The 245,903-nt window shown below is 40.4% G+C and overlaps 10 protein-coding genes and 3 long non-coding RNA genes across 24 annotated transcripts; 4 read left to right on the top strand and 9 right to left on the bottom strand.

The window, feature by feature from the left end:
* Positions 1–302: 302 nt before the first annotated feature.
* On the bottom strand, positions 303–62,275 carry aatkb (apoptosis-associated tyrosine kinase b). 5 transcript variants are annotated; one of them, XM_037754113.1, is made up of 16 exons: positions 62,183–62,275; positions 57,285–57,406; positions 54,194–54,228; positions 28,349–28,482; positions 20,349–20,490; positions 12,600–12,679; positions 11,849–11,967; positions 11,062–11,149; positions 10,022–10,155; positions 9,491–9,575; positions 8,400–8,521; positions 8,043–8,192; positions 3,886–7,390; positions 2,818–2,947; positions 2,536–2,742; positions 303–1,247 (listed from the first exon to the last, which is right to left on the bottom strand). In XM_037754113.1, the coding sequence occupies exons 4-16, from the start codon at positions 28,391–28,393 to the stop codon at positions 1,219–1,221; spliced, it is 4,836 nt and encodes a 1,611-aa protein (XP_037610041.1). In that variant the 5' UTR covers positions 28,394–28,482; positions 54,194–54,228; positions 57,285–57,406; positions 62,183–62,275; the 3' UTR covers positions 303–1,218. The 5 variants fall into 5 exon arrangements, with proteins under 5 accessions (XP_037610041.1, XP_037610042.1, XP_037610040.1 ...); XM_037754114.1 differs by lacking the exon at positions 54,194–54,228; XM_037754112.1 differs by lacking the exons at positions 57,285–57,406; positions 62,183–62,275 and having other exon boundaries at positions 54,194–54,835.
* LOC119479045 lies at positions 34,765–43,467 on the top strand. Its single transcript, XR_005204593.1, has 3 exons — positions 34,765–34,778; positions 37,985–37,987; positions 43,071–43,467. It is a non-coding gene; the product is annotated as an uncharacterized LOC119479045 (long non-coding RNA).
* Positions 62,276–66,935: 4,660 nt separating the features above from the next.
* LOC119479036 (parvalbumin-like EF-hand-containing protein) lies at positions 66,936–70,782 on the top strand. 2 transcript variants are annotated; one of them, XM_037754227.1, is made up of 5 exons: positions 66,936–67,164; positions 68,671–68,797; positions 69,020–69,155; positions 69,905–70,020; positions 70,334–70,782. In XM_037754227.1, the coding sequence occupies exons 2-5, from the start codon at positions 68,692–68,694 to the stop codon at positions 70,375–70,377; spliced, it is 402 nt and encodes a 133-aa protein (XP_037610155.1). In that variant the 5' UTR covers positions 66,936–67,164; positions 68,671–68,691; the 3' UTR covers positions 70,378–70,782. The 2 variants fall into 2 exon arrangements, with proteins under 2 accessions (XP_037610155.1, XP_037610154.1); XM_037754226.1 differs by having other exon boundaries at positions 69,905–70,782.
* A 6,063-nt stretch (positions 70,783–76,845) lies between these two features.
* On the bottom strand, positions 76,846–93,735 carry st6galnac (ST6 (alpha-N-acetyl-neuraminyl-2,3-beta-galactosyl-1,3)-N-acetylgalactosaminide alpha-2,6-sialyltransferase). Its single transcript, XM_037754176.1, has 10 exons — positions 93,570–93,735; positions 91,550–91,906; positions 84,381–84,756; positions 81,968–82,133; positions 80,926–81,100; positions 80,494–80,632; positions 80,299–80,402; positions 78,644–78,727; positions 77,604–77,703; positions 76,846–77,245 (listed from the first exon to the last, which is right to left on the bottom strand). The coding sequence occupies exons 2-10, from the start codon at positions 91,696–91,698 to the stop codon at positions 77,075–77,077; spliced, it is 1,464 nt and encodes a 487-aa protein (XP_037610104.1). The 5' UTR covers positions 91,699–91,906; positions 93,570–93,735; the 3' UTR covers positions 76,846–77,074.
* Positions 93,736–102,647: 8,912 nt separating this feature from the next.
* Positions 102,648–125,826, bottom strand: cep131 (centrosomal protein 131). 2 transcript variants are annotated; one of them, XM_037754119.1, is made up of 30 exons: positions 125,480–125,826; positions 123,002–123,198; positions 122,726–122,820; positions 118,807–118,918; positions 117,953–118,080; positions 116,447–116,551; positions 116,135–116,314; positions 115,913–116,030; positions 115,663–115,779; positions 115,233–115,425; positions 114,863–114,957; positions 114,616–114,747; positions 113,892–114,084; positions 113,627–113,724; positions 113,347–113,526; positions 113,065–113,256; positions 112,838–112,975; positions 111,453–111,578; positions 111,253–111,369; positions 110,982–111,011; positions 110,493–110,595; positions 108,851–109,052; positions 108,029–108,136; positions 106,158–106,275; positions 105,977–106,051; positions 104,229–104,371; positions 103,815–103,992; positions 103,436–103,632; positions 103,040–103,100; positions 102,648–102,797 (listed from the first exon to the last, which is right to left on the bottom strand). In XM_037754119.1, exons 2-30 carry the CDS (start codon positions 123,185–123,187, stop codon positions 102,726–102,728), a joined length of 3,792 nt encoding a protein of 1,263 aa, XP_037610047.1. In that variant the 5' UTR covers positions 123,188–123,198; positions 125,480–125,826; the 3' UTR covers positions 102,648–102,725. The 2 variants fall into 2 exon arrangements, with proteins under 2 accessions (XP_037610047.1, XP_037610048.1); XM_037754120.1 differs by lacking the exon at positions 110,982–111,011.
* A 585-nt stretch (positions 125,827–126,411) lies between these two features.
* Positions 126,412–155,864, bottom strand: LOC119479039. 2 transcript variants are annotated; one of them, XR_005204586.1, is made up of 5 exons: positions 148,935–148,945; positions 138,943–138,949; positions 129,085–129,238; positions 128,218–128,580; positions 126,412–126,423 (listed from the first exon to the last, which is right to left on the bottom strand). It is a non-coding gene; the product is annotated as an uncharacterized LOC119479039 (long non-coding RNA). The 2 variants fall into 2 exon arrangements; XR_005204585.1 differs by lacking the exons at positions 138,943–138,949; positions 148,935–148,945 and adding an exon at positions 155,688–155,864.
* On the top strand, positions 137,438–146,227 carry LOC119478999 (neoverrucotoxin subunit alpha-like). Its single transcript, XM_037754143.1, has 5 exons — positions 137,438–137,485; positions 137,587–137,599; positions 137,979–138,078; positions 143,060–144,529; positions 144,650–146,227. The coding sequence occupies exons 1-5, from the start codon at positions 137,478–137,480 to the stop codon at positions 145,186–145,188; spliced, it is 2,130 nt and encodes a 709-aa protein (XP_037610071.1). The 5' UTR covers positions 137,438–137,477; the 3' UTR covers positions 145,189–146,227.
* On the top strand, positions 137,498–154,002 carry LOC119479002 (neoverrucotoxin subunit alpha-like). 3 transcript variants are annotated; one of them, XM_037754160.1, is made up of 5 exons: positions 137,498–137,531; positions 148,840–148,922; positions 151,025–151,124; positions 151,312–152,772; positions 152,892–154,002. In XM_037754160.1, the coding sequence occupies exons 3-5, from the start codon at positions 151,034–151,036 to the stop codon at positions 153,422–153,424; spliced, it is 2,085 nt and encodes a 694-aa protein (XP_037610088.1). In that variant the 5' UTR covers positions 137,498–137,531; positions 148,840–148,922; positions 151,025–151,033; the 3' UTR covers positions 153,425–154,002. The 3 variants fall into 3 exon arrangements, with proteins under 3 accessions (XP_037610088.1, XP_037610087.1, XP_037610086.1); XM_037754159.1 differs by lacking the exon at positions 137,498–137,531 and adding an exon at positions 148,508–148,802 and having other exon boundaries at positions 148,910–148,922; XM_037754158.1 differs by lacking the exons at positions 137,498–137,531; positions 148,840–148,922 and adding exons at positions 148,509–148,803; positions 150,114–150,118 and having other exon boundaries at positions 151,018–151,124.
* Positions 139,117–143,064, bottom strand: LOC119479043. The gene is made up of 2 exons (XR_005204591.1): positions 142,410–143,064; positions 139,117–139,647 (listed from the first exon to the last, which is right to left on the bottom strand). It is a non-coding gene; the product is annotated as an uncharacterized LOC119479043 (long non-coding RNA).
* Positions 155,865–156,568: 704 nt separating the features above from the next.
* rnf213b (ring finger protein 213b) lies at positions 156,569–199,629 on the bottom strand. Of its 3 annotated transcripts, none has more exons than XM_037754108.1 (65): positions 199,552–199,629; positions 197,093–197,242; positions 196,277–197,013; positions 196,015–196,170; positions 194,561–194,730; positions 194,200–194,471; positions 193,869–194,116; positions 192,704–192,910; positions 192,238–192,442; positions 192,093–192,148; positions 191,852–192,017; positions 191,617–191,766; positions 190,660–190,758; positions 190,449–190,577; positions 189,072–189,237; positions 188,794–188,961; positions 188,556–188,705; positions 187,581–188,197; positions 187,283–187,442; positions 186,991–187,208; positions 186,768–186,911; positions 186,534–186,686; positions 184,496–185,777; positions 184,079–184,263; positions 183,832–183,984; positions 178,376–182,185; positions 178,139–178,275; positions 177,566–177,664; positions 177,342–177,454; positions 177,120–177,233; positions 176,960–177,006; positions 176,701–176,857; positions 175,426–175,561; positions 175,101–175,289; positions 174,877–175,010; positions 173,792–173,967; positions 173,502–173,705; positions 172,570–172,757; positions 172,368–172,488; positions 171,312–171,412; positions 170,964–171,143; positions 169,976–170,121; positions 169,782–169,881; positions 168,633–168,744; positions 168,244–168,448; positions 167,913–168,103; positions 166,628–166,750; positions 165,639–165,740; positions 165,316–165,558; positions 164,212–164,296; positions 164,093–164,127; positions 163,735–163,832; positions 163,497–163,647; positions 163,252–163,417; positions 163,076–163,170; positions 162,112–162,360; positions 161,486–161,618; positions 161,313–161,396; positions 160,307–160,475; positions 158,845–159,046; positions 158,685–158,762; positions 158,304–158,501; positions 157,794–157,883; positions 157,289–157,467; positions 156,569–156,882 (listed from the first exon to the last, which is right to left on the bottom strand). In XM_037754108.1, exons 2-65 carry the CDS (start codon positions 197,180–197,182, stop codon positions 156,744–156,746), a joined length of 15,360 nt encoding a protein of 5,119 aa, XP_037610036.1. In that variant the 5' UTR covers positions 197,183–197,242; positions 199,552–199,629; the 3' UTR covers positions 156,569–156,743. The 3 variants fall into 3 exon arrangements, with proteins under 3 accessions (XP_037610036.1, XP_037610035.1, XP_037610034.1); XM_037754106.1 differs by having other exon boundaries at positions 156,744–156,882; positions 160,307–160,478; XM_037754107.1 differs by lacking the exon at positions 199,552–199,629 and having other exon boundaries at positions 160,307–160,478; positions 197,093–197,182.
* Positions 199,630–208,830: 9,201 nt separating this feature from the next.
* nploc4 (NPL4 homolog, ubiquitin recognition factor) lies at positions 208,831–223,691 on the bottom strand. Its single transcript, XM_037754162.1, has 17 exons — positions 223,502–223,691; positions 219,719–219,799; positions 216,505–216,614; positions 215,958–216,191; positions 215,833–215,881; positions 215,620–215,714; positions 215,414–215,537; positions 214,974–215,153; positions 214,730–214,816; positions 213,254–213,325; positions 213,039–213,165; positions 212,400–212,560; positions 212,183–212,254; positions 211,548–211,640; positions 211,086–211,202; positions 210,642–210,744; positions 208,831–209,483 (listed from the first exon to the last, which is right to left on the bottom strand). The coding sequence occupies exons 1-17, from the start codon at positions 223,514–223,516 to the stop codon at positions 209,323–209,325; spliced, it is 1,881 nt and encodes a 626-aa protein (XP_037610090.1). The 5' UTR covers positions 223,517–223,691; the 3' UTR covers positions 208,831–209,322.
* An 871-nt stretch (positions 223,692–224,562) lies between these two features.
* pde6gb (phosphodiesterase 6G, cGMP-specific, rod, gamma, paralog b) lies at positions 224,563–228,282 on the bottom strand. Its single transcript, XM_037754229.1, has 4 exons — positions 228,127–228,282; positions 226,197–226,396; positions 226,079–226,119; positions 224,563–225,991 (listed from the first exon to the last, which is right to left on the bottom strand). The coding sequence occupies exons 2-4, from the start codon at positions 226,340–226,342 to the stop codon at positions 225,915–225,917; spliced, it is 264 nt and encodes an 87-aa protein (XP_037610157.1). The 5' UTR covers positions 226,343–226,396; positions 228,127–228,282; the 3' UTR covers positions 224,563–225,914.
* A 2,238-nt stretch (positions 228,283–230,520) lies between these two features.
* On the bottom strand, positions 230,521–232,765 carry oxld1 (oxidoreductase-like domain containing 1). Its single transcript, XM_037754228.1, has 2 exons — positions 232,562–232,765; positions 230,521–231,624 (listed from the first exon to the last, which is right to left on the bottom strand). The coding sequence occupies exons 1-2, from the start codon at positions 232,616–232,618 to the stop codon at positions 231,229–231,231; spliced, it is 453 nt and encodes a 150-aa protein (XP_037610156.1). The 5' UTR covers positions 232,619–232,765; the 3' UTR covers positions 230,521–231,228.
* Between the last annotated feature and the right edge of the window lie 13,138 nt (positions 232,766–245,903).

A 245,903-nucleotide genomic window follows, 5' to 3' on the forward strand; every position in this document is an offset into this window, starting at 1 on the left:
TGAGAATAAAGTCATAAGTTTACAAGAAAAAAACGTGTAACATTACAAGAGTAAAGTCATAATATTACGAAAAAAAAGTCTTGATATTATGAGAATAAAGTCAGAAGTTTACGAGAATTTTTTTTTTAATATTATGAGAATAAAGTCAGAAGTTTAAGAGAAAAAAGTCGTAATATTACGAGAATAAAGTCAGAAGTTTACAAGAAAAAATCTTGTAATATTACAAGAATAAAGTCATAATATTACAAAACAAAGTCTTAATATTATGAGAATAAAGTCAGACGTTTATGAGAAAAAAAAGTCTTAATATTATGAGAATAAAGTCAGAAGTTTACGAGAAAAAAGTCATAATATTGCGACTTTATTCTCAAAATCTCAGATTTGTCTTCCCTCAACGTGGCCCTAATACTCCGTCGTACTATAGTGCGGATGTTGTGCCTGATGTTTACCATGGAGAGGGTTGTGACGACGGTGCTGGCACTCAGTTCGGTGGAGAGAATGAGCCACATATGAATGTAAAACAGTAAAATAGTACAGTAGTGGTCCTGATACAAAAAAAACAACAAAACAATATCACATTGTCCAGGTTTGATCAGCTGTTTCCACAAAAACATTCTGTAACTAGACATTAAAATTCCCTTTGCTTCCTTCTGACACGCTAGTCCCAAATATTAAACATTATATTACTTGTGATACCTCAAGGATAACTCGTCGATATTTATTAAGACAAGTAAAGCAGTTTCCTAAAAAGTATAAAGTCTGTACGGTCTTGTTCAAAGTGCTGATCCTCTGATGAAAAGCCGAAAGGTTGTCTTTGAACCGTCTTCTGTGAGTCCAGGTGGTTCCACACTCCGGTGAATGCTTCCCATCATAAACTAAGAAGTGAACGAGGTGGTAAATGTGATGCTTTCCAAAAGGTCTGTCCTTCCATTGTGTCTCTTTGATCCGAAAAATATGCACAATTCAAAGTTTCCTCCGCTTTCATAGATTCTTTACATCGTACATACAGTATATATATTAATATTCTGTTTTATATATTAACCATTCTCTTTTCAGTATTCTAAACAGCTTAGGTCACACGGACCTTTCAAAAGTGTCCACAGGCGGTAAAGAGGCACTGTCTTGTGTTTTCTAAAACCTGACGTTAGAAAATAAATTAGAAATCATGCGAGTCTCGAGTCGTTGTCTCGGAGAGAGGCAGTAAATATCCACAGCTCATTATTCTTTGTCCCCGTCCTCGCTGCTTCCTAAGAAACACACAACGAGGCAGAGAGGATTAATGAACACAACATCTCTCTGCAGGCTGTCAGGAAGCTCGATCCTCCAAAGTGTTGGCAAGAAGGTTTATTATGTGATTAGCGTGGTATCTACATTTTAATTCACAACACGATGAAGCCAACAGTTGCATCTTTAATGGGCCAGTTTCCCAGACTGAGATAATACAAGATTAAAGTAGCCTTTTAAAGATGCAGTAGGCAAGAGTGGAGCAAATATTATTAAAGGGAATGTTTGTAACTTTTTAAGCGTATAAATGTACCGGGTCGGGAAAGTTTTTCCTCAGACTTTTTTTTGACATTTTTAAACATTTTTCAGATTTGTTTTGACATTTTTGGGATTTTCTTTTGGCATTTTTAAACATGTTCAGATTTTTTGACATTTTTTTTATATTTTTGAGACATTTTTCAGACTTTTTTGGGGACATTTTTCAAACTTTTTTTGGACATTTAAAAAACAAATTCGGAATTTTTTTTATACATTTATTTATTTATTTATTTTTAAATTTTTCAGACTTTTTTGGATATTTTTTGGACATTTTTCAGACTTTTTTTGGACAAAAACCCTCACACATTCACCCTTTTCCTGCCAAAATTTAGCGTAACTTTGGAGCGTTATTTAAACTCCTTCCCAACAAGCTAGTGTGACATGGTTGGTACCGATGGATTCAACAAGTTTTTTAGTTTCATATGACGCCAGTATCTTCACTCTAGCTTTAAAACTGAGCGTGCTACAACCTCCGAGAGATTGATTGCGTTAATGCGTTAAAGAAATTAGTGGCGTTAAAAAGATGCATGTTCATACATGATTTGGAATTTGGCTAGTTTTAGATTTACTCAAGTCTTAAATTAAACCTTGGAGGATCCAAGTTTAAGTTCAGATATCCGAGTATTTTGAAACAATGAGCACCAATAGTTTTGATTAAAACACAAACTGAAGAGGTGTTTCACAAGGTCAGAATGAAACACTCCAGATTATGGCCAGCTCAATGTGTTCTTTGTGTTTGGCGCTGACGTTCTTTAATGGTGACTTGATATAGTTTACATAGTTTTTATAGCTCAGCTTTGATATGAAAATAGATACCTTAACTATGTTGTTAAGTTTCACAGTTTTAAGTTTCTCTGCAACTTTGATCTAGAAACCATTTTCACTTTGATCAGAAATTCTACTAAACTAGATAATTGTATGTGTAAGTCCGTAAAATCTCCTCCCTAAATCACAGAAATCATGTCTTTAAAGAGGAGAGATGAGGTGACCCACCTCCTGCGGAGTCCATGTCAGAGTCGGAGATGTGAGTGATGGAGAACCGGGACACGTTGGAGGGGGAGACGGTGAAGCGGGAGAACTGTACGGCCGGTTTGGGCTCCGGAGCTTTGGGGATGGAGCGAGGTGGAGGGGAGTCAGACGCCACGGAGGACGTTGATAGAGGAAGCAGAGGGAAGTCGTCCTCCCACTCGTAGCCTGCACCTGAGAGCAGACGATTACATAATTAAGAACTGGTATTTGGATGTTTTTAATTAAAAACTGTCTTCTCGTACTTACTCTCCTCTGAGATGTTCCCGTCTGAAGAGTCATCCGAGGCGCTGAGCTTCTCTTGGGATTTGCTCTGTGAACTCTGACCATCTGCTCCTAAAGGGAAGCCGTGCTCAGACAGCTCCTTCGTCGGGCTTTCCTGGTGGTAGTGAAGAAAATGATAAAACACACAAGATCAATGCAAAGAACTAGCAGCGACGAAGGCCACCAGTTGAGTCGCCTGAAGTCGCTTTGGTCTTGGCCAAAAGTTGCACTCGAACACACCGTAAAGACTACAGCCGACGACCAGTTAGCACGTACGTTCTGCTCCTGCATGAGAGGAAATAACTCTCCACACCAGCAGGCGGCAGTAGTCTGTGTTCATCATTCAAGAAGGGAAACATGAAGACCGAGGATGGAGGATATACAAGCTGTTGTTATGATACGTACAGGAAACAAAGCGGACATTTTCAAACCACTCTCAACCACCACTTAGCTTCATTCCAGATGTGCATGTCACTGTGTAAATATCAGTGTGTTGGAACGATCAGATGAGATGAAGATGAGAAACGAGAAGAGCCTTCTGTGTGTGTCCTCTTGACTGAACTTGTTATCTCGCTTTCCTCACTTCCGTTTCTCTTCTCGTGCACTGATTCGTTTAAACTGAACAGCCGATCAGAGCGATTTCTCTCACCGACGAGCTCCGCTGCCGATTCAACATGCTGAATCGACCGAAAAACTTCAGACACGGGCAGCGATGGTACGGGACACGTCGAAAAAACTAGGCTGGCAGACGCTCACTGACGGCTCCAAACTGTCCGACGGCCGACCGTACGAACGGTCACAAGCCCCCGACAACGCTGCAAGCATATCACCAGTAATACCAGGAGGCAAGTAATCAGACTGCTTTCAACGGGCACTGCACTAGTACAATAAATGTTAAGAGGCTAAAAAGCTCTGTAGAGCTGCATAATCGGGGATTATTTTAGCACTACGAGTGACCTTTTCACGTTAATAAATAATGTTAATATTAAAAATGTTGATGTAGGTTTGAATGTTAAATAAATGAATGAAACCATTTCCCTCTCTGCCACTCACCTGATCGAACAGATAGACGGTGACGTCGTCAAAAAAAGACACCGTCTTCTTCTTGGATTCCAGCGCCTCCTCCAGGCTCTCCGTGGTGAGCAGCGTCGGCATCTTCAAGAGGCTGCGCAGTTTGTGGGCTTCGCTGTTGTCGCTCACGATGACGGGCACCGGGTGGAACTCGTCCTCGCTCTCCTCCCCGCCGCTCTGCTCCTGCACGCTGTAGCTCCGCAGCTCCTCGTCCGACTCGTCACTGTCGTCGGTGTCGCCGTCCTCCTCGTCCGCCTCGTCCCCGTTAGCCGGAGACCCTCGGCCCTCCGTTGGAGGAGGGGTGGACGGAGGTGGAGGAGAGGAGGAAGAAAACCTCCTGGTGTTCGCCGTGTGCTGCAAGGCCACCTCGTCTTTGGGTAGCGTGTGCAGGATTTCACAGGATGCTCTGTTTTGAATCGTCTTGATCTCTTCTGTTGTTTCTAAATCTTGAACTTCTACTTCCTCCTCCTCCTCCTCCTCTTCTTCCTTGATGTTGGAGGAGCAATCTCCATTAAGGGCGCCGAGGGCTTCCTCCATGGCTCCCACCACCTCCGCCGCCCAGTCTCCGAGGGACGAGCTCTCTTCCTGAGACGGCCATTCGTCCAGCCCGCCCTCTGCTAGTGAAGCAGCGTCAGAGGGCTCCAGAGGAAGACCCAGAACCTCATCCTGACCTGACAGATACGCGTCCATCTCTGGTGGAGACGAGGATTCGGTTCCTCCTGTTGATAAGTGTTTCATTTCAAGTTTGATGTCTTTGTTCACTGCAGCGTCATCGAGCTCCTCGTTCTTCCTCTTCTCACCCTTCTTTTCTCCCAAGTCCATTTCCACATGTTCTTCATCTCTTCCTCTCTCTGCCAGCTCCTCCCCCTCATCTCTAGACTGTCTTTCATTCTCATAGTCTGAAAAGTAGGCAGAGTCTCTGTATGGCGTCTTATCGCTGAGTGGTAAAAGAACGGGTTCGCCTGTCTGTGAGTCTTCACCCTCTGTGGGCTCCACTTTATCCTCCTCCTCCTCCTCCAGCTCCTTGTCCTCCTCCAGCTCCTTGTCCTCCTCCAGGCTCATATCAAGGTCAGGCTTCCCCAGAGCTTGTTCACGGGGTTCATGAGGCTCTTTGGGTACAAACTCGGGGCTCTCGTTGTTTTCCGTGTCATAGCCGCTGTCCATCGCTTTAGGTGAACTGGACGGGTGGGAGGACGCCGGGCTGAAGCCTTCGCAAGACCCGGCCGCAGACGGCAGATCCATGGAGTCCATGGAGTCGGGGGTTCCCACCTGCTTCTGCAGCGACTTGAAGGCGGGAGAAACGTTCAGCTCGCTGGACTCGTCCGCGAAGATGCCCGAGGTGACGTCGGTGATGTCGTCTGTGATGTCGTCGTCCTCGTCGTTGTCGCCGTCGCTGCAGTCGAGGATGTCGGCGAGGCTCACGCTGGAGCGGTCGACACCGCTGTCGCCAGCTTGACTCGACTCCGACGGCGGGTCTGTGATCACCACCATCACGTGCATGTTGTCTTCAGGAGGCGGAGCGGCCACAGTCATCGTCAGCGTCACGTCTTCTATTTTAGGCTGTGGTGGGTTTTGCATGATTAGATTTTCTTTTATTAAATCGTCTTTCTTCTCTTTGAAGAGCGTCTCATCGGCTGTGAGGTCGACCAACTGCTCTCTGCTGTCCTCTGGCTTTATCAAGGCCGGTTTGGCCACAATGGGCCCCCCCGGAGCCGGCGATAGATTGATCATCTCGTCATTGCTCGGGACGTCGACGGCCTTATCGCTGACGTAGCTGCTGTGACTGTAGCCGTGGCTGTAGCTGTTGTTTCTGACCAGCAAGCCCGTGAGCGGGTCGACAAAGTGCGAGTGGCAGCACTCTCTCTCAGACGCCGGCACCTGAGTCTCACCCTCGCGGCACAGGTAGATGTAGGCGTTGCAGTTGTCTGAGGGCACCATGGCGTGATGTTTACTCAGACTGAGGCAGGCACTGTTATCTTTGGCCTGGATGGGCTCCAGGTAGTCGACGGGTTTGGGAAGAGAGTGGAAGGCCAGGCTGTGCTCCTCCGGCCACGAGTCCTCGATGTCCGTGCTCGGCATCGTGTAGTGGAAATCTACGTACGCGTCCTGTCTGCAGCTGTGGCTCGCTCGTCTGTGGTGACCGGCGCTGCCGCCGCCGCTGCTGTGACGGTGTTTTGAAGGCCAAGTGTTGCAGGTGTGTCTCTCGACAAATATGTCCTCTTCGTCTTCCTCCTCCGTATCGCTGTCTCGGTGCCCGATGAAGAGTGCCCCCTCCGTCTCCATGTTGATGCTGACGGAGTGGCTGCTGTGCCTGGTGTGGCTGGGCATTGTCTTCCTCAGGGAGCCCATCATGTCGTAGTAGCCTCCGGACACGTTCTTCCCTATGATGGAGGTCTGACTCGTGTCCAGGTATGGGTCTCTGTAGGCCTGTTGAGGTGCGCTGCCGACGGCGGGAGTTATACCGAGCGGGTTCTCCAGCTCACCTAAGGCCTGACGCAGGCTCCTTGACCCCCAGCTCTCCTGATGACGCCCACTGGAGGAATCACGTCCTATCAGGTAGGGATTTATTCCCAAAGGGGGCGAGTGCTCGTAGTAGTAACCCCCATCTCTGTCTTTATAAGACACATAGTGACTAGACTCCCAGGGTCGTAGCGGGCTGTTGTCCAACACTTGCCCTAAAAGGGGCTCCATTGTCAGGGAGATAGCAGGACTTGAGTCATTGGAGTCGTACATGTCTGACTTATGGATATCCGCTGACCAGTAGGGATCCATGTTCTTAGCCTGTGACGGGCAAGCCATGCACTCGCCTGAGTCCGCACTCCCAGTCAGGAAGCTCCCACTGCTGCCCTGGTAGTCTGGGCTGTAGGGGCACATGGTATAGTCCGGGTCAACGTTACAGTCTACTGGCTCTTCGATGCGGATGTAGTATTCACTGCTTACTGAAGGGCTGTGCGCACTGAGGACGGGGAGTATGCTTGGAGCATGTAGATGTTTGGACTGGTAGTAAGACGGAGAAACCCCGTGGCTGAGGCTCTCCATGGGGCAGCCTCCCACGATGCCCCCCGGTGGGTAAAACGCTTCCGGACAGCGATGGCCGACCTGGCCCAGGGTGCTAGAGGAGTCCGAGGCTCTGTACGACTGGTCTGCTCTGGCTTGTTCCCACTTGTACTCAAAGTTCAGGCCGTGGCTGGTCTCCGTGACGGTGAGTATATCGTCCCCGGACTCCGAGTGGTAGCCGTCGCCGGCCGAGAACTGCTCCAGGAGCGGGAAGGAGGAGGAGGTGGACGAGGGGTGGTCTCGCGGCATTGCCGAGGCAGCGCGGTGGCTGTTGAATACGGTGTTGGGACGCAGGGAGTTCCATCGCCTCTCAAAGTCCTCTTCGGCCTCGCTGGCCCCCTTGGCACACAGGTAACTGAGCAGCAAGTGGACTTCCTCTGCGGTGGGTCTCTGATCGGGCTGGAGCCAGCAGAACTGCATCACCTCGTACCTGAAGAGGCCGAGCACGAGAAAAACAGACACACGAGATATTAAAGAGAACATGCAATAGTGTTAATTGTTTTTGTATTGCACTGTCAATCAATTAAAATATTTAATCACAATTAATCGCATGATTGTCCATAGTTAATCACCATTAATCCTAAATTAATCTCACATTTTTTATCTGTTCAAAATGTACCTTAAATGGAGATTTCAGCATCGGCATTAGGTAATAACTCCAAAACAGAAATAATCCTAATAATAATAAACCTGGGGCTGTTGGGGCCACTGAGGGTCCCGAGGCATTTGCATATATATATATATAAAATTATATGTATTTAATCGTATAAGTCATTTATTTAAGGAAAAATGCTAAATAAGTGCAGTTTCCAGCTTCTCAAATGTGAAAATTAGCAGATTTTCTGATTTATACATTTATACTAGGGCTGTCAATCGATTAAAATATTTAATTAATCGCACGATTGTCCAAAGTTATCTGTTCAAAATGTACCTTAAAGGGAGATTTGTCAAGTATTTAATGACAAATATGCTGCTTGATGCAAACGTATGTATATATTTATTATTGGAAACCAATTAATAACACAAAACAATGACAACTCTTGGATGATTCTTAATAATGTTTCTAGAGATGTTTGTCTCACCAGCGCTCGGCCAGCGGCACTTTGAGCAGCGGTTTGGGCAGACGCAGCTGCTGCTCCCTCACAGCGTAGGTCAGGACTTGTCTGTCGGAGTAGTGTCTGTAGGGCTGGTTGCCCAACTCAAACAGCTCCCAGATGGTCACGCCCAGAGACCTGAGGACATCACAGGACATCACAGGACATCACAGGACAGCATAGATATAGAGATGATGAAACAGAAAAACAGCCATCACAACGAGTCTGTGTCATTTTTTACTTACTCTGGCTCTTTAACTCTAACTGTTTTTTGGGCCAGTTCTCCCAGCATGCCCTCTGCTCTTGTACTTTTAGTAACACAGCAAAAAATGAAAGACATCCTACCACATGTTGCTGTGCTGGGTCTGGTCAGCCACCAGCAGGTTTCCGTGCACCTCGTCCACCAGCTCCGGAGCGATCCAACGCAGCGGCACGAACATCTGATCTGTGGTCACGTAGTAATCATCCTGACGGGACGGAGGGACAGAACACACAATCACACTTTATTAGACTTTATTCTCTCATATCAGCTGCACAGTAAAAGAAACAAGAGCATTTTAACGTCACTGTTTCACAATTATTTGCTTTGTTGTAATCCTGAATGAATCATGATGAAGGAATGTTTAGAAGTTGTGAAGAGGACGACAATTTCATTGAGAATCATAATTTTTTTTTTATAATTTTATGTTTTTTATTTTCAATACTTATTTTATTTATCATCATTATAGTGTTTATTTTACTCTATTTTATTTAATCAACATTTTATTGCTGATCATTATTATCTCTATTATTCTCTTTTACTTTATTAACATTTTATTAATACAATCTGCTTATTTTGTGTAGTTTCATAATTTAGATTTATTTTTATTGTTATTTTTATTTCCTTGTATTTTTATTTATCTTTTATTATTTTAAATACCCATCTTTAATTGCTTTCTTATTCAATGAACTTTTATATTGGTTGTTTTGGTGTGCTAAATCCATTTTTAACACTCTATATTTTTTTCATTGCATCTTGAATTGCATTTGACTTGTTTGAAAGGTGCTATATAAATAAAGTTTGAATTGATTGATTGATCAGTTTTGATCAGCAAGACAAGACACGTGTCAGTGGTTATTGTGCAAATTGTAAATAACGGTACTGACTCTTTTGTGTGCCAAAAACACGTCCAATTTGCTTGAATGAACGAGAGATTATAATCTGTTGTGAACAAAATTGTTCAGAGATTTGAGCCAAAGCGAATGAGAAAACCTGTAATCCATTCATCCTCTCAGTGTTTGACCTCTAGTGGTTGTTACGTGGCATAACGATGTCTACAGACAACACACTGTACTATCACTATTTACTTTTCCAAATAATCAAAAACAAATTAAGTCATTTGCAAATTAACACTCTTTATGTTTGCATATTTGACTGTGTGCTGTGATAAACCCACCTTGTACTTGTTCTGGGACAGGCCGTAATCTCCGATCTTCACTGAGACTTCAGCGGTCAACAAGCAGTTCCTCAGAGCCAGGTCGCTGTTACAAAGAGGAGGGGTGGGGGGGTAAACAGCTGTTACTTCATTATTTATAAACATACAAAGAGCAGAACATTGCAGGAGGGTCATATTTCTAGAAGCATAAACAGATTTAGAAGCTCTGCATGCAGAACGCCGGCTGATAGCAAGATGAAATAATGCACTGCTATCTCTGATATGAAGCACCACTCCTGTCTCTGTCTCTCTCTCTCTCTCTCTCTGTGTGTGTGTGTGTGGAGGCTCGGGTTGTTCTGGAGACGAGAGGTCACCGCCTGCAACAAAATCACTGATGCTGGAGTCTGTAAGGAGCACTCAGGCAGCACCAGGATATTGTTCCAGGAAGCAACCGAGAAAAGGCAGATTTTTACACATCATAACACCTGGTGGTGTAACCTTGACGAGTGTGTGTGTGTGTGTGGTATTTAACAGCAGAATTGTGCTCTCTACCTGTGTGAGAAGTTGTGTTTGTGCATGTGCAACAGTCCTGAGGCGATGTCACAAGCCATCCGTTGAAGAATCAAGGGCTCTGGGGTCATGGCCTCTGAGGACCTGCAGCTCCGGAGGTAACCTTTCACGTCCCCCTGGACACGGGGAGACAGGAATAAAACATGTAGTATGTTACAGCCTCTGACCACCGGAGGGCAGTCTGGTCGTTATACTGAGCTTAAGGAGTCACCCGGCTCTTGTTCAGGCATGTACTGTAAATCTGGCTCGGTATCTGGAATCCTGTATGGAAGTAAACTGCTCAGAAACCCCCTTATTGTCCATCTAGCTAGGAAAGCCATCCATCCTCTGAATGCTCTAGGTCTCTAGTTTGATCCCTCCATCCTCTGAATGCTCTAGGTCTCTAGTTTGATCCCTCCATCCTCTGAATGCTCTAGGTCTCTAGTTTGATCCATCCATCCTCTGAATGCTCTAGGTCTCTAGTCTGATCCATCCATCCTCTGAATGCTCTAGGTCTCTAGTTTGATCCATCCATCCTCTGAATGCTCTAGGTCTCTAGTCTGATCCATCCATCCTCTGAATGCTCTAGGTCTCTAGTTTGATCCATCCATCCTCTGAATGCTCAAGGTCTCTAGTTTGCGGCTGTAGAGTTTCATGAGGCTGTGATTACCCTAGAGGTCACCACAGGTCATTTTATACAGTGAGATAAAAAAAAAAATGGTCTCACTACAATGAAATGTCTCCTATGGGGACTAACATCATCACATATGAATACAGTTGGGCTCATTGGATCCACAAGAGTCTCGACTTTACAGTGATATCCAATTTATGTAATTCAGAGACTGTTTAGGGACCCCAGTATGCAGAAATATTCAGATACTTCATTTTAGAATAGGAGACAATAACACATTTATACTGCATTCCAGCAGGGGAACAAAACAGGGTCGTGGCAGCACTCCTCAGATTCATCCGCTTGGCACTAAGTTCATATTTATTGAGGCCTCCTCCCTCCCAACACCTGGCCGGTGGGTTTGGATACTCACCAGCGGACAAAACTCCATCACCAGCAGGTAGGGAGTGACCTCGGTGCACTGGGCCAAACACTGCAGCAGGGCCGGGTGCTGCAGGGACCTGGAGCGCCGAGGACGAGAGGAACATCATAAATAGTAGTTCTACTACAGTAAAAATACATCCCTAAACACCCACACTGACATAGTGGGAAAACTCATACAGTATATCAACAGTATTTGTGAAAATATACTACAAATGATGCCATTATTATACACCAATTCTAAAGAAAAGAATGAATCGTTGTGCATTTTATACAAAGTTATAATTAATAATAAAAACTATTGTACTTTTACATTTATCTGATAACTTTAGTTACTCTACAGATTCAGATTATTAATACAAATATAAATCAACTAATAATTATGATGTATTTTTATAGGTTGAACTACCCAGTTGTAAATACAGTAATTAAAATGAGCTCCACCTTTACCAGCTGCAACATTAAAGTGATGAACACATTAATGCATCAATAATTATAATAAAATAACTGACAGCTGTTGTTGCCTGTTGGGCTGCAGTTTGCCATGTTATGATTTGAGCATATTGTTTTATGCTAAATGCAGTACCTGTGAGGGTTTCTGGACAATATCTGTCATTGTTTTGTGTTGTTAATTGATTTACAATAATAAATATATACATACATTTGCATAAAGACGCATATTTGTCCACTCCCATGTTGATAAGAGTATTAAATACTTGACAAATCTCCCTTTAAGGTTCATTTTGAACAGATAAAAATGCTCTAGTGTAAATCAATACCGGAAAGGCTGCGCTTCCTCCAGGAAGTGCATCTGGTCCTGCACGCTGCCGCTGGCTTTGAGCTCCTTCACCACCACCTGGGCGGTGTTTAGGCCTGCGTTCACCTCCCCCAGCAGAACCTGAAACAGTACAGACAGAGACGTATACGCACAGGGAAGACACACAGACACACAGACGTTTACACACAGACAGACAAACCATTGAGCGTGGAGAGGGAGTGACCATCACACAAAGACAGACGGACAGACAGACAGACAGGAAGCAGTCATGCAGGAGTTCAGGGGATCCAAAGACAGACAGAACACACAGATGGACATACCCAGTGAAGGTACACAAGGATGGAGAGGACGCATGTATATTCATGAGTGAACAGACAAAGAAACAGAGGGGGGGGGGGGGGGGGGGGGGGGGAGAACGAGAGAGAGCGACAACAACATGTTATCTGGTTGTAGAAACACGACGCCACACCACAGTGGAGGGGGATCACTTTGAGCCGTTACCGGCGTAACATTCGTCCTTTAGGGCGAAGTCTGGGACATCAAAGACACGGGGATCAGGTCGGTATTACACACGCTCAGACGTTACAGATAACGCAGCGTGTCGGACGTTTTTAACCTGCTTCGTTCTAAATATCACAGTGAAGACTAACAGCCGTGATGATGTGAGGCTCTCTGACGCTGCGTTTCATCTACCTGGCCCTGGCTGCAGCAGCAGGAAGTGATGAAGACTGAGGTGTCAGAAGTGGGCTTACCTTCCCGAACCAGCCATTCCCGATCTCTTTCAGGTAGAGGAGACTGTGGCGGCTCAGATCTGAGGATTTCAGGAGTTGGACTGGAGGAGAAGAAGAGAGAGGACGAGGTGTTACAGTGACGGATAATCCTCCACCATCGGACTCTTCGTGATGATGTCGTGGTTTTACATGTTTTAGCCCTTTAACATTTACTACAAATCACATTACAGCTCACAAAGATGGACTTGGTTAGGTTTAGGCAACAAACTACTTAGTTAGGTTTAGGAAAAGATGGACTTGGTTAGGTTTAGACAACAAAACTACTTAGGTTTAGGAAAAGATGAACTTGGTTAGGTTTAGGCAACAAACTACTTAGTTAAGTTTAGGAAAAGATGGACTTGGTTAGGTTTAGGAAAAGATGGACTTGGTTAGGTTTAGGCAACAAACTACTTAGTTAAGTTTAGGAAAAGATGGACTTGGTTAGGTTTAGGAAAAGATGGACTTGGTTAGGTTTAGGAAAAGAGCGACTTGGTTAGGTTTAGACAACAAAACTACTTAGTTAGGTTTAGGAAAAGATGGACTTGGTTAGGTTTAGGAAAAGATGAACTTGGTTAGGTTTAGGCAACAAACTACTTAGTTAAGTTTAGGAAAAGATGGACTTGGTTAGGTTTAGGAAAAGATGGACTTGGTTAGGTTTAGGCAACAAACTACTTAGTTAAGTTTAGGAAAAGATGGACTTGGTTAGGTTTAGGCAACAAACTACTTAGTTAAGTTTAGGAAAAGATGGACTTGGTTAGGTTTAGGCAACAAACTACTTAGTCAAGTTTAGGAAAAGATGGACTTGGTTAGGTTTAGGAAAAGATGGACTTGGTTAGGTTTAGACAACAAAACTACTTAGTTAGGTTTATAAATAGATTGACTTGGTTAGACTTAGGTAATGAAACTACTTAGTTAGGTTTAGGAAAAGATTGTGGTCTGGGTTAAAATAACTCCAGAAGTTATGTGACAAATAAAAAATTGGTCTCCAGGATTGGTCTCCTGGATGAAAATCATCAAATACATTTTGAACAGATAATAAATGTGTGATTAATCGTGATTAACTATTGAAAATCATGCGATTAAATATTTGACAGCCCTAATATAAACAGATGAAGACATCATACCGTTAATTATTATATGAAAACGTAAAAAGAAGATACTTATATGCAGATGAATCATAAACCTCAATAATAGTATATCTGAGGTCAACATAATAAAGAATAAAACAAAAACACAGACGCACCATATCCCGGTTCTTAACTGTAGAATCCATCGTCTGTCCGGTCGATTGTTATTAACCCTCTCTAAAATGAAAGATCCGAACATGCCAGTGGACGTTGCCCATCGTCCACCAGTAAACAAATCTATACTGAGCCAAGTCTGGCGCTGATCCGTCTGACTGTCCTCCAACACCCCGATGCATCTCTGCCAGCATCCCCTGATGACCCGAGTCCTTCCCGCCGTCCCGTCCCGGCTCAGTGGAATGAAACGGGACTGACTGACATCTCCCCCCTCCCCCTCACCATCCATCCCTTTCTTTCTCTCCGTGTCTCCCCCACGATGACTCTTAGATTCTGGGTGTCGAGGCAGACAGACAGATCTTTGTGGTGCTGTCGTCCCCCCCCTCCAGACCAACACACAGTCCAGTCCCTGTGTGGAGGCCATATTGGACACCCTCGTCTCCCCCCCCCCCCAGACTGGTCATTCCTTACACCCACTCACGCTCCCTCCGGCCCGAAGCAGAATAACCACCATTGTGTGGCTGCTTCGGGCAGCATGGCACCAGTTAGGACCAGTTAGTGGTCACACACTGGGACTATTATCCACCTGCTCCATGACACGGAGGAATGAACTGGGTTCTGGCGATAACAACGGCAAGCAACGGGTCCAACCTACGCCATCATGTTGACCTCAGATATACATAATACTGACGAAACAATGATGGGACTAAACTCTCAAAGACTATATCGTATACGTTATCTTTGCCAAGTCTTGTCTTGTCGTTGGTTTCTTAGCAGAACGTCTAAAATTAACTAAAATTAAATTTGGTAGAAAGTAGGGCTGTCAATGAATTAAAATAGTTAATTGTGATTAATCATACATTTTTTATCTGTTCAAAATGAACTTTAAAGGGAGATTTGTCAAGTATTGAATACTCTTATCAACATGGGAGTGGACAAATATGCCGCTTTATGCAAAATGTATGTATATATTTATTATTGGAAATCAATTAACAACACAAAACAATGACAGATATTGTCCAGAAACCCTCACAGGTACTGCATTTACCATAAAACAATATGCTCCAATCATAACATGGCAAACTGCAGCCCAACAGGCAACAACAGCTGTCAGTGTGTCAGTGTGCTGACTTGACTATGACTTGCCCCCAAACTGCATGTGATTATCATAAAGTGGGCATGTCTGTAAAGGGGAGACTCGTGGGTACCCATAGAACCCATTTACATTCACTGATCTGGAGGTCAGAGGTCAAGGGACCCCTTTGAAAATGACCATGACAGTTTTTCCTCACAAAAATGTAGCGTAAGTTTGGAGCGTTATTTAACTTTTTTCACGATTCATTAAGTTTTCTAGTTTCATATGATACCAGTATCTTCACTCTAGTTTTAAAACTGAGCCGCTACAACCTAAAAATCACAAGTTGTGTTAATGCGTTAAAGAAATTAGTGGCGTTAAAACGAATTTGCGATAACGCGTTATTATCGTGTTAACTTAACTTCGACCTATGATAACGTCCGCAGTTAGGTTGAGGCAACAAAACCACTTTTTAGGAAAAACATCATGGTTGGGATTAAAATAAGTACGTAAACGGCAAACACGTCACAAACATCACTAACGTAACTTAAAAACAGCGGTCTCCTGGTTGAAAGTCCTGCGTTTGTTGGACCCATCCACCTCCCCTTCCTCCCGCCATCAGCTGTCTCTCTCATTTGTTATTCTATGTCACTAGCTCGGAGCGTAGCATATTCACATTGCAGTCAGTACAGACTACATGGCGTACAAAAAGCAAGAACGGCGTTCTTATTGCATGCTAAATACCTTGCAAAGTATCATGTTATTCATACGGCGGCCCATGTTTGTCTGCATTTTTCTGTTATTAGAATATGACTTTAGAGGTGCAGCCTTGTCAGAACAATATCAGTATTTATTATTTTTCTTTTTCAGACTGTGACAAACTGAAAACACACCCTGGTACACTAAGTTCTTGGATGTCTTTACAGCCAACACACTAACTCAATTTCCATTTGACAGCCCTGTCTGGACTCTATAAGCCGCGTGCTTCATCTCTCTCTGAAGAATGCGTCTAGCTTCATCGCTAATAGTAGCCGGGAAGTCTTTAGCGAAATGCACAGCGTCTAAACCACTCAGAGCCAAATGGAAATCCCATTCCAGCACATCCGAGTCTCTGCTGAGGTGCTGAGCTGTAGCGCTGTCCTTGGACATTTAAAGTCACTCGTGATGTTTGCCCGTTGTTGTTGTGTAACTCAGTTAGAAATGATTTAGAGGTCGGTGTGAGAGAGTGATTGTGTGATGCTATTCAGTGGATGGAATCCATGAGAGTGGAAGGACATTTTAATGTGTGTTTTTGCTCTCCGTTCACATATTGTCCTCTCTGAGTGGGCGTGTGAGCTCCATTAGTCTTTGCAGAGCAGCCTGCAGCACAGAACAGCTGCATCAGGGCGGGTCCTGCATGGGGACCGGGCCTCGATACGGAGCCAAGCTCTTACAGTACTGCTGTCTCATTAGGAGCTCCACCTCTCCTCACAGTCCTTGGACAGCACCGGTGCACAGCAGGACGACAGAAGAGAGAAGAGGGAACACTTCAACTACTTCAACTTCCACGTCGACCTCAGCTCTCAGGAATCATCAGAGATTTAAAATCTGAGACCTGAACCTACACCGGGTTTGCTGAACCCTCTTCAGTTTTAGAGTGAAGACACTGGTATCATATGAAACTAGAAAAACCTAATGAATCCATCGGTACCAACCATGTCATACTAGCTTATCAGGAAGGAGGTTAAATAACGCTCCGAAGTTGCGCTACATTTTGGCGAGGAAAAACTGAGTGAGAGAGACAGCTGATGGTGGGAGGGAGGGGAGATGGATGGGTCCAACAAACGCAGGACTTTCAACCAAGAGACCGCTGTCTTTAACTTACGTTAGTGATGTGTTTTCCGAAGTTATGTTACGTTTTTTCTGTACGTATTTTACTTTGCTTACATACTTATTTTAAGCCCAACCAGGATGTTTGTCCTTGACCTAACTAAGTGGTTTTGTTGCCTAAACCTAACTGAGGACTTTTACATTTATAAGAAGTACTGGTAAACAAATAAACTCGAGCATAGTTGGAGGAAAAGAGGACAAAACCCTGAGCAACAAATATAAGAAACAATAAAAGAAAGTATAAGAGAGGAGGTGTCTTAGCAGGCTACAGTATGATGGATCCATTTCATATCTCAAACATAAATCTGTTTCCTCTGATGATGTCAGTGGGTGAGGCCGTCCTGACGGAGCTCTAATGAGTCCCGGACCTCAGATGGTTTCTATTATTCACAGAAGACAAAGCTTCATATGTTAAAGGGACAGTTCACACAAATCACTGAGGAAAAGATTCTCACTTATAACAAAAGCTGAGTGGCGGCACCGTATCCAGGTCTCATTATACATCCATGATTGAACACCGTTCCATTAACTTTTCTTGTATTGAGCTAATTTTTTTGTCGTCTAAAAACTTCAGCAAATAAAACTGAACCCATCGGCATGGCTGAGCTACCGCTCGGAGCAAGTTAGGAAATATATTCTTTGTGATTTGGGTGAACCAAACGCTAAAGTCCGTCACTGACTGAGCGATGAAGTTACACGATTGGTCAAGTGTTGGAGTTTCCTCATTGGCTGTTGCTCTTTCAATATGAAAAGGCGGAGAACAGTACTTTATGCAAATGAGCTTGTCCAGCGAAACCAAGCTGTGAAACTAGGTGATCTAGTTCTAAAATGAAACCAGATTCAGCAGCAGTGTCGCCTGTTTCTCGCTAGAATTAGATTTTGGTGGATTGTTTACACGGAATAATAGAAAGTTTACGAGCAGGTCAACATGTTGTTTCCTATAAGAAATGGCGAGCAGAAAACCAGGAGCCAATCAGGTGCATTCAACGAGAGGGTACATCTCCGCTTGAATGTCCAGTTGAGTGGAGCAGCGCGTCCCTAGACTCCCGTTTTTCATCGCCCTCTCCCGGTTTCCTCCCGGGGTCACAACTCTCCCGTTTTTCTCCCGATTTTCACCCATTTTTACCTTTTCGTTATCTCAAAATGTTTCTGGTGCTGCACAGCGTCTATAAGTTCTACTGTTTCCACCCAGACGACAATACAGCTACACCAAATGTCATTTCCTGGTGGAAGAGAGCTGCTCACGACCATAAAAAAATATCTATATTGTTTTTCTTTCCTGAGAATTAAAAGTAAAATTAAAAGCAGGGCTATTTAACATAAAAATGCTGTTGCAGTGTACTTAATATTTTGATATATTTTGTCTCTGAAACTCAGATTTTTATGTTGGAGGACCCCCGGACATCCAACTTTGGTTTAGAAGTCCTCCCTATTTTTGAGGTCGGCAAGTATGGGTGGACATGTAGCGCTGGATTTAACATTATAGACATGAACACTGACTATTTATGTAACGATCTAACCACAAATTCACAGACATACACGGTCCAGACATATACTCGGTTCTGATCAAGTCTTGTTACCCAGCTCTTGGTGTAACATTTAACTAGAGTGGGTCAAACTGTGTGAATGTAAAACATTCACTTCTCTTAGAGATAAGATCCAGACTGATCCCTGACTTAACTGCGTGGGCATGATCCATTAAGTCTCACTCCAGTGTCACCAGTTTATCAGGCAGCATCCGCCCATTAACACACAACCAGGACCATTGTCACGTCGAGGCAGAGAGACAGCGACGGAGTGAGAGAGGAAGACTCTCACTGGGGTTTTGTGCTCTCGCATGCCTCACATTCCTCCCAGCAGCGGAGTAGGCCGGCCGGCCGCCTGGACGCAGTTACGCAACAGGCAGATGTTTGTGGGAGAGAGTGAAAGTTAAAGAGCACAGAGTCCATTCTGTGGGGACCTGCAGCGAGGGATTGTGGGATAGGTGGAGACCCAGCTGACTGAGGCCAGCGTGAGGGCGGTGTTCACTCCGGGGACTGACTTTGACTCACGCCAGATCTCCTCGCTCTTACATTACTCTCACACCCTTGAAATGTACCTCGCATGTGTAAGACTCTGGCTCTTTTACAAAAAGCTGTTGCAAGGTTTGCATCAGCAAATGACTGAAGACGTGAATTATAAAGCACCATCAAAAATTATATCACGACTGGATATTCTTTGACCTCCCATTCATCTCATATTTTATCAAAGTTAACGTGATAATAACACTAATTTGTTTTAATGCCACTAATTTCTTTTTACGCATTAACACAACTTGTGGTTTTTAGGTTGTAGCGGATCAGTTTTAAAGCTAGAATGAAGATACTGGTATCATATGAAACTAGAAAACCGAAAGAATCCATCAGTACCAACCATGTCATTACTGGAAACCAATTAACAACCCAAAACAATGACAGATATTGTCCAGAAACCCTCACAGGTACTGCATTTAGCATAAAACAATATGCTCAAATCATAACATGGCAAACTGCAGCCCAACAGGCAACAACAGCTGTCGGTGTGTCAGTGTGCTGACTTGACTATGACTTGCCCCAAACTGCATGTGATGATCATAAAGTTTTTCTTTGACATTTTTCAGACTTTTTTCGGACATTTTAAAAAAAAAATTGGACTTTTTTTTAAAAAAATTTAAAAAATGCTGGCCTTTTTTCGGATATTTTTTGGACTTTTTTTTTTTTTTTTTTTTTTTTTTACATTTTTGGGACTTTTTTCTGATATTTTTTGGAATTTTTCAGACTTTTTTTGATATTTTTTTTTTTTGTACCCATAGAACCCATTTACATTCACTGATCTGGAGGTCAGAGGTCAGGGGACCCCTTTGAAAATGGCCATGACAGTTTTTCCTCGCCAAAATTTAGCACAAGTTTGGAGCATTATCTAGCCTCCTTCACGACAAGCTTGTATGACATCTTCACTCTAGCTTTAAAACTGAGCACGCTACAACCTAAAAATTGCAAGTCAATGTGTTAAAGAAATTAGTGGCGTAAAAACGAATTTGCGCTAACGCAATTTTCGAGGTAACTTTGACAGCCCTAATAAATATATACATACATTTGCATAAAGCAGCATATTTGTCCACTCCCATGTTGATAAGAGGATTAGGTATAGGTACATTTTGAACAGATAAAAAAATGTGCGATTAACTTTTCTAAGCAATAGGGAAAAGGTGTTAAATCTTCTTAAACGTAGTTTGGGGATTTCAAAGATTTAATGAGTAAAAATAAATGTAAAGAAATGTAAGTGGTGGACCAAGTTTAACTTCTTTAACGCTCAATTTTCACGCACCATTATTTTTTCATACCAAATACAGAAATAAAATAAAACTTCAACCTGATTTTCCCTCTTCAGCAAAATTTCTGTTTTTTTTTCAACTGTGCTTGGCTGCACAACATCAGTTAGTTAGTTAGTTTACAGCAGATGGAGCCACTGGTGGAAGTGACAGCGTTTAAGAGGTTAAACTGAAGAGAACTGAAGGCTTCGACCGACCTGATCGAGCAGGTTGCTTGGCGACCGGCAGCGACACCTCGGTGAGCGGCAGGATGTAGACGTCCGGGCTGCCCTTGGAGGCCGGCGAGGCCAACGTGGACATGTCTGCATGGTACTCCTCCCCGTCCACATTCTTGAATTCCTGGAAAACAGAAATACATGAAGAGGCCAAAGAGGTGACGGACACGGAAGTTGTAGTACCGCCGTTTGGCTACTACGAAAATTTGCTTCAAAGCCCGACGTCCCTCCTGGAGGCGTGCATTAGACTGTCAACTGGCAACTTGTAACGTGGGAGGATGTGAAGACGCAAAATTGGAAACAAACCTCACAATCAAGCCCTACTCTGCCTTTAGGGGTGTTGTAGAACATACGGGTGCATTAATGTACATAGAAAGCGACACTGATATCTTTGGCTGAAGCACCGAAGCAGAGCTGAGATAAACTGAGGCAAGCTGTCTTGGCTCGTTTCAGTGTGACTGGAACGTCACAGTGTAAACAAAGCCGGTCTGATCTACCCAGAGATTATTTGTGCTGAGATTACATGTAACTCAATCCTCAACTTCACAATTAAGCCTGATGATTTTAGTGCTGAGATGCTTTCAGAGACTCTCACTCTCAATCAGCAAGAACGGAAGAAATGAATGTTACATCAAAACCGACAATGAGGATATTATTCACTAAACAATGAGAGAAAGACTGTCAGCTTCAGCGGCCCCGAATGGCACAAAGCGGCAGATCAACGATCAATACGTCTTCACAACTCGGAGTGGCAAAGACAGATTAGTGTTTTCACCAGAGACCTTACAGCCTGATCACACTCTCATCACTGACTAGAGAGATTCTTACATCATTTTGGACTTGAAAGAAACTGAACAGAAGAGATGAGTCTCTGTTAAATGGACTGTATGGAAGTTTCATAAATGTTTTCCTCATAGGCCGTTGCTCTTTCAAAATGAAAAGGCTGAAATAGTCTGTTATGCAAATGGGGCCCGTTGGGCGCGACTCATCCGTCCGGCTCACGAAACTCTGACCAAACTGTGAAACTGGGCAATCTAGTTCTAAAATGAAACCAGATTCAGCCGTGGCATCACTTATTTCTCGTTTTAAATGTTTTCAGAAGTCGGTTTCGGTGGATTGTTTAGATGGAATAACGGACCAATCGGGTGCTTTCAACGATCAGGTACGTCACCGCTTGAACGGCCAGTTGAGTCAAAGAGTACAGAAGCTTCTGCCGCCATCTTGGACTGAAAACGCTTATTATATTTATAATATTTTATTGTTCAACACAGGCCATATCAGTAGAATATGACAATAGAATATAAATAATTTAGTTTTACTTTTGTACGGCACTTTTTAGGCGGATGTTTTACTGGCGTCCGGTAGTCGCTTTCAGTCCAAAATGGTTGACTTATAGCAATATACGTTCTTTGGTGGAGCATCCAGCGTCCCCTAGTGTCCTCGCCGGACAATGTGGACATGTACCGCTGGATTTAACATTATAGACACGACCACTGACTATTAGTGGAACAATTAATACAACAAATTCACAGACTGATCGTACACAGTCCAGATATATACTCAGGTTTTAGTCTAGTTTTCTTCTCTTTTGCTCCATTTTCTGAATACATTGTTCTCTTCCTTTGACGGGTCGACTCATTGGGTGGAGCATCTTCCACAGAACTATTCTGTAACTGCTTTTGGAGTGATGAGGTGGATAAGATGAGTATAAAAAAAAGAGAGATACAAATGCCAGATACATTCTAGTTTTCTATGACAGTGTGTTACATTGAGGTCTGGGCGGGTTGAACAGTGAAAGACGCTTTCTGTCTGCTGAACGAAGCGACAGGATGAAGAGTGAGGAGGAAGAGGAGGAGGAGGAGGAGGAGGAGGAGGAAGAGGAGGAGGAGGAGGAGGAGGAGGGAGTTGGCTGCATGCATCCACCGACCGGATGTCAGAATAAAAGTCTCTTAGTTGGGAGCTGGAGAGCCGAGGAGAGCCGAGGAGAGGGGTCCCGACACTGGAAAAATGTGACCTGCTGCAGCCCTCTGCAACACCCACCCACACACACACACAAACACCTCATCCTGTCCCCCAAGAATGTGAGCACACACACACACACACACTCGTGCACGCCCTCCCTCGGCCTCAGATCCAGATCTTCACACGGCCTCGCTCGCCCTCCCATTCAACATGTGGTTTCACTCTCCACATCCACACACACACATTGTCAAAGACACACACACACACATATGCACGCACATTAACTCTTGTTTCTTTATATTTTTTTTACTTTACACTCTATATTTTTATACGTGGAAATGTTTTGAACACTAATATCTAAACTGTACTGCTGGTTTCTGTCGTGGTAATATCTCGTGTGTCCTTTGGGTGTGTTTTAATAGAAGCCATTATAGGTTACACCCTCACACGGATTTTACATTCCTGTCATGTGAATCGTATTTTACTGTCTTTTTATATATGTGTGAAACAAATAAACATAACAAACACAAACACCAGCATTTACTGACCTGCAACATTATCGCTAAATGTCCAGACACTCCTTTTTTTAATTCTGCACCGCACCAACAGCTCTACTCTGCACCTTTATAGACATGTTTTACTGTATTCTACAAACAATGTACAGCTTTATTCTGCACTTAAGTCTATCTTTTCTTTATTTTTAAACTCTTTACCTCAGTTGTTATCCCACATTATATTCCATATTTGACATTTCTTAATCCCCTGGTCTCTACTATACATCTCCTATATTTTATTATCCAGCACTACATCACTTTTTGCACGACATTCACATTTTTAATAGTCCTGTATCTCAGTTGTTACGCTGCACTATATTCATTTTTAACAGTTTTCTTCATCCCCTGGTATTTTTATATCTAGTATATTTTTTATACTTTATACTTTGTATTACTAACTTGTGCCTTTTTATTAATATGTTTGCACTATGGAACTGTGATGCTGGAAACTTGAATTTCCCTCAGGATCAATAAAGTTACTATCTATCTATCTATCTATCCTGCAGTAAACGGTATCGAAACTACGCCTGCACACAATGAATAGTTCAATTAATTGATTAATCATTAAAGTAAATCACCAAATAGAAGAAATTCACATGACAATTTCCCAAAATGCAAAGTGACATCTTGAGTCCAAACCTCAAATACATTAAAATCACATCAATCAGACAAGAGCAGCATTTCGTCTGGATCCTAAAAAATGAGCCACAAACGAGCTGCAGGAACAGTAACTTCAGTCTGACGGGAATAACAGGAGATGTAATCAAGTTATAAACATATACGTACTGAAAAAAGTTTTAAATGACATTGTGTTACACGGTAGAAAAACTATGTGCAGCTCTCTGCACGACTCTACTGCACACTCACTCACTCACTACATTAAAGGGAGCATCAATCATCAAAATTCAGCATACATGCATTCGTCTTTTTACCTTTTTAAACATTACTAATGTCAGCTACAGTGACCAGAATCAGTCAATCATCTAATAATCTTTTCAGGACTCAATAAAACACGTTTACTTCACATGGAAATCTGCCACAGATTTATGATTTCATATGAAGTGATTTCATTCTTAAAGCCGTCCAACAAACTTCAGTAATTTACACATCGCTGAATGGATTGCAAAGTTGATGAAAAAGGAAAATAACATTTAAAAAAGAATGAAGTCAAGACGGTTGTATATATTTATTTCTCAGCTGTCGGAGTACGTCCAAGTCTTGAAACTAGAAACTTAAAGATATATGGCGATCGAAGACGTGGACATGGGTTGTGTGATCCATTAGTATCCTGATAAGATCATACTTGAAGGCTATAATTGCTCAAAATGTATAACTATTATTCAATTGTCCATTGTACATGCAGCTTTAACAGAGATCTAAGAATTAAAAACGTGCAAAGATTTACAGGTAAACATTTGCTTCATCCTTTAAATCTGCTGCTCCGTGACCCCTCAGCATCTCTTACCTTTCCTCAGAGTCCACAGGTGAGGACGGCAGCACGTCAAACACCCTCAGCCTCGGTGTCAGCATCTCAACCTCTTTCACACACACATTAACACTCACACACTCAGTGGTCCCCCCGTTAGTTTTATGGGTGCAGAGCAGCAGGAGGTTTAGCGGCGGCTGCAGAAAACAGGCTTCATCATCCTGCATTGTTGAGTCCAGAGAGGAAGAAGAGGAGGATGAGGAGGAGGAAGAGGCTCTGACCACTGAGTGTCCCCGGGACTGCTGGGGACGGAGGGATGGATGGAGGGAGAGAAGCTGGAGAGAGGAAGAGGAGGAGGAGGAGGAGGAGGAGGAGGAGCACTATCTCCCAGTTCACAGGGCCAGACCGAACCTCCTCACGAGGGAGCCGAGTTATTGAGCCCCCACAAAAATGTGAGGGAGAAAAATACAGAAGAGGGAGGAGAGGGGAGGAGGAGGGGGGGTAACATACTATACATGTGACATCACTCCCTCTCTCCCTCTCTTCCTCTCTCTCTCTCCCAAAAGCCAAAGAACATCTGTAGGGCAGTCCCCTTCCACACAAAACCATGACAACACACACATTCCTGGTTAACACTGTACTTGTGAGGACTGTCCACTGACTGCGTTAGATCCTGACCTCTGACCTATGACCTTCAGCTGCATCAGTAAAGGCCTTAACTAGAATCTGAACCTTAAACTTAACCCTTAAACCCCTTACTCTGACCTTTAACTGACTGCAGTTTCTGTGTTTTAGCCCTAAACAGTTGTAGCTTTACATTAAAGCTGTCAAAGTTAACACAATACAATTTGTTTTAACGCCACTAATTTCTTTAATGCAACTTGCTATTGTTAGATTGTAGCGAAAATGTCCAAAAAAGGTCTGAAAAAAAAAAAACGGTTAAAAAAAAGTGTCGGAAAAAAGTCGGAAAAATGTCAAAAAAAAAAGTCTGAAAAAAGTCGGAAAATGTCAAAAAAAAAATATTCAAAGAAAAGTCTGAAAAAAAAAAAATGTTTAAAAATGTCCGAAAAAAAGTGCAAAAAATGTGCGAAAATGTCCAAAAAATATCCCCAAAAAAGTCGGAAATAAGTCAGAAAATGTCCAAAAAATATTCGAAAAAAAGTCTGAAAAAGGTAAAAAAAAAAAAAAAAAAAAACAGTCCAAAAAATGCTTAAAAATGTCCGAAAAAAGTCGGAAAAATTTCAAAAAAGGTCTGACAAATGTAAAAAAAAAGTCGGAAAAATGTCCGAAAAAAGTCTGGCGAGGACCTCTAGATATGTGAATGTAAATGTGTTCTATGGGTACCCACGAGTCTCCCCTTTACAGACATGCCCACTTTATGATAATCACATGCAGTTTGGGGCAAGTCATAGTCAAGTCAGCACACTGACACACTGACAGCTGTTGTTGCCTGTTGGGCTGCAGTTTGCCATGTTATGATTGGAGCATATTGTTTTATGCTAAATGCAGTACCTGTGAGGGTTTCTGGAGCCCTAGTCACAACATTATGTAAGCAGTTATCATACAATTTTACTTTTGTTTATGTTTTATGTCGCCGTGACACTGTGAAGAGAAGCACATAATGAAAGATGCCGCTTCTCTCTGAAATGACCTCTGATTGGTCAAAGTCTCCCGTCACTAGGCTAGATGTTCTAAAGCTGAAAACAGAGCCATGAGGAGGTCTAGTTTTCTCTCAGAACACTTGAATTACAATATGCTGAAAGGTTATTATGAAATTTTTGCCTGATGATACCAAAAATATTCTGCCTACTGCAGGTTTAAAAGGTTATATGAAGGATTCATTTAAACCATGCACAAGAAATATGAATCTTCTCATCTGACTCTCAGCCAGAAAGTGAATATCATTTCTTTAAATGTTGAACTATTCCTTCAAGCCGCTTCCTTCTCACAGCTGAGAGGATCTTTTCTCATCTTTCCTCAACTGTCTGTAAAACACAGAGAGCTTTTATCCCTCGTCTCCCTCTTGAAGTTTTTTTCCTGATATTCCCTCTTCCTGCTCTGGGAGAGGCTGTGTCTAATTCCAGATGGGGCCCTGAGGCCGGATGCACTGTGGCCTCATGGGTACGGCCTTCCTCACGCCCTCGCGCCCTTTCTCTCTCCCCCCCTCCTCCTCCCACCCCGGCCCCTTCCTCGGACACACCCCGACAGGTCCGATCTGGGTGGTCCGACCCGCCGAAGACACGAACCAGACGTGAGGCACGTCATACGTACTCGTATGTAACGAGCTGGCATTCCAACAACAAGTCAAGATGCACACTTAGAGAGGACAGGATGTTATGTAACGTGGCTACTTCTGTAATCAGTGCAGCTCTTCAGACATTCAAAGTTGGAGAGAAAATGAAAAAAGGGAGAAAGGCAGAGGGAGAAGATGGAGATGCACCCGAAGGCGAACATTCCTCATTACTGAAAACATGTCGCTGACTCAGAGAGAAACGCCACCGACAGCCGCAATCATGTGTTTCTCCTCACAATGTCACGGCGACGTAAACTGCAATTTCCTCTAAATTGACTTGAATTGTACGTTAACTGTGTTGTGACTAGGGCTGTCAATCAATACAGATATGTAATAGATTATCCGCACATTTTTTATCTGTTCAAAATGAACCTTAAAGGGAGATTTGTCATGTATTTAATCCTCTTATCAACATGGGAGTGGACCAATCAGATGCCTCCCTGCTCGTTCTCTACCCTTGGCGTGCACCAGCCTGAACTCAAAGCGTGTTGCCGCCGCACGTTTCCTGGAGAATGGAAGAGAAAACTCAGCCCTGTAGTAGCACTGCCGCGGTTACTGGTCATGAGGTAGCGTTGTTGAGTTGAGGTCCTCTCTCCGCTCTGTGTCTGTGAAGTAGTTACGACGCTCGTGCATGTGTGTGTGGGGGGGCGTTGCCTTGGAAGGAGCCCCGAGGGGCGGGGGGGGGTTTAGACGGAGCTCCTGAGGCGATGCTACTTTCACATTATGCTAGCTTTCCAACATCGTCCACCCTATCTTTAAATATTACAGTTACACAGAAAGTTGTGACTTCCTACTACACGTGGTGTTTGTTGTCAAAACTAAGAGCCAATCAGCTCTTTGATCAGGCGACAGCCAGGCGTTTCCCATCATGCACCGGGTCTTGCAGTTGGTGGAGAGCAACTGCGGCGCCTGGCTCTAAAAACTGCGGCCGCCTCGATCCACGTGTGCATGACGTCAGAGCAAGTCGGGATCAAGTCGGACACAAATCTAACCGGAGTGCATTGTAGGCCTGTCTCGTCTCCAACGAGCCTGATAATGCATGTTTCAAAATATTCTAAAAGTCTATTTGCAAATGTTTTATGAGGAAGGAAATGCATCCAGGGGATCTGTTCAGCCTCAGCTTTACACAGAGTTAGATTTAGGTGAGAAACACTGAATGTAAACAGAACTATGTTCCAGGTAAACTCCACCAGGTGACATGTTTAAACATGGAGGTGAATCAGCAGGAAGAACAGTCACAGAGACACATATATTTAAGCCTTTTTTGCAGTCATATGCACAGCCTCACCATTCCTCCGACACACTCACACACACACACACACTATCTTCCTGGCTCCCTGCTGTCCTATTTTCCGCGGTGCCGTGACCCATTTCCACGCGCTGCTCAGAAACAGGGTCTACATACATCAATGACACAGGATGGTCCTGAAAAGCTGCAGGCCTCCCGTCGCCACATAAACACAGCCGACACCACCTTTGTCTGCTTATTCCCTCCTCTTCCCATCAAGCACAACTGGCTGGAGACCTTGTGCACTGAGTATAATGGACGTCTAATGAGAGGCTGAGAGGAATGTTCCGCATTCAGGCCATTTGCAATAATGTTCCAGGGCAAAGACAGAGAGAGTGCGTACAGTATATCTCTACGCAAGACTCCATAAAGACTTCCTATGATTTAACGAGTGTGCGTCCGTTTGTCTTCATGCCTTGTATATTTCTTTCATGTGGTGAGAAATGATGTTCGGCCCACCTTGAAGCCGCTTTTGCTCTTCTTGCAGCAGAGGCAGGCCAGCATGAGGAAGACGACGGTGAAGAGGCCCGAGAGGGAGATGGCCACCACGGACAGGGACGACGACCAGGACAGCTCACTCAGCGGAGCGCCATCTGCAGGACACAAGAGTTACAGACTACGTTAATGTGATCTAATGCATGTTGAAGCACATTAGATTACAACAGTAAAAGGATTATACAGCAGCTCATGAACTGACTGCTTCCTCAGGAGATCTCTATATTCCCGTTTAGCGACATTCACGTTTGATTTATAGCTCGCCTTCATGTTTCTGCTCTAAAATGAAACGCTCTGAAACATCCCAGCCCCGTAGGACGGATCAACACCTCTGCAGGCTAAAGATGCACGTGCTGATTTATCACCTTTACCTGGTAACAGAAGCAGATCTTTTGCACTTACTGGCTTTTTCTAACGTTGTAAAACAGCACTGTGAGGGTGATTTGCAAATATAAAAAATTAACTTTGAACTATCTCTAAATTTAATTACTTTTACCCAAATAAATGGGACTTTTTTTCATAATGAGGATTCAGTTGGAAGATTAAACTTTGTTATTTTCCACTGTGTCACTGCACCTCAGAAACAACCTCTGCTTAGGACATACCACATGCCCCGGAGATAAATCTGAGACTTTTACGTGGACAGAATACCTTAAAACTGCAAGTGCTGCAGGAATGAGTCCTAAAACCCTAAAAAAATAGATAATATAAGTAAGTAATAATATAAGTAATAAATAAGTCCTAAAAAAGAAATGTGTAAAGAAAAGAATACAGAAATAAATAAATAAGGGGTGAAATGCAAAGGGAAAATCATGCATAAATAAATAAATAAATAAATACTTTTAAAAATAGATATAAAATTAAAAAAGTTAAAGAATTAATACAAATAAATAAACAATAAAGAGAAAATTAAACAGAAAAAGTAATGTGAATTAATACAAACATAAATAAAGAAGCAAATTAAAATTGAAATACCAATTGATATGATTTATTTTGTCACATTTTATCAATTAATTAATGGCTACATTTGTTTTTAATATTATTTTTGCTAGATTTAATGACATATTTATTTATTTATCAAGTCATTTATTTATTTATTAATTTAATTTTTGATTTTGGGAGGTTCCGTCCTGCACAGAAATAGGGTCCAGGTTGAAAAATACCAAAGTTACCCTTTAAGAATAGAACATGTAGCAGTAAGAACCTTTTATTTATTCATCCGTAGAGACAGAAGGCGAGTTGACGTGCAACCAAACAAAGTCCCAAGTTGAACATTGGACATGGTGATTTCCTTAAACCATTATGGTAACACCCAAAAGAAATGCTTTCTAACCACACAACTCTGTAACGTGAAAACAGAGTAATAAAACACAATGAAAGCCAGTGAAGTCACCCTGGAGGACACTCTGGCACCACATGGCTGAAGATTAAGATAAAACAGCTCCCATGTGTCCTGAACGCTAAATCACTTTTTCAGGAGGATTTCTCTGCAAAAACAAGAAATTTGGTGATTTAATTAAAAGCGAGATGCAGTTATTATATTAATGATTGAATATTAATGCAGTTTACTAACAGTATTTACACACACTAGTTCTGCCTGAAGCCCAACAGAAGATTTCTCTGTTGAGTTATTGTCTTACAGGCAGACTCGCCAACCCTCCTGATTTTCCCAGGAGACTCTTGTTTTACATTCCCCTCTCCCGGTTTCCTCCCGGCGTCACAATTCTCCCATTTTTCACACCTTTTTTTCCTTTTTGTTATCACAACCTGTTTCTGGTGCTTTACAGCGTGTATAAGCTCTACTGTTTCCACCCAGACAGCAATACAGTTACACCAAATGTGGTTTCCCAGCGGATGAGAGCTGTTTACGACAAAGCAAGTTTGAGCTGCGCTCGCCGCAGTGGTGTCGTTGTCGCGTTGTGTCTGAAAGGACCTTCAGTGAGTGAGAGACGGAGAGAGAAATGTAGAGAACTAAGAGAAAGAAATACTCAAGCAGAGGCAAAGAAATTATAAAAACTAGGGCTGTCGATTAAAATATTTAATCGCGATTAATCACAAATTAATTTTTATCTGTTCAAAATGTACCTTAATAGGAGATTTAATACTCTTATCAACATGGGAGTGGACAAATATGCTGCTTTATGCAAATGTGTGTATATATTTATTATTAGAAATCAATTAACAACACAAAACAATGACAGATATTGATCCAGAAACCGTCACAGGTACTGCATTTAGCATAAAACAATATGCTCCAATCATAACATGGCAAACTGCAGCCCAACAGGCAACAACAGCTGTCAGTGTGTCAGTGTGCTGACTTGACTATGACTTGCCCCAAACTGCATGTGATTATCATAAAGTGGGCATGTCTGTAAAGGGGAGACTCGTGGGTACCCATAGAACCCATTTTCATTCACACTTCTGGAGGTCAGAGGTCAAGGGACCCCTTTGAAAATGGCCATTACAGTTTTTCCTCGACAAAATTTAGCGCAAGTTTGGAGCGTTATTTAACCTCCTTCGTGACCAGCTAGTATGACATGATTGGTACCAATGGATTCATCAGGTTTTATAGTTTCATATGATACCAGTATCAGTATCTAACTCTAACTTTAAAACTGAGCTACAACCTCCGAAATATTGATTGCGTAGTGCTGTTAAAACGAATTTGCCTCAAGTTCGGCGAGTACGACCTCTCGGCTCTGAGCCTCGTTCTGTATCTACGAAGACAATTTTCAGACTTTTGACGGTTTAAATTATCCTTCATGTGTGCCGCCTCGTGCACGCTGTCCAATCTCATAAATAATATCTCGTTCCCAATTTTGGGGGCATTTTTTGAGCGGCGGATGATTTATTTCTCTGCGGTGGCTTTTTCCGAAATGCAACGGTTACCACGGAAACAGATTGGACGGACAGCCATGCAGGGTTGCCTTCAGCTGTAAATCTCTCACACGGATTCATGCCAGCAGCAGTGCCACCCAGCTCCACACACACACACACACACACAGATATATATCCATAATAAACAGAGCACAGAGAGTCATTCCTGCTGCCAGTTTACGCTGATCCTCTGAAAGCTGCTGCGACCGGCTCTCAGCGAGCATCAGGCTCTTAGTATAATTGGACGGAGGGGCGAACGCTGTTGTTTAGGAGGCCGGCTGGCAGAACGTAGGAGGACAAGAATAGAAAAACATGCAAATTTAACAGTTAAATGCAGGATTAGCTGCACAGCTCTGGGGTTTCTGCAACATTCATTTTTCACTCGTATGGGCGAAATAAAAACAGGAAGAGTGTCCATATAAAGTGCAATATGATGCCACATGAAGCTGAGCGGGAGGAGGAGGAAGAGGGAAACGCCAGCTTTGCTAAAATCAGTCAATAACTCTTTAGTGCTTTGAAACGCTACACAAGAAGATTCAGATTTAATGACTCTTTATTTGTCAGGGGGGTAATTACAGCGAGCAGAGACGTATTCTGGCTCTGTTGTGGTTTATTTAAAACTCCCTCGCTTACAAATCCCGTCTCCCCCAGCAGCAGCACAGGAGGCAGAGTGTGACGGGGGACAGGTCCACGTGCAGTCGCAATGAAAACATTAAAGTCCAGCTGATACACTTGTACACTATTATTGTAATTCTATTCTATGACTTTATACGAAACGCTTGTGGTTGTGTTGAGGAAAATCATCCTGATTGGGATTAAAATAAGTACATAATCGAAGTAAAATACGTACGTAAACAACATAATAGAGGCACAGGAAACACGTCACAAACGTCACAACAGCAGTCTCCTGGTTGAAAGTCCTGTGTTTGTTGGACCCATCCATCGTCCCCAACAAATGCATTAGTTCCTCCTGTTTGAGTAACGTTTGCTAAAAACTACAGCGCCCAGCAGCGTCTTGGCTTTTCTCAAATTTAAAGTGACCCATTTTTAAAGGTTTACAATAAATCTACTGTTGGAAGCAAGAAGAAAATACCGAGACATTTTCTACTGAAACTATATTTAATCGCAAATGAGTCGAACATTTTTGAATCTGTTCAAGTGGGCAAATATGCTGCTTTATGCAAATGTATGTATATATTTATTATTGGAAATCAATTAACAACACAAAACAATGACAGATATTGATCCAGAAACCCTCACAGGTACTGCATTTAGCATAAAACAATATGCTCCAATCATAACATGGCAAACTGCAGCCCAACAGGCAACAACAGCTGTCAGTGTGTCAGTGTGCTGACTTGACTATGACTTGCCCCAAACTACATGTGATTATCATAAAGTGGGCATGTCTGTAAAGGGGAGACTCGTGGGTACCCATAGAACCCATTTACATTCACTGATCTGGAGGCCAGAGGTCAAGGGACCCCTTTGAAAATGGACATGACAGTTTTTTCTTCACCAACATTTAGCGCAAGTTATTTAACCTCCTTCACGAGTTTTTCAAATATTTTTTTTAGATTTTTCAGACTTTTTTGGGACTTTTGGGAATTTTTTTTAGATTTTTGCGGACATTTTTAAACATTTTTTTTATTTAATTTTTCAGACTTTTTTTCGGATATTTTTTGGACATTCTTCAAATGTTTTCGGACATTTAAAAAACAGAATTGGACATTTTTCAGACTTTTTTTGGACACATTCACATATCTGGAGGTCAGAGGTCAAAGGACCCCTTTGAAAATGGACTTGCCAGTTTTTTCTTCACCAAAATGTAGCGTAAGTTTGGAGCGATATTTAACTTCCTTCACAACAAGCTTGTATGACATGGTTGGTACCGATTGATTCATTAGGTTTTATAGTTTACTATGATACCAGGATCTTCACTCTATCAACTGAGTTTATTGAACAGCAGTAAGACACCTTTGTTCTACCTGAATCCTCCCGGTGTGCCAAAGCAGGCCGGTAAGGAGGAGGAAGTGCTGAGCGTAGGAGAGGAGTGAGGAATCTGGAGGAGAATGAAAGATCTCATATCTAATCTTAAAGCTGAGCTCCAGTGGAGTACCCGGTGAGGTGTAGAGTAGGCAGGTGCAGAAACCAGCTTAGTGCAGCAGTTAGGAAGTTGGCTAGCAGAGGAGAGGAGAGAGAAAATCATTGAAATATACTGGTGCAGTCATGTGATGCTGCCATACAGCATCTTATTTGGCCAGTCAGCTATTGTACAGCTAAGACGTTAAACATCCTCTCTTTCTGTAGCTGAGATGAGCTGGACGCCCAAAAACAGTGTTTTCCTCCCGAGCTGCTGCGTAAAATCAATGTCATTGACTGCTAATCTTAATGAAATAGAGGATTCTCCCTCTTGTTAGCTGTAATGATCCAAAGAGACAAATGTCTCCTGCTAAGGGCCACTTAGTTCACGAGGACATGTCCCTCCAGAGAGCTTCATTAACAGCTAAAACACGAGAAGGTGGGACGTCAGAGCTGCTGCATCTTTTCTCTCTTTTTACTACTTGATGTCAGCAGCTCGAGCACCGCGCAGCTCGCAGCTACTGAGAGGTGGTAGCCATTTTTAGCCTCCTGAGGCAGCGAGCTGAAGCACATCCTGATGACTAAATGATGAAAAGGGAGCGAGCACGAGGAGACGAGAGGAGAGGATCTGAGAGAAGAAAGAAGAAGAAGAGGAGGCTGAAGGGGCTGTGTACTCTGCAGCGTCCCCCCCCAGGAGAATATCCTCAAGCACTCAACACAGAAACTCAGCGAGCTGATGAGCAGCGGCTCCGAGTCTCACCGAGAGCAGACCGAACCAGAAACTACAGACTGAGTCTATCTGACATCCTCACGAGTTCGCTCTGCCTTCACAGAGACGATCACTCCGGGTATTTCTGCAGCTTAATGAGCCGGCCGCAGTATTTCTGTGAACACTGACTGCCGGCTTCATCCACATAAACCCTCCGACAGCCAGTGAAATCTGTGCTGTTAGAATACCAATCGCCCCGTATACTGTATACTATATATACTATACTGTAGGTTGAATAAGACTATTTAAGATAGATGTACTCAATGGGAGACTTAAAGCCCCCCCCTCCAGACAGTTTTACTTCCTGTTTTCTTTGTCAAACAGCGAATGATATCTCACAAAAAGTTATTTTTCATGTGCTTTCTTAAGAATGTCCAGCAACGCATGTGAATGTCCGCATACATACAGTCTTTTCAAAATAAACTTCTGTCTTCACAGGAAAAAACTTAGTTAGCTTTAGGAAAAGATGGTCGTTTGGGTTAAAATAACTATGGAAGAGGCGTTACTTATGTACAGAATTTACGTGACAAATAAATCAATGTTCATGACACTCGTGCAACGGTTCGTATGATATCTTAGAAAAAGTTATTCCTTATTTTTCGTGCATTTTCTTACAAATGTCCATCGTCAATTTCCGCTCCATTCTTTTAAAAATAAACTTCCGTCTTCACAGGAAACAACTTGGTAAGGTTTAGGCAACAAAACTACTTGGTTAAGTTTAGGAAAAGATTGTGGTTCGGGTTAAAATGACACCGGAAGTGGCGTAACTTAAGTATGTAAGTTTGGAAAAAGATTGTGATTAAGTTACACCACACCGGAAGTGCTGTAACTAAAGTACGGAAGTTATGTGACAAATAAATCAATGTTGACTTCTGGTTTCACACGGGACATGAACATCGATCTCCTGGTGAAAGTCTGGTGTTTTTAGACCCACCCATCCGCCCGGACCTCCTCCCTACGCTGCGTTTGTCGCTCTTTATACTTCCTGGTTCACGATTACGCATTGATTTTGTGGGATATACACAAATTACAGTGTAACATCAGCACACGTAGAGAAGAGTCATAAAGTGACACAGCAATCGGAGCAGTCGGAGACAAGTCTGCGTTTCCTTTCCTCTAGCAGAGCAAACAATAAGTAACTAAGCTGCCTGAGCTCCAGCAGAACAGTACAGGTATGAGTCAGTGTTCTGGTGGGACTCGGCTTGTCAGAGACACTAAAGTGCTGTTGGCCTGTTGGACATTTAAATCAGAGCCGATATTGTAGCTCGCTAGAGCCTCAAATCACGGTTTGTCATCTCAGATGTTTGTGATATCTGGATTCTGGCAGCCAACAACACAGCAAGATGACATCTTAGATGTGTAACTTTAGCCCACTGCTAGTGTTCGTTAGCCTCCAGTCTTTCCCTTGTTTAGCCTCCAGCTAACACCGTGACGTCATCATGACATCATGATGTGTTGAGTCACCAGCCGCTATACCGGCCTGAATGAGACATTAACTCTGCAGCTATTAAGAAAACTATTGTTCTACCAGCACATTAATGTGTAAATCTGTATTGGCTTGTATTGTTGCTTCACAGGTTCCAATTCTAATTCAGCCATCAGTGATGAGTGTGTCGCTATTGTTCAGCCTGCTCCATTCAGATAAGCCGACAGGCCGTTATAGAGCGAGCGATTCCCAGTTCAATGCTGCAGCTGTGATCCACAACAGGTCCACCTCCACAGGCACAGTGTTGCGTCGGTTGTTGTGTCTTCATATTGACGGAATAAGAAACCAACAAGATAAGAAGATAGATTCGTGGTATTTTTATTTATTTATAGCCTAACAACATCGGTGTGTCCACACACCGTTAAATATTCTGTTGCGTCATGTAAACAAACCACGTACCTATCAGGTCCAGATCAGACTGGAGACGTAGACACTTAAAAGATGGATGAGTAGTACTCGCTCTCTTCTGCTATTTACTGAAAATGACGTACAATACAGCCAACAATAGTTTAAGTAAACTTTCAGGTGATCTCCCTCCAGCCAGCTGCCTCCTTATTTAGGTGTTTGTAGTGAAATGAGGAGGTATCCTATTAGATAACTCCCAAAACAAAAGGTGATTTGAGGCGAGCTGATGGCCTTCATCACCGCTAGTTCTTTGATGTGGGCTTGGTGCGTCCCCAGCGTTAGAAGCAATGAAATTAAAGGCTATAAACATAGACTGTAAGTGGATGTAATCGCTGTGACATCACCCACTGATTTGTGGACAGAAGTAACACGAGAGAGGGTGGTAGGTAGCCCCGCACTAAAGCATCCCCTGCTTTATGGTCTATCTGACTCTAAATGGGACCATAATCTACTAAATGAACATCATGCTGTATTGAAGAAGACTTGAAACTAGAGATTGAGACCATAAACTCATGTCTACAATGTTTACTGAGGTAATAAATCAAGTGAGAAGTAGGCTCATCTTCTCATAGACTTCTATACAATCAGACTTCTTTTAGCAACCAGAGGAGTCGCCCCCTGCTGGCTGTTAGAGAGAATGCAGGTTTAAAGCACTTCAGCGTTGGTTGCCACCTCGTTATAACCTCTGATGGACCAGACAGGGCCTCCCCCTACTCACACACACACTATAATGTTTAAAAGGTACAAACATGGTAACCAGCGGATCGGGAAACAAAGAGCGCTCTATGTCAGATGCAAATGTGACCTATAGCGTCTCGTAAAGGTCGCCATCCTACACGTATACCACAACAGAGCTCGCTCATACTGTTCATCATGTATCTGTGTGTGTGTGTGTGTGTGTGTGTGTGTGTGTGTGTGTGTGGCCTCTCTTCCCCCTGAAAATGAATTCCTGAAGATTATTAAAAAACAGATTAATTCAAACTGTTGAGTGTTTTTTGCTGGAAACATTAACATTTTGGAAGAACACCAGGCGTGCCCAAACTACAAATCTTTATGAGTCACGTTAAATCCCTGTGAGAAATATGCACTAATTCACTGCCAAACGTACCGGCTGCACGGCTGTGAGGTTTGGGGGATGTCCCCCTGCATGCCATCAGGAGCAGAAATAACGGTTCCATCTCTCAGGATAACGCCGGCGGTCAGGTGAGTGATGTGTAGCAACTCACAGACTTTAGACCAACAACAAAATAACAGCCTGTCTCAAGTATTGAGGGATGCTCTCTCTACAACCTGACGCCTTCAGAAGGAGGTTATTTGGCCTTTTTTTCACATATTCAAGGTGTAAAATCTAGCGGGTATATAAATGAATGTTTGTAAAGTGCAGATTCTTACACTTTAAAGGTTATTTATTTGTTTACACCAAGCTGAACCTGAGTCAGTGCTTGAAGTGGAGGAAAATAAGTGCCGGACCTCTTCTTATTCACATGTCGGTGAGTGTATCAGCCGGTATCAGATATCTCTTGCAACTTATTCCTGTCCATTCATTATTTTTGTAAGCATGTTAACCCGTAGCCGCCAGCAGCTCCTCACAGGACGCCGATCGGCTCGCTGTCTGGCTTGCCGGACACAAACGAGATGGATTTTCGTGTGACATTGCGAGAATCCAGCTGCCGTGCACCGTAGGATGTTTCTCACTGTAAGATATGTGCATGTGAGCCAAACCGGTGACAGAGACGGAGCTTCTTCTCCGCTCGCAGCCAACCGAGCGATGGTTTTAAAAATGCTGGGCTGGTAAAATAAATCAGCGCTCCCCCCCGTCTGTCCTCTGCAGCTCTACTGCTGACACCGAGCTTCTATCGCTGAGAGGGAGACGGGGACGGGATGACAACAGGAAGACTCATCAGTTATAAAGCAACAACAACAACAGAGGCGAGGTAGAAGATGGGAGGAAGCCAGATGGGCAGAGGGAGCGTTAGAGATGGTTAAACAAGCCCATACGGGCCAAACACATGTGAACCGCATGAAGCTGATGATCTGGTCATCACCGATCTGTGTTAGGGGCCGTAGAGAAACCAGCTGCCGGTGCACATGAAACGACGCAGTGATCGTCCTTCTGGTCATCTCTTCATACAGACAGACAACAACTGTTTGGTTTATCATCCGAGATATGAATGTAAACACGACCAAATGTTCGCCAACAGCTGCCGACGTGTCTGACTCAAGAACAGGCTGCACTCTTTTTTTAAATGAATTGGTTTCCATGGTGACTGTTACACCCCCAAATCCCGTTCAGCCCTCCTAATGCTCACAGACGCTGTGCCAAGACAAAGACCAACGGAAATTAACCTTCTACACACTCGCATAAATAAAACCAGGCGTACATTTTTGGCACAACATGAGGGAGAGAGAAACAACACGTTAACCCCTTCAGCCCTGTAGGGGGCTGGAAGGTGTGGTTCTCCCAGACAGACATACCCAAAATAAATCACTAATAGCTTCACAACTAGCAGGTCTATATGCATGATCTTGGTCTCTATGGATAGGTAAGACCACAGAGAATTCATCCCCAGTGTCAGTAACATTGTGACTGCTACTATGCCTGAGTAAACTGTGATGAACCAAAGGAGAAATGTACATTTTTATCCTCCCCTGAAGTGTTTTCTGTGGATAACACCCTTATAGCAACGATGCCATGCACAGAGATGCCACTGAATTCATTCAGCAACTCCTTGACTACAAGTGTGCCAAAGCACATATAAATAACACAAAGCACATAGATTCTACAAAGGTTTTAGTGAGGATAGGACCAGGAGGACTCTCCATTTGGCAAACTTGGATACCCAAAGTGTGCCAAATGGGATTTTCTACATCTTGAAAGGGAATCTGGCTCTAAAATACTCCTGATATCCACTACAGGATGCTACGTACACACAGTGGAGCCTTTGGCCATGACATTTACCCTGTGCATCATCACATTCTACCATTGTGCACAGTAGAAAATCAATAAAAACAACTAAATCGTATAATTTTGTCATATCATTTTGGAGTCTCTCCTCCTTCCTTATAAGCAGGCAGCCAACGTACTGTAACCTCATTACACAGGAAGCTGTAATTCAGAGCAACTAACCATGAAACACATCTCCCCGAGCTGCCGTATTATCTCTGTTCTGCGACATCGTACAAATAGGAGAATAGTTCCTCGGCTCTTCAGCTGTCAGGAGTTTATTTCGGGGTGCATTGATGTGCCGTCTTCCCGACAGATACGTCCTACTGTGGCAGAGCTGCTCTTCAGTATGCCGAGTGCGGCCTCATCTGTCTGTTCCCTCGCAGCAGACAGCTTCCACCTGAGGCTCTCGTTTCCCTCCCCAGACGACACGCTGCCCAGAAACACCTCGGCCTCGTCTGGTTTATTCAGCACACGGCTCCCTGGAGGGCCGGCCGGCCACATCAGCACCACGTCCAGCCGTGGAACACAACAGTACTCTAAGTCACGACAATATCTGAGGTATCTTACTTGAGTTTTGAGACTTTCTTGTTTTTCTCCACTACAGTTAGAACACAAGATCAATCTTTCTCTTTTCTCTTCCTGCTTTACTTCCTTCATTCTGGGGCTGCAACTAACGATTATTGTCATTGTGATTAATCTGTTGATTCATTTCTCATACAATCTTCATATTTCAGCCATTTAAAGGGACTGTTTGTAAGAATCAGAAATGTCTTGTTAACAGCAACGTCTGTGGCCGTTAAGTCAACGAAAGTCAGCGTCCTGTTGCTTGCGCTTGTGCTCGCTCTACATAGATATGAACGAGCATCGCTCAAAACAGTGAGGAGACACATGTCAGCTAAAACCGCAATATCACTCTATAACGGAGCCCCGTCACTTCACAAGACACAGGAAACCTCTGTTGGTCTAGAGGAGCTGCAGCAGTTATTTCTGCACAAACGTCCACTGTACAGTCACTAGATATTCTCAGAGCTAAACTAACTCTTCTGCAGTGTGTAGTGTACACGCATGCACGTAAGAGTGGAGCAAAATAGCGAGAATGAGCGCGGTGTGTGAGTGAAGGCAGGCAGAGGAGCAGAGTACAGCAGAGACTCCGGTCCTGGAGACCAAAGCTACGGTCTCCCCCGCGTCCTCCCACCGCGGCCAACACTGTTTAACAGACGGGCTTCACTAGATACAACCAAGAGGTTTTGGTGCTTCTGTGTAGTTTGTGTTGGAGTCTGAGTCTGAACAGCGCAGCCACACTTTTAACACTTTTAATAATCGCAATTAACAATTATTTTCATTGTTGATTAATCTGTCAATTATTAATACTTGACAAATCTCCCTTTAAGGTTCATTTTGAACAGATCAAAAATGTGTGATTAATCGCGACTAACTATTTTAATTGATTGACGCCGCTAAATTATGCATATGAAGAACGTAGTGCTTCTGTTACTATTATAAATACAAGGTTAGTACTAATCCACACTTTGTTTTGCATTCATGATCACATTAGTCAGTGTGGGAGAAACCAGACAAACACTCTCTTTAGATCTTTTAATGAATATTCAGTGAACAGCCTCAAAGAATGAAGCATTTGTCAAGATGTTACCTTGAGACTCTCATTCAGTGTGATACTGTACGTAGTGAAAGCCTGGCATTTATCAAGTCCTTGTAGTGAGGGGAAGCGGCGCAGACGCAAGGGATTATGGGTCTCTGGAGCGTGCAGCTCACGTGTAGCACCGAGATCAGCGAGGCATGAAAACAAAACAAGGCTTTATGTAGATGTAAGGCCGTCGTGTATGCACGCTCAGAAACATCTGACAAACTGTACGAGAGCACGCAGGAAACACGCAGGAACATGGCGGTACATGTTCACCTGAGTGGACCTCACAGAGCAGAGACAACGTCCTGCTGTTTGTGGTTCTCATCTGGATGAATCATCTCAGTCGGTGCGACTCAATGGAGCAGAGAAAATACAAACTATCACCCATCACAGACATGCTTATTACTTCCTCCACTTCTCCCTCTGCGTCCTTAATCTCTGACGTCCTCCTTTGTCCTCACTCGTCTCCCGGGGAGCTGTCTTCCTCTTCTCACAAACAGCAACCTGTTTTCTTTTTCAACACTCAGATTTTCGTTTTCTTTGCTTCTCTCTCTCTCTCTGTCTGTGTGTGGATGATTCTTCCAGAGAGGAGGAAGAAGAGCGAGGCCACTGGAGCAGAATGAATCTCTTCTTCCTGCGCTCCGTCCCCGCCGGCGCTGACTGCACACGCTCAGATGTGACATCACGGCACAGATGCCGAGGCAATTACATAACACACACACACACACACACACCTCACAGGAGAGCAGCTCGCACAACGTGATCTCATCCCGACTCGTCATGTTTAGTCGTTTGGCCAGAAGCCCCCCGGCGTTGTTATAGTGGCAGCCTTTGGCGTAGTATCATGAGGCAGAAGGGTAGCGTGTGGTCAACGCTGTAACACGTCAACATAGCGTCATACAACGGTTCATATGATATCGTTACGAAAAATTGCTCATTTTTCTTGCTACGAATGTCCAGCAACACGTGTCAATTTCCGCTTATGACATGCTTACAGTCTTTTCAAAATAAACTTCTGTCTTCACAGGAAACACCTTGGTTAGGTTTAGGCGACAGAACTACCTAGTTAAAGGGACTGTTTGTAACTTCTTAAACGTATAAATCGTTGCGGGTCGGTGTCCCATGCGTGCTCGCGTGTGTCTATACTGTTCAGACTCAGACTCCAACACAAACTACAGTGAAGCACCAAAACCTCTTGGTTGTATCTAGTGAAGCCCGTCTGTTAAATAGTGTTGGCCGCGGTCGGAGGATGCGGGAGAGACCGTAGCTTTGGTCTCCAGGACCGGAGTCTCTGCTCCTCTGCCTGCCTTCACTCACACACCGCGCTCGTTCTCGCTCTTTCGCTCCACTTTTACGTGCATGCTGCTCACTCCACACTGCAGAAGAGTTAGTTTAGCTCTGAGAATATCTAGTGAATGTACAGTGGACGTTTGTGCAGAAATAACTGCTGCAGCTCCTCCAGATCAACAGAGGTTTCCCGTGTCTTGTGAAGAGAAACGTTATCTCCGACCAAAACTCCGGTGTCTTCCCTATTCCCTCAAGGCTGCAGCAGCTAAACCCCTGACTGAGTAACAATAATATCTATTGCTTATGAATTTAACTTGTCATTTTTATTTGTTATGTAGAGCGACTAGCACATCAACAGCTATGTGTTTTTCTCTTCACTTTCTATCGTGGAGTTTTCTTTACAACAACAGAACCTTGTTTACTGTGATTAGTGTCTTCTTACTGCAGGGAACTGATCCGCGCCATAAAAGAATGAAAACAGTGAGCTCCTCGATGTAATACGATAACATAAACACTGTATTCTACGATAACACAATAAGGAAGAAAACTAATAAGAATATATAACACAACTGGAAGAAGGATGCTAATAAGGCTATAAAAGGATGTTAAGGGGAACCACGGCGGGTGGATTTTAGCAGTGTGTTTACTAAAATAAGGTTCAACTGCAGTGTTATCACCGTTACAGCAAGATAGAAGGAAGCTCATACAACGGTTCGTATCATATCTTACGAATAGTTATTCCTAATTTTTCGTGTGTTTTCCTACAAATGTCCAGCACGTGAGAATTTCTGCTCATTACATGCATACAGTCTTTTCAAAATAAACTTCCATCTTCACAGGAAACAATGTGGTTACATGACAAATAACTCAATGTTGACGCCTGGTTTCACACGGGACATGAACACTGGTCTCCTTGATGACAGTCTGGTGTGTTTTAACCCACCCATCCACGCCGACCTCCATCCCAATGCGGCGTTTGACGCTCATTATACTTCCTGGTTCACGATTATGTGGATTACATAGGAACTGATTTTGTGGGTGCCTTCAAATGAAACTCGTGAGCTCGTGTTTACAACATGAGAAGTCGCATACACGATATGCTTGGGCATTCAAGTGGTTCAAGTCGTGAGAGGCAATATTAACATTACTGTCGGCGACTAGAAGCCACAGAGGATAACAAGTTAGGCCTCCGCCATTTCTGACAACGTCAACAAACACGTCGCTACTCGTGAACTCTGAGCTTTCAGAAACCTTCCACTTACAAGGTCCTGAATACCACAAGAGAGGAGGCGTTCATATGGACTCATCTGGTGAACACGGTGAACACGACCACATCTGAAGGCACCACAAATGCACGAGCATGCAGGTTACTCCATCCTGCCAACATTGTCACATTATTCTGCAGATCGACAGCAGAAGTCAGGGTAGAAGAAGACTGCAGCTACCAAATATGGATGTAAACAAAGCAGGTTTTAAAATATATTTGAAGGCAGCAATATATATGAATTACATTGCATAACCTTTTTGTAGGTAAAGCTACAAACGGTGTCTGAGAGCAGCCTGAACACAACTTGTAGACGAGGCTTTTCCTGTTTGGAAAATGACACTTTGAGGAGCAGAAACTGCATTTTAAGTCTGCTCATTTGAATATGAACATTTCTAATAACAGTCATTATTACTGCAGACAGACTCACCGGAATGTGGTGGTATTTTTTTTTCTTGTTTTACTCCGGACATTTGCATAACAGCAGCTTTTAACTAATCAAGTGTCTTCACTTTAAAAGGGCCGTCGTATTGAAGAACAGAGAGAGGCTGCGGAGCATCTCTTCACAGACCGCAGCGTCTCTTCAAGTATTAATGAGAGATGCCGGCCAGGTTTTGTGATATGTGTCTGCCATGATTATGCACGATCACAGGGAGCGGATCCTCTCCAAAGCGCCCCCCCTGCTGTGCGCCGGTTTTTCGAAAAGCGCGGTTGCCATGGAGACACTTTTAGTGTACCAGGCTGCCTCCTCACTTCAGTTGTGAAACGGCTTCATGGCCGGCAGAGACATTATGTATCTGGAGTGCTTCTAGCAGGAAATGGCTCCTGAAATTTAACACCACCTGTTCAGAACCAGGACAAGAATTTAGTACCATGATGAGGCAACATGTGATGAACACGTGCACGCTGCTTTATATAGCTGTGAGGATCTGGATTCATGCAGCGGAGACATGTTAAATCTTACATGGAGCTTTATAAATGCATGCTAACAGAACACTAGAGGGTAAATAAGATATGTTGTGATTTCTTTTTATCTTCACTGCCTAATTGGTTTCTTATGTAACCGGTTTGTATAACCAGTGCTTGAATTGGGTCAGAGCTACGGACCGGAGTACTGTCATGTCTGATTTTTGCTCTCATGAGCACCCGTATCACCCGTTTTCATTCACATATCTGGAGGTCAGAGGTCAAGAGACCCATTTGAAAATGGCCATGACAGATTTTCACATATTTACATATACATATATACACATATGTACATATTTTACCGGACCGGCTGTGATCCGGGAACACTGATCCAGGCCCGGCTGACTGATGTTCTAAATATTGGATGAGCTCATCTGTGACCGAGAGGAGGCAGAGAGAAGCAGCCAAAACTAGAAACTGGAGCAAATGCTGTCACACAACGTGCAAACACACTTACACATCCACCCACACACACACACAGACTACACAAACTACAGATGCTCTCTTTTCTTGCTCATTCTATTGAATACTGACAGGTACAAATACAATATATACACACACGTCCACACACATGCACTCATATATGGAGGAGGGAACCTACCAAAATAAAAAATAAATGAATAAATAAATAAATGAGTCCATAAATAAATATGTCATTAAATGTAGTAAAAATAATATTAAAAAAATGTAGTCATTAATTAATTGATAAAAATGTGACATAAATTGATATTTCTGTTTTAATTTGCTTCTTTATTTATGTATCTTTGTATTAATTCCCTTGTTTATTTACTCTTTTATTTATTTAATTACTATTCTGTTTAATTTTTCCTTTCATTTATTTATATATTTATTTTTATTAAATTTAAAATCATGTATTTATTTTTAATACATTTTAAATTATTTTGATATATATATTTATATTTGTATTTAGCATTTATTTTTTTATTTATGCATTTATGTTTTATTTATTTTATATTTATTTTCAAATTTAAATAAAAATTAAAATAACAAATAAAGAGATAAATAAAAAATAATGCAAAAATAAATAGATACATTTTAAAATTCATAAACACAAATAAAAACATAAATAAATAAAAGGGGAAATTAAATAGAAGAGTAATAAATAAAAATGTATACAAAGAATAAATAAATAAATACAGAAGCAAATTAAAACAAAAATATATTTTATCAATTAATTAATGGCTACATTTATTTTTAATATTATTTTTGTTACATTAAATGACTTATGAATGAATATGAATTATTTATTTATCGAGTAATTTGTTCATTTATTTTTTATTTTGGCATACTCATAGACTTACACTGTCACATGCATAAAGGAAATGATACACACTCAGAGTGTCTGCTCACTCCCCATCATAGCATAACATGAATAACCAAACTCCTCCAGCCGCAGCGGCTTCACGTGTGGCGTCTGACGGCTCACGTGTTAAATTATAATGTAGCCTAGTTGAGCAGAGAGAGACGTGTTTTATTCATTCACTTAGACCTTGATCGCTCAACGAGTTCTGAAATGCTGAATTGACCCATAATGAATGACAACACTGATTCGCTGAGATGTGTTGCCATGGAGACTCTGAGGGAGTATCTGCTGCGTTACAGCTACTGACGCATACGGTGGCTGATCAGCTGTGTGGGTGGTCAGAGGCACTGACCTCACAAGTCCACCGCCATGCAGATCATGAGAACAACAACAAAGCCATACACTGATGATGAGAGTAGGATAACTGAAAAGGTTTTCAATAAGTTGGGATAAAGCACAAAGGAATCATTCTTAGGGGGGCAGAATTGGGGTAAATCTTTCATAACATGCTTCGCTGTGACGTTAATATGCTGAAACAAAAACGACATATGGTCTAAACTACGGCTGTCAATCAATTAAAACATTTAATTGCGATTAATTGCCTGATTAATTAATCGTCATGGACGTGTAGCGCCCTCCCTCTGGTTCCCCCCTTCAGGTAAACACCGTTAGCTCTGGTGGTGTCTCTGAGGGGAGACAACAGATATGCTATGAGTTTCAAATTTAGCGCCTTTAATAGAATAGAGCGTTTGGCAAACAATGGAGCTCTAAAGCACAGAGGAATAAGATATATTAAGCTTTGATTGATAGACACCAGCGCTGTCAATCCATTAAAATAGTGTATCGCACATTTTTTATCTGTTCAAAATGTACCTTAAAGGGAGATCTGTCAAGTATTTAATCCTCTTATTAACATGGGAGTGGGCAAATATGCTGCTTTATACAAATGTATGTATATATTTATTATTGGAAATCAATTAACAACACAATACAATGATAAATATTGTCCAGAAACCCTCACAGGTACTGCATTTAGCATAAAACAATATGCTCCAATCATAACATCTGATGCACCGATCTGACTTTTTCAGTCCCGATACCGATAGCGATACCTGGGTTTTGGGTATCGGCTGATACCGAATACCGATCCGATGCCAGTGTTTGATTAATAAGCTGTAGGCCTCACTGTGTGGAAGTGACTGGGATCATTCCTTTATGTGTAAGGCAGCATCAGGCTCGATTTAAACATTGGTTTCAATTGCGCTCTATTGCAAAATTGTGGTTATTGCGACAGTCCTATTTATCTCCATCACTAATGGTGTCTCATTGTCCAAGCACGTTGTTGAATAAAGTATAACATCATTCAGTAGAAACATTCTTGTTAAGGTTTATTAATATGACAAATACTGCTGAATTTTACATCGTTGAGGAGCTCAAAACTACGATCCCGACCAATCAGAACGCATCTCATGAATCACACAGTACCAGAGTGAGTGAGGGCATCACTTCCTTTTGTTGTCTCCAGCTCCAATCTGATTTACTCACTAAAATCTCCTCTTTTGCCTGAATGAGGAGCTTCAGATCTGTTCTGCTGTCACTATCATTTCCTCTTTTCCTCCTACACTAACACTATTCCCTCTTCTTCTTCTTCTTCCCTCTCTCTCTCTCTCTCTCTCTCTGCATGAGGAAACACTCGTAGTCTGAACCAATCACTCCATTTCTCAGCCAGGCGAGCGTGGCCAGCGATGAATCCCTCTAAATCACGGACTTAACAGCCTGCTGTGATACTGCAGGGACTGGGAGGGCCTCCATAGCACACTTCATAGAGATGGATAGATAGATATATGTATAGAGAGAGATGGAAGTTAAGAAAGAGAGAACCAGGGGAGGCAAAGAGAGCGACCTACAGTAAAGGAGAGGAGAAAAAAAACTAAGGTTGTCAGTTAACGTGATAATAACACAAATTTGTTTTAACGCCACTAATTTCTTTAATGCAACTTGCAATTTGATGTTGTAGCGGGCTCAGTTTTAATGCTAGAGTGAAGATACTGGTATCATATGAAACTAGAAAACCTGATGAATCCATCGGTACCAACCATGTCATACTAGCTCATCATGAAGGAGGTTAAACAAAGCTGCAAACTTGCACTAACTTTTGGCGAGGAAAAACTGTCATCGTCATTTTCAAAGGGGTCCCTTGACCTCTGACCTCCAGATGTGTGAATGTAAATGTGTTCTATGGGTACCCACGAGTCTCCCCTTTACAGACATGCCCACTTTATGATAATCACATGCAGTTTGGGGCAAGTCATAGTCAAGTCAGCACACTGACACACTGACAGCTGTTGTTGCCTGTTGGGCTGCAGTTTGCCATGTTATGATTTGAGCATATTGTTTTATGCTAAATGCAGTACCTGTGAGGGTTTATGGACAATATCTGTCATTGTTTTGTGTTGTTAATTGATTTCCAATAATAAATATATACATACATTTGCATAAAGCAGCATATTTGCCCACTCCCATGTTGATAAGAGTATTAAATACTTGACGAATCTCCCTTTAAGGTACATTTTGAACAGATAAAACGTGTGATTAATCATGATTAACTATTTGAATCTACTGACAGCCCTAATCAGAACCAAAAGAAGACAAGAAGAGGATAAAAATAAATCAACAACTTGGCGTATTGATTGAATGTGCAGCACTCCACTCATCTGTTGACCCTCCTGTCCTCCAGTCCAGTGATCAGCTTCTCTTGTGCAAACAGACTAAAGAGAGCCCAGATGATGGCTGGATGTCTCTCTAACGGTGCATCGCCCCACAGCAAATCAATTTGTCATTAATGCCTCAGCTGAGAGGCTAAAATGGAACCAGGAAATGAAATTATTCCCTCAGTACACTCATAATTACACAGAGAGGCAAAGTAATAAAAGAAATAATAGCTCGCATGATTTCATCCGGAGAGCAAATTGCTTTATTTTGAGGCTCGCTATCGTATCTTATAAAGAGGACGTCGGTGTGATGCAGCGAGGCGGCGTCTCTGAGATGGTCGACCTGTCACTCTGGATCGTTGTTGTTTTTAAGAATCTGAAGAGACTTCATGCTCTCATGGTAATAGTGTTATTATGGAGGACGCAACCTGCCAAAATAAAAAATGAATGAATAAATAAATGAATGACTCAATAAATAAATAAATAAATATGTCTTTAAATGTAGCAAAAACAATATTGAAAATAAATGTAGCCATTAATGAATTGATAAAATGTAACATAAATTTATATTTCTGTTTTAATTTGCTTCTTTATTTAATTGTTTAATTTGTATTAATTCCCTTTTTGAATTACTCTTCTGCTTAATATTAGTTATTTATTTATTTTTGCAGTTATTTTTTATTTATTTTCAAATGTAAATAAAAATGTAAATACAAAATAAACAAATAAATAAATAAATATAAAAATAATAATAAAAATGAATATATAAATAAATGGGAAATTTAAACAGAAGAGTAAATAAATAATAAATATAAAGATACATAAATAAAGAAGCAAATTAAAACAGAAATATCAATTTATGTTACATTTGATCAATTATTTATTTAATTTTATCCTTATTAATTCTGTTATTTATTTACTCTTCTTTTTAATTTTTCTTTTTATTTATTAATGTATTTATTTTTATTTATTTATGCATTCTTTTTAATTGATTTCATATTTATTTTTAAATGCATGTAATTACTTATGCATTTTTGCATTTATTTATTTATTTGTTAACAATTTTCCCTTTGCATTTCACCCCTTATTTATTTCCCCAAACTTATTTTCTTATTTCTGTATTCATTTCTTTTTACATTTCTGCCCCATTATGCAAATGAGGGAGCTGACACTCAACATGCGTCATTAAAAAAATATATTTTATAATATAAATTGGTGTTCAAATGAAGAGTTGCCAAGATATTTATACTAAATATATATTAAAAAACTGAAATACTTTCACTAATGAAGCCTCAGTTTTCCTCCTCGGCTCGCTGCCCGGTCTGTTTTCACTGAGGGAGCTGTCCGTGGTGCTGAAACACCAACACAGGTGCTACAGTATATTATGGGAAAGCACTCTCACTCCCTCCTATTCTCCTTCTATTTCAGCTGGCTCAGAGGACAACACACACCATTAGGCCCGCCTGCCGTGTGTTTAGTAAACAACATAATCCCTCTGATCAAACAACTTTCACTGTGAGATGTTGTTGTTGTCCTCATCAGGAGCTGCAGAGACAGAGTGATGCAGGCCGGGGGGACGGAGCAGCAGCACAGAGGAGATCTAACCAGGTGACTGATGTCACGCTGCATCAGCTATCCCATTAGTCAGGTCCACAACAGGCCCAGATGGAAGTGACCGGCTGGTAAACCGTGAAACCACTGCAGAGATCCTGCATCAGATATCAGAGCAGCAGCAGCAGAGCATCAAACTCTCTGCCTGTGTCGGACTTTCAATTCTGACCATCAGTGGGAGGATTAGGGGATAAAAACACACCGGTTTGATTCCTGTTGTGGTAAAAATTATAATAAAATCAAGCTTCAGCAGTCTATCATCATCAAGAGGGGTTCACATGGTGCTATAAGCAGCGTTTTACTGCTGGAACTAGTGAACAGAAAAAGCTTTAGAAACTTTGTCAAGTATTTAATCCTCTTATCAACATGGGGGTGGACAAATATGCTGCTTTATGCAAATATATGTATATATTTATTATTGGGAATCAATGAACAACACAAAACAATGACAGATATTGTCCAGAAACCCTCACAGGTACTGCATTTAGCATAAAACAATATGCTCCAATCATAACATGGCAAACTGCAGCCCAACAGGCAACAACAGCTGTCAGTGTGTCAGTGTGCTGACTTGACTATAACTTGCCCCAAACTGCATGTGATTATCATAAAGTGGGCATGTCTGTAAAGGGGAGACCTGTTGTTTCCTGTGAAGACGGAAGTTTATTATGAAAACACTGCATGCATGTAACGAGCGTAAATTGACACGTGTTGCTGCACATTGGTAGGAAAACGGACGTAAAAGGAGGAATAACTTATTTTCGTAAGATATCATAGGAACCTGAGGATGCTTATTTCTCTTTTCATTCAGTCGAGGTTGACAGGAACTCACTTTAATCACCTAACTGAACGTGAACAAAAGGTGGAGATGAATGAGTGGGAGTCTTGTTTGTTTCCTTCAACCAAAATAGTTTTTATACAATCAGCGTCGCTCACACACAAAGAGGCTCTCTCAGGGAGCCGAAGCTTTAGCAATCAGAGGCATCATGTCTGCAGCAGCCTCACTTGTGGGAATCATTATGTTCTGAACAAGCTGTTCTACAGAAACAACAACAACAAAAAAACAAACCCTGCTGGAGGATATCCACAACTAAAGACCACCACAGGCCTCTCATCTGTTCAGATCAGTGCTGAGTGTCGGGGAGGTGTTTGAGGTGTGGATCAGAGGAGAAACTGCTGTAAAAATGGCATGAAGCCAACTTCTAGCCACGGCTTTGTGTCCTCCGCCTCTGTACTGTACATCATGTACAGTATCCTGGGAGCTTCTCTTTCAGTCAAAACATCATCAGCTACTGTTTGCAAATGATTCAACCTCTCATGTTATTTCATCTTCAATCAAATCCCATCTCTGAGCTCCACCTCCAGATACAGTATGTACATCTACTCTTAACTCACATCCCATCTCTGTGCTCCACCTCCAGCTACAGTATGTACATCTACTGTTAACTCACATCCCATCTCTGTGCTCCACCTCCAGCTACAGTATTTACATCTACTGTTAACTCACATCCCATCTCTGTGCTCCACCTCCAGCTACAGTATTTACATCTACTCTTAACTCCCATCCCTCCCAGCCACCAGTCCCTCTCCCCTGGGTTTACCTGCTCATGCCGTGTCCTCCAGCACCTGGACCTGGCTGGTTTAGTGATAGCCTGGAGAGAGGGAAGTCCACCGGGCTTTCAAACACACTACGTCCTGCTTCCCCCCAGTCTGTTCTGTGTCCATATAATTAGAGCGTTCCTCTGTATGCGCAGCCAAGAGCCCTCTGAGGGATGTGAAATGGATAACCTGGGGGCCCGGGAACCCAGCCAGCACTGCCAGTAAAATCACCCCCACTGATACAAAGCCCTGCCTTCACTGGGCTGTGATGTCATCCCTTTATGCAGCAGCGGTCATCACGAGAGGAAGTTACAGGACATTCTCTCTCTCTCTTTCCCATTTACCTCCAGACTATTGTTTTCTTTCCCTCACATCCTTCATTAATATCATCTGGTGCTCCCTCCAACAAGCACACATGAAAACAAAATAATGGAAAGATATGAGCTAGCAGCTATACAGCTCTGTCCAGACTGTGACTCAGAGGTGGAGCAGGTCGTCCACCAATCGGAAGGTCAGCGGTTCAATCCCCCGGTCACATGTCAAAGTGTCCTTGAGCAAGATACTTAAACCCAAATTGCTCCCGAAGGCTGAGCCATCAGTGTGTGAATGAGTGAACGTTGATATGTGATGTAAAAGCACTTTGAGTGGTCGGAAGACTAGAAAAGCGCTATATACTGTAAGTGCAAGTCCATTTACCATAACTACTTTATTTCATAAGGAACAGATAGAAAATTCACTGAATGGACTAAAACTGTACAAAACAAACAACAAAATGTAACTTAAAGGGAGATTTATCAAGTGTTTAATACTCTTATCAACATGGGAGTGGACAAATATGCTGCTTTATGCTAAATATATGTATATATTTATTATTAGAAATCAATTAACAACACAAAACAATGACAGATATTGATCCAGAAACCCTCACAGGTACTGCATTTAGCATAAAACAATATGCTCCAATCATAACATGGCAAACTGCAGCCCAACAGACAACAACAGCTGTCAGTGTGTCAGTGTGCTGACTTGACTATGACTTGCCCCAAACTGCATGTGATGATCATAAAGTGGGCATGTCTGTAAAGGGGAGACTCGTGGGTACCCATAGAACCCATTTACATTCACTGATCTGGAGGTCAGAGGTCAAGGGACCCTTTTGAAAATGGGCATGCCAGTGCAGCATTATTTAGCCTCCTTGCTGACAAGCTAGTATGACATGGTTGGTACTGATGGATTCTTTAGGTTTTCTAGTTTCATATGATGCCAGTATCTTCACTCTAGCTTTAAAACTGAACCTGCTACAACCTCCGAAAGTAAAACTGCAGTTATACAGTCATATATTAACGTTATAGCAGCATCAGACTGTCGTCTCCAACTAAATCTCAGCCTATAGATCAAACAGTTGGTTATTAACAGACAACATTTAGTCTCAAGGGATTCAGTCAGATATGTAGAGATGTCTGGATCAGTAATATCCTCCACTGTGTTGGACTCCCATCAACCAATATCTGTTGTGCTCCTGCAGCTGGTACACCGCTGCATGAGGCACAAATCTTATCGGTTAATAATCGGTTAACGAGGGTCGGTTATCGGTTAAGACAATCTTTCAAAATGAGCATCCCTAGTTCTCAGAGAACAGAAAAGACAAACAAACGTTGGTTCCTTCTCCGTAGCAACAGAGAGACGAGAGAGAGAATGAAACAAACCGACCGCTGCAGAGACTAAAACCCTGGAACCGGAGAGAGAAGGGATTTATGCAATTCAATTAATGTGTTTGGAAAAAGGGCATGAGGGCATTATGAAACCTAGGTGGCCATCAGTGAGAGAAAAACAGCAGAGACCCACTTAAAGGATTAAAAAATAGGCTTCCAGAGTCTCTCACTCTCTACTACGATGTTCCTCTAGACAATTCTCTTGGGAGTAAATCCATTTTTTTTTTATTCACTGTTGGAAACAGGAGACGGGAAAAGCCGGAGACTGCTTGCTGCACCTTTTGGTTGCCATAGAAACCACCTGAATGACATGCCAGTAGCTGCTTATGCTGCATAATAAAAAATAGCTGTTTGCTTTGCAGGGATTTCTGATTATTTCACCACAAATGAGGCCTCTTCCTCCATCAACATCCATCATCATCATCATCATCTCCCATAATCCTCCAGCACTAACTGATAACACCAGCTGCATCCTCCTGCTCCAATTAGTGGACAACCTCTGCTCCCACAATTCACCTCTCACCTTCACTTCTACATCCCACCTTTAAAGTCAGCTGACCTGAGCAGCTGAAGGGAACACATCAAGAGCTGGACTTAAAAAATATATATTATTTTTTACGAGCTTTGCACCTTTACTCCTCTGTTTAATTTTCCCTTTTATTTATTTATTTATTTTTTGCACTTATTTTTTATTTTTTTTAATATTTATTTTTAAATGTATGTATTTATGCTTTCATTGACAGCCCCTTCATTTGCATAATGAGGCAGAACGTTTGGGGAAATAAATAAGGGGTGAAATGCAAAGGGAAATCTTGCATAAACAAATAAATGCATAAATACATTTAAAAAAATATATATAAAAAAATTAAAAATAAGTCAGAAAATAAATAAATAAATAAAACATCAGCTTTGCACCATGATGTTCCTCCTGCGCGTTTTTTTTATCCAAAATCTCAAATCAAACGCACAAGGACACACAGCGTTGCAGATGAGGAAAAATGCACCATGCACTGCTCGTCTTATTGAATTAGGTTAAAGATGTGATAGTGTTCATGCAGATGATGATTTAACAGCACATTAACAGCATTATTCTGCATGATTAGCAGCGGAATGTCGCTCACCTGAGCTGAAATGGGAGCTGAGAGCAAATCCTCGGCTGAAAACCAGAGAAGACATCATCAGCAGCAGCTGCAACATCTTCACAACCGGCGGTGCAAATACAAAAAAAACAAAAGTGAAACTGCAGAGCTCTGGAGAGGAGAGAAAAGGAAACTAGGCGACACTAAATGTTCTTGGTTTCATTTCTCCTTCTCCGAACCGGCGGCTCCTCCATTTCTCCTCCTGAACTCTTCAATCTAGAGACTGTAGCTGCTGAGGAAGAGGAGGAGGAAGAGGAGGGAGTCCTGTTTAGCAGTCAAGTTGATCCAGATTTGTATTCCCCCTTGTTCTGGTTCTGGTTGCACACAGCTTCCCAAAGACACCTGGATGCAGTCACATCATCTATACAGCTCCAGATCAGACATGTGACACCTCTGCGTGTAAATCAACAGAGATCAGAGGTTGAGTTTGGAGCTGGAGGAGTCAGGAGCTGTCCGAGGTGCTGACAGCAGCAGGAGCGCCATCTTTGCTCGGTTTAATGCGACCAAATAGAATTTATGGAGCAGGATTTCAGTCTGTAGGGTGGGAGGAGGAGCTGGAGGAGGAGGAGAGGCTACTGCTGCTGCTTCAACGTGTTCAGCTGACTAGAATATACAGTGCAGGGCAGGATGGAGAGGAGAGGAGAGGAGAGGAGAGGTGAGGAGGAGAGGAGAGGAGAGAGAGGAGAGGAAGGAAAGGAGAGGAGAGGAGAGGTGATGGAGGAGAGGAGAGGAGAGAGAGGAGAGGAGAGATGAGGGGAGAGGAGAGGAAAGGAGAGGAGAGAGGAGGAGGAGAGGAGAGGGGAGGTGAGGAGAAGAGAGAGAGGGGAGGTGATGGAGAGGAGAGGAGAGATGATGGAGGAGAGGAAGGAAAGGAGAGGAGAGGAGAGGTGATGGAGGAGAGGAGAGGAGAAAGAGGAGAGGAGAGATGAGGGGAGAGAAGAGCAGAGGAGAGGAGAGAGGAGGAGGGGAGGAGAGGGGAGGTGAGGAGAGAAGAGGAGAGATGAGGAGAGGAGAGGAGAGAGGAGAGAGAAGAGAAGAGGAGAGGAGGGGAGAGGAGAGGAGAGGAGAGAGAAGAGAAGAGAAGAGAAGAGTCTATTTCTGCAGTTAAAAAGACACTTTTCTGTTTTGTATTTCTGGTCCATCTTCACAAAGTGAGTATTTCTGTTAGGACTTGTGTTCTTCTGGAGGCAGAACCTGCAGCCTGCAGCCGTCTCCTCCTCTGCCTCACTTAGATAAGATGAGATATATACTGTATATATTAAAATAATAATAAATCTCCCCTGAACAGCCTGTGATGTAACACCGTGGAAAGGCGCTCAGAGGGGACCTGGTGGCTCTCCGGACTCTCCCCTCTCTCTAATCCCTCTGTTCATACATGAAGCCCCCCTCCCCCACCCGGCAGCACTCATCCTCTCTCCCTCCCTCCTCCTCCTCTCCTTCCCATCAGATTGGCTTCCTGGCAGCAGAGGGAGTCAACTTTTCCTTCTTACACTCTAACTAGGACTGTGGTAGTTCGCCCACGCAGAGCGACAGAGTCACAGACTGAGCTGCCAAAGGAAGGAGAGAAAGATCTGTCCAAGCATACAAATCTTAGTCTTTGTCCGGATTCTGCATCACTCTTATTGTGCACGCTGCTCTTTGTTGTTGCATGCATGAATAGTTATGCAATGTATCATTTATAATTAATAGACATATATACAGTAGACTCAAAGACCTTCTGTACTTCTGTATGTGAACGATGTGCCAAGATCACATATAGAGAGGCGGCTTAAAGACACCATGGTGATGCAAGTAGAAGCAATTATGAGAAAAAATAATCTTTACAAAAGTTCATTTAACAATGCTCTCTCCATTTATGCATTTTGTCAACTCAATCAGCTGTTTATGCACAACTTAACCCAGTGGTTCTCAACCAGGGCTCCTTGAGGGAGTTCAGTATGGAGGACGAAACCTGCCAAAATTAAAAAACAAATGAATCAATAAATAAATGACTCAATAAATACATAAATATGTCATTAAATGAATACAAAATAATATTAAAAATAAATGTATCCATTAATTAATTGCTATTTAATTGCTATTTCTGTTTTAATTTGCTTCTTCATTTATTTATCTCAGTATTAATTCCCTTATTTATTTACTTTTCTGTTTATTTTTTATTTTTATGGATTTTTATAAATGTATTTACTTATTTTTGCATTATTTGTTTATTTATTCATGAATTTATTTTGTTTAATTTTTATATTTATTTTTAAATGTTTATACTGTATTTATTTATATATTTATGCATTTATCGACAGCCCCTTCATTTGCCAAATGAGGCAGAAATGCATAAATAAATTTATAAAGAAAAGAATACAGAAATTTGGGGAAATAAATAAGTGGTGAAATGCAAAGGGAAAACAGTGCATAAATAAATAAATTCATAGAAATAAAGATAAAATAAATAAAAAATAAGTGCAAAAATAAATAAAATGTAAATGCAAAAATAAATTAGTTACTTAAAAAATTAAAAATAAATACCTAAATAAATAAAAAGGGAACATTAATCGTAAGAGTAAATAAAAAAGGGCATTAATTTAAAGAAGCAAATTAAAACAGTAAAATCAATTTATATGACTACATTTATTTTTAATATTATTTTTGCAACATTTAATGACATTTATTTATTTATTTATTTATTTATCGAGTAATTTATTTATTTATCTATTCATTTATTTCTGATTTTGTCAGGTCCCATCCTCCATAGTTCCAGGGGGTTCCCAGAAAAATTGGGAATAGTTAATTTTCACCATTTAATTCACTAAAGAAGTGAACCCACTGTTAGTAAGAGTCATAAAGAAACTCCCCATGAACACTCCAATAGTCCTTATTTAAATCATCAGGTCCTGCAAGTTGTAAAATGCACTAATAGCTGAATCCAGAGTTATTCCCTTTCCTCCGTTCATGAGACCCAGAAAGAGGCCGAGACCAACTGACATCTTCTGAAAGTCCATTTGACATGGAGTCTTTGTTAAAACCTGTTATTTTCTGGCCTGCTTCTAGCTTTCAGTGTCAGTGTGACAAATCCTACCTCCGTCTCTCCTCCAGAGTCCATCAGACTGTGATCCTGCAGCTTCAGGTCCAGTCCAGTGAGCTCCTCAGGAGTCCTGGTCCAGGTCTCATCCATCCAGCTCTTCACCTGAAGGTTCAGGTCTCTGCAACCACAGAAACAATAAAACGCACATTTTTTATCCGTTCAAAATGTACCTTAAAGGGAGATTTGTCAAGTATTTAATACTCTTATCAACATGGGAGTGGACAAATATGCTGCTTTATGCAAATAACCCATTCACATATCTGGAGGTCAGAGGTCAAGGGACCCCTTTGAAAATGGACATGACAGTTTGTCCTCGCCAAAATTTAGCGTAACTTTGGAGCGTTATTTAACCTCCTTCGTGAAAGCTAGTATGACATGGTTGGTACCGATGGATCCATCAGGTTTCCTAGTTTCATATGATGCCAACCACAAGTTACATTAATGCGTTAACTTTGACAGCCCTGATAATAATGAAAAAGCTGGTGTAATGACGCCTTTTTAGAATTGAACGTGATAAAAACTAAGGACACATGCATTGATTTCAGACGTCAACAACCAACTCCTGCAAATACTACAATTAAAAGGACAAGATGTTGAGATTGTATGAAGTATTTGGGCATCATAACTGACAATAAGTTGACCTTTGAGAGGAATACAGATATGCTGAGTAACAAAAGCCAGCAGCGTCTCTTTTTGTTTGAGGAAGCCAGCCGAGTTCCAAGGTTGACGAATCCCTGATGACACCGTTTTATAAATCTTTTATTGAGTCACTTTTGCCAGTATGCATCCCCTCAACCTCAAACAGAAGAACTCATTAACAAGGGAGATTAAAGTCAGCAGCAAAATCATCAGCACTCAGCAGACGTGTCTGTCTGAACTCTACAACAAACAGCTGATAAAGAAATCAGAATCCATAATTTCGGACAGAACCCGCCCCCTGCCCTCTGGTTCCCGCCTCAGACAACCATCAGTCAAAACATCCCTGTATTTAAATGTTTTAGTATGTGGTGATGTATATGTAAATTGTCTTATGTGATGAGCTGTTGTTGTTGTTGTTGCTGCGGCAAAACCAACTGCCCCTCAGGGACAAATAAAGGTCTTGAATCTAATGTACAAAAACGGAGCCTATATCAGTAGAAATTATGTAAATGAAGTTTAGCAATTCTCAACGGTGATTTTTCTTAAATGGAAGGAGCGACACAATTCCCTCTATTTACAGAAGATCAATGTTTAGGAGTCTTTGAATGTCGGCTCCTCAGGAACCATTAAACGCAGCGTTGCTTTCAGATTGACCACAAATAAATGTAAACACTGTTCTTCTGACGCACAAAGAGTCAAGCAATTGTAGAAATACTCTCCGGAGTAAACGGAGTAAAAGCCGGTTTCTAAACTGCCATCAGAGCGTTGGAGTTCCAGGCTGAGAGTCTTTCTTTCCACAGTGAAACCAGAGAGGAGGAACTGGCCATGTGCAGCTGCCCGGCTGCAGAGTGAGGGAGGCTCCGGGGGGAGTTGTTAAAGCTGGGCTCCGTGCCCCTCCAGCCTCCCTCATGTCCCCCCCCGCGGACGGCTCTGAATTGTGGGGTGAGGATGGAGACGGACGGGGTGGACGGCTGTTTACATTCCTCCAGTGTTACCAGCCCGTTCTCATTGCCAGGACATCAAATACCTACGCTTTGTCACAGCGTTAGATACCAACACACGAGGCACCCTTTAGCGCCGGTATGAGACGCACTGGGCGTTCCATTAACTACAATGTAAACCCATCCGCGTCAATATTAAACGCTACGTACAGAAAAATAATAGGTTTGGGGAAATAAATAATGGGTGAAATACAAAGGGAAAATCATGCAGAAATACAGTAAATAAACACATAAATAAATATGTACATTTAAAAATAAATATAAAATGAATAAAAAAATAAGTGCAAAAATAATAAATAAATGCAAAAATAAATAATTAAATAGAAAATTAAATACATAAATAAATAAAAGCGAACATTACATATAAGAGTAAATAAATAAGGGAGTTAATACAAAGATAAATAAATAAAGAAGCAAATAAAAAAAACTATTAAAAAACTATTTAAAAAAAAACTATTAAAAAACGATTTGAAAAAAATAAGTGCAACAATAAATAAATAAATAGAAAATAAATAAATTTAAAACAAATAAAAGGGAAAATTAAACAGAAGAATAAATATACAAAGATAAATAAATAAAGAAGCAAATTAGGACAGAAATGTCAATTTATGTCACATTATATCAATTAATTAATGGCTACATTTATTTTTAATATTATTTTTCCTACATTTAATGACATATTTATTTATTTATCGAGTTATTTTTATTTATTTCTGAATTTGTCAGTGTCATTTTCACTGTAAACATACAGTGTAAAGCATAGGAATTTTAAACTGAACCATGTCGTTGTTTAAACCTAACTAAGTGGTTTTATTGCCTGAACCTAAACAAGTGTTTTTGTTTAATTCACATTGTTAACCACGTGTTTACTGCGACCGAAAAGAGACGCCGAGGGGGATGACAAAGTGTCAGCATGTGACGAGTTGGGATGAGAACGCGTTGGTGTAACTCCAGCACAACACAATTATCATTATGATCTGATCTGCGTGATGCTTCTCAGCGGGCGAGCAGGCGTGATTAGCTTTGTGCATGAACTGGCTGATAATAATATAAAAGTACAGTGATAGTTAACCAGACACTCATCACATTTGATGTAAGATGTGAAGTGACTATAAAGCTCAATCCCCTCTGAAATCCACCTCATCCTCCTCCAGCTTTCTGTTTCCAGGGCAACAGCAGACATGGATGTATCAGAGAGAGAGTGGGATATGACGTGACGAGACAGTGAAACAAGAGGAGGAGGAGGAGTGAAGAGATTCAGGAGGAATATTCCTGTCACACAAATCAAACGTCCAAAAATAGGAACCTGTATGCAAACTATGTCCATCCACCATCCATCCTCCTCTTCCTCTCTGAGCTCTTCTTCATCAAACCGTCACTCCAATAGAAAATAAAAAAGGTCTGAAATGGAATCAAAGACAGGGATGACGAGCCACCCTCTGTCCTCATTTATCTGCTTCCACTGTCTCTACAGGTACATGAGAGGAAAATCACATTTAGCTATGCACAAAAAAATGGTTTATTCCTTTAGTCTCTATTGGCTAGAAATGTCCCATCTGCTCCTTCTGATGCAGATACACTTTCCAGTCAGCAAATGGCAGAACCTCTGCATGAAGATTAATTCATTCTGAGATACAGACGCGTCAAATTAAGGGGAAAAACCTCAGTATGTGAGTGTAGAAATATAACAAATACAGATGTTTTTATACAAAATCATCCCTTCAGCAGAGTTTCACAGCTGCTCTGGAGACAACAACATGTATTTTTGGACACTTAAAGGGGCTCTATGTAAGAATCAGAAATGTCTTGTTAACAGTGACACCTGTGGCCGTTAAGTCAATGAAAGTCAGCGTCCCGTTGCTCGCGCTTGTGCTCGCTCTACATAGACATGAACGAGCATCGCTCAAAACAGTGAGGAGACACACGTCAGCTAAAACCACAATATCACTCTATATTTAGTCAGCGGCTTTTCCTGCCTCAGCCTCCCGACCGCGGCCGGAGGGAACGGGGGAGACACCGGAGTTTTGGTCGGAGACGATAACGTTTCTCTCTGCGGAGCCCCGTCACTTCAGAAGACACGGGAAACCTCTGTTGGTCTGGAGGAGCTGCAGCAGTTATTTCTGCACAAACGTCCACTGTACATTCACTAGATATTCTCAGAGCTAAACTAACTCTTCTGCAGTGTGGAGTGAGCGCGCATGCACGTGAGACATGGAACGAGCTGAGTGAAGTCAGGCAGGCAGAGGAGCTGAGGAGCAGAGTGCAGCAGAGACTCCGGTCCTGGAGACCAAAGCTACGGTCTCCCCCGCGTCCTTCGACCGCGGCCAACACTGTTTAACAGACGGGCTTCACTAGATACAACCAAGAGGTTTTGGTGCTTCACTGGAGTTTGTGTTGGAGTCTGAGTCTGAACAGCGTAGACACAGGCGAGCGTGCATGAGACACCGACCTATTTATACGTGTAAGAAGTTACAAACAGTCCCTTTAAAGGCAATATTCTGTTACTTTAATGCTTATTTCTCTCCTCAGATGTTTTCAGAATCATCTTGTAGTATTCGGTATAGCTGTAAAATGAGAACCGGCTGGTGGGCGGTGCTTGGTATTTCCTCAACTTGATCTCAACATGGCTGCCGGGTCACAAACGTTCTCATTTTACAGCTAAACAGTACACTGACACACACAATAAACAATAAGATGAAGCACTTTACACACTGTTAGACTATAAGACATGTACAGAGGAGAAGAGACCATTCATTCAACAATCCTCCTCCTGCATGAGCAAATAATTAAAGGACAGACAGACAGACAGGAGAGTAATCAGGAAGTCTAAATGTGTTAAAGTAACCTGCAGGCAGAAACAACGTCCATGAAGTGACAGACGTACAGTAACAGAGCTGTGCAGCTGTGGATCGTACTGTGACTGCAGGGAGACAGATAACGTCCCTGTCCTTTAAAATGTCTCCAGCTACAGCTTTGTTATGTTGCGTCTGGAAACAGCAGATTACTAATTTGTTGAATTACATTTGAAAACTCATTTGGCTTGTTTATTTGCTGGCTGCCCGACAGTCTGTTTCTCCTCCCAACAAAAGGAATTAAACTCTTCTGAGTTCCTACAAACATTTACCAAAGAAAGGACCTGTACTGGTGAATTTGCATATTTGTTTTGCACATTTACAACTAAAACAATACTGCGAACCATTTTGCACACCGTGCTACAACATTACTGTGTTGTTGAAATGTGTTCTTCCTCACCTTACAGGCAGCCACCGGCTTCCATTCATTTCTCTACAGTTTAAAAATCAAACAGTAAAACCTCCTGATGTGAAATGAAAACTCCTGGGAAACTTCCAGGAAGTGAATCTTTAATTGTAACCTCACCTTGCTCTGATTGGCTGGAACATAAAATCTTAACCAGTGATGTCATCACAAACATTTAATTGGTCCCGCCCCCTTTGCCACTCCTATCGAATCAAACAGCCTCTCTCTCCTAAACTGGCTCTCTATTGGTTTACACTTTTGAATGCATTTTGTCCTGCCCCAACTTCCTGTTTAGACAGGAAATAAGAAAATAAAAACCCTTATCAAAACAAAGTAATGCATTTAAATGCTGACATTTCATCAGATTTAATCTGACCACACACAGACAGCAAGTAGTGTTGTAAATATACATGATTTGTAGATAAAAGGGCAAGTTCACCCAAATGACCCAACACTAGTTTCCAGTTTATTTTCTGAGATTTCTCCCAGCAAACATGTGAAGTCAGGAAGACGTTTAGATCATGTCTGTATAACGTCCGTCAGTCCAGACACACTTTTGTATGTCTGGTGGACGTGCAACTTGGGTTCAATATTTAGATGTCTGACCAGGACCCCTTTTGGGCGTCTGCGGACGTGCAACTCAGGTTGACATCAATAGTTGAACGTTAAAAAGACGTTTAAAAAAGACGTCGAGTGAAAACGCTTTTTATATTTATAATATTTTTATGGTTCAACACAGGCCATTTCAGTAGTATATGACAATAGAACAGAAATAATTTAGTTTTACTTTAATGCGTCACTTTTTAGGCATTTAACTGGTGTCGCTTTCAGTCCAAAATGGCGGAGGCGTAGCTCTGCTGCTGGGCGCTGACGTTGCAATGGAACGAACAACTGACTTTCACTTCTTTGTGATATATGTTCTTTGGTTCGGTTGTACTTAGTTCCAAGAAAATCAAGATGGTGACGGCTAAAATGCCGAACTTAAGGTCCACAAACCAGTTTGTGACGTTGCGTTGACTACTTCTTATGCACACGACCCCTCGTCACAGGTTACTACACACACTGGCCAATTTATTAGGTACACCTGTACAATCTGATGCAATCCAACACAACAGCTCTGATATGAATTCTACCTTAGGAGACTGATAGAAAGGTGATAATTGTACTTTATGTTAATCACTGAGGTCGTAAGGTGGGGTTGTACTGCAGTGTATTATACTGAAAGGTGTTTCTAATATTTCCCCCTCATTTATGTAAATGGGGGTTATAGACTAAACCATTAATCAATTGATTGAAAAAATGATTACTAGCTTAATTGAAAGTAATCATTAGCAGCAACCTCCCAACCTGGAGGCTTGTCTTATTACCCCTCATTAGAGAGGAGGTTATATAACCTGCACATCAACGTGCACCGTGTTTGAAGCTCAGCGCTCCTCTTTAATCATTCTGTATGATGTTGTTTCTCTCTGTGTACTGTATATCTTGCAGGAATAAAAACACACATTTTCACACACTATACAGTGCAGTATAGTGTTACACCCACTGCGACAGGATTCAGCTTTGTGTCTTCACACATCATTAGGAAGTTGTCTGCAAAACTCTGGCGTGCTAATCCACCACGCTAATGTCTGTCTGTTAGATGTGACGCCTCAGCTGAACGGCTCTTTATGGAGTCAATTTCAATTAGGCTCCGAGGCTTGTTGGACGACTCCTTCAGACATCCAATTCAGGGATCTTAATGGGATTAATTACACTTTTCTTTGTGCCAAAGATTTTATTTTATTTTTTTAATAAAGGGTGGTGAGACTGACAGGAATGTGAAGATTGTGGTTTTTAATTCTTTATCCTCTAGTGAAGTGTAGCAGTCACACTGAATTATCAGTCTGCGCTCCAACAGAGAATATCGAACCTTCAGATCAATAACATCAGAGCTGTTTGATTTGAAGGTTTCAGCGAAGAAGAAAATATCGCTCAATAAGAGCGTCCTGGCACAAACACAGTTCACTTGATGTTAAAGGTAGTGTACTATATACACTGCACGAGCAAAAAGAAGTTTATTCAAGTATGCTATTAGTATACTTCTTTTAAACTTCAAATAAGATAGTATACTTTCAGTTTACTTTTTATACTTATCAGAGATATACTTAACAAAAGCATACTGAAGTGGCTCATACTGACAAGTGTACAGAAAAGACTAAGTATATTTGGCTTATAGGCGTACTGGTACTTAAAGGGACTATTTGTAACTTTCAGAAATGCTTCTTAACAGCGACACCTGTGGCCGTGAAATCAACGAAAGTCAGCGTCGGGCTCGCGCTTGCTCGCTCTACATAGACATGAACGAGCATCACTCAAAACAGTGAGGTGACACACGTCAGCTAAAACCACAATATCACTCTATATTTCAGCTGCTTGGCAGTAATGTTAGCTGACCAGACGAAGGTCTCTCCATGAACATGATTTAGATCTGATCCTAGTGTTGGCTTTTCCTGCCTCAGCGCAGGCTGATGCAGCAGGGCTCTGCAGAGTGTCTCCTCTGCTCTCTCCGCCCGCAGCTGGAGAGAGCAGAGGAGACACTGGCGCCCGGTCGGTAACGAGAAGACAACGTAACTCGTTGAGGAGCCCCGTCACTTCACAAGACAAGGGAAACCTCTGTTGGTCTGGAGGAGCTGCAGCAGTTATTTCTGAACAAACGTCCACTGTACATTCACTAGATATTCTCAGAGCTAAACTAACTCTTCTGCAGTGTGGAGTGAGCGCGCGTTCACGTCTAGAGGTGGAGCGAGCTGAGGGAGAACGCGCGCGCTGTCTGAGTGAAGGCGAGCAGGCAGAGGAGGAGGGTACAGCGGCTACACGCGAACGCGCATATGCGAGCGCGCATGTGTGCCGACCCGGTACATTTATACGCTTACAAAGTTACAAACAATCCCTTTAAGCTTTTCATAGCGATATACTTATCAAACTAATAGATAGCTGAGAGTATACTTTAAAGTGTACTTTCATAAACTATGAAGTGGGCTACCAGTATAAAACTAGTAAACTATCAGTATCAGACATCCAAATGTAATGACATTTGAAAAACTTGAACAGTTTCCAGAAACACGATGACATCTGTGGATTATCCAATGAGAATACAGTTTCCGGAAAAACAAGTTGTAAAAAAAAATGTACCAAAATAAAACCAAAAGTCCATTAGTAATCTTAATTTTTTGTCATTTGGGTGAACTGACCTTTTAACTTTTAGTATTTTTCACAATTTCTTTAGTACTTTATATTCCCCTCTGTCGGTGAAGTCTTTTGAAAACAGATTCTTAACTCCGGCAGCTCTGGAGTTTCTGTTAGAAGTCATGAAGGTAGACTGTAGCGCCCACGGGAATCTGATATTCTGGATCAATACACAGCAGGAGTCAAACTCAAAGCCTCAACATACAATTCAACAGGCCTGCAGACGTTTGTTCTTCTATAAATAACCAAGGAGCACAAGAAATTCTCACAAATATCGAACCCTAGCTTCACGGGTCGTGCTGTACACTACCTGCTCTGCTGTGATGAATGATCTATACACGATCGCCCAGTCTTTCCCTGCTCATACTTTATTTAACGTTAGCACACACAACTGAGTTATATAACCGTGCAGCACACTTTCTCTGCAGAAAGCCCCATTTCTAATCTGCCAGCTCTCTGCCCTGCAGCTCTCGTATGTCAGTGTGTGGCGAACGGGCAGCGAACCTGATTACCTGCCTGTCGTGATGCTGGCAGGGAGCGATTCATCCCGGTAACAGGGACTTCTGATCAAAGTGGGGATGCTGTGTGTGGAATAAGACTTCCCGGCCTGCACTTCCTCGCCTCAGAAGGGGAGCTACAGATGTTAAGGGTTAGATATAATAATGCTCTCTGACTTGTAGGAACAGTCTACTACAAAGTGTTCTGCATCTCAGAACAATGCACCGAACTACCCACATGTCAAAACTATAGGTCTGTCAATTGATTCAAATATTTAATCGCATGATTGTCCATAGTTAATCACGATTAATTGCAAATAAATTGCACATTTTTATCTGTTCAAAATGTACCTGAAAGGGAGATTTGTCAAGTGCGTGAGGTCGAATCCCCTTTGAAAACGGCCGTGACAGTTTATGTTAGTATAAATTTGGAGCGTTATTTAACCCCCTTTACGACAAGCTAGTATGACATGGTTGGTACCAATGGATTCTTTAAGTTTTCTAGTTTCATATGATACCAGTATCTTCACTTAAGCTTTAAAACTTAGCCTACAATCTGCAACCTGTTAGCCTACTGCTTATCGCAGCCGCTAAATATTAGCAACATTTTCTCTCCATCTCTAAAACGTTTCTCCGATATTGTAGCTCGCTGGAGCCTCGAATCACAGTTTGTCATCTCTAATGTTTGTGATATCTGGATTCTGGCCCTCAACAACACAGCAAGATGACATATAAGATGTGTAACTTAAGCCCACTGCTAGTGTTAGCCTCCAGTCTTTCCTTTGTTTTGCCTCCAGCTAACACCGTGACCTCATCATGACCTCGACACAATAAGGGTGTAATAACAGTCATTGGCGAGGTGGCTATTTATGAAATCTTGCAGATGCATCCAGGAATCACTAGTATGTCTGCACAACTGTTGCCACTGCAGACTGATGCACCAAACATTATGAATAATGTTCAAGCACCGAGCCACTGAGGCTGGCCCGCGGTTCAAGCCCACCGCAGGATGGCTGTCCTCCAGTTCAACCCTATTAACAGGCCCAATGGTGGAGGTCTTGTCCCAGTACATCTGGAGAGACGAGTCCAGTCTTCTCTGCAGCAGCAGCAGCAGGAGCCAAGGTGTTAATGGAGAATGGCTCCACCGGGGAGACGAAGACAGGTGCAAGGCCACTGGTGGTGCATCCTTCCCGTATATAAGAGCCAGAGAGAGGGGGAGGGTCGGCTGGACTGTACCAGGAAACCTTGAATGTGGTGAGTAGCTCTGGACGGGATATCTTCAAAGGGGAAAGTAGTAGATGGGATGGACTTGGTGACTGTAACTGGTAATGATTTACAATATTTGTTGAGCTGCTTCGCCTGATGTTTCTCTCTTGCTTTCATGGTGTTAAACCGGATGTAGACTTGGTTTAATTTGTGGCCTTTTCTCTTTAGAACTTGCGGCAGAGTGGTCTTGTTTGATCTACGTCTGTGTAACCTCTGGGCAAGGAGAAAACACTCATTCATATATTGATATCTTGAAGTGCAAACGATAGTGTGAAATTGGACAAGAGAGTAGAAGAGGAAAAGAGGAGTGATGAAACAAGCAGTAGAAACGCAGCAATACTCTGCTTCATATGGTTCACCACGACGTTAACCTGCAGACCCTCAGAAACACCGTCTCTGATACTTCACTGAAATGACGTGTCCTCTGAGATCAGCAGACATTATTAAGATGGGGACCCAAAATAACCCGTGACCTCCCGCTGCATGAGTAACACAGCTATGACTAATCACTTAACCGCGTAATTGAGCTTGTGTTGATTTGGAGTGAAGCGACGTTTGGTGCCAGCGATGATTAACAAGCTTCTGCCAATAAATAAAAAAAAAACATAACAGCAGATGCTTGTTGGAGATTCAGTCATAATGAAGAGGAAGATATAATAAATCATCAGCACACAACTTCCTGTCAGTCATCGCAGGGTGATCGTATGGAGGACGGAACCTGCTAAAATCAAATAATATAAATAAATGACTTGATAAATCAATAAATATGTCATTAAATTTAGCAAAAATAATATTAAAAATAAATGTTGCCATTAATTATTTGATAAAATGTGACATAAATTGATATTTCTGGTTTAATTTTTTAATTTATTTATTTTTGTAATAATTCCTTTATTTATTTACAGTTCTGTTTAATTTGTCTTTTATTTATTTATTATCAAGTTTGATTAATTTTTAAAATTATTTATTTATTTTTGCACTTTTTTATATTTATTTCTAAATGTAGGTATTTATTTATGTATTTATGCATTTATTGACAGCCACCTCATTTGCATAATGAGGCATAAATGCATAAAGAAATGTATAGAAATAAATAAGTTTGGGGAAATAAATAAGGGATGAAATGCAAAAGGGAAATCGTGTATAAATAAATAAATAAATACATAAATACATAAATAAATACATATATTTAAAAATAAATAAAAAAACAAGTGCAAAAATAAATAAATACATTTAAAAATAGAAAATTAAATAAAAATAAATACATAAATAAAAAAAAAGGGAAAATTACAGTTAAACCAAATTAAACCACTTCTATGTGACATCTACTGTTGACCTGCTATCTCCTCTAAAGACCCCCTGTACTCCCCTAAACAAGACTAAAATGGGTCTATTGTGGGTCTCAGAGGGTTAATAAATGCACTTAGCAACATAACTGAAGTAAATATACTTTTTGATCTGTTGTTGTCTGTTTATTCCTCTCCTGATCTGCAGCTCAGGACACTCTGGTAGAACATGCAGGACGACTTTCGGCCGCAGGTGAAGAAGGTGGCCGTGGCCATGGGCGCTTCACTCACTGAGCAGGACATCGACCTCATGCCACGGGAGATGAGACAGCAGGGTGACACTCTGTGTGACTGTGTGTGTGTGTGTGTGTGCGTGTGTGTGTGTGTGTGTGTGTGTGTGTGTGTGTGTGTGTGTCTGTGTGTGTGTGTGTGTGTGTGTGGATTTGAGGTGGCAGTCATGCATAAACAGTGACCGGTATGATGAATGAGGAGGTGCTCACAGGTGAGTCATGACGATGATTTCACCGTCTGATGTCACCTTTTGTGACTCTCTGCAGGGAACTTCAACTACAGCAGGTTTCTGGAGTACATGAGGCAGTTCAAGACCTCCGAGCAGCGAGAGGAGGCCATCAAGAAGGCCTTCATGATGCTCGACAAAGACGGCAGCGGCTACATCGAGTGGAACGAAATCAAGTATGAACTTTTAAAGGATGTTTTCTTATTTTCAACACATCCAATGAAAGAGTCAAAACCAACATTGTGTCTTTTCACAGCCGATTAGACTGTTGTCAGGCTATTAAATAGGCGTTATCAGTCGCTATAAGCCCCATAGATGTGGGTCAATAGGGGCCTACTACACCTACTGGTGGGTTTTATCTTCTATTTAGTGTAAGTTTGAAGCGTTATTTAGCATCCTTCACGACAAGTTAGTATGACATGGTTGGTACCGATGGATTCTTTAGGTTTTCTAGTTTCATATGATGCCAGTATCTTCACTCTAGCTTTAAAACTGACCCTAACGGTACGTGTCCACAGCCTCTGTCCTTTCCAGCCATGCAAGCAGCTGTGCAATGCATTCTGGTAGCGTGGCGGCGCAATTCGAGAGACGGTGCGTCACGTTGGCCGGTCCTCATTTACATAAAGTCGAGGTCTAGGCTACTTTATGCAAATCAGGGGCGTCGGACGCGACTCGCCCGCCTCTGGAAACCCCCGAGAAACTTTTAAACTAACCGTTGTCGATCTAAAATAAAGACAGATTTAGCAACTGCATGACTTATTTCTCACATAAAATGTTTTCAGAAACACATTTTGGTGAAGGGAAGACTTTGGCAGCCCTAATACACACACAATACTTGTTAGTAGATTATGTTTGCCTTATCCTTTAATGTCTGTTTCTACTAAATTAACAGATAGATACTCTAACTGATGAAATCTTTCCACAGGTACATCCTGTCGACCGTACCGACTGCAACGCCATCAGCTCCTCTCTCTGACGAGGAGGCGGAGGCCATGATCCAGGCCGTCGACACCGACGGAGACGGACGCATCGACTACAGAGGTGAGGGCCTCTCTGGTGCACCGACTGGTTGTCACCACCGAGAGTCAGCAGTCAGTAGCTCTTCATGTCTGCTCCCTGACTTCACAAAGCTGAGTCAAACATTACATTGTGTACAGTAAATAGAAAACATGTCAGCTGGTTTCTATCTCTTGTAAACTCAGCATGATATAGAGCTGCTGTAATCATAATGCCAACATCTTGTTTTTTAGTTATTAAAATAGTGCACACTTGTTATTACAGAGAGCAAAGAGACTAAATTAACTGCACAGAAACACTCACATCTGGCTCTGTGTGTCTCCCTCCTCGCCGCCAGAGTTCTCAGACATGGTGAAGACGGAGAAGACACCGAGGAAGTAGAGGTCACCTGGTGAATCTGTGAGAGGAGAGGAAGACCATCTCTCTGAAGAATGATCTTCCTCGTGTGGATCAAGACTTTAGGGAGTGTGAGGACTGCTCATATCAGTTTGCTGAATGAAAAAAAAGATTTAAAAAAAAAAAATAGAATTGGAGAAACGTAGGTTAGTTCAAGTTGTTTTAGACACATGAACGCTTTATTGGCTGACCCGAATTCTGTGGCTCCTCCTCAACCGTGACGAAATAGCTGTAGTATAATTTGTTCTTCGTTCTTTGATTCATGTTAAACTGTATGTTTATGGAGGACGGAGCTTGCCAAAATAAAAATAAAACAATGAATAAATAAATAAATGACTCAATGAATAAATAAATATCTCATTAAATGTTGCAAAAATATTAAACATTGAAAATAAATGTAGCCATTTAGCCAATAAGTGCATAAATAAATACTTTAAAAAATAAATGCAAAAATAAATTCAGAAATTAATAAAAAATAAAAACATAAATAAATAAAAGGGAAAATTAAATAGAAGAGTAAATAAATAAGGGAATTAATACAAAGATAAATAAATAAAGAAGCAACTTAAAACACAAATATTAATTTATGTCACATTTTATCAATTAATTAATTAATTAATGGCTACATTTATTTTTAATCTTATGTTTGCTACATTTAATTATATTTTTATTTAGTCATTTATTTATATTTTAATTTATTTTTATATTTTGGCAGGTTCCGTCCTCTATACATTTGTGCAACCCTGTGTTATAAAATGAGAAATAAATTAACCTTGAGACCTTAAATTCTTTGTTTTCTTTGTAGAGAACTGTGTAAGTCTGTTTTGAAAAGTGCATATAAATAAAGTGCATTATTATATATACTATGGATAAAATACGGCTAGCACAGCTACAGTTATTAACTCACCATTTACAGTGTCAAAAATCCAAACTAGCTATCCTCTCTGGGGAGGAGGTGGAGGCCATAATCCAACCTGTACATGCTGATGGAGGTGAAGACCTCTCTGGTGCACTGAGCTGTTGTCACCACTAGAGGTCAGCAGTCAGTAACTCTTCATGTCTGAGAGAACAGCAGCTCACTCTTTAGCTTTTATTAAGATGAATCTATGGTGACTTTTTGTATCATAAATAAAAAATGACAGTCTTGAATTACATAAATTGGGTATCACTGTAAAGCTGAGACTCTTGTGGATCCAATGAGTCCAACTGTATTCATGTGTGATGATGTTAGTCCCCATAGGAGACATTTCATTGTAGTGAGACCTTTTTTTTTAAACTTGACCTCCCTGTATAAAATTACCTGTGGTGACCTCTAGGATAATCACAGCCTCATGAAACTTTACAGCCACAAACTAGAGACCTAGAGCATTCAGAGGATGGATGGCTTTCCTAGGTAGGTTGTCAATAAGGGGGTTACAGAACAGAAGTGCTCGCCATCCAATCGCCGAAAAAGGCAATTCTTGCAGAAATCTCCAAATTATCAAAAGTTTTTGAAACCAAATCACAGCATGTCTTTTTCTATGGTGTTCCTCAAGGTCTTGGTGTCTTAATGTGGTATTTTGGAGGGATATTGATAATTTTGTATCAATTCTCCAGTCGTAAAAAATGGTAAAACTTAGCACCAAATCTGTGTAACAAATGGTATCAACCCAAACATTACTGCAACAACTTATGAGACATAATAGAGCATGGGGATGACCATCATATACTTCATTCATAAAGTTCTAAACCCTTATACACATGATATACACCACTTCTATGTGGCATCTACTGTTGACCTGCTATCTCCCCCTAAAGACCCCCTGTACCCCCCTAAAAGAGACAAAAACAGCTCTATTGTGGGTCTCAAAGGGTTAATTTCCCCCTTCATTTTACAACTCACTCTTCATTGAGTATCCACACCTTTGTATTTCACCAGTTTTGATGGAAAACTTATGGAAAATAGGATCCCCATCATGCAAACTGATAACCTGTTCATAACCTAAATGCATCTCTTTATGTTCCAGTCTGAAAAAGGCCTCATCTTGCCAGTATACCAACTGCAGTATGTAATTGCAACGTACTGCTGCCAGACATTTTGGCAACGCTGCAATTCCTGACTCATGGCTCCGGTAACTCCCTACTGCAGCCCCCACCCCGACCACACCACAGCATGCACATCTGGCTCTACAGTATGTGTCTCCCTCCACTCCCTCAGAGCTCTCAGATATGCTGAAGATGGAGAAGAAGAAGCCGAGGAGGTCACGTGGTTAATCTGATGGTGAGAGTGTTACTACAGAGAGAGAGTGTGACAGATAAGAGGAGGAGGAAACAGAGAGGCCCTGCATACCAGATCTACCCTCCCTACACAACGCTCGTCTTTCTCTGAGGATCATCAGCTGAAGGAGTGTGAGGATTGTTTTCACTTCACTAAATGCTCGATCCTGACAGACTTTACTGTCTTTTAGAGGCTGTAGCAAGTTCAGCTCTAGAGCTACAGTCAAGGAAAACCTAATGAATCCATCGGTACCAACCATGTCATGCTAGCTTTTCGGGAAGGAGGTTAAATAACACCCAGGGAAAACTGTCATGTCCATTTTCAAAGGGGTCCCTTGACCTCTAACCTCCAGATATGTGAATGTAAATGGGTTCTATGGGTACCCACGAGTCTCCCCTTTACAGACATGCCCACTTTATGATAATCACACACATTACGCATTTTTGAATGCAGTATAAATGTGTTTTTTCGCCTATACTAAAATGATGTGTTTGAATATTTCTGCATACTGGGGTCCCTAAACAGTCTCTGAATTACATAAATTGGGTCTCACTGTAAAGCTGAGACTCTTGTGGATCCAATGAGCCCAACTGTATTCATGTGTGATGATGTTAGTCCCCATAGGAGACATTTAATTGTATTGAGAGCATTCAGAGGATGGATGGCTTTCCTAGATATAGATTAGACAATAAGGGGGTTTCTGAGCAGTTCACACAACAGAAGTGCTCGCCATCTAATCGCTGAAAAATACAATTCTTGCAGAAATCTCTAAATGTCAAATGTTTTTGATGATAATCTTCACAGTTCTGCATCTCAAATTAATCTTCAGGTTCCCAGCTTTCAGATGATGTACATCACTTCTATGTGACATCTACTGTTGACCTGCTATCTCCCCTTAAAGACCCCCTGGACCCTCCTAGAGAAGACAAAAACAGCTCTATTGTGGGTCTCAGAGGGTTAAACATCGGCTGTGTCCAAGGCAGTCAGCCAATGATTAACGCCTCGATCGGAGGGTTTGCCTGCTAAAATTATAGAGGTGGTGTTAGTAGCACACAGCTGCCATCTGAATACTTTTTCCCACGGAGGTACCAACAATAAACAGGCTCACAAACATAAATACCAGAACAATCTGTGTTCCTGCTTCCTGGTGGATCTTGTGACATAGTCAGCTGTCAGTGTGTCAGTGTGCTGACTTGACTATGACTTGCCCCAAACTGCATGTGATTATCATAAAGTGGGCATGTCTGTAAAGGGGAGACTCGTGGGTACCCATAGAACACATTTACATTCACTGATCTGGAGGTTAGAGGTCAAGGGACCCCTTTGAAAATGGGCCATTTCAGTTTTTCCTCGCCAAAATCAGTGCAAGTTATTTAACCTCCTTCATGAGAAGCTAGTATTCTTCAGACTTTTTTTGGACATTTTCAGACAGTTTTCAGGCTTCTTTGGGACTTTTTTTCGGAAATTTTTAAAAATAATTTGGATTTTTTGTTTTTTACATTTTCCAGACTTCATTTGGACATTTTTCAGACTTTTTTCTAATATTTTTTCAGATGTTTTCGGACATTTTAAAACATTTTTTGGACATTTTTCTGACTTTTTTTGGCCATGCTAGTTTTTCCTCGCCAAAATTTAGTGCAAGTTTGGGGCGTTATTTAACCTCCTTTGCGACAAGCTAGTATAACATGGTTGGTACCGATGGATTCATCAGTATTTCTGAGCCTAAACAACCTAAAAATAGCAAATTGCATTAATGCGTTAAAGAAATCAGTGGCGTTAAAACAAAATTGCGTTAAAGTGTTATTATCGCGTTAACTCTGACAGCCAAAGCTGAGTTTATAAGAAGTTGTTGATCTCTAAAGGACAACATGTTTGCTCCATTTAAACTGTATTTATTTAGTATTTGAAGCTTTATTCCACATATATAATGAATTGTAAATTGTCACAGCAGTTGATTTGATTTAATTAATAGGACCAATTGAACACTCCATTTTCCCTAAAATTAAATTACAACGTCCTTTCCAGAAAATCTTCCTAAGAATGTACAGTTAATTTCCGTGAAATTACACAAAACCACGGCAGCTGTAAGTTTCTGTGACCAACCAAGAAAGAATCACAAACCCTCTGAGATAAAAATCACAGTTTACTTTTATACCGATATTAAAATCAGGGTCAGAAATTGCACTATAAAGGTCTCCTCTTCCGCTGTTGCACTTTGTAAAAATACAATCCAGTACTTCAGATGACTGGATCACTTTGTCTGAATATGTATTGATTCGATGTTATACAAAAAAGTAAATGTTAAATACAAATATTCCCTGATTTGCAGTTTGTCTTTGGTTTCTATTCTCTTCCCCTCCGTCTCACACCTACAGTATGTTGTCATTGCTGTTAATACAGTAAGATATATCTTATTATTGAGCATGTGATGCTTCAGTCCAGTTTAATAAATGTTAAGGAGCGTTGACTCTTCATCGCGGCGGCTCAGAGAGGAGTCCAGGTGTGGCGGCAGATTCCACAAGACGACTCCAAAAAGGGTGAAAACGACACCGACTTCCTCGTTTCTTCCACCTCGGCCACAGTGCTTCATCCAAATTCACATTTAAAAAAACAAAACAAGGCACTGAAAGTCCAGTCGAGCCGACGCAGTGCTCTTATCATCATCATCAGTGTGGCACATTGTGAGAAACAAATAAAAGTACACTTGTGTGCTTGCATTAAGTCCCTTAAATTAAATACACTTCCAGGTTCACATGTCCTGTTACCTTCCACAGTAAACACACACAGACACTCTCGGAGAGAGAACATAATCTGGGTAAACGTCAGAATAGACCTTAGCCGCTGCCAGCAGCGCTCCGACCGTCTATTTAGGGCGAGGAGACGGGATATTTTAAGCGAGCAGCCAACTCAATTGCAGTCTTGTCCCACAGTAACAAGAACCCACTTTAACTGATTGTATGACGCGTTCTGATCTCATCCTAGTAAACATAGTTTTTGGTGATTTGCTAAATAATATGGGTGACTTTTCTTTCAACATTTCAAACTCTATTTAAGTTCGTAGCAGCTTGTGTCGACATTTTTAAATGTTTTCTGTGACCTAGCAGCTCTGTGAGGATTAAAGGTCAAGTTTAACGTTTGTTTTTGACTCTCGGGAAGTCCTAAAACTTTGTCAGAGGTGATAAAGTTTTAGGACTTCCCGGTCCCGAGAGTATTCCTCATTGCTTAGACATTATCCGATCAAATAAAAACGATAAAGCAATACACAGGTGACAGGTGATCGACCTTACTGACGATGACACTTCTAACTTCAGAGAGCACTTCAGTTGACCCATTTCCCAATCCCTTCTTCTTTGCATCTCTTAAAGGACCAGTGTGCAACAATTAGGGTGATCTTAGCAGAAATAAAATATAATATTAATAAGTATGTTTTCTTTAGTGTTTAATCAGCTGATAAGAATCATTGTGTTTCCGTTAGCTTAGAATGAGGCGTTTATATCTACATAGGGAGCGGGTCCTCTCCACAGAGCCGGCGGGCGTGTTTCTATAGTAGCCCAGAACGGACAAACCAAACACTAACTCTAGATACAGACATTCACGTGTTCCCGTCGGCCATCGTAGTTCTCCTACATGATTCGTTATTGTTATCTCAACCTGTTTCTGGCGCTGTACAGCGTCTATAATCTCTACTGTTTCCACCCGGACGACAGTACAGCTACACCAAATGTAGTTTGTAATGTTATGCTCACAACAAAGCGCAGTTTAAGCTCATGTTTGAGCTGCTTCTCAGTCTCCAGTAAGTTCCGGAGACAGACAAACTAACTACCTAACTAACATGTTCAGAGAATTTTTCTGCCTCCTCTTAACGCCCACAAAATACGTCATCATGTTTACTAACAGAAAAGAGAGCTATTGGACAAATTAAAATGTCGACCTGATGATGGGGCTAGATAAAAATAAAATCAGGATATCACCAAAGTCATTAAGATTCATCCTCTGATGAATATTTGTACTAAATTGAACGGCGATCCATCAAATAGTTGTTGAATTATTTCCGTCTGAGTCAAAGTGGACGACCAACATTGACTAAAATGTTTTTAACCAAAGTTAATGTGGTTTTAACGCGGATGTTTTTGGACCTATTTTGACCCGCAAATCACCAAAAAATGCTTTCTGGGCGAACGAATGTAGATTTTTTAAAATTAGAACAAATACTAAAACAAAAAATAAAACTAAATCTCCATGCTGAACCATCACAGAATCAGAATCCTTCATAAAAAGAAAACTTCTGCTACTTTTTTTTAGTTTTGCTCGGTTCAGAGTCACGACGACCAGCCAGGCAAGGAAGGTTGTCCATCTTTGGACTTCCTGTCACCATGCTGGCGACTCGTGTGCAGGATGACGACGTGATTTCTGGTCGACCTGAATTCAATCGCGCATGTAGAGTTGTACAAGGCCGGCCTGGTGCAGCTGCTGCCACAGCGTCATTTCCATACGCAGGTCGTGGTTGATGAAGAAGCCGACTTGGTGGTAGATGCTGTCGTAGTAGTGGTCGGAGTACTTCCTGTAGTCTGGGGTCATGAAGCCGTACGCACTCACCTTCATCAAAGAAAGAAACAGAGAAGCTACAGTCAGGATTAAAACACAGCATGTCATCTAAACTGTCATGTTTTGACTTGATCTCATTTCCATTCCCACCACACAAGTTTGAAAAACAGGTTTAGACAGTGGTGACATTGGATTCGAGAAAATCTGATGAGACACAGTTCAGGATAAATTCATGCTGTGCACAGAGCTGCATAATCAAGGCTACATCAGAGGTAGCCGACATGTGTTTACAAGGCCAACTGCTACGAGTCAAAACATTCTCATGCTATCAGACAAGTACAGCCTTGTACCGCAGTAAACTAACAGCTCAATGACAGTTATACTGCAAAACAGAAATGATGAATCCCACCTGGTCGCAGGTGTGCAGCGCAGCCAGCAGCATCACAGCACCTGTTGACGGACGGTAAATGTCCTTATATTTGGTTTTCAGAGCATTAGAACGAAGGAATCTGAAACAAAAAAAGAAGAAAGTCAGACAACACAACAGGTTAGGTTACAATAGGTTAAACATCTTTAAGTCTCAGCAATGAAATTTTGGATTTATGCTAAAATTTGCAGTGCTTTGCTTGATAAATATATATACCCAGTGTTATTACCCATATTGACATAAAACAATAATTACTAAATAATGTGATTTAAAGGTCCCATATTGTAAAAAGTGACATTTTCATGTCTTTTATATTATTAAGCAGGTTTAAGTTCTATATAAATACTGTGAAAGTATCGAAACACTTAATCCACAGAGAAACACACACAGCCCGTATTCAGAAACTGAGCTTTTGAAACAAGCCGTCAGGATTTCTGTCCATTTGTGATGTCACAAATATACAATTTTAAAGTTTTAAACGTAAACATTCTAAATGGGTCCCAGTTTATTTCCTGTTGCAGTGGATATGAATAACATCAGCTGACAGGAAGTAAACATGGACCCAAGCTGTTGCCTAGCAACGCAATTCCGTTGCAATTCCATTGAAATGCACTAAAACGGAGCATTTCAGACAGAGGGTGAATACAGGTATATTCAAGCAGATAGTATGAGGAAAATAAAGGTTTTTTTTAACATTACAGCATGTAAACATGTTCTAGTAGAAACACAAAATACAAGTATGAACCTGAAAATGAGCACGATATGGGACCTTTAATACTCTGATGCTTAAAATTAAGATTCATAGAGAATTATTTTTCTTTATTTGGGAGAATCAACAGTGAGCGTAGTTACAGGAACACCCTGATACGCTCCTCTTTTCCTCCTCTGTCACTGTGTGGGAACTTCCCACAGCAGCTCACTCCGGTTTCAGCCTTCGCTTCTCTTTTAATCTCATTTCCAACTATTTGAAATGTGATCTCTGCTCTCAGTCTGTTCGCTGCTCTGTGGAGAATTCAACTCACCTGTTTCTGAGGTAACGGATGAAATCCGGGTGGTACATCTTCAGCTTTTCTGTTGACACGTCCTCTCCAAAGTACTTGGATGGACTGTGGGATAAAAATATAACATTACTACAAAATAAAGTCTTTTGCATGCAGTACAAATGTGTTATTTTCGCCTATTCTAAAATGGTGTATGTAAATGAGCTCAACTGTATTCATGTGGGATGATGTTAGTCCCCATAGGAGACATTTCATTGTAGTGAGACCATTTTTGGAAACTTGATGTCACTGTATAAAATGACCTGTGGTGACCTCTAGGGTAATCACAGCCTCATGAAACTTTACAGCCACAAACTAGAGACCTAGAGCATTCAGAGGATGGATGTCTTTTTCTAGCTAGATTGACCATAAGGGGGTTTTCTGAGCAGTTTACATAACAGAAGTGCTCGCCATCCAATCACCCGAAAAATGCAATTATTGCAGAAATCTCCAAAATGTCAAAAGTTTTTGATCCCAAATCACAGCATGGCTTTTTCTATGGTGTTCCTCAAGGTCTTGGTGTATGTGGTATTTTGGAGTGATTATTGATAATTTTTTTATCAATTCTTCAGTGGTAAAAAATGGTTAAATTTAGCACCAAATCTCTAATGAATGTTATCAACACAAAATTGCTGCAACAACTTATAATTCATGTTTATTTCTGATTTATGACTAGAACAATTTGACACACAGTTCTGAGCTGCATCTCAAATTAATCTTCAGGTTCTCAGCTTTCAGATGATGTACACCACTTCTATGTGACGTCTACTGTTGACCTGCTATCTCCCCTTAAAAATCCCCTGGACTCCCCTGAAAGAGACAGAAACGGGTCTATTGTGGGTCTCAGAGGGTTAAAAGTTTATCAGAAAATACGGTTGGATAATAAATCATTGCCATGTGCTGTGCAATGACACATTCAATCTGAATGTAAATGCTTACTGTACATGCTATGGTTAGCATGGAGGCTGCTTTCTCTAGAAAGCCACAAGGGTTGCGACACTTGATGGGGTGTGAATATTGAAGTGGTAGAGATAAGACCGCGTGCCACAGTGAGGTTTGAACTGTTCTGTGTGTGAAGCAACAGCACTAACCACTAACCTGCTGTCTCACACAGCACAGCTGCTCTGTTTGTATCTGTACCAATCCAGGGGAACATGAATGAACCTAATTTCATGTCAACGCATCCAATGGTTGTTGAGATTTTTCACATTGTTATTTAATCATTTAAGAAATGTTGGCAGGTCCAAAATGAATGTTTTGTTTATCTCTGTGGAAGATATCAGACGCTTGGTTCCCACTTCTAACAAGGCTCGTGAACCAATGGTATGACAATGTTGGTATCTGTGTGTCATCAGCGATCAAGCTGCCAGTTAGTGTGGAGAAAAACTGGCTGAGGTTTGACGGTAAGTCACAGCTAACGTTGACTCAGCTAGTGCCAGCGTTCATTATTCATAACCTCATTCATTAGCTTACTTTGGTAACCGACGTCAGACAGACTGCAGATGGACCTGGCCTTTATTTACAAAGGACTATGGAGTGTTTAAAGTTTGTATGGATTTTCTAGTTGAACAAATAAAGAGCAACAGACCATGACATGATATTTATCATGGTTATGACAGTCTGTATGCGATGCTTACTCTTTGGCCTGCTCATGTCCTCTCTCCACCCGAGTGTGTGTCGCTGCAGCCTTCATCAGCAGGTAATCACGGTCGTGATCCGGCAGAAAAACGTATCGCGTTTCCTGTTGGAGAGCAGCAGAGTGTGAGGTGGTGACTCAAACCCGGTTCTGTTACAAGTTTAGTATCTTATGGAGGAAAGACTTTGGTCCTCACTTTAGACAGAGGGGGTCCTGTGTACCCGAGGCCGGCGTAGCTCCTCATGGAGTTCATCAGTGTGTTGGTGGAGAAGGTGTAGTGGGTGGTCCGAGACCCCACGTCCTGCTCAAAGCCTTTAATGATCGCCCCGTTGGTCCTGAAGATCACAGATGAAAACACACAAACATAATGAGAGAACAACATTAACATCCTGCACATAATCTGTCCTGTTTATTATCCTTTAATCCATCATATTTTCGTCAGAATTTAACTATTTAAAGACACACCAACTGGTTTTGGTAATGTGCCAGTATGAGTGCCCCAAATAATGAGTTCAAAGCCCATTCAGGCAAAAATTTTGATTTGTGTTATTGGGCCACATAAATGAAATTGACTGGACTTGAAGCTCTTTACGTAGGATGACTTGACGAGGTCAGAGTCAGTGAGTACCTGAAGACGTAGTGATGACCGTCGATCTCCTTCCCTTTCTTTGAATCTTTCAGTATCCCACCGTTCCCGATCACAGCACAGCGGATACACTTGGATCCATTGCTGCGATCCTTCCAGTCGTCCAACAGCCGCCAGTTAGCGGAAGAGTTGAGGACGGACAGAGTTTCCACCAACGCTGTTGACACAGAAAAACAGAAATCCTTAAATCATGAGGAAAATCATTTAGTTGCTGAACCACTGTTTTTTTTTCTTCTGTGTGTGACTATGTAATAGCATCCGCCCACAGATTCAGTTATTTGTGATTAGTCTGAAAGACAGAAAACCCCCCGGGGCTTCCTGTGTGGGCACACAGACAGGAAGCTGCAATTATCTCTGCACGATTAGCAACCGTGATGAGGCCCACATGACCTCAATCAGATCATCCTAAATACTTTCTGTCAGGATGTATTTGGAATGCAAACAGAGAGTACAGTATCAACTTCAGACGACCTTTGGTGACTATTATGAATTCATTTTGAGTTATACTGTCAGTACAAAAACACATGAAGGCACGACCTAAAAGAAGGTCATGTGTTCTCCACTTAATGTTAAATGAAAAACTCTTTTGATGCACATCCAGACACAAGAATATTCTAATCAATAACCAATTTAGAGCATTACAAAGTGAGTAACTGCCATCGGATTCTAACGGTACGTGTCCACAGGCTGCGTCCAGCCGGGCAATGCATTCTGGTAGCGTGACAAATGCCACGCTACCAGAATGCATTGCACGGCTGCTTACATAGACAGTGAATGGGAAGCGTGGAAAGTACGGAGGCTGTGGACATGTACCATAAGTGGTCCAGGTCCCAGTTTCACTGTGTGGGTTTTGGAATTTTGATAAACTGCTAATAAAAAATAAATAAATAAAACAATGAAAATGAAAAAAATTACAAAAAACAAATAAAATAAAATAATTTAAAAAAATGTAAAAACAAAAAAGGAAAATAAATAAATAAATAAATAAATATAAATATGAGGAAAAAATAGAACAAAAACTCACTCTTGTAATCGATCCCTCCCCAGCCGTGTGCTCCTGGGTACCGGCTCAGGCGCTGGTGCTGTTCACGAGTGACGTCTTCGGCCCACTGCAGGACTGGAATGTGCTTCAGAAATCCGTCGACAAATCCTGTTTTTGTGACCCGACTTCGGATATTGTCTGGGCAGTCCTGAGGGAGGCAGGTAACACAGTTATCGTTGTAATCAAACCACACTAAGGAAGTATTAAAGGGAACTTATCATGCTTTTTTGCTTTTCTCGGACAGAGGGTGAAAAGAGAAGTTGCAGCACATCCACTGTGAACAATAAAGCATGAAAACGTGTTCTAGTAGAAACCCAAAATACAAGTATGCACCTGAATATGAGCATACTAGGTCCTCTGTATATTTATGTCCCATGTGATCATCACAAAGCCATCAGCTTGAGCTCCACTTGGCAGGTTGCACAACCTGGAGATTAACCTCCAGACTCTCACTGGAGGCAATTATCGAGGAATTACAGGTCTGCTAAAGAACTACGCTTACAACGAGAGCTTTCATCCACCGACAGATGTATTCATTACGACATTTACATCCAATATAAAACCACATTCAAGCAGACAAGGAAGCATACACTCACATGCAAACGCATCAACGGCACTACTTTATCTGGTTAACGGAGTTATCTGCCCCTGGTTGTCTGATCATCGGTTCAACCTGGGTTCACTCTCCTCTTATGTAACAGCTCAAAGCCTAAACTGCAGCTTAACGGAGTTGATAGTTTTTACCAAGCCTAACATAGTTATGAATATTATATTATTATAAATGTTACACATTGTTCCTTTAACAGCTGTATTGTACAAAAGCACAGTGTGTGCATGGCAGGAAACTCACATCATGTTGATGCATTACTGTGCTAAACTCTTACAGAACTCTCTCGCTCCCAATGCTTTTTCATTTTATCCTGTGTGTGTTTTCTCATCCTTCAGTGGACCAACTGACAGCTCAACAAAAGAGATTCGGCGCTGACGATGACACATTCAGGGTGGGAGATGGAGAAAACGGAGCCGTGGCTTTATTTTCTATGAAGCGTTTACTGGAAACACAGTCCCACCCAGTGCAGCTGTGGCAGCCGCCCTATGACAGCATCTGATGGAAACCAGAAGAATCTGAAGTTGTGATGCAACACAGATGATCATGTGGCACCTCCATTGTTGTCCAAAAACTATTAACTATTGTCTTTCAGAGGCTGTAACAGGTTAATGTACAGTGAAGATACTGGTATCATATAAAACTATAAAACCTAATGAATCCACTGGTACCAAGCATGTCATGCTGGGTTGTTGGTAAAGAGACTAAATAACGCTCCAAAGTTGCGCTAAATTTTGGCGAGGAAAAACTGTTATGGCCCTTTTGAAAGGGGTCCTTTGACCTCTGACCTCCAGATATGTGAATGAAAATGGGTTATTTAGCCTCCTTCCCAACAAGCTAGTATGACATGGTTGGAACCAATGGATTCATTAGGTTTAGATGAGGTTCCTTAGGTTTTTACACAATACCTTTTAGTAGGTTAAATGTTTGGGTTTTTAGTCGTTTTATGGGATTTGTTGACAAAAAGAAAAATATGACATATCGCCAGGTTTCACAGTTGTGCGTGAGTAATATTTTTTCATGCACAGGCTTAGTAATTAAATATATAACCTGTGTGCTATGCAAGGCTTAGCCTGTCACTGTTTGTTATTGTTTTTACCAGGTCAAAACATGAGTCTGAAGTTCCAATTTTAGTGACGTAAATCTGACTCAAATCCAAGTCTCAAGTCTGCAGCTCTGATCTGTGCAGGTTTAGTTCACTGGAAGCGCTCCGGTATTAACGCTGGTCAGCAGCAGTTTCCCAACCTCGCCTACTTCAGCTTCAAATATGGCCGGTTTGTATCTGACAGAGCTAAAGGGGGAGACTTGTGCGTCGGTATCAGACACCATCTAATTTCATTGGATGCCAGTAGCTTCACTCTAGCTTTAAAACTGAGCCCGCTACAACCTAAGGCGTGGTCGTCCTTTAACCAGAAGGTCAGCGGTTGGATCCCCGGTTCCTACTGTCTACATGTCGTAGCGTCCTTGAGAGAGACACTGAACCTAAAGTAGTTCCCCCGGGCGCTTTACAGCCGCTAAAATGCTCAGGATGGGTTAAATGCAGAGGTCAACTACCTGTATGTATATGAGGAACGTAATAAAGTTTTTTTAAGTTGAACCTTGAGAGCCCTATCAGAAACACATTGCTGGTACTGTAGTATCCAAAACAACAGCAATTTGACGCAGGAACAGGACAGAAATCAAATCTAATTAAACAAAATAAAAACTATGAAGTCAGAATGAAAGCTGCTATAATCATATAAACAGTGGACACATACTGTCGGGGCTTGACTATACAAGCAAACTCACTGTTTGTGGTGGGATGTCTTCGCTCATGTAAGTGTCTCCGATGAAGGGAGGCTCTGTTGGTCCGGCTGCCTGCGTGGGCTGCTGGCGGTTCAGCTTGGGGCCTTTGGTACTGGTCCTGGTCCTGGTTTTATCCACGCCATCAGACCTAGAACTGGACTTTGAGACATCCGGGGCCTTGTTCTCGGCTGCTGCTGCTGCTGGTTTGTGTTCATCGGCTGTGGGTGGTTGAGTCTTTAAAGTGGGAGCCTGTGTGGTGTGTTGATGCAGAGCTGCTCCAGAGGAAGGCTCTGGGTGAAAGGTGGACTCAGGGGCCGGACGGGGCCACCCGTCCCCGTCGCTCTGTCGGTCAAGAGGCTCCACGGAGTCTCGTGAGCCGCTGTGGAGGACAGAAACAAGATTTGGCGGTGAGCCCGGCAGGTCGCTGCTGGAAATAAATCATCTGAACAACCCCCTCCTCTCCTCCTCTGTCTCTCTCCCCTTACTAACAAGAAGTTTATTCAAGTGTGCTGTTAGTACAGTATACTTCTTTTAAACTTAAAATAAGAGAGTATACATTCAGATTACTTTTTATGTACTTATCAGAGACAAACAGTGACAAACAGTGTCCTTGGCTTCTACCAACAAGTATACAGAAAAGTCTGTGTGTACTTGGCAAGTATACAGAAAAGTCTAAGAGTACTTGGCTTATACCAACAAGTATACAGAAAAGTATAAGTGTACTTGTCAAGTATACAGAAAAGTCCAAGTATACCTGGCTTATACTGAAAAGTATACAGAAAAGTATAAGTGTACTTGTCAAGTATACAGAAAAGTCCAAGTATACCTGACTTATACTGAAAAGTATACAGAAAAGTATTAGCATATTTGGTACTATAAGTTCACTTAACAAAACTTACAGGTACACTTGCAGTAAAAACTATTAAATAAACTAGTAGTTTACTGAGAGTATACTTTAAAGTGTACTTTCATAAACTAAAAAAATGGGCTACAAAATATATAAACTAACTGTATACCTACAAGTTCACTTGTAGTATAGTTCATATTATAGTTGCAGTACAAAATACAACTTGGATATAAACTAGTTGTGTACTCAAAGTTTAGTATACTTAAAAGTATGCTCGTATAAACTAAAAGGTTTGGCCAATTTAGTCCCAAGAAGTATTTAAGTAGAACACTTACAAGTATACTACTAGTACACTGATATTAGTATACTTATTACATAAAGTATACTTGGGAATATACTTAAAGTATACTTAAGTTTACTTAATAAAATAAAGTTGAAGTATAGTATAGTTTATGTATAGTTTATTTGTGTTGTTGATGAGAGTACGATGAGAAAATCGACACCACTGAGAGGGTGTTATCCGGGGAAACTTTGGGTTGTTGGCCGACACAGATAAGACCAACAGTGAGGTTACACCCTTTAGAAGACTGGAGTGACCTACAAGTAGAGAGTTCACTCAAGGTTAAATACTTTGAGTTTTGGTGTTAAAAAATTCTAATCTCCACCACTGAAAAGAAAAAGAAAAGAACAGATGATTAACTGATTAATAATATTATTATTATTATTATTATTATTAATACTATTATTATTATATTGCTATTATTATATTATTGCTATTATTATTATTATTATTATTAATAATAATTGGGTTTTAATTTCCATTTTATGCTATGTATTCTATGTCATCTTATTTTTTTTATATTGTTATCTTATTTTATAATTTATAATATGTTTTTCGGTTTATTTTATTATGACAGGCACATAAAAATAACCAAAGTAAGATTTATTTAACTGTTGACAGAGCATGTCTGTGGCTAAGAACTGCTAGGGGTAAATGGGTTTTATTGTGTAATTTGGGTGAACCAACCCTTTAATTAATTTAATAACGTTCCACACAATAACACATTATGAGAAAATGGGAGGATCTGAAGTTTATTTTGCAAAATAAGTTGATTTATGACTCACACTGCATAACTGGGTATTGCAGTCATGAAGACGAGGGCGGAGGCTGAATTATATCTGAGACATTAAATGTTTTCTCTACTAACTCCAAGGTTGTTTTTTTTCCAAAGCTTTCAAACTTCCTCTCTCCAGCAGATGGAGAGTGTTAGTTGCCATGGAGATAGCTTATCACATGACCTGAGTGAGTATGGGACTTGTACTCTATATGGTCAAAGAGTAAAGAAGCAAAGAGACGAAACTCAGCCGCTGGCCGCCATTTTGGACTGAAAAATGCTGATTATATTTATAATATTTTATCGTTCAACTCAGGTCATTTCAGTAGAATATAATTTAGTTTTACTTTTTATACAGCACTTTGTAGGCGGACGTTTTACTGGCGTCCGGTAGTCGCCTATTTGGTTTATTCCGACAAGTACATGTATACAGAAAAGTCTAAGTGTACTTGGCTTATACCAACAAGTATACAGAAAAGTCTAAGTGTACTTGGCTTATACCGACAAGTATACAGAAAAGTCTAAGAGTACTTGGCTTATACCGACAAGTATACAGAAAAGTCTAAGTGTACTTGGCTTACACCGACAAGTATACAGAAAAGTCTAAGAGTACTTGGCTTACACCGACAAGTATACAGAAAAGTCTAAGAGTACTTGGCTTATACCGACAAGTATACAGAAAAGTCCAAGTGTACTTGGCTTACACCGACAAGTATACAGAAAAGTCTAAGAGTACTTGGCTTACACCGACAAGTATACAGAAAAGTCTAAGAGTACTTGGCTTATACCGACAAGTATACAGAAAAGTCTAAGTGTACTTGGCTTACACCGACAAGTATACAGAAAAGTCTAAGAGTACTTGGCTTATACCGACAAGTATACAGAAAAGTCTAAGTGTACTTGGCTTACACCGACAAGTATACAGAAAAGTCTAAGAGTACTTGGCTTACACCGACAAGTATACAGAAAAGTCTAAGAGTACTTGGCTTATACCGACAGGTATACAGAAAAGTCTAAGTGTACTTGGCTTACACCGACAAGTATACAGAAAAGTCTAAGAGTACTTGGCTTACACCGACAAGTATACAGAAAAGTCTAAGTGTACTTGGTTTATACCAACAAGTATACAGAAAAGTCTAAGTGTACTTGGCTTATACCAGCAAGTATACAGAAAAGTTTAAGTGTACTTGGCAAGTATTCATTAATAATCTTTGCCCCTAGTGTCCTAGTGTCCTCGTGTCCCGCTGGATTTAGCATTACAGACATGACCTCTGACTATATGTGTAACAATTTAACCATAAATTCACAGATTGATCGTACGCGGTCCAGACATGTACTCTGTTTTGAGTCCAGAGCTCTCGAGGTCATCTTCTCTCCAGCAGATGGATTGTTAGTTGCCATGGAGATAGCTTATCACATGACCTTGGTTAGTATGGGACTTGTATATGGGGGGAGGACGTTAACAAAGAAGGAGAAGCAGCTGAAGGTTCCTCATAAAAGCTAGAAAGTGGACTTTGAGTTAAGATGTTGTTGTTGCTTATTTTGTTAAATACTTCATAGAGATAAATCCTGAGACAGGACGGACGGCTGCAGCAGGTAACAACCACCACGGCACTTATTTTCACCCTGACTGACTCTCTGTTATTGACCTGACATACCAGATGATGTCACTGGGCTCTAAGTAAACCTCATAAAGGCCCCGTTAGTTAACGAAACACGAATGCAATAAAAACCGCTGAATTAAAGAGTAACTGGAACTTTGTTAATGTTCAACAAAGATCAAAGATCAACTGCAGGAAAGTCGGTGAAACGCAGCCGGTTTGTGTTTCATAAAGTCACCTGGAACCAGTTTGTAGAGATGAAGAGAAGAAGATGAATTTAAAACATGTGTCCTAGTTTTTCATTTATTGAATAAAGCTTTATTTACTTCATGAATAAGGCATTAAACTGTATTATCATTGCATGTAGTACAAGTACAACAAAATGCAGTTTTGCATGTAACCAGACTAGTAAAGTGCTGATTAAGCCAATATGTACAAATGAGGATACATGTGCTGTATATAAATAGACATATACATATATACAGATTGCAGTTAAGGTGCAAAGAATAGATTATGTTATATTCTTATGAATAAGAGAAATATTGTATAAAACATGTTGTATAAGAGTATTATAAAGAGGTGGAGTTATATTTATATCTATACACACAGAGGTCATATATATATATATATATATGAGCTATATGCATATGGGATTAAGTGAATATATATAAGATGAATATTAGAGAATAGGTTTTATATATACAGGAGAGGTTTGTACAGATTGTGTTATTCCATGTTTTAAGGGATAAAAGATAAAGAGTTAATGGTTTTATTTCATTCTTTTGGGGGGTAATTATTGTGATGAAAAAATACTATCGATTAAACACTATTATTAAAAATAATAATTCAATTTCTTCTGTTTATTTCCGCCTATTGTTTCAATTTTTTATATTTTTTTCAACTAAAAAATACATATTAAAACTAGGTCTGTCAAAGTTAATGCCATCATAACTAATTTCTTAAACGCATTAACACAATATTTTAGTCATTGTAGAGGACTCAGTTTTAAAGCTAGAGTGAAGATACTGGTATCATATGAAACTAGTAAACCTGATGAATCCATCGGTACCAACCATGTCATACTAGCTTGTCGTGAAGGAGGTTAAATAACGCTCCAAACTTACACTAAATTTTGACGAGGAAAAACTGGCATGGCCATTTTTAAAGGCGTCCCTTGACCTCTAACCTCCAGATCAGTGAATGTAAATGGGTTCTATGGGTACCCACGAGTCTCCCCTTTACAGACATGCCCACTTTATGATAATCACATGCAGTTTTTGTGTTGTTAATTGATTTCCAATAATAAATATATACATACATTTGCATAAAGCAGCATATTTGTCCACTCCCATGTTGATTAAGAGTATTAAATAGTTGACAAATCTCCCTTTAAGGTACATTTTGAACAAATAATATTATATTATATATATGAATATTGCATCTCTATCTTTATTTTCTAAATGCAATCGGCTTCACGGAGGTCTCCTACATGCAGACGGAGCTACAGCAGGAAGTGAAGAGGACACTCACAACCTCTTTTCAGGAGTTTAAATTAAAGAACAGCTCTTAAAATGAGAGACCAGCGAGCTCCACGCGCCCCAAACGTAGCATTTAGTGTCTGAAACAGACCTTTGAGAAACAGCCATTTCTCTCTGGCATTTTATCTGGGTTCTGCTGGCTCTTAAAGCTGGAGCGCCGCCCGTTACAACGAGGCTTACATTTCACATACGCGTGTAAGAGACCACCTCCGAGTGAAACAGTAACTCCGGGGGCTTTTTTCATTAGTGCAGCCGGAGCGCTGTGTGGCTCCTTTGTTGAAACCACAATGACACAACTAGAGGGGGAATAAGTGCTGGTTACAAAAAAAAAAAAACGCATGGAACTTTTCATACCACTCATGATCTAAAAGTTTAACCCTTTAACTCCATTTTACTGCTGAATCTGACCTCAATTCTAAACCGGCCTGATCTCCTCATCGGTCCATGATTGAGGCGATTTAAACAACATGAACACGGTTCTATGACAGTGAAACATGTTGTGTTTTTGTGTTGGCTTTGATTTGATTTCAAATTAAATAATGACGATTTCTCACTACGAGTGTCGGAGTTCTACATGAACAGATAATTTTATGGTTATATCCCATAAAACATGTTTTTGTGTTTTTTTTCTGAGCTCCTTCGCTGGTTTTAAGTGGCTCCGTTAGGAAAAGATGATATCACCTGCACCAATCAGGATTAAGTAAAAGCAAAGAACATATATTGATAAGAAGTAGGGCTGTCAATCGATTAAAATATTTAATCACGATTAAACGCATGATTGTCGATAGTTAATCGTGATTAATGGCACATTTTTTATCCATTCTAAATGTCCCTTAAAAAGGAGATTTGTCAAGTATTTAACACTCTTATCAACATGGGAGTGGACAAATATGCTGCTTTATGCAAATGTATGTATATATTTATTATTGGAAATCAATTAACAACACAAATCAATGACAGATATTGTCTAGAAACCCTCACAGGTACTGCATTTAGCATAAAACAATATGCTCAGATCATAACATGGCAAACTGCAGCCCAACAGGCAACAACAGCTGTCAGTGTGTCAGTGTGACAGTTTAATATGACTTGACCCAACCTGCATGTGATTATCATAAAGTGGGCATGTCACTTGTAGTTTCTGAAGTCTCAGCAGACGCTGCGTATCCTCTTTGCACTGCAGACAGTTTCACTTTCTGCTTGTTTTGTGGTTATTATTTCCTTTAGCAGATGAAACACACGACGTGTTGAACGTGGCCAGTAATGTGAAATAAGAAAGACTCCCTAATTACCTTCCTGATTCACTGTCATGTCATGCAGTTCACTGTCATGCAGTTTTTTTTTAAAGGAATATGTATAAAAATAATAAAAGTTTGACACAGTTCACTTAAAAATAAAACGTCCTCAAACTAGACCGACAGCCGACCGTCAGCTTGGTGTGTCAGGACCTTAAGGTATAGGTCATATAGGCGGTCGCCTAGGGCGTCACCTTCTGGGGGGCGCTGGTCGCCCTCTAGAAAATAAGTAAATAAATAAATAAATAAATAAATAAATAGGTAAGTAAGTAAGTAAGTAAGTAAATAAATAAATAAATAAATAAATAAATAAATAAATAAATAGGTAAGTAAGTAAGTAAGTAAATAAATAAATAAATAAATAAATAAATAAATAAATAAATAAATGCCTGTGGGCGCCCTTCCCCATTTTCTGCATTAAGGTAACAAATGAACAAATAAATAAATAAATAGAGAAAGAAATACACTTTTCAGCCCTGTAACTCTCTTTCTCACTTGTTCGTGAACTGTAGTGAAACTGAGGAAACATTTTTTTTGACATCAACATCAGGGACCAGTTGATTATTTATATTCTAATAAATAGAGTTATTAATGAAGATACAATTATATATTTGTGTCTTAAAACCATTGTGATGTCTGATTGTTGTGGTTTACGTGGCTGGAGTTAGGGTTTTGGGGGGTTGACCCCTGACCTTAGAGCGTCTAGAGCCGGCCCTGACCATCACCGACTGTCACCTCCACTAAATCAGTACAGGTGTACTTCGTCCTTGACTCACCTGCTCGGTCCCTGCGTGAAGCCGTGGAAATGTCTCAGTGGCACCATGGGCCAGGACAGAGACCTCTCCAGGTTCAAACACAGGACGTAGACGCCCAGCAGCGAGAAGACGGTCACCGCGCCGAGCACCAGCCTCCTCTGGAACGCCATCCCCGTCAAGGAGCGTGTGGCGGCGGCCGGCGGGCTGTGCGTGCGTGCCCTGCCCTCCTCTCCGCCCGGAGGAACATGAGGAGGCGGAGGACGGAGGCTGAGGAGAGGATGCTGTCCGGGTCAGGGGTTTATTTGGTGACGGTGACGGCGGGGATTTAATTATCCCACAATAGGATCTGGGCTCCACTCTGGGCTTCTCTCAGCACAACTACAGAGGAGGGAGACACAAAGAGAGAGCTGGAACCACAGCAAAGGCTTCATCTTTCAACAGAAATAATTAGGGATGCACTGATACCGATACCGGATCAGATATTGGGCCGATACTGACTCAAATAGCTGAATCAGGTATCAGTCACAATGGATCTAATCTATTCAATTCAATTCTATGTTTATATACTATTTACATTATATACTGGAATTGTAATTCCTGTTTAAATTTTGACCAGGTTTTTGCTGCATTAAAAAGGTTTGTAATTCCTGTTAATATTAAAGATTTTTTACTAAGTTGCTGGTGTACAATTTATTATTTTAATAATAAATAAAGATTCTATTAATTTTAAAGATTTTTTAACCAAGTTAGTGGTGTACCATTTATTATTATAATAATAATAATAAATACAAATTCTATTAAATTTAAAGATTTTTTTACCAAGTAGCTGGTGTGTGATTTATCATTTTAATAATAAATACAAATTTGATTAATTTTAAAAGATCTTTTTCCAAGTTGCTGGTGTACGATTTATTATTTTAATAATAAATACAAAATTGTATTAATTTTAAAGATTTTTACCAAGTTGCTGGTGAAGAGTTATTATTTTCATAATAAATAGAAATTAAATTTGTATAAATTAAATACAAAAAAATTATTTATTTGTTACATTTTGTTTTCTAAAGTTAAGAAAACAATGTTAAAGTAAAGCCTGATGTTGCCTTACACATAAAAGAACAGTGACTTCCGCACAGTGAGGCTTACAGCTTATTAATTCAACACTGGTATCGTATTGATATCGGCCAAAGCCCAGGTATCTGAGCTGTATCGGGACTTTAAAAGTGAGATCGGTGCATCCCTAGAAATAATCCCTTTTTAATGAAACCTTTCCTCGTGCTCCCGGACACAAAGTGCACAATGTTCATCTCTATGTCCTCTCTGCTCTCACTGTTCTGTAACTGCACATAACAGTGAAGAGTCACACAGACTGAGAGGAGCTGAAGAGGAAACATTTCTTACCCAAAGCTAACTGAAGTGACAAAAAACAGAAAGTCATTTGCAGTTGATGTGTGACAACAATTGCTGGAAGCAGCAGCCTTTATTTCACCGGAAACGTGTGGCCTTTTGTGGTCAACTGAATGCTGCAAAGATGTGTTGTGTGGGCAGAAGTTGTAGACATTAACATAGACTCTGAGCACCCCCTCCTCTTCACTTCTCACCTCTTTGTATGAGTAATGAACACAGCCAGAGGCCGGGCTCACACATCTGCTCTCTAAACTTCCCTCCAGTCCTGAGCTGCTTTTTTAAATCCACAAATAATAAGAGCAACTGATGACAATGTGAGAGACCCAGAGTCCCAGACTGGCACTCCTGGCTCAGCCTATAAATGGGGGAATGGAAAGAATGTGTTGCAGTGATCCAGTGATAAACTCTGCTCTCTGATAACACACATAACAGGACACATCAGGACGGGACATATGAGAGATTTCTACTTTAAATAGATGTCCTGTCTGAGAAAGAGAGTCAGAGCAGACTGGAAGAAGAGAAACACTGTGACAAACCATGACTCAATGTCTCTTCCTTCTTCTCAGAGACGACTAGTCACAGTGAAGTGAAACAAAAGCTCCTCAGATAGAAGAGAGAGAATAAAAAGTGCTCTCACCGGTAGCAGATCTTCTGTGCTGTGTGGATCAGATGGTCATAATGGAGACATATTCCTGTGAGTGAGCTGGGAGCTCTGCTGCTCATCTAGTGTGGAGCTGCTGCACTGCCAGCCTCGGCTCTGGATGGGCGGGACCATTGTGAAATGAGCAACAGCTGCTGGCAAATGGTCAACCCCCTCAACTCCACTCTGCTCTGCTCAGCTCTGCTGCACTGCAAGAGAGGAAGAGAGAGAGAAAGAGAGAAGGAAGAAGAAGCCCACTGACGCCTGCAGCTCAACTTTAAGTTTAGGACAAGAAAAATGTAAAGTTATGAGCTAAAAATGGATGCAGAAAGGACATGAAACATTCAATTTGCAGCTTGTAACTTCACATTTTTCTTGTTATAAACTTGAAATTGAATGTTTCATGTCCTCTTTGCATCCATTTTTAGCTTGGAACTTCACATTTTTAGCTTGTAACTACATTTTTCTTGTTATAAAGTTGAAATTGAACATTTCATGTCCTTTTTGCATCAATTTTTAGCTTGTAACTCTACATTTTTCTCGTTATAACCTTAAAGTTGAAACTTTTATGTCCTTTTTGCATACATTTTTGGCTTGTAACTTTATATTTTTCTTGTTATAAACTTGAAATTGAACGTTTCGTGTCCTTTTTGCATCCATTTCTAGCTTGTAATTTTATATTTTTCTCTTTATAAACTTAAAGTTAAATGTTTTGTGTCCTTTTTTAATCCATTTTTAGCTTGTAACTCTACATTTTTCTTGTTATGACCTTAAAGTTGAATGTTTTATGTCCTTTTTGTATAAATTTTTGGCTTGTAACTTTACATTTTTCCTGTTACAAGCTTGAAATTAAACGTTTCATGTCATTTTTGCATCCATTTTTGCATAGCCTGTAACTTCACATTTTTCTTGTTATAAACTTAAAGTTGAACGTTTCATGTCCTTTCTGCATCCACTTTTAGCTTGTAACTCTACATTTTCTCGTTATAACCTTAAAATTGAACGTTTTTTGTCCTCTTTGCATCCATTTTTAGCTTTTACCTTTACACTTTTCTCGTTATGAGTTTGAAATTGAATGTTTCATGTCCTTTCTGCATCCATTTTTAGCTTGTAACTCTACATTTTTCTCGTTATAACCTTAAAGTTGAACATTTCACGTCCTTTTTGCATCCACTTTTAGCTTGTAATTTTTATAATTAATGCAATCTAATGCATGCAATCCAAAATGAATTCATACATATATATGAAGTGATCTCTCTTTCATGTTGTGGTGGGTCAGTAGGTGAGGTCGCTTGTTTTTGGGAGGAGAGTTGTTTCTTTTGTGTTTGTTTCTGTCGACCTGGTTGCTTGTTTCTCTCAACAACACTGACTTCAGGCTGTAATGAAGTTAGACATGAGCAGGCAGCTCTGAGGAGCTCTGCTATGCTCACAATGTGTGCAGACCCTGACACACACACACACACACACACACACACACACACACACACACATGTATGCATGTAAATACACACAGAAACTGTCCGGTGACAAGCAGCAACATGCAGCCTGAACTTCCTCCACACAGCTGACAGCTTTTTCTTAAAGAATCACAACACTTCAGCCACTCACAAGAAGCCATTCAGCCTCTCCATCCAGCCAGCAGTCAGTCAGCTGGGCCCTCCGAGCCAAGTGAGAGTCAATGGTCGCTGTGCCTCTCCGGGTTCGGTTTCCTCTGTGAAAAGAAAGGAAATATGCTGAAAGGAGAGACACGTTTCAGTACGCACCACCGGTTGCTTTGGCAGTCTGGAGGAAGTGAGCAAGCTGGAGGGCGAAGGAGGAAAAGAGGAGGAGAAGAAGAAGTGGGTCAGCTCTGGACATTATTCCAGATGTTAGGGCTGCATATTGGTAAAAATCTGGCAATACAATACGTATCATGATACCGGGCTGACGATTCAATATATTGCGATACTGTAAGCAAGGCCACATATTGCGATTTTCCATCCATCCATTATCTGTCACCGCTCTTATCCTATTTAGTACTTCAGCTTATAAAACCCAAAGAAATCAACCAACACAAGTTTAAATACACAACCTTAGCGGAACAATATAGATCTGTATTTCAGAGGGTCAAATGACCTTCCTTACATTCCTGAAACGTACTTGTGGCCAAGACAGCTTCTAGAAAATACTGTAGAACTAGGAGCCAAATATATAAGGCTTATTACATGGTTCTGGGAGGAACCCATACGGCATGATTGACATTTAAAGACTGCATTAATTATGTCAAGCCAATGTGTTATGTCAAGTAAATAAATACAGGAGTGAGGGGGAAAAAGACGGGGTGCCGACTGGAAACCTGCAGTCACCAGCTACACTTTAAGCAACCGTTTTGGTTTCTACGTCACCTGCTGACCTTTTCCCTCTCCCCCCGTGCTGCAGAAATACCTCAGAAATACTCTGGAGCCGATCCCAGCTGACCTTGGGCGAAGGTGGGTACACCCTGGACAGGTCTCCAGACTATCACAGGGCTGACACGTAGAGACAGACAACCATTCACAACTACGGGACAATTTAGAGTCAACATTAACCAAACCTGCATGTCTTTGGACTGTGGGAGGAAACCTGAGCACCCGGAGAAAACCCACGCTAACATGGGAGAACACTGCACCATCGTGCCGCCTCATATTGCAATATTTTTAAATTTATTTTTAGCAAAACTGTCATTGCATAAAGAACACACAAGAAATACACAATTTTAGAATAGAAAGAATAACATGAATAACAATTTTTTTTTTTTTTCCGGATATTTTGTGGACATTTTCAGATATTTTTCAGACTTTCTTTCTTTTTTTTACATTTTTCAGACTTTTTTCAGACTTTTTTTCTGATTTATTTTGGATATTATTTGGACATTTACAAACATTTTTTTTTTTATTTACTTTTTTTTGACTTTTTTTCGGATATTTTGTGGACATTATTTTTTTTGACTTTTTTCGGCTATTTTTCGGATATTTTCAGACATTTTATTTTTAAATTTTTCAGACTTTTTAGGACATTTTAAACAAAATTTTGGACTTTTCTTTTTTTTTTTTTACATTTATTGGATTTTTCTTCGTCTATTTTTTGGACATTTTCAGATATTTTTCAGACTTTTTTTTTTTTTTTTTACATTTTTCAGACTTTTTTCAGACTTTTTTTCAAATTCATTTTGGACATTATTTGGACATTAACAAACTTTTTTTTTTCTTTTATTTTTTTTCGACTTTTTTTCGGATATTTTGTTTGGATATTTTTTGGACATTTTCAGACATTTTTTTTTTTTTACATTTTTCAGACTTATTTAGGACATTTTAAACACAATTTTGGACTTTTCTTTTTTTTTTTTTCTATTTTTTGGACATTTTCAGATATTTTTCAGACTTTTTTTTTTTTTTTTACATTTTTCAGACTTTTTTGGACTTTTTTCAGACTTTTTCTTGAATTTTTTTGAACATCTTTCTGACTTTTTTTTTGGACAATAATCCTCACGCATTCACATATCTGGAGGTCAGAGGTCACGGGACCCCTTTGAAAATGGCCATGTCAGTTTTTCCTCGCCAAAATTTAGCATAAATTTGGAGCGTTATTTAACTTCCTTGGTTAATACCAATGGATTCTCTACCGATATAACATTATTGTAGGGTTGACTATTACAAAATATTTACACAATTACTTCGATAAATTATCATCAGTAATGTGGATAAAATGATTAAGTGTAAAAGGCAAATAATAAAACAGCTAGAACATCACTTTACTGTAATGCAGCCTTTAAAAGTAAGAAAAGACAATTCTTATGCCATATTAAGAATCTAAGACTGCGTGAATTTTCACGAAAATTTAGCCTAACTTTGGAGTGTTATTTGACCTCCTTCATGACCAGCTAGTATGACATGGTTGGTACCGATGGATTCATTAGGTTTTATAGTTTCATATGACGGAGATTTTAATTAAAAATCAATTCAGCGTTTTCGAGAATCGATACGGTATCGCACAACATAATATTGCGGTACTCCTGTGTATCGACCAGATGTATAGGCTGAAACATCCCAGAGGTGTTTTTAACGTCATAATGGCAGCGAGGACTCGACATTTAGAGAACTATTGTGCAGCAAACCGTTGAGGAATGAATCGATGCATTTAAACGCTGTCAGTAAATCATCTCAGCCTCCAAACCAACAGCTCATCATCTGGATTCCACGGACTATTGACGACATGAGATTGAAGATTCGCCTCCCAACCCAACCCATGAGTTATGGTCTGAGAGAGCGAGGGATGATGGGAGGGCGGGGCGGCGAGGGGGGGACAGAAAACAAGCAAACAATTGTCTGTTTTCCCACAGTGGACAGAAACCAGGAACCAGAGCGTCTTCCCAAACAGTCTTTACTTTTTATTTCTCTTTATGCTGAAACAGAAATCAGTCGCCATCTTCTTCATCTTCTTCTTCACAGTTTTTCGAACCATCACTCACAATAAAAACTAAACTAGAACGAGATGAGAAAACAGTGTGATCAAGAGCTACGAGTTCTGGGTTATTATACATGTAGAAATCTAAACAAGAACAGCTGGAATGGTTTGTACACAAATGAATAAAAACAACAACAACAGGGTACTTTGTGCATGTGTGAGTGTGCATGTGACACCACGAGGGGTCATCTCAGGTCAACGTGGGAGGAACGGTGGCTCACACACACACACACACACTCAAATTGCACACAAAGGCAAGGCGCATTGGCACTTGTAGGACGGGCATGCGCGAGGAATGCCAACTCACACGGCGCCGCCCCTCTCGGGTTGGAGGCCAGCGGCGGCCGTGCCAACACCAGCAGAGCACACTGTGGTGCTTCGGACCTCCGAACGTCCTCGTGACTCACAGTGAATCTCCAGTTAGTGAGCGTGAAACTCGGCGTGATGTGTGACACACATCAACCGCCGCTGTCTCGCTCTAGTCTGGGACTTATTTTATTATTTCTGTTCTGAGTCGATTTCAATATTTTGGTTTTTGTTTGGCTGATGCGACAAATCACTCTGATTTAGTGCCTCAGGTCACACACCGCATTACCCATAAAGCTTCACTACGTTAACCCCGACCCTTCCATACTACACAGAGCGCTGCAGGGATGATGTATATTTGTAGGCCAACAGGAAGTTAGTGTCGCTCTGGTTCCCTCCACTAAAAGCCAACGGGATTTGACGTTTAGTCTCCTTTAGACTCCTTTTTTAAGACATATAAAGGCTTCAAAATTAAGGAGTGGAATATTTATTGATGTATTTTATATCATAAACCACAGACATTATTTCAGGCATCTAACTGAAATCTATTTAGGGCTGTCAGAGTTAATGTGATAATGATGCCTTTATGATTAAGGCATTACATGTGTTTTTTTTAGGGATTCAGGGTAAAAGAGAAAGATCTTATGGTTTTATTTAATTCTTTTGGGGGGTAATTATTGTGATGAAAAATTACTATTAATTAAATATTATTATTCAAAATAATAATTACATTTCTAATGTTTATTTCTTCCTATTGTTTCCATTTTTATTTTGTTTTTAAACTAAAAAAATTACATATTAAAACTAGGACTGTCAATGTTAATGCGCTAATAACACAAATTTGTTTTAACGCCACAAATTTCTTTAACACATTAACACACATGTGTGAATGTAAATGGGTTCTATGGGTACCCACGAGTCTCCCCTTTACAGACATGCCCACTTTATGATAATCACATGCAGTTTGGGGCAAGTCATAGTCAAGTCAGCACACTGACACACTGACAGCTGTTGTTGCCTGTTGGGCTGCAGTTTGCCATGTTATGATTTGAGCATATTGTTTTATGCTAAATGCAGTACCTGTGAGGGTTTCTGGATCAATATCTGTCATTGTTTTGTGTTGTTCATTGATTTACAATAATAAATATATACATACATTTGCATAAAGCAGCATATTTGTCCACTCCCATGTTGATAAGAGTATTAAATACTTGACAGATCTCCCTTTAAGGTTCATTTTGAACAGATAAAAAATGTGCGATTAATCGTCCCTTGACCTTGACAGCCCTTCTAAAAACCCATTGACTTCCAGACGAGGGAACCGGACGTGCTAAAAAAGCCGACTAACTTCCATGTTGTAGGACTCATTCCTGCAGCTCTCCGTTACACTTCATATGAACTCTTCACATTGTGGCTCGGACAACTTCCAAAGTCAGAAAAAACCTGACGTACTGTATTTAAACCATCTACTAATGGCATAGTTATAGAACGTTTTAGCACGGCTGCTATATAAAAACACTCGACGTGTTGACGAAAGCTTTGAGGAATGAAAAAAATCCTTCAAATCCTCGACCTCTCTGTAATAAAGGTCACGTGTGAGTGCTAAATTGGAACATAAATAAAAGGAAAGAGAGAAACAGAATAAATATGTCCTGATGTGAGGTGGTCTTTCACATCACGAGGCTTCACTTCCAGGTTTAGAGTTTCCCTCTGCAGCCCCTCACTAACTCACTGAAGTCTTACCCACAAAGACGTTTTGTGTCTGCGAGAGGAGCTTGGACTAATCTCCGATCATTGTAGGGGTTAAGAAATTAGAAAAGAAACCAATGAAATACACATTAGAGGTGCAGAGAGGTGGTGACTCCTGAGAGAGTTACAAAACATCCAGATAGTTTACACGTGTGTGTGACGGGAGGCCGCCGTCGCCGTCCCCTGTTGAGTTTGATGTGTTTTGTCACAGTGCAGCCTCTGAATCAGGCCAAACCTAAAGTATATGGCTTTTTAACAAACCTCCGGTCACATGTGCCCCCTCAGACCCTCCTACCACCCTGGCCCGCTCTGTCCCAGCTCTGCCTTCCTAATCCTATAAACATTCCTTCTTCCCTCCACCCCTCCTCTTCTTCCTTCCTCACTTTCAGAAAGCCACTCTACAATCATCTCGTCTCTGACCTCAAACACGCCATCGGACGTCACATCTTTCTTTTCCCTGTTTCCTAAGCTGCATCCTCTCTCTCTTTCTAACAACATCCTCTAACCTTAACCAGCGTTAGTTCACCTCTTCTAACTTCTCTGTTACACACATAACAAACTGTTCAGAGCGAGTCACAGGGCGGGAGCAGCGAGGGAGAGGTTATAGATCCTGTAATTAGCGCTCGCCTTGAGGGGGCACTGGGACAAAACACATGACTCAACAAGATAAAAAGGGGGGCTTGACTTGGTACAAACAGAAGCTAAGACTGTAGCTCTGATGCTCACTGATCTGAGGCCTCGTTCAGACCTGGTGTTAACATCAGGCCTGGGTGATCGGATCACAGGAGGACAGCTCTAAGTACAGGTGTGAACGCACTCAAGACGCATTGAGATCCGATCACACAGACCACATTCAGAGGTGGTTGGGCAACATATGACCGGCAGATGTGAGCGCTGGTGTACCTCGCGGCATGGAAACGGCCTCTTTACTCTACTGGATCCTGTCGGTACAACTTTATTTTATTTATTAAAATATATCTTATCTATAGGCTACATATCTACAGACGATCAGACTAGAGACAGGAAGTGCATCATTATCATACTGTCTGTGTTTTTGTTCCGCTGCTTTGCACGGAGCTGACACCCGCTTACCCGCTCCCTCGCTCTCATCTCGGCTCTCTGAAGCTCTGTACGCCGCTGTTTCCTGGCAACGGCAGCGGTGTTGGCGGCACGGAGGTCCCCGTACAATAACCTTTTATTCTGACGTTAAAAAACCGTACCTGAATTCAGGAATATGTAGATAGTATGATATCACTACTGACATCATGTGATAGTACGTGATAACGTCCGTTGCATTAGCCGTGTGTTTACTGCGTGTTTATTTGCATATAGAGCGGGGAAGAGAGAGCCAATCACACTCCGATGACCAGAGGAGACGCATTCTAATGCCAGGCGTGAACAGACGTACTTAGAGCTGTCCACTAGGCGTGCCGCGGTAGTCGGTGTTACACGGTGGTCGGGAATACACCGCCCCCACCGTCGTTTTGCTTCTTTTTTTTACAGAAATAAAACACATTTAGTTCATTTACTCGTATCAGCTGCGTGTTAACGATACGTAGTCGGACGACGGACGCTACAATCTGAAAGTGAAAGTGTCTGCTCCGTACGGAGTCTCAGCTCAGAGCAGCAGGAGTCAGATTTCACACACGGGACGAGAGAGAGAGAGTTGACAGACGAGAGAGAGAGTTGACAGACGAGACGATGGCGGAGGATTTGGTGTCGAAGCGTCTATTTGGCAATACTTCAGATTTAAACCCAAAGCTATCAGGGAACCATAACGTTAATGAGGCGCGGAGGACGGAGCGGCGCCGGGTGAAAACCTGCAGCCTCGGAGCGAAGGCTGGACCAGAGAGGCCAGACGCACCGCCACCCGACTGTAGATATCAAAGTAAACGCTCTACACATATTGAGCGTCATCTTTTCTTGTAAAACATCTGGTGTAAACGGTAACACCGGTGTTGTCACGAGTTTATTAACCTCACCGTCACATCCCTACTGTCCACTTGTGATGGGATCACTCAGGACTCATGTTAATGTCAGGTCTGAACACGGCCTCAGTTTCTAGGTTGTAAACGTCCTCCAGAAAGAGCAACCCCCCCCACCCCTCAAACACTTCCCACTGTACACCAGCACAGGCCTGGGCTGGTCTCAGAAACATCTGGAACAGTTCTCCGTGGCAGCTCTGTGGGGAACATGGAGGCATTCCTGCTCCGGGGGGAGGGAGGGAGGGAGGGAGAGAGGAGGAGGAGGAGGAGGAAGGTACAGTCACAAAACACTGCAGCAATCCTCCTCTGGAAAGAGAAGACGAATGGGACGTCCATCCGTAGTCTTTTCATCTGGTGCCACCTGGTCTGTGGCATTTAAATTAGGGAAGTTCCAACAAGACACGCTCCTTCATGTCCTTCAGGTGGGGGGGTCGGGGTCGGGGTGGGGGGTTATACAGTGAGGCCCAGAGCTTTTCCCCATGTTGTATTCTTCAAATGAGGTAGGACAAGGTGGTTCAGTCACTTGTTCAACCTTCTGCAGTTCCACAGGTTCAAGGGGGGGAGGGGGGTAGATGGTGGTGGTGGTGGTGGCGGGGGGGGGGCGTCCAGACGGATAAAGCCTTCCTGTCCGTCACTTCTCCAGCAGCTGCTTCCTCTGCTGTTCCCACAGGGCCTCCAGGTGATCCGCCCTCTTCAGGGCAGCCTATCAGAGCAGAGGACCACATTTATACATGCTGTCAAACTGAGTTTATTAATCATCTATCTGAGTTTATTAATCATCTCTGAGTTTATTAATCATCTCTGAGTTTATTAATCATCTATCTGAGTTTATTAATCATCTCTGAGTTTATTAATCATCTATCTGAGTTTATTAATCATATCTGAGTTTATTAATCATCTCTGAGTTTATTGATCCTGATCTGTCAGCTCCATCAGGCCTCTCACCTCGTGCTGTTTCCGCAGGTTATTGACAGTTTCTTCCTTCTTCAGGATGGCCGACTTCACTCTGGAAAATCACAGGAAACAGCCGTGTTAATTTGGCAGCTATTCTAAATTTAGTCTTCATCTTAAGACAACATGTTTATTAGCTTTAGTCACATTTTAATAATTTTTATCCTTCATAGTTTCAGTCGACGACAACTCAGAACGTTTTCATCCAGTAGTCGCCAAAAAGTCATTTGATTTTAATCTTTGTTGTGTTTAGTCATTAGATTATCCAGCAGACTCTTATAAAGCATTGTGGTTTTACTTAATTAAGTTATTTTTTCATGATTTAAAACAGTATAAATCTAACCATTACAGCCACTGTGTTGTTATCCTCCTCTGTCTCTTCCTCCTTACCGTTGGTGGACTTCCGCCAGCTCCTCTTCCTTCTCCCTGGTGACTCTCTCCACCTCCAGCCGCAGCCTCGCTCGAACTTCTGACACCTCCACCTTCATCCTGCGGTTGTCCTCCTCCGTCATCACCAGCCGGTCGGCGAACTCCTGCCGTACCACCTCTGCCAGGCTGCGACGCTCATCCACCAGCTTGTCCCTGGTCTGAAGAGACGAGTTCAAGTTCAAATGGAATCTAATACGACATGGTTGGTACCGATGGATTCTTTAGGATTTATAGTTTCATATGATGCCAGTATCTTCACTCTAGCTTTAAGACTGAGCCGAAATTAGTGGCGTTACAACTAATAGACAGCCCTAGTGTTTATAAATGCTTTGCTCCTTACCTGTGTGACGTCTTCAGTCTCCAGTTCTTTCTGTCGGAGCGCCGCCTGCAGTCTGATCAGCTCTCCCTGCGTCTCCATCTGCTGCTTCCTCATCTCTTGTTGTTTCTCCACGGCCGTCCTCTCGGAGCGATCCAGCTCGCCCAGCTCAGCCTCGTATTTCTCCCTCACGCGCTTCAACCTGACAACACAGTCAGTTGGTGTTGATTAGAACTTTTCTAGCATTTGGTGAAGCTGTCGGAGGGGAAGTGTGACACAACTAGGATTTGCAACATTTTTATTGGGACTCAAAAACTGATTTGTAACTATAGCAGTTTAAAGTGTCGGTGTAGACTGGGGGACACATTGTCATCATAGTGCTAAAGGAAAAACATCATCACACCTGTGATGTCACCACACACACACACACACACACACCTGTTGTCAGCTGCTCTCTCACACTCCTCTTTGTCCTTGCTGGTCTCCTCCTCCAGCGTCCAGATGGCGAGCTCGATCTCTTTGTCACGTTCTCGTCGCAGTCCCTCTTTGAGTTCGCGCTCCCGGCTCAGTAGCCACGCTTCCTGTGGAAACACACACACACACACACACACACACACACACATGATGTCTGTCCTGGCTGCTTTCTGATCTCATACATATGGAGGACGGAACCTGCTAAAATAAAAAAATAAATGAATAAATGACTGTCATTAAATTTAACGAAAATAATATTAAAAATAAATGTAGCCATTAATTTATTGAAAAAATGTGACATAAATTGTTAATTTCTTTAATTTGCGCCTTTATTTAATTATCTCTGTATTAATTCTCTTATTTATTTAATTATTTAATTTAATTTTCCTTTTTATTTTTTTATGTATTTATTTTTTTCAATTAATTTATTAACTTATTTATTTATTTTTGCATTTATTTTTTATTAAGTTTATTAAGTTTGGGGAAATAATTAAGGGTTGAAATACAACGGGAAAATCATGCAGAAATAAATAAATAAAAACCAAGTGAAAAATAAAAAAATAAAAAAATACATTTAAAGATTTATAAAAAATAAATACACAAATAAATAAAAGGGAATAAGACAAAGATAAATAAATTAAGAAGCGAATTAAAACAGAAATATCAATTTATGTCACATTTTATGAATTCATAATTGCTACATTTATTTTTAATATTATTTTTCCTACATTAAATGACATTTATTTACTTATTTATTTATTTATCGAGTCATTTATTTATTTATTAATTTATTTTGGATTTTGTCAGGTTCCGTCCTCCAAACATAGACACACATACCCATGCAGGTAAAATGTTAATATACCACACCAAGGCTCAGATAAATGTGTAATTTCTTCCTTATTGGTTAATTCTTTACTTATTAACGTCCTCACATTCCTGCATGTATCGCTGATGTGTTTTCCTAACTCTGACTCATTGACTCTGTTCTTCCTGAGGGTTTAATCCAAGTCACATTTAAGTAGAGCTGGAAAGCACAGCTCGCTCTCACTTTGCTGCACTCCAGAGAGCTGGAAACATGCCACCTGCCTCAGTCACTATATATATATAGATATATAGATATATAGATATAAATATCTATATATATATAACGGAAAAAGATCATTTTTAGCAGAAAAGCTTGTTCCCTGTTCTTCTTACACTGATAGGGAAGTTTCACATCTCGGGTGATCCAGATGCCTTCAGGGCCCTATGAGCCCAAGACTTAAAGGGGAACAACAGACGTTTTTAAAACACTGATATTATTCTGCCGTGATGGACTGAAAGCGACTACCTGACGCCAGTAAAACGTCCGCCTACAAAAGTAAAACAAAATGATTTCTATTCTATTGTCATATTTAATGTCTCTACCAAAATGGCCTGTGTTGAACAATAAAAATATTATAAATATGCATACTAATATAACTATTTATTTATTTATTAAACTATTTTGATTGGTACAGTGTGCAGGATTTAGTGGCATCTAGTGGTGTGGTTGCAGATTGCAACCAACTGACTACTCCTTTACTCAATCCTCCCTTTACAAGACTGCGGTAACGTGAGCCGCTGAGTGCAAAACCGTGGTAAAGCCTTTCGCCTCGCTCAGAGGCCATCCAAACCATAACAACAAAAGAAGCAGCAGGTGATACTCGATGAAGCACAGCATGTCAACAAACCTCTTTCTTCTTGTAGTTTCCTTCCCAGGTCTGCTTCTCGATGTCCAAACGTTCGTGTAACGCCTTCATCTCCACCTGGCCACGCAGACAACACTCAGTTTATTTTAGCTGATAACTTCACAGATGTGACAGACTTCCTGATGATGTCTGATTGTTATTCTGCACTGTTTCCACTCATCACCTGGTGTCTCCTCTCCTGCTCCTCTCTGGTCTTGTCCAGCTCCTCTCTGAGGGCTCGTCCAGCCAGAGAGCTGTTCTCCTCCAGCTGACGCCGCAGATCCTCCAGCTCAGCGCGCTGCCTGTGGGAACACAAACACGAGAACCACGATGATCTTCATATACATCATCTATAAACATACAGTTGATTCCCTCAGGATGTTCTGGGCAGCACCAAAGCTGCTATTAGAAAGGGATCCTACAGAGCCCGACATACATTTAGTCTTCTCTGTTTGCTATTTAGGAACCGGCAGTCAGCTCAGCATCATCAATGTGGGATGACATTTCATATTTCAAAATATGAAAAGCTGCTATTACTGGGGTTTATTACACAGCTTTGTTGAATACTCGATTCAGATTGGTCAATCATGGCGTTCTACGGTCTGTTATTTATGTATAACAGACTGTTGCTATGTATAACAGACTGTTGCTATGTATAACAGACCGTTGCTATGGGCGCAGTTCTGTTGTCGGACTCTGGCGGACCGTTTTTGTGTCAAATTAGTGATTTCTTAAATAAGTAGTCGTGTAATAAGGGCGATGTAAGACCCCTCCGCATCGCCCTGTCGGGTTTCATTTCACAACAATGACCCGCTAGCTGTACATTATCCCTCACATGTATAATGCATTGTGTTCCATAAACAGTATGCATCCAAATGCATACACACAAACGCACGAACAACATCATAACATTTCATTTTAGTTCACACTGCCTTGTGCTGTTCTTTTTACTTTAAATGGCATTTAATAGAGCTCATTTCAGTCCTCTATCTTCTAAAGGTCACTCTGTAATAGCATCTCTTTAGGGCATAATCTTTAAAGGCTACATGTGTTTTATGATCCCTGCAGGACTGTAGGTTAGTCTTTTCAAGCACAAACACTCTTGAACTTGGGAATGATCAGAATTTCTGTAGGATGGAGGGTTTAAAGAATAGTTCCTGTAGTCTGTAACAAACATCTCTAAAGGTCCTGACACACCAAGCCGACGGTCGGTGAGCGTCTGGCGGCCTAGTTTTTGCCCGTCTCTGAGTTTTTTCGGCCGATTCAGCATGTTGAATCGGCAGCGGAGCTCGTCGCTGAGAGAAATCACTCCGATTGGCTGTTCAGCTTAAACAAATCAGTGCAGGAGAAGAGAAACGGACGTGAGGAAAGCAAGCTAACACGTAACGTTAAGAAGACAAACACAGAAGGCTCTTCTCATTTTTCATCTTCATCTCATCTGATCGTTCCAACACACGGATATTTACACAGCGACATGAACATCTGGAATGAAGCTAAGTGGTGAGTGAGAGCGGTTTGAAAATGGTCGACAGACGCCGCTTTGTTTCCTGTACGTATCATAACAACAGCTTGTATATCCTCTGTCCTCGGCCTTCCTGTTTCCCTTTCTGAATGATGACTACAGACTAGCGCCGCCTGCTGGTGTGGAGAGTTATTTCCTCTCACGCAGGAGCAGAACGTCTGTGCTAGCTGGCGGTCGGCTGTAGTCTTTGCGGTGTGTTTGAGTGCAACTTTTTGGCCAAAACAAAGGCGATGTGAGGCGACGTAACTGGTGGCGTTCATCACTACTAGTTCTCTGATGTCCGGTTGGTGTGTCTGGGTCTTAAACTGAACACTGCTCCAGTGCAATGAAACTTCAAGGTTTCACCTCAACAGTGAGCCAGAACTACTGAAGGAGACTGGAACAGCCAGACAGCCAGAGAAACTTTCTGGAGACGACATAACAACGACCAACTACTGGAACATTCTGGGGATGTCTCTCGTGGGATAAACAACTCTGGTTTATGACTTCAGGTTTTCACAGTGGACAGAGACCAAGGTGACCTTTGACCTTACCTTGCAGCCAGCTGAGCCAGCCTCTCCTTCTCATCGGCCACCTCCTTGTAGAGACGCCTCCTCTGCTGCTGCAGGGACAGCTCCTCCTCCTGAAACTGCTTCTCATATCTGACACACACGGAAACAAAAACAAAAAAAAATCTGTTTTAACGCCACTAATTTCTTAAACACATTGAAGTTGTAGTGGCTCAGTTTTAAAGCTAGACTGAAGATACTGGTATCATATGAAACTAAAAGAACCTAATGAATCCATCGGTACCAACCATGTCATACTAGTTTGGCGTGAAGGAGGTTAAATAACGCTCCAAACTTACACTAAGTATTGATGAGGAAAAACTGTCATGTCCATTTTCAAAGGGGTCCCTTGACCTCTGACCTCCAGATATGTGAATGTAAATGGGTTCTATGGGTACCCACGAGTCTCCCCTTTACAGACATGCCCACTTTATGATAATCACATGCAGTTTGGGGCAAGTCATAGTCAAGTCAGCACACTGACACACTGACAGCTGTTGTTGTCTGTTGGGCTGCAGTTTGCCATGTTATGATTGGAGCATATTGTTTTATGCTAAATGCAGTACCTGTGAGGGTTTCTGGACAATATCTGTCATTGTTTTGTGTTGTTAATTGATTTACAATAATAAATATATACATATATTTGCATAAAGCAGCATATTTGCCCATAATTTCACAACTTTTAGGACAGACTCATCGGCTTTTTCAGTCCAAAAATGGCACCATTTAGCGGCTAAAGGCACCAGAGTCTCGTCTCTTTGCTTCTATACTCTTTGGTTGTGAGCACTGTTGATGTGACAGGCCTACCTCTGTTTGCCGAGCTCCCTCTCTCTCTGACACTGCTCGTCCTTCTCCCTCTCCAGCTGTAGTCGGAGCTCCTCACACTGGCGGACGTAGCGCTGTGCCGCCCGGTCGTCTGCCTGCAGCAGCTCCGCCTCGTGGAGCGTCCGCAGCTTCTTCAGCTCCTGTTTGTGCTTAGAAATCAGCTTCTGGATCTCTGGCTCCAGACCTGAGGGGGGAGGAGGAGGAGGAACAGTATACAGTTCATGTTCTGTGGCGGGTCGGAGCCTGCAGGATGTTTACGGCTCACTGGGTAACATTTACTTCAGGAAAAATGGGATGATTCATGTATCTTAATAATTCCAGATAGTCATGAGTCAGATTACTTAAAGGAAGGTTTATTTTAGGGCTTAATATCATTGAAAACAGAAGTTAATACACCTAAACAGTCACTAAGCAGAGAAATACAAACAAGGCTTCTCAAGCTCTGTGACTGTACAAACATCAGCAGTGGCTGACATCTGTCTGTGACCTTTCATGGACTGAACTCATCACAGGCAGGAAATAGTGGGAGAACATGGAAGAACACTTCTTCGTTCATGCTGCCCTTAAAGGATAACTACTATTTTATAACTAAAATAAATGTAGCCATTAATTAATTGATAAAATGTGACATAAATTGATATTTTTTTAGCTTCTTTATTTATTTATCTTTGTATTAATTCCCTTATTTATTTGATCTTCTGTTTAATTTCACCTTTTATTTATTTATGTATTGATTTTTAATTATTTTTAAATTTATTTATTTATTTTTATTCATTTATTTATGTTTGCATTTATTTTTTTATTTATTAATGAGTGACATCTGAGTGACAGTCCCCTCATTTGCATAATGAGGCAAAAATGCATAAAGAAAATGTAAAAACGAATGTTTAAAGAAAAGAATACAGAAATAAATAAGTTTGGGGAAATAAATAAGGGCTGAAATGAAAAGGGAAAATTATGCATAGATAAATAAACAAATAAATGCATAAATACATAAGTAATTAAATAAATAAATAAATACATTTAAAAATAAATATAAAATAAATAAAAAATAAATGCAAAGATAAATAGATATATTTTTTTTAATTAATAAAAATAATAATATAAATAAATAAAAGGAGGAAATATTGATGGGAGAAGTCATGAGGGAGAGCCCTGTAGACGGCAGCTGTAATATGGTGCTATCAGGGCAAGCTCAATTTACTTCTAGAAACTTAGAATTTATATTTTATAAAACAGAAAGGGGCAATAGTCTGGAAAATTACTCAAATCAAATTCCATACTTGTCCATACTGCGTAAGAACCCTGAATATCAGATCTAATGCAGCGTGCATCTTTGAGATTGATGGCAGAAGGTCAGAGACCTTACAGAGCCAATAGAGACTGAAAAGAAGCTGAAGACGTCACATTCCTGCTAAAGGATGCATGACACCGGCACAGTAGAGGCTTATCATGAAAATAAAAGTGTACCTGATGAGAGCGGACAGGAGAAGTTCCCCTCGAGCAAAGGAGAATTACTCAGCATTACATTACACACACTAGCTGATGTATGCCCTGATCTTAATGGAGCTTTAGTAAAGATGTTTTAATCTCACAGTTCCGCTCTGAGCGGAGGCTACGGTACCTTTCACAGTGATCTCTTTAATCTTCTTGGTTTTCTCGTCGATCCATTTCTCCCGGCGGATCTTCTCCGTGGCGCTCATTAGCTCCTTTAACTTCTTGATTTCCTGTGGAGGGGGGAGGGGGGGATTATAGCGGTGGTTTGGTGTCACAGTGAGAGTGACGGGGTATCGGTCTTATTTAAATCAAAGGAGGTGTTTCGTTCAGGTTTTAAACGGTGACGACAACAGTGATAAAATCAAGGGGCGTGCATGTTGCAAGATCAAGATAAGAGGAAGAGGAGAGTTCAAACAAACCCAATAACATAGATGATGACAGGTGAGTTTTATGTCTAAAGCTAGAGATAAATGAGGAAAGACGGAGGAGACTCACATGCAGACAGACTGTCCAACAGAGGTTGTGAGGGACAGACGAATGAAAGGAAAAAGGAATGGTAGAACGAGAGAGAGGTGATCGTGCCGAGGATGACCGGGTTAGAGGAGAAAAAAGTTACCTCGCACAAGGGACCCAGAATTTGCCACACCTAAAAGCCAGGAAAAAAAAAAGATAAACAGACAAAGAAAGAGAGGGAAGAAGAAGAAGAAGAAGAGAAAACAGAGAAAAGACAGTTAAACAAAAGCAGCACTGCAAGAAAGCAACACACGATCACACCAGATGCAAAGCAGAGAAGCAGAAGTTATTTGAGTGCTCATGCAAATTGTGAAATCTTCACGGGAACGTTAGATTATCATCCAGTTTTTCAGCTGGTTTGAGCATCTTCTCACCATTTCATGTTGCTCCTGCATTTGTGCAATCTTCTTGGTGTACTTCTGGTCCACCAGCTTCAGTTCTCCCACCACTCCTTCACAGCGCTCACTCAGAGACTTTTTATCGTTGATCAGCTGAAGAAAGACACAACAGATTGTAGACCGAGAGGGAGGACAGAAACACGATGCAGCTGGGATTAGATTATGTGTTCACCTACCTGATCGATGAACGTGAGGTGTCTCTGGATGGTGGCTTCATATTGTTCCTTCTGGAGCGTGAAGTTTCTGTTCAGCTCCTTCTCGGTCTCCTTCACATGTCTCACCGTGAGCTCCCTCTGCTGGGCCTGAAGGACCGGAGACGAGATAAAGAAGTTTAACATACCTGAGGTCTAGCTATTGGCATCTACAGTCCCTGTTCAACCACAGGAACGTTCCCCAGGAACTAGGAAACCCCCCTCATTCATTACATCCAACATGCATCTGTAAATAATACAGCTGTCAATCGATTAAAATAGTTAATCGTAATTATTCGCAAATGAATCACACATTTAATCTAAAATGTACCTTAAAGGGAGATTTGTCAAGTATTTAATACTCTTATCAACATGGGAGTGGACAAATATGCTGCTTTATGCTAAATGTATGTATATATTTATTATTGTAAATCAATTAACTCAAAGCAGTGACAAATATTTCGTTTGGAGCGTTATTTAACCTGACAAGCTAGTAAAATACAATTTCTGACTGTTTTTTTTTTTCAGACTTTTTTTTCGGATATTTTTAATAATTTTTCAGACTTTTTTCCAGATATTTATTTGACATTTTTCATACGTTTTTAAACTTTTCTCAGACTTTTTTCGGCCGCTTAAAAAAAAAATTTCGGACTATTTTTTTTTTTTTTTTAACATTTTTCAGACTTTTTTTTCGGATATTTTTTGGACATTTTTCAGACTTTTTTGGACATTTTTCAACATTTTTTGGACAAAATCCCTCATACATTCAAATATCTGGAGATCAGAGGTCAAGGGACCCCTTTGAAAATGGCCATGTCAGTTTTCCCTCCCCAAAATTTAGCATTAAGTTTGTAGCGTTATTTATCCTCCTTCGCAACATGCTAGTATGACATGGTTGGTACCGATGGATTCTTTAGGTGTTCTAGTTTCATATGATACCAGTATCTTCACTCTAGCTTTAAAACTGAGCCCACTAAAACCTGAAATTCGCAAGTTGCGTTAATGTGTTAAAGAAATAAACTAATTTGCATTAATGCGTTATTATCAAATTAACTGTGACAGCCCTAGAAAATACAATGCAGCAGTACATGTCGTCGCAGTGAGACAAAAACATGTTTTTTAGAGTAAACACACTGAACGTCAGGCTGCAGAGTGTGTTTACCGCTGTGACCTTGTCTCCTGTCATGTTACTTTTTCATACGTCTGCGGACTAGTTTTGCCGAATCTTCACAGGTCTTTAGACCGCAGAGGAAACGCAGTGGGCTGAAGGAACCTTTTAGTTCCAGGGACTCATTTCACCCGGCTTACGGCAGCTAGCAGGACCAAGAACATTAAAATGTGTTGTTGTAACGTGTGAGCATTTCCCCCACCAGTGCAGTCTGCAGCATGTTGACCGTGCGTTTCTTCTCCTCCAGGTCCAGCTTCATTCTCATCATGGAGCCGGTGATCTCGGCGGCGGCGGCAGACACCTGATCGACACCAACCAGCTCCTCCTCAGACAACACAGCCTGCAGACACACAGGATCCATTCAACTATTATTCAACACGCGTCTTCTTTTTTACATCTTGTTACTACTCAGGAAATGCAGACGCCGACCTCTCTGTGTGACCCCGAGGTAACGGAGCGCGGTCTCTCCTGTTCAGACTTCTCCATCTCGTCCAGGAAGCTCATGATGCTCTGCAGCTTGGCCTCGGAGAGCAGGGCGCCCCCATCTGGCAGCGCAGGGTGGTGACTCAGCTGGCCGTGACGCTCCAGGTTGTCCGTGGTCAGAGAGTTGGAGTCTACGTCCTGTAACGAGGCACGGTGGAGATGCAGGTTACAGTCTTTAAATCAACATAGTTACTTTCCACTCTGGCTGAAGATCAGCAGAAGTCTCACCTCGTCGATCCAGGCGTATTTCTCTTTGCTGTAGCACTTTGGCTCCGATAGCCTCTCTGGCTCCTCCTCTAACAGCTTCAGGGTGTCCAGCAGCTCGTTGAGGGTAGTTTTAGACGGAGCCCTGCTGGACAACGCTCCCTGCTGCTGGTCCTCCATGCTCACCGACCTCTGCAGGATCTCCTGCAGCACCGGCACAACAAACATGCTCAGAACGGGACCAGATAAAAGAACTGCTTTAGCATTTTGCATTGGCAGATGCTGGAAGTTTTTAATTATTTACCTGGGAACACTGGGAACCTCTGCAGTTGGACAACGCTGGGGAAACAGCTCTGAAGCTGGAGAGCTCACCGATCTCAGCCACAACGTTCAAATTGGAGTCTGTGGAAACATTTAATCACTACAGTTGAGTGTTGTACTCAAGACCATGTTAACTGAGACCAAGTCATGACCAGGACCAATGCAGGGCGATGTGGAAGATGCAAACCACTCCTCAAATTGATCTGAACTACTGTCAGGATATAGTGACCGACTGCTTTTAGGCTCACCTGTGTTCTTAGCTTTCACGTCTGTGGGCGACATCGGGCTGTTGTTGCTCGGTGAAGCTGGACTTTTGTTGGTGGGAGAAATCTTGGGCGGCTTCTTGCGTCCGACCACACCAGTCTGCCTCAGGCTTTCCAGCTGCACCTCAGCTACATGATGAACCTCTGCAACCCGCTGGGCTCTTTTCTGCTGCAGCTCCTGTAACACACCACCAGAGGGAGACACGGGACAATCAATGACAGATATTGTGCAGAAACCCTCACAGGTACTGCATTTAGCATAAAACAATATGCTCCAATCATAACATGGCAAACTGCAGCCCAACAGGCAACAACAGCTGTCAGTGTGTCAGTGTGCTGACTTGACTATGACTTGACCCCAAACTGCATGTGATTATCATAAAGTGGGCATGTCTGTAAAGGGGAGACTCGTGGGTACCCATAGAACCCATTTACATTCACATATCTGGAGGTCAGAGGTCAAGGGACCCCTTTGAAAATGGCCATAAATTTGGAGCGTTATTTAACCTCCTTTGCTACAAGCTAGTATGACATGGTTGGTACCAATGGATTCTTAGGATTTTCTTGTTTCATATGATACCAGTATCTTCACTCTAGCTTTAAAACTGAGCCACTACGAGCTAAAAATCATAGGTAGGTAGGTAGTGACAGCCTTACTTTAAAAACATTGTTTTAACCCAGAATTAGGGTTTACAAAAAAAGTACGTACCTCAGAAGTGTTCCCCTGGGAGGCAGCGAGGCGAGCCAGACGAGCTTTCTCTTTACGTATTGATTTCCTGTCGTTCAGCTGCTGCTGCTGCTGCTCCAGACAGATGTCTACCTCTGCTCGGTCCTCCTGATCCTACGAGGGAAACACAGAGAGGATGTGTTGAATATCAGGAGAAAGGGAGGGAGCGATAGAGAATGAAGGAGGAGGAGAGAGCTGAGCTGAGAAGGTACGTGAAGGAGTTATTTACCTGGGAGCACTGAGAGCCTCTGTGATTGGACAACGCTGGGGAAATGGCTCTGAAGCTCAGCTCAATTAAGTCAGCAGTAACATTCAAATTGGAGTCTGTGGAAACACGTAACCAATCAATACACTTATTACACGATCCTATTACAGTATGCATGTTCAAAATAGCAGTTCTTTGGCAACCACAAGAGGATATTAAGATGTTCTGGTGTTCAGTATGGCTTCTGCCGGCCAGTATGTTTAGTTTAGACGTAGAACTAGAAGGACAATAGACTTTATACTACTACTATTCCTACACCTTTTCAGAAAAAAAACTCCAATAAACCAGCAGCAGATGAATCTGAAGTTAGAGAGTAGAGAGCAGAGGAACGAACCTGTGTTCTTAGCTTTCACGTCTGTGGGCGACATCGGGCTGTTGTTGCTCGGTGAAGCTGGACTTTTGTTGGTGGGAGAAATCCTGGGCGGCTTCTTGCGTCCGACCACACCAGTCTGCCTCAGGCTTTCCAGCTGCACCTCAGCTACATGCTGAACCTCTGCAACCCGCTGGGCTCTTTTCTGCTGCAGCTCCTGCAACACACCACCAGGGGGAGACACGGGACAATGATGTAAACCCTCATAGTCCAGGGAACGCAGCCACAAGGACCAAACTAAAAGCCTGACTTTTAATCCCTTTAAGGACTAAAAGTCAGGCTATCTCAGTCTCTCCTGCATCCATTTTTCTTTTCAAAATATGTCTCTCACAAGTCTCCCAACTTTCTGTACGTGCAACACTAAAGCTGCCGGAGGTGAATCAGAGGTGGGCACCTGGATGGCAGCCAGACGGGCCAGACGAGCTTTCTCCTCACGGATCCGTTTCCTGTCTTCGTCCTTTTTCTGCTGCTGCTCCGGGCGACTGTCCTCCTCTGTTCTCTCCTCCCACTCCTGACAGGGAAAGACACAGAGAGTGTTGATGCAGTAGCAATGAGAGGAGGATGAGAGAGGGATAAAACCAGTTCAGGTCATGGAGAATAAAAGGTGAGGAGTACAGGCAGCCTGGGGACGGACGGACGGATACCTTTCTTTTACTGGCAAGGATGCGTTTGAGCGCTGCCTGGTTAGTGTGTCGCCTCTTGGCGTGGCGTCTGTACCAGCGCTGGATGGTGACTGCTGCCTGGTTCACCTGCTGAATAAACCTTCAGATACACAAAGGAGCCGCTATGAGTCACACAACAATAAACAGTAAACGCGCAATAGAAACACGGTAGAAACACGGTAGAAACAGCGTAGCGGGTCTGACCTCTCGGCCTCCTCCTCGGTGACCTCCCTCCTTCGAGACAGGACGGGGCTGCCGCGCTGGGCCGACGCCGGAGATCTGTTGTTTGACGTGGAGGAAGTCGAAGAGAAATTCTTCTGGGACTTTGTCAGGGAGCTGTTGTCTTGTGACACCTCGTCGTTTGCTGTGGCCTTCAGGATGTTGCTGAGAGAAAAAGATGATTGGAAACTCTGAACACTAACTGGCTGATAGCAAACATTTCTTTTCTTTGGATAAGCCCTATTAAAATCTCCAAACCCACGTCAGGCGAGCAGTTATGCTAATTTCAGGACCTACTTGAACGACGGCCTCTGGTTGGAGCTCTTAGGCGTGAGCGGTTTCTCAGAGTAGTTGTTGTGTAAGATGGTGGTGACAGAGTTCCCCACAGCTCCCTTGTTGCTCCTGCAAAAACAAGAAGACACAATAAAACTCTCCAGGAGACACTTCTGTCACGTGTTTACGTAAAATACTGAGAATGACACTTTTCTCACCTCACCCCCCCTTAAAGGGACAGTGTGTAGGATTTGGTGACATCTAGTGATGTGGTTGCAGATTGCATTACCCCTCCGCTGAGTCTGAGGTAACGTGAGCCGCCGAGTGCAAAACTGTGGTAACGCCGTTCCGGTCACTCAGGGGTCATCCTTACCATAATAACACTACTTTAGGAGCAACAGAAGTCAGACGGCGGCTGGCGGTACCACAGTTATGCACTCTGCGGCTCACGTTACCACAATCATACAAGCGTGTCGGAGAACTACGGTGGCCTTCAGGTAACGTAAAAACGTGAAAGGCTCTCTCTAGAGTCAGAGTTTGGTTAAACATGGAGGAGCAACATGGCAGACTCCGTGAAGAGGACCCGCTCCCTATGTAGATAACAACGGCTCATTCTAAGGTAATGAAAATACACTGATTCTTAGTTTCAGGTGATTATACACTGGAGAAAACATAGTTATGAATATTATATTTAGGGCTGTCAATTTATCAAAATATGTATTTGCGATTAATCGCTTGATTGTCCATAGTTAATCGCAATTAATGCAAATTAATCACATCTTTTATCTGTTCAAAATGTACCTTAAAGGGAGATTTGTCAAGTATTTAATCCTCTTATCAACATGGGAGTGGGCAAATATGCTGCTTTATGCAAATGTATGTATATATTTATTATTGGAAATCAATTAACAACACAAAACAATGACAGATATTGTCCAGAAACCCTCACAGGTACTGCATTTAGCATAAAACAATATGCTCCAATCATAACATGGCAAACTGCAGCCCAACAGGCAACAACAGCTGTCAGTGTGTCAGTGTGCTGACTTGACTATGACTTGCCCCAAACTGCATGTGATTATCATAAAGTGGGCATGTCTGTAAAGGGGAGACTCGTGGGTACCCATAGAACCAAGTTGCGTAAACGCGTTAAAGAAATTAGTGGCGTTAAATGAATTTGCATCAATGCTTTATTTTAGCGTTAACTTTGACAGCCCTGTCTATTTTCCATTTCTGCTAATAGATCCCCTGAAATGTTCCACACTGTTCCTTTAAGGCGTTACAGTAACTGATACTGTACATGCGTTGACACAAATTCTTACCATATTACAAACTCAGCCCACACACACAATGTTCATGGAAGAAAACGTGTCAGTGTGTGGGAGGAATTCCTGAAGGCCGTATCAGCTGCCACGATCAACAGGTAGGAAACATGAGAAGCAGCTAGAAAACCCAGAATGCAGCAGTGCAAGTACTCAGAGGCTCGTCCCTGCTCTACCTGGACTACTGTGTGTCAGAGACGCTGCCCACCTGTTGTTGGCAGTGAAGGTGGCAGCCAGAGCGATGCCAGGCTCTCTCTTCTTCAGGCCGGTGGGGGAGTCCACGCTGCCGGTGCTGCGGGAGCTCGAGTGCGGGTTGAAAGCTCTGGGCTGATCGTCCTTAAAGAAGAGGAACGTACACTTATTACACCCTGAACTACTGTCAAACCTGAAACCCTTGAAACTGATATCTTTTTAATGTTTGGAAAGGAGGAAACACTTAGTGACAACTGTAGTAAAACTCTTTAATTCTGATATTGGCTCTGCCTTTTAGCTACTTAGCCTAGATAATCATATGATGCTTATCATTTAGCTGGTAGGAATCACCAGAGGCCCCACGATACGATCGTATTATGATTTTAAGCATTTGCAAATTATGCAGTTTGTCAACAACTGTTTTATCTAATAAGATACAGTTTCCACTCTGTTCATCTCAGAGTTTTCATTCACATATCTGGAGGTCAGAGGTCAAGGGACCCCTTTGAAAATGGCCATGCCAGTTTTTCCTCGCCAAACTTTAGCGTAACTTTGGAGCACTATTTAACCTCCTTCCTGACAAGCTAACATGACATGGTTGGTACCAATACATTCCTTAGGTTTTCTTGTTTCATAAGATAGCACTATCTTCACTCTAGGTTTTAGACTGAGCCCGTTACAACCTCTGACAGACAGAATAGCTGCCGGGGTCAGTTTATATAATAAAAGGTCGATACTTGACGCCCGTGAATCGATACAATATTGTCACGCATACTACGCTGTATGGATTTAATCCTGCACCCCTGATGTATATTAAATCAAATGTGAAGACAAGTGAACACATGTCAGAGTGTGGTTGATGGTAAATACCAGGATGTTCCATGTGGTTCTGTCCGGTGAGGCTTTGCTGAGGCTGGCCAGTTTCTTGCGTCCATCTAAGCTGCTGTCGAACAGGGCCAGGTAGTCCTCGCTCTGGTCCTGACTAGAAAACACACACAAGCCAGCCACAGGTTATAGGCCCATTGTTTTATGAAGAACAATACTAGAGCTGCAACGATTAATCGATTAGTTGTCAACTATTAAGATTGTTGCATCGCTATATAAACAAGCTCTGAAAATAATCCATCAAAAACAAATGAAATGGCACCACTGTATAATTCTGAAAAAGTGTAAGTTGCTCAGTTTTATCAAGTTTTCTTTTATCAAATTGTTTTTTAAATATGTGAACAATCTCGCCCCAGCTGTACTTTGTCCATAAGTCACTAAAATGAATACCAATAGATAATAACCACTACTAGGGGATCAACATATGGTAACTGCAGAGCGGCACAGCGCTATAACGCCCTACCAACGAAAATAAAAAATACAACCTGACCTGAAAACGTTTCATGAAAAGGTGAAACTAAACTCGTCAAAAATTAGCGTAAGTTATTTAACCTCCTTCATGAGAAGCTAGTATTTTTCAGACTTTTTTGGGACTTTTTCAGACTTTTTTTCGGATATTTGTTCGGACATTTTCAGACAGTTTTCAGGCTTTTTTGGGACTTTTTTTGGAAATTTTAAAAAATTTTCGGATTTCTTTTTCTTTTTTTTTTTTTTTTTTACATTTTTCAGACTTAATTTGGACATTTTTCAGACTTTTTTTCTGATATTCTTTGGACATTTTTAAACATTTTTTGGACATTTTTCTGACTTTTTTTGGACACATTAACATATCTGGAGGTCAGAGGTCAAGGGACCCCTTTTAAAATGGCCATGACAGTTTTTCCTCACCAAAATTTGGCGCAACTTTTGAGCCTCTTTCTTGATAAGCTACCAATGGATTCTTTAGGTTTTCTAGTTTCATATGATACCAGTATCTTCACTCTAGCTTTAAAACTGAACCTACACAAACCTAAAAATCGCAAGTTGCATTAATGTGTTAAAGAAATGAGTGGCGTTAAAACTAATTTACTTATTATCATGTTAACTTTGACAGCACTAAAAATTACTTTTATTTTAAAACCTGAGAAAATTAAAGCCGAACTATTTGCATGGAGAGATGCCACTAGAGCGGTGTGACTCTTTAAAATGCTGACGTGGTAGCTTTGAGCTAAAAAAACAAATCTGAAATCTGTCCCTTTAAGAGGGGAAAAGCACATTCTGGGCTCAATTTTCATGCAACAAGAGCTTAGCAGCGCACAATAGACAATTAAACAACAAAGCAGGGACCTGGAGTCATAGCTTTTAGTGGCAGCTTTTGTGATTAAATGCTGTAATGACAGCTGCAGAAAATGGGACTCATCCCCTTCTCTTCTCCCCCCCGGCCCCGAGTACTGGAATCCAGTATGTAGCAGCTGACCGTCTGCTGGGGGGGAACTCCGCTGTGGATTCCATGTAAATGCGTGCATGCATATGCTGATCCCGATGTCGTTCATCCTTCAAATAGCTTCACACACACCAGCACCTCCATCGTGAGGCACAGATGTAGGGTGACCTCTCGTCTGGCCTGGCCTCCGCTGGTATCTGTGCCTGTGCGGTGCAGGGTGTCTGGGTAAGTATATAAATGAGCGTGTGTGTCTTCGGGGGGGTTGAAGCCAGCTGGCCCAATGAAAAGCAATCTGACAACACAATTGAGGCAGCACATTCCTCCACTTTTTGCTTCACAAGAGAGTGGTGCATGAAGGGGAGGAAGCAGTGGAGAGGTAGTGGGGTGGTGAGTGACCCGATGACAGCCTGACAGACTCAGAGACTTGGAGGGGGTACTGGTGGTATTTAGAAGGTCATCTTGTTGCTAAATAATAATTAATGTGCTGCTAAAGACGTGTAAATCCAGAGGACAGATGGTCATTTTGTATGATGTGTTTTGTTTTTTGTCTGATGGGTCTTACTTGTCTGTCTGTTTATGGTAACAGTATGTCTATTGTATGTGTACTTTTTCTCAAACTGAGCTGCCTATGGATGCAAAATGAATTTCAGTGCAAACTGACAGTAAAGTTGTATCGTATCGTATCGTATCGTATCGTATCGTATCGTATCGTATCATAAGCCACTCTGCTCTGCATCCTCAGAGGCAGAGAGGGGAGCGAGGTGGTGAGTGACCCGATGACAGCCCCGACAGACTCAGAGACTTGGAGGGGGTACTGGTGGTATTTAGAAGGTCTTTAAACGTAAAGCCCCTCTGCTCTGCATCCTCAGAGACAGAGAGCGGAGGGGGGGTGGCGGCAGCTGCCGGACAATAGATCCAGAGCGTGCACACACACACTTCTCCTTTCACTGGCTCCTGGTGGAGGGGGGGTAACCTGACCCCGAGGTCCGGGCCCTCCCCCTCTAACCTGGGACAAAGCAAGTCCCCTGCACCCCGCGACCCTAGCAACAGCCGCCCAGCTCTCCTCCACTCTTTATCATGCAGGAGTTGGCGCGCCACAACTCCCATTGTCCGAGCCACTGAAGCTTCAGGGCTGCCAGCTGTTGCTCACTGAAGAGAGGCAACTCTGGTTTAAAGAGCAGAGAGAGGGGGCTGAGCTGCAGGGACTGTTCCTGGAAACATGAGCGCTGCTTCAAGACTGTCTGACACTCCTTATCTGTTCTGTCATTTACAAAAACAGATCCTTCATATTTCAGACGTTCACATGTTACTGTAAAGCTCATTAGATGATCTAACTGAGAAGAAGAAGAAGACAAGCAAGTAAAAGAAGAAGAGCAAGGTCTGCCTGAGGCTTTGCAGAGTTCATGTATCAGCACATGCTGTACTATAAGCAGTTTAGTGTGTCAATGTCAGCGATAAGGAATGAAGAAAACAGGTTTGTTCCAGAGAAATAAGAGAGGACACCGATTCTCACTGGTCTACATGTAAATGTGTTACGAGTAGGGATGCAGCGATACCGGATCGGATATCCGTGACAATGGGGCCGATCTATTCAATTCAGCTCTATGTTTATATACGATATACTAGGGCTGTCAAGGTTAATGCAGATTTGTTTTTACACCAGTATTTTCTTTAACGCATTAACGCAACTTGAGATTTTTAGGTTGTAGCGGGCTCAGTTTTAAAGCTAGAGTGAAGATACTGGCATCATATGAAACTAAAAAACCTAATGAATCCATTGGTACCAATCATGTCATAGTTTGGCGCGAACGAGGTTAAATAACGCTCCAAACTTACGCTAAATTTTGGCGAGGAAAAACTGTCATGTCCATTTTCAAAGGGGTCCCTTGACCTCTGACCTCCAGATGTGTGAATGTAAATGGGTTCTATGGGTACCCACGAGTCTCCCCTTTACAGACATGCCCACTTTATGATAATCACATGCAGTTTGGGGCAAGTCATAGTCAAGTCAGCACACTGACACACTGACAGCTGTTGTTGCCTGTTGGGCTGCAGTTTGCCATGTTATGATCTGAGCATATTGTTTTATGCTAAATGCAGTACCTGTGAGGGTTTCTGGACAATATCTGTCATTGTTTTGTGTTGTTAATTGATTTACAATAATAAATATATACATACATTTGCATAAAGCAGCATATTTGTCCACTCCCATGTTGATAAGAGGATTAAATACTTGACAGATCTCCCTTTAAGGTACATTTTAAACAGATAAAAGATGTGCGATTAATTTGCAATATACATTATAGACTTGAATTGTAATTATAATGTAATAACAACTTTTGTCACATTTTGTTTTACAAAGTTAGGAAACCAACGTTAAAGTCCAGCCTGATGTTGCCTCACACATAAATTAATGATGCATCCCTCGTTACAAGCATAAATCGTTCCAGTGTTATTACATCAGCAGGTGTGTGTTTGTACCTTAAACTGATGTTGGCCTGCTGATTAACCTGAGTGGTGCTGTTGGACCTCCTGAGGTTCTTGATGGAGCGGGAGCTACCAAAGGTGGCATCACTCTGTGGATTTAAAAGGTTTGTTAATGAATTATAACATCTGTTTGCAAACATTACACACTTGGTGTTATGGAGGAGACAAGCAACCTAGAAGATTTGCTCTCTCCTGCATCTTGATTAGATTATGTTATAACTGGTAAACAACCAGCAGCTCCAGCACATATGGCAGCTCACAGTTACTCACCAGGGTGTTGCGTTTTCCTCTGCTGTCGCTCGCCACAGACACCGACACAGACCGAGAGAAGTACTTCCCAGGCGATGCACTGCTGGGTCTTTTGGACATGGAGAGCTGGGAGCCTGACAAGCTGAGGTCCAAGGCATCTCCTGAGACACCTGTCGGGATGGAAGAAGGGCTGCGTGTTGTATGCATCCTCTGGAAACCTGAAATAGAGGAAAACAGTATATATAAGACACAATAGGCCACACATGCAACACAGCAACAGAGGAAGTAACAGCCACTTTCCCCTGGACTGTTTGGTCTCCCAGGGCAACAGACAACAAAACCACTCACTGTTTCTACCACAGCTGGGAGAGTCTGACTACTACTAACAGCACGCACAGTTGTTAGGTTCTGTTCTGTGCTTTAACAGCTAAATGTGCACCATGTTAGCTATGAACAAAGCTAGGTGAAATAGCCTAATGGTACCCTGACAGTAAGCTAGCTAATGGTAACAGCTCACAGTTACATCCTCAATCAGTTAGTGTGAGATCAAAACGGCTGTTTTTCAGATGAAGTCTTTCAATAGATTAGAATAGAATAGAATAGAATAGAAAGCTTTATTGTCACTATTGTATTAAATACAATGAGATTCACAGTTGACACTTCTGGTCAGTGCTTTAAAACAAATACTTGACAAGACTAAACGAGGCAGATAAAACATATAACAGGTAAAACACACACACAGTTATGTGCAATATCACTGTTCATTGTGTGCAATATTAATGTCCAATATTACTGTTCATTGTGTGCAATATTAATGTCCAATATTACTGTTCATTGTGTGCAATATTAACGTCCAACATGTGCAATATTACTGTTCATTGTGTGCAATATTAATGTCCAATATTACTGTTCATTGTGTGCAATATTAACGTCCAACATGTGCAATATTACTGTTCATTGTGTGCAATATTAACGTCCAACATGTGCAATATTACTGTTCATTGTGTGCAATATTAACGTCCAACATGTGCAATATTACTGTTCATTGTGTGCAATATTAACGTCCAACATGTGCAATATTACTGTTCATTGTGTGCAATATTAACGTCCTAAATGTGCAATATTACTGTTCATTGTGTGCAATATTAATGTCCAATATTACTGTTCATTGTGTGCAATATTAATGTCCAATATTACTGTTCATTGTGTGCAATATTAATGTCCAATATTACGGTTCATTGTGTGCAATATTAACGTCCAACATGTGCAATATCACTGTTCATTGTGTGCAATATTAACGTCCTAAATGTGCAATATTACTGTTCATTGTGTGCAATATTAACGTCCAACATGTGCAATATTACTTATTTTTCTGTTTGTTAGCTTACTTTACCTTTTTTATTTTACTTATCTTATCTTATTTACTCATTTTACTAAATGTATCTTACTTATTTGTTACTCTATTAGGCACTGGTGCTAAAAATAGTACTATTTTATTTTATACACTTGTATTTTATACACAGAACTTGTTGTATTTTTTAGCAATATCTGGCACGAGAATTTCCTTCAGGATTAATAAAGTTCTATCTTATCTTATAAAGCAAATAAAACAGGTTAAGTAGATGTAATAAATAAATATAAACAAAAGTGTTACACTAGAGTTATAAAATATATAAATAGATGTAATGTAAACAGAGGTAGTTGCACTTGTAAAATAGGTAGAGTAGATGTAATAAATAAATAAATAAATATAAACAGAATTGTTACACTATATAAAATATAAAATAGATGTAATGTAAACAGAGGTAGTTGCACTTGTAAAATAGGTAAAGTAAATGTAATAAATAAATATAAACAGAAGTGTTACACTAGAAGTATAAAATATAAAATAGATGTAATGTAAACAGAGGTGATTGCACTTGTAAAATAGGTAGAGTAGATGTAATAAATAAAATGTAAACAAAGGTAGTTGCACATGAGGTGTATATTGCATCAAAGTATATATTGCACAGACATGTATTTCACATTCAGTGTATTAATATTGCACAGATTTATTGTGTTTCCTTCAGTATGTCCTGCAGCTGCCCTTATAAAGTACATACTACTGTTGCATGCAGTATGCACACAATTTGGGCATGCAACTTTATTATAACATTGTCCCAATTTGATGCAGTACATATACTACTTCATTTTCATTTAATTTTAAAAATGTGTTTTGAACATGTAGAATAAAAAAATAAAATAAAATAAAGAAAAAGAATGAATGTAAACAGAGGTAATTGCACTTGTAAAATAGGTAGAGTAGATGTAATAAATAACATATAAACAGAAGTGTTACACTATATAACATATAAAATAGATGTAATGTGAACAGAGGTAATTGCACTTGAGGTGTATATATATTGCATCAAGGATATATGTTGCACAGATAAATGTATTTAAAGTGTTTCTATCTGTAGTCTTTAACAGGTTTAAAGCAGGTTATTGTTGTCTACTTACTTCAACAGCTGGATGGATCCATAGCTGATCAGCTCCAGTTCAACAACAAGGTAGGCTGTATGATATAATAATGTAATATAATAATGATTAAGAGGGTTTAATTAACAACAACAATCCTCCTGATCAGTGAAAGTCCTCCGTTCACTCAGTGGAGACGAAAAACGCGTCACATCATCTCTGTGGTAACAACAACGCTAAGACCCGCCCCTCGACGGCTGTGATTGGTGGAGAGAGAACATTGTCTTTTTTAATCCGTGCATCTGATTGGCTGGACGGATCTGTCTGTCTAACGTGTTGTGGATTCAAAAAGGGGCGTGGCTCGAACAAACGGTTTGGTTGGCTTTGCAAAGATGCTGTGATGGGAGTTAGGGCTCTTTTTAGTGATCCAGATCATTTGGCTCAGCTCAACCAAGAAGAGCCGGTTCTTTCGGCTCCCAAACGGCTCTTCGTTTTACCACTTCTGCCTTTTTATAATTCAGCCAAATTTAGCTTTAGACGTTTTGACCTATGATTAATATGTATGCACATATATCACTTAAATTATTCAATATAATTATACTAAACCTTAGAATTTCCAGAATACCGTAATTTTACATGCTGCTTCATTTCCGACTGTCACTCATCTTGTCTGCTATTCGCGCACCACACTCCTCTCTCTCTTTCTCTCCTCCTCTTCCTCCTGCTCTGTACCTGTAGACTGTCAGCGCGCCACCCCTCCCTGCTTGATGGTATGATCCTTGTCTGTCATCACTTGATTGGTCGCACAGACGTCAGTAACACAACATTCAGTCACAGTCAGTGCACGGAGTGCCCGTGGCGCGGAGAAAATCATCCTATCATTCTGCCTTGAATTAATTAAAGGGAATATTTGTAACTTTCAGAATTGCTTGTTAACAGCGACACCTGTGGCCGTTAAGTCAACGAAAGTCAGCGTCGGGCTCGCGCTTGTGCTCGCTCTACATAGACATGAAGAAGCATCGCTCAAAACAGTGAGGCAACACATGTCAGCTGAACCACAATATCACTCTATATTTCAGCTGCTTGGCAGTAATGTTAGCTGACCAGACGAAGGTCTCTCCATGAATCAATGCTGATCCTAGTGTTGGCTTTGAGGCTGAAGCAGGAAGAGAAACGTTACCGTCTCCGACCGGGTGCCGGTAATAACGTTACTCGCTGCGGAGCCCCGTCACTTCACAAGACACGAAAACCTCTGTTGGTCTGGAGGAGCTGCAGCAGTTATTTCTGCACAAACGTCCACTGTACATTCACTAGATATTCTCAGAGCTAAACTAACTCTTCTGCAGTGTGGAGTGAGCGCGCGTTCACGTCTAGAGGTGGAGCGAGGACGCGCGCGGTGTGAGTGAAGGCAGGCAGGCAGAGGAGCAGTGACTTCAGCCACACGCGAGCGCGCATACGCGAGCGCGCACAAGCGCGCATACGCGAGCGCGCATACGCGAGCGCGCATGTGTCCCGACCCGGTACATTTATACGCTTGAAAAGTTACAAACAGTCCCTTTAAAAGAAAAAAGAAAAAGAAAAAACGGCTCTTAGACGGGAGCCAGCTCCAATCGTTCACTTAAAAGAGCCGGCTCAAAGAGCCTACTCGTTCGTAACCGACACAGTTGGATTTGCAAAGATGGCAAAATGACATTTATCAGTGCTGGGAACTAACTTCCACAGAAAAAATAAGTTCTGGTTCATTCATAGTGAATTTATTAATTATTCTCTGACTCCTCATTAACCCTCTGAGACCCACAATAGAGCTGTTTTTGTCTTTTTTTAGGGGGGGTACAGGGGGTCTTTAGGGGGAGATAGCAGGTCAACAGTAGATGTCACATAGAAGTGGTGTACATCATCTGAAAGCTGGGAACCTGAAGATTAATTTGAGATGCAACTCAGCACTGTGTGAAAATAGTTAAAGTGTATAAGAGCATAGAACATGATGATAGAAGTATATGATGGTCATCTCCTTGCTCTACTAGGTCTCATAAGTTGTTGCAGTAATTTTTGGGTTGATACCATTTGTTACAGATTTGGTACTAAATTTAACCATTTTTTATTACTCTAGAATTGATAAAAAAATTATGAATAATCCCTCCAAAATACCACATTAAGACACCAAGACCTTGAGGAACACCATAGAAAAAGACATGCTGTGATTTAGGATCAAAAACTTTTGACATTTTGGAGATTTCTGCAAGAATTGCATTTTTCGGCGATTAGATGGCGAACACTTCTGTTCTGTAACCCCCTTATTGTTTAATCTAGCTAGGAAAGCCATCCATCCTCTGAATGCTCTAGGTCTCTAGTTTGATCCATCCATCCTCTGAATGCTCTAGGTCTCTAGTCTGATCCATCCATCCTCTGAATGCTCTAGGTCTCTAGTTTGTGGCTGTAACGTTTCATGAGGCTGTGATTATCCTAGAGGTCACCACAGGTCATTTTATACAGGGAGGTCAAGTTTCACTACAATGAAATGTCTCCTATGGGGACTAACATCATCACACATGAATACAGTTGGGCTCATTGGATCCACAATAGTCTCAGCTTTACAGTGATACCCAATTTATGTAATTCAGAGACTGTTTAGGGACCCCAGTATGCAGAAATATTCAAATACATTATTTTAGAATAGGAGACAATAACACATTTATACTGCATTAAAAACACTGCATGGTTTTTGCCAAAAACTGCAGTTTTTTAGCTCTAAACTGAACCTGTTAGAGCCTCTGAAAGACAGTAAAGTCAGAGGGTTAACAGGTAACATAAGGAAAAAAATAGGCCTGCTTCAAATCAAATGCATTTATTGCACCACCCTGTCACTTTCAGACTTCTCAAAATATACAGAAACATTTAATCAGAACATGCCTCTTCATTAATCACAGACATTCAATCTAAATCCAGATGTCCCATAATAATAGTAATGGAACAATTACAACACAAATAAGTCAGTAGAAATAATCTATCTCCTTTTAAACTGGACAGCAGCCCTCCACACGTCAGCTCCTTGTCCCAGTGTGATGTCCTCCGGTAAAGACTCGAGCCCCAGCAGGACTGGAAGGTCTTTCTTCTCCAAGTGGATCTCTAAGGTGGACCTGATGCTGCAGACAGCAGGGAGGGAGGGCACAGAGAAAACAACTGTTAGCACCGCATCCATTGTTTTCACCAGGAGCATGTCTATTCACTTCACTGTCCAGCTGCTGCTTCAATAGAGATGACCTGTGACTGAGGGGAGACAACTTAAAGCTCCTCTCCCCTGACAGATGGCCGCCTGGAGGGGTCACACTCTGGTCCTGGAAGTCAAAAGGCTCCAAGTCCCCGGGTGAGACCTCCACACTTTACTCTGATTAAAGCTGTCAGGAATCAATGGATTCCTTTAGACCAGGGTGGTAATCTCTGACCTGACAATAGGCACACTTCTTACATTCATGAGCTTACAAACAATTCCTAAAACACCTCTTGGGTAAACTCGGGAATAGATGTCAATAATGCAAATGTTTTAGGATTGTTTTACCATTTGTTGCATCACCTCCAACAAAAACTCACAAATGGTGAGTTGTGTTTTCACTATAGAGGGGGTTTTAGTACAAATGGTTGGTGCTTACTCCCAGTGTGGTTGGTAACGCTGGTCGGGCACGGCGGTGCTCGTCTTCAGCAGCAGGATTTCATGCAGCTCCAGAGAGAAAGTGTCAAAATCTGTGACGGCGAGGAAAACCTTCAGCCCTTTCTTCTCCTCCTCGGACAACTTCTGCTGGAACTCTGAGTGGTTTGAGGCCACAGGTATCGCTGTTAACAAGCATCCCTGATTCTTACAAACAGTCCCTCGGTCTCCCTAGGAGACTCGTGGGTACCCATAGAACCCATTTCCATTCACATATCTTCATATGATACCAGTATCTTCACTCTACTTTTAAAACTGAGCCTGCTACAACCTCCTAACCTTGAAGAAATTAGTGGTGTTTATTTGCGTTAACGCGTTATTACCACGTTAACTTTTAACAGTTATAATTAACTTTGATGAAGTGAAAACACACTGGACCACGGGACCATAATTTACTAAATGAACATCATGCTGTATTGCAGAAGACTTGAAACTAGCGATTGAGACCATAAACTCATGTTTACAATGTTTACTGAGGTAATAAATCAAGAGAGAAGTAGGCTCATTTCCTCATAGACTTCTATACAACCAGACTTCTTTTAGCAACCAGAGCCCCCTGCTGGCTGTTAGAGAGAATGCAGGTTTAAGACACTTCAGCATTGACTTCACTTCTCAGACCTGCAGGTAGCCAACTGGCGAGATCCAGGCATCGTGATTGATGACCCTTTAACTATTATGTGTTACTTCATGCACCTGCAGCCTCGTGGAACACAGCTCCTCCTTGATCTATTGTTGCTTGGATTTTAAATGTATTAACTCTGTCTTTGTCTACACTAGGATTTTCAGGTAATTATTGATCTTGATAATAATGTAGCAGTCTCAGGAACTCATGAATCAAATATCATACAAATGGTGTTTACATGGTATATAGTAGGAGAGGTTTTGTAGCCTTAACCTTTATCTGACTATATGCAATCAGACGTTAGAAGACTTATCCAACCTGCTTCCTCTTAAAGGAGCTGCTCCCACTTTCACTTCCTCTATGAGCCTCACTTTGGCCTCCTTCCTCAATGTGTGTCTGCGACATACTCCAACAAAAGTACAGCTTCAAAGAAATGGGATATGTTTATGGTATATGGTTGAGAATTATTTGAATTTCTCTCACAGTCTTTGATGCTTTGATTTCATATTATACTGTATATCTCAATGTATTCATGTATAGTTTTCAATGCAACTACATTTTACTGAGGAAATGGTTCCTATGAAACCTTTTCACACTGAGGTCTGTGGACTAATACAAAAACTGACATTGTTATTGGACTTGGTTTTGAAAACATCCCTTTCTCCCACCTTAGTTAGTCAGTGATTACTGTATTGAAGATAGTTATAAAGTCTGGATTATGTTTTCTATTGATTTAACCCTTTATTAGTTAGTCTCCTTGAGATCAAGATCTCCTTTTCAAGACAGTATACAGCAAGCGTACCTTACAGGGAGAAGTCAGGCTGTTGTGGCTGATGGTGCTGAATCAAGCATCAGCACAGAGGGAGTAAAGTACCCACCACAACATGTTCAACTCAGGTCTTTATTCATTTCTTGACTTAAAGAGAGAACAATCTTATCCAACGGTTGGGTCATGTTTCATACATAAACGTCGAAAACCTCGAAAAAAACACATAGGTCAGGGGTCAGCAACCTTTACTATCAAAAGAGCCATTTTAGGCAAAAAAAAAAAAAAAAAATCTGTCTGGAGCCGCAAAACATTTGATCATTGTGATGAAGGTAACACAGTTTATAGTGCAGTTTGTAAATGGCTTTCTTAGCAGCAGAAACACAAAATAATACAAAAACTCAAAAAACTTTCCTAAGAAATGTATTCTCTATCCATTATTTTATGTTTACTCACTCTTACTTCATTGTCAATATAAACATGTTCCAACTGATGAGGCCCTGATTCAGTAGCAGTGGGTTATATTCCAGGTGAAATGTGAAAATGATGTTCACTTTTTTATAAAGGCATGAAACTTGGTACACTTGAACAGTTTGGAGCCCTAAACATTTTGAGATATGGAGCCATCGCAACCAAAATTACCATAACCAAATTATGTATTTTGCATCATCATATCTCCTGTGCCAAACATGATAACACAGAAAAGGTGATGTCTGTTCAAGGACGGACTGGCTTGCCTGTGGAAGAGTTGATCACAATGGCCTCCGATCGTTTGGGTCCATCCAAACCCAGTGTGCTGGAGATATTTGGTGCCACTTCAAGTGCTTGTCCCGAACAGTGTCTTGGTACACTGCTCTTTTGAGGTGCTGCACCAGTGGAATGGGGGGGTGCCCTGTTGGATGCCTCTATGGTAGATAAAACGCAATGAAGTGCCCTCTATGGCAGTGGTTCTCAACCTTTGAGACGCGACCCCCCAGAATAATCAGGTTGGTGTTCGCGACTCCTCAGTTTTGTTAAGTTTGAACAGCTAGCACCTACGCGTTGTCCGATGTGCTCCAGGCACTGTGGATTTTGATGCATTCCTTGACATTTTCTCTCCCCCAGACCCACCGTTGTGATCATACAGGAGAATTGTGAAGTGCTCCACAATGGAAATTATCTCCTTTGGAATGCCTTTTGGAGCCTTTGACAGAGCAATGAGCATGGAGTAGCATCCTTCTCTTCACTCTTAATCTTGTTCTATCATCTCATCCACAAGAAACAGATCAGATTTCCCCTTGCACGCATGAAAAGGCAGATACAAAGATGCTATTACATGCGGCGGGCGCTGCAAGAAAAAGCTTTAAAAAGATCACCCTGTGTACTGTGGACACAGATGTTGTTGTCCTAGCCATTGCACATGTGACAGAGCTGGACACTGAGAAGCTGTGGGTGACATTTGGGACTGGTAAGAACTTCAGATACATACCTGCTCATTAGGGCTGTAACGATATGTTTTTACTACGATACGATACGTATCACTTTCCATGGTTTCGATACAATTCGATATTTGGCTCATCTAGAGCGATACAATACGATACGATTCAATGACTTGAAATTGATACAGTAATAGTCCATGAGCCAGACCCCCAAAATTTGGCTGTCGTGCCACTTTGGAGGGACCAGGTCTCATGGTGATTTTTTTTAAGGTCTATGTCTCTAGTGTTGGAAAACACATGATAGCATTGCAGCAATGGTAGCTTTCTATGTGCTATCACTCCTTTTTTCATCCCACCATCATTACAATTTTTCCATCCTTTTTCACCATTTTACACATAGATCCAGTATAAAAGAGGGAAACCAACACACAATATCATGAAGTTATATATCGTTGTAAAGCTTAGACTATAATCTATCCTTCAGTCACATTGTCATGACACTGAGGTCAAGAGAATATGACCCTTGACCTCTAATGCTGCAATGGGGCAAATTCTGAATGCAACTCCAAATGCCCTTATATCTAACTTCATATTGATCTGATGTGCCCATGGATAGTTCCAGCATAAAGAGCACAAAAGGAGCTTTAAAATTATATATTATATGACCAGCAACAATAACAACATTTCTTATCAGAATAAACGTAACCTTGTGTAGTTTGTATCTGATAGAATGTTCAGAACCTTGCACTGGATTCTGTTATTGGGGCCGTTTTAAATGGCTTTCTTAGCAGCAGAAACACAAAATAATACAAAAACTCAAAAAACATTCCTAAGAAATGTATTCTCTATCCATTATTTTATGTTTTATCACTCTTACCTCATTGTCAATATAAACATGTTCCAACTGATGAGGCACTGACTCAGTAGCAATGGTTTATATTCCAGGTGAAATGTGAAAATGATGTTAACTTTTTTATAAAGGCATGAAACTTGGTACACTTGAACAGTTTGGAGCCCTAAACATTTTGAGATATGGAGCCATCGCAACCAAAATGACCATAACCAAATTATGTATTTTGCATCATCATATCTCCTGTGCCAAACATGATAACACAGAAAAGGTGATGTCTGTCCCTATGTTTGGATGGCCAACGTTTACAATGATACCATTCACAATATCATAAACTGTTCAGGTGAATAATTAATGGTGAATTCAGTGATGTTGTATGAAGCAAATCACACTATCTGAAAACCTAGGCTAGACTTAACTACTACTACTTAAATAGACTATAATATCATGTCTGGTATGTGCATGTATGTTGTATAGAGTTTTAAAGCTTAATCCTTTTGTTCATTAACCCTGACAATACAGTGACTGTAAAGAGGAGAGCAATATTCAATATGACCATAACAACTTAAACCTTAAAAAGAATGTCAAACACAAAGGATGAAAGATACATCCTGGAGATGTGCCGGGATGCATCATCAGTGATGGAACCTGGGGTCATTATTTCGGGTCTTTCAACATCAGACACTCTCGCCCAGGCGACCCAGCCAGGGTTGATCAGACCCCAGTTTGCGTCCCAGCAGCAGTCGCCCATGGATCTAGCCTCTTGATCCAAAGCCAGTCTAGTGGCTGTCTCTACAGCTTCAGTAATGGATCTGATGGCCTTCCTCTATGGCCTCCCCGGTGATGCCCATTGCCCAGTGCCCAAATGCTTTGCAGCCCACCTCCACAGGCTCACAGCGAGTACGCCAGCCTTGCCTTCTACATTCTTACAGTAGCTCCTGGTACTTGGTCTCGCTTCCAGGACACTGTTAGTTCCAGCATGATCAGTTGCTTGGTAGACTCTGAAATGATGATCACGTCTGGTTGAAGCTGTGTTGATGTTATCCAGGCTGGGAACTTCAGCTGCTTGCCCAAGTCCACTTCCAGTTGCTAGGTTTGGTTGGTTTGGTTGGTTGTCTAGGTTGTTGGTGTGGCTTCTCTCCAGCTCTGAGGAACGTGATGGTCTTTGGCTGGTGGTGGCCCTTGCTGGTGTTGATGGCTGTGGCTACACTATCATCGACTGTGTTAAGCACTTGGTCATGGTGGCAGTGATAATGTTATGGTTTGCTGCACTTGGTAGGGCATCGTAGACAGCTTGGACTAAGAACCTGATGTGATGGAAGTCTGCTTGCCAGATATTTGACCAGGTGATCTTTCGTTGCAGTACTCTTTCCCATCTAGTCCATGCTCCTTGCTGTCCCATCCCTACCATCCTGCTGATTCGTACCCACACTTCCTCCTGAACGAGATGTTGCCACTCTTTGCTTTGTCAACTCTCCTGCTTGTTTGGATCTCTGTACTCTCTGTACTCTCTGTACTGGAGAGCTTCCCTTGTCAATGACACCAAGAACTCTTCAGAGAGGCCACTAATCGGGAGCTACAGGATGTTACTGGTGTCATACAAGGCAGCACTGCTCATACTACTGGGTAGGTCTTTAGGGTGGCCGTAAAATTGAGAAAACATGAAGCAGTACCATATAGGCTGCCCTACATGCAATAATTTTTCTGCGTTCTGGTGCCCCTCCACATGCAGATGGAGTTCTTTTTATTTTTTTCATTTCTGCCCCTCAGAGTCCACCATTGTGCTCCACAATGGAAATTATCTCCTCTGCAATGCTTTTTGGAGCCTTTGACAGAGCCATGAAGGTCTCTGTTGCCATATCATAGGCATTGCAGGTATCCCATGTGCAGATGCTGTGTCACAGCAAGTGAAGGCATGGAACACAGGAAGGGCCTTGGATTTGTCAGGACCCAGAGACTTGGCAATCTCATGAGCAGTAGGGGTGTAACGATTCATCTACTACATCGATGTATCGATTTATATTCCTACAATCCAACTACATCGATAGGTCCACGGCAAGTTGTCCTTCACGGGGACGTATATCGATCTAAAATCAATTTGCAAGGTAAATAATCTATTGTATCGATACTAAGAATTTGCACCTTGTATTTACGCACGACAAACGTCATATGGATGTACACTGATCAAATAAAAGAAATTAGAAAAAAATAAATAAAAGCTGTATGTATTTGCCATTAATCATTGTGTTTACTTGTTTATATCCATAATTAATTTATCACTGATTCCCTTACAAGAAAAACTTTGAGGAATCCTGACCTGCACTGTCCAGTATCAGCTATTTATTTCAGTCACAGATTGAATTTTTGGCAAAAAATACTTACTGTATCAATTTCAAGTCATTGAATCGTATCGTATTGTATCGCTCTAGATGAGCCAAATATCGAATTGTATCGAAACCATGGAAAGTGATACGTATCGTATCGTAGTAAAAACATATCGTTACAGCCCTAATGAGCAGGTATGTATCTGAAGTTCTTACCAGTCCCAAATGTCACCCACAGCTTCTCAGTGTCCAGCTCTGTCACATGTGCAATGGCTAGGACAACAACATCTGTGTCCACAGTACACAGGGTGATCTTTTTAAAGCTTTTTCTTGCAGCGCCCGCCGCATGTAATAGCATCTTTGTATCTGCCTTTTCATGCGTGCAAGGGGAAATCTGATCTGTTTCTTGTGGATGAGATGATAGAACAAGATTAAGAGTGAAGAGAAGGATGCTACTCCATGCTCATTGCTCTGTCAAAGGCTCCAAAAGGCATTCCAAAGGAGATAATTTCCATTGTGGAGCACTTCACAATTCTCCTGTATGATCACAACGGTGGGTCTGGGGGAGAGAAAATGTCAAGGAATGCATCAAAATCCACAGTGCCTGGAGCACATCGGACAACGCGTAGGTGCTAGCTGTTCAAACTTAACAAAACTGGGGAGTCGCGAACACCAACCTGATTATTCTGGGGGGTCGCGTCTCAAAGGTTGAGAACCACTGCCATAGAGCGTTTTATCTACCATAGAGGCATCCAACAGGGCACACCCTCCCCCATTCCACTGGTGCAGCACCTCAAAAGAGCAGTGTACCAAGACACTGTTCGGGACAAGCACTTGAAGTGGCACCAAATATCTCCAGCAGACTGGGTTTGGATGGACCCAAGCGAACAGAGGCCATTGTGATCAACTCTTCCACAGGCAAGCCAGTCCGTCCTTGAACAGACATCACCTTTTCTGTGTTATCATGTTTGGCACAGGAGATATGATGATGCAAAATACATCATTTGGTTATGGTAATTTTGGTTGCGATGGCTCCATATCTCAAAATGTTTAGGGCTCCAAACTGTTCAAGTGTACCAAGTTTCATGCCTTTATAAAAAAGTGAACATCATTTTCACATTTCACCTGGAATATAACCCACTGCTACTGAATCAGGGCCTCATCAGTTGGAACATGTTTATATTGACAATGAAGTAAGAGTGAGTAAACATAAAATAATGGATAGAGAATACATTTCTTAGGAAAGTTTTATGAGTTTTTGTATTATTTTGTGTTTCTGCTGCTAAGAAAGCCACAAACTGCCCCAATAATAGTATATAAGTCTAATGCAGGGCCAAAGAGAAAATGTACTACGGAGTATTAGGGCCACATTGAGGGAAAAAAGTCTGAGATTTCCAGAATAAAGTCCTAATATTACGAGAAAAAATTGTAATATTACAAGAATAGTCATAACTTTACGAGAAAAAAGTCGTAACATAATGAGAATAAAGTCATAACTTTACGAGAAAAAAGTCGTAACATAATGAGAATAAAGTCATAACTTTATGAGAAAAAAGTCGTAATATTAAGAGAATAAAGTCATAACTTTACGAGAAAAAAGTCGTAACATAATGAGAATAAAGTCATAACTTTACGAGAAAAAGAAAATAACATGTACAATTACTTCTTTATAATATTATGACTTTATTCTGATAATACTACAACTTTTTTTCTTTTAAACTTATGACTTTATTATCAGAATATTACGACTTTTTTCCTTCTAAACCTATCTTGTAATATTATGACTTTATTCTCGAAATCTCAGATTTATTTTTTTCTGCAGAAAAAGAGCTGCAGTTCTGGAGATGCTCTGACCCGGTCGTCTAGCCAGCACTATTTGGCCCTCGTCAAAGTCGCTCACATCTTTACGCTGGCCCATTTTTTCTGCTTCCAACACAAAGTTCAAAGTTCAAAATGTTCACTTGCTGCCTAATATATCCCCCCCACCGCCAGGTGCCATTGTAACGAGATAATCCATGTTATTACAACTTTGTAACTTAGTAATGTTCATAACTGTAAATGACCATAGTCAACATGTTTTGTTTCATTTCATTTCACTTAAGCCATGACAAAAAGTTGCCAAAGTGTGATGCTGAACTTGAACTGGCCAAGTTTATGACATATTTGATTTTTTTTGGGTGGGGGGGGCCGGGGGAGGGGGGGTTCTGTTATGATGTAAGCCACATCTCTATTTTATTTAATGTTCTGTTGTTTTGAGATGCCTGGCTTTATAAAGGTTAATGTATGCATAATGAATGCCTCATTAAAGTTATAATGTGACTACAGACATCACGTGTTGTCATGTCTGGAGGCGTGTCATGGGAGGAGTCGGCAGTAGAGACTATCTGACAGGATATAAATAATCTCACAACATCACAGATGACAGTTGAAAGTCAAGAAGACTCCTACACAACTCAGCTGACCTACACAACTTCACCAGGTGAGGACAAACTGGGCGGACAGAGGGTGATAAAACCATATATATATACAGTATTAGACCTTTACTGAACTCTGTGTAAAACTATAACTGTCGGATTGATTGATTGATTGATTGATTGATTGATTGATTGATTGATTGATTGATTGATTGATTGATTGATTGATTGATTGATTGATTGATTGATTGATTGATTGACTGACTGACTGACTGACTTTATCGTCCACCTCAGTGTAAATTTGTCTTTCGTAGACCAGTGTCTTCAGGGAAATACTGCATTTCCATGCACAATAGGCTGTCAGGCTTTCTGTCTCTTAACTCTCAACATTACTTAATAGTGTAAATCAAGTATTGAAGGCCGTGTGGTCACTTTTCCCAACAGGTTGGAGAAATGGACTCAGATCTCATGGACGTTGCTGCCCTGGGTCGACCTTTCACCCTAGGAATGCTCTATGATGCTCGGAGAGATGCACTGATCCCAGGTAAGTCTTGACTCAGAATATATCATTATTATATACCCTGAGACCCACAATAGACCCATTTTTGTCTTTTTATGTGGGTACAGGGGGTCTTTAGGGGGAGATAGCAGGTCAACAGTAGATGTCACATAGAAGTGGTGTACATCATCTGAAAGCTGGAACCTGAAGATTAGTTTGAGATGCTGCTCAGCACTGTGTGTCAAGTTGTTCCAGTCATGAATCAGAAATAAACATGAATTACTTCATTAATTAAAGGCAGGGTTGACGATGTTCTCCAGTCTACACTATTTGTTATATTGGTTGAAATGGTCTTTACACCCCGATAGCGATCCATTACTGATGAGCTCTGAAAAAGGACCGGAAAAGAGACGTCATCTGTAGCTGCTGTAATCCTGTAAAACCGTCTTCGTGCATCAGCCTGAACTCAAAACTCAGCCCTGCAGTAGCACTGCCGCGGTTACTTGTCATGAGGTAGCGTTGTTGAGTTGAGGTCCTCTCTCCGCTCTGTAAGTAGTTACGATGCGGCGGTGCTGGTGCATGTGTGTGTGTGGGGTGGCGTTGCCTTGGAAGGAGCCCTATTTTTAAAATAAATTGTGAAAGTGTATAAGGGTTTAGAATACTGTCTTGAAGTATATGATGGTCATCCACATGCTCTATTATGTCTCATAAGTTGTTGCAGCAATGTTTGGGTTGATACCATTTGTTACACAGATTTGGTGCTAAATTTAAAAAGAATTTACCACTGGAGAATTAATAAAAATGATCAATAATCCCTCCAAAATACCAAATTAAGACACCAAGACCTTGAGGAACACCAGAGAAAAAGTCCTGCTTTGGAATCAAAAACTTGATCGGAAACTTGTTAACTTTCTAACTCGCTGTAGTTCTCAAATTTTTAACAACACAAAATGTGTTTGACAGTTTTTTCTCTGATGATATCTTGATTTACAGTAGCTGGTAACAGTCATGGCCTTTGTAGTCTTTGACCTTAAAGCAGGACTAGAAATGTCTCTTAAACTTGCGGCATCTCCCACAATTTTCACTCTTTATATTTCATTTTATGACAGAACGTAGGCAAATTTGTGCTGGTTAAGACATTTAAATATGGAATCTAACCGACTAATATAATCGGAGCAGTGAGCTTCCGAGTGAACGGTCTCAGCTGTGTGAGGGGTGTGTGTGTCTTTCGGCACATATTTCATCCAATCTTCACCAAACTTGGTCCATACCACATTTAGATGACCCTGAATGAAACTTCTGAGTTTGTTTATGGGTACGACTTACCGTTTGTCTGTAATGGGTCCCCAAACCTTTGAAGGTGTGACCTCATGCACTTAACAGGCCATAACTCTTCCATGCTAAATTGGATTGCAACCAAATTTGGAAATATTGTACATACAGCCACAATGCACAAGTGTGTCACATTTGATTCAGCAGGGGGCGCTACAACACTATAACATGATAATCTGTTGTGTTTAATAAGATGAAACTTGATACATGGCTTTTCCACAACATGTCGAAGCACAGCACCAATAGCTCCACCGTGTGGCCATTAATAAAACACCACCATATCTCTTTTTTTTTTTTTTTTTTTTTGTCACTTTAGTCTTTATTGCTTTTTTGCATACACAAGTAAACCACACATATAGAAACGAAACTTGCAACAGTGCAGTGAGGGGTTCAGTTTACAATTGATGATGCAGTATTCAGGGTTATTTTCTTATTAAAACATTTTCCAATAACTTACAGTTTTTACAATACAATTATACAGTGCTTATGTCTTTATGTCTATACCTAATCCATTTTTCCCATTTTCTGTTAAACTCTTCTTCTTTCACTCTTAGAGAATAAGTCATTTTCTCCATCACAAATATTCCCTGTACTATTTCTAACCATTGACTAAGTCTGGGGGTGTCCGCTACAAGCCATTTTCTTGTAATGGCCTTTCTGCCAGCTGTGAGTAGGATTTTAACCAAGTACTGATCTTCCTTCAGCACCACTGAAGTTATATTACCCAGGTACAAAATGGAACACTTCTTAATGATTATATATCCTAATACCTCCTTTAATACTGAGTTCACTCTGTCCCAAAATGGTTCTATTTTTGGGCAACCCCAGAAGATATGTGCATGATTTGCATCTGTATGGCCACATTGTCTCCAGCATGTTTGTTGCCTTAGAATTTGCTTGCTTTTTATGTTAGGCGTAATGAAGAAACGAATCAGATTTTTCCAATTAAATTCTCTCCAGAATTGTGAATTAGTGGATGTCTGTAGTGTTACACACATATCATGCCATTCTTCTTCTGAGATTTTGATGTTCAATTCCTTTTCCCACTTTAATTTCACATAGGATGTAGTCTTTGCTTGACATTCCATTAAGCCATGATAAAGTTTAGAGATAATCCTTGATGCTTTTTGATGATATGCATTGACTATAACTTCTACCACTGGATTCTTCTCTTCTGGTGTCTCCCTTTTTACGTTTTTGTTATAATATTCTCTCAGTTGGAAATATCTAAACAAGTCTTGGTTGCGAAGTGTAAATCTGTCCTTCAAATCTTGAAAACTTCTCAGGTCTCCATTTTTAGTAACAGTACAAAACGCAGTCATTCCTTTTTTCATCCATTCTTTAAATGTTGAGTCATACATCCCTGGTCTGAATTCCCCATCCAAAGCTATCCATTTTAACACTTTTTGTCGATTTTTCAATTTAAGTTGTCTGGTAAGAGTGAACCAGGTTTCCAAAGTAAATATTGTTATTGGATCGATTATACTCCTGATATGCTCTGGAAGCGCTTTTTCTCCCAAGAGTGTTTGGATGTGGAAATCAGGGATACATGTCTCAATCTCTTTCCACCTAGCTATGTAGCTATCATCACACCAATTAATTAGAGGTCGAAGTTGGGCTGCATAGAAATATGTCCTAAAATTTGGTGAAAAAGTGCCATTCCACCTTTGTCCTTTGGCAACTGAAGTGTAGTGTAACGAACTCTGGCCTTCTTCCCTCCCCAAATAAATCTAGATATTAATTTATCCCATTCTGTGAATTGTTTTAGTGGGACCTCTATTGGCAGAGATTGAAACAAGTACAATAACCTTGGCAAAATATTCATTTTCACCACATTTATTTTACTGCTAAAATCCATTGGGTATGTGGACCATCTTTCTATATCCCTTATGTTTAGGTTAATGTGGTTATAATTGGCCCCACACAGCATTGATATATTTTTCGTTATATGTACCCCTAGGTATTTAATTGATTTTGAATCCCATTTAATATTATACTTTTGCCTGATTTCTTCTGGAGGAACACAGTTAAATAGGAGGATTTGAGTTTTTGAAATATTCAATTTATATCCTGCATAGAAATTAAATTTATCTATGATCTCCATCATCCTTGGAAAGGAGGTGTTTACATCCGTGAGATACATCATTACGTCATCTGCAAAGAGGCCAATTCTATGTTCTCTGTCTCTTATAGTTATTCCCCTCAGTTCCCTATCTTGACGGATCGCTTGAGCCAATGGTTCAATATATATAGCAAACAGGGTAGGGCTAAGACAACATCCCTGTCTCGTTCCTCTTCCTAACACAAATCTCTCCGTCAAGGACCCATTCACCTTTACTCTTGCAGAAGGTTGCTGGTAGATTGCTTTAATAATTTGAATAGAATCTTGGGAAAAGCCAAATCTTTCTAGTGTTTGATATAAAAATTCCCAATTAACCCTATCGAAAGCCTTTTCTGCATCTAGGCTTATCAGGATAGCGCGCGTACTTTCTTTTTGAATCTTGTGTATTATATGTAGGGTTCTTCTAATACTATCTTGTGTTTGTCTGCCTGTTATAAAACCAGTCTGGTCTTCATCAATTAAATCTGGCATGAACTTTTCAAATCGTTTGGAGATAATTGAGGTATATAATTTATAGTCCACATTTAGAATTGATATCGGTCTGTAGTTGGTACAATTTTCCTTGTCTTTGTTCTCTTTGGGGATTAGTGTTATAATTGCCTCTTTCCATGATGGGGGTGTCTTGCCTTCCTTTATAATCCAGTTAAAGGTTCTCAGAAGAAGTGGCTTCAGCTCGTTACGGAATATTTTATACCATTCTATAGGAAAACCGTCGCTACCTGGGGCCTTGTTTGTTTTCATCCTACCAATTGCCTTCTCTATCTCGTCCAGTGATATTTCTGCAGTGATTGTTTTATTTTGTGTCTCTCCAATACAGGGCAGATCTATTGTACGTAAAAAAGTCTTTATTGATTCTCCATCTGCTGTAGAAGTTTGTGTATATAATTCTTTATAATATTCCTGGAATATATGTTCTATTTACCACCATATCTCTTGAATGCATCACTCGGTTACCTCTGAATGTGGGCGGTATCTTCAGACGTGAATCACCAACACTTGTTGCTGGGATAGTTTCAGAAGCTGAGCCAGCGAGCAGCAGATGCAGCAATCACAGACATTTTTGTTCAGGAAATGCAATTACTCTAGTTTAAATTTGTCATATTAATTTATAGGCTACATTTAAATTCCAATTGATGAAATAAAAATGGATAAGTCTCACACTGTCAACAAATCACATGCTACTGCTAATTTAGCTTGTCTGCTGCTAGCTTAGCTAGCTAGCTAGCTTTAATTAAGGGCACGTAACATTTTCTTAACATTAATTAGCAAACTATAAAAACGTGAAAAATATTTTAGCTGCCATCACAACTTATAATTTATTTACTTTTGAGACTTTTTTAGAAATAAATGACCTCCTCCTCGTTCCCCTCGGCCTCCTCCATGGTTATCAACTGTGCATAGATGCTGCTTCTTCTTTCTGTTTTACGCCTATGAGGCATTTAATGTAGTAGCTGTTTAGGGAACTTAGGGAAGAAGCTGCAGTGTGCAGAAATCTAAATGATTAAATGACTTCATATTAACAAAATTATGTTGTTGCTTTATCAGATAACTGATGTTTTCCCATTTCTATAGGTTTGACGTTGTGGGATGATGCAACTCTACAAGAGAAGACAAAGGAAACCTCTCAGAACAGTAGTGATTTTGAAATTTCTACATCTGACTCCATTGAATCCAAGTCCTCTCTGCTGGATGTTGATGCTTCTCTGAAGGCCAGTTTCCTGAGTGGACTGATTGAAATTGGAGGATCTGCCAAGTATCTTAATGATCATAAGAAATACAAGAATCAGAGCAGAGTGACGGGTCAGTACAAAGCTACTACCAGCTTCAAACAGCTGTCAATGGTTGACCTCCTAACCTTGGACCTCCACCAAACGGAAGTTATTGAGAAGGGCTTGGCAACACATGTAGTCACGGGCATCCTTTATGGGGCAAATGCTTTCTTTGTGTTTGACAGTGAGAAGTTGGAAGCCAGCAGCGTTCAGGACATCCAGGGCAGCATGAAAGCTGTGATAAATTTGATCCCCACATTTAATGTTGAGGCAGAAGCTGGCATCAAGCTGTCTGATGAAGAAAAATCCCTGACTGAGAAATGTTCCTGCAAATTCATTGGAGACTTCATTCTTGACAGCAACCCTACAACATATAGAGATGCAGTGAAGACCTTTGCAGACCTTCCAAAGCTACTGGGAGAAAAGGGAGAGAAGGCTGTTCCACTGAAGGTCTCGCTGATGCCACTGAAGAATTTGTATCCCGAAGCTGCCGAGCTGACGTGTGGGATCAGCGTTGGAATAGTGAGGAAGATACAGGATGCTCAAGAAGGTTTAAGGGAAATGCAAATGAGATGCAACGATTCTCTGGAAGACACAGTGGTAGAGGATTTTCCAATGATTCGAGAAGAGTTGAGCACTTTCCAAAAATTGTGCAGTCACTATGCATCTCACCTCCAGCAGAACCTGGCAGAGAAACTTCCCTCCATCCGTGATGGTGAAGAAGATGAGAGCTCACTGAGACAACTCTTTGAAGACCGAGACAAGACACCATTCAGTCCTGAAAAACTGAGCAAGTGGCTGGATCAGAAAGAGAGAGAAATCAACGTCATCAGATCCTGTGTAGATACCATGGAGGGAACAAATATCGTCCTAAGTCAGTCCGAGCTGGACAGAGAGGTTCTTGCTCCAGGTGTAGAGCATACTCTGTGCTTTGTTTTCACCTCCATGGCAAGGGGTGATACCTACCTTGATGTGATGGCCGAATACTTGGAGTCACCTAAATTACGAAGAACCAATGAAGGCCAGTGGTACTTCTCACCTGAAGTTGTAACCAAAATGAGAGAAAAAGCCAAAGCTTTCCATGAGCTTGCCAAAGCACAGAAGAACAACAAGAGGTTGCGTTTCCTCATAGCGGCCATAACAAATGAGAACTACAAAGGAGCAACCATCTACCATTACAAGGACGGCAATCTGGTCAGTGAAGATTTTTCAAAGCCTTTAAAGCCTGACGTCCCTCCTGAGCAGATCACAGACAAAAGTGATCTGATCTGGTGTAAGTCAGTTTTTCGTGCATTTTTTAGGCAAAAAATCTGCCGTACTAATTACTGTCCTCCAGAAACCTGTTTGACCATCAGAATGACTGATAACACATTTATTTTGGTCTCTCCAACAGATGCCTGTGATCTCACCCTGGACCCCAACACTGCAAATGGCTACCTCACTCTGTCTGAGGAAAACAAGAAGGCAACAGTTGGAGCATGGCAGTATTATGATGATCACCCAGACAGGTTTGATAAACAAACTCAGGTGTTGTGCAAAGAGGGCTTATCTGGGCTCCATTACTGGGAGGTAGAGTGGAATGATTCACTTCCCAAATCTGTTTATGCAGCTGTTGCATACAACGGAATTGAAAGAAAGGGAGATCGTTGGCCGAGCGCTTTTGGAGATAATCCCATATCGTGGTCTGTTGGCCAGAAAGAAGAATTGGTTAGGGTATGGCATAACGGTAAGGTATCGGAAAAATATTTTCCAGGCTGCACAAGAGTTGGGGTGTATCTGGACTGGCCTGCTGGCACTCTGTCCTACTACTCTGTCGTTTCTAACACACTGAAGCACCTCCACACCTTTCACACCAAATTCACCCAGCCTGTTTACCCAGGCCTCTGGGCTTATAAGACAGGCAACTATGCGTACCTGCGTCCAGTTGAGTAAAAGCAATGATCAAGACTTGTTCGATCCTGGTCTGTTCATAGGGATATGGGTTTACATTTAAAGTTCAAAGTACAACTTAAAACGTCCTTCACAAATTAAAAAAAATGCATTCAAACCCAGAGGGACCAGGAAAATAGATGATACGATGAAGTGACTACATATGTACTTTTCTGTTAATCAGTTCATGTTGATTTGATGCACAGCCTTCTCCTCAAACTGGTTTGTGCTTCACAGCTTCACAATCAGTTTAAGCTTTTATTGCTCAGTACATCACATATATGTTTTTAATCGTTTTAATTCTGATTCTAATTCCTGATACTTCAACTGAGCTTATATTGATTAACAATTACTATGTCAACACTATTATGTTGAAATGTGATCTCATAGCTCATGTCAAAAATTGCAAAACCTGTTTTGTTGAATTTATCATGTTGATTATGTTCGGATATGAGGGAGCTAAAGTGCCTTTTGTTTAATTTAGCATACTTAATTTAGTACTTTGGTATATGGATATATTTTCTAAAAACAAGAGGAAAACTCTCTGGTCTGTGTTTTTCTGTTAAGGTCAAGGCTAATCCTGTCCCTTAACCCTGACCTCAGGGTCAGTTCATGACTTTACTGTTCTGAGGAGATACTCCCTGTTAACACCATTTTGTTAGATGTTAAGCACTCTGCTGATTTTTATAGAGTCGAAGCAATGTCTTTTTTGTTAATCACAGCTTCACAATCAGTTTAAACTTTCATTGCTTGGTACATCACAGATATGTTTTTAATTATAACTTTCTATTCTAATTCCTGATACTTATCAGTACAGAGCTTATATCAATACACAATTGCTATGTCAACACTAGTATGTTGAAATATAAAGTCATAGCTCATAAAAAAATGCATAACTTGTTTTTTCTTTAACAGAAAATGTCAGTGTTAACATCATTTTTTTGCAAACATTGCTGATGTTTGTAGATCTAAAGCAACACCTGTTGGATATGTTTACTCTCTTCTTGAGCAGAATATTCAATAAAGTGCAGACCTGACTTCACCACTGTGTGCTGTCTTATTATTTCCTTTACATTAAAAAGTTGACTGTACCAAAGGTGAAAAGCTTCATCATTTATGACACATTAGCATATTTTAATGCAAAGAACACTACAATGATAGAACAGAAATCCTTATTCAACAGTTGGGAGGACCCATCGTGCTGTTGAGTTTGTATTCCACCTGTAAAATGGAAGATAGTTAACCCAGCTTGCTAATGTTAGCACTGATTCTCACTAAATACTAGAACACTAGTTACTTTTCTTTCATGTTATCTCAACAGTCCTCAACATTGTGTTCATCCCACATTATACATGATACTATATATTCTGTTATATTCTATTTAGGGCTTTCAAAGTTAACGCAATAATAACATGTTAGTACAAATTTGTTTTAACACCACTAATTTCTTTAACGCATTAACACAATCAAACTTTGGGAGTTGTAGCGGGCTAAGTTTAAAAAGTAGTTAGTTTAGTTAGTTTTAAAGTTATAGTGAAGATACTGGCATCATATGAAACTATAAAACCTGATGAATCCATCGGTACCAACCATGTCATTCTAGCTTGTCACGAAGGAGGTTAAATAACACTCTGACCTTGCGCTACATTTTTGCGAGGAAAAACTGTCATGGCCATTTTAAAAATGGTTGACAATGGGTTCTATGGGTACCCACGAGTCTCCCCTTTACAGACATGCCCACTTTATGATAATCACATGCAGTTTGGGGCAAGTCATAGTCAAGTCAGCACACTGACACACTGACAGTTGTTTTTGCCTTTGGGCTGCAGTTTGCCATGTTATGATTTGAGCATACCATACCACAGTAATTTATAAGATCATAGTAACCAACAATGTACTTTAGCGCTTCCACATTTTGCATTCAGTACCTGTATGGCATGGGGTATAAAAGACTTCTTATATATGTTCCGGCTCGCCCTCGGGGCCCTGAATCAACGGCCAGACGGGAGCAGCTCAAACTCAGAGTTTAGTGGGTGTGAAGAGTCTACAGATATCTGTCTGGCCTTCTTGAGTACCGCTCTATCAAATATATCACAGAGCTGCCAACCACTTTCCCTGCATTATTAACAATTTTGGAAAGCTTGTTTTTGTTCTTCCCACTCAAGTTACCATACCAAGCAGGTATATTAAACTGTAAAATGCTTTCAATCAGGCCCCTGTATGCCATCTCTAGTATGTGCTGTAGGGATTTGGCAGTAACAGGTTTGGTTATTAGCAAATTAGTTAATAAATAATAATATAATTATTAATATTAATAAAAATCATCAATAAACATTAATAATGAACGGGGCACCACCCTGGAATCAGGGACCAATAACCAAAACGTTAATATAGTCTCATTAAATATACTAAACTATCAATTTGGAACATTGATTAATAATTAAATGAATAACTATAACCAAAATAGATAGTAAAGGTTGAAGGATATCGGAGTTCTTGACATAGCAGAGGTTGGCATTATTCACTTTTGTACAACATTAAAGAGACCAGCATGTATATTCCACAAACATTTATTTTCAAGATAATAAAGGTTCAAAACACAATATTAATCTAACTAAATAACTAAACTAAACAAACCAAATAAAGTGTGTAAGCATGCGTGTGTGTGTGTGTGTGTGTGAGAGAGAGAGAGAGAAAGAGAGAGAGAGAGAGAGAGAGAGTAAGAGGGAGAGAGAGAAAGAGAGAGAGAGAGAGAGAGAGAGAGAGAGAGAGAGAGAGAGAGAGAGAGAGACAAGATGGCTCTCGCGTCCTGTGCTTTATCGGTTCCTTGTGTTCCTATGTCTGTTTCTTAACAGGCCATAGATCAGAGAGCAGAGCTGCTTCTGGTCTGGAGAGCAGCATCTCACCTTCATAGGTCAGGAGGTGAGAAGAAAGGGTGAAGAAAGAGAAAGAGGAGGAACAAAGACATTCCTCTGGTTTTGTCCTGGGTGAATTTCACACCTATGTGTGAATGCTACAGTAGCCAATGGCTACTGAGCTGCGTCCAAAGCCAATGGCTGCTGACTCAAGGATCCTGAGAAGCGTAGTTCATTGTCTTTGCCACCAGTAATGGTGGGTCCCTACACCAGACATCGCTCTCCACGTGCATCAATGACCACTGCAGACCGGGAACATCCCACAAGAGCTGCAGTTCTGGAGATGCTCTGACCCAGTCGTCTAGCCAGCACTATTTGGCCCTTGTCAAAGTCGCTCACATCTTTACGCTGGCCCATTTTTTCTGCTCCCAAAACAAAGTTCAAAGTTCAAAATATTCACTTGATGTCTAATATACAACATGTTTTGTTTCATTTAATTTCACTTAAGCCATGACAAAAAGTTGCCAAAGTGTGATGCTGAACTTGAACTGGCCAAGTTTATGACATGATTGAATTTTTTTTTTTTGGGGGGGGGGTTCCGTTATGATGTAAGCCACATTTTTATTTTATTTAATGTTGTGTTGCCTTGAGATACCTGGCTTTATAAAGGTTAATGTATGCATAATGAACGCCTCATTATTAAAGTTATAATGTGACTACAGGCGTCAAGTGTTGTCATGTCTGGAGGCGTGTCATGGGAGGAGTCGGCAGTAGAGACTATCCGACAGGATCTCATAACATCACAGATCATCAAACTGGAAACTCCAGTTGAAAGTCAAGAAGACTCCTACACAACTCAGCTGATCTACACAACTTCACCAGGTGAGGACAAACTGGACGGACAGAGGGTGATAAAACCAGATATATATACAGTATTAGTATTAGACACTGTCGGATTGATTGATTGATTTATTGACTTAGGGTGTTTTCACACTTGGTTCCTTTCAGCCCTCCAAACAAACTCAGAGCGATGAGTCAGCATTTGTTGCGCATATGTGAACACTCCAAAAGGACTCAGACCCCTCTGAAACGAACCGAACTCAGACCATCTCCTCGATTCAAGTCCGCATTGCAGTTCTCTTAATCTGTGCATTGTGAACACAAAGCGCTCCAGGTTCACTTTGCTTTTTTCCGTTGTATTTTAGCCCTCTAGAGCTGCCGTAGACAGATCACACGCGCTTGTACACTGACACTCGGAAAAACAACACAGAACCGTGCCAGCTCCTGCTGCTTTATTTCCTCATTCATTCAGTCCTAATTAAAGGGCGTATCGAAGCGCATTAGTTGGCAGAGGTTCATGTCAGAACTTGAAGATATTAGTTTGTTTCTCAGGACTATCTAAAGTTACAGCTTTTATGTGCTGTCAGTCATTTCTTTGAACTGCGGTTTTTGCCCTCACATTTAAATCTATCACAGCATCAAGTCCCCATAGGCTCAGAATAAAAACTGTCAATTAGAGAAGTTCCACTAAAATGTTTATTACACATAATGTGTCATCTCAGTTTATATACTAAAAGTCAGTATGAAGCTTAGACCCGCAGGATCAGTGAATAAGGATCTCTATCACTCATGATGTGTTTGGTCCCACTGATGGAACATAATAATATTGTAGATTATATGTTCATATTTCTGAGTGAGCAGGATGGTGGTGCAGCTGCAGAATGAGTTTTCTTTAAAGGTCACCTATTATGCAATATGCACTTTTCCATGTCTTTTAAACATCAATATCTGTCCCCAGTGTGTCTACAGGCCACCATAGTATCATACAAGACCATCCTCTCTCCTTTTCTCCTGCTCCATCTGTCCGAAAATGGGTCTGAAAGAACGCTGAGCAGCACTTCCTTACTTTGGTGACATCGGTGACGAATTTTATGCCATATAAGGGTTTCCTGTTAGAACAATGGTTATAACCTCCAGCTAGGTGACCCCGCCCACAGAGTGGCTCTCTCTGGTCCGCCTCGTAACTGTAAGCAAAGCATGCTCCTACTTCTGTTAGTCTGCAAGAACCAGCAGAAACTCCCATCATCTGAGATAAATATAACATGTTCTTTCACAAAGGCTTTATGTAATTACAATGTTTAAACAGGTGATATGAAACATTCATTTGATGTCATGCATGTAGAAGAGTACAGGTAGTAAATAGTAAGATTGTAGACTGTAAGCAACACAACACATTTCTGTTTCACAGTCAAAATGTTATTGAGTAGACAGATGACACTATTAATTAAACACAGCATTTTTAATCATCCCACCTGCAGTTATGTTGACATGGTACAGGAGAAAGTCTTTCAGCTAAGCTCAGCTATGGTGAGTGTAACATTAACCGGCCTGTAGTCATGGTAACACAGAGACAGCTTCTACAGTAAATAATATACCATTACTCTGATTACTTTACTACGTTTATCAGGTGTCTTTTACCAGAAATGATGAACTGACTTCTGTTTCACATCTTCTATTTTCCACCCTGATGTTCGCTGTGTTTACACACCGTCTCATGTAGCTACATGCTAACATGTTAGCTCTGTATCTCCCATGTAAATAGAGCTATCTGCTCACAGTAAATGTTTTCTCCTCTGGGATGATTCTGTCGGTCATTTCTCACAGATGGACCTTTAAAGACAAACGTAAAACAGGCTTCATGCAGGCAGTCTGAGGCAGACTGTATGAGAAGAATAAAGTTTTTTTTTAACATTACAGCATGTAAGAGGACTGAGTTTGGTACATTTAAAAAAGGACTATATGTGAAAACACCCTGACTTAATCGTCCACCTCAGTGGAAATTTGTCTTTTGTAGACCAGTGTCTTCAGGGAAATACTGCATTTCCATGCACAATAGACTGTCAGGCGTTCTGTCTCTTAACTCTCAACATTACTTAATAGTGTAAATGAAGTACTGAAGGCCGTCTGGTCACTTTTCTCAACAGGTTGGAGAAATGGACTCAGATCTCATGGCCGTTGCTGCCCTGGGTCGACCTTTCACCCTAGGAATGCTCTATGATGCTCGGAAAGATGCACTGATCCCAGGTAAGTCTTGACTCAGAATATATCCTTATTATATACCCTGAGACCCACAATAGACCCATTTTTGTCTTTTTTAGGGAATTTAGGGAAGAAGCTGCAATGTGCAGAAATCTAAATGATTAAATGACTTCATATTAACAAGATGATGTTGCTGCTTTATCAGATAACTGATGTTTTCCCATTTCTATAGGTTTGACGTTGTGGGATGATGCAACTCTACAAGAGAAGATAACTGAAAACTCTCAGAAAAGCAGTGATTTTGAAAGTTCTACATCTGACTCCATTGAATTCAAGTCCTCTTTGCTGGATGTTAATGCTTCTCTGAAGGCCAGTTTCCTGAGTGGACTGATTGAAATTGATGGATCTGCCAAGTATCTGAATGATCATAAGAAATACATGAATCAGAGCAGAGTGACGGGTCGGTACAAAGCTACTACCAGCTTCAAACAGCTGTCAATGGTTGACCTCCTAACCTTGAACCCCCACCAAACGGATGTTATTGAGAAGGGCTTGGCAACACATGTAGTCACGGGCATCCTTTATGGGGCAAATGCTTTCTTTGTGTTTGACAGTGAGAAGTTGGAAGACAGCAGAGTTCAGGACATCCAGGGCAGCATGAAAACTGTGATAAATAAGATCCCCTCATTTAATGTTGAGGCAAAAGTTAACACCAAGCTGTCTGATGAAGAAAAATCCCTGACTGAGAAATGTTTCTGCAAATTCTTCGGAGACTTCATTCTTGAAAGCAACCCTACAACATATAAAGATGCAGTGAAGACCTGCACACAACTTCCAAAGCTACTGGGAGAAAAGGGAGAGAATGCTGTTCCACTGAAGGTCTGGCTGATGCCACTGAAGAATTTGTATCCCAAAGCTGCCAAGCTGACTTGTGGGATCAGCGTTGCAGTAGTGAGGAAGATGCAGAATGCTCTAGAAGGTTTAATGGAAATGCAAATGAGATGCAACGATTCTCTGGAAGACACAGTGGTAGAGGATTTTCCAATGATTCGAGAAGAGTTGAACACTTTCCAAAAATTGTGCAGTCACTATGCATCTCACCTCCAGCAGAACATGGCAGAGAAACTTCCCTCCATCCGTGATGGTGAAGAAGACGAGAGCTCACTGAGACAACTCTTTGAAGACCGAGACAAGACACCATTCAGTCCTGACAAACTAAGCAAGTGGCTGGATCAGAAAGAGAGAGAAATCAACATCATCAGATCCTGTGTAGATGCCATGGAGGGAACAAAGATCGTCCTAAGTCAGTCTGAGCTGGACAGAGAGGCTCTTGCTCCAGGTGTAGAGCATACTGTGTGCTTTGTTTTCACCTCCATGGCAAGGGGTGATACCTACCTTGATGGGATGGCCGACTACTTGGACTCACATAAATTAGGAAGTACCAATGAAGGCCAGTGGTACTCCTCACCTAAAGTTGTAACCAAAATGAGAGAAAAAGCCAAAGCTTTCCATGAGCTTTCCAAAGCACAGAAGAACAACAAGAGGTTGCGTTTCCTCATAGCAGCCATAACAAATGAGAAATACAAAGGAGCAACCATCTACCATTACAAGGACGGCAATCTGGTCAGTGAAGATTTTTCAAAGCCTGACGTCCCTCCTGGGCTGATCACAGACAAAAGAGATCTGATCTGGTGTAAGTCATTTTTCATGCATTTTGGAGTCAAAAATACGCCGTACTAATTGCTGTCCTCCAGAAACCTGTTTGACCATCAGAATGACTGATAAAACATTTCATTTCCGTCTCTCCAACAGATGCCTGTGATCTCACCCTGGACCCCAACACTGCAAATGGCTACCTCACTCTGTCTGAGGGAAACAAGAAGGCAACAGTTGCAGAATGGCAGTATTATCCTTATCACCCAGAGAGGTTTGAAAAACAAACTCAGGTGTTGTGCAAAGAGGGCTTATCTGGGCTCCATTACTGGGAGGTAGAGTGGAATGATTTCGTTATCAAATCTGTTTATGCAGCTGTTGCATACAGCAGAATTGGAAGAAAGGGAAAAGGTTATGACAGCAGTTTTGGAAATAATACCATATCGTGGGCTGTTGGCCAGGAAGGAGACACTGGTAGGATATGGCATAATGGTTTGGTAAAGTCATATCCTGGGGGCTGCACAAGAGTTGGGGTGTATCTGGACTGGCCTGCTGGCAATCTGTCCTTCTACTCTGTCCTCTCTAACACACTGGAGCACCTCCACACCTTTCACACCACATTCACCCAGCCTGTCTACCCAGGAATCTGGGCTTATAAGACAGGCAACTCTGCGTACCTGCGTCCAGTTTAGTAAGAGCAATGATCAAGACTTGTTCGATCCTGGTCTGTTCATAGAGATATGGGTTTACATTTAAAGTTCAAAGAACAACTGAAGACATCCTTCACAAATTAAAAAAAATGCATTGAAACCCAGAGGGACCAGGAAAATAGATGATACGATGAAGTGACTACATATGTACTTTTCTGTTAATCAGTTCATGTTGATTTGATGCACAGCCTTCTCCTCAAACTGGTTTGTGCTTCACAGCTTCACAATCAGTTTAAGCTTTTATTGCTCGGTACATCACATATATGTTTTTAATCGTTTTGATTTAGAGTGTAATTCCTGATACTTAAACTGAGCTTATATTGATTAACAATAGCTATGTCAAAACTATTATGTTGAAATGTGATCTCATAGCTCATGTCAAAAATTGCATAACCTGTTTTGTTGAATTCATCATGTTGATTATGTTCGGATATGAGGGAGCTAAAGTGCCTTTTGTTTAATTAAGCATACTTAATTTAGTACTTCTACTATATTTTCTGAAAACAAGAGGAAAACTCTCTGGTCTGTGTTTTTCTGTTAAGGTCAAGGCTAATCCTGTCCCTGAAGCAATGTCTTTTTTGTTAATCACAGCTTCACAATCAGTTTAAACTTTCATTGCCTGGTACATCACAGATATGTTTTTAATTATAACTTTCTATTCTAATTCCTGATACTTATCAATACAGAGCTTATATCAATACACAATTGCTATGTCAACACTAGTATGTTGAAATATAAAGTCATAGCTCATATAAAATAATGCATAACTTGTTTTTTCTTTGAGAGAGTCAGTGTTAACATCATTTTTTTGCAAACATTGCTGATGTTTGTAGATCTAAAGCAACACCTGTTGGATATGTTTACTCTCTTCTTGAGCAGAATATTCAATAAAGTGCAGACCTGACTTCACCACTGTGTGCTGTCTTATTATTTCCTTTACATTAAAAAGTTGACTGTACCAAAGGTGAAAAGCTTCATTTATGACACATTAGCATAGGTTAGCCCAGCTTGCTAATGTAAGCATTGTCATCTCAGTTCTCAACAGTTATCAACATTGTGTTCATCCCACATTATACATGATACTATATATTCTGTTATATTCTATTCAGGGCTGTCAAAGTTAACGCAATAATAACACGTTAGTACAAATTCGTTTTAACGCCACTAATTTCTTTAACGCATTAACACAATCAATCTTTGGGAGTTGTAGCGGCTCAGTTTGGCGACGAAAAACTGTCATGTCCATTTTCAAAGGGGTCCCTTGACCTCTGACCTCCAGATATGTGAATGTGTCCAAAAAAAGTCAGAAAAATGTCCAAAAAAATGTTTAAAAAAAAGTCTGAAAAATGTAAAAAATCAAAACAAATCCGAAAAATGTAAAACAATTTCCGAAAAAAGTCCCAAAAAAGCAAGAAAACTGTCTGAAAATGTCCAAAAAAGATATCCGAAAAAAAAGTCTGAAAAATGTAAAAAAAAAAAAAAAAATCCAAAAATGTTTTGCTTCTCATGAAGGAGGTTAAATAACTTCCTAAAACTAAATTTTGACAAGGAAAAACTGTCATGTCCATTTTCAAAGGGGTCCCCTTGACCTCTGACCTCCAGATCAGTGAATGTAAATGGGTTCTATGGGTACCCACGAGTCTCCCCTTTACAGACATGCCCACTTTATGATAATCACATGCAGTTTGGGGCAAGTCATAGTCAAGTCAGCACACTGACACACTGACAGCTGTTGTTGCCTGTTGGGCTGCAGTTTGACATGTTATGATTGGAGCACATTGTTTTATGCTAAATGCAGTACCTGTGAGGGTTTCTGGACAATATCTGTCATTGTTTTGTGTTGTTAATTTATTTCCAATAATACATATATACATACATTTGCATAAAGCAGCATATTTGTCCACTCCCATGTTGATAAGAGGATTAAATACTTGAGAAATCTCCCTTTAAGGTACATTTTGAACAGATAAAAATGTGCAATTAACAGCCCTACTATATACATTATAGACTTGAATTGTAATGTAATAACTTTTACATTGTAAAGTCATTAAAATAAGGTTAATTTAAACCTGGTGTTAAATCACAGCCTCGCTGAGCTCACAGTTACATCCTCAACCAGTTAGTTTGAGATGAAAACGGCTGTTTTTCAGATGAAGTCCATCAAAGTGTTTCTATCTTTAGTCTTTAACGTTTCTAACCATCAACCACAACAACTGAATAAAGCAGGTTATTGTTGTCTACTTACTTCAACAGCTGGATGGATCCATAGCTGATCAGCTCCAGTTCAACAACAAGGTAGGCTGTATGATATAATAATGTAATATAATAATGATTAAGAGGGTTTAATTAACAACAACAATCCTCCTGATCAGTGAAAGTCCTCCGTTCACTCAGTGGAGACGAAAAACGCGTCACATCATCTCTGTGGTAACGACAAGACCCGCCCCTCGACGGCTGTGATTGGTGGAGAGAGAACGTTGTTTTTTTAATCCGTGCATCTGATTGGCTGGACGGATCTGTCTGTCTAACGTGTTGTGGATTAAAAAGGGGCGTGGCTCGAACAAACGGTTTGGTTGGCTTTGCAAAGATGGTTAAATTTGAACAATCTGCTTTCTATGGGATTTTTAAAATCTATTTATATTTATATATATATTTAAATTCAATCAATTTTTAAATGTGTGTATTTATTTATGCATGATTTTCCCTTTGTATTTCACCCCTTATTTATTTCCTGTCTGTATTCTGTTTTTTATACTTTGTTTTGCACATTTCTTTTTTACATTTCATTATGCATTTTTTGCCTCATTAGGCAAATGAGGGGGCTGTCACTCCGTTGTCACCCATAAATAAATACAAAGTAAATGCAAAAATAAATAAAAAATAAATGCAAAAATAAATAAATAAATCCAAAAATGTATAGAAATAAAAACATAAACAAATAAAAGGGAAAATTAAACAGAACAGTAAATAAATAAGGTAATTAATACAAAGATAAATAAACTGCGTTTTTTTAGCTTTTAAACTGAACCTGCTAGAGCCTCTGAAAGACAGTGAAGTCGGTCGGGATCGTGGGTCTCAGAGGGTTAACAGGTAGGACATATAACATAAAGAAAAAAATAGGCCTGCTTCAAATCAAATGCATTTATTGCACCACCCTGTCACTTTCAGACTTCTCAAAATATACAGAAACAGTTAATCAGAACATGCCCCTTCATTAATCACAGACATTCAATCTAAATCCAGATGTCCCATAATAATAGTAATAGAACAATAACAACACAAATAAGTCAGTAGAAATAATCTATCTCCTTTTAAACTGGACAGCAGCCCTCCACACGTCAGCTCCTTGTCCCAGTGTGATGTCCTCCGGTAAAGACTCGAGCCCCAGCAGGACTGGAAGGCCTTTCTTCTCCAAGTGGCTCTCTAAGGTGGACCTGATGCTGCAGACAGCAGGGAGGGAGGGCACAGAGAAAACAACTGTTAGCACCGCATCCATTGTTTTCACCAGGAGCATGCCTATTCACTTCACCGTCCAGCTGCTGCTTCAATAGAGATGACCTGTGACTGAGGGGAGACAACTTAAAGCTCCTCTTCCCTGACAGATGGCCGCCTGGAGGGGTCACACTCTGGTCCTGGAAGTCAAAAGGCTCCAAGTCCCCGGGTGAGACCTCCACACTTTACTCTGATTAAAGCTGTCAGGAATCAATGGATTCCTTTAGACCAGGGTGGTAATCTCTGACCTGACAATAGGCACACTTCTTACATTCATGAGTTTACCGATCCCCAAAAACACCTCTTGGGTAAACTCGGGAATAGATGTCAATAATGCAAACGGTTGGTGCTTACTCCCAGTGTGGTTGGTAACGCTGGTCGGGCACGTCGGTGCTCGTCTTCAGCAGCAGGATTTCATGCAGCTCCAGAGAGAAAGTGTCAACATCTGTGACGGCGAGGAAAACCTTCAGCCCTTTCTTCTCCTCCTCGGACAACTTCTGCTGGAACTCTGAGGGTAGCCTCTGAAACGGGTCCTGAAACATCATCAGGAATTAAATCAAACTTTAATGTGATTAAACTGCTTTGTGGCAGAAACTGCGGATGAGAACTATGGAGGACGGAACCAGCCAAAATCAAAAATAAATTAAAAAGTAAATAAATGACTCGATAAATAAATAAATATGTCATTAAAAGGAGCAAAAAATAATAATTAAAAATAAATTAATTAATTGATAAATTGTGACATAAATTGATATTTCTGTTTGGGGCTCAGCGTACGCAGTTCAACTGTCGCGTCTGAAAAATAGGGATGTTTTAATCGTATAAAGTCCTGTAAATTTATGATTTTACTGATACTTACTTGCTTTCTGCTCAGCATAAGCTCAGATTTCCAAGAAGTCAGGAGCTGCCAGGTGAATATGCTGTGTTCAAGTCTGCTCTCTCCAAGACCCTGAAAAGAAAATGAAACAGACAAGTTTAATATTTCATAACAGTGTTTATTTTTTCTTGCAAGTTGTAGCTCCTGAATTATAGCTCAGTGTTTCAAGTGTTCTTTATGTATTTCTCTACCTCAGTCATTCATTTCTGCATGTCAGACTGGTGAAACTTGCTTTACTTGTGTAATCCATCACAGTCACGGTTACATTATCGTTGCATGGTAATGCAGTATTGCACTGCGGTACTCATTATTGCATCGTGAACATTTTTATTTCACTTATTAGTGTCAAAAATCAGTTATTAAATGGGAGGTTTATGGAGAGAAAAGCAACAAGAAAGGGCTGCATCGCTGACAAAATCCTGTCAACATAATCACATTCTTTGCATAGCAGTGTTGTAATGGAAATAGCTGTGGTGGTCTGGAGGTTTCTACCTTGGCTACAGCGCTGGAAATCTGTGGTTCCATCTGCAGTGAATCAGTGAGATAGGACAAGAGTCGACCTTGTGGATCTCCGCTTGTCTTGCCAAGGAAGCGAAGGCCGATCTCCACCACAAACACGGCGTCACAAACATCCGTGTACGAACGCAGCACCGTTCTCATGGCGCCGCTCACCGAACCCTTCAGCGGCTCCTGTAGGACGGACGGGGGGAGACCGGCGAGAGGAGTGTGAGGGAAGGAATTTGACCTTTAACAAAGAGGCCTCACAAAATCCTACAGGGGCAAGCTACTGTGAACATTCTTCGGCTGGCATTAGTCGGTTCCAGATGAAGACTTTGACACCGTAAAACACTGAAGTTCATGAACTGGTCTTACCTGATGAATCTTGTCTCGGACCTCAGTTAGAACCACAGAGAAGTCCTGCAGGTGTCTGTTCAAGTACCTCGAGGTATCCTGATTTTGATCAAACAGTGCTGGTTAGCAGAATGTTTGTTACTACCTGATATGCAGCTGTATGATTAGTTCAGATTTTTACCGCTTGGATGAGAGGTTTTCCAGCCAGGAAGCGACGGGCCAGCTGGGTCTGGATGCCCGGCAGGTCGTAGGTTCTGTTCGTCTCGCCACCTATCTTCAAGGTGTAGTGGCAGTGGGATAAAACCAGAGGCAGCAGCTCTCTCTCCGGGCTGCACAGAGTCAGCTGCGTCTCTGATATTCTCTCTAGAGGAACGCTGTGGTCACTGGGGAAAAACAACAGGAGCACGTCCATGTTTAAAAACACAAGAGGCTGCCTCGTCAGAGTTGACGTGATGTTCACAATTTATATTAACAATATTGTAACTGAGTATGCTGATACTGCACACTCAGCCACTGAAATCCTACAGCAAGCAAGATTATCATGAAGTGGGCATGTCTGTTAAGGGGAGACTCGTGGGTACCCATAGAACCCATTTACATTCACATATCTGGAGGTCAGAGGTCAAAGGACCCCTTTGAAAATGCCCATTTCAGTTTTTTCCTTGCTAAGATTTAACCCAACTTTGGAGCGTTATTTAACCTCCTTCCCGACATCGTAGCATAACATGGTTGGCACCAAGGGATTCATTAGGCTTTGTAGTTTTATATGTTTTATATTATATGATATATTTTAACCTACTAGAGCCTCTGAAAGACAGTCAAGTCAGTCAAGCTTGAAGTCCCGCCTGCAAACACTAAATTTGGTCTTTGTGCTGCAAAAACTTGGAACACATTTGTACCTGTAGGTGATTTTAAAGCCATGATTACACTACTCCGCTCTTGAATGTGACTGTTTTTAACATTGTTATATTTTTGTCTCACTGATTGTGATTCGTTAATTATGTTCCGTGTGTATTTATTCTGTTGTATTGTACTCTCGACATCATTGAAAATGAGGGCGTCCCCTCAATGATTCCTGGAGATTTAAATAAAGGTTGAATGAATGAATGAACAGGTACAGGTGAGAAGATGATGATGCCACGTGCATTAAAGCTCTACACTACGGTTTATGATACGCTGAGAGGGGATTGTACATCTCCAGAGAGTTATCAGGATCAAATATGTGATTCAAGGGTCTTTTATGAACACTGGTAAAGAGTAATGTGTTTCGCTCAGCATTCAATTGTTTTCTCAAATGTTCAAGTTCACATAAGATGCCTCTTTGTGAACAACTCACAAGGTCAACTTACCAAGGTTATAATAGTTTTGAATTTTGAATTATTATTATTTTTTTTTAATCTTATTTTAGTTTTCAGTTTCAGTTTAGTTTTAGGTAGTTTTCATAGAGTGTTGAGTGAGTTCTGGTTTAGTTTTAGTTTGTTTTTTTTAGGGCCAGGTATAATTTTGTCAGAAATATGTAGCGACACATTCTGTACATACAAAATACATGTTTTCATGCAGTGCTCTTTTAAGTCTGAACTCGGCCTTAAAAATCAACTCAAACAGCTCAAACCCAGCGGCCCCTGACTCTGGACCGTACTGACCTGTCCTCTTGGCGGCTCGCTCTCACCAGGCTGTTGTGAGTCTCTGACAGGAAGTCCACCAGAATCCGGAGACACGACCCGGGTCCGTGTCGGCACGGTGTCAGAAACTCCCCGGAGCTCTCGGTGGTCACCTCCTCCTCACACAAGTTCACATCCACACCCAAGTCTGCTGCTGTACACAGACACACACACACACACACACACACACGCACACACACACACACACACACACACACAAAGAAGAAACCTTTATTTGTCATATACATACATGAAATTTGACCTCTGCATTTAACCCATCCTAAGTGTTTTAGGAGCAGTCTGCTGCTGTAAAGCGCCCGGGGAAATCATGCAGTGAAGGAAGCACACACAACTCATCACATAGAGCTGTTAACTTCTGCTTTAACTCTGATTCAATTAAATAATAATAATATTTTTCTTCTAAATTCAATCTGATTTTGGTTATTATAATTTGATTCAATAATAATTAATTAAATAAATATGTGCAATAATAAGAAATTATCCTTATTCTCTTACAAAATTAAGAAATATATATTTTTTTTTCTAAAATAAGAGACAAAATGTAAAGTTTTCACTAGACACCAAACACTGAAGACTTCAAACTGTTTATGATACCAGTATCTTCACTATAGCTTTATAACTGAGCCTGTTACAACCTAAAAATCGCAGGTTACGTTAATGCGTTATTCATTTTTTAATTAATTTGCGTTAATAACGTGTTATTATCGCGTTAACTTTGACAGCCCTACTTTTAATTCTATGTTCTAAATCACATGGTAACTTCAGCTTAGAAAAGTGCTCAATAAATAAAGTGTGTTGTTATTTCTGGTATAGTAGTTTCTTTAATATTCATATTACTGACATTGGTAGTAGTACTGATTATCTTTTGACAGATCGATGCATATTTTATAATCGATGCAGTTAGAGCAACAGATGAATCGTTGCAGCTGTACAACTGTACACTCAAACATCAGAGTTAAATGCTTACAGTTGTTTGCCACCTCCGCTCTGAGGCCGTTCCACACCTTCATGAATCTCTGGACTCTCTCCTGCAGCGTCTTCTTCTGGTATCCTGACGAGGACAAAGAGAGAGCTCCGTCTGTGTCTGTGTGATTTGTTTAGTTGCTTGTATGTTCAGTTATAAATGAAATGTTGTTATACCTGCTGGTATCTGCTGTATCATCTGTGAGATGGTCTGATCTGTGGAGGCGGACGTCAGAGGAAACGCCCTCATTAGGTCCGACTGTAGAGCAGCCAGCTCAGGTAGGTGGTGTAACTGCCTCACACAGTGGATCTGACACAAAGACAGTTACTACAGTCAGGACACGTCAGTCACTACAAAAACAATATGTCACTAATGTCAGGACTTTCACCCCTAATTACACGAACATCCTAACTTCCCAAAATCTTAAATAAACTCTCCTAACTTTCGGATAACCGTTCAGCTGTCCTAACCTTCACTTTTCTTCTGCTCTTTGGACGTCAGAGCTGCCTTCCTCTTCCTATAACATGTCAGTGTACTTCTTCTACTTCTTTATGATAGCATCAACATATATATAGTATAGACCGTGTCTACTATCTCAGCCCGCTCTCTTTCTTTTACCTCCTGAGTTGGAGTTATTATAGTTAGAGTTATTAGACTCTTCCTATCTTAACTTGAGACTTAAGATTTAAAACATTTAAGATTTAAAACATGTCAGATCTGCTGTACATCGGCCTGATTATCCTCCACTGTGTCCCCAGACTTTGTCAGAGAGAAGGACTTCACATGAAGAAGCTCGGTATACCTTCTTGAGGAACAGGCTCAGCAGCGGTAAGGGCATGCTTCCCTGAGCTTCCCCCACCAGCTGAGAGAAGCGCACCACGGTCATCGACTCCGGCAGAGTCCAGAAGGAGGAGCGATGTGTCGGGCAGTCGGAGGGGAGCGACAACATGGTCCCAGGATCTCCGAAGAGGAGATTCATCAGAGGACTCCCGGCTAGTCCATCGTCAGCGCCGATTCTGTCTTGAGCTTCAGACAGATTCTTCTGCAAATCCTGAAAATACAAGAAACGCCCTATTTAAACAATCTATAGTGCATGGTCTAAACTGCATGGTGCAAGTGCATTTAGGGCGTGTCCAACTCCACTTCTATTAGTTAAGAGGCGCATAGTCTGTGTGCAAAGTAAAGCACAAGGGGCAAGGTCACGGCGGTCAGTGACTGGAGGAGCGCTGAGAGCGCGCTGCAGGTTGATCAATACAGAAAGCCTGAGAGCCTCACTTCATTATATTCTGAATTGTCACCTGCCACCTGAATTTAGTGTTTTCCTAAACATAAATAAAGCGTGTTTAACGGAGGAGGAACGCTGCTGCGTCCCTGTGTGTGTAACAAGCAGAGTGTACGCGTGTTATGAACCTACCTGTAGACACATCTTAATATCTGAATAATGAACTCTTTAAATAGCAGGAAAATACTGCGCCAGACTTTAGGTTTTTGTTGATCAATGGTGCAATCGCCTTCTGCTGCCTCAAGATATCAATGCACCAACAAAGCACCTGACCACACCTCATTTAAAGACCAAGTACAAGTACATTTGCTACTTACACAACGCGGGCGCTGGGCGTGAAAATGACGACTACATCAGTCTGAAACTAGCAAGGACAGCTGCGCTGTGCTGTGTGCCGCTTTGCGCCTTTGGAAAGGTCACAAGCATCGAGTCCAGTTACAGACCTGTAAGCAATCAATGCTTTTAAATACATGGTATTCCTTACCTGGAGTACTGGGTTGATGGCAGAATCACAGACGAGCTTCTCCCACTGTTGACGTCCTGGTCTGGAGGACAGATCCGGTCTTGCTCCACGAGAACCTTCAACAACATTCAGCACAGTTACGTCACATGTTCTTGTTTTATATGAACAATAGAAGCTGAAGATCGTTGTAAAGTCACCTGGAGTGAATTCTGTGCATCGATTGAGAATCAAATGAACTGTAACCGCCGTGTTGTCCCGGTTCTGATCCAGCGTCTTCATCAACACACGCAGGTCCTGTTCAAGGTGGTTCCACAGGAAGTTGACCACATCATGGGGTCTGGGGTGGATCATGTTACCAACTCCCTACAACAACGCCAGTATTATTACATGATGCATTCTTCTCAATACGTCTGATGTGTAAATATGTTGTGCCAAGTCTCACTCTGTTGTTTCTTATAGCGCCTTGCAGCATGGCGAGGTGTGTGAGCAGCCGCAGGATGCAGGACTGAGCGTACATCATCTGTCTTTCAGGGGCTTCAGACCGCCGGTGAGCCTCTCCTAATATGTGTCCCGTCCGAGTTTTATCTCCGACACTTTACACACACACACGAGGACGAACATTAATTAAATATCAGACGGAGAATGCTGCCACACAACTGGTTGACTGAAGAGATTCACACCTTTGGTTTGGAGTAAATCCAGCGACTGGGTTGTGTCCCACCCCACCGATCAGGACTCCACACTCGTGACATCGTGCTGTAACCACCGGTCTACCACACTATGGGACAATACAGAAGCATCACATTTATGTATTTATTCTTAAAGTGTAACTTCGGTATTTTTCAACCTGGACCTTATTTTCTCATGTTTATGTTAGTAACTAATGGGGACAATCCGTTCTGAAATTGGTCCAGTATTGCCTCTCTATTTATACTGGTCCACATTAGTCACTTAGACACACAAACATGGGACAACAGGCTCCAGGTTGAAGTCACCCTTTAAGGAATGTTTGCCAAGAGGAACACAAACAGCTCCTACCTCTGTCACAACGCATGGATGTCCGTTGGAACAATCTGTGAATGATGTAAAACACATTATGGACAATTCATAAAGAAGTGATGATCAAAAACTAAACCTTTATGATGTTAAATACTCACAGTACAGCTGTGCTTTCTTGTCGTTAGTCAACCACTGTCTGACTTCACTGGTGTGGTCATCAGGCATGGTCGGCAGAAAGGAGTTCTAGGAGCAAAAAGTAAGTTAATGTGTGACATTTCATTTCATTTATTAGGATCCCCATTAGCTAGCTATTGTTCTATGAAGGACGGAACCTGCCAATATCAGAAATAAACGAAAAAATACATAAATGACTCGATAAATAAATAAATATGTCATTAAATGTAGCAAAACTAATACTAAAAATAAATGTAGTCATTAATTAATTGATATAAATGTGACATAAATTGATATTTGTTTAAATATTCTTCTTCTTCTTTATTTATTTATATTTGTATTAATTCTCTTATTTATTTACTCTTCTATTTAATTTTCCCTTTTATTTATTTATGTATTTATTTTTATTATTTTATTATATTTTATTATTAATTTCTTTAAATTAATTTTTGCATTATTTTTTATTTATTTTTGCACTTGTGTTTTATTCATTTTTAAATGTACGTATTTATTTATGTATTTATGCATTTCAACCCTTATTTATTTCCCCAAACTTATTCATTTCTGGATTCTTTTCTTTATACATTCCTTTACACATTTCTTTTTACATTTCTTTATGCATTTCTGCCTCATTATGCAAATGAGGGGACTGTCAATAAATGCGTATATAAATACATACATTTAAAAATAAATATTAAAAAAATATAAAAAAAATAAGTGCAAAAATAAATAAATAAATAAAAGGGAAAATTAAACAGAAGAGTAAATAAATAAGGGAATTAATACAAATATCAAAAATTAAAACAGAAATGTCAATTTATGTCACATTTTATCAATTAATTAATGGCTAAATTTATTTTCAATAATATTTTTGCTACATTTAATGACATATTTATTTATTTATCTAGTTTTTGCCCAGCCGCTTCCCAGAGGAGCATAACGTGAGCGATGGACATTAATGGAAGTTATCTCCTTCAGAGCCACAGAAAACATCATTCAACTGTTTTCCCAGGCTGAGTCGTACTAACCGTGAGTAAACTGACCCTCATGTGTAAAGTTGGATAAGAGAAGAAGAAGAAGCGTCTTACTGTAACGTTCTGAGGCTGGGAGGCGATCTGATGAAGAGGAACCAGTAGAGGATTTCCACTGAGGATCACCGAGTCCAGATGGACCAGCAGCTCCAGGAGGGTTTGTCTCTGAGCCGAAAGATGCTTGTTGATGTGGAGATCTGAACCCGGTCCTCCGATCTGATTTGACAGAAGAGCAGTGCAGAACTCCCTGAACTCCCTCGACTCGACGTGTTTCAGGAGCTCCTCCAGTCTCGCCGTCCCCTGTACGTTCACGTAGAGCCACATGTTACAGAGAGAATCTACAATACACACAATTTACGTTAGACATCATGTATAGAGACCTGCGCGGAGGGAAGCATGTTGGCGTCAGTTGATCTGTAGCGACAGGTGACCTGTCTGAACAAGGCCAGGGCCAGCAGACTGATCTGGGAACCTCTCAGCTTCTACGGAGGAAATAAAACAACCGAGACGTGAAAGAGGAACACAGAAAAACAGAAAAATAAAAAACATGCAGAAGACATTCAAGAAAAGTCATTTGAAAGTTAAATGATCATGTTGTTTTTTTATTACTCTTACCAGTTAGTGTTTAAGATGGGATGCACACAATAGATGAACATATAGTAACATTTAACTTTAACCCATATTTAGCATTTAAAAGCAACATTTGATAAAAGGTTAATAACACACTATAATGTTGTTATAAGCAGATATAAGAGTTCTTTAATGTATTAACAACTTTAACTTTTGCAGATGTTTAAGTAACATTTATACGGAGGACGGAACCTGCCAAAATAAAAAATAAATTAATAAATAAATGACTCAAAAAACAAATAGATATTTCAGTAAATTTTGCAAAAATAATATTAAAAATAAATGTAGCCATTAATGAATTGATAAAATGTGAAATAAATTAATTTGCTTCTTTATTTATTTATCTTCATATTAATTCCCTTATTTATTTGCTCTTCTGTTTAATTTTCCCTATTATTTACTTAAGTATTTATTTTTATAATTTTCTTTATAATTTATTTATTTTTGCATTTATTTTTTATTCATTTATATATTGTATATAATAATATAAAATGTTAAAAAATGCCCTCATATCTGCATACAACTTCATTATAGTGTGTAATGAACCATTTGTTAAATGTTAATATCTTGCTTAAAAATGCTACATAAGGGGAGTTCAAATAAAGTCTGACCTCTAGTGGTGGTTAGGAGACATGACGGAGTCTACAGACGACACTTAAGCAGGATCATTAATCCGCTTTACCTCTAAACGCTTCTCATAATGAACTAAACATGATATCAGCTGTGGCATCTCTCTGACCTGGATCTGTGTCTTGAAGGTGTCAGATTTGTTCTCCAGCAGAACGTGGGCCACGGCGTCTCTCATGGCTCGGTAAGGCGTCCCACAGCAGAGGAACTGGTCCACGTTAGTCGGAATCATCCTCTGAGAGAGAAAGAAAGAATATACATACAGTATGTATTAGAGCTGTCAAAGTTAGCGTGATAATAACGCGTTAACGCAACTTGTGATTTTTAGGTTGTTTAAGAACAGTTTTAAAGCTAGAGTGAAGCTTGGTATCATCTGAAACTACAAAACCTGATGAATCCATCGGTACAACCATGTCATACTAGCTGGTCACGAAGGAGGTTAAATAACGCTCCAAACTTAATGCTAAATATTGGCGAGGAAAAAATGAGAAGGCCATTTTCAAAGGGGTCCCTTGACCTCTGACCCCCAGATATGTGAATGTGTGAGGGGTTTTGGCAAAAAAATATCTGAAAAAAAAGTCTGAAAAATGTTTAAAAAAAAACAAAAAACAGTCCGAAAAATGTTTAAAAATCTCCGAAAAAAGTCAATCTTTAAAGGGGTCCCCTGACCTCTGACCTCCAGATATGTGAATGAAAATGGGCTGTTGTTGCCTGTTGGGCTGCAGTTCTCCATGTTATGATTGGAGCATATTGTTTTATGCTAAATGCAGTACCTGTGAGGGTTTCTGGACAATATCTGTTATTGTTTTGTGTTGTTCATTGATTTCCAATAATAAATATATACATACATTTGCATAAAGCAGCATATTTGTCCACTCCCATGTTGATAAGAGGATTAAATACTTGTCAAATCTCCCTTTAAGGTTCATTTTGAACAGATAAAAAATATGTGATTAATCGTGATTAAACATTTTAAGTGGAGGTGACTATAAATATTTTGATAATCCATTAATTGTTTGTCATTTTTAAGCAAAAATACCAAAAAATCTTCTGGTTCTTTCTCATTTTTTAAATATTTGCCAGTTTTCTCTGAGAGTGAGCTGAACATCTTTGAGGTTTTGGACTGTTGGGCAGCCAGAATAAATGGCATTAAGACGACGTCGACTTGTGTCTGAGAAAGTGTTGGACATTTTTCTATATTTTCAGACATTTTATGCAATTAATCTAGCAAACAACTGACAGATTAATCAGTAATGAAGATGTAGTCAAGCACAATGACTTTTTAAATTTTGATTTCACTCTCATGAGAATGGTTTTCTCTTGTGTGACTATAAATAAAGTGTCATGATGACAAAGAGAAGACGTTGTTGTTTCTGTTGCTCTGTGTTTCTCTTTACCTGAAGTCGAAGGAGCTCCGCAGGGAAGAGCCATCTCCAGGCCGGGTTGTTCATCAGAGACAGGATGCAGTCCACCCCGGAGCACCTGTGGAGGGCTCGGAGCAGGTAAACCCGGTACCAGTCGTTAGCGCAGTACTCACACAGCGCCTTCACCTGCTGCAAGTACTGAGCCCCCACGTCTTTAGGTCGACCTGCATTTCACAAAGAAACTTTACTTCCCTTCTACAGAACATCTGATGACATTTCAGATCCCTGTGTTGATGCATCAAAACTCATTTTAGTCAGCAACTATGTGCACAATAATGACGTTGATTTAAGTTAAACTGCAGACCTTGAAGAGCGGCGTCCTCCAGCAGCCGGGCAGCAGCGCTCAGACATATCCTCAGCCGGGCCGTGTTGAGCAGGAACTCCGCCGGGTCCTGGTGGCGGTCTGGAGTCTGTTTCCTGGCGATCCTGCTCAGGAACCTGATCTCTGCTTGTCTTTGCTCTTCGTCGCTCTGTTCCACTTCTCTCGCTTCGGAGCACAACAGAGAGTCCTGGGAAAGAAAAATAACTAAATGTTATTAATAAGGAAGGTGGTTATATATAGAATGGTTAAAAATGTACGAATTATCAGCAAAGATGAAGGCAACAAAATTAAAGCAACAAAAATAACGATGATGATCGTCCTCACTCTGACGATAAAGGACAAATAGGACAAGTGGAGTTTGTGTCTTTTACCTGGAAGCAGTTGACAAACAGCAGGTAGAGTTCAGTTCGGTCTTCTCTGGTTAGAAGATTCTCCTCCAGGTTCCTCAGGTAGGTCTGAATGTGAGTCTTCACCTGCTCAAAACTGACAGAAGAATCGAGTTTAAAGATATTTTTCCTTTGTTCATTTTCAAATGTAGCCATTAATTAATTGATAAAATGTGACACAAATTGGTATTTCTGTTTTAATTTGCTTCTTTATGTATTTATCTTTGTATTAATTATCTTATTTCTTTACTATGTTTAATTTTCCCTTTTATTTATTCATGTATCTATTTTTATTTATTTTAAAATGTATGTATTTATTTTTCAAATTTATTTTATATTTATTTTTAAATGTTTGTATTGATGCATTTATTTATTTATTTATGCATGATTTTCCTTTTGCATTTCACCCCGTAGTTATTTCCCCAAACTTATTTATTTCTGTATTTTATTTGATACCTTTCTTTACACATTTACTTTTACATTTCTGCCTCATTATACAAATGAGGGGCTGCCACTCAGATGTCACTTATAAATAAATAAAAAAATAATTCAAAAATAAATAACTAATTCTAATAATTAATAAAAATAAATATATAAATAAATAAAAGGGGAAATTAAACATAAGAGTAAATAAATAAGGGAATTAATACAAAGAAATTAATAAATAAAGAAGCAAATTAAAACAGCAATACAAATTTATGTCACAATTTATCAATTAAATAATGGCTACATTTGTTTTTAATATTATTTTTGCTACATTCGATGACATATTTTTTTATTTATCGAGTAATTTATTTATTTATTTTTGTTTTTGGCATGTTCCGTCCTCCATAATAAAGTGGCATGAAATAGAAATACTCAAGTATAAGTATTTAAGTACAGTTCTTGAGTACTTTGTTACATTGCATCACTACTACAGTAATATTGCTGGGCTTTATATTTATATTATTACAACACAAGCACGTCAACTACATTTTAACGTTGTAGCTGATGAAGAAGGAACACATTTTGACGAATTTAAATACATTTAGTGGAGTAAAAACTCCATAAACTTTATTTATGAAATAATTTATTTGGCAGCTGCTTTTTAAATGAACAAAGGTGTTTGTCTACTTCCTGGATTCACGCCCTCACCTGTACTGAAGCAGCAGTTTAGGCAGCACAGATCGCACCACTGGACTGTTATCCACACACTGCAGGAAGGGAGTGAGCGCCCTGGTCCGGTACACGTCTCCTGCATCACACAGGAGAGTGAAAGGGCTGATTATGTGTTATTATTATTATCACAGCATCATCTGTTATTACTATTGACTGATTCTCTCACTGACCGCTAGCGGAGACGAGTAAGGTGAAGAGCAGCTCCACCACTCCCTCTCCGGGCCGCTGCCCCTCCGACAGCCAGAACCTGGACACCACCTCCAGGAAGAAGGAGTTACAGCAGTCTCTGATCGCTGCCTGCTGCTCAAGTGCTGCCCTGAACCACGGAAAGAAAAGATACTGAAAGACTTCTTCAACAACAGTATCCTCCGTTTCTTTTACTTTGATTCACAAACTGTTGTACCAGAAAACATTTAACAGAAACTAAAGCTGTATAAGTTAACGCGATAATTACACGTTAAAGCAAATTTGTTTTAACGCCACTAATTTCTTTAACGCATTAACACAACTTGCAGTTTTTAAGTTGTAGCTGGCTCCGTTTTAAAGCTAGAGTGAAGATACTGGTATCATATGAAACTGTAAAACCTAAAGAATCCATCAGTACCAACCATGTCATACTAGCATGTCGAGAAGGAGGCTAAATAACGCTCCAAAGTTGCGCAAAAGTTTGGTGAGGAAAAACTGGTATGGCCATTTTCAAAGGGGTCCCTTGACCTCTGACCTCCAGATATGTGAATGTAAATGGGTTCTATGGGTACCCACGAGTCTCCCCTTTACAGACATGCCCACTTTATGATAATCACATGCAGTTTGGGGCAAGTCATAGTCAAGTCAGCACACTGACACACTGACAGCTGTTGTTGCCTGTTGGGCTGCAGTTTGCCATGTTATGATTGGAGCATATTGTTTTATGCTAAATGCAGTACCTGTGAGGGTTTCTGGACAATATCTGTCATTGTTTTGTGTTGTTAATTGATTTACAATAATAAATATATACATACATTTGCATAAATCCGCATATTTGTCTACTCCCATGTTGATAAGAGGATTAAATACTTGACAAATCTCCCTTTAAGGTTCATTTTGGACAGAAAACAAATGACGATTAACTATTTTAATGACCTGACAGCTCTAATAGAAACACTCTTCTGCACTCACTTGACGGCGGGAGAAACGGTCGGCTTGAAGTCGGGCAGCAGGTCTGTCCTGCATTTAGGACAATGACGTCTCTGATCCTGAATGCTGCGTTGGACACACGGCAGACAGAAGACGTGCTGGCAGGGCAGGACGGCCGGCTCTGTGAGCTCCGACAGGCAAACTGGGCAAGAAATGCCTAACCTTTACAGAACAACAACATACCATGAGAGATTCATTATCGCACTGTGAGATAAGAAGAGATTCTAGTGGTATGCATTGTTATCATTAATATTATAAAATCATTTAGTAGTTTAGTTAAAAGAGTTATGGTGAGATGTTTCTAATGTATAAGACCAACAGAATCCTGACCTCAGCTCCCTGCTGATGCACTCATCATGAAAAGAATTGAGGACCCGGATCAGCTTCTGCAGTGTGTCCACGCTGCTCACATCAGCTGACTCCTGCATCAGCTGTAAGAAAATAAGGGGGAAAAAAAACATTTGACTTCTGTTGTTCATGTTAAACTGTTTCCAACTATGTTTCCTCCTCTTGATAAGAAATCTCTAGTCCTTTCTGGGTCTCGTTATTATTTAATTTCCACTGTCGTTTACTCGTTACTTTAGCTTTTATACTGGAGGCAGACCTCCTCGCCTGAATAACGACTAGTCATCATTATTATCTTTCAGTCATATCAGAGACGGTATATAAAAATGGACGACATGACTGCTCCCCAAAAGTGAAGCCAAAACATCTGGATCGCCCCCTGGTGGCTGGCTGCAGTATTCACCTGCAACAATCGGACGGTTTTACCAGAGACGGTTTTACGATACCACTTCCATCAGCCATCACTGACTGAGAGGATGACATACGAAAAGTGTCCTTAAATCACATATGAGGACATTTGTAGTGTCTCATGGTTTAGACGGCTGCGCTATGAGGAGCTATTAAAGTACGGAAGCATATCAGCACACCGGCCGGTCAGCATGCAAAAGCACGGCGTCATGGCGACGGTGTTTCTGTAAACTCTCACTGCCAGATAGATGCCGGGTGCCGGGTAGACAAAGGTCCGCACTAGAGAGGTAGGTATAGAGAATAAGGTGAATAGGTCACAAATCCCGCCCCCTCCGAGTTACTGGATGGGACATGGGCCAAACTAAAAAGTCAAAGTACACGTCAAATAAAGTTTTCCCAAAGATGGTTTCTGTCATTTTACGTAGTTCTTATCACGCTGATGTTTGTTTAATTAGTTATCTGATCACTGCCGCGGCTCCACCACCCGATCACTACTGCACAGACTCTGTCTCCAAATGACGTCATTCTGGCTTCACTTCTGTGCAGCTGGAGGAAGCGGAGACGCGTCGTCCATCTTTATAAACAGTCTGTGTGTCAAGATGAAAACACAGACCCTAAAACTATCTTACTCACGTTCAGGTGAAGGTTGCAGTGTTTCAGAGCCAGCTCTTTCAATCTAGAGTCGTTCTGTTTAACTTTAAAGATGACACGCTGGATGAAAGATGCAACAACCAGCATCCCATGCCACAGCGACCTGAAAGGACAAACGAGGTTATAAATAAATAAACCTCGAAACACGGTAAAGTTTTGTTTTTTTTCTCGCTGCCAGACTCACCGGATGGAGTCCAGATGTGGCAGACAGCCGGGGCTACAGAGGGTTCTGTATTTCTGACCGAACACTCGATCCAGACACGGCTGCAGGAACTCCAGTCTGCTCACGAAGGACTCGCACTCTCGCAGGGACATCACAGTCAGCAGTTTGGTCTGCTCAACGCAGACACCGAGGGCTAGAATGTCCTCCACCTGCCAAACAGATAGCATGTTAACAACTATGGGATGTTAAAGGGATAGTTCGGCTGTTTCTCAGTGGGGTTGTATGAGCTACTTCTCCATAGACAGTGTATTACCTACACTAAATGGAGTTTGGAGAAACAGACAGGAGTACCAGCACAGGAGCAAAGCAATGTACTGCTGTGGACGGATTTTAGACACCTAAAATAATCAATATCAGTTTAAGTGTACGCTATATTTAGAATATTTTCACCGCTTTACCTCACCGTGAGACAGCCCTTTCTGACGGGGAAGTAAATCCACCAGCCTCCATTGAAAGAACTTGTAATTTTACCTCACAGAACAGAGGAGTTGCTGGTCTACCGCTGCCTCGATCGATCGGATTCACCAAAGTCACACAATAACACAAACAAACTAACCGATCGAGGCAGCGGTAGACCAGCAACTCCTGCGTTCTAACGGCTTCAGTTCCCCTCCTTCCTTCCTTCCTTTGCTGTGAAAATAATTTAAATATAGCGTACACTTAAACTGATATTGATTGTTTTAGGTGTCTAAAATCCGTTTTGCTGCTGCCCCCGTTACAGAGGTTTCCCATCTTAACCTAAACTGACAAGTGGAAGTTTGACCTGTTGTTGACACCAGATGAAACACTAGTGTCTGTGCCTTTTGCAGCTTTACTTCCAACCCACTTCATATTCAACACATACATGCACCCAGTAGTCACAGTTTAGTCAGATCCCATAAGCTTATTCTCACCATTTCTTGGGGCTCCCTCTTTGACCCCTGCTGAGAGACAGCGGTAGCTAGCTGTGGCTGCAGCAGAAATATGTGGCAGAGAGTGTCCAGTCTGGGGGCAAAGTGTTTGGCAGCAGCCATTATCCAAGCAGGAGAGAGCTCAGCGACGGCACCCACGGAGGTCTGAAGCTCAGACACGCAGCCCAGCACGGCCCAGGTGAACACCTGGATTGTGTAAAGAAAGTAGAGACTGTTAGTGGCTGTTCCCCAAAATAGGTTTCACCTAAATGTGTGACTCATAATGTCTGTACCCTCAGCTCGTCCTGGGACTTGATCTTCATAGAGAGCAGCAGGAAGTCTTGTAGGTAGTGGTGGCCGTACTCCGCTCGCTCGTCGTCGGAGAGTTTCTGTAAGTGACGGCCGAGCCTGCTGCTGGTGAAGGTGCTCACAAACTGGAGAATCCTCTCTGTGCCATCCTCTCTCGTTACTGAGGAACAGTCATAAGAGACACCGCCGTATTTATTTTTATCAAACACCACAGGCATGCAGTATAGCCGTACGTTCAAACTAGAGTTGTCAATCGATTAAAATAACGCTCCAAACTTCTGCTAAATTTTGGCGAGGAAAAACTGTCATGGCCATTTTCAAAGGGGTCCCCTTGACCTCTGACCTCCAGATATGTGAATGCGTGAGGATTATTGTCCAAAAAAAGTCTGAAAAAGTCCAAAAAAAAAAGTTTGAAAATTGTCTGAAAATGTAAAAAAAAAATATCCGAAAAAAAAGTAAAAAAAATGTTTGAAAATGTTCAAAAAATATCTGAAAAAAAAAAATGTTAAAAAAAAAAATTCTGAAAAATGTCCAAAAAATATATTAAAAAAAAAGTCTGAAAAAAGTTTGAAAAATGTATAAAAAAAAAAAGTCTGAAAATTGTCTGAAAGTGTCAAACAAATATCCGAAAAAGGTAAAAAAAAAAATAAAATTCCACAAAATGTTTAAAAATGTCCGAAAAAAGTCTGAAAATGTAAAAAAAAAAAAAAAGTCTGGCAAGGAAAAACTGTCTGCAGTTTGCCATGTTATGATTGGAGCATATTGTTTTATGCTAAATGCAGTACCTGTGAGGGTTTCTGGACAATATCTGTCATTGTTTTGTGTTGTTAATTGATTTACAATAATAAATATATACATACATTTGCATAAAGCAGCATATTTGCCCGCTCCCATGTTGATGAGAGTATTAAATACTTGACAAATCTCCCTTTAAGGTTCATTTTGAACAGATAAATGTGCGATTAATTGCAATTAATCATGGACAACCATGCGCTTAATCACAATAAAATATTTTAATCGATTTACAGCCCTAATATATTATATAAAAACCTCTCATATCAAAACAAACCTGGCATGAATTCTGATTCTTCCCACAAGCTGTCAAGGTGCGTTGTGACAAGCCAGCTGAACGGAGCAGCGCAGGGTTGTTCTTCATCATCCAACATGAAGTAGTGATGCACGGGCACCTCCTGGTCTGACTCACTAGAAAAATATAATTATTTAAAGAAAAATGATGCCTTTTGTTGTTTAAAGTCACAGAGGGAATTATACAGAAGAAGTAATCCACAATACCTTGGCTTCTGGGGAGGTGTTAGTGCTAAAATCTGTGAATCTGCCATGATGTCCAACCACAGCTTTATGAGGCCCTGGCTGAGCCTGCCATCAGAGAGCAGGTCCAGATTTGCATACCGATCCATCACCTCCAACATGCTGGCCAAGGTCGGAGTCACGGTGGACTGGAGGCAGCGCCACAGGGTATGTCTGACGGACACAAAAGAAAGCCGCACTCGATCAAATCAGTGACTGGAGCCAAATTCATACCAAAAACAATCACTAGGTCATTGCCCAGTTAATCTTTATTGTAACGTTGTCAAGTTGTCCTGCTGAATAACTTTACCTCAGAGTGCCTCCCTCCTGCAGAGCCTGGCGTTTCTTGGCTTCTCTGTTCACCCACTCCTTCGGAGAGCCCATCATTTCTTCTCTCTGAGTCAGAGCCTCTGTCAGTCTACTCAACAACACCTCCTGAAAGTGAGCTGTAATAAAGAATATACCAGTTGACATCAATCAGAAACACGTTAGAGATGCAGCAAGACTGGTAGCTTTGCTTTGAACATGTATTTCCCTCTTCTATAGTCCAATCATGATTCCTAAGAGGGCTGGGCATCATATCGATATCGTGATGTGAGACTAGATATCGTGTTAGATTTTAGATATTGTAATAAAGCATAAATATTGTCTTCTCCTGGTTTTAAAGCTGAATTACAGTAAAGTGATCTAATTTTCTAGACTCTGTTCTGTTGTTCTACTGTCCTTTACCCGCTTAGTCATTATATCCACATTACTGATGACTATTAATCAAAAAGGTCTTTAAGAAAATATTTTCTTAAAGTCCATTAACCTAAAATATTATTGCAATATCGATATCAAGGTAGTTGGTCAAAAATATTGTGATTTTTTTTTTTACATGCGCACCTCTCTATGAACATAAAATATGTTTATATTTGACCTATATACATTTATCTACACACAAAAAATTTAATTTTAATAAATAAAAAATGCTAACAAACAATAAGTTTAAAAAAACATAAATTAATATATATATATATATATATAATAAATAAATGTTTTTTATATTATTAACATTTTTAATTTATTACATTTATATTTTTTGTGTGTAGATAAATGTGTATATATAAAAAATTAATTTAATAATTAAATATGTTAATAAAATATTATAAATATAAATAATTTCCATTTTTTATTTATGTTTTTTAATGTTATTTTTATTAACATTTTTTATTTATAAAATTAATTGTTTGTGTATATATATATATATGATCCACTTAATTTGGATTATTATTATTTATTTAGTTAGTTTTATTTAGCACAATAGTTAATGTCTGTGTATAAGTGTGAAAGTATGTAAAGGTATGTAAGCATCTACCAGTATGCTAGTTGTTCAGTGTTTGTCATATTTTGTGTATAAATGTTTGCTTAAAAGTTGGGAAAGAAATCCATAAAAATATCTGAATAATGAAAGAATGTATTTGCTCCGATCAGAGTCAGATGTTGGCTTCTTATATACAAAATAAATAACACCATAATTCACAAAGAAAGTGATGATATTAATGTACAAACTAAAATAATTCTCAGATGACTACAGTACTTTTACCTCCTATTTGCACTCGACCAGTTCCCAGGAGAGTCAGAAGGAGGTGCATCCGCTGCATGCTTCGCGACGTCACGCCCTCGGGGTCCCTCAGCAAACCCACAGCCTTCTGGATACATGATCTCACTAAGGACAGGCTGTGGAGGTGAGCTCTATCGCCCTGGACACAAACACATTACATTAACATTAAAAACTAAGATTTGTTTTACGCTGACACATATAAAGGAACATTATTTACTTTTAAACTCATATCTGTATCTACCTGAGAGTCTTTCCTTTTCCTCGCTGTTTCTCCATCTTCATGGTGTTCTATTAAAGATCAAGAATACTGATTATTTTACATTAAAATAACAGTCTAGAGAACAGTGACAACACTTCCTCTCCCGTTTTTAATACAAAACACTTGTTAATATAGTCTCTACCTGACAGTGCAGGGTTGAGTAGGCTGCTAATGAGAGTTCCACAGAAAACCAACAGGTTCAGGCTCATGTCCTCTGAATCCCTCAGGTCATCAATATGCACTGAGTGCCAAACTCCTTTAATGCAAAAGACAAAACGTGGTTTTAATTTTGTTATATGTCATCTATAATGCAGTCAGCAAATAACTGTATTGCAATAAAACTTATATTCCACTTAGAACTCACCTCCTTGGAAACCAATGTACTGAGACTGACTTGGGATCCTTGAAACCTTCACAATGAAAATCACCCAACAGTTCTGATCCTCCAGTGACATCAAGTAATTCATGGTGCAGTATCTGGAGACAGATTAAATCATAAACACATCTGATCTGAAACACCTGCATTTTCCACTGAGCGTGCATACGATCATATTGCAATCTGATCAGGATCTTGACATTGAACCCTACTTCGCTGATGCTATGAGCTCATCGCTGCAGTGGGATTCCTCGAGGTCCATCTGGATCAACAGGATGTGAAGAGACTGGCCAGCATCTTGAAGGAAGCCCCTTTACACAGAAAGGAGAGTAAGGGGAAGATTAAAGGAGCAGTGTGTGTTTTTTTTTATGTGGTTACCTATCTGGTGCAAGCTGACCTTGTCATAATCTGAACTGTGATAAAGAGGAAGTTGCCCAAACGCCCACAAAATAATAACTCCTTTGTTTTGCACTATACAAAGCAGAGAGCAGCAACAGTAGCCCAGAATGAACAAACCAAACACTGGCTCTACAGAGAGGCTTTCATGTTCTCTAAAGTAGTGTTATTATGGTAAGCGAGGCGAACGGTGTTACCAGGGTTTTGCACTCGGCAGCTCACGTTACCTCAGTCTTGGACTCTTTCCAAGGAGTGAGCAGAAGGGTACTCAGTTGGTTGCAATCTGCAACCACACCACTAGATTCCCCTAAATGCTACACACTGTGCCTTTAAAATACATAAATAAAATTTTAAAAAAGCCATGCTGCTGTTATCTGAATGGTTTGTACCGTATCTTGTTGCAGAAGGAGACCTCAGTGTCAAACTGGTGGAGCGAGAGCAGGAGGATCCTGTCCGTATGCAGTCCTAGAGAATGGGCTACGACCCTGACATCTGCTCTGGTTAGCAAGCTGGAGAATGTAGTAATCTGTGCAAAAAAAAACACAAAGCGGACAGTGACGTCAACAATTTGTAAAGCTTGTAAAGAAGTGATGAGAACAAAATTGGAGCAATAATTTGTGGCTTACCTCTAGAAACTTGCTGGACCCCTGGTGCTCGTTCAGGCAGTCTTGCAGGAAATCTCGGAGGCATTGGTGATGCTGTTGCTGGAAGTACATTCTCTGGAGTTTCTCCTTCTCTTGGTTTGCTAAATCTGAACACTTGAGCCTCACAACAGCGTCAGGGGTGGCACAGTTCAACAACAGACATTTGGCTAAATCGAAGAGGACTTCTTCCTCGTTTTCCCCAGCTGCGTTTTCTGTCTCCATCATTTCTTCGCTCTCAGACATCTCTTTGTTCTCGCCATCACATACCTCAGTGGATTCATCAGCATTCTCGTCCATAGACTCAATTTCTTGCTCTTTTCCAGCAATCTCTACATCCATTGCATCACCTAACTGATCATCCTCCTTATCAGTTACCTCTTTCTGTTCGTTGGAGTTTGATTCAAGTGTTTTGTTTGGTTCTTCCAGTGAGTCATCTTTTCCATTCTCTTGATGTCGCCTTACTGCATCGTGTTCAACGTTTAGTGCTCTCCTTTCTAGTGCTTGCAAGAGAGCGCTGGCACAGGCATCGCCATGGTAGCCGACAAAAATGTCAGACAGCTTGAAATCCTCTGAGGCCTCACCTGAGAATTCCTTCACCCACTCCTTCAGTTTGTGGAGAACCCTGTGTTGCCATGGTTCCAGGTCGGTACTCCTATCCACCCTGTGTTTTTCAAGCCTGTTGATGAGGGGCATGGGAAAGTGTTCATAGACCTTCTTCTGGTCCTCCACTACCACCAGTCTGAAGTTTGTATGGACACGACATTTGACTCTGTGGGAGCCGAGTCCAAGATCAACGTATTGCTGCTTACTGAGGTAAACATAGTACTGGTTCAAGGCATCGTAGAGGCTTTCGTAAAGATTTTGCATGTTGAGGAGGATGACAGTGCGCCCGGTCTCCATGCAGGTTTTCACCCGGTTAACGTTTCGGCAGATTTGGGCATATTCCTGGTCCTTTGGGAATCCCGAGCCAAAGATTATTTCAGGCGGTTGATAGTCTCCTTTGGCAAAGATTTGTTGCTGAAGGATATGGAGAGCTGCATTGTTGGTGGTCAGCAACAGGAGGTAACGGCTCTCATGGTTGGTGTCATGGTCAAGATTCCTTTTCACCATTTGCAAGGTGCTTGGTCTGGGAATTTCCATCAAGTTTTGGAGAACCTCTTGGAAAAATACGACCGGGTCAAAACCCTCTGGTTGTCCACTGAAGTTGCGCAAGATGGCCTCTACCAACTGTCCGCCATCTGGCTCTTGTTGTGTTGATTTGACTGCGGCAAAGAGCATTTTGACAAGGCTATAATAATCCCTTAGACCAAAGAACTGATTCTTTGTGGTCTCATTACAGATTCTCAAGAAGGCCTTTGCCAAAGATGGGAACAGGTGTATGATTTGCAGGAGAATTTGTTTGGAGGAGGAACAAATTCCCTTGGCAGTTTCCACAAGTTCGTCCTCACTTGGATCCCATCGAGACACAAATATTCCTCTGTTCATCTTTGCTGGGTCAAGGGCCCAGTTGGAAATGCCAACAAAGCCGACCTTCATGTGTGGATCTGGCTTGTCATTGTCAATGCAACCATCCTCCAAGAGAGGATGAAGGGTCTTCAGGGGCATCTGAGGAGAATCTTCTGCGAGTCCTATCTCATCAAGCACCACCACCGACACATACTCGTCCATGTTTTTGTCCTTCTGGAAACGGGCACAGTTCTTGAATGTCCCTATGATGCCCTCTGGACTTGAGTGAGGACTGCACTGGAAGGAGACCATATGAACTTGCTTGAGTTTCTTGAATAGTTCACAGTGGGAGTTCTGGCCCTGCATGGCGTCAGCAACCACTGTTTTAGCAAGCGACTTGGAGCTGCCTGGCTTGCCAACCACAAAGAGTGGGATCCTGAGCTCAATGCAAACCACCATGAGAAACACATTCTCTTTGAGTGCAACATTTTTGGCAATGGTCTCCCTTGTCTTTATGTTCTGAAGGAAGAAGTCCTGACAGGATGAAATCTCTTCCTGCAATGCTGTCGGAGAGCAGAGAGGATTTGGGAAGTGCTGACAAATTACAGAGAGGTACTGCTCTTTGTCCACCAGAGACGGGTAGTAGCAGACTCCAACTGAAAGAATCAAGCACTTCAGTGTTTTATGATCCGCGTTGAGATGAGAGCAGTTGTTGAAAAGGACCTCGCTATGCTGGTAAAACCAAACTAGCACTTTCATGGACCTCTCCACATCTCTGAGACTCACAAAACTGCACTCATTTTTCCGACTTCGCATGTATTCCTGGGAGGATGCCAGCACTTTTGAAATGATGTCCTTGCAGACCACTGGCAAACGATGGTCGTCAACTTGCTTCTTGACGATCTGTTTGATGTAGGAAAGTTCAGTTGAATCACTCAACTGACCAAAGTCCCACACCAAAGAGACCATGCTTGGAGGCAGAGGATGAACTCTGTACACCAGCTGCCGCAGAGGGACTTTGCCAAGGCGGTCTTCTGTTTCATCTGCCTTCACCCTGTATCCTAAACCAGCACGTTCCAAACGTTTCACCATTTCAGGTGAGTGCTTCCTGTAAGGGTTGCAAGCAGCTATTATTTTCAAGCCACTGTCTGTCTTCAGAGGTACCCCTTTCATTGAGTGGTCACACAGGACTTCCTTGATGGCAAAAATGGCCTCTGTGGTGTTGCCTTCGTCAAAGAACAAAATGGTGTCCAGCTTGTGTATTCTGCGGTTCCTTTCAGCGAGCTTCTCTGCCTCCCTCACCTTCCTGTAGATCATCTCTGCTGTAGTTCCACCATGTACCTTGACAAGCACCATGTTCTCTACTGGTTTTCCCTCCCTCTGCAGAGTACAAAGGAAACGGACTAATCTGGTCTTTCCACAGCCGGTCTCTCCCATGATGACAACTGGAATTCCACACCGGAATCTCATGTGAATGGCCAACATCTTCATCACGTTGTCGGCAGTGAGCTCGTATGTTGGGTCTGGATCAAACTTTCTGTCCGTTATTCCTTTCTCTGCACCGACAACGCATGAAATCCTTTTGATTTTGTCCGGCCGTTCCAACTGATCAAAGTCTTCAGTGAGAGAGATCCTTTGCCGTTCCAGATCTTGAAAAAGGTTTTGTGACATCACATCTTCTATCAGGACCTCCCGGCTTCGAGGATCAACAGCATCGAGTGTGTTTCCTCTCTGACGTATCACATTGAAACCAAGGAAAGACATTGACCAGCGGTCCGCATTAAAGAAAATGTATGGATGAGACTCATTTTCCCAATGCTTACGAATTGTCAGACGGGCAACGACGTCGTCCTCCTGACTGTCATCAATGTGCAGCATAGGACTTTCATCAGATGTGTTCAGAGATGGCGAGGCAAAATCTCTTGACATTAGAATCATGAACTTCACGATGAAGCCCTTGAAACCAGGCAGCTGGTCAGCCAGATAATCTGGATCACAGAAGACTGAGTTCTCACAGTCTTTCAGTTGCACATTGAGGAACCAGGAGAAGTTCTTCAGCTCAGCCCAAGATGGATCTTTCATTCCACAGTATGCCAGAAAGTGATTGACACAATCAACGGGATCCCCCATTGTGGATCCTTCCTGGTAGTTGAAACGATCCAGATTCTGTCTCTGGTTGTAGAGCTTTAAGTACTGATAGGGTCTTTGAATCCCCTCGCTGCAAAACTCCTGCTCATCCATGAGTGGATCAAAGGTCGGTTTTGTTTTACTGGCCAACAACTTCTTCACCTCTTTTGGAGGTCTACAATAGATGGTAGGCAGAATGTCAAGAAGTCCAAGCTTCACCTGTGTGAGCAAATTAAGCACAAAGATTTATGAAATGCAAATGCAGACTTTTTGTAATATTGCCTTACATTCAATAGCGGGCAGAACCCCCTAATCTGAAACTTTCAAAGCTCAAGACCAGACTAGGGTTGTCAAAGTTAACGTGATAATAATGCATGTTAATGCAAATTTGTTTTAACGTCACTATTTCTTTAACGCAATTTTTAAGTTGTAGCGGGCTCAGTTTTAAAAGTAAAGTGAAGATACTAGCTTGTCGCCAATGTGTCCAATTTTTTTTTTTAAATGTCCAAAAAATATCCCAAAAGTCTGAAAAATGTAAAAAATAAAAAAGACCAACATTTTTTTAAAACTGTCTGAAAGATTTCCGGAAAAAAGTTTGAAAAATGTCTGAAAATGTCAGAGAAAAAGTCTAAAAAATGTAAAAAAAAAAATAAATAAAAATAAAACACATTTACAATATGTCGTATGAGGAGTTTACAAAGGGAACCCAATCGCAGAGTAACAGGCAGGACAGGTAGTTAGAAATAAAAGCGAGCTTTAATAGAGCTGAAAAATCCAAAACAACAAAAGGCAGGGAGGGGAACCAAGTACCAAAAGAACAAATAGAAATAAACAACAAAAACCAAACAGAGGACCAAAACCAAAAATCACAAACCAGGGAAACACGAGGAACACCAGGATCAGAGCAGGAGGAAACAAGGAACACGGAGGACAAGGTAGACGGGGCTGGAGAGACAAAAGAACCGACAAGGGCAGAGGGGAACACACAGGCTTAAATACAAGACATGATTACACACAGGTGAAACAAATCAGGGCGGGGCAGACAATCAACAAAAGGCGGGAAAGCAAACAAAGGAGGGAAGTAAAACCAGACAAGACACAGGAGGAGTGAATTACAAAATAAAACAGGAAACTGAAATGAGGATATAAAAGAAACCAAACACAAACCAAAATCACATAAAACATAACGAATAAGAAAGACTGGCACAGCCAGAACATGACACAATATCCGAAAAAAGTCTGAAACATGTCCAAAAGAAAGTCTGAAAAATACTAGCTTCTCGTGAAGGAGGTTAAATAACTTACGCTAAATCTTGACGAGGAAAAACTGGCATGGCCATTTTCAAAAGGGTCCCTTGACCTCTGACCTCCAGATCAGTGAATGTAAATGGGTTCTATGGGTACCCACGAGTCTCCCCTTTACAGATATGCCCCCTTTATGATAATCACATGCAGTTTGGGGCAAGTCATAGTCAAGTCAGCACACTGACACACTGACAGCTGTTGTTGTCTGTTGGGCTGCAGTTTGCCATGTTATGATTGAAGCATATTGTTTTATGCTAAATGCAGTACCTGTGAGGGTTTCTGGACAATATTTATCATTGTTTTGTGTTGTTAATTGATTTCCAATAATACATATATACATACATTTGCATAAAGCAAGTATATTTGTCCACTCCCATGTTGATAAGAGGATTAAAGCCAAAGACAGCTAAAGACAAAAGCCAGATGTTAGTGTTTTTTTTGTCAGGTGAGAATTGGGTTTAAAGCACACTGCACTTGTGGCAGACTTCATCCACTTATATCTAGATAGAATATATGATGGGTAAGTCAAATGAAATATGAGAACAAAAAGACACTAATACCTCTTTTGGCTGGTTTTGAGAAGGGTTGTTTGATCTCAGGACCTCAACAGTGATCAAATGAGCAACATTTCTTCTCCACAGCATGCCATGGCTATCGCTCAAACAGCCCAGAACCAGCAGATGGAACAGGAGCTCCTCCAGACCTGAACGAACCTGAATGGGGAACAAAAGTGAAGAAAACTCTCAAGTACAACCAACAACAGCAGCAAGTGATCTGCAGAGATACAGTACATGCATGCATACTTACTCCAGCGGTGTCAATGTGCAGGAGAACAGGGTCCTGCTCTCTCAGTGGTGCCAGTTGCTCCGATAGACTCTTGATCAAGGAGTCGATGTCAACACACGGCTCAATCAGTCTGATCCTGATGTGTTTGGCTCTGGGAGATTTCTGCTGGAACTTCTCAAACAAACGATCCACATAAAGGGATTTCCCTAAAGATAGACGAAAAGATTTACTCCGTCAAAAACTGTTCCATGAATCAATTTCAATGTTTGATTTAATGTAGGGCTGTCAAAGTTAACGCCATGATAACGCAAATTCATTTTAACGCCACTAATTTTAACTAAATTAATTGACTAGTTCTCACTGAAGCTTCGAAGCCCAAAAAATGATATTCGGGACAGCCCTACATTTTCATAATATGCCAGTTTGGGTCACCCTTACCAACTGCAGGGCGCACAGATGACACCATCCAGACTGAGAGCCGATCAGGAGAAACCTGTGCGACCGGGTTCTGTGGGAGCGTGTTCTGAGTGAAGTGGCGATGGAGATATTTCCTGGCAGTCGCAGCTGTCAGACTCATTCCAGCCTGCACTTTGTCATTGCTGAAGAAAGAGGGCACATATCTGTGCTGGTGCACAACCGGACTGACTATTATCAAGCGATAACGCGGGTTGGCGCTCTTCTCGAGACACTCAAAGAGCTCCCCCAAGGCCACGCTGACGTCATATCCCAGCAGTCCTGGGTTGACGAGAGAGTATATCTTGTTCCAGTTGCGTCCGGAGCCTTGGCCGAGAGCTCGGCGGAGGAAGATCTCCACCTCTTCTTCTGTGGTTTCCTCTCTGCAGACTAGAACCTCGTCAGTAGACGGCAGAGGCTGCTCTGGACTCTGCATGTAAAAAGACAGGATGGTGGTAAAAACCTCTGCACTGGGACAAAGCACCAGATTGGGTTTCCCCTCTTGGAGAACCGGAGGAAGGTTCCTGATCACGTGCTGCTGGTTCATTTCAGAGAGGCACGAGAGGAAGTGGGCCAGAGACGAGACGTCCAAGTACTCGTTGAGGTACCGCGGCATGTCGTCCTTGAATTTACACCAGAGTTGTTCAAGACTGTCCTCATTGTCACATTTCATGACATCATCATCTTCATCCTCTGAAGAAAACTGCATCAAATCACGAGCCTCTTCCACGTCCTCTTCAGTGTGTCCTGGCGTTACGTCCATGGAAGGAACCAACACCACTTCTTCTTCATCATCAAACTCAACATCTTCCACTTCATCACGCTTTAAAATCATACTTGCTGCATTAGCGTAAGCGACTCTGACATCAGTCAGCGTGCACTGAGGCTTTACGGGAAAAAGTAAAAGCCATAACTGTGGAGGAGCCGGCGCCTGCTGTTGACACACTCGGTGTATCCAGTGGCACAGGTACACCATCTGCTCTGAGGTGTAGTGGTTCAGCAAGTTGAAGTTGGAGCGCATCTCACTGATGAAGGAGCGCCACTCCTTCTGGCAGCGCTCCATGGAGTGAGCCAGCTGTTGCAGCTTCTCTGTCACCTCGCCGTCGTACGCCATCTCTTTACCCTGCAGGGATAGGAAGGTGGATTTGATGCACGGCTGCTGTTGAGGGCAGCACTGGACCTCGGCATGCCAGTCCCTGAAGAGCATGTTGCCGGATGTTTGCATCTGGAGAAGGATGGCGCCCAGTCGCTGAACTCCTTCAAAAACCTGCAGCGCACGTGGACAAGAGAGAGAAGGCATTCATTCAGTTCATCTCAACAGACAGACCACACAAATCTTTAGCTTTCATTGGTTAAAGCTACATTTCAAATGATTATATAGAGGATAAAGACATAAAGGGTGCACTAAAATCTCCAGAGGCCTGTAATACAAAGTGAGATCAACATACCTAGGGTATCTTCTCCTTATCTGGCTTCACTAACCCTAACAACAACAATTGCACTTTAAGGGAGCTACAGCGTGCGGACCTTCTTCTACGTTTTACATAGAGACAGACAACCATTCACGCTCACATTCACACTTACGGCCAATTTAGAGTCAGTGATTTATCTTAAAGTGGGAATGTCTGTAAAGGGGAGACTCGTGGGTACCCATAGAACCCATTTACATTCACACATCTGGAGGTCAGAGGTCAAGGGACCCCTTTGAAAATGGACATGACAGTTTTTCCTCGCCAAAATTTAGCACAAGTTTGGAGCGTTACTTAGCCTCCTTGTGTGACATGGTTGGTATCAATGGATTCTTGAGGTTTACTAGTTTCATATGATACCAGTATCTTCACTCTAGCTTTAAAACTAATCCTGCTACAACCTAATAATTGCAAGTTGTGTTAATACGTTAAAGAAACGCGTTATTATGGAGTTAACTCTGACAGCCTTAGTTCAAACATCATCTAAATAACCTCTCACCACTGTACATTGTGCAGAAAGCTTCACTAAACTGTCTCCTATAAAAGCCGCTGACCTCTGTGAACCTGTTGACCTGCTCTCTGCCGTGCTCCCCTTTGGACGACATGAGCATGAGTTTGTTCTGCAGCTCCAGCAGCTCCTCCAGCTTGTAGCTCTTCTCCTCGGAGCCCCTTTTCACCGTGACGTGCACCATGTTCTGCACACACCTCTGCAAGCAAATCATAAATATAGCTTAAATCATTAAGATGGATTCAGTCAGCAACATATCTTTTAATGTTGGTCCACTTACCTTCTCTGTGTTGTGATCGGACCATCCGATGTGATAAACTCCATGAGCATTAATAGAAGAAGCCAGGGAGAGAGAGGACTGCTCCACGGAGCCGTGGGTCTCCTTCAGATCTTTCAGCCAGCTCAGCAAGCGAGTCGACTCTCTCTGTAAAGGACCATCATTATCACTCGGTCACAGTAACAGGGCTTTATGTTCTGCCTATAAATAAGGGAGAGGTCATTACCAGTTTGTCTGGTAGCTTCTCATCTCTGTTTTGGGTGTCCCAGACCTGCTGAGCACACCTCATGAAGTCCTTAAAGCCAGCCTGAGGGGAGAGGGAGTAGAGCAGCGGAGCGTAGCCCATCGCTGCATCGTGGAAACAGGCCACCTGGTCGATCTCCGTGTCGTTCTCTCCAGCAGATATGGAGGCCAGGTCAACATACACCTTCACGTCGCTCATATCTGTAGAGGGGACAGAGCGGTGAGCAGGCAGGCGTCGTCTGCAAAAACTAAAGACAATTTATCTTTTTCCTCACTTTTAAGGTTCTCTTTGACCCAGCTGACCAGAGTCTGGCTCGCTAGGAACTCTTCCAGACAGGCAGTGTGCTGCTTGGTGACTGTGGAGAGTTGGCGTTTGGCAAGAAGCAGGTCATCACTGAGGGAGCCCAGGGCCCTCTGCTTAAACGAGTCTTCTTCCTGTTACACAGCCGAGCACATAAATAAAAGATTATTATTAATCAAGAGAAAAAGCTTCTGCTAGACCAGAGTCTACAACCTTTACTATCAAAAGAGCCATTATAGGCAAAAAATAATAATAAATCTGTCATGACTTACCAGTTGGCTGAGAGTGTCGATTTCCGTGAAGTTCCCAGAAAGCTTCATTTTGTCAGCGATCTTCAGCATCGCGCTGGCTGCAGCCGCCGCCTGGTGGAGCTGCCGGTACTCCTGGATCTGACCCAGTCTCCGCCCCACCCAATTCTCCTTTGACTCACCAACCGTCTCAGACATCAGACTCAGCTCCTTCCTCATCAGTTTCCAGTCTCCCTGGTCGCCAGACTCCACCAGGACCTGATCCAGCTCCTTGAAAGTGATGTTTGCATTTGCAAAGCTGTCACCAAGCCGAAGGAACTCCGTCAGCAGCGGCTTCCAGATGTTTTCACAGATCTGCGTCAGGGTGACTGGAACGGGTGCTGAGCCGGATTGCCTCGTTGACGCCAAATATGCAGCCCCCTTGACCCAGTAGGACAGAATCAGGTTGCTGTGATGCAGTTTGTGCATCTCTTTGGCCATTTTCAGGACATTCATACTGGTGTTGTACCAGAGGACCTGGGAGGGACCCGTCTCCCCCAGCTTCCCCTCGGCATTGAACGACTGGACGAGCACCAGTTGGTTCAGGCTCACAGTCTGGATATCTGCACTGTGCTGCTTCTCCAGAGGCAACATCTCAGGAACTGGTTAAATAAGAAAATAAAACCACAATACATAACCAAACTCTTTGCAAAAGTTCCTGAATTTAAAGGGCCAGTGTGTAACATTTAGGGGATCTATAGACTGTTTTTATTGCCGTCTGACGTCCGTTGCTCCTAAAGTAGTGTTATTATGGTATGGATGACCTCTGAACGAGGTGAACGGCGTTACCACGGTTTAGCACTCTGCGGCCAGCGGTCTTGGAAAGAGAGGAGTGAGCGGAGGGGTACTTAGTTGGTTGCATCTGCAACCTCACCACTAGATGTCGCCAAATCCTACACACAGTCCCTTTAACATAACTCACGTTGGTAATGAGGAAATTATTTTCCTAGTTATCCTTACCCGTGATGCTTTCTGTAACCTTTGCCATCATTTTTATCAGTGTGTCCATCTGCTGTTTTCGCTGCATGAAAGAGTTGAAATCCTTCTCTCTCTGAGCCAAAACAACATCTGCATCGACGGGAACCGTCTCAGAACTGCTGTTTTTCTTATCTGTGGAAGACGTGATGCAGCTGTTAATAATTAACACTGTTTTATTCCAATAAGGGGACATGATGTTAATGCTTTTTAAGGTTCATACACTGCTGATGAAGCCTCTTAAACTTGTCTTTATATTTCAGGCAGGTCTGTAGGTGTCCCAGGGGCACGTGGCCCTGAAGCAGCGACTCCACCAGCGAGTGCAGAGCGGTCAGACAGCTGTGGACGACCTCCCCTGCAGTGTCGTCCACCCGGATCGACTTCCAGTCACCTGGACCAAAACAATGACATTATACATTATATATATATAAAACTTACTGAGTAGATAAGCTGAAGGATGAAGGAGAAGAAATGGATGAAATAAATAATGAAATGCAGTACTGTCAGACAGCAGGTGGTTCACGGCGGACTGTGGATCGAGCAGCTGGACTACAGAGTTGTCTCTGAATCGTGCTGCGGATTGAACCACAACAGCAGACACGACAACCTCGGGGGGGTCCTTCACCTTAGAGCTGAGACTCCGCATCAGGTCTCCCTCCTGCCCTCTCTAAAAAACATGATCATTTATTTAACTTTTATTATTATTTTGTTCTTAATTGACCTGCTTGGTTTGAGGAAAATGTTAATAAATGGTTTGAGACTAAACCTCTTCCACTCCTTGAGCGCGCCGGTCGACTTTACTGTCTTTCAGAGGCTGTAGCCTTAGTTTTATTTTCTTATTTCTGATTCATGACTTGTTCCCAGCTTTCAGATGTACCACTTCTATGTGACGTAACCCGTTGACCTTATGGGATATATATTCATAATGCATAACTGATAATCAATCAATGTATTAAATTGATAAAAGGTGACATAAATTGATATTTCTGTTTTAATTTGCTTCTTTATTTATTTCTTTGTATTAATTCCCTTATTTATTTACTCTTCTGTTTAATTTTTCCTTTTATTTATTTATTTAGATTATTTTTTATTAATTTTTAAATTTATTTATTTATTTTTGCATTTATTTTTAATTCATTTATTTTTGCACTTATCTTTTTTTATATTTATTTGTATATGTATGTATTTATTTATTTATATATTCTCGCATTTATTGACAGCCCCCTCATTTGCATAATGAGGCAGAAACGTATAAAGAAAAGAATACAGAAATAAATAAGTTTGTGGGAATAAATAAGGGGTGAAATGCAAAGGGAAAATCATGCAAAAATAATTTAATTAATTAATTAATTAATTAATTAATTAATTAATATGTATATTTAAAAATAAATATGAAATAATTAAAAATAAGTGTAAAAATGAATAAATAAATACAATTCAAAAACTAATGAATTACAAAAAATAATAAAAATAAATATATAAATAAATAAATAAAAGGGAAAATGAAACAGAAGAGTAAATAAATAAGGGAATTAATACAAAGATAAATAAATAAAGAAGCAAATTAAAACAGAAATATCAATTTATGTAAAATTTGATCAATTAATTAATGGCTAAATTTATATTTAATATTATTTTTGCTACATTTAATGAGATATTTATTTATTTATCAAGTCATTTATTAATTAATTTTATATTTTGGCAGGTTAAAGACCCCCTGTCCCCCCTAAAAAAGACAAAAACGGGTCTATGGTAAATGGTAAAAAGGGGTGGAGTGGAAAAGGTTAACAACTTATGAGCTCGGATGATGGATCTCATTAAAAGACATCAGTTGGTTATGGATCATCTGGGCGAGCATGCATTAATATGTAACTGTACCTGGCAGATCATCTGGATAGCAGACTGACACTGCTCATCAAAACAGGTCTGTACAACATCGCCGCTTTTCCTTATCGCTGCCGAGGACGAGTCAAGGCAGCAGACCAGAACTTTATCCTCCTCGCTTGTCTGGAAAGAAAACAGTTCAGAGTTCAGGGTTTGAACCTCAGATGTCACTAAGACAATACAAATAAAGTAAACGATCACTGACCTTGGAAATCCTCTTCGTCAGGTCTTTCGTCAGGCTCAGCCTCCAACGGGATGAAACCTCTTCAAGAGAACTTTCCACCTTCAGCAGCGAATCCCACATCTGACGATTCAACACAGTTATCAGAATCTGGTTTATGGTCAAGTAGGTTTCATATACAGGGAATTTACTTTAGAGTACTAATGCATAACATCAACATAGTAAGGTAAACATAGAGACAATTAAATTAAAAATAAAAATAACTACAGAAATCAAGAAACATAAATATAAAATAGAAGACAATTACACTAAATATGCAAAAAAATACAGTATTACAGTACTGCAATATACTGAATCGTAATCATGATACATATCGCCAGATTCTTGATGATACACATAGTTTTAATTCAGATATATTTTACATATTTTTTTGATTTTATAGTATTTTTGTCTCATATTCATTGTAATTTTCTTCTACTCTATGTTTCTGTTTGTTGATTAGATTCAATTAAATTGGTATATTTTTTATTTTTAATTAGGGCTGTCAATCGATTAAAATATTTAATTGCAATTAATCACATGACTGTCCGTAGTTAATCTCGATTAATCGCACATTAATCACACATTTTTTATCTGTTCTAAATGTTCCTAAATGTTAATACTCTTATCAAAATGGGAGTGGTCAAATATGCTGCTTTATGCAAATTTAAAACAAATTTTGCGTTAAAACAAATTTGCGTTAACGTTTTAACTTTGACAGCCCTAACTCTTTCACTCATATCACAAGTTTGAGACGTACTTCTCTGGTTTCTGGCTTTGAGAGATGTTCACAGATACTGATTGATCTTTCCTCGACCATGGAAATAACATATTAGAATTTAGATGGTGGTTCCCCTTTAAATATAGACGACAACTTCCTGTTTGAGCTGAGCGGTAAACGAGAAGGAATGAAGCCAATAAATATTCTGTTGGACTGTTTACCTCGATTTCCTTTGGATAGGTGAGTGATTTTGATGACGTCATGAGGGGTTTCTGCAGCAGCTCATCTCTCCACTCACTGACTCGCTGCTGAACGTCCTGCAGATTATCCACGAGTTTCTGCTTTAAGGTCTCAAAGTCGTCGTCCGAGGACTAAAAAGGCACAAAGGAACACAGTGAATTAAAGTTACTGTTCTCATAATGAGGCAGTCAAAGCACACAATGAAGAGATGATTACCTCTTTCCTCAGTTTAGCATCCAACATCTCTGCCAGCTTCATCACCAGCTGGTAGGACAGGACGGCCGCCGGGTACCACGTGACGAGTCGCACGACTCCACAAGTGTTCTTCAACACACTGATGCTGCTCATGAAGGCTGGCTTCATGTTTCCACATTCAATCATTCTACAGACGAAAAGCAAACATCACAGTGAGAACAACACCGCAGAGCATCATGGGGAATAGATCAGACGTCCTTACCTGTCCTTCTCTTTGTCCACCTTCAGCAGTATGTGAGTCAAGGCTTTCTGGGTGTGCTGCATGTAGAAACAGTATCATAAAAAAGATCATTATAAAGGTAAAACTTAAGTGATTTTTAAATATTGTCATGAGTAGATTTTTCCACCTTCACATTGTCCTCGGCTCTGTTGTTATCTCCACATCTCCGCAGCCTGTACAACAGACTCTGGATCAGGTGTTCTGCAGATATTCCCGTCAGGTCTGAAAAATCAGGAAGATCCTCGAATGCGACCAGAGATAACCAGCTCGTCAGGAGCAGAGGCATCTCTTTAGCCAGAGATACGCGTGACTGGATCAAACTCAGCATCCTCCTGTGAAACAGTCAACGCCAGACACCTCAGACAACAACAGCGCTTTTCATGCTCTGGTCAATTTTAAGATTTTGGGCTATTTTGCTTCAACATGTTTTCTTTCAGACTAGTTGAAAGAAAACATTATTATTGTATGATATTTTCTGTAGATTTCTCCTAAATTCACCTGAAGTTAGCATTAGATAATGCCTCATTTGCATATTTAAACATAACATTTTTAGACATACAAAAAAATGATAATCTTGATGTAAGTAAACTCACACTCTTTTCTCAGGGTGGGACCGTATATTCTCCCTGAACCTGCAGAAATAGACCCTTTCTAGCCCCGACCAGTTCTCCTCCTCCACAGCTGGACCCACTTTGGTTGAGTCGGCTCCCGGCTGTCTGAGCCTGAAGAGCAGAGGAACGAGCAGGACGAGCTCCGACACCGACTGTTGCGCACAGATGTTCATCAGACCCAACACAACGCTGAAGGGAAGATACAGAGTAGAGTGAGAATGTGTTACACAAGGTCATACATCATCACCTAAGGTTAAACGGAACACCTCGTTTACACACAGTTTCTTTTTGTGTCAGTAAATCTGACGGAAGGAAATGCATCTCTTTACGGACGGATAGAAACGCCACTGCAGATATGGGAGAGAATTTAATTTTGTCTGTTTTTTACCATGCAGTCTAACGTTAGACGAGTCACATTATTTTATTTTTAAGTGAAAGGTTTGACAGCTTATTTAGCCAACATTGGTAACATGCTAGCTGTGTAACATATTGATTGCATGCATAAAATCAAATAAATAAATGACTCAATAAATAAATAAATGTCATTAAATGTAGCAAAATTAATATTAAAAATAAATGTAGCCATTAATTAATTGATAAAATGTGACATAAATTGATATTTCTATTTTAATTTGCTTCTTCATTTATTTATCTCTGTATTAATTCCCTTATTTATTTACTCTACTATTTAATTTTCCCTTTTATTCATTTATGTATTTATTTATTTTTATTTTTAAATATATTTAATTATTTTTGCATTTTTTATTTATTTATTTATCTATTTATTTTTGCCTTTATATATATTTTGCATTTATTTTTAAATCAATGTATTTATTTATGTATTTAAATAACCAAGATGGCGACGGACAAAAACCAAGATGGCGAACTCGTTCACGTCTTATATACAGTTCATGTTAGCTAAATATGCCGTCAAAGTTGTCACAAAAAATATAAATTAATGTGACTCGTCTGGACTGGACGGATAAAGACAGTTTTATATCCATGTGAAGAGATGCATTTCCTTGTGTTGAACACTAGGGGGCGTAATCCGTATACTATACGGATTTATAGACATAAAACTAAACTGTGTGGAAACGAGGTGTAAAGAATCCTTTTGGAAGAAGGTTATAGTTTTTGCTAGACTTACTATGGTGGATTCTGGAAATAACTGAGCAGCAAGTCCAGGTTCTTCTGGTCCATAGCGCTCTCCGAGGAGACCAGGAGACACAGCTCCGCATAGCCTTTCACTCCAAGGTTGATGTCACACTTTCTGGTGACCGTGAACACAGACAGGCCCTGGACCAGAGGACTGGTGCTCCTCCAGCTGCCTGGGAGTTTCTCCTTCGGCTCCCCTTTTAAGATCTGAACCAGAGTCTCAGAAATCAGCTCTGATGTCTGTGAAGAAAAACATTTGGTTACCGGTGAAGGGATTATAAAGTGAATGCTTTGAATCCTACTGTTCTTCTTGTGACACCCACCATGACCGTGGGAGGCTGTGAATTGTCTGGGAATGTCATCCTTGCAGGTGCAGAACCGAGACTCTTCATAAAATGCTTCAAGCTTTCACACAAGCTCTCGGTGCTCTGTTTGTCTGACGGGGACCACTTCTGGAAGATCATGTCCAGCAGAGTCCTCGCCGAGGCCTGCCAGGCGTCTGAGACCTCAACACCTTTTGATCTCTGCCAGCTGAAAATTTGCCATAAACTCTGCACTTCCTGACGAGCAATGAAGCCTTCGTAAAGGTGCAACTCTACATGACACACAGGCAGGTTTAAGTTAGAGACACAGACCTACAGCGGTGTGTTGACATGCTGAAGCTACATGGTATGATTGACTTACCTTTAATGTTTGGGTCGAATGGAATTTGAACACGTCGTGTGATAATTCCTGAAATGTCTTTGTGACGTTGCTTTACTCCATAGCAATAATTCCACCATTCGCCTCTCATCAAGTTTCTTTCTTCAACGGAGAGACTTGCTTCTACCAGATATCCTCCCTGTTTTAGTCCCCTAAACATAAAATATTCAACATTTGTTATAATCACTAAGGTTGTAAGAAAATATTATGTTTTATGATACTGTATTGATTCTCAAAGATTCGTGACAGACGGTCGCTCAGATTGCAGAAAAACAAGTGCTATGATGTTGGATGTTGAGGTCCAGACAAACCGAGCCGACATCAAAGAACTGGCGGCGATGAAGGTCAACGAGCCGATTCCCCAAAGTCTGGGCCATTTTACTGCTTTTTTTTCACAGTAATCAGAGCGTAGCTATCAAAATCGTACATTGTATGCCCAGCTTTCGCTGAAGCCAATCAGAGTGATTTCTCTCACCGTCGCCGATTCAACATGCTGAGTGCGGAACACTAAAAAACTAGGCCGACAGACGCTCACCGACGGCCCCAAAGTGGCCGACGGCTGACCGTCAGCTTGGTGTGTCAGGACCTTTACAGAGTGTGATAAATGCAGATGCAGATCCGACTGTTCTGATTGCATGAAAAAGTGAACTACTTCAGTTCCTTTAAGTACCTCAAAATTGTATTTAAAGGGACTATTTGTAACTTTCAGAAATGCTTGTTAACAGCGACACCTGTGGCCGTGAAATCAACGAAAGTCAGTGTCGGGCTCGCGCTAGCTCGCTCTAAATATACCTGAACGAGCATCGCTCAACACAGTGAGGCGACACACGTCAGCTAAAACCACAATATCACTCTATATTTCAGCTGCTTGGCAGTAATGTTAGCTGACCAGACGGAGGTCTCTCCATGAACATGATTTAGATCTGATCCTAGTGTTGGCTTTTCCTGCCTGAGCGCAGGCTGAGGCAGCGGGGCTCTGCAGCGTGTCTCCCTGCTCTCTCCGCCCGCAGCCGGAGAGAGCAGGGAGACACCGGCACCCGGTCGGTAACGAGACTACAACGTGTCTCTCTGCAGAGCCCCGTCACTTCACAAGACACGGGAAACCTCTGTTGTTCTGGAGGAGCTGCAGCAGTTATTTCTGCACAAACGTCCACTGTACATTCACTAGATATTCTCAGAGCTAAACTAACTCTTCTGCAGTGTGGAGTGAGTTACAAACAGTCCCTTTAAGTAAAGTACTTGTAAAAAGTAAATGTACTTAGTTACATTCCACCACTGCTTTTAAGTCACCTAAAACTGAGAGACGGTGTATAAAAATGTCTGCAGGTCCTTCACTGTTCATTTGATGTGAATTAAAGTTGAGAGTCACAGTCGTCATTTCATTTCAAATCTAAAGTGCTGGAGACAAAATTACAGTTTATACCATCAATACTCACACAAAATGCGTCATCTTAAAGGGTAAATACTGTCTGTCCCAACACATCAACAGCGTGTCGTGATCTTGGTTGAATCTAAACTTTTTGTCCAGCACAGCGTAGATGTGGACGGTGAAGACGGGAGCAGAGGGTGGAGGTCTCACCGGGCTTCGATCACTGCGGAGAGAAGAAGAAGAAGAAGAAGAAGAAGAAGAAGAAGAATACACAATCAGAATCAGAGGTTCAACCGCAGTGTTTGATGTAGCTGTTAAATCAGTCTCACCGTGTGCTTTTTTTTCCGGATGTTTTTGTGGTTTCATCTGCTGCTTTGGAGGCTTCGACGTTGGCCTGTTTGTGACTCCCGCCGTCTCCAGACAAAGCGCTGGCGTAAGACTTCGGTTTGTCAGCTTTTTCGGCTTGAGAGTCTGCGGGATCTCCTGCAGAGGGACTCTCCTCTTTAGACTCTTTCTCGGGGTTTTGCTCCTTGGCTGAATCTGAAGACGCTCTGTCGTTGTCTGGACTTTCGTTTTGCTTTAACGGAGTCTGAGCAGCGTCTTGCACTTTGGCTTCAGGTGTGTGTTTGTCTTGCTTCAGCTGCGTCTCAGCATCCTTCTTCGTCTTTTCATCGTTGGCGTCGTCTTGTTCTGGCACAGAGAAGTCCGTCTGTGTTTCCTGGTTGCTCTGAGACACAACTGGAGTTTGTGTGAATTTGTTTGTGCCTTCATGTTTCCTAGTTTGAGTCTGAGCTTGAACCATCTTAGCATCTTCGTGGCGTTGTTCTTCCACAGTTTGCACGCTGTCTTCTGTTTGGGAATCCACATGTTGTGCTTCTACTGTCACACTCTCCTGAGTTTGGCTGCTTGTGGTCTCCACAACGTCCATCTCATCTTTTTCTGGGTCTTCACTCTTCACATCTGCATCTCCCTTTACGCTCGAAGGGCTCTTTCTTCTTCTTTGATTCCTCTTTTTCTTCCTCTCTTTGTCTTGGGCATTCCTGCTGGGGTTGCCTGGTCCTCGCTCCTGGAATACACATTAACGTAATCTTTACGTTCAAATATCAAATACTCTCTGAAATGTGTTCTCATGGTTGCATTTCTACCTTGTTTCTTTTCCGCTGTCTTTTGGTCACAACATCCTCCGTTTTCTTGGATCCTGCGGCGCTGGGCTGGTTTCCTGCTCTCTCCTCCATCTGAAGGGACTCTTTTCTCAGGGGAGTCCCTGTTCCCTTGTTATCTATGGAGGACGAAACCTGACGAAATAAAAAATAAATCATTAAATTATTATGTCATTGTACTGTATGTCATTAAATTTTGCAAAAATAATATTACAAATAAATGGAGCTATTAATTAATTGATTCTGTTTAAATTTGATTAAATTATTAAATATATTTATAAATTAAATTATCTTAGAATGAATTCCCTTATTTATTTACTCTTCTGTTTAATTGTCCCTTTTATCTGTTTATGTATTTATTTGTATTACTTTTTAAATGTATTTATTTATTTTTGCATTTATTTGTTATTTATTTTTGCAATTATTTATTTATTTTTCATATTTATGTTTAAATGTATGTATTTATGCATTATGTTTCTTTTCTATATTTATATATATGTATGTTTTACAAACTGTTACACCTCTGTATATATTTCTTATATATTTATTTGTATTATTTATTTTACATTTATGTATTTGTTTATTTTGCACTTATTCTTTATTTTTATATTTATTTTTAAATGCATGTATTTATGTATTTATTGACAGCCCCCTCGTTTGCATAATGAGGCAGAAATGCAAAAAGAAATGGATAAAGAAAATAAGTTTGGGGAAATAATTAAGGGGTGAAATACAAATGGGAAATTGTGCATAAATAAGTAAATGCATAAATAAAAAAAAATAAAAAAATAAATCAATTAATTAAAAAAGTAATACAAATAAATACATAAATAAATAAAAGGGAAAGTTAAGAGTAAATAAATAAAGGAATTAAGACAAAGATAAATAAATAAAGAAGCAAATTAAAACAGAAATATCAATTTATGTCATATTTTATCAATTAATCAATGGCTACATTTATTTTTAATATCATTTTTGCTACATTTAATGACATATTTATTTATCAAGTTATTTATTTATTCATTCATTTTTTGATTTTGGCATGTTACATCCTCCATAGTTATCTGTGTCTGAATATAAAAATCACAGGCAGTTACATGCTCAGATTTCTCTGGTTGACTTTCTATTCAGGTGAAGTGATTTAGATTACAGTCAGTGAGGGAGTGACAGGAAGAGAAATGCTGCCTCAGCTCTTCATCTTTGTCATGTAACTATAATAAACTAATTATGCCGCCTGGTCTGTAATACAACACCACAAGGGCTGCAACTACCAATTAACATATTATTATCATCTCATCATTCTCATGTATTTATTTTTATTATTTATTTTACATTTATTTATTTGTGTATTTTGCACTTTTTCTTTATTTTTTATATATATATTTTTAAATGCATGTATTTATTTATGTATTTATGCATTTATTGACAGACCCCTCATTTGCATAATGAGACAGAAATACATAAAGAAATGTAAAAAGAAAAGAATACAGAAATAAATAAGTTTGGGGAAATAAATAAGGGGTGAAATGCAAAGGGAAAATTGTGCTGAAATATATAAATAAATGCATAAATACATAAATAAATATGTAAATTAAAAAATAAATACAAAATAGATAAATAAACTGTAAATGCGAAAATAAATGAATAAATACAAAAATAAATGAATACATTTAAAATTAATAAAAATAAATACATACATAAAAAAAGGGAAAATTAAACATTACATACAACATTCCTGTTTTAATTATGCCACCTGGTCGGTAATACAACACCACAAGGGCTGCAACTACCAATTAGCATATTATTATCAATATACCACTGACTATTTTCATCTGAGCTAATTTATTTGACGTTTCATTAATATACATAAAAAGGTTATTTAATCATATGAAAAAATAATAAAATCCAAGTTGTGTTTATAATGCATCACTTCATCAGTTAAGGATGTTGCTCATCTAATCTATACTAAATTATTATTATTATACAAGTGAAGCAGTGTGTTTAAATCGAATATAATTTAATCTAGACTATGTTTACTCACCTTTTCAGTATAAAGTGATCTCAGCTGGTCTGCAGCTCTGAGATAAAAACAACTAGTGAACTGATGAGGAAATGTTTATTATAACTAACTAATGCCACCTGGTCTGTAATAAAACACCACTGAGGGCTGCAACTACTAATTAGCCTATTATTATTATCAATATACCACTGACAAATTTATTTTTATCTGAACTAATTTCAGGTTGTTTAACGTTTCATTAAAATACATAAAAAGGTTATTTAATCATATTAAATAATAATAAAAATCCAAGTTCTGTTTACAATGCATCACTTCATGAGTTAAGGATGTTGCTCAGCTAATCTCTACTAAATGTAGTGACATTATACAAGTGAAGCAGAGTGTTTAAGTCGAATAGTATTAAAGTTAGACTATGTTTGCTCACCTTTTCAGTATAAAGTTAGCTCAGCTGGTCTGCAGCTCTGAGAGAAAACAACTGCTGAACTGATGAGGAAATGTTTATTATATCTGATGTAATGTCCCGGATGCAACTTCAAGGGAGTGTTGACAAATTCATCAACTAGCTACTCTAAAGATGAAGGTTTATTTTTCATCTAAATTAACCAGGTTGATTAGTAAAACAAGACTCAATTTATGAATATGTTTTAACATAGTTCTGGTTAACAAATAGTCAGTTAATAAACTTAGTTAAAGTTTTCTCGCTGTTAATTTAGTAACTAATTTCTCGACGGTCCCTAAACCTGAAGAAGTTCTTTCAGTTTCGTTTCTCTTCTTTCCAAACAAGAAACCCATGGTGCGTTCAGGTGCTCCTCGGAAGTTTTCAGTTTCAATTGTTTCAATTCATCAAACAAGAAACTTATAGTTTTATTTTTTCCTCGAAATCGTGCCGAAATATATAAATAAATATGTAAATTTAAAAATAAATACAAAATGAATAAAATGTAAATGCAAAAATAAATGAATAAATAAAAAATAAATTAATCCATTTAAAATTAATAAAAATAAATACATGCATAAAAAAAGGAAAAATTAAACATTACATACAACATTGCTGTTTACACATCTGTGTTCATATATTGCTTCTCATCATGCATATACATCCTGTTGACATTCAGTTTTCCCATCTAACATACCGTCATCAACTACATTACAAGTTTATATTTACTTATAAGTATACTTGGCTTATTATTAATAGGCTGCTACCAAGATAAAACAATATATATAATGATAATATAAATCATGATAATGAGAGGGTTATTGAGTGAATACATGAAGCCTGATTTGTTGACATGAAAACCAGTTTTGACAAAGTTGTTTTCCAGATGAATTTATTGCATTTAATCAGATAGCAGCAGGTTGAATATGTCAGAGATCCTACTAGATTAAGTCTAACTGCAGCGCCCAGAGTTTGCACAAAGTCTATGGACTAAATCAGAGAACACACTGTAGAGCCACCTAGTGGTAAAGTAGGATATTACTGAATGTGAATACTTTACATTAGACAGTTATTACAGGATGAAAAAACATGTATAACATTTAAATGCTGGGAGGTTCTCAGAAGAAGTCCAGTGAGAAAAGATGAGTGAATAAATAAATCAAACAGTGAAGTCAAATATCTTCCAACCCAAAAACATACTAGAGTTCAGCACAGACTTAGTATCTCAAAATAATGATAAACTTTGTCAAAATAATGAGTTAGTATCTCAAAATAATACAAAACTTTGTAAAATAATGAGTTAGTATCTCAAAATAATATGAAACTGTCAAAATAATGAATTAGTATCTCAAAATAATTTTTAATTCTAAGAGTTTCTCATTATTTTGAGATGCTAAGTCATTATTTAAATTATTAATGACTTACAGGATCTTTTTCTTTTCATCACATTGGTGGAAATGGGCTTCCATAAATAAGAGAAGAGAAATGACCTCTCGGTCCATACAGGTTCTACTTTCATGATAATGAAGCAAAATCAAGGAGGTGGTGATGAACAAAAGCCAGTCTTTAGCAGGAAGACTAATTTATGAACTGAGCTCATGTGGAGATTATAATAAGAGCAATACAACGTGACATTACTCCACACCAAACAGGGTCACGATGCTGCGTCTCCATCATCTTCAGTCCTGTGAACCTGCAGGTTTCTTGATCCTCCGGACTACGACCCTGGTTCTCCTTCCTGGAGGTCGACCTCCAGCCTCCGCGTCTCCTAGCAGTGACCCCGGGGGTCGGGGTTGACCTCTGGGCGATGCAGACTTCCTTTCTGACCGCACGTCGTCCACGAAGCCCTCGACTCCTTCGAACTTGGCCGTCAGCTCGGAGAGGCGCTCTTTCAGGCCGTTGAACTCCTTGTAGAGATCTCCCAGAGCGTCTGACAGCGGCTGGATCCTGACGGATGGAAACTAACTGTCATTACTCACAAGTTTATTCAAGTGAACTATAAGTAGACTTATTTTAAACAAAAAATAAGAGAGCATACTGTCAGTTTACTTTTTATGTACTTATTAGAGATTACTTAAGTATACTTAGCAGACAGGGATACAGAAAAAGTATACTTAGCTCATACTGACAAGTATACATTAAAGTCTAAGTATACTTGGCTTATACTTGTACTTAATCCTTTGATAGAGTATCATATTAAAGTGTGTGAGAGTTTGTAAACAAATGTTTTGATATGAATTATCTTCAATTCATCAGGAATTTTCTATGTTTTTGGATTCTCCGTTCACCGTGGAAGCATGCGAGTACACTGAAGTGTACTTTCATAAAGTGGGCTACAAGTATATACAAGTATACTTTCAGTATAAAAACTAATAAACTGAGAGTACTTTAAAGTGTACTTTCATAAACTAAAAAGTGGGCAACAAGTATATAAATATTAAACTAACAGTATACCTATAAGTTCACTTGTAGTATAGTTCATAGTATAGTTGCAGTACAAAATACAACTCAGTCGTAAACTAGTTGTGAACTCAGAGTTTACTGTTCTTACATTTAAAGTACACTTAAAAGTGTACTATTAAAAACTAAAAAGTGGGCCATTGATATGAGTATCATAATATAAAATAACCTTGAAGTATACTACTTTTTAATCAGGGCACACCTTTAATGATGATGTGAGAGGAAGATATTAAACAAGAGTCTAAATGAAGTGAAAGAATTAATAAAAGTCATCATGTTGTGGTTAAAGATGAATTCAGAGCGGCTCCTCACCGTCCGTAGTCCGGCAGCACCGTGCTGTGGTCATGAAGCAGCAGATCTTTGACCTGCGTCATGATGGCGTATTTCCAGTTGTCTAAAACCAACGTGAGGTTGGAACATCCTCTGGAGGTCACTTTCTCTGCTGCACAGAGCATGAAGTATCAGCTCTTTATCACAACCACATTGTCAATAAGAAAACAAACTAATATAATACACCTGCTCCTGATGTTAATATAAATTCATTATTCAAATGGAGACTGAACGATCTGCTCTGCTGGAACAAGCACCAAATTTAATTCACTTCAGTAACAACACAATGGAAAGTACTGTAGTACGAGAACAAGTTCTGCATTAAAGTAATCTATTAATCAAGTATTCAAAGAGTAAAAGTTATTTCTGCTGTAGAGGAATTATTGATCAGAGTGAAGAAGGAAAAGAAAGTCAGAAATTAGCAAAGAGGAGAAGACAAAGACGAGAGGACAGACGAAAATGAGGAGAAAAGAAATGAATACATAAATAATAAACAAAAAATAACAAAAGGAAAGAAATAATGAAAAAACATGATATTATTAACAATAACAAGTTGACCTTACAGTATACTGAATGTACAATATAAATCTGTAACACGAGTCGTCAGATTTTTAATGATCTGCAGGTCAAAAGACAACTGGATTAAAACTGGCATCTAGATAATAATAATAATAATAATAATAATAATGATAATGATAATATAATAATAATAATAATAATAATAATAAACTCTATTTCTATATCATAAAATATAACACAAAGTGCTTTACATAAAAGTAACAATAATCATACACCTTTACAATAAAACCCGGATAAATACCATAAAAATAGGATATATTTCAATTTAATTAAAGACAAAATAACTGTTGAGTAAAATCACTTTAAAATTCACTTAAGACACTATAAATAAATGTCTTAATGTATTAGAGTCCTGTAAAGCCCTCATACTCTAATTAATAAGTGAACAACATTTCATTTACTATATTTTAACCAATTTGTGTCCACAACTGAAATCTTTAATTTCCTTTGGTGGAAATGTTTTCTGGACTCGCCAAAGTGCAAATAGGAAGAAAGTTTCAAAATCGATCAAACTGTTTGACTTAAAATTGAGTTTTTCTGATCATATTATATCTATTCTTTGGGCATATAATGGGACGACTGTTTTTGCAAGATACTCGTTATAATTTAGGAGAAAACAGTCGTCCCATGAGCCCAAATACTAGATATAGTATGATAAGAAAATGTCTGTAACAAAAGCACAATCATGTATTTAGTATCTGTGAACTTATAACAAGTTGAATATCAAATATACTATATGTACACATATGCAGTGGGAAAAAAAATATTTCCTAAAGAAAACATTTAATAAACACAATGCTAGCGTTTTTCCTCACATAATAATCATTTAAATACTAATATTAAAACATAAATAAAACAAACATTTAAAGCACGTTACTCCAGCTTTAAGACGAGACAGATTTTCACCTGCAAATCCCCAGAAGTACTCACTGAGACTGAGGAAGAAGAGGAGGAAAAAAAGTAGAAAATCTCCAAATCCAAAACCTGAAAAGACTTTCTTAGTAAAAGTATTAATAATTTGAGTGCTAACCTTCGTTCCTGTCCTCCCACTCTGGTCTCTGGGTTGATTTGTGTTTGTGAGCAGCACTCAGAGTCACCGATAAGATGAACACAACTCCAGCAGCCTTCATCCTTCAACAAACACACACATATGTATATACATATATATGTCTGAGTGTATTTTATGCATTCACTAAAGCTCCATCTGCAGCATTAAAATGTAGAACACATACCTGCAGCAGAAGTCCAAAGTCAAATAAACCAGCGGTGACTAGGATGATGTATTTTAACGGTATATTATCAGTGAAGGAAGGAGGGTCTCCAGACTGAGCATCATATATCACCACTTCACTTCAAAGTGAACCACAAACCTGCTGAAACCTTTCAGTCTGTTTTCTATTAGACGTCTTTAACTCTTTCATTCTTACGTCCTGGTTTCAGCATCAAAGTAGCAAGACGAAAGGTTTTGGGGATAATTTGTCAACACTTTATAACCTTTATGACCTTTAACGTGTCCAGAGAGAAACAGATGAAAACGTAATATGAAGTGTAAAAAGCTGCAACATGATCACACCGGTGGCCGGTCTGCAGAGGCGTTTGATGTTTCATGTCCAACTTACACATTCCTGTTCTTCATCTGTTGTCCATCTGCAGACCGGCCACCAGTATTATGATGATGATGATGAGGAGGAGGAGTACTTACTGGATTCGACCTGCTGGGATCATCGCTGGTAAAACATCTGTTATGGCCGATATCCTGAGAGTAACATCTGCATGGAGACTAGAAAGAGAGAAATCTACACAGAGGGTGTTCTGATTGTGATCCCGACCGACTTTACTGACTTTCAGAGGCTGGAGCAGGTTCAGTTTTAGAGCTGAAGGTACATAGATCATATGAAACAAAAGAAAAACTCATCATACTAGCTTGTCGTGAAGGAGGTTAAATAACGCTCCAAACTTAACACTAAATTTAGGAGAGGAAAAACTGTCATGTCCATTTTCAAAGGGGTCCCTTGACCTCTGACCTCCAGATCAGTGAATATAAATGGGTTCTATGGGTACCCACGAGTCTCCCCTTTACAGACATGCCCACTTTATGATAATCACATGCAGTTTGGGGCAAGTCATAGTCAAGTCAGCACACTGACACACTGACAGCTGTTGTTGCCTGTTGGGCTGCAGTTTGCCATGTTATGATATGAGCATATTGTTTTATGCTAAATGCAGTACCTGTGAGGGTTTCTGGACAATATCTGTCATTGTTTTGTGTTGTTAATTGATTTACAATAATAAATATATACATACATATTTTGCATAAAGCAGCATATTTGTCCACACCTATGTTGATAAGAGGATTAAATACTTGACAAATCTCCCTTTAAGGTACATTTTGAACAGATAAATGTGCGATTAATCGTGATTAACTATTTTTAATCCATTGACAGCCGTAGTCTTAATGTAAGTAATCAACTGGGGGAGTTTCATGGTGATATCTAGGTACGGGGTACAAGGTACAATTTGAACAGATAAAACAAAATCGCAATTAAATATTTTAATCAATTGATAGCCCGAATATAAGTATGTAATAATAATGTATAAATCCCAAAATAGCCCATGAAATAAGGAATAATCCCAGGACATTATTCATATTCAACATTAATTATTATTAGTTATTCTCAGACGCTGTTTGTTGTGTGTACATTAGTGCGTCAGCAGCACTGAAACAGCGGAGATGGCGACAGACCAACAGAAGAACACGTCAGCCTGCGCCGCTTCGAATACCTTCAATTATTTCTCACTGAAGCTTCGAAGCCCAAAAAAAAAATGGTATTCAGGACGAACAGCCTTAAACCAGACAGCCAACAAATCAAAGACATGATTATCTGCAATAAGAATTCTTTGTTGTTGTTTTTTTTATTATTATTTTGTTTCAAATCCAGGTCAACAGCATACAACGTTCAGGGTCCTCAGTCAGCTCAGTGGAAAGTGAGCACCGGCTGTAACTCCAAGAGCATGCTTGCTCAGCAAACGGCCCCGGATCAATACAAAAGGAAAAGGTCACTGCCGTCCGTTAGCATGACATCAGAGAAATCGCTCTTAAGAACTCACACAGGGGAGGAGGGGGGCAAGAATGATATCACCAAGCTTTTTCAAATTAATCTACAACTAAAAATATATTCTCACTTCATCAATGGAATTACTGTCAAGCTCTTACAAAGAAACACACGTCTCATAAATAGCAAATCTGCAACCGCCGAACCTCGCACCTCTTCACTGAACTTCCCCGTCAACAAACCCCGATGAAACGCAACAGGATCTAGTGATTCACTCAGCTCGCTCTTTCTCTGCCTGTCAGAACATCCTTCTAGCAAAAACTAGTTCATGTAACAGTGCACAACGTTATGAGGAAACAACATGAACATGGTGGTAAAAGGTTCGAGTCAGTCGTCACCAGTCAGTCAGCGGCGAACGCATCGAGGACGTGGATCAAAAACAGGATTATTCAAAAGGCGCAAATATGGGAAATGTGCAGCTTTTTGTTTTTAGCATCATTAACTTTTGTGATCAATTATTCTTTAAAAAGAAGTCAGCTGTAGTCAATTCTCAAATTTTAATGAGCTCCAGAAAGTTATGAAAGATCATTTACGATCTTCAAAACTACACTGGTTTTAATATTATCTTTCAGATGCTGCTAAGCTTTTATATGTGGACATACAGCTGTGTACGGATACTATCAATGTGTTTTGATTTTGGTGAATGAGTTCATGTTATGATCATTTGGGTGGAGCGGCTCAATGGAACATTTTGTTGCCAGATGTTAGCGTGTTAATGAACATTAATAAATCAAATGAGATGAAAGTTTTGGTCCCAATATTCGTCTCATGAAAGAAAATCCAAGGGTGATAAAAAAAAGCACCAGTTTAAACCAACTATCCTTAGACGCCCACTGCTGACTGTAATATGTTAAATCGTTAGTTCACTGAAATTATTTGCAACAAAAAACAAAACATTTCCCCACTTTGCTCTGAGATTTCTGCTTCCTCTAACAAACTACTTTCTGCCTCAGAAAACCACATTTCAAAGCTCTCAGCAGCACGAATAAGACCCCGTTCAGACCTGGTGTTAACATGAGTCCTGAGTGATCCCATCATGCGTCTCCAGCGACCGCTTGTGATTGGATCTACAGCAGACGTTGTGACGTAATATTACATTTATGTCAGTAGTAATATCCTACATATTCGTGAATTTGTGTATGTTTTATTAACATCAGAATAAAAGGTTATTGTACCGACGGTCTCCGTGCCGCTAACACCGCTGCCTTTGCCTGGAAACAGCGGCGTACAGAGCTTCAGAGAGCCGGTGATGAGCGCAAGCGAGTGTCAGCTCCGTGCAAAGCAAAGGAACAAAAACACAGACACATCTCCGACAGTATGATAATGATGCACTTCCTGTCTCTAGTCTGATGTCTGTAGATATGTAGCCTATAGATAAGATATATTTTAATAAAATACAGTACAGTTGTACCGACAGAATACAGTAGAGCACAGTAGGCTTGCCGCGGTAGTCGGTGTTACATGGTGGCCGTGAATAAACGATAACATTACTTGCCTCTGACTTACTTGCTATCTGACGGTAAAGATCAGAGTAAGCGTGCTACAGATATTGACCGTCATCTTTTCTTGTAACATGTCTGCTGTGATCTGTAACACCGGTGTTTTCATGAGTTTATTAACCGGTGGGAAAATGTCCTCACCGTCACATCCCGAGTGCGTTCACACCTGTACTTAGAGCTGTCCACTTGTGATCGGATCACTGAGGATGCATGTTAACACCAGGTCTGAACGGAGCCTCGGATCCCCTTCACCTCCACTGTCCTCTCAGAGACCAACTGTATGAACTATCTGTATGGATGAATACAACTACAACAACTATACAACTAGAGGTAAGTGAGAAAATGTTCTTTTTTTCTTTGCAGTTTGGGTGAAATGACCCTTTTACTGTCCTGTAGCGTTAAGTGCTTTTCACATTGTGTTCAGTCCCGTCCTCACCACTGACAGCTGTAGCTCTACAAAGTGGAGGAAACACCAATCTGATCATCTGGAAGAAGCTCAGATAACAAGAATCTGCAGAACCAAACACAGGCGCCGTGTCACCGATCATCGTCATCCTGCTCGCAGATTTACAGCAAAGGACATCAGATGAGACGAGTGAAATGTCAGCCGTCCTTTTCTCCCCGCGGTGACCTGCGACCCCTCGAACTCTGAGCAGCAAAGTCTTTGAAGGCTGAGTGATGGGGGAAAAAAACAACCCAGAGGGGCCCCCATCAGCGGAGGAAACATCTGTTATGGTCTGACTCCTTTTGGATCGGCGCCAGCGAGGGAAACAGAAGAAGAACCACTAGTAGGGAGTGACGGAGAGGAAAGTGGCGAGCACCAGTTGTTTCTAGAAGCACCTCACGGCTAGTACAGTGCGAGTCAGTAATAATAACGATGGATGGAGACGTACAGCTGATAAAAGAAGCTACATATTGTGCCTGCTCAAGTTCAAACCAACAAATCCAAAAGCTACAATTCCAACAAACCAGCAGAAGATCTTAAGGAACCACTTAAAGCTGGCGGGACATCGGTCCAATCAGTGGAGGATGAGTTAGGGGTGGATAGCTTTCTGTGCACGCCTTTTAAAGTAATTTAATACTGAAAATATAAACTCTCTACTGAAGTGGAATTACTCTGGAGCTCTTAAGAGTTTTCAGGTCTGAGCTTTGACCGATGATTGTACTTTAAGGGGCTTGTTGTCAAAGAGACCTATAAAAACCTGACTGAGTAGAGTCCACGCTGAAGATTCAAAATTTTAAAGGTACGCTACAATCAGATAAAAAAAAAAAAAGAAGAAGCTTAATTAAATAACAGTATCATTCCTCAAATGTATTTATACACAGCAAGGTTTTCCAGAAGACGTTGTGAGAGTGAGCGGGGCACTGATGTGAGAGGACGTCCAAACACTCGAGTCTTTGCTGCTGTCTTGAGTCACAGCAGGATTTATCGGATTATTCAGGGGGGAGAGGGGCCTCAGCCAAAAGTGCTTTACCGTAACGAAGCCCGCCGCTCACGAGAGCCGCTGCGAGGAGGGATGATAATAAAAAAAAAAAAAAAAACACAGTCTGGTTTTATTTTATTTATGAATTGGGTGTAAACGAGTGAATCCCTTTCACGCGTTGACAGCAGCCTGTGAGACGGGGAGGACAGAGGCTTCGGAGTGAGGCGAAAGAAAACAAAAAGGCCATCCAGCTGGTCCTGGTGCAGCGATGTCATTGGCTGGGCGGGATGAGATCAGGGCGGGGCAGGGCGTGGAGTCAGGGTGGAGGGCGGTGAGGTGTGGGGCGGGGGTGTTTTAACTGCGGGGCAGGCTGCACATTTCACAGTGCTCTGTGCCAGGCTGGTTCATGAAGGTGCAGTGGAGGCAGGACCACATGGCTGAGGAGGAGGCCGGGACCGAGGGGCCGCCCATGGCCCCGTAACCCTGAGAGCTGGAGGGCTGCCCGCCTACTGTACCTGCAGGACAGGAGGGGGAGGACAGGATGTTAGGACAGACACAAATTAATCTATTGATTCATTTTTAAACTGATTATTTTTCTATGAAATGTTAAACATGATGACTTTAAATTGCTTGTTTTGTCTGCCTACTAGTTTTGCAGGTTTTTGGTCATAAACAACAAGTAAACTAGATGACTCTGATGAAGGCCACAGGCCGAAAAGTGCTGGTCCGACTATAAAGTTGTTCTTAATCTTTATACTATAAGTAGGGCTGTCAATCGATTCAAATATTTAATCATGATTTGATCGCAAATTAATCGCACATCTGTTCAAAATGTACCTTAAAAGGGAGATTTATCAAGTATTTAATACTCTTATCAACATGGGGGTGGACAAATATGCTGCTTTATGCAGATACATGTATATATATTTATTATTGTAAATCAATTAACAACACAAATCAATGACAGATATTGTCCAGAAACCCTCACAGGTACTGCATTTAGCATAAAATAATATGCTTAAATCAGAACATGGCAAACTGCAGCCCAACAGGCAACAACAGCTGTCAGTGTGTCAGTGTGCTGACTTGACTATGACTTGCCCCAAACTGCATGTGATTATCATAAAGTGGGCATGTCTGTAAAGGGGAGACTCGTGGGTACCCATAGAACCCATTTACATTCACTGATCTGGAGGTCAGAGGTCAAGGGGACCCCTTTGAAAATGGACATGACAGTTTTTCCTCGACAACATTTAGTGTAAGTTTGGAGTGTTATTTAGCCTCCTTCGAGAAAAGCTAGTATGATATGGTTGGTACCGATGGATTCATTTCATATGATACCAGTGTCTTCACTCTAGCTTTTAAACTGAGCCCACTACGGGCTACAGTATGGATATTGCAAGATGCGTTAATGCGTTAAAGAAATGAGTGGCGTTAAATTTGACAGCCCTATCCAAAACCCAAAGACATTCAATTCTCATATTTAACAGAGAATAAATCCTCACATTTGAGATCCTTAAACCAGCAGATGTTTGACATTGTTGCTTGATAAAACTGATCAGAGAGGTTATCAACATTATCTGTTCCTCAACTTGTCAAATAATTATTTCAACAACAGTGCACAGACTAAAGATAAGGCCGGGTAAAACTGAGCCTGTCCTGCAGTGACTTACTGCACAGCTGCTCGATGGTGGCCCACTGCTCCGACTTCTTCCAGGTCTGAGCCAGATCTTCATTAGAAGTCCTCACTGCATCTAGTAGCAGCCCGATGCTGTCCTGCAAACACAAACACAAGCTCTGATCCATCCACTACAACAATGGCACATTCAGGAAACTAAAAACACAGCACCACCACAAGTCTGGATTTAATAGAAAACATCCAAATCAGATCAAGCAGTTCGTAATTATCTTAACACAGAAAAACATTTATATCATCTTTTGATCGTCATGATGGGCCACGGGCCACGGGTCATTTTGAAACTGTGTCAGGATGAAGAAAGAAGAAGAGTGAAAACATCCTCACACCAGTAACCACTTCCAGATGGGAGAAGAATCTGGCCTTATTCTAACCCATTTTCTGCAACACAGATGGAAAACAAATGGAAGAGTTGACTTACTCTCAGAGGCATCACTTCATTGGTGACGAGGAAGAGGAGCAGATGGAAGTCTGACACGATGTCCAGGAATGCCGTGGAGGTGCACTGGGACAGGTATGTTGCTAAACTGTGGAAGTCCTGCAGACACACAAATAACAAAAACAACACGTATAACTTCCTCTGACCTCTGCAGGTTATACAATTCAAAAGGTCACACCAGTATCGAGGTAGAACGCTGCAGACGGCAGTCGTTAAACTGCTGTAATGTATCACTCGGGGCAACTCCTCACAACTCAATGTACGTCCACTAAAAGTTCTTGTTTTTACCACTGACAGGCTCTGATTGTTATTATAGGTGTCTGACAACATTATGGAAAGGACCCTACAGAAAAATACAACCTGTTTCTCACCTTTCTCTTGATCCGGTCTGTTTGTTATTGTGTTACTTTTAATAACAATCTGAGCCTGACAGAAATGACTTACTTGTGTCTCTCCCAGGATGTCTCGGTTCTCAATGGGGAAGCGTTGTGTGGAGCAGAAGGTGTACTGGGGGTCCTTTGGGAAGGTGGTAGTTATCTGTAGAAGAAAAAAACAGGGGAAAGAATGTAACATCTAAAAAGGCAGTGTCAGTACATTTTATTAACACATTTAATAATGTGTTATGGCAAATTCGTTTTAACACCACTAATTTCTTTAAGTATAAATGCAAGTTGAGATTTAACGCGCTTAGAGTGAAGATACTGGTATCATATGAAACTAGAAAACCTAAAGAATTCATTAGTACCAACCATGTCATACTAGCTTGTAGTGAAGGAGGTTAAATAACGCTCCAAACTTGTTGAGGAAAAACTGTCTTGACCTTTGACCTCCAGATGTGTGAATGTAAATGGGTTCTATGGGTACCCACGAGTCTCCCCTTTACAGACATGCCCACTTTATGATAATCACATGCAGTTTGGAGCAAGTCATAGCAGTAATTTTGAACAGATACAAAATTTAAATTTGCGATTAACTATGGATAATCATGCGATTATTGACCCTAATTAATCAGAATAGATGCTGCATGAATAAGATGTGTAAAATACACCTGCTGACCACAGACAAAGAATCATACTCACATCTATGATAAGGTACTCCACAGGAAGAGGCCGAGCTAGAAACGTGACATCGTTTCCAAACTTGTCTTTGTCCTTTTGAATGGAAGGAGGAAACAAATAAAAACATCTGGATACAAACTATTCATGTGTGTAATGCTCAGTTTGTGTGTATTCTCATGAACCAAACACCATTATACATCATGGATAGTTTAAATCTAACACGGGTTAAGAGTCTTACCTTGAAGAAGACGTCTGGTACGTACTGCTCAGGGGTGGATTCTTTAGCGAAGCCCAGCTCGGGAGCATCTTTGCAGGGCAGTAGGCACTCGTCTCTCACCAGAGCCATGCACTGATTGGACACCTGATATCCTTCAAAGTGCACCTGGTTATCTGGACCGCCTGGAGCACAGGGATGGACGAGTGTATTCATGTGTTGAAGCGCACGACTAGAACATTATTCAACCATTATCATGTCAGTGTGTCTATCAAAAGGCTCTCCAGCTTTACACATGAAACTCATTATCAAACAAGACGACGTCAAAGGAAAGTCGAACAGATGGACTTTGCAACGCTGGCATTAGATGTGTAGCCATGACATCAGCTTTGGCTGCCAGTGCCGCATTAATGCAAATGAGAGTGATTAGGTCACTGCTAACGTTTTGTACTCTTCTGGAACAAATACACAAGGTGGTGTTGTAAGGTTGTAAAGGAGGGAAAGTGTTAACACTTGGTCTCGATCCCACAGACCAGAGCATCTGGCTTGTATTACACTGCTCCACTGGCCTAAAAAACATCTTTAAGAGTAGATAATGTTAGCTCAGATTAATAAGGACTTATTCACACCACATGTCGTGGTTTAGAGTGAACAAAAACATACCTGTTGCCACCACGGTCACAAATTTGGAGCCAAAATGTCCGTCTCGAGAGAGTCTGCAAGGGTTTGAATGTAGATTCTGGAAGTATCCCGCCGTCATGCACTCCTCTGCGCTCAGGTAGTGCGAGTCCTAACAGCAGGAGGTTAAAACAATGTTAAAACGTGTGTGGGAAAGCAGCAGCGTGCATATTGGTCTGATGAGCAAGCTGCATCCTCACAACGTTTCTCGTGTAGCGGACAGTTCCTATCCTCGTATCCTCAGAGAGCAGGTCGGTGAAGATCCAGCCCACCTGGAAAACAGAGAAAAGAAAACAGATTAAATAAGTAGAAACAATTAATCTGTAATTTTTTTAAAGCAAAAATGCCAAAAGGTCAGTTTCCAGCTTCCCAGAAGTAAATATTTGCTGGTATTCTTAGTGATCTCTATGATAGTAAACTGAATATATTTGGGTTTTGGACTGTTGATCAAAACAAGACATTGAAATATTTCGTCTTGGACTTTCTTTAAGGGCTCAACAATAACTTGTTACTCAGGCTGGTAACCAGGGAACAGCTTTTGTTTGCCGAAACAGAAAATATGTTTTCATTCTTAGTCGCGTTATATTTTGAGTAATTAAGGTACGATGCAGTTACACGTCAGCTCAATAATGAATATGTGACATGTATACATGTCATGTTTATGTTGTACTTTGCAGCATAATTTTCCGTCCAGCTCAAAGATGCCGGGATACTTCACCTCCCAAGACTTCACTAGTTTCCTTTTTGTGTTTCGTTCAGGTTCGTCTGGTTCTGGAATCAATTTGCACCTTGGTTTGTGATGTTGACGGGTTAGTCAGACATTTCACCCCACAGTCAAACGACTTCATTTGCTTCGCCATTGTCTCTAAAACAAATGCCTCTGCGCACGCAAGTAAATGCACCAACCGAGTGCAGCGTTGTCTGGTTCCAGTTCTGACTGTAGCAGCAATATTTAAATATTTATAATGCAAAATACATTAAATATGTTTTATTTCAGGGGGCACGTTTAGCTGTCCTGTTTTGTTGTCCGTTATGTTAAAAAGTGGCCAAGAATCGGTTGCCAATTTCTCAAAATGGTTGACAAAGGCAATGCTTACTGTCGCGCCCTGGACATATATTTCACTATTTTCTAACATTTTATGCTAAAATTAATTAATCACGACAATAACAAGCAGATTAATCAATAATGGAAATAATTGTTAGTTGCAGGCCTAAATGAGAATAAAATCATCTTAATTCAGACATCACAATGTAGAACACATCAAAAACACTTAACCTAGAACAGAAAGAGTTCACACAGAGCTCCAGCATCCTGCAGGGCTCTTTTTCTAACCTGGTTTAGATTTGATCATTCCCATCAAGGTAAATAGACTTTCCTTTAGCTATGCAGTCATATTCATGTTTAACAGACCAAAGTGAAGCTTTTAGCTTTGAAAACTAAAGGCTCAGGTTGAACGGGTTTTGATGAATTCATCGACAATTCAAAAGGCTTCAACGGCGAGGCAGCGGGAAGACCTTGATGGAGAAGCATAAATCTGCTGAGCCTCAAAGTTTGTCACTCTGCTGGAGTGCAAACTGTCAGTATTCGCTGCGACAGCAAGGCAAGAAATCACTTAGTCTAAAAGGTACCTGGGAGGCACAGTGTCAAACAGAGTGAGCAAGAAAAGACGGCCAACCTTGCACAGGCCCAGCTTGGCAGCGATTTCGTCCACAGCTGCAGCTTTAGGATCGTCCACCATCTCCAGGCTGTTCTGAGTGGCATTCTGAAACACAGCAAGGACAAGAGTCAGCATCAAATCAAAACAAAAAGAGTTACTGCAAGGCTAATAAGGACTTTCACTCGTTGATGGAAGGATAAATCAGAGTAAACAACTGGAGGAGCTGAAGCAGACGGTGATACATTTAGAGTGCATCCCTCACCTGTGGTGGTTCGTAGATGGCAGCCACCTCAGCTCTGATGCCCAGAGGGATGTCTTTGTGCTCCGTGTACCTGCCGTACAAGTATCCCATCCTCTGACTGCCCGTCTTCCTCCAGAAGTCCAGGAAGCGGTCAGCGATGGTATGGTTCTCAAACATAATGTTGTCCACGTGTCTGTATTTCTGGGAGAAGAACAGAGAAAGATGAACTCATGCAACTGTATTTGGGATTCATGTGTGCCTTAGGTTTATTTCTTTAAATCATATGGTGGCTGTGGCTCAGGAGGAGGCTACCAAAATTTCTTCCTAAATGCATGATGTTTCCAAGGTCAATGAGTAGTCGTGTTAAATAATCATGATCTCAATATTCACCATAATAATAGTGATTATGATTTTTGCCATAATCGAGCAGCTGTACCAGACATACAGGCTTGGTCACATACCTGTCTGTTCAGCGTGAGGGCACTGGGCTGGCACTTGGTGCAGATCCCCTCCGGCCAGGGAGGGTGGCCCTCGCAGCCCGACTTGATCTTACAGCTGATGTTCTCTAAAGCTGCAAACTTCCCTCTGCAGGAGACCAGAACAGGATTAGACATCTGACTAGAATTTGAATATGTTGATTTCCACTGAAGAAATGAAAACTTCTCACTTGTCAGATCCACCGGTCAGCTTCCGAAGGTATGCGTGGAAGGACATGTGCTTCACTGGTGGGTCGAGGTGATTCAGGTAGTCTTCGTCAAAAGGCTGACAAAAAAAAGAAGAAGCCAGTTTCAATCAGTAAAATGTGAATAAACCTGTGTTACAGTAGTGGTGGTGGAATTACAGCCGGTCTAGTTTAACAAAGAAGAATGAATTCTCATACCTCTAATGGTACACAGTGCACACATTTTCCCAGGGAGCCATGGTGACATCTGTAACAAGAAAAGAATCGTTGGGTATCTGACATTTGTATTTAATCTGGATGTTTGCAGAAGGTCTTTCTCTTACAGCTGTGGATCTTTGTTCCTGTAGATCTTGCCGTCCTGCTTGGTCAGATACTGATCTATCTCATCCTCCTGGACCTGGGGTGCTGAGAAGGACCGGGGGATCATGGAGGACGAAGAGGAGGATGAAGATGAGACGGATGGTAGGGATGAAGATGAGTGTGGGGTGGCAGTGTCCATCACCTCCCCGGAGGAGGAAGAGGATCCTGAAGGGTACAGGTACAGCATGTCGCCATGCCTACAAAGAAGAGAACACACAACGAATAACGTGTTTACTAAATTATCTCAATTGTAAAAATATCTATTTTTCTGATAAAGTCAGAGTTTGTCGTCACAATTATAAATATAAATAAATATTCCCTGGATTAAAGTAAACTTCTTGTGATGATATTTTTATTTTTTTATTCTTTGAAGCAGATACATCCTCGTCGATTACATTTCTAAAAAGTTACTAGATGTGTGTCTTTTCAGTGACTCTCAGAACTGGATTTGAATAAGAGATAACTTGTAAAATCTTTACTAAAAGCTCAACGCTGTTCGCTTTTACTTACTTGATCTTAAGCAGACTCAGAGTTTTGTTCTGGGAAAGGATCTCTCCGGTCTTGTTGCGGTTCAGGTAAATAGAAAACCCGTTGGAATTGAACCCAAACTCTTTGGCCACCTGAGAGAGAAATAAAGCCGTGTGCTGATTAGATTGGATGATGTCATTGAAATCAATACACTGCTAGCTTTCAACACCGTGAATTCCATTTAATGTTGAGAGGATCTAAATACACAATGTCTTAAATCAGTCTCAGCCTCTAAAGGTCATCACTGTGATGAGCCAAACTAAGATATTACGAGCACTCAGGGTTCCTACACATTTTCCATTTCAAAATGCCATCCTTTGCTTTAAATGACATCTAGCTCGCTCTGGCCTGCGCTCACTCACACAGGAGGAAACAGTTTCGCTGCTCCAAACGCCATGAAAAACACTCCGTTGCTTTACGAAACTTGGAATTTTGTATTTTAAAAAACAGAAAAGAGGCAGTAGTCTGGAAACAGAAACGTTTTTCCATACTCTCTTTTCTTTTTTTCCATACTTATCCATACTGTGTAGAAACCCTGAGAACTGAGTATCCCACGCCACTTTAGCCTGATGCTGGTCATCTGCCTGTATTTCACCACTTGAGGTGTACTTTCAACAACCACTGGTGAACTTCTGTACTGTTATCATAAGAACACAATGATTATATTGGCATAAAAACTGAACTCATGATGACACTTAATACAGAAAAAAATACCTAAGACAGCTGCATTGACCCCGGGTCTAAACCAACAGACCACTATGTGTAGAGACATCTACCAGTGGCTTTTATTTTAAAGCGTTAACGCAACTTGCGATTTTTAGATTGCAGTGGGCTCAGTATTAAAGCTAGAATGAAGATACTAGCATCATATGAAACTAGAAAACCTAATGAATCCATTGGTATCAACATGTCATACTAGCTTGTCATGAAGAAGGTTAAATAACGCTCCAAACGTACACTAAATTTTGATGAAGAAAAACTGGCATGGCCATTTTCAAAGGGGTCCTTTGACCTCTGACCTCCAGATATGTCAATGAAAATGGGTTCTATGGGTACCCACGAGTCTCCCCTTGAGGGTTTCTGGACAATATTTGTCATTGTTTTGTGTTGTTAATTGATTTCCAATTATAAATATATACACATATTTGCATAGAGCAGCATATTTGTCCAATCCCATGTTGATAAGAGTATTAAATATTTGACAGATCTCCCTTTAAGGTACATTTTGAACAGATAAAAAATCTGGTAATTATGGACGATCATGCGATCAATCACGATTAAATACTTTATTCGATTGACAGCCTTACTGTAAAGGTCAGTGCTGGTAAAACTAAGCAGTCGGAAGCATGGAACCACACAAAAGAACACAGTGTAAGATATTATTACTGTAGCTGGGTGAAACTGTATACTATTCTCAGATTGTATGAGACAGAACACCACTTTGAGCTCCTTTTATTCTGTCTCAGCTGCAGAAATAAAAACCTGCAGGGCTCAGACTGTCTCTGCTCTGTCTGCCTCAAACCCGTGGTTTTCTATTCCAGCCATCGCTGGCTGCACATCGGCAGGGAATGAAAACTACTCCCTACATTGATCTGCAGGCTACACCATCCTGCCTTAACACGGATACATACATTTTTAATGAGGTGCTGCTGCAATGTTCGCTGTGACTGGTGTGCTGGAATACAGTTATATTTTAGTTTAATTGATTCAAATGCATTTGTGATTATTTGTGTGCGCTTATGTGCAAATAGAGGGAACAAAACTAAGATTGTTTTTACAAACATACCGAAATTCAGGACCAAATTATCTTTTTTATGTGTTTATTATTCTCTGTAACGCCTGGGTCGTAAACCACAACCTGGTAAGCATCTGTGATTACAAGTGAGCAAAACAATGCATCCACTACACTCTCTGAACACAACAAATCTCCCCGGCAAGCCACATGTTAATAGTAGAAGCCAGCCGAGCTCACCGGAGCAGTGCAGGACTGACCTGCTCTGGTACTTTCTGCACAGCTTCTCACATAAATGAACAATGAGCAGACACAAAAGGAAAGGGAACACAAGTGCAACAACAATGCACACGTTGGCACTTGCACTACTGTTAGGGGTGTAACGATTCATCTACTACATCGATGTATCAATTTATACTCCTATGATCCAGCCACATCGATAGGTACTCGGCAAGTTGTCCTACATGGTGTGACGTATATCAATCCAAAATCAATCGCAAGGTAAATAATCGATTGTATCGATTCTAAGAATTTGCATCTTGTATTTAAGCACGACAAATGTTATATGGATTTATTTTTTAGTACTTTTAATAGTAAAGAAATGTTAAACGTCCTCCGATTCACTCTCCCTGTGAATGACGTCATCGACATGCCCCAGCAGCGCCAATTACAGAAAGACGACAACAAAACGAAGCAGAGTGATGGTGAGGAAGAGCCAGACGAGCGAGAGATTTTCAAGCCGCGTTTGTGGTCCATTGGGTGGAAACATTTTGGCTTTTGCAAAAAGGTAGATGTCCTTGATAAATCGCTTGCTGTTTGCAGAATATGCAAAGGCCAGAAACATACAACCGTCTTTCCAAGCACCTACTGAGACGCCAATATTATTGCTCTACCGTTTATACTGAACATGAGAACAGAAGCAGCAGGTTAAACCACTGTTCATTTAACTTGAATAGAAGTTGGTTTATTTTATTTCTTGTTAAATATTGCACTGCCTTGTATCTTGAGAACTGAAGCAGCAGGTCCTGAAGTTGCACTTTTTATTATTTTCAAATAAAAGCTGTATGTATTTGCCATTGATCGTTGTGTTTACTTGTTTATATCCATAATTAATTCATCCCTGACTCCCTTACAAGAAAAACTTTGAGGAATCCTGAACTGCACTGTCCAGTATCCAGCTATTTATTTCACAGTCACACTGATATCGTCCTTGAATCATATCAGAACCATGGAAAGTGATATGTATCGTTGTAAAAACATATAGTTACACCTCTAATTACTGTAGAAATAGTAAACTTTAAAATATGTGGTTGTACCCTTAAACACTAGTTTATGCAGAAATGGACCCAGAACTTCAGGGTTTTGAGGAGGCCAGAATGACTTTATGAATGAATTACCTATGGCTTCTGTGTGTGAATTTGACAGTATGACCCATTCTGACTTATTATGTTTTACATACAGTACCTTCTTTATGAAAGCAGAAGCGGTCTCCCTCTTGGAAGAAGGAACTTTCTTCATCCCATCTGGGGATTGTACCCTGATGATCTAAAAAAAGACAAAGACATAAGCTGTATTCAGTGGTCTGAAGTTACCAGAACAAACAACTGGGATGGAAAGCTCAATTGTGAGCTACTTGCAAACAATAACGTGGAACTAATACAGTTTCAATACAACTTCCTAACAGCTGTCAGACAAAACAAGGGTGCTATCCTCCCTCTTCTCCTCCTCTTTACAGTGGTGTCATTGTCAGGATATTATGACAACGATGACAGTGCAAAAAAGGTATGTTAATTCAGAGGCAAATATTGTACTTTTTACTCCACTTAGGCTAATACAAAATATAATAATAATAATACATAAATAATGATATGATAGGTAAAACTACCCAGCTGTATACAAAGTAATTAAAATGAGCTCCACCTTTTACCAGCTGCAATATTAAAGTGATGAACACATTAATGCATCAATAATTATAATCCAGTGATGTATATTATTCTGCATAATGAGTACTTCTACTTTAATTATATTTTGATGCTAATACTTTTGTACTTTTACTTAAATAAAATTTTGAATGCAGGACTTTTACTTGTAACAGAGTATTTTTACACTAAAGTATTGTGAGTACTTCTGAATGAATGAATGAATGAAAGACTTTATTTCGAACATAAAAATAAATAAAAAACTATCCCAGATTTATTTACATCCCAAATTAAATATATGAACAGCATCCCAAGATTATTTACAACCCACATATCCATCCGAAGTTAAAAAGTAGATATAAACCAACCCTTAACACAACTCTTCCTCAACCATATACCTCCCTAAAATATATTTTTTGTATAGCTTTTTTAAACAGACTACTTCCTCCACCACTGCCCTAACTGCACAATTTTATTAAATTGCAAATTTGTGGCCCAGACTTCCAGAGGGACCTATTTTAGAAATACAGACATTAATGATTAGTAGCTAATACAGTTTCAATACGACTTCCCAACACCACCTGTCAAACAAAACAAGGTCGCTATCTCCCCCTCTTCTTTTCCTCTTCTCCTCCCCTCTTTACTTCCTTCCTGCAGCTGTCAGACTCCACAACCAGCACTGCTTCCAGTAGACCACTTACACACCATAAAACTGACAATAACCTGATATTAACCTGACAATAACTTGACAATAACCTGACAATAACCTTACAATAACCTGACAATAACCTGATAATAACCTGACAATAACCTGATATTAACCTGATAATAACCTGATAATAACCTGATATTAACCTGATATTAACCTGACAATAACCTGATATTAACCTGATAATAACCTGATATTAACCTGATAATAACCTGATATTAACCTGATAATAACCTGATATTAACCTGATATTAACCTGATAATAACCTGATATTAACCTGATAATAACCTGATATTAACCTGATATTAACCTGACAATAACCTGATATTAACCTGATAATAACCTGATATTAACCTGACAATAACTTGACAATAACCTGACAATAACCTGATAATAACCTGACATTAACCTGACAATAACCTGACATTAACCTGACATTAACCTGATATTAACCTGATATTAACCTGACAATAACCTGATATTTTCAGGTGGAATTTCATTCATTCATTCATCCTCACTGTGCAATACCATTTTCCACTTGTGCAATTTTGTTAATAGTCTGTTTATTGTCAATACTGTATATACTGCTCCTATTTTTATACTTCCTTCTATTTAAATGGTTCATATTTTGTTACACTTTGTTTAGCTCATTTTAACTGTGTTAGCTGATGCATCTTGTTTTTTGCAGGAATATCTGATATCTGATGTCACAGTGGTGTCAGTGTCAGGATATTATGACAACGATGACAGTGCATAAAGAGTAATGTTAGCCTTCTTCACAACAAACAGCTGCTCTCTTGTAACATTAAGATGTCGACTTTGAAGCAAACAGTGTTAAAGGTGTGAGGCTGATTCACCCTCAACAAAGTCCCACTTTTAATGAATCAACAACATCTTAGCTTCCATTACATCCAGCTAGCACAGTCAGGCTAATGTTTGGCTAACAGGCTGATGCTAAAGAAGCTTCCAGACTGATCTATTCCTGCCGGTTCTGCAGCTCTCCGGTTATCCAACGATGCCTCTTGTTATTGGGATGTCGTCAGCTAGCCACAGAGCTAATATTAGCCGGTTAGCTCAACAGGCCCCAGTCACTCTGTGCTAATGCTAGCCAGCTAGCTGCTAAGCTAAGCTAATTCACAATCAGGTGAAAGAGGAGTCCTTTAATCCAGATTCTATCCAGTGAAACATGTATTACAGAAGTTAAAGAGTGACATATAGATGTAAAAATCACATCCTGAAACTTGCTCTCATTTATTCTGGTCCTGTACATTTACATGTGAATTGTGGAAAGATGTCAATTGTTTTAACATTTTCTCAGATTTTATACTATAAGAATGTTATATTTGGTTGCTATGGATACAGTGACAAAGACAGCAATGCATTTTTTCTTATTAATTAAATTTTAATTCTCTAAAAGTTCCACATTCACAAGTGTATATTTACCAAAACAAAAAGCCTAATTTATTTGTATTTATGAAAGAAATGGAATTATATCTGTCAACATGTTCTTCCTCACAAAACAAAAAAGCAATGAAAACATATCCTTGATGCAATATACACCTCAAGAGCAACTTTGTTTACATCTTATTTATTATATCTACTTTACCTATTTTACAAGTGCAACTAACTCTGTTTACATTACATCTATTTTTATATTTTATACCTCTAGTGTAACACTTCTGTTTATATTTATTTATTACATCTACCTGTTTTATTTGTCTTCTTATAACTCTGTGTGTTTTACCTGTTAGATGTTTAGTCTTGTCAAGTATTTGTTTTAAAGCACTGACCAGAAGTGGCAACTGTGAATCTCGTTATATTTAATACAATGACAATAAAGCTTTCTATTCTTTTCTATTCTATTCTAAAACAAAACAAGTTCCACATTCACAAGTGTAAATTTACCAAAACAAAAAGCCTAATTTCTTTGTATTTATGAAAGAAATGGAATTATATCTGTCAACAATTTCTTCCTCACAAAACAAAAAAGCAATGAAAACAATGAATGTATGAAATATCTTTAAAGTTTTTAAGTGAAATTATTGTCATTCTCTCACATGGTCTTTTTTATTATTCTTCTTATTATTATTTATTTTTTTAGTGTTATTTTTATGTTGTGTTTTTTTTATTATTATTTATTTATTTTTATTTTTTTTTTTTGTTTTTTTTAAACTCAAAGTTTTGAAGTGAAATTATTGTCATACTCTCGCGTGGTCTTTTTTTTTATTATTTTTTATTTATATATTTATTTTTTCTATTGTATTTATTTTGTTTATGTTGGTTTTGTTTCATTTCTGTCCTTTTATGTTTGGCTCAGCTCTTTGTTTATGTTTTTGCTTCTTCTCTATTTAAATGTTCTTAATGTTTTCTGCTCTTATTATGTATATTATCATTTTGAAATAAAAAAAATAAAAATAAGAAAAAAAGCTACTAATGCTAGCATTAGCTTAGCAGCTAGCATTAGCTTAGCAGCTAGCAGCTAGCTGCTAAGCTAATGCTAGCTGCTAGCTGTTAGCTGCTAGGCTAATTGTGCTGCCTCATCACTCGGGTCTGCTGCTAACAGCTAGCAGCTAGCAGCTAGCTCCGTTAGCTCCTCCTGAAGCAGCCGTTCTACTCACCATCTGATCCGCCATGCTGCTGCGTTGCTCCGCTGTGTTGGTAGACTGAAACTCTGAAGACTCTGAAGACGGTAGATAATCTCTCTCCGCGGTATTTAGAGTCTGTCAACGAAACTCCATCACACAACTCACACACCGGGTGTTGCACACATTAGTGACCGGCTGTTCCACTACCGGTTCTACACCGAAGTAACCCCGGTGGAAACAAGAGTTGTTTTAGCTGAAAAGAAACGTTCCGCTTCTGTTGTTTTTAATTGCAGTAGAACATGTTGTACAATTTAGAGGATGCTGCGCAATAAAGCAGCCACAAACACTAAATAATAATGAAAATAAATGTGGTCATTAATTAATTGATAAAATGTGACATAAATTAATATTTCTGTTTTGATTTGCTTCTTTATTTATTTATCTTTGTATTAATTCCCTCATTTATTTACTCTTCTGTTTAATTTTCCCTTTTATTTTAATTTTTTTAATTGATTAATTTTTGCACCTTTTAAAATCATTTAAAAATATATATAAAAAAATAAATGCAAAAATAAATAAATGCAAATAAATACATTTTATATCAAATATCAATTTATGTCACATTTTATCAATTCATTAATGACTTCATTTATTTTCAATATTATCTTTGCTCAATTTAATGACTTATTTATTTATTTATTTATTTATTTATTTATCAAGTTATTTATTTATTTATTTATTTATTCTTCTTTTCAATTTTACCCTTTATTTATTTGTGTATTTATTTTATTAATTTTTAAATTAATTTATTAATGCACTTATTTTTTATTTATTTAGTATTTCCATTTTATGCTACTTTATTTGCTAACCATTTAGGCTATATAATTAACAAATAATGTCTGAATACCTGCTTTACCACATTGCAAATCATATTTGTCTTCTCGGAGATCACCCAACCTTACTTTTGGTGAAATACTGTATGAAAACATTGCAGTGTATATTTAGTTTGACTTAAAGACCAAAATAAAGATCAATATCAAACCACAAACTCATAATCTAAAGAACAATTATAATGATAGTAAATAAATCTCCATTTTTATTTTCCTGTTTTTTTTACTTTATTTTTTTCCACATCCTGTAGAGAGGACAAAGCTCCATTATACATCATACACAGTGCAACACTGCAAACATCATTTATAAAGAAAAATCTCTTACATCACCAGTTTTATATCATCAGGGCAAATTTAGCAACGTCTTTGTTATTATATATACTCCATATATAAATATATATCTTCTTGATTTGAACGATGTTTAGAAAGACAGAGTCAGGATAACAGAAATTACGGTACAAGTTGAAAAGCTAAATGCAACTCAGGGTGGTCGTGCATTGATCTTGTGTGTACAACAGATTACTTTACTGTCTAAACATGAACAGAACGAAGGATCAGTGATGACGACGAGGACAATGGAGATGAAATGATAGATGAAAGATGAAATAGCTGAAATATTGATCTTAAAAACTCAAATATAAACACACAGGGCACAACAGTGTTTTTTTGTATTTATGAGAAATAAACATAAAATACAGATTTTCATATACATTGATATTATACAAGGGTGACATACAAATAAGAAGGGATATGAAACACAAGTGAACACAATGCTGGAAGCTGACACACTGCAAAATCACACAAGGGTGTGTTGCAGGGAAGGATCTCTCTCTTCCCACTTCAGACTTCCACGTATTATGATGGTAGACAATTTAGATTAAAAAAACACATGGTATAGTGGTGATGTATGTATCCTGGGCAGTGCAGTTAAGTGTTGGTCAAAACAGAGAGGAAAAGAGGGATCTCACGATGACTGACTAAAGTTATCCCACTGAAAAGTTACGCTCAGCAATGGCAAGCTGGTGTCCAGTCTACAGAATTCAGGTTTTGTGTTTTATATGTTCGGCGTAGATGGAAAAGCCTCTGAGATGGCGTAAGAGGCGCCGAAGCACATGGAGTGGGAACCCACCCACTCCACGGGTTTGTCACTTAAACTCAATTTGAGGCTGCCTTGCTTGCGTAAGTTTCATGTTTTGTCCGTGAGAAGAATAGAAAAGGAGAGGAAAGGAGATTAAAGAAGAAGAAGAAGAGCAGCAGCAGAACAGGAGAGGAGAGTCAAAGGATGCTGACAGTTTAGAGTACCAGTGCAGATCTAGTGTGAGGACAGATGTGAGCAGATGTTGCGTGTGAACTGCAGAAGAAGAATCCAGTGAAAGAGGACAGAAAGTTGTTGTTTTTTTGTAGATTCTTTTTCTCTTTTTCAATTTTTTGTTTTTGTTACAGTTCGTCGTTAGGAATAGTTCCATTTGAAGTGAGGAGATGGAGCCTGAGGCAGATGGTCTGAAGTGTTTGGACTGTAATCCTCGGAGGATCGCAGGGAGGTGGTGCAGGAGGGCTCAGATGATACCGTACTTGGCCAGCTCATTCAGCTCCAGGTGATTAAAGGCCTCCCATGGGCAAATGACAGTGATGTCTGCAAAAAACAACACAGATATGAGGTTACCCAGGTCCCTGAAGATCATAGAAACTGATGTGAAATGCATTTTAAAAGTGAACTCACCTGTGCCTAAGCCCTCCATTCCAGGGATGTCATCACCAAAGCTGCAAAGAAAAAAACAATTACAAACCTTTCCATTGTTTCTACACCTCTAAATAAATGTGCATCATTCGAGACATACCCCTGGATGCCCTTCTTCGGAGGCTTGCTCTTGAACTGACGGGTCTGCCTCTGCTTGAACTTGGGGGGTCCCTTGCGTGGGGTGGCGGGGCCTCCGGTGACTCGGGTGGCCGACTTGATCTCAGCTTTGGGCGGCTCGAGATTCATTTTGAATCAGCTGTTATTGGTACGTGTGTGCAAGTGTAGTCGTCGTGATGATTGCTTTTCATTTTGGAAAGGAGGAAAGAAAAAGGTAATTTAGAAAACGTTCATGTAACAGTTATAGCATGCAGCTTGTGTCACCTCTGTCTGACATTACAGGCCTTAATCCTCTTACTGATCTGACAAGCACCAGGCGGGATTTACACTCATATTTCCCATCTGATTGAATGTCTGCGATGGACTACCTTGTTCTGTGAGGATGACCCAATTTCCCATAATCCCCGACTCAAGTTAATAAGTACACACCCCCTCAAATGTAATCTCGTTAGAGCAAGGACGACACAGCAGATATGCTGAGCACGCTCTGAGGGTCTAAATGATCAATCCGTTCACCGAGTCCCGATGACACTGACGGTCTGAACACGTCTTAACCGCGGCACAGTGGACGGATTTATAGATTTATATCATTATAAAAGACATATATGTATTCTTTAAAGGGTTGTTTGTCTACTCTTCATGTCCAATGATTAACCATTTTATCTGAAGATGCTGGAACCACTTATTAAATCTTAAAATATTTTTAAGCCAGATGTTGTAAACATTCAGGGCTCAGCCCAGACCTAGAGGGGGTCTGGGGGTCCATCCTCCCGTTTACGGCAGCTATATTCACTATTTTTCAAGCCTTTTGATGATAAAATGCTTTATAAGCTGTACATCATTTGGGAAAAACATGATAGTTGCCAAGGAAAAGAAAACATCTTGTCGAGCCTCCATCCTATTTTATAGCTATTTGTTCTCCAACTGTCTTCATCTTTCTGAAACCAAAACACAACAAGCTAAATTTTGGTGAGGAAAAACTGTCATGTCAATTTTCAAAGGGGTCCCTTGACCTCTGACCTCCAGATCAGTGAATGTAAATGGGTTCTATGGGTACCCACGAGTCTCCCCTTTACAGACATGCCCACTTTATGATAATCACATGCAGTTTGGGGCAAGTCATAGTCAAGTCAGCACACTGACACACAGACAGCTGTTGTTGCCTGTTGGGCTGCAGTTTGCCATGTTATGATTGGAGCATATTGTTTTATGCTAAATGCAGTACCTGTGAGGGTTTCTGATCAATATCTGTCATTGATTTGTGTTGTTAATTGATTTCCAATAATAAATATATACATACATTTGCATAAAGCAGCATATTTGTCCACTCCTATGTTGATAAGAGTATTAAATACTTGACAAATCTCCCTTTAAGGTTCATTTAGAACAGATCAAAATGTGCGATAATTTGCGATTAAATATTTTACTCTATCGACAGCCTTGTATAACATGCATGGGTAGGAATTTACCGTAAACAGCATTACTAATCTATTTTTGTTGGATTAAGTTCCTCAGTAATATAACTTTTGCTCCATTCTTTTGCTGGTCCAGTCAGAGAGACTGAGGCGAAATGACAGAAAGATAAAACCTAAAAGATTCAGGGCTGGAGCCCCAGAAGCCATCCGCCCCGCTCTGCCCCTGATCTACAGCACACCTGACTGATAAATCCTCCGTACAAAGGAGACCAAAATGTCTGATAAGCAAAGTAAACAACAACATGTCCTCTACTACATCTTGATTTTGAAAACAAAGTTCTGTTCCATCTTTTCAGATCATTTCAGCTAAAAAATAAATCCATAAATATCCATGCAGCTCCAGAATAGCAAGATCAATCTTGTACTTTACATGAAGTCCCAGGTATCTCAGTAAGTGTGTGGTGGTGGAGGTGGTGATGTAGCGGCGGGTCTACTCACCGGCTGCTTGGGAGGAGGACAGCCAGACGAGTGGGTGTGAGCACAGCAGATGTGTGGAGTTCTACGCTAGACTCGCTGTGAGGGCCAGTCGGGGCTTAGGGCCCCTCTTATATCGATGCTGCTGAGACCAGCAGAAGATTAATGTGGACGCACCGCCTCCCTGCTCTAATGTCAACAGTCCACATTGAAGAGGGTGTTACCATTACCAAAAACAAGTTCATTATATATAAGAGTCCTGTTAGTATACTTCTTTTAAACTTAAAATAAAGAGTATGCTTTCTGTTTACTTTTTATGCACTTATCAGAGATATACTTAACAAAAGTATATAGAAAAGTCTAAGTGTACTTGGCTTATATTGACAAGTATACAGTAAAGTCTAAGTATAATTGGTTTATAGGCCTACTTGTACTTAATCTTTTGATTGGGATATACTTAATAAAGGTATAATTACGTATTCTTTCCTTATAGGCCTACAGAAATGTATACTTGGCATGTAGTTGTGCGTACGTTTTGATAGAGTAGCCTATTAAAGTGTGTAATCTCAACTTTTGTAACGTCATGGTGACGTGATATGTCAGTTTTCAAAGATTTAATGTAGATTCTGGATGAAAATCTGTGATGATAATAATAATAATACAATAAATACAAATTATTTTAAACTCTTTCTGTGTTTATCCAGTTTTGACATCCAGTATTTGTGATGAAACTACATTTCATACACAAAGTGTTTTATATAATGCCTTAAAAGCTGTCAGAGTAGCTTTGTTTGAGATCTCCAAAGCATGATACAGTATGTACGTCTCCAGAAAAACAACCCTAATCAAATTACTGGTCTGAGACAATCGGATACATGAGATAATACAGGCTGGAATATGTTGATGCAGATTAGGAAGCTTCCTGAAAGGACCTTTCCCTTTTTGTTACGCAATCGTCTCACCATCTGCTTCAAGCAAAAACCCTCCAATCCTCCATCCTGCAAACATCTCTTAGATCACCTTCATGTACTTTTCCCTGCAGTGAGAGTGTCCTCCATTTAGCAGACTAATACTCCAACATCAGCCTCCACACCTGGAACACCAAACACTAAACACAAAGCTACATCCCACAGAACAGTAATCAACCACTATAGTTAATCAGGACTCCTTAATTCAGGTGGATATACCCACACCATGTTTTTGCCTTAAAGGGCAATGATTTAGTATCGCATTTCCATAAAGTTACTTGCAAGAAATATAAAAAAGGATGCTCAAAATGTATGCAGCAAAGACTGAGGTGTCTCGACTTTGTATGGGTCAAAGGTCAAACCTCTACAAGAAAGCTCCAAAATCTATAGACGGGTTTCTGTACAACATCATCACAGAGATACAGGTAGGGGGGAGAAAACACGGCATGTCTAGTAGTTGTTGAGCAGTAAACTGCACCAATCAACGAAAAGATGGATGTAAAATGTTTAATATTCAGAGGAGATCACATGGCTTTACTAAAAGGAGATTATGGATCCAGGCCTGATGGGTAAAACCATTCTAGTTAGACAGCGCTAGCAAACCAGCGGGTGGTCATGGCGAGCTGTTATGTCCCAGATTGGTAAAAATTAACTGATCAACAACCGGCTGATCGACTCACACTCTGAGGAAATATTTATATATATTTAGCGACTACGCCTTAAAATTTAAAAGTGATGCAAGACTTTGTTATAGCTCTAAATTGCTGTAACGTTATGCAGTGAAACGCTTCATTTGTAATCCCCTTCATAACCCAGATCAAAGAATAACTGCGTGGCTGCAGCGGCCCGCTGGCTCCTGTGTAATCAGGACTTACAGTGCATCACCAGTACCAGACTACTGATGACTGAGTCAGAGAGATCAGGGTCACCGTCACCTCACAAACCTGTGAGACTGTGAGATACAGTACATACGTACAGACACGTCAGCTGACTGAAAGGCGTCATTCTAACGCAACAGATCTGAACATGCTCCTTTTCTGATGTAATCCACCCGGGTGTCAGACTCTTGTGGATCCAATGAGTCCAACTGTATTCATGTGTGATGATGTTAGTCCCCATAGGAGACATTTCATTGTAGCGATTTTTCCATTTTTTGAAATTTGACCTCCCTGTATAAAATGACCTGTGGTGACCTCTAGGATAATCACAGCCTCATGAAACTTTACAACCACAAACTACAGACCTAGAGCATTCAGAGGATGGATGGATCAAACTAGAGACCTAGAGCATTCAGAGGATGGATGGATCAGACTAGAGACCTAGAGCATTCAGAGGATGGATGGATCAAACTACAGACCTAGAGCATTCAGAGGATGGATGGATCAAACTAGAGACCTAGAGCATTCAGAGGATGGATGGATCAAACTAGAGACCTACAGCATTCAGAGGATGGACATAGAAACGTCTCTATTGTGGGTCTCCGAGGGTTAAAGGCGGTTAAAGGAGCTGGTTGGGCTTGTTGGATAAATCCACATATGATGATGATGAAATTAACAGGTTAAGAGGATCAGCCAAAACATTTTATCCTCATGAGAGCAGACAGACAGACAGACAGCATTATATTATCTGGCGCTCCCTGGTGGCCTTTCATTGTGCTGAAGTGATGCCAGTTCTCAAAGCGGTTCATGTCATCTCAGAGAGAACATTTATTTAACAAACAACTCTTAAAATAAATTTAAAATATATAATCAAAAATAGTCTTAAATATAATGAAGCAAATGATCAGTAAACACATTAAAAAATATACATTTAACACTTTAGTTCAAACTTCTGATAAATAAAACAAATGTGCAAATGTGCTTCATGACTAAAGGAACATGACAAAGAATCAACGAACTATGAAGATACAGAGTCAAGCTGTAAAACTGAAGAAAATACACCAAATAGATTTTCTAATGAGGCCCAAAAATAATTGGTAGCTTGTGTCAGTTTTCTGAAATGTTCTGCAGACATGAACTGTGTGACCTACTGGAGGAGGAAGTGAAAATGTGGAGGCAACATCAGTAACTGGAGTGTGTTATAAAATGCTAACAAGATTCTCACAACACTCATTCCATGTTGACACTGTGGTCGAAGCCACGGGCAGTAAATACTTCAATCATGTCTTTTTTAAGAGTCTAATCTCCATCTTTAAGTAGGTTTTAAGGTTCTCATCGAGGACGTTCTCCTCAATAGCATCGAGCGCCCGGTCGCCTCCGTCGTGGTAGTACTCCAGCAGCTGCTCCGCATGTTCGATCCACACACAGTTATGACAGCCACTCATGCAGCAGTGGGTGGGAGCCGGCGGCGGACCCTGGTCAGGAGACCAGGCAGAGGTCGTCTGGCTGGGTTCTGGTTCAGTGCACTCAGAGGAGTCAGTTAGTGTGGGAGGAGCAGGTGAAGCTGGTCCAGTAGAGAGGCAGCGAACGGTACCGCTGTGTTGACCTCTCCTCCACGACTGCACAGGGCAATGATAGGACCGATGTCTCATGTGTAGCAGGGAGAAGATGCACAGCTGAAAGACAGCAGAATATAATATATCATTAATAAGGCTATCAAAGTTAACGCAATAATAACATGTTACACAAATTTGTTTTAACGCCACTAATGTCTTTAACTCATTAAAGCAACTTTTTTTAGATTGAAGCGGGTTTTAAAGCTAGAGTGAAGATACTGGTATCATATGAAACTAGAAAACCTAACAAATCCATTAGTACCAACCATGTCATACTAGCTTGTCAAGAAGGAGGTTAAATAACGCTCCAAACTTACACTGAATTTTGGTGAGGAAAAACTGTCATGGCCATTTTCAAAGGGGTCCCTTGACCTCTGACCTCCAGATCAGTGAATGTAAATGGGTTCTATGGGTACCCACGAGTCTCCCCTTTACAGACATGCCCACTTTATGATAATCACATGCAGTTTGGGGCAAGTCTATTAAAGACTTGATAAATCTCCCTTTAAGGTTATTATCATCATTAGCAACACCTGTGTTTCACAAGTCAAAATGTTCACAGAGAGTGAGTATGTACAGCTCAATACACATTCATCTAGTTATTCATATATATTTAAATATCATTTTCCTAGTCTGCACCTCTCTTTTAACTAAATGTCGTGATTTGAGGTTTAAATTTCAACATTTAAATGTCATCAGTAAAGTACAAGATGTAAACATCCAATGTTAGTTCAGAGCTTTCGCCCACAGCCTGGCTCACTATCTAACTCTCTAGTAGCTAGATAACTACATGTAGGTTACTGTTACTCTGGCTTAAATGAAACATAATAGACGCTTCTGGCTGTTAAAATAGTACAAGTGACACGTTGTATTTTCTATTAATGTTACCAGCTAGTGTAAACAAAGTAAAGGTGAGGTGAGAGTCAGCCTGTCAGATCTCTGCCTCTGCTAGTGAACACTGTGTGCTAGTTTAGCTACCGTTAGCTTAGCCACCAACCTTCTGTAAAGACTGAGACGTCCTCCTCACATTCACACCCAAACACAGCATCATCATAGTAAATACGAAGCTTGGTTATATGTCCGTATAATTCATATTCTTCTCTGATAGAGTTGATCCTCCTGGACGGTTATATCCTCAGTTTACCGGCTAGCTTACAGGCTAGTTGCATCACTTCATCATGACCTTTATCTGTAGTTGTAAACAAACACGTTGATTGGTCGACAGGAAATAATCTGACCAATCAAAGAGCGGGCTTCTAAAGATTTTAGCCAATGGAAAGCGTAGAATAGTTTGTGGGCGGTTGCTAAAAGACAAGCTGCATTTCCCCTCTCTGTCCAGCAGGTGTCAGTATTTCACCTGTGTGTCCTGTGTAAAGATGATATAGAGAGGTAGTAATATTACAATAAAACACACAAATATCACAAGTTATAGTGAGGAGAGAAACGACATTGGACAATACATCGATGTATATATTTATGAATATTATAATACATAATATAATACATATTTATCATTTAATAAAGATAAGATAAGATAAGATATTCCTTTATTAGTCCTGCAGTGGGTAAATTTGCAGTGTGCAGCAGCAAAGGGGAAAGTGCAAAAAACAAAATGCATCAGCTAACACAGTAAAAAAGAGCTCAAGAAAGTGTAACAAAATATGAACCATTTAAATAGAAGGAAGTATAAAAATAGGAGCAGTATATACAGTATTGACAATAAACAGACTATTAACAAAATTGCACAAGTGGAAAATGATATTGAACAGTGAGAATAAATGAATGAATGAATGAATGAATGAAATTCCACCTGAAAATATCAGGTAATCGTCAGTTTTTTGGTGTGTAAGTGGTCTACTGTGCTGGTTGTGGAGTCTGACAGCTGCAGGAATATATTATTTGATAGTGAGGTTTTTGTGAGGAGTCAGAGGAAGTCACTGAACCTTAAGTTCATGTTTATTTTGTATCGTTGCCATGCACCACTTAATAGCACTGAACTGTACTGTTTACAGCTGGGAGACTGCATGTGCCTAATCAGGACTATGTCATCAGTGGCTGAGACCGAGCAACACAAATTTCTATTCAGCTGCACTGACACAACAGACACCACACTCTTTATTTTCCTGCAGCAGCCAATCACGCTGCACAAACAAGAGGTAAAGGTGCATTTGGCAGTGCCAACCAGCAGACAGACAACAGATGATACCTCAGATTATCACATTTGAATGTGTAAAGACTCAACGAAAAGCAGAAGGCAACATGCAAAACATTCAGTTTAGAAAATACAAATGACTGTATAGTAACTGTGTGAAGATTATTTGAAAGTTATATATACATTTATAATCATTAATTATTTCTGTAAATGTCTTATACTAACTGTTACTCTGTTTCAGTGCATAATGACTTGCATAATGTTTAGGACTTGGACTTGAGAGCTTCTTGTATGGAGGACGGAATCTGCTGAAATCCCCCCCAAAAAAATAATAAATAAATAAATAAATAAATAAATAAATAAATAAATAAATAAATAAATAAATAAATAAATAAATAAATATGTAATTAAATGCAACAACAATAATATTAAAATAAATGTAACCATTAATTAATTTGATATTTCTGTTTTAATTTGCTTCTATATTTATTCATGTATTTTTTTTTTTAATTATTATTATTATTATTTTTTTACTTATTTATTTATTTATTTATTTATCATTTATCATTTATTTTATATCTATTTTCAAATGTACGTATTTATTTTTTATTTATTTATGTATGATTTTCCTTTCGCATTTCACCGCTTATTTATTTCCTCAAACTTATTTATATCTGTATTCTTTTCTTTATAAATTTCTTTACACATTTCTTTATGTATTATATGTACCCATAGAACCCATTTTCATTCACATATCTTGAGGTCAGAGGTCAAGGGAACCCTTTGAAAATGGCCATGTCAGTTTTTCCTCGCCAAAACTTAGCCTAACTTTGGAGCATTATTTAACCTCCTTCATGACAAGCTGGTATGACATGGTAACAATGGTAACATGGATTCCTTAGGCTTTCTAGTTTCATATGATAGCCTCTGAAAGACAGTAAAGTCGGGGTGTTAATGACGTATTTATTTGTCAGGTTCGGTTTGGTCAGGTTTGGCAGGTTGCGTCCTCCATACTCTTGTGACTTGCAAAACAATGACTCGATAGAGGAAACAGATATGTTTCCTATACACCTATACTGAAGTATTGTAATGAGATCATATTTTGGTTATATAATGTACAGTAAGTAGAAACCATTACTAAAGGCTCAAAAAATGTGTTTGCCTTGAGGTATTTCATGCCCTAGATTCTCATGAATGATGTCTCACTGCACTGAAAGAGCATTACAACCACAGTAAAGCAGATTTGGTCTGTGAAACAGCTCCTTTATGCTCATGAGTGAAAGTAAACCCTCTTTTGATGTAGTTTTTCTTTGTGTGTTTGACGTTTCTGTACCGTACTCTGCCAGTTTCTTAACTATTTGACCCATTCACTGATGCGTGAGGAGATGTGTGTGTGTGTGTGTGTGTGTGTGTGTGTGTTTAGTAATATGAAAGAGAAGGAGTTAGACTTTGAGGTCCCCACAGACCTCAATGTTTGCAAGCCACCTCCATGGTAACGTGGTGTGGAAACACAGCAGCTGCTCAGCCTGGCATGAGATACCAGGTGTGTGGTGGGGCATGTTATCGCACCAGAGGCCCCGGTCACAATGTGACTTTATCCCAAGGAGAGGAAAGGAGAGGTTCTCCCTCAGTCGTTGTCACGCTTCATAGAAACTCAGACCTTTATTCAAACACAAAACCACAATTAAAAGGCCGCTGATATTATTCTGAAAGAACAGATGGATCAAATAATCTCTGTAGAGAAACACATAGAAGGTAGCTGTGTACACAGATAGTAGAATGAACATGAGTTTTAAAAGCCTCAGTGATTCAGGCTTAGTGGTTTTATCATTATCATAATAGATTCCATTCCACGGAGGTTTTTGTTATCATGAGGCGCGCCTGATGGTTCATATTTCACCCGAAATGCAAGAAGGACAGAATAGATTTGACTCTATTTATGGAGTGACATCATAGTGTGGATATAATAAAGCTGTATGGGTGGATCAGTCTTATCAGAGTTACCCAGCTGATGTTGTCGTAGTGTTTACGGTGACACAGTCAGATCATCTGAGTGAGAAAGTTAGCGTGCAGAAAGATGCACTAACCATATACGTGTGTAGTCTGTGATATTGAGGTACACTACAGGGATTGACTCTAACACGATCACAGGCAATAATGTGACATCAAATGTTTATTTTTCACAAATCGTATCAAAAAGAGGTTGCATTCATGTAGGATGTGATTTGATATAGGTCAGGATGATCTGAGCAGTGTTTGGTATCAGCTTGTGTAGGTCAGCTCAGTCTCAAGTATGTCAGGTATGTGAGCACTGAGGAGGCCGAGTATGGAGGACGGAACCTGCCAAAAGGAAAAATAAATGAATAAATAAATAAATGACTCTATAAATGAATAAATAAATGAATAAATAAATGAATAAATAAATAAATATGTAATTAAATATAGCAAAAATAATATAAAAATAAATGTAGCCATTAATTTATTTATTTATTTTGGCATTTATTTTGTATTTATTCATTTATTCTTGCACTTATTTTTTATTTATTTTCTTTTGTTTTTATATATTCGTATTTATTTTAAATTTATTTACTTATTTATTTATTTTTATTCTGCACGATTTTGCTTTTGCATTTCACCCCTTTTTTATTTCCCCAAACTTATTTATTTCTGTATTCTTTTCTTTATACATTTCTTTGCACATTTATTTTTTACATTCCTGCATCATTATGCAAATGAGGGGGCTGTCAATAAATGCATAAATACATAAATAAATACATACATTTAAAAAAATATATAAAAAGAAAATAATAATAATAATAATTAATTAATTAAAACATTTATACAAATAAATACAAAACAAATAAAAGGGAAATTAAATAGAGGATTGAATAAATAAGGGAATTAATGCAAAGATAAATAAATAAAGAAACTAATTTAAACAGAAATATCAATTTATGTCACTTTTTATCAATTAATTAATGTCTACATTTATTTTTAATATTATTTTTGCTACATTTAATGACTTATGTATTTATTTATCGAGTCATTTATTTATTTATTTTTGATTTTGGCAGGTTCTGTCCTCCATAGCTGAGGGGTCTGTCCGTCCCCCCCTGCCGGATTAGGTTTCTCTCAGCACCTTTTCCCTGCTTTACCTCCGGCAGGCATTTCCTGAGGGGCCCTTTGCTTGCAGATTGGGGGAAAAATAGATTAAGTCAGTCACATGACAAACAGTTAAAGAAAAGAAGCTCAACGGAGGGAGACTATTTTTGATCCAGTTTGATACTTTTGAAACTTTTCACATGACCCAGCGGTTCCCACTGTGCAGCCTGAGGACTCCCATGGGCTCTAAAGGAATCCCTGCGGGCCTTGTAAAGATAGCTTCATCATTGTTTTACTGCGTGGAAGTTGGCACAACGATAAGATTGTATGTATAACAATTACAATTTTGCTAATAGCTTTTTATACTATATTGTGTAGAGTTATGTAGCATGAAGTCATAAACAGGTCCGGTCCATTCTCATTCCCAGAGCGTGAAATACTGATGCTTTGTCACGGCCGTCAGCGTTCGATACCGCTGCACAAGGCACCCTTTAGCGCCCTTTAGTTTTCCATTAACTACAATGTAAACCCATCCGCGGCAACAGCAAACGCTCAGAGAACGTGTGGTACGGTATGTCATACTAGCTTGTTGAGAAGGAGGTTAAATAACGCTCCAAACTTACGCTAAATTTTCAAAGGGGTCCCTTGACCTCTGACCTCCAGATCAGTGAATGTAAATGGGTTCTCTGGGTACCCACGAGTCTCCCCTTTACAGACATGCCCACTTTATGATAATCACATGCAGTTTGGGGCAAGTCATAGTCAAGTCAGCACACTGACACACAGACAGCTGTTGTTGCCTGTTGGGCTGCAGTTTGCCATGTTATGATTGGAGCATATTGTTTTATGCTAAATGCAGTACCTGTGAGGGTTTCTGGATCAATATCTGTCATTGTTTTGTGTTGTTAATTGATTTCCAATAATAAATATATACATACATTTGCATAAAGCAGCATATTTGTCCACTCCCATGTTGATAAGAGGATTAAATACTTGACAAATCTCACTTTAAGGTTCATTTAGAACAGATAAAAAAGTTAATTTGCGATTAATCGTGATTAACTATGGACAATCATGAGATTAATCACGATAGATATTTTAATCGATTCACAGCCCTATTTTTAAGGGATTCTTGATATATAAAAGCTCACCCCGACATAACCCGCACACAGCTTTGCTCCGGCTGCAGGCATTCTGCATGAGAGGGATTATCTTCATCACTGATAATCCTGTTGAAACCATGTGTGCACAAAAGGCCTGGCAGTGTTTCTAACAACTTGTTGCACATTCTACACTAACACTGTCTCGCTATATATGGGAAGGATTTGCCAGGAATGCAACCTGAAAAAAAGATAAAAAGGGAATTTCAGAAAAGCATAAATGTGCAACAATAGTGGTCAAATCAGCTGCAAAAGGTATGATCTCTCTCTCCTGGAGAGTTTGGGTTATCTGTGCTCCTGTAATGTTCCTCTGATACAGTGTTTTCTAACTGCAGCTGTGTCAACAGTCTGAGCAAACAGCTCCCCTCAAGCCCTCCAAAACAAGGTTTTCCTGTTTCACGTTATGTGCTGAAATGCACCAACAACAACGGCGTCTCTGATCGCCAAACATCTTCTCTGTTTGTGGATCTGCTAGAAGGATGAGCTCAAACTGTGACAGCCTGCGTTTAAAAAGGTAGCAGGGATGTGTGTTGGAGCTCAGGTGTCCTTCCTCAAGGTCCTCCAGGCTGACTCACAGCACCAGCTTTGTCCTGAGCGTACAAAGACCACACTGTTCATGTAGCTCCGAGTGGACGGCAGCCGTGCCGCTGCCCAAAAGTGACAAGTCAATGACACGCCTCAAACTGGCAGAAACATGTTTGTGTATGTTTCAGGAGGCTGAAACAGGAGACTGGATGGAGTTTACTGAGAAAACAAAGAAAAGGTTTGCTTAGAAATCAATACATGTCCCCAGTGTTTGTTACCAAAAACAGGACGTTTCTGCAGCTTCCTACTTCAGCAGGAGAAGCACATGTGTAGATGAGGAAACTAATGAAGGACCTGCTTCTGTTTCAGGGTCGTGGTCTTGTGCACACTGTCACGTTGTCATCACAGAGCTCATTAATGTCATTAGCAACACCTGCGCCATTTCTACAATCCAGTCAAAATGTCTCCTGTGATAAAGTCCCTCATACTCGTGCACCAACAATACATCCAAAAACACACATCTCGGATCTGTTCCAATGCCGTGTCCTAAAAAAAGATCTAATAGAGGAGTTTTATGGCTCCAAGCTATAGACCAGACCAGCATGACTTTATGACTCCAAGATATAGACCAGACCAGCATGACTTTATGACTCCAAGATATAGACCAGACCAGCATGACTTTATGACTCCAAGATATAGACCAGACCAGCATGGCTTTATGGCTCCAAGCTATAGACCAGACCAGCATGGCGTCATCGGCGAGGCTACGCTCCCTTTTGGGGTAAAGAAACTCGCCGTCACAGGAGAGAAAATGATGAAAAGCTGTTGTGTAGCGGGTTAATCGAGTCTTTCACACTGAGATCTGAGGCTCATACGATACGTGAATATCCACTATCAGTGTGCTAAATGGCTAAAAGATGCTGGTGACAGCAGAGAGCTAGCCCCACAAAAAATGCTGAAAAAAAGTAGATTACATTTCTAATAAACTGTGAATTCCTACTATTCATACCACATACAACTATTACAGTGTTTAAAGGTTTAACATGGAGCGGTTATACAGTATTCTTACACCATTAGAAGCTCATAATGACCTCCATAATACCTCGAGGGCTTTTCCCTCAGAGGACGAGCCAGTAACGATGCAAGCGAGGGAGAGTCATCACAGGAAGAGTCTAATCAAACACAAAGGAGCAGGGAACTGTTCCAGGTCTACTAGGAAATGCATCCAGTACATGAGTGCTTTTAAACTCCCCTCTAACCCGGGGCTTTCCAAATAGTCATCCCTGTGTTTTGCATTGCATGGATGTGAAAGTGAAGGCTCAGACGACCCCTCTGATCCTCTAACCAAACCTCTGTGTTTACTCTGAGTACAGTTCAGGTCAAGCTGCTGGTAAATCATTCTGTAGCGTGCTGGCGAGGTCACACGAAGGTCTGCGTTGGTTCAGTAACATAACGAGTTTCTGTCCTGTAAGTTGAGGAGCCCTGACCAATCAGAGGCCCTGGATGTTAACACCTCGATCATTAAACACCTCCGCTGCTCCAACCGCAGGATGTAAAGCTGTTAATGAACAACAAGCTCGTAGTTTTAACAGAAATGTGCATCATAAGACGAGCAGAGAGACCCAGAACCGGTGAGGGCTGTATGTGCGATTAGCTGCAGGGTTTGGGTAGGTGGAGAGCTGCTCACTGGGGGGAGGTGAGAGTTATTTTGAACAGACAGAGGGGCTTTGACTCAGGCTGTGCTCTGGGATCAGGTCTGGCTGCCAACTAAGCTGAGCTGAGTTTATCAGTCAGTGTTTACCGTCTTTCAGAGGCTCTAATAGGTTCAGTTTTAGGATTGATACGACTGATATCAGATGAAACTAGAAAAAAAAAGGAGGCTAAATAACGGTCCAAAGTTAGGCAAAATTTTGGCGACGAAAAGCTGGCATTGTCATTATCAAAAGGGTCCATTGACCTCTGACCTCAAGGTATGTGAATGAAACTTTACAGCCACAAACTAGAGACCTAGAGCATTCAGAGGATGGATGGATCAAACTAGAGACCTAGAGCATTCAGAGGATGGATGGATCAGACTAGAGACCTAGAGCATTCAGAGGATGGATTGATCAAACTAGAGACCTAGAGCATTCAGAGGATGGATGGATCAAACTAGAGAACTAGAGCATTCAGAGGATGGATTGATCAAACTAGAGACCTAGAGCATTCAGAGGATGGATTGATCAAACTAGAGACCTAGAGCATTCAGAGGATGGATGGATCAGACTAGAGACCTAGAGCATTCAGAGGATGGATTGATCAAACTAGAGACCTAGAGCATTCAGAGGATGGATGGATCAGACTAGAGACCTAGAGCATTCAGAGGATGGATGGATCAGACTAGAGACCTAGAGCATTCAGAGGATGGATTGATCAAACTAGAGACCTAGAGCATTCAGAGGATGGATGGATCAAACTAGAGACCTAGAGCATTCAGAGGATGGATTGATCAAACTAGAGACCTAGAGCATTCAGAGGATGGATGGATCAGACTAGAGACCTAGAGCATTCAGAGGATGGATTGATCAAACTAGAGACCTAGAGCATTCAGAGGATGGATGGATCAAACTAGAGAACTAGAGCATTCAGAGGATGGATTGATCAAACTAGAGACCTAGAGCATTCAGAGGATGGATTGATCAAACTAGAGACCTAGAGCATTCAGAGGATGGATGGATCAGACTAGAGACCTAGAGCATTCAGAGGATGGATTGATCAAACTAGAGACCTAGAGCATTCAGAGGATGGATTGATCAAACTAGAGACCTAAAGCATTCAGAGGATGGATGGATCAAACTAGAGAACTAGAGCATTCAGAGGATGGATTGATCAAACTAGAGACCTAGAGCATTCAGAGGATGGATTGATCAAACTAGAGACCTAGAGCATTCAGAGGATGGATGGATCAGACTAGAGACCTAGAGCATTCAGAGGATGGATGGATCAGACTAGAGACCTAGAGCATTCAGAGGATGGATTGATCAAACTAGAGACCTAGAGCATTCAGAGGATGGATGGATCAGACTAGAGACCTAGAGCATTCAGAGGATGGATGGATCAAACTAGAGACCTAGAGCATTCAGAGGATGGATGGATCAGACTAGAGACCTAGAGCATTCAGAGGATGGATTGATCAAACTAGAGACCTAGAGCATTCAGAGGATGGATGGATCAGACTAGAGACCTAAAGCATTCAGAGGATGGATGGATCAGACTAGAGACCTAGAGCATTCAGAGGATGGATGACTTTCCTAGCTAGATTAGACAATAAGGGGGTTTCTGAGCAGTTTACACAACAGAAGTGCTCGCCATCCAAATGTCAAAAGTTTTTGATCCCAAATCACAGCATGGCTTTTTCTCTGGTGTTGCTCAAGGTCTTGGTGTCTTAATGTGGTATTTTGGAGGTTATTGATCATTTTGATCAGTTCTCCAGTGGTGGTCATCTACTGTTGTCCTGCTATCTCCCCCTAAAGACCGCCTGGACCCCCTAAAAAAGACAAAAACGGGTCTATTGTGGGTCTCAGAAGGTTAAATCAGATTTGCTAATTCAGAAGGTAGGACTGCGGTGTCGTACTGATATGTATACATAAGTAAAAGATGTGACTACTTCTTCCACCACTGCCAAACTGCGCACACACAGTGTGTGTTTGTGTGTGTCACTAACTAATTGGTGTCTCAGATTCGTGCGCTATCAGCAGGATGCAGGCGCTGGCTTCTAGCACCAATTAGCCCTCACAGTGAGCCGTCTCTCCTGACGCCGCTGCTGCTGTACATCCCCCCGTGGACACTCAGCCTCATCCTCCCACAGGCTCCTCACACCTCCTGCTGAGGCTCTAACATGTTTGTATGGTCCGGTACTATCACAGATTTTATTATGAACAGAGCAGTCAGTACTGTTTCCGTGTTTCAGATACATTTGACCTTTTTTTTACTGGTTACTTGTACAAGAATAGATGTAACAAGATAAATAAAAAAAAAAAAATTTGAGCGTAACGATTGTTGTGTTTCTCGTCCCGTCAGACTTCTCAGGAATGAAGTCAGTCACCACGATGTTGTTATAACTGATGTAGGCCAAAACTATGAAAAAAACTCGACGCAAAAGTGTGTGTGTATGTGAGAAGTGAGTGGTGAAGCAAGAGAGAGAGAGAGCGGCGGTGACAGGAGCGAGTAACGTTATTGACTCCGGCCCAAGCAGGAAAAAGTTAATGGAGTTTGGTTTGTCCGTTCTGGGCTACTGCAGAAAACATGGTGGACACTTTGTGAAGAGGATTATTGCAACGTCAGCTCCCAGGAGCAAAGCTACGCTCCCGCCATTTTGGACTGAAAGCGACTACCGGACGCCAGTAAAATGTTCACCTACAAAGTGACGTACAAAAGTAAAACTAAATTATTTCTATTCTATTGTCATATTCTACTAAATGGCCTGTGTTGAACAATAACAATTATAAATACAATTTACTTTTTCAGTCCAAAATGGCGGCAGCGGCTGAAAAGAGTTTCGTCTTTTTGCTTCTATACTCTTTGCCTGCTCCCTATGTAGATATAAACGACTCATTCTAAGATAACGAAAACACGATTCTTATTATCAGGTGATTACACACTGAAGAAAACATACTTATTAATATTATATTCCATTTCTGACGATAGATCCCCCTGATTGTTACACACTGGTCCTTTAAATCTGCTCTAACTTTTAATAAGAAATCATTGATGTGAATCTTATTCCCTCATCTTCCTCAAATGTTACACCAGTAAACAAGGTGACAGTCATTGAGGAGGAATCGCACACAGCATTTTGCATTTGGCATCATGAGTTGTATGACAGTAACCTAAACCAGAACTAAAATAAAGATCTGCACGTCCTCTTTCCACTAACATGATATATTAGTCCTGTTCCTGCTGCCGCTGTGTAATAAATGGAGGTCAGAGCTGATGTGACTCGACATAAAAGGTGAAAAAGACAACGCATATTGATGATGTATCTTCTCAGATGTCTTATCTGGTGTGCAGCGGTACTTATGCAGAACTTCTCCTGCTCCGTCCAGCATCACTGATAATAAAAACACATGGGGTAGATAGCGGGGCCTGCTGAGCCCAGAATAGACCTGGGATGTGGCCTCGGATCACCTCCTCAGGAGACTTGGAGGTTATCAGGCCACAGCAGTTGGATCGCTTATAAATCACAGTCCGACCTCTTGACCACAGCAGAGTTACCACAGCAGCGACCAGCTCAATAAAGACACATGAAATATGAGCACGGAGAGGTCCAGGTCTGTGTGTGTGTGTTTGTATGATCATCAGAGGGATCCATGTCAAAAGATTACATAAGGTCTGGCAGCAGCTAATAATGTTGTAACTGCTGGTAATTGTGATAACTTACTATAATAATGATAATAATGAATTTAATTCATATAGCACACTTTAAAATACAGCGAACTCTCAACACAAAGGGTAAAACAATTACAATAAAGACAATTTATACAATAAAGGAAGAAAATAGGACAAATAAAATTAGAGACAAATTATTTCCTGACATAAAAGCAACTAAAAATCATAGAAAGTATAAAACCCTCATGGAAAGCTCAGAGCAACAGGTGAGTTTTAAGATTAGATTTAAAAACAGCACGTGAGTCTGAGGCCCTAATTGTCCCTGGGAATTTACTATTAAATTATGTACATTTTGCAGTTATTTCGTATATATATTTTTAATTGTATATCTTTATTTATGTATTTATGCAGTTATTGACAGCCCCCTCATTTGCATAATGAGGCAGAAATGCATAAAGAAATGTGTAAAGAAAATAATACAGAAATAAATAAGTTTGGGAAAATAAATAAGGAGTGAAATGCAACGGGAAAATTGTGCATAAATAAATAAATAAATACGTACATTTAAAAATAAATATAAAATAAATTAAAAATAAGTTAAAAATTAATAAAGTATAAATGCAAAAATAAATGAATAAATTAAAAATAAATGCAAAAAAAAATAAAAAAAATAAAAGCGAAAATTAAACAAAGGAGTAAATAAATTAATTAAATTAATGGCTACATTTAATTTTTTTTTGCTTCATTTAATGCCATATTTATTTATTTATTTATTTATTTTTTATTTTAGCAGGTTCCGTCCTCCATATTTCTCAGACAGCTCCTGTATGTGGAAGGCAGCCGGTCAGTGAGGCTGTGAGTTTTGGGCCTGGACTGGTTTATACTGGCACCTCACATTTTAACAGCTGAGATGATGGACTCCACCTCGTAAACAGACACCTTGAGAGGCAGTTTGATGGTGAGAACCTGGATACTCTTCACCAAAACAATATATTTCTAGTAGATAAATAAAGTTTGTCCTCAGTAGAGACTCTGCGCTGCGTTGATCCCCTTCAGTGTTGCAGTTAAAGTTGATTTAAATACAGCATGCTGCAGTGGTTTCCTCTCTAACAATGACATACTGAAGATAGTTTGGCATTGTAGGAAACAGACAACCGAAACCATGATCAATTATGTCCGTCTTCTCTGATGACCTTGATGAAGTCAACCATGTGATGTCACTGAATTTGGATCGATCAATGTGTTTGCACGAGTTGATGATTGAATTGGTCTGCCTGCTGTTATTCCTCTCACGAAACACCGGACCTCCAACTACAGTCATGACGTGTGTTCAATAGATAATATGATAATAACTGTCTGTCTGACAGGACATACAAAGGCTGCACCTTTATTCAAATAGATGCATCGAAAACAGTGTATTTCCTGTCACACCCTCCTGCCCTCATCACCTCACATGAACATAAAACATTGATTAGAAAACACACTATCCAGAACATGACAAGTGAATATTTATTGGCTGTATATTAAAGACATATCAAACTGTGGCTGTGGAAAAAAAACATGTCAATACATTCAAATAAAATAAAGTCCCATCATGTTTGTGAGACCTTCTATGATAAATTACATTGAGCATCATAAGCCAGTGAAAGAAGCTAATCACAAGCTAATCTCATGACTGTTTGATTAACTAATTAAATAGCACACGGTGGTGCTATAAATAGTATTAAATATACACATTCATACAATGCTTCCATGCAGTGAAGAATGGAGGACGGAACATGTCACAATCTAAAATAAATGAATAAATAAATAAATAGATAAAGCGATAAACACATAAATATGTCATATATGAAGCAACAATATTATAAATAAATGTAGCCATTAATTAATTGATAAAATGTGACATAAATTGATATCTAATTTGCTTCTTTATTTATTTATCTTTGTATTAATTCCTTATTTATTTACTCTTCTGTTTAATTTTCCTTTTATTTATTAATGCTTTTTTATTTTAAATAATTAATTTGATTTAT

The sequence above is a fragment of the Sebastes umbrosus genome, chromosome 20 (genome assembly GCF_015220745.1).
Source record: "Sebastes umbrosus isolate fSebUmb1 chromosome 20, fSebUmb1.pri, whole genome shotgun sequence".
NCBI classification, from domain to species: Eukaryota; Metazoa; Chordata; class Actinopteri; order Perciformes; family Sebastidae; genus Sebastes; species Sebastes umbrosus.

Coding starts and splice junctions, on each gene's coding strand:
- aatkb (XM_037754112.1), bottom strand. CDS start 54,269: ATGTTGCAGCTGCTGCTGATGATGTCTTCTCTGGTTTTCAGCCGAGGA. Junction 20,491..28,348: donor AGAGCAAAAGCGGCTTCAAG/GTGGGCCGAACA, acceptor TCTGTTTTCCAG/GAATTCAAGAATGTGGACGG. Junction 8,193..8,399: donor ACCCAGCACAGCAACATGTG/GTAGGATGTCTT, acceptor TGATGTCCTCAG/GTCTCTGGGCGTGACCATCT.
- LOC119479036 (XM_037754226.1), top strand. CDS start 68,692: ATGCAGGACGACTTTCGGCCGCAGGTGAAGAAGGTGGCCGTGGCCATG. Junction 68,798..69,019: donor ACGGGAGATGAGACAGCAGG/GTGACACTCTGT, acceptor GACTCTCTGCAG/GGAACTTCAACTACAGCAGG. Junction 69,156..69,904: donor ATCGAGTGGAACGAAATCAA/GTATGAACTTTT, acceptor ATCTTTCCACAG/GTACATCCTGTCGACCGTAC.
- st6galnac (XM_037754176.1), bottom strand. CDS start 91,698: ATGGCGTTCCAGAGGAGGCTGGTGCTCGGCGCGGTGACCGTCTTCTCG. Junction 82,134..84,380: donor AAGACATCCCACCACAAACA/GTGAGTTTGCTT, acceptor TGCCTCCCTCAG/GACTGCCCAGACAATATCCG. Junction 77,246..77,603: donor CGCTGCACACCTGCGACCAG/GTGGGATTCATC, acceptor TCTTTGATGAAG/GTGAGTGCGTACGGCTTCAT.
- cep131 (XM_037754119.1), bottom strand. CDS start 123,187: ATGCATACAACACGCAGCCCTTCTTCCATCCCGACAGGTGTCTCAGGA. Junction 111,579..112,837: donor ACATGCTGCAGACTGCACTG/GTGGGGGAAATG, acceptor CCGGTCCTTCAG/GCCCAGCAGAGGGAGCTCAC. Junction 108,137..108,850: donor AGGGAGCTCGGCAAACAGAG/GTAGGCCTGTCA, acceptor CGTGTGTGTCAG/ATATGAGAAGCAGTTTCAGG.
- LOC119478999 (XM_037754143.1), top strand. Junction 138,079..143,059: donor GAGAGATGCACTGATCCCAG/GTAAGTCTTGAC, acceptor CCATTTCTATAG/GTTTGACGTTGTGGGATGAT. Junction 144,530..144,649: donor CAAAAGTGATCTGATCTGGT/GTAAGTCAGTTT, acceptor TCTCTCCAACAG/ATGCCTGTGATCTCACCCTG.
- LOC119479002 (XM_037754159.1), top strand. Junction 151,125..151,311: donor GAAAGATGCACTGATCCCAG/GTAAGTCTTGAC, acceptor CCATTTCTATAG/GTTTGACGTTGTGGGATGAT. Junction 152,773..152,891: donor CAAAAGAGATCTGATCTGGT/GTAAGTCATTTT, acceptor TCTCTCCAACAG/ATGCCTGTGATCTCACCCTG.
- rnf213b (XM_037754107.1), bottom strand. CDS start 197,182: ATGGAGGAGAGAGCAGGAAACCAGCCCAGCGCCGCAGGATCCAAGAAA. Junction 188,706..188,793: donor TAAGAGGCTTCATCAGCAGT/GTATGAACCTTA, acceptor CGTCTTCCACAG/ATAAGAAAAACAGCAGTTCT. Junction 187,443..187,580: donor TCGACACTCTCAGCCAACTG/GTAAGTCATGAC, acceptor GCTGTGTAACAG/GAAGAAGACTCGTTTAAGCA.
- nploc4 (XM_037754162.1), bottom strand. Junction 215,154..215,413: donor CCCTCACGCTGAACAGACAG/GTATGTGACCAA, acceptor TTCTTCTCCCAG/AAATACAGACACGTGGACAA. Junction 209,484..210,641: donor CACCATCGAGCAGCTGTGCA/GTAAGTCACTGC, acceptor CCTGTCCTGCAG/GTACAGTAGGCGGGCAGCCC.
- pde6gb (XM_037754229.1), bottom strand. CDS start 226,342: ATGAATCTCGAGCCGCCCAAAGCTGAGATCAAGTCGGCCACCCGAGTC. Junction 226,120..226,196: donor CCGAAGAAGGGCATCCAGGG/GTATGTCTCGAA, acceptor TTTTCTTTGCAG/CTTTGGTGATGACATCCCTG. Junction 225,992..226,078: donor AATGGAGGGCTTAGGCACAG/GTGAGTTCACTT, acceptor TGTTTTTTGCAG/ACATCACTGTCATTTGCCCA.
- oxld1 (XM_037754228.1), bottom strand. CDS start 232,618: ATGATGATGCTGTGTTTGGGTGTGAATGTGAGGAGGACGTCTCAGTCT. Junction 231,625..232,561: donor CGTCTCAGTCTTTACAGAAG/GTTGGTGGCTAA, acceptor GCTGTCTTTCAG/CTGTGCATCTTCTCCCTGCT.